Source organism: Podarcis muralis, chromosome 4 (assembly GCF_964188315.1).
Source record: "Podarcis muralis chromosome 4, rPodMur119.hap1.1, whole genome shotgun sequence".
NCBI classification, from domain to species: Eukaryota; Metazoa; Chordata; class Lepidosauria; order Squamata; family Lacertidae; genus Podarcis; species Podarcis muralis.
In genome coordinates, this window is record NC_135658.1 from 30,199,808 (window position 1) to 30,488,165 (window position 288,358).

Here is a 288,358-nt window from a genome sequence, read left to right on the forward strand (position 1 = left end):
CTGTGATCACAACCCCCTGCAGTGTGGACGGAAGAGAAATGGACCGAGTGTGCAAAGTGGTTGCAGGTGCGCTGTGAACTGTAGGACACAGATGTACTACTCCTTTCAGAGCCCCTGTGGGCAAGCACACGACAAATCAGGGAATTTTCATTTCAGGACTTAACTTCCAGGCAGTTTCTTGCTTCTTAACCTTTATGTTCTAATTTATCTTAAAGAATCAAACTGCAAGATGGGTGCTATTACCTTTCTGTGCTTCTGCTAAGGGCTACATGTACGAGGCAAAGTGACAGAATCAGGGCAAAGCTCGCAGAAGCACTTGATGATGAAGCTTCCTCTAGGAAAGAGCTGAAAAAGCAATATATATATATATATTCCAACTTGCTACCTGGGAAGCTTTTAGCAAGGCTTCCAGAGAAATGTGCTCCCCCCCCCCCCCGCTTGCAGTGGTAATGCTGAGATAGAAGCCCCACTTCTTTTGAATCCTGTGGGTCTCTGTGGCAAGTCTATTCCTGTTATCTTGGGTCAGCCTGAAGGGAGAAAAGGTAACAGAACATTGAGGGCAAAGAGGAGGAGCAATGTGGCCATCAGCACAAAGTCACCAAAGATCTTAAAATGATATAATTGTATAGTTGGAAGGTGCCACGAGGGTCATCTAGTCCAACCCCCTGCAATGCAGGAATCTTTGGTCCAACATGGGGCTCAAACCCACAACCCTGAGATGAAGAGTTTCATGCTCTGCCGACTAAACTATCCCCATAGCTGTCAACTTACAGATTTGAAATTAAGGGACCAGCAGCCTCGAAAATAAGGGATCAGCAGCCAAAATAAGGGATCAACAATTACTTTAATAAAATACATATTTTGTTGTGTGCAAATGGCTTTAGATACCTATTAGGTCCATAAATTACTATATAGCATATATTCAACACACACAAAAACAGCAACAATTTGTTGTTGACAAAGGACAGCTGGACATAGAAAGGGCCCCATTACCTTCAGTAGCTTATTTAAGGGACATCATCAACAAGGGACAGCAGCGGGACATGGCGCTGGGATAAGGGACTGTCCCGCCAAATAAGGGACACTTGACAGCTATGACTATCCCACAGGTGAGAGCCACGCTGAGAACCATTTCCCACAATAAATGGAGGACCAGGTTGAATTTGCACCAGTTGATTTCCAAGGCCAGGGCTCAACATAAAGTTAAAATTTTGAGAGGGAGAGAAAATGTTTGTTTGAAGTGCATTGTAAAAGTTGGGTTAAATAACTTGCAAGTTTGAATGTCGCATGTTGAGTTGATAAGAACAGGTTAATGAAAAACCTACATATTCATCCCCTTAAAAAAACAAAAAACCTCCCTCCTTTAATTGTTGAACTATCACTGCGTTTCACACAGTTTCACTTCTGGTGCTTCACAGGCTTTATAATTAATCAAGTTACAGGCTAGCATATTTGCAGTGCATAAAGCTATTTTTTAATGTATTAGCCCAGCTGAGATATCCGGAGATTTCTCACATTCAAAAAATGTTCCTGTCTTGCACGTCATTCTAAAGATAGTGAGAAATAATAATGTCCTTCTAGGGTAAAAGAACACACACACACACACACACACATATATAATTTAATTCAAAATCTGGTCCTAGTAAAATACCCCTGAATGGAGTAGTTTTGCTGGTGGTGTTTTCCTCTGTGTGCTCACCTTCATTCTTGATCTTTTGCTGCTATGCCCCTTGAGCAAAGCAGTCCCCTTCTACCAACTTATATTACATCATCTTATTTATTAAAAAAAAATATTTATATACTGCTATGTACTCTACATGGGGCTGCCTTTGGAGGGGACTCGGAAACTACAACTAATCCAGAATACGGCAGCTAGATGTGTGCGTGGGAGTCGCTGCCAAGACTATATAACACCAGTCCTTAAGAATCTACACTCATACCATCCAAAATTTCTCCGATGAGAATAGGGACATCTATTATTATTATTATTATCATCATCATCATCATCATCATCATTATTATCATTATTAATTATGTATACCCCACCCATTTGACTAGGTTGCTCCAGCTACTCTGGGCGGCTTCCAACATATAAACATATAAAAGCACAATAAAACATTAAACACTTTCAAAAAAAACTTCCCTATACAGGGCTGCCTTCAGACGTCCGTTTAGGATTGCTGTTCTGAAAAAATGGAAGGCCACAGCCACATTGCATTTGATTGCTTTCCATATTACAAAAGATGTGATTCCTTCGGAGACAGCAGGCTTTCACTCTTCTTGTTTCCACAAACTATAAGCTCCAAAATTCATCAAATAGCACCAGCCATACCACTGAATGCAACACTGCATAATACATACATGTACTAAAAATGAAGAATAACACTCATTGCACATAAGGAAACTCTTCAAAATATTTCTTTCTTAATAGTCTAATAACCTTTCCACCACTACATTAAAATATACGCCAGGAAAGTCTCCTTTTTATTCAGTGTTTTAATTGATTTTGGGATCAAAAGGGAGGACTGAATTTCAGCTGTGGAAACTCAACAAGGCTGTGTGTGAAGAATGTTCCCTCTGGATTATTTGCTTTTAGTGGCCAAATATTATTCCTTGTACACAGAAAATCATTTCAGCTCCCCTAAGGCTGCAGGTTAAAGGGCTTGGGTTATGAAATTTACTGGTACAGACTGAGCTAGATGCTATAATTGGTGCTCAGGCTGTGAAACTTCACTGATGGATGATCCAGAGAGAGAGTTTAAAGAGCCCTCAAAACAACTTTCTCCCTCAATATATTAAAACCACTTACAAAGTAGGTGGTCCTGTTCATGCCACATCCTCCAGATAGTATAGGCAAGACAACCTATGTTTCTGACCTCACCATTCAAGCTCAGCTTTTCTCTGTGGGTTGAACCACACCCATTGCTTCCCATGTTGTTTGTGTTTGCCCTCTGGAACTCATTCAGCCATCTGTGGCAGTAGCTTGAATTTGAAGTCCAGAGGAGTATAGAAGGGAAGGTGCCAGAGCTTCACCTGAGATAGAAGTAATTAAGAATGACAGGAGGAGCTTGGAAGCAAGTCATTAAGTCATCAGTGGAAACCATCAACCAGGCTGGTGAGGGGATGAGGTTGCCAGGGTGAGAGGGTCATGATGTCACACAGGAAAAAAATGTTGTCTTTAAAAAAAAACAAAAAAGCAGAGGTCTGGATAAGGGGGTAAGCAGACAGATGGGGAAGAGTTGCTCAAGGCAGGGGTTCTTGAGAAGAAGAAAGGAAATGGACAGAACTTCATGAGTGGCTAAGAAGGCCAGAACATCTTGCCAGGCTGGGACAAAAGCCCAGAGATGGCGTGCAGGATGATGATGATGATGATTTATTGAATTTATATACTGCCCTATACCCAGGGGTCTCAGGGCAGTTCACAGAATAAAATCAATATATAAAGCCACAAAATACCTAATAAAAATAAAGACAACAACCCAATAGCCCCCCCCCCAAAAAAAACATTTTAAAAGGGCATAGGATGTAAATTGGGTCAACCAAAGGCCTGGTTAAAAAGGAATGTTTTTGCCTGGCACCTAAAGGTGTATAATGAAGGCGCCAGATGAACTTCCCTGGGGAGAGCATTCCACAGATGGGGAGCCACTGCAGAGAAGGCTCGTTCTCGTGTTGCCACCCACCGGACCTCTCGAGGAGGAGACACACAAAGAAGGGCCTCACAAGATGACCTCAGGGTCTGGGTAGGTTCATATGGAAAGAGGCAGATGCCTTGGACTCCAATGCTGCACAGCGGTGGGGAACAATCCCCTCTTGAAATGTAATGCTCTGAACTCTCACCAAAGTAGACCCAGGTGTAAATATGTGTACAACAAGCCATATTTCTTAAAGGCCCTAGTTGCCACTGTGCTTTGATTTCCCAGCAGAAATCCTTTGAAACAATGCCATCACCCAACCCCTCCAAACTTTCTTTGCCAAACAGGGAGCGCTAATCTGTTGCCCTCCAGATATTGCTGGACTACAACTCCCAGCACCCCTGGCTATTGGCCATGGGGCTGATAGGAGTCCAACAACATCTGGATGGCCATAGGTTATAGCCATCCCATAGTATTTTATAGGCCCCCTCACCATATTTGTCACCCTTCTCTGGGCATGGCCCAGTTTGTTTATCTCAGGGTTTCCCAAACTCGGGTCTCCAGCTGGTTTTGGACTACAATCCCCATCATCTCTGACCACTGTCCTGCTATTTAGGGATGTTGGGAGTTGTTGCCCAAAATAAGCTGCAGACCCAAGTTTGGGAAACCCTGGTCTATATCTTTAAACTATGGGGCATATTACCTGCCCACTGCCCTGCTCACCCCTTTCATGCCCTGGCCCTGTCCTTGCCCAACTTTGTTGCTGTTAATAAACATGGATGCTGGAAAAAGCCAGGAGAACTATTTCTAACATTGAGACATATGGCAGTACATCCCATGGCCATATATTTTTTAAAGAAAGGTATGATATTGCTATCTTATTAGCATGCTTTAGAGCCTGCTAGCACCCCTGATATCAGCAGAGCCTGCCAGGATGACAGAGCAAAGCCCCCCCAATAATGCTTGCAAATATCTGAGATGTTAGTGCTCTCAATCCTACCTCCCCCCCCCCATTAATATTCTGCTGATGGAAGTAAGTCAGCAGGAGATAAGAGGCATGATGGCATGTTGCGGCTTATGAAAAGAATATCTGAAACTGAACAGCCTGCCGCACATGAATCCTCATGGAGATGGGTGGTTTTCTTGATACATCAATTCAGGGTTTTAGCTCAAATTGCCAGCAGTGAGCATCGCAGCCCATTAGTTCAGCCAGCCAGCTCTGCTACAGATTTCCTAGGTAAGAGCAGAGGCGTTCCAACTGTAAATAAGTGCGACAGATGGCATAAAAACAGCAGTATACAATGGCAAAAGCATACAGATATTAGGCTGCAGAAAACTCTTCCGAGCATGAGCTCAAGGCTCCAGCTTTTGCACCTGGGTAGACATCTCGGAATTGATGGACCTATTTGTATTCCAAAAGAACTTCTCTCAGACTTGGAGCAAAAGCAGCCTGCTTTTCTATAGAGATCTTCTCCATCGCACACAGTTTTACAGGGAGTCCAGAATGACCAGTGCTTTGCGGCTAGGTCAAACCCTGGGCAGACAAGACATGTCACAAGTCCAAAATGTATCATGCTGGTACATAAATAGTTAAGTCTGGATAGACTTAGAATCAGAGAATTGCAGAGTTGGAAGGGACCACGAGGATCATCTAGTTCAACCCCATCTAGTCTAATCTCGAACCCACAACCTTCAGATTAACAGTCTCATGCTCTACTGACTGAGCTAGCTATCCCAGTTAGACTTATTGAAACACACACACACTGCTTAACAACCATCATTGGCATAAATTATGACTGCAGATTAAAAAATGATAATTGACAGCCCCTCTTGGTTTTTGAATATGAGAGCTTTGCCACAAGCAACAGATCACGAATGGCTAATGCAGGGACGGACGTTCTAGTTAGAGGCTTGATAATGGGTTAGAATCCGTGTGATGGGGTGAGCGCCAGTTCCTGCCAACCTAGCAGTTTGAAAGCACATCAGTGCAAGTAGATAAATAGGTACCACTATGGCAGGAAGGTAAATGGCGTTTCCATGCACTCGTTGCTGTGTTCTGTTGCACCAGAAACAGTTTAGTCATGCTGGCCACATGACCCGGAAAGCTGTCTGTGGACAAACGCCGGCTCCCTTGACTTGAAGCGAGATGAGCACCCCACCCCATAGTTGCCTTTGACTGAATTTAACCACCCAGGGGTCCTTTAACTTTTTTTTTTTTTACCTTTACCAAGGGTCATTGTGAATATCCCTGTCCTCCACTACTCAGAGCTGGGGTCACAGGGTGGATTGTTCCACAACCATGTGAGGTCCATCTGTCTAGCTTGAGGTGAATACTGAATGGTCCAGAAGCCCTGTGCTCTTACTTGAAAGAAGTCACTGCGGAGGGGAAACTAGTGACACCATGCACAGCCTACATCCCTCCAACAGAAGCCCTTGAAAGAAACCTGCTCGAGTCTGCATTCTTGCAGTTTCTGAAATTAGTTCTCCCTTTCCCCCTTGACGCCGTCTGTCTTTGTCTAGGCTGATCCATAAACAGATGAGCTACTTGCTCTGCCATCCTGTATTTCTATGTTTTGTATCATCCACAGAACTAATTACTTGTGATGCCCACTGCCTTATTAAGCATCGCCTCCTCATATACTTCATGTTGAGGCAAGGAGCTACCTTCATGAATCTATAGGAGAAATCCAGATTGCTATTATTTTGTGTGATCTAGCTGCAGTATGGCAGTCTGCATATGTCTCAAGACCTGACTGCCGCTAAGAATGGGTTAGGAATGCGTTCACTCTGCATTTTGACTTGTGCAATCAGAACACAGGTCTTTGAAATTCATAAATCTTCAGAATTCACAAACCTATGAATTTTCCAGTACATTTCTTCAACCCAAGATCTGTGTGGAAAAGCTTCTGCTAGGAAACAATGCACGTGTACATTACTGAAAATAATGTACAAGAACACATTCTGTTTAAGGAGTAAAAAGGTAAAGGTAAAGGGACCCCTGACCATTAGGTCCAGTCATGGCCGACTCTGGGGTTGCTTTGCTCATCTCGCTTTATTGGCTGAGGGAGCCGGTGTACAGCTTCTGGTGAACCAGAGCAGTGCACAGAAATGCCGTTTACCTTCCCGCTGGAGCGGTACCTATTTATCTACTTGCACTTTTGACGTGCTTTTGAACTGCTAGGTTGGCAGGAGCAGGGACCGAGCAACGGGAGCTCACCCCATCGCGGGGATTCGAACTGCTGACCTTCTGATCAGCAAGTCCTAGCCACCCGCATCCCGTTACCCACATTTAAGGGGTAATTGCTTGCAAAAATGCATATTGTTATAGACTCAGGGGCAGGGCTGGCTTGGATGGTAGCTATGGATCCTTTCCAGACCTGTGATTCCAGATCTGTGACATTGGAATCTGCAAGAGTGAACATCATGAATTGGTCAAACCAGTTCCCTTCTTAAGGGTGAATGGCTTTGGCAGGCCTCAGCAGCATTATTAAAGCTAAGATGATATCTCTCTAGTACAGGCTATGATAAGCAAAGGCATAAATATCATTGCCAAGTCCTATAAAGGAAACATTTGCACTTGTCTCTAATAAAAAGTCTGCCTCCCAGTCACTCTGTTGAATCCTCCCCTGTCATTGTGAAATGACTGCTGATCAGTGTTGCAGACTCAAGGTCACTCTAACTGGGGATGCGACAAAGATAATGGAAGTGAGATGATGGTTCATCAATAAACGCAAAGAAAAGCAATGAAAGCAAACCTTGGCTTCAGATAAAGTGGAGGATCAATTCACAAACCAAAGAAAAGGTACAATGCTTTTGAAGTATGGTGCCATTGAATGTTGTCATAGAAACACTGAGTGTAGTTGCTGCACCACACACACACACACACACACACACACACACACAGCATTCTGCTATCACTTCGTATCTGCTTTTCATCATTAGCAAAGTGTTCCTTGGGTAGAATTTGTAAATGTGAGTGCCTAATTGCCTGGATGACACTGATCATGTTGGAAAGTTGGAGAGAGCGGAACAAAAGCTTTGAGACAAGAACTCCTAATTGTGACCACCAAGGAGAAAAGGCAAACTTGCTCCATGGGCTACAAAGGAGTTGGATGGGAGGAGACTTTACATCTTTGTCTTGGATCCTCTACAAGGAAAGCCCCAGGGTGGAACTGGGGGGTGCTTATTTAATATATTACAGAGAACATGAAGCTCAAAGAACGATTCAGTGAAGATGGTTTTTATTCACAAAATGTCTCTAGGAAATATAGAAGATGTGATACTGGTGCAGGTGTCTGTGTCTGCAATGTACCACCTTGGATACAGATGAACAAGAGGAGCATCAATGCAAGTTACATTGATGGCCCAGTCCCTTATTTAACTGTGTGGTGTTCCTTATTTCAGAACAAGTCAGGGTCATATAAGAAACACTCTGTGTAGTTTATAGTGTTCAGCATCCTCAGATTTCCATAACAGAAGGCATGGTGATAAAGAACTGGGGCACAAAACTGTTGTGTGATATGAACAAGATTCCCCCTTCCCACAATGAAACTGAATTAACATGAACTTTGAAAATTAGTTGCATCTTGGTGTTGATGAAATCAACAGGACTTGCAGGTAGTTGCAACTAACTTGTCCCACTGAAGGTCCCAGGGCAATATCTGAAGGTGCATGGTAAAGTAAGCTTGTTGAAGCCCAGCAAATATGGGTCTGGTCAGCACTCAGAGGGGCAGCCATCCTGTTTCAGATACTTTTATCTGACAGATGGAGTGACCTGGTGAGTCCTATATATTTATATCCCTTGCCCCCATGAGCCAATTTTGACAGGTGAAAGAGATCACCCAACTGTCAATTGTTTGATGTCTAAACCAACCAGGAATGACATCCCCTCTCATCAGTTGATGGGGAGTGAGTTCAATCCTGCTTTCTAAGGGGAACTCACTCATGCAGCCCAACCAAGAAGGATTGAACTTCGGTGGGGAGATCAAGCCTGGTTTTTGCAGGGATCAGCTGCACCAGATGACGGGGGATAAGTTTAGTCCTGCTTTGGAAGTGATTAGAAGTCTTGGTTCCTTCTCCTTTTGCTCCTCTTTTAGCTCATAGTGGTAGGTGAAGGAAGCAATGGGCTGACAGAATTTCATTCAGCATTTAGAGTTCCCCCCACAATTTGTCAACGAGTTTTCTGAGAAAATTTCTGGGAATTTTATCCCCCTTCTTCCAAATCCAAACTGTTGGAGATCCATCTATGAGATCCATGTATGTGTATATTTTTAAAAAATAAATAAATCATACCACCTATTCCCTCACTCTCAAGGTGGCTCACAGTATCAATATTCAAAATAGCCAATTTGTTCAGTGAAGAGGCAAGCAGCAGTATCCTTCACTACCTTCATCTCTCATACATCATCATCAATTGATTGCATCTCAATTTGTTAAACCCATTCAGCCCATAATCATACCCAGACAGTCATTTAAGGATGTTCCCTGTGATCTTCCTGATTTTGATGGGAAATTAAAATAGAAATGGGTGCTATCATTCTACTGATGATATGGCATTCCTGGTCACTGCGTGGTCTCCCCCAGCAGCTGTACATAAGCATGACTAAAGCTCCCTTTACACATCAGCACAGTGGTATGTGAATCATTTCCCACAATGTCATTAGGGTGAGTTAACCATGGAGGCAAGGCCAATTCTGCAGCTCATTCCAGCCTTATCAACACTCTTCTTCTCATGAGGAACAAGCTCTCCTGTCATATTGTGCTGGTGCAGATGTGCTAATGGAGGTGTTTCTCTGGATCAGAAGTTTAACACAGATGTGGAGAGAGATTTTATTTTAGTGTTTGCTTTACTACCTTTTTGTGGGGCTTGTTGTGGCATTAATCAAAAACAAAGGTGAGCTTTAAACACAGCTTTTAAAACACACCTTTAATATTGTTATAAGTTTGTGGGGTCCCTGGACTCCCCTTGTCATTCTGGAGCCCTCCCCTGTTCTAATTCCAGGGTGCCAGACATTGAATTTAGCATGTTAAAAATATAAGCCATGTTAAAATACAAGCCAGGCTAATAAATGGTCCACCTGGAGAGATGGACCATTCAAACTCAAAGAAATGGGTGCTGTCCCATTAAGAAGGCCATGAACAGAGACTCTGTGGGCCAGACAGCAAATGGGGAAAGTCACTCCCTGAGGTGAGAGATGGTTAGCAGGGAAATGCCAGGAGTCTGTGTTGTCACTATGCCTGGTTTTTGTGACTGACCATTGTTAATAATGCACTTATCCCCATCTGTACTTTTCTGCATTTCATTTTCTTCTTATCTCACACCCAAACCATACAATGGATTATAATCCATAATGCAGGATAAAACTTCATGCGTCTAACAAAGTGGACCATAGTCTACAAAAAACTTCTCCTTAATAATTTTGTTAGTCTTTAACAAGACTACAAGAGACTGGCAATGGTAGCCCTCTGGAAATAATCCAAGATGGCAGTGTGCTTAAACTCAAATGTTCTTATGGAATTCAGAGTGCTTTGCTGCGTTAGATTGTAACCTTAGAGAGATCTCAGTTGCCTATGTGTAAGAGGGAGAATCTTTAGATAACTTCGCTCTAGCCGCATTTCTCATTATTCCAGTCCTGCCTAAGCTCTCAATCACAATGGCTATAATGACAATCAGAAAGAACTCTCTTCTCTGATACTATTTCCAAGGGCAGCTCTCAAAATCTTTTCCCTCCCCAAAATAAATTACTACTTTTAAGCTCTCTAATCATTAGACCAGCTTAACTCTCCCCTGGGAATATGGAGATCAGTCTAACTTAAAGAGTGCTTCCATTGATTGAAGCATGTCCTTTGTTTCTTGATAATTAATTTCTAACCTGGACCATAGTAAGGATGTAATCAGATTCTTGGTACCAATTCAGACTACATTTCAACAGACTCATCACCCATACAATTTCGCCTCAGTTTTAACTATTCCCAGTCCTTTCCTTTAGCTTTTTCAAAAACAACATTATTGTTTACATGTTTTTATGATGATGAGCTGGTGAAAACTCAATGAGCCGGTAATTTCCCACTGAAGTGTGCATCTTCCCCCAGGCTTATTGTCTGTTCAAGTGAGGATGAGGGGTGAAGGACACATACACACAGAGTTACAGGTCCCTCCCACCAACCCGTCCACACACTCTGCCCAGAAAAAAGATCAAAAAATGCCCTTTGTACTTTTGCATGGATCAATAATGAAAAGTAATAAGCATCAACAGGATGATAGGAAACTAACTGTTTATTATAATGTACAGTGGTACCTCAGGTTAAGTACTTAATTTGTTCCGGAGGTCCGTACTTAACCTGAAACTGTTCTTAACCTGAAGCACCACTTTAGCTAATGGGGCCTCCCGCTGCTGCTGCACCACCGGAGCATGATTTCTGTTCTCATCCTGAAGCAAAGTTCTTAACCTGAGGTACTATTTCTCGGTTAGTGGAGTCTGTAACCTGAAGCGTATGTAACCTGAAGCGTATGTAACCCGAGGTACCACTGTAATAATAAATAATGCAATTATGTTATTACAAAAATATGTATCAGACTCACATTTTAACACTAACAAAATATAAGCAGAGCCCATGTTTGGTTACATTAATACAGGGGACTACAAACTTCTTGAGCAGGGGGCCGGTCCACTGTCCCTCAGACCTTGTGGGGGACCGGACTATATTGGGGGGGGGGGGAATGAACGAATTCCTATGCCCCACAAATAACCCAGAGATGTATTTTAAATAAAAGCATACATTCTACTCATGTAAAAACCCCAGGCAGGCCCCAGATGCAACCCCAGATGCATTTTAAATAAAAGGACACATTCTACTCATGTAAAAACATGCTGATTCCCGGACCGTCCACAGGCCGGATTTAGAAGGTGATTGGGCCAGATCCGGCCCCTGGGCCTTAGTTTGCCTACCCATGCATTAATATATATCGATTCACATTAAGATGCCAGACAGCAACTATGATTTCTGTGTGAGGGTTGGCTAAGCCACAAGGGACAAAAAAAGTGAGAAGGTTAACAATAAAACAATGAATGTTAATGTCAGTTAATAGCTAATATAATCCACTCAACAGGGAATCAATGAGACAGAAGTTAAAGTGAATACACATTTTAGCAGTACCAAGTTAGCAGACAGTTAAGATCAAATGATGATTATGATGGCAACTGGTTAAATTGTATGGGTACAAATGTTGTCATATTGAAATAATTATTTAAAAATACCACCAGGAGATCTTCAAAGAGTTGTTGCTACACAAAAATAGAGGCCAAGCAGACTAGGGGACAGTTCAATACTTGATCTGTTTGTTGTGAATTTTGCCACTTTCCCTACTTAAAAGTGGAAGCCAAATTTTCAGAATTCCAGCTGGTCTGAGGCAGGGGTATCAATGGCCGTGCCAAGTCCTGTATGAGGACAGGAATGGCTGCTAGGCAGGCGAGTGAGAAAGCAGCACAGGAGGCAAGAGGACCCAGGTGAGCTGTTTAGCAGAGAGGGGAGGTGTATCAGAGAGTGGGGAGGAGAAGAGGCAAGGAGGTTTGGGTGAACTGTGAGGGCGTATGCAAGGGCGATTGAGGTATAAAGGGAGGAGATCTGGTCAGGTGTAAAGGAAGGATTGGTCAGGTGCAAGGGACAGGAGTTTGGCAAGAGATTGGTGGGTAGGTGAGGTTGATGAGTGGAGCAAGCAGGGATGACAGACAGCCCCTAGCTTCTAAAATTTATATCAAACTGATCCCAGGGCAGTTGCCAAACACATGATAAAAGATACAACAGATCCATGAAAAATGCAGTCATCTAAAATAATCATTGAAACTGGCTGCAATGGCAGTTTAGCTCTGGCACCTAATGAGTTTTGGGGTAGGCAGTTTTCATTGGGACAGTGGAGAAGGAGGAAGGAGATTCATCTCCTTCCCTATCCTGGAATCCTGATCTCCCCATGGCTGCTATTTAACAAGCACATCCAGACATGGCATAAAGATCTGTTGAAATAGTCAAGCAGGGGACTTACAGGAGCGTCTGCCTGATGACTTGTCAGTGTAGCCCCATTTCCTTGAACCAAATACCTCAATATTTAGTGCTGTGTGTGTAATCAGGGAGTAAAAATAGCAGACAGTCTGCACAAAAGGAACTGTCTCAGGCAAACGTGTGGCATAAACAGTAAAGCCTCGCAATGTGTTTACAGCCAGCCAGCAGAAGCTTATGCAAATAATCCAGCTGGCAAATTGAAAACCTGCCGTGAGTGTCTAATGGAGAAAGGAGGGGGAAAGAGAGAGAAAAAGAGGAAGAATTAATTTCTTAGGAATCATTTAATCAAGCAGAACATTCCAAGGGGTTTATAAAGGGTAATCATGACTGTCCCTTGCTCCTGGGAAGAAAAAAAGTTTGGAACAAGAGAGGACAGCCTTTCAAACATCCTAAATGAAGGCATGGATAAACAGACAAATTATTCATAGAAAGCTGGAAAGTGAAGCAAGCAAAGTCTAGTCAGATATTGTGCAGTGAAGCACCAATTCTTATATACAAATTCAAATTCTTACAAGTGGGTGCCTGCAGTGTCATACTGCAGTGTGGAGTCCTCCTGCCCAGGGTTCTAGCCAACTTGCTGGCTCTACCTTCCTAAGATACTCCATTACGTTCCTCCTCACCCTATCATCCTCCCAGTGTTCTGTTTTGCCCCTCAACAGTCAAGTCTGCATTCTTCTATCTAAGTAGGTTCAATCTTCATTGGGTTGTTTTGGGGTTCATCCCCCACTGTAGGGTTTTTTCCCCCTCCTGCAGTTCTGCAAAATTTGAGGCTTTCAACAGCTTCTTGAGTGGTGCCATTTGGGCTACATAAGGATCAGTGCCTAGAAAACTGAATTTACTATGCCATATGGGATATTCTTATTTTTAAAGGATTGGATGGGTTCACAAAAGTTGGGTCTATCACAAGCATGGGGAAGCTGTGGCCTTCCTATAGTTTTTGGACTGTCAGCTCCAGCCAACGGAGGCAGAGCGCAGCCATCAAGGCTAGTATCCATCAATAGCCTTTTCCTCTATGACTTTGTCTAATTCTCTTTAAAAGCCAACTAGGGTTGTGGCCATCACTGCCTCCTGTGGTAGTGAGTTCCATAGATTAACTCTGTACTGCATGGAATATGGATTCCATGTTCCAGTATGTTTCAGCATGCATTGCTGTTTCAGGGTTCATTCCTCCTTGCTCATGTGGATACCTTATTTCCTTGCCCCTTGAAGAACGCTCGCCCATGTCACACACAGACATGCCTTCGAAGGAGACAAAACATGATAGCAATTCTGGTTTTAGACTTGGCACCCTACGAATGTGATTCAAAGCAAATGAAGGATGTTGATGCTGCTGAGCCAGCTTCGTCATTAGTCAGATGACACTTCATTGCTCGAAGGCACTTCACAAACATTAAATAATTGATGGATTCTCATAGTCTTCCAACAGGGAAGAAAACAGTGTGAACTGAAGGGGACACGTCAAATATTTGCTAAACATTTGACAAGGTGCTATGGTGTTCTTGTTTTAGTTCTTGCACACATCACCAAAAAGAACACACCAGCATAATTTTCTGTGCTGAAAAATATATATTTCTTTTAATATTTATTTATAGGTTGCCCCTCAACACATATTTTCAAGACACTTAACAAAGTCAACACATTGCATGATTTAAGACAGAATAGGGTTGTCACTTTGCAATGTGTATGCTAGACACAGTTTGGTCAAAGACGTCTTACTGTCTGAGGCAGAGCAGTGCATACACACCTAAGCCAAGCTGTGCAGTACCCAAGGCCAGCCAACTTGTTTTTGACACCTGAGGAAGGAAGTTCTCACAAACACTTGGCAGCAAAAATACAACAATAACAAATTAAATGACCAACAAGTTGTTGCCCGTTCACAACATCTTAAATGAGCTACCTGAGATGGTCACCTCAGTCTGCCTAACATTGAGGCTGGCCCTGTCTCAGATATTTAAATCTGCCAACACAGGAGGCGACAGAGCCATCAAGGTTTCCCCCATCTGTTCTCTTGTTGGTCCTGTATTCTTCCCTCTCCTGTTGTGCTGCTCAGCTATAGTCCTGCTCAGCACAGCAAGCAAAGGAGGGAGCAGACAACAGGACTATGGAGAGATCAGGCAGAGCCATCTCAAGATGAAATGGTACCTTTGGCAGGTGGCCTATTTGGTCCCATTCTCTCTTTGTTTGACTAATTGTTTGTCATGAATACCACATTTTAAAAATTGCATTTGTAGCCCATTTCACAACTTCAGTGTATGATGTGCACAGAAGATTGTCACACAGAATAAACCAACATCCCCAGCTCTGTTCAGAGTCTCTCACAAGTGCACCATTGGTTGAATAAGCCTTAAAGATGACATTTCCCCCATGAATTGGAAATAGCAATGACACAACTGTGGCCATTCAGGTCAGTGTTGCAAGCTTTACAGGAGGAGATTGACTGCTTGTGGAATGTTTGTTTCAGCCATCACAGACTCCCCTGAGCCAGCACCCCAGCAGGTCATCTGCTCCTAAATCCACAATGTTGTGTCAGGAAGAAGGTTGGTCTTTGCTCCATGGTGGACTCTCAATGGCCCCATAGTTATCCCTGTGGTCTCTTCAATACCTTTTCTCTCTCAAATGTTTTGCTCTCCCTCTCTGAAACTTCTCACCAATCCTTTCCCTCAGAAACTCCTCAGAGAATCTTCTCTTGAGACTGAAGAAGAAGAAGAAGAGTTTGGATTTGATATCCTGCTTTATCACTACCCGAAGGAGTCTCAAAGCGGCTAACATTCTCCTTTCCCTTCCTCCCCCACAACAAACACTCTGTGAGGTGAGTGAGGCTGAGAGACTTCAAAGAAGTGTGACTAGCCCAAGGTCACCCAGCAGCTGCATGTGGAGGAGCGGAGACACGAACCTGGTTCACCAGATTACGAGACTACCGCTCTTAACTACTACACCACACTGGCTCACTGTAATCCTATACACACACCTATCAACTTTCTAGGTAGACATGTACAGGGCTGCACTGTAAATCCTCTACAGTAGCTCCTCAGACTAAAGAAAAAGAAAAAGATTGCATTCCAGGCATCATACATTATGTGTGTACAGTGGTACCTCAGGTTAAGTACTTAATTCGTTCCAGAGGTCCATCCTTAATCTGAAACTGTTCTTAACCTGAAGCACCACATTAACTAATGAGGCCTCCTGCTGCTGCCGCTCTGCCGGAGCCCGATTTCTGTTCTTATCCTGAAGCACTATTTCTGGGTTAGCGGAGTGTGTAACCTGAAGCATATGTAACCTGAAGCGTATGTAACCTGAGGTACCACTGTATATGCAGGTGTTGATAGATAGATGATAGATAGATAGATGAGAGAGAGAGAGAGAGAGAGAGAGAGAGAGAGAGAGAGAGAGAGAGATACAGTAGATAGATGATAGATAGATGATAGATGATAGATAGATAGATAGATAGATAGATAGATAGATAGATAGATAGATGATAGATAGATGATAGATAGATGATAGATAGATAGATGATAGATAGATGATAGATAGATAGATAGATAGATAGATAGATAGATAGATAGATGATAGATAGATAGATAGATGATAGATAGATAGATGTTAGATAGATAGATAGATAGATAGATAGATAGATGATAGATAGATAGATAGATAGATAGATAGATAGATAGATGATAGATAGATAGATAGATGATAGAGATAGATAGATAGATAGATGATAGATAGATAGATATAGATAGATAGATGATAGATAGATAGATAGATAGATGATAGATGATAGATGATAGATGATAGATAGATAGATAGATAGATAGATGATAGATAGATGATAGATAGATGATAGAGTAGATAGATAAAGATAGATATAGAGCATGTGTCATCCTCAAGATATGCCAGATGGGTAGGGTATAAATAATAATCATTATTATTATTACTACTATTATGCTTAGGACACTGATTGAGCACCAATTAAAGCTTGCCCACTTCAGCTTATGAATCTGAGTTCACCTCATCGCTCCCTACCTACAATCAATATTAGGATAATTATTATAATTATAATTATAGCTATATATTTCTTCCTTTTGACAGAAGTGGATGAAATTTGTAGGCACAGTAGGCCCTTCAGAGTGGATAAAGTCTGACAAATTACAAGCCTCAATGACCCTAAACACAACAAGGCTGCCTTGTCATCTTTTGAAGTGATTGAAATAAGCCACATTGGCATCTAAAGCAGGCATAGGCAAAGTCGGCCCTCCAGATGTTTTGGGACTGCAACTCCCATCATGCCTAGCTAACAAGACCAGTGGTCAGAGATGATGGGAGTTGTAGTCCCAAAACATTTGGAGGGCCGACTTTGCCTATGCCTTGTAAGACCATTGGGTTGTATTCAATGTAGCACTAAGTGAGCAATTTAATCTATTCCTGGGATTTCCCAACCCTCCAAGGACAGGAAAGTGCAAATGCAGGAATGGGGGGAGTCCCATTGCACAAGCAGTAGCCCTTGCAATGTAATCCTTGTGATGGGAAGTGGCAGTAGAATACTGTCCATTATGTCCAGAGTCTAAAACAGTGGTTGGGAACCTGTGATCCTCCAGATGTGGCTGGACTACAACTCCCATCATTCCTGAGCACTGGCCATGTTGGCTGCTGCTGCTGGCTTCCCCATCTCTGATCTATAACTACTTATCAGCACCCCTTCCTCTGGGCCAGAAGATTTCCCTTCGTTTCAGGTACTTCAGAGAGAAGAACACAATATTTTTTTTAAAATGACAGATAGATTGATAGTTTATTCATGTATGCAAATCACCAGCTGCCACTGGCTGAAAGATATTAATAACTCTAATTAAACTGGAGTGGAACTGAAGATGAAACACTTGATATGGGTACATGCTTGACAACTACATCCTTATTGTAACCTCTGGTTATTTCATGAATTATGCTTCTAATAGGAAATATTGGTGGGGAAGCAAATGACCATAATGTGGTCAGCATGGAGGAGGAGGGGCAAATGTGTACAGTATTTGCACATGGTGCACATAATATTCCTTTTTGCTTTGTCCACATTGTCCAATTACTTTTTTTGTTGAGACCTATAAATCGGGGGTAGGGAACTGCTGGTAAGGAAAAGGTAAAGGTAATGGACCCCTGTATGGTTAAGTCCAATCAACGGGTTGCAGCGCTCATCTCACTTTCAGGCCGAGGGAGCCGTCGTTTGTCCACAGTTTTCTGGGTCGTGTGGCCAGCATGACTAAACCGTGTCTGGCTCACGGAGGATTGTGATGAGTACCAGAGGGCACGGAAACGCTGTTTACCTTCCCGCCGCAGCGATACCTATTTATCTACTTGCACTGGCGTGCTTTCAAACTGCTAGTTTGGGAGGAGCTGGGACAGAGCAACGGGAGCTCAGCCCGTTGCAGGGATTTGAACCGCCGACCTTCCGATCAGCAAGCCCAAGAGGCTCAGTGGTTTAGACCAGTGTTTCCCAACCTTGTGCCTCCAGCTGTTTTTGGACTACAATTCCCATCATCCCTTGCCACTGGTCTTGCTAGTCAGGGATGATGGGAGTTGTAGTTCAAAAACAGCTGGAGGCACAAGGTTGGGAAACACTGGTTTAGACCACTTGTCCACATTGTCCAATTACTTTTTTTGTTGAGACCTCTTAATCAGGGGTAGGGAACTGCTGGACCCTTAAGCAGATGTAGCCCCATGGGCTTCCCCACCTGGTCTGCAGTATCCCCTCCTATTGACCTATTTGGACAAAACACAAAGATTGGAAATACATTATTTCCCACGATTACCTACCATTTTCTTGTCGATTCGATCACTTATTTGTGTATAAAGTAACACCACAGGATGAGGTTTGATGAACCAAAGGAAATATATGAAAAGATTATGGTATTCATGTTATGCATAAAACATGTCTGGTATATAAAGCACGTCATCCCAAAACAATTTTTACTGAAATAAACTAACACTTTAACGACCCAATATACTAGACAATATATATCTAGAAAATATGCAAATGCCCTCATTTGCTTAATGTGCAGAGAATTAACTTCAAAATACCATGTACGCTGATTGTCAGGCATCCTTTTTCTGTAACAAATGAATGGTGGATTAGTAGATATTGGGCGCCGGTGGGAATTTGAAGACACAAAGAAGGAACTGTTCATTCAGCACCACAAAGAGCACATTAAAGAATGTCGTAACTAAAAATCAGGGGGAACTATTATCCAAAACAATTAGTCCCACTCTCACAGCTTGCAGGAGCTGTGGGGAATCTGCAGAGACACCCTCCATGCTTGTTTTATAGAAGCTGTGTCCCACAGCAGAGAAAACACAATATCAAAACTCTCAATCTCTCCATTATTATTAAACTCCTGGCATTTTCAGACTCTGTGTCTGAATGGAAATTCAGAACCCCCTTGAGCCGTGAATGTTGCGCCAAAGCAAGAGGAGATGCAAACTTTTATTATTCCTACATTCTCAGCTGGTGACACAGACTGCGTTATTGGATGGGCTAGACTAGAGAGCAGTAGTTAATCTCATGAGAGACAGCATCCCACATAATCTTAGACTAGGCTGCTGCTAGTGCACTCTCTGGAGGCCTTAACTTGATTGTATCTTTTTTTAAAAAAAATGGCAACAATGGTGCCACTATATTTTATACCACTGTGCTGTGCTATGCTATGCTATAGTGATGGTGTGATAGAGATATTTGTCCTTTATTTATGTACAGCCAGGATATTCATAGATAAGAAAAGGTTAGCTATCAGAAGAATCAGGGCCACAAAGCATGAGCTAGCCTTTCAGATGTTAAAAATTGTATATAAATATCTGCATGTGGTGCCCAGATAAACAGATGCTTGAAAATTAAAATTACTTTCCCATCTCTCTCTCTCTCTTTTTCCTAGCGTTAGTGGCGAGCGTCTAGCTGCAAATCTGTGCAATGCTTTCAGATGTTCGGATGCAATGTTTTGAGAGGCACACGATGCCTTTGACACAGCTACGCTTTGCTGCAGGGATGTTGCAATAGTTGCTCTGATTGCTGCATAGTCCAGAGGCCTTTATGTTTGTTTCTCTTTCACCTCTGCCGTTTTGCAAGCTTCCATGTGCAGATAAAGGAAAGCAAACGCATATCCACTCAAAGTTGTAAAGAACAGAAAGCCATTTCACTCTTTCCATTGCCATTGTGTTTGCCACAATGGCAGCAGCGCTGCAGCCGAGCTCTTTGTAGCAAACCTATAAGGTGTGAAGGGGCACAAAGTCTGTACCAGAAGTCAACGGTTATTCAGGGTTCTGAAATACACACCCCTGAGCATTAAGGAGCATTAAAGGTAAAGGTAAAGGTACCCCTGCCCGTACGGGCCAGTCTTGCCAGACTCTAGGGTTGTGCGCTCATCTCACTCTATAGGCCGGGAGCCAGCGCTGTCCGCAGACACTTCCGGGTCACGTGGCCAGCGTGACAAGCTGCATCTGGCGAGCCAGCGCAGCACACGGAACGCCGTTTACCTTCCCGCTGGTAAGCGGTCCCTATTTATCTACTTGCACCCGAAGGTGCTTTCGAACTGCTAGGTTGGCAGGCGCTGGGACCGAACGACGGGAGCGCACCCCGCCGCGGGGATTCGAACCGCCGACCTTTCAATCGGCAAGCCCTAGGCGCTGAGGCTTTTACCCACAGCGCCACCCGCGTCCCACTCAAGGACCAGTAAGGAGCATTACTGGTCTCTAAAAAGAGACTAATAATTTCACAGAGAATTGCATCATTAGTTTTCTTTCTTATTATTCTGGACAGCTAGGTATGAAAGTTAAGGTCCACTGTGTACCTCACTATGTCACTGCCAGAAACTTAATAGCAGGAACTGGATCGCAGCATCGCTGCCCTTCGACTTCCACTGAATCATCTGCAAGAAGCCCTCAGCCATTGGCAAAAGCAGAATACTGACACAGCAGTTTTTTTCTCCTCCTCCAATTGCAAACTAATAATTAAGTACAAAGGCTCCAATCCATAACCATGAATAAATCTCATGGGTAGCAATAAGCAATGGGTTGGTCTCAACTACCTGTAGCTGGACCAGTGCTGAAGAATAAGGATCTGATCTTACAATGGCAGGTTGGCTTTCGTCACCAATATGTCCTCCATGTGGCTCTTACAACACAGTTCTATTTATGCTTATTCATATTGGCCCGAATAGAAGATGCACCTGAATATAAGCAGCACCTTTAAAATTCAAGGGGGGGAGGAGACAATACCTGAACATAAGCCGCTCCCTTAAAATTCTGTAGGCACTCACACCCGTTTCAGTTTACTGTATGTCTGTTTCAGCAGCAATATAGTAAAAGCCAATTTTTGTAAGGTCGCGAATTTAAGCTGCACTTTAACTTTTCAAGGTCGGAATTTGGTGGGGAAAAGTGTGGCTTATATTCGGGCCAATACGGTAAAACTTGAAAGGTCACACACCATTTTGTAACATTTTGGTTGATATGAAAAGGTATTACTTTGATATGAATATCGATTTTATATTTTCCCCAATATCTTGAAATTGTTTGTCTAGCTGCCATGAGTTCTTTATCTCTGGCATTCTCTTGCTCATCTATAAAAATGTTCAATAAAGCTATAATTGATTATGAAACTACCTTTTCTTTCATAATTCTACTGTCTTTGAACACATTATTATTCCGAATGATAGTATCTTTAAAACAGCTAAATGTTAAACGTTTTGATGTTTAGGTAAATGTTAAATTATAATTGACTGATCCAGTATATATTACAGCATTTAATATTTGATACAGATATATATGTGATGAGTGACGAGTCTTGCCTTTTCTATTGACTCTATGAATTTGTGAGTACAATACAAATGACATTTAGGATGATGAATTGTCTGTTATTCTGGAGGGCCCTTGTTAAAAATGTTGTATCTCCAGAGGTTACTCTAGCAGAGAAATATCTTCAGTGAATTAATAGGAAGTATGGATGGACTGAATGAACTCTGAAATGTCTAGTCCCAAGAATTACTACAGCTTAACACAACATAATTGGAAGGTTGGATATAGTTTATATTAAGAAACCTGTGAGTTCCGAGTAAATGTCATTTAGAACAGCTTAACAGGTCTGGTTTCTGGGCAAAATTAGGAAGACTGAAAGGGCAATTCTTGTAAATCTGACATCAAGAATCACAAGACAGAGAAACCAGTAGGAGAACACTTCAATCTCCCAGGACATTCTATACAAGATCTCAAAGTAGCTGTTTTACTACAAAGGAATTTCAGAAATAGACTGGAAAGAGAAGCTGCTGAATTGCAACTTATTACCAAACTTAAAACCATGGAGAGACCTGGTCTGAACAAAGACATTGGGTTCTTATCTCATTATACATGACAAAGCCATTTTTCACCTTCTCACCCCTTGCTTTTTCCTGTAAGACCTTTTGCAGTCGTTAAGAGTCGTCAACAGGCTCATCACAGCTATCTGCCAATCACCCATTCCCACCACCCTTCTGAGAAATACCCCTCCCCACCTTCTCACTATATAGAAGGATCTGGCAACTTCTGTTTCAGTGTATCTGAAGAAGTGTGCATGCACACGAAAGCTCATACCAAGAACTAACTTAGTTGGTCTTTAAGGTGCTACTGGAAGGAATTTTTTTTGTTTTGACTATGGCAGACCAACACGGCTACCTATCTGTCTCAGGGGTCAGAATCTGTATTGTACAGTATGGGTGGAGAATGAAGTGGTGCCGAGATGTTGTTGGACCACCACTTCCACCATCTCTGGCCATTGGCCAGCAAGGCTAGGGCTGAAGGGAGCTGGAGTCAAGGCTAACCAAAAGCAACCAAAATGATCCAAGGGATGGAACAACTCCCCTATGAGGAACGGTTGAAACATTGGGAGCAGGAGATTAGATTAGAGAAAAGACAAGTAAGAGGAGACATGTTAGAGGTGCATAACATTTATACATCCTATGGAGAAAGTGGATAGAGAGAGGTTTTTCTTCACTTCTCGTAACGCTAGAACTCAGGAACATCCAATGAAGTTGTTTATTCAGGACAAACAAATGGAAGTAATTCTTCACACTGTGCAGATTTAAACTATGGAACTCACTTCCACAGGAGACTGTGATGGCCATTAACTTGGATGGCTTTAAGAGATTACTTCCACTGTCAGCGGCACTATGCTTCTGAATACCAGTGGCAGAGTGCTGTTGTTTTCAGGTGCTGCCTGTATGCTTCCCACAGGTATCTGTTTGGCCACTAGAACAGTGGCGTAGCGTGGGGGGTGCAGGGGGGGCCGGCCGCACCGGGCGCAACATCTGGGGTTAGGGCAAATCCACAGGTTAGGGGGCGCAAATCCATGGGTTAGGGGGCGCAAATCCACGGGTTAGGGGGCGCAAATTACTTGCCTTGCCCCGGGTGCTGACAACCCACGCTACGCCACTGTTTATACCTGTCTAATACCTCAAGCAAGTGGCAGGAAGTTCTAGGAGCTACTGAATCCTGGGTCTGCTTCCTTGTGAAGAGAGAACACTGGAGGCATGGTGCTTTTGCAATATCTGTTTATCTACAAATGTACAAGCTGAGCATGGAGGAAAAGCAAACATCCAGACAGACAATTCCAATTCCTCCAAAAGCAAACAGCATACCACTCCCAGGCAGAGAGAAAAACTCTGTCTCTTTCATAGGTCACATTCCAGTTGCAAATTCTTTTTCTCCAGCCGCCAGCTAAGCAAATAGAGTGTGCTAAAGATAGGAGCCACCATATGTGAAAAGCTATTAGGCTAGCACCTTCAGCTAGTTCGAAAGACATGAAGTAGTTATCACTGTCCTTTATCAACCATTCAAGCAATGTTCTTCTCTTCACTTAACATGACACACACAAAAATCTGCCATAACATCCTTTGACATTGGTTTTTGTGGGTTTTGTGTGGAGAAAATATGAGAGATGATAATAATAAAAATATTGATCCAAACCTGATATATACCAGTTTTGCCTGCAATTGATGGAAATAATAGATGTTCAAATGTTGTGGTGCCACTGATTACAGTAGATGCTCGGGTTGCGAACGTGATCCATGCGGGATGCACGTCCGCAACCCGCAGCGTCCGCAACCCACAGCGGCTCATCTGCGCATGCGCAGGTTGTGACTCGGCACTTCTGTGCATGCGCAAAGCGCGATTTAGCACTTCTGCGCATGTGCAACCGCCCAAACCCGGAAGTAACCCGTTCCAGTACTTCCGGGTTTCGGTGGTCCACAACCCGACAAAACACAACCTGAAGCATCTGTAACCTGAGGTATAACTGTACAGAACACCAGGATGATCCTATCTTTTGATTTCACAGCAAAATACTCCTTCTGCTGTGACTGTACAAACCAATACGGGAGAGGCATGTTTTGTTTGTTGTAGCTGAGATGAAGCCATCTGGTTGTGCTGCTGCTGTACTGAGCACCTCTCCAGTGGTGACTGGTGCCCATTGGGCAGAAAGGAGGACCAGCAGTAGGTGGAGCCAGAGGCTATGACAGGCTGAGCCAACTAATGCCACTTTTGTCTCCCTCCTCCTCCTTGTTACGTTCCACACACCATTAATTTTAAACACAAGAACCCAAATAATTATGGGAACTGCAGTTTAGTCAGGGTGCTGGAGACTGCTGCTCTGTGAGGGGGTTAACTACAATCCCCATGATTCTTTGGGGGAAATGCATGGTTTGTACCACCCTGAGGAGGAGGAGGAGGAAGTTGCCTCGGGTAGTTCTGGCCTTCGCTCCCCAACTGGTTGAAAGAAGAAGAAAGGCAGGTGGGCAAGGGACAGGTTGATGGCAGGCTGAGGTTGGTGAAGCTGTACCTCTTTAGCCCTAATGGAGCAGCCTCCGCTTTCCCAGAAAACATCCCAAAGTCCTGTAGATCCTGCTGCACAAAATCTTTGTTGGATTGCAGAAGGGTACCTGTTCTCAGTGGCAGCCTGCCCCATTTCGCTGCCTGAGGTGAAGCAGGAAGGAGCCGCCCTGCGCCCCGGCCAAAGCCTTGCTTACCTGGGTTGTGTGGCGGCAACTTCCGGGTTCCAGTGAGATCCCTGCAAGTTCTCTTGGGGCTCTCACAAGATCTCACCAGAACCTGGAAGCGGGGATAGATTTTGGTAATATGCTGCCTTGGTCAAGGCCAAAAATGGGATCTTCTCAGTTATGGACCTTCTCAGTTTTGCATCCCTTCAGCTCAGCATCCTGTGCACGGGGACCTCTAAAGGTAAAGGTAAAGGTACTCCTGACCGTTAGGTCCAGTCGTAGACGACTCTGGGGTTGCATGCTCATCTCACTTTATAGGCTGAGGGAGCTGGCGTTTGTCCACAGACAGCTTCCAGGTCATGTGGCCAGCATGACTAAGCTGCTTCTGGCAAACCAGAGCAGCGCACGAAAATGCCGTTTACCTTCCCACTGGAGCAGTCCCTATTTATCTAGTTGCACTTGGACGTGCTTTTGAACTGCTAGGTTGGCAGGAGCAGGGACCGAGCAACGGGAGCTCACCCTGTCGCGGGGATTCGAACCGCCGACCTTCTGATCGGTAAGCCCTAGGCTCTGTGGTTTAACCCACAGCGCCACCCGGGAACCTCTAGCACTGCCCTAAATCCTGCGTTGCTGCCACAGCTTCTCCCTTCAGTAGGGGCACCCATGGCAGCTGCCCTTGGATTCTAGCTGCCTGAGGCGGCTGCTCTAGTCTGCCTCATGGCGGGGACAGCCCTGTCTGTTCTCAGCAGGCCAGGTGAATTATGTATCTGCTAAACGGGAAAGTGGGGAGGGGTCTTTAAAAAAACAACAACGTGTTTTTTAAAGGAAATGGAAAGCAGAGCCTTCGCATCTCACATATCTATGCGGGGGGAGCCTCCACCCCACCCGCTCCAGAAAGATGCGAAGGGAAGCGACTGCGGCCAAAGGTGAAGGAATTCGATGGGGAGTCTTTATTCTAAACAGGGCGAGAGCCGGCTGCTGATTGGGCGGCGGGGGCCTCTCCCCTCCCAGGGGCGGGCCAGCGTCAGCCACGCCCCTCGGGCTCTTGCCAGCCGCTTCTTCGGCGGAGCGCAGTGCTGGCCGGGTGACTTGTAGAGCGAGGCGGGCGGTGATTCGGTGTCGCTCCGGCTGCCCGGCGCTTCGCAGCCTCGTTCCTCCGGGGAAAGCCAGACGGGATCCCGCCCGCGCAGGTCAGTGAGCCGGCGTCCCCTCCGCGGTCTCCCTTTCTGGATTGCACGCACGCCCTCCCTAACCATCCTCGGCTCCAGATTTCCCCCACCTTCTGCTCAGAGAGGCTTTTGAATGGTGTAGTTTAAAGTCCTGCCATCGGAGCAGCCTTCCCGTCCCGGAGATCTCCCGGGACAGCCTGGCATTTCCGCAGCGTCCCTCCGCCGAACGCAAAAGGACGAGGCGATCCCCCCCGGATCCGAAGCAATTTGCCTCGGAAAGAAGCCTCGCTAGAACTTGCCTGTTTCCAAGGAAGTAGTAGTCCAGGATTGCAGCCGAGCAACCCGGTTCTGGGTCGGTTTGCTAGGAAAGCCTTCCACGTGGCTTACTCCCGAGTAAACATACAAAAGAACGCAGCCTTTAGGTGCAGAAACCGGCCTTTTAGTTTGCTTCAAAAAAGGGGACCTGTGGGAGGGGGAGCGAAGGAATTAGATTAGTTTCTTTCTCGATTATTTTTTTAGGGGACGGTTTTCTTGCCTGGTGGAACGGTTTGGATCTCTTTAAGTTTTGCAGGGCAACCCTAGGCATGCCTACTCAGACGTAAGTGCCACTGAGTTCGGCAAGACTTGCTCTCAAGAAAGCGTGTCTAGGGGTGCAGCCTCTGTGACTCCCTTAACTGCCTGCCCCCCAAAACACCCGCCATCCCCATTCATTTATTAACCCAGGTTGCAGGAACATCACCTGTCGGTGGAAACCAACCTGTGCTACAGAGGAGCAAAGCTCTTCAGTGTTACATACAATTTGCCCTCTGGCTGGTGTTTAGAGGGCAAAGAGTTTCTGGCAGGTATTTTTGTGCCCATTCTGCATCATCTCTAGATTAGAGAGTTTTGCAAAAATGCTCTTCTCTCCCCCTCACACCTGCACACTGTTGCAGACACACACAAAGCAGGTGATAGGAAGAGGGAAATATCTGATTTGCACAGCTTGAATAGCCTCCTGCAAAACGAATTATCTACCACACTGGAGAAAAAGATTGGGCAGTGCATCTAAATATATCTATTTCAAAATGCAATCTGGAGATTTAGAGGAGGTTCTCTTCCATTCAGATTAACCCAGGGATGGTTTTCCAAACGTATTTCCGTTGAGAGAGTGGGAGAAGAAGCAATGTTGTCTTTAAATAGTAAAGGGATCTGTTGCTGATCAATTTACAGCAGAATTTTACAGGTGTTTATTTGGAAGTAAGGCCCACTGTGATCTGTGTGACCTTATTCTCTAGTAAATGTTTCTAGAATTAAGGACCCTTAAGGGCTGCAGAACAGATGGGTGTGCATAATCTAGTGACTTGCAGCCAGATGTGCGAATTGCCTCCATATTTGAAGAAGTGTGACCTGTGAAGGTTGTCTCGCTCACATGCATGTCACATGCGCTACAACTTGACACTGCAGTCATCAAGTCTTGGACATGGATGTGTGAACTTCTCAGGCTGGCTTCATTGCTAATATTTTATGAGGTGACAGAGAAGGTTTCATATGGATGGAAGCAGAATAGAATATGGGGTTGGGGGAGATAATAACCATTGGCTTTTATTTGCAGTTGTCCTCTAATCACAATAAATGGCTGGATAAGACTTCTGAAGCAGAATATTTGACAGACTTTAAAATAAGGGTTTTTTAAAGTTGTTTGTTTTGCTTCTCATTTGGTCATCCTAAATAAATATTTCTGGTCAGCATTTGTGTAACTAAGGAAAGTGAGATGTGAAAACATCTTTGCCTACCTGAAGTGGTCGGTTTTGTTTTATTTAAATTTTCCCAATTGCTCTTTTGAAAGCCAATGTCATGCTTTGCTTAATATGAAAAGTTTTTTGTGTTCTACTGGCCATTACACTCAGTTTTGCTTTTTCTGAATAATTTTAAAAAAGTCAATTTACAGATCGGCACCTATCCCTTATTTAAATAACATTGTCAAGCAATATTTACAACTAAATACAGTTTACTCAAAATTATTTATTAGGTTTTCCACACTTTGCCATTAAAAATATTTCTCATTTATGCTCAAATTGCTATTGAGATATATTAGTGTGTACATAGGGCCATGGTGAGTGGGGGGCACTAATTAAATTCTGCAAGTTGTAATGAACTTTGAGAAAGTTTGACTTCAGCCCTAGAGAATGAAATTGTCTCTGCTATTCGCACTGCACTGAAAAAAACCTATTTTTTTCTGTTGTAGTAAAAATAACTCTGCTTCTCCAGTGTAGATTTACTGGGTTTATATTTTGGGTCCAAATTGCCCATTTCCTTAAAACCTGCTCAGTTAAAATCCTCCATTCTGGCAAACCTAAGCCAATAATTAATGCGCAGCCTCTGGATTTTACATCTGAAACAAGTTATCCTTGTTTCCAGCCTCAAAATGTAGGCTTGAGAAAGAGCTGGATCTGACAAAAGCAAACTTTTAAAAGTTGATCAAAATACTCTTTCCATTTCAGAAATAAAGCCAGTACTGGCTTAGTCCACTACTGAAGTTGCAAAATTGTTTTCACTATTTAAAAAAATATTGTCCTGCTGCAATTTCAAAACAGCCTTTGGTCTTCTTGAGCACTGGAAATTGCAACTTCCCCTGAAAGAAAGAAAGAGAGATCTTCAGGTATTTTTTAAAAGTCTAGCATGTTTGAATGGAATTCCACCCAGAGGCCATGTTTTAGACAGCAGTATGCAGAGAGCACTGATTTAATTTTCTGATGTTCAGTTTTTAGCTAATCCCAAGAACAAAGAGAAGAGAATTTGTGAAGCAGATGTCACAGTGCTATTTGCATTTGTGATCATAAGGATTGTGTCCTAGTGATAAAGCAATAAAACTGCCAGCACATTTGCAAAGCTAAGCAGGCCCCGGTATGGTTTCAAATTTGGATGGGGGACCGCATGTTGAGATTCCAGCATTGCAGGGGGTTGGACCTTGAGCCAATAGAAATGCCTGCAAAAAAATTAATTAAAAGAAGCACCAGGTATCCCACACTCTGTCACATAGATTTGTGTCCATGGGCAATAGCCCTTCTCCCGTTAGAGCTGCAGACCCCCCTACCCAAGAGATTTGGATAAACTGTACACCGTCGCCCTGGGGGCTCCACATTCTCACTGAGAAGTATCACCACTGGTCCCCACAAACAGTAGCAATGTAAAACAACAAAGGTGATGGTATCCTTGAATAGATCTGTGGGCAGGTGCCTAGCAAATTTGCAGCAAGACACACCCCATCACTCTTCTGAGTTGCAGCGGAGCCCAGCAGTTCTGCTACAACTCAGCAATAGCCAGCCTAGTAGACCTGCCAGAGAACTGGATAGAGAGATGGAATCGGTGGCCTCTGCCCTTTCTTTGTTCTCATAGTGCCTGGTTTGACCATCAGTCAACATCCTCTCCATCTCATGCTCTATCAGCACCTCATGCTCCAGCTGCTCACTCTCGGCCGGGAGCTGCTGGATGAGAGCCATTCTGCTCTCGTCCTTCAGCTTGTACTAAAGGCTCGATTGGTTACGTTTCCACTTCTGCAAGCTCTTGCTGGAATGTGGTTGTTGCATGTCACAGATGATGGGAGCCGCAGACCAACAACACCTGGAGGACCACAGGATCCCCATTTCTGTTGTACCGTATGCCAGATATGGTTTTTGTATACGCCTAAAAAAAGAAAAGTAGGGTTGCATCCAGTGAAGCCCATTCTGTTCACGCAGGGACTTCTGCTTGTCCAATGGGACTTCCTTTCTTGAAACTGTTCCTAGAGTTCCCCTTACCCTTTGGAGCAGATTTCAGGCGGTGCAGGAATGTGTAGAGAAAATGAGAGGAAGTCCCATTGTACAGGTGAAATTCTTTGTGCTAATGGGACAGCCTTGTCACATTTGCACTGAATGGGTTGTATTCAGCATACAGCACATCTTCAAACAATTTAGGTTATGGGGGGAGCTGTGATTAGCTGCAGTTCTCTGCTGAGGGTATAAGGAGAGAAACATGGGCTGCCTCTGTATAATGCCCTGATCTAGTAGCTGCTCGTAGTGAAATTCTGAAAGCATGCTATATCCAAGGCTCTTCAACTGGAATAAATTAACAGTTTTATGCCGAGTAATGCTGTTACTTTTTCCTTTTGCTCCCTCATTTCCTCCCCGACTTTTATTTGCATTCCAGGGCCAGTGTGCTTTTTCGCTGGAGGATTCTGTAGGCATTGTTGTCTCAGCTGTGATTGAGGACCGCTGCACTGCATGCAATTTTGGGAAGGAATAATCAAATGCTGTGCAGCATGTGAGAAGTGTCTGTTAAAGGAGCTCCTAGGGCAATGGGAGAGGATTGGAACAGAAGTGGAATCATTTATATTTGTCTCATTTGAAGACAATGCCACACATTCAGCCTCTCCAGAGATTTTGTTTTCACAGACAGAAGTAGGATCGATGGAGAGCACGTGGAGAGGAGGGGATGGTTGTCCTCTGGCATCTGGGATGAAGATTGTGTGTGAGCTTCAAAGCTCACATGCATGTCTACAACTTTCCATTGTATGACATCTTGTTTCCGTGATTAAATTTTAATGTGTCATCAACTTGGAATGATAAAAGACAGGGTGTGGCTGGCTTCCGTTATCTTGTTTTGGCACCAAATACCAGTGTGATAAATATAATTATCAATACATTTTGGTATTAATGGTGTACTGTATTCTGCAGTAGTTTTGTTGCATTCGATAGCTTCCTTTATTACATTCTGGCTGATTTCAAGGTTGAGTGGTTCAGAGTTAGAATAAGAAAAAAGCAACATAATAAGAGATTCAAATCCAGCCCTGGAGAATTGTTTATCTACTCAATCAAAGTATGCTTAAAGAATGGGAAATAGAAACATCCAGAGATTCTGCCAGATTCTTGTCTTTCTCACAGAAAGAATCTTTCTGAAAGCAGATCTACTTCTTGCTTTATGTATCCAGAACGGGCCTTATCTGTGGTGGCTCCCCATTTGTGGAATGCTCTCCCCAAGGAGCTGTGCCCAGTGAAACCGTTCCTCTTCAACCAGGCCTTTGGCTGATTAACATTCAAAACCCTTTTAAACATGTTTGTGAGAGCGGGGGATTGCTGGTTTGTTCTTATTTTTTATTATTATACCTTGTGGTTTTTATGTTGTATTTTTATGTTGTGAACCGCCACTGGATCTGCGGGTGAAGGGCAGTATACATATTTAATAAATAATAATAAATAAATCAACAAATAAATTGTTTTGTGTGTGTGTCTAGAAGACCATATTACTATTACAGTTAATGTTATTAATCACATTCTAAACCAATGTTTAGACACAAATACATTTAAAGCAAGATTTGAAGTGGATACTTGTGGGGCCTGTCAAAACAAAATCATCTTCAACTGTTTCTGAAAGATGCAGATAGTGAGTGCCTGCTGTATGTATCTCGACAGGAATGTTATTCCACAGAACAAGGGCAGAAACACTGAAAGCCCTGCTCTGAGTTGCTGCAGGCTTCTGAGATCTTTGGAACTTGCAAGAGTAGCTCTCCCACAGAGCTCAGGCATCTACTGGGCATATTTGGGATAAGGTGACCTCTAAAGTAACCTGGTCCCGAGCTGTACAGGACTTAAATGTTAGTAGCAACACCTTGAACTTCGTCCAGTAGCAAATTGGATGCCGGTTCAAATCATGCAAGCAAAGTGTTATGTGCTGGCAATAGTTTTCCCCACAAGCAACCAATCTGCCTTGTTCGGTACAGGCCACAGCCTCCAGATCAATTCCGAGAGTAGCCCCACAGATAGCGCATTGCAGTGACACAGCTGTGAGGTTACCGATACATGAACAACTGTGGTCTAGCTGTCCCAATCCAAGAATGGCTGTAGGTGACATACCTGGCGAAAGGCCAGGAGTGCCTTTGAGGACACCTGTTCCACCAATGATAGAGGAAACTGCTATGAGTCAAAGGTCTGCCTTGCTCTGCAGGTCATTCCATATAATATCACGGCAAAATAAAACGGTTTGGTCATCTGCCAATCATATCACCAAAACAGGGAGAGACCCAAAGTTGGGCCCCCAAGGAGCTTGCACTTTTGCCGCAATTAGCCAAGGGACAAGCAGAACCTTCCACTTCCGCTCTATAATAAATCTAGCACAACTGGTTAATTTGTCAGATGTCTACTGAATCTCTTGATTTTCACTCCAGGGTCTCTCCCAAATTCCCAAACTCAGTCACTGAAGATATCATGTCTAGTTTTAATTAGCTGGCACTTGATGTAAACATTTTATTCATGCCTGAGAAAGTTGTTCTGACGTTGTGGTTAGATTTGCGCCATTAGTTGCACCAAACCTCAAAAGTGAATTGTTTGGCAAGTGTGTGGCTGCTGTGGCTGTAGTTCAGACACCTTCCTGTTCAGCCAGGGCCATCTGGCACTCTTTGTGCGCATAGAGAGTGCACAGGTTTCCAGCAACATTAGACTGCCTGCTCTCGGTTATAGTACCCCAGCAATTTAGGAAAGAAACTATAAGCTAGTGTGTAAAGCCGGCATACCCAGATTGTGAGCCACCAAGCCAAACAGCCTTGCATCCATGAATTGTGATTTTGCTGTGTATTGATAGGTTTTTTTTGTTGCTCCAGTTTGCTGCTCTTTTATTGGGTCTGTTCTGTGGCTATTGTATGGCTTTTTCTGCAAAGCATTCTTCTGATTTTATGTTCTGCATGTTCTGCTCTTCAAACTTTGTAAGTTTATCGGAGAATACTTAGGCAGCGAGTGCCTAATAAATGGAATTAATATAATTAATTGCCTTCCGCCACCACTGTGTGGCTGAGGGCCAAACAAGATAAGACACCATTCGTGCAATTAGCATGAATGATTGTATTGTGTGGCTGGCTGTTAAAAAAACATCAAAGTCTAGATCAGAAACGGGAGGGAGCAGTAGTCTTAAATCTTTTGCCTTCCGTAGGGGTCCTAATCTCTCTCTGCCCCCTATGCCTCTTTGCACTGGAAGACAAGTTCCACTAGCATAAATAGGATAAAAGGTAAAGGTACCCCTGCCCGTACGGGCCAGTCTTGACAGACTCTGGGGTTGTGCGCCCATCTCACTTAAGAGGCCGGGGGCCAGCGCTGTCCAGAGACACTTCCGGGTAACGTGGCCAGCGTGACAAAGCCGCATCTGGCGAGCCAGGGCAGCACACGGAAACGCCGTTTACCTTCCCGCCAGTAAGCGGTCCCTATTTATCTACTTGCACCCGGAGGTGCTTTCGAACTGCTAGGTTGGCAGGCGCTGGGACCGAGCAACGGGAGCGCACCCCGCCGCGGGGATTCGAACCGCCGACCTTTCGATCGGCAAACCCTAGGCGCTGAGGCTTTTACCCACAGCGCCACTGTGGAGGATACTTTCTCCCAATGCAAATACAGTCGTACCTCGGAAGTCGAACGAAATCCGTTCCGGAAGTCCGTTCGACTTCCAAAATGTTCGGAAACCAAGGTGCGGCTTCCAACTGGCTGCAGGAGCCATGGAAGTCTGGTCGGACGTTCGGGTTCCAAAGAACGTTCGCAAACCAGAACACTAATTTCCAGGTTTGCAGCGTTCGGGAGCTAAAACGTTTCGACTCACAAGGCATTCATGATCCAAGGTACAACTGTAGCAGGTGTGGGGAGTGGTCTGGATCAGAGCAGAGCAAAAGAGTTAAAAGTGCACACCACCCGTGTCCTGATGCATACTAGACTCCCCATGCCTGCTCTTAATTTTTTTTTAAGCCATTAGCACAATTACTAATTGCAATGGTCTTGCCTTATTTTGCCTCAGATTCTCAACTTAAACCAAGTCTGGCAGGTTAGTGAGCACAGTTTCAAAAAACAGCTAAAGAGGTGTCCTGCTAAAAACTCACATTGGATTTGGTTCTTGCAACTAAGCCATCTGAGTTGTTGTATTAGCAGCTAGCAAGCACCAACTGAGCAGCTTTATAACCATCCTTATTGCCCTAGTCCTTCCTCAAGGGAGAGAAACTTTGAGCTGCCAGATGTCCACTGACCCTTCTGGTCTGGGCCTTGACCTGAAACCAATGCCACTTCTGTTACTGAGGATGACTTGGGAAGCCTTTAAAGCTGGTTGATGGGGCCACTTGGGATGAACTGGGGTCCCCAAATCTGTAGGGGTGATAATGGGGTTCTCCTCATCTGAGGTCTCAATTCTGGTGCACTGTAGCACATCCGTTGCATGAAAAACTTGTCTGGAATGGTCCCAAATTGTTGTTGTTTTGTCAGCAACAAGAATTATGCCTTTATCTGAGTTGGAACATTGGTCCATTCAGCTCAGTGCTGTCTACCCTACCTGGGTGATACTGAGCTAAGGTTTACTCAGACTAGACGCACTGAAATTAATGAAACATAACTTAGGTCCAGTAATTTCCATAGGTCAACTAAGTTTTGCTCAGAATAGAATACCATCTACTGGGTATTGAACCTAGGGCATTCTTCACAGAAAGCTCATGCTCCATCACTGAGCTACAGCCCTTCCACTAAAAGATTTTGTTTTTAAGATCTGTCTCGTCATTTATCATTGCTGATCTTAGGGCAGTTTATATCATAAAAAAAGACTAGAGCAATTAAAAGTAATTAAAAATTCAAAGGATAAAGATTGTGTAGACTTGTCTCACATAAAAGCCTGGGGGAACATATACATTTTAAGTTGGCACCACAATGAATATACTGTTGATGCTGACTTTTATCTCCAAAGAGAAGGTATTCCACAAATGGAGGGACCCCACTAAGTAGTCACGTATGTGCATTCCTGCTAACCATACCATTTCTGGTAGCAGAACATTTAGAAGAACCCCTTCTGAAGATCTTAATACCCAACAAGTTGGTGTCAGGATGGTGCTCCTTCAAGGTTGTGGGTCCCAAGTTCTTTGCTTCTCTGCCTTTGGTCTAATCTGTCAAGCCCAAGAACTGCAAATGAAGCCTCCGCAGCTGCAACAACAACAAATGTTTATTCGGCTATTACGCCCATCATGAAGCACAACACAACAAAACAAATCAAATAAAACAGCGGACTCATACAAACCACAAGTAGTATAGCACAGTTCACACTCACAAGGACGGATATTAGCCGTTCATAAAAAAGTTTAAGATTAAGATTAAAAAATTTGGCACTACACTAAAAACAATATCTGATGTCATTATAGAAAATTCTTGTGACTATCAATAATCAGCTAACATTCCGTTCCGTCTCTTGTGCGAGAGGACGGCTGTTAGGAATTTAGCAACCTGTAGGGTAATATAAGGATCCACATCTTGAAGTACCCAGGCAAGCTGTAAGTCTACTGCATTTTCATGGAGGTTGGCAGATAAAATAGAGTAATAGAATCAAGATTTACACAGAGAAGAACCACAGGCAATAAAAATGTAAGGGAATTTATAACACTGTGCAACCAAGGTTATCTGAAAGAACACTCAATTTACTGCAGTATGTAGAGCTGAAATTGATGTGATCCTATCAGTAGCTTACATCAGAACTCTTCTGAGACTGACTCTTAAATGCCGTTCGCCCTCTCCAGTTCTGCTAAGAATGGACTCATCTGCATTGTTTTGAAGCCATTTGCTCCACTCTTCTTTAATAAATAGACAGGTGTTCAGGGAATGATTTTAATGATTTACTATAAAGTGGATATATAATGAGCTGTGAAGGTTTTTACTCAAAAGACAAAAGAGGAGACAAATTAAAAAAGAGAAGGAAAGTAGGAATTGGATACCATAGCAGGGCCATTCCCATGCCAAATGGCTCCCCAAGTGAGGCGCATCTTTGGTGAACATGCATGCACACACATCTTCCATCTGTTCAACTCTCAAATCCCTTGATTTTCTTATATCGCCATGCATGATTTATCCCGTTAACACAGTACACAATTAATTTGCTTCCAAGGATCTGATCACAGTCATCTTGCCATTTGTTGATTGGACACTGGTGTTGTACATATTTTTTTTAATCAATGCAAGCCGCGCAGATCATTGTACCAATTGTATGACTATTTATACTATTTGTTTCAGCAGTTGAGTGGATAATTACAAAGCCAGTAACAGGCCTGGGGTCTAGCTTGCTTGGAGGCAAGATAACAATCACATGAGCCAAAGGTAGGAGGCACTCTAATGACCTGGCTGGAGTCAACAGCGCCAACCAGAGGCTTGTGGGAAACCAGCAAGCGGGCCCCAAGCAAAGAGAACTCCTCTGCCTTGTGGTTTTCACCAACTGGTATTCAAAAAAATTATTGTCTCTGGCTATGGAGACAGAACATAGCCATCATAAAGGTAAAGGTACCCCTGACCGTTAGGTCCAGTCGCAGACGACTCTGGGATTGCGCTATAGGCCGAGGGAGCTGGCGTTAGTCCACAGACAGCTTCTGGGTCATGTGGCCAGCATGACTAAGCCACTTCTGGCGAACCAGAGCAGTGGATGGAAACGCCGTTTACCTTCCCACTGGAGTGGTACCTATTTATCTACTTGCACTTGACGTGCTTTTGAACTGCTAGATTAGCAGGAGCAGGGACCGAACAACGGGAGCTCACCCTGTCATGGAGATTCGAACTGCCGACCTTCCGATTGGCAAGCCCTAGGCTCTGTGGTTTAGACCAGAGCGCCACCCGTGTCCCTATAACCATCATAGCTAGTAGCTTTTAGTAGACTTCTCCATGAATTTGCCCAATTCTATTTTAAAGCCATCCAAGTTGGTGGCCACCACTGCTTCTTGTGGGAGCAAGTTCCATAGTTTAACTATGCTCTGTGTGGGGAAAATGACTTTCTTTTATCCGTCATGAATCTTTTCACATACAAGTTTATTGGAGGTCAATGACTTCTAGAGTTACGGCTCGTCACATGGGGCAGTGGTCAGCAGTTTCTGACAGCACATAAGCTGGCTTTCACATCCAAACCAACTCACACTCCCTTGCTTTAATGAGATGCACATTCAAATATATAGTCCAACACACTGTCCAAGGCAATTCATATTGTGCAATGTGCAGCTAGACCTGGATTTGGGCATTTACATTCATTAAAACCATACTATTAAGCTTAGGATAATATGTCTACCATACAAATGAGAAATTTGATGCCATTGCTTCCTTTTCTGCTAAACTAGGCATTTATAAGGTGCATAGACAAGGCGACAGAGAAATGAAATCACGGTCTACAAATTGGGTATAAATTATTTACCGTAGCTGAAGTTTGAAAGATATCTGAAGCTATTTATAGTATTGTCAAGACCCTTACCTTTAGATTACTATTGCAATATAGCGGTTATTTTATGCACGCTTTTGCAGAGATCTAGTGGCAAATTCTTTCGCTCTCTTAGAAATTGTGTGCTGAGGCATCTTTTAATCCGTCAGAAGAGAAATGGTGCTTGGAGAGACTTGTTTGCATGTCTTGAAGATCATTCATCTCTTCTGGGTTTTCTCACAGACAGAAGAGCTGCTGGCATCTTGAGGAAGAAGCTTCTTAATTAGGTCAGAGCAGTGGCAGCTAACCTGTGGCCCTCTGGCTCCTTCTGAGCTCCAGCTCCCATGAGTCACAGCCAGAATGACCCATAGTCTGGAATGGCAGGAGTTCTAGTCCAAGAACTGCTGGAGGGCCAAAGGTTAGCCACCCCAGTGTTAAAGGAACCAACAAGAAATAAAGAGTGATAAATGAGAATATCAAAGCAGAGTATTATCAGTAGCAATGTTGGCACATATTTATGGAATCACCAGATTGTTTTAACCTCATTTCATTTTATCCCACCCTCCATGTTTTTCAGGGTCAATTTCTGAGGCTCCAAAATTGGAGTGGATTCCAAACAGACTTTTGCCAGCGCAATGGGGCTTCATATCCTCCTCCACCCCCTTGGCAGTTCTCTGTATGCCCCCAAAATATGCTTCAGAAAGACCCTGGTAAAAATCGCACTGTGCAATCAGAAGTCCTTTCCACTCACACATGGACAGTGTTGGATACAATGATATAGTTATGGAAGACCTAACCACACAAAAAACCTAAACTGGTACAAAACAGTTCTGAGTTCGGCAAAAGGCTAGTTGATGGGTTGGTTTCAAGAGACACCAAAGTCTGCAGTGTCCAGATTTCTGTACTTGGGAGATTACTAGCAGCACTTAAGTAGAAAGTATACATTTAAAATATTACATGCCAAGCTTTCTGTTACCACTTGCCTCTAAGAAGACTCAAAACATGAAGTTGAAGTTATTCGCTTGCTCAACATTCTAGCATTGCATCAAATAAGAAATGAACTTTTAAGTACTATAGTCTAATTTTTCCTCTCTCCCTTTTCTTTCTTACAGCAACAAAGGATAACACCATCCAGATTTATTCGGACCTAAGAAGTGAAGGATAACAGCCATCACTGGGTAGCTCAATATGCCAGCTTTCTTCTGGAAGATTGCCTTTGAATGTTAGGTCTCCTCCATTTATTTTACAACACGCACAAATAAAATGTCGGAACTCCACCCTACCTCTGGATTAATATCAAATATGGAAAATGGGACTTTTCTGGAGCTGTATCCCACCTCTCTCTCGACATCCATGGATTCATCTTCCGGACACATGTCTAACGTCTATGTCTATGTCTCAATATTCCTCAGCCTCTTGGCATTTCTTCTTTTGCTATTAATCATTGCACTTCAGAGGCTGAAGAACATAATCTCTTCCAGTTCTTCCTACCCAGAATACACCAGCGATGCTGGCAGTTCCTTCACTAACCTAGAAGTCTGTAGTATTTCTTCCCAGCGGTCTGCTTTTTCAAATCTTTCCTCCTGAGAAGGAATGAAAGAGAATACATTGGGGGATGGAACAACTTTGTCTAACTCTTGGGGGGAAGTTATGCATGCAGTATTTTCTTTGGAGGACTAATAGTCATAAAAGAGGTGACTTTTAATTTTCACTTTGGTTTTTCTTTCCCTTTTTAGTCTGCATTTCCCCTCTTTATTAATGACATTTTTCATCTCTGAGCAGTGAAATTGATGAAGGTCTCCTGCCTGATCATGGCCTCCTGCCTGTAATAGTGTTGTAGCATTTCCCCAACCCATTTAAACTGGGTCTTCAAACTTAACAATGGGAAGATTCTGCTTCCTGGGCTTTGTCACCTATGGTTTCATCGACTCAAAGCTTCAGGACTTTAACTTCCTCAGAAACACCATGATATCATACAGGATATCACTAGATCTCTGAAAGTTATTTATCTCACCATTGAAAGAATCTGTTGTGCCGTAGTTCTAGAATTTAGAGCAACTTTAAGGCAACAAAGCTCAATTTAATTTAACAATTTAATTCAAAATTTTGTCGCTGAGGTCTCTTGTATGTTTCCCTGTATACAGTCGCCGTGTTGTCTGATGGGCTTGTTTTATTTTAGCCAAATGATTATAATAAATATGTGGGCTCATTCCATTTCACACTAAAACTGCATTTGGTAGACTTGCAGATTTGCATGAGGACTTTGAATTGGAAGAATTGGGCTGTGTCCAAAGTAGATCTAAGTAAGAACTGTGCGAGCGGGAACCAGGCAGTGGCGATTTCCCGCTCTCAGGTTGCTTTAATGGAGTACACCATGCCCCCTGGCCGACCAGATTGGTCAGCCTAGGGTGTGACGTGCCAGGGACTCCCTATGATGCGGGGGCTAGCCATATCCCCGCAAAAGGGGCGGGTTTGCGTCCCGCTCGCAACTCCATTTCCCCGGCGAAGGGAAATGGCTTTATCAGCACAAGGATTTCGCCTACTTCACCTCACCCAAGCACCCCCTAAATCTGTTCTGGGGGATCTCCCAAGCCTCCGGCGCAGATTTGGGTAGGGTGCAGGGCAGAGACAGGGGGACCAACCTGTGCTTTGAAGGCCTTGGTGAGCTCAACACCTTTGAGGTCATTGGTTCCATTGTTCAACTGCTGTTATCATTAAAAAGTGTCTTCAAATGCCCAGTCCAAATCTACCCTCTTTTAAATTAAGCCTGTTAGCTCTAACCTTGCTATGTGGCAGCCCTTCAGAGAAATAAAAAGTGTTATCATGTCTCCGTTCCTTTAAATGTTCCTCATTGGACTTGTTTTCCATATCTCTGATCATCTTCATTACCTTTCTCTGAACTTCTTTCCAGTTTGTCTGTGTGCCTCTCAAAGTGTGGTGCCCAAAAGTGAACACAGTGTTCCAGCTGAAGATGGCCTAGCACAGAATAAAGTGGAACTATTACTTACTGTGACAAACTATTCTAAGAGTTCCCTGGGGAGAGGAGTTGATTGTTAAGGCACTTTGGAAACTGGGAGAAGAACAGGGGTCGCCTAACAATTCTCAGAACCCTTAACAAACTACAGCTTTCAGAATCCTTTGGGGGAAGCCACAACTGTTTAAAGCACTATGGTGTGACACTGGATTCTAGTAACCTAAAATGTAATTCATCTGATACTGAAGACTTGGACTCATTTAAAATAGCTAGATATTTCCTTATCTACTGCCTCCAAACAGCCTTCCCCTTTCCCACAAAACCCAACTGCTGCTAAAATCATTTGAACTAAGAGATACCAGGTTGGTCAAGGTCTCTCTTCTGTTGCTGGGGATATCCTGAATATTACGTTGCCCAAAAGTGGAACTGTTTAAATGAGATTGGCTTACTCCATTAGCACTCTGCTATTTGTCCTCTAAAGTCAGAGTGGGGAACTTGTGACCCATCTGACTCCCATCAGCTCCAGCCAACATGGCCAATGATCAACAATGGCGGGTATTGTAGTCCTGCAAAAATGTGTGAGGGGTGTGTGGCAACTGTTCTTCACAGTGGAATCATGGTGGAATTGGCTGGTGTTAGAAACAAGGGAAACTTGTTCTGACAGCCTCAGCAGCTCCACCAGCATAGGAAAGTCCAAATTTGGGTTTTGCGTTCTTTCACATCTTATAAGTAAACAACATGTTGACGAAATTTGCTACTTCTGTTGACTTGTTATGAACTGAAAATACTTTCCTAACAACAACAACAACAAAAGATTAAGGATTATTTCAGATAAAATAGATGCTGGATAGAAATAAGATGCAAGAAAAGGCAACGGGCAATGCCTGGAGATATGGATCAAACCCATCAAACTATCTCTTTCTTGCTGTGAGACAGAATCATGAGTAGCTACTGCAATTAAAAGATTGTAGCTTTCTGCCCATTGTCTCATATTTTTCAATCATCTTTGTGTGCGATGGTGGCTTCAGGAAACACCATCATTCCATATACATGTTAAATAGCACTAGGGAGAGGACAGTATCCAGTGGAACCCTGTAGCACAAATGCCAAGGGGCTGAGGAGCACTCATCTTGTGTTACTCTCTGAACATGGCCCTGCAGATAAGAATGGAACCAGCCTAATACATTGCCTCTAGTACTCATCCCATGGAGCCAGTCTAGGATGATACCATGGTATCAAAAGCCACAGCAATCAAGCAGAAGTAGCAGGTTACACTTCTCCTGTGTCTCTCACAATAAAGGTCACCCATCAGGGTGAACAAAGCCGATTCAATTCCAAAACTGAATTCTAAATTCAGATTGTAGTTTATCCATGCCATCCAGGAATACCTCCCATTCCACATATTCTCAAAAGCGCCATTGATGGCAACATCACGGTGTCCTAAGAATTTGCGCCAGCTCAGAGTGCACCCTAGTCCAAAATCTTTGCACAATTTACAAGACCACTACATATGAATAAACATTCATGTTTCCCTGCCACCGTTTCAGCTGTGTGGGCTGAGACTGATACCCACCCAAGATAACTTCACAGAAGGGAGATACCAATGATGTGTAAGCTTTAGTGAGGGTTCAAGGACTCGGCTTTCTGTGTATATCCATGTGTCAGTAAACACTGCTGTTCACAGAACACTTAATTTTCAATGGTGACTGTAGGGCCTTGGAACCAGTAGGGTGAAAAGCAGAAAAGTCCACAGCAGATGGAGATGGAGCCAGGGACAGGAAGAGCCAACCTATGCCCCCATTCTCCTCTGTGGTGTATTCTCCACCGTGGTGCAGTGGTTAAGAGCGGTAGTCTCGTAATCTGGTGAACCGGGTTCGCGACCCCGCTCCTCCACATGCAGCTGCTGGGTGACCTTGGGCTAGTCACACTTCTTTGAAGTCTCTCAGCCCCACTCACCTCACAGAGTGTTGGTTGTGGGGGAGGAAGGGAAAGGACAATGTTAGCCACTTTGAGACTCCTTCGGGTAGTGATAAAGTGGAATATCAAATCCAAACTCTTCTTCTTCTTCCCATTGAGTTCTACAAGGACAACACTGAGGACTCATCCACACTTAACCTCTGCTCCACATTGCTAGGGACAGGTCAGGGCTTTCCAGGCCAGTGACTTGAGTGGTGTTTTCTGCTGAATTGGAGCAAATGGCAATCAGGTTTTGTGCAGAGTGCCATTTGCTCTGATTCACTGGTAAAATGCAGGTTTTCCTGGGGAAAGTACTAGGACAGGAAGGGGATGGGAAGCCTGGGAGAAGAAAAATAAGCCTGCTCAGACACAGACCTAGAAAGTTCAGACTTGTGCCTGGAAAGCATAGAGCAAGGGTGAGTGTGGATAAGCCCTGAGACGAAAGAGTAGGAAGCCAACAGGCAGTGCCACCCCCACCCACACACCCCGGACCTCTTGTACGTAAGTAAAAAGACAGGCTGGGAGGGGCTGGCCCTATTCATCCCAGTGGATCAGCTGCCACTGCTTACTTTCCAATGCAACAAAAGCGAAATCCTAAGCGTAGCCGCAGATAGACATGAGCACGTCTCACACAGACTGGAATTTCACTGCTTGCAACCTTTTCAACGCTTCTCACTCAAGCACCAGATGGTTATATAACTAGGTCCCTAGATCCATGCCCCTTCCTGTTGGTTCTGGGACACTTGGCAAAGGTGACCCTCTTCCTGGCAGGTGTTTGCGGCGGCCTGACTGTCACCTTCTGACTGCACACTGCTGCTTGCTGCTTTGTCATCGTGCTCCCCATGTGCTGTTCTTGTGTTTGACAATTACGTTCTTGCTTGTTTCAAAATCCCGTAAGACTGGTTGTGCATGAAAGCACCCAAAGCAAATGTATTCAGGGGAGGCCACATGGTGAATATTCTGCCAGGACCTCCAGACTTTGAGCAGAAGGTAAACAGAATGCGAACATTTTCATTTCTGTTACAAACACCATGATTTCCCACATGCATCGCTTCTCATTGATATTCAGCAGAACTGAGATATCACTCAGCTGTACAAAGCCAAACGAGGCTGCGTCAAGAAACCAAACACCTCTGATACTGAAATATGGCAGTGCTCCCTGCTGTGAAAAGCTGCTGAGAGGTTGGGGTTGCAGAACTGGCTGCAACACCCGACCGACAGGGACTTGGCCTTCCAGAAAGTGGCTTCCTTGGGGAAGCAACAGAGGGCCCAACCCACTGTGCTGCCATTTCCAACCATCAAAGGAAATGAAAGCCGTGTGTGTGTGTGTGTGTGTGTCTGTGTGTGTCTGTGTGTGTCTGTGTGTGGCTGCAACTGTGATATTTTCATTTTGGGGAGCCAGGAAGTAAACTGCAGTTTGAACAGGATGAAGCATAAGCACAGCAGGTCTGGCTTACCACCTTGGGAAGTAATTGAAATAATCCACAATCTGATATTTTTTTTTTAAAAAAGGTATCCAGAGTCTAAAGTTACCTAAATGCAAACCTACCTCTGTTTGTGAAAGGAAAACAAGGAGGGTCCCTGAGACTGAGTGCTACAGTCAAACCGATTCATAAAATTCAGTCCACGGTAATATCTGGCACGTTAATACTGAAGCAATCTACAACCATGAGGCACTGCACCAGTTTCCCTGCCATCTGCTGAGAACAGAGCTAAGAAAAAACATGTCAGTGGTTTCTGTAAAAATATCTACTTCTGTAATCTGATGGTAAAGATCTGCATAATTCCAATCTTGAGACTAAACTCCTAGAAGAACTGCTAAGCAATCACTTCAGATGCAATGTTTGCTTAGCTGAAGCTAAAGCCCATGAATTTCAATAGGGAGCATACAAAAAAGGATAAATATAAAGATGTGGGGGGCCCTACCCCCCTGGCATTGTCATTTCCCTGTCCTAGAATGAAGTCATCTTGGTGTGAACAACTGCAAAGTGATCTGGAATAAGCTTTGTCGTTTAAGTGAATGCTTAGAGGTGATGTGGCATTATCTCACATAAAAAGTATAGTAATGACATATATGCTCCTTTTATTAAACCTGTGTTTTTATCCAGTAGTGACGTAGGGACCACAATGAGTGCACTGAGGTTTTATTATTTGTTTTTAGATCTAGGCTTTGCCCTATTCTAGCAGTGTGATCAGCTAATGTTTAGATTATGGAATGAATAGTCTTTCAGGGAATATGCAATATGCATTACTTCACTTTCTCTGAAATGTGGTAAGTCAGTCCTGATGTATGCATGAGTGCTTTTACATCCCTGACTCACTCAGGTCCATAGTGTAGCAGCGTTTGTACTGCAGACTTTGGAAAGCACAGCCGTCTGTCTGTCTGTCTGTCTGTCTGTGGTGAGAGGAGGAATCGGGGATCAGAAAAGTGCTTGAGAAGGGGGAGCTGTGAAGGCGCAACATGACCTGACTGACAACCGCCAGATCTGCACCTACAACAGCTCTAACCATGACCTCTCAGACAGGGGAGATTGTCCTGTAACTTCAAGAATCTCCAGAATGCGGCAGCTAGACTGGACTGGGAGCGGCCACCGAGACCACATAACACTGGTCTTGAAAGACCTACATTGGCTCCCAGTACGTTTCCGAGCACAATTCAAAGTGTTGGTGCTGACCTTTAAAGCCCTAAACGGCCTTGGTCCAATATGTCTGAAGGAGCATCTCCACCCCCATCGTTCTACCCGGACACTGAGGCCCAGTGACAAGGGCCTTCTGGCAGTTCCCTCAGTGCGAGAAGCCAAGTTACAGGGAACCGGGCAGAGGGCCTTCTCGGTAGCGGCACCCACCCTGTGGAACACCCTCCCACCAGATCTCAAAGAGAACAACAACTACCAGACTTTTAGAAGACATCTGAAGGCAACCCTGTTTAGGGAAGCTTTTAACATCTGATGCATTACTGTATTTTAATATTTTGTTGGAAGCCACCCAGAGTGGCTGGGGAGGCCCGGCCAGATGGGTGGGGTGTAAATAATAAGTAGTAGTAGTAATAGTTGTTGTTGTTTGTTATTCAACTGCTCCAAGCTATCCTTTCTCCGGCAGGGGAGTCAATTTCTAAGAAGAGTCTGCTGAATTATGCCAATGGCCCATCTAGTCCAGGAACTTGTTCTTCCAATGCCCAAGCAGATACCTGTGGAAAACCAGCAAGCAGGATTCAAGCACAAGAGTACTCTCTCCTCTTGTAGTTTCCAGCAATTCCTGAATGACAAAGTGGCCATGTGTCCTACTTTACAGCAGACAATCCTCTATTTGGAGCATTGTCGGAGGGCAGTCCTCTATTCGAAGGGCTGTCTGGTCCAAGTCCAGCTTAAAGATAGAGAAACATAACAGTGGTCTTTAAATTGGCCATTAACAGTGGCCCACCTGGACAGCAGACAGGTTCCCCACTGCAGGGAGATGAATTATAGTTCTGTTTACCATTATTATGTCTAGATTTGCATATAAAACAGCATGTGCAAATTTTATGGCATTTGTATGGCAAGTGTTATGCACATCTCTGTCCTCTTTTTAAGAGATGCATTTCTTCTTTCTAAGTGGCTGCCCTACTAAAGGACAAGGTAGGTGCCTGCCAGCATTTGCTAGAAGCCAGAGGCCACATTCACAGCCGGATGGCTCTTTAATGTCGATCTCTAAGATGGTATGGCTTGGGTGTGTCACAGAAGGAGGATGGCAAAGCAATAAAAAGCTGTAGTTGGTTGTATCTGTTTATTAAAGTATTCCTTTACCGCCATATCAAGGTAGGTGGTGTACAACAACAACACCACCACAAAGCAAAACCCCATCATTAAAAGCAATAAAAACATTCCTTAGTGACTTCAAGAGGCACCTGAAAGTCAGAAGTGAGACTGCCTTCGCGTCCTTGTTAAAGCTATTTTATTGGGATGTGCTGACCAGCATCCCAAAAGTAGAAAACTTTACTGCATGTATTTCCTCGCCCTTTCCAAATACACACACAATTTAACTTTTTATTCAATTCATAAATCTTTCACTCTTTCCCCCTTCATCTTTAAAGCTGATGGGGTTTTCTGCTGAGTAATTTAACAGATGAGCCTGCGGAGCTATAAACCTTTTCAGCCTACCGCCCTCCATAATACTGAACTTCATGCATCCCATTCAGAAGGCCTACTTCACGAAGAAGAAAATGCTCTGAAGCCTCTAGTCTTCTTCCCATTAGGACTTCTGCTGTTCCATATTCTGCAGAGGCCTTTGATATGATAATGAGGCTGGGGTGAGGGATCTCCTGCCTTTAAAAAATGTGGTAAAATTCATATTTTAACTCTAAAGGCAGCTGGACATGTTCCAAAAAAGTGTCTGTGGGAAATGAACATTTGTGGCAGAAAAGTGGAAATTTGTGGAGTTTAGCTGATGAATTGCACAATGAGTTGATTTCAGCAATGTGCTCATTTCAGAATACGCTACAGTCTTGTCATGAACTAGTGCTGGGATCTTCTTCCAGGAGAAAATGTTCCTCCTTGCAGATGTAAAGTATTTATTTATTCTTACACACACAAACAAGAGATGCGGGTGGTGCTGTGGGTTAAACCACAGAGCCTAGGACTTGCCGATCAGAAGGTCGTTGGTTCGAATCCCCGCGGCGGGGTGAGCTCCCGTCTTCGGTCCCTGCTCCTGCCAACCTAGCAGTTCGAAAGCACGTCAAAATGCAAGTAGATAAATGGGTACCGCTCCGGCAGGAAGGTAAACAGCATTTCCGTGCACTGCTCTGGTTTGCCAGAAGCGGCTTAGTCATGCAGGCCACATGACGCAGAAGCTGTACGCCGGCTCCCTCGGCCAATAAAGTGAGATGAGCACCGCAACCCCAGAGTTGGCCACGACTGGACCTAATGGTCAGGGGTCCCTTTACCTTACACATACACACACAAGTATCTTTTATTCACTTATATTTTTCAGTAACAGCATAAGTCTCAGGGCCTACATATTTATTTATTTATTTGTTTGTTTGTTTGTTTACTTCCCACCCAATATGGGCCTTGGGCCCATCTGCTACCTCTTCATCAGTAGTTGATTCTGCTTTCAGCTGTGACATTTGCTCAAAATCCCTGATCAGATGATGGCAGTGGAACAGAGCACATTTGCTAATGAAGTGTTTTATTCAGAGATGGCGTCCTGGAAAAACGAAATCCTCTGGGGATGGGTATTTCATTGGCTCAGATGTATTTTCCTGCCTATGAAAGTGTGAGAGACCACGATCTGTGAGTGAGCTGAATTTGAAAGTGGATGGCTTTAATTTGCCATGGCTATTATGCAAAATCTCTGCAGGAACATATTCAAAGCATGGAAGTTCCCCAAAGGGAAAAATGATCAGTGGTTATAATCGACCACCACACACCAGGAATCACTGCAATATTCATAAGAGCAGCGCCCTTCCATGATAGCTGCGTTTTAGGATTTCTTGCTTGTAATAACTTAGCATCACAAAACACCATTTGTGCAACTTTTTCTGATCAGGTCCCAGCCTTGCAAAGCAGCACAGGGCTGGTTCGGGGAGGGCAGCATGAACACCCCCCCCCCTTCAAATGTGCCTGGGGCAATCACCCCAGCAGCGCCCCCCGCCCCGGCTGCACCTCTGGAAATATCTCATTTTGATGTGTTTCTTCCCAAACAAGCTTTGATCCAAATTGAGAAAATTCTACCAGTGTTTTAAGGCAGCAATGTCTACACAGCCTATTATCTTAAGCACTACCCCCCCCCCCCCATTTCTACCTATAGATCTTGAAACGGGGAAAGTTCCATTGATTCAAATGGGCTTTTGCTTAGGTACTGATAGGGCTGCAAGAATCACAGTATCTGCTTCCGTGCAGTTATTCCATCCACTCTCCCCCACCACTGCTAAAAGAAAAAAAGGAAAGCATATTATCGCATTATTTTGTTGAAATACCAAATTTATATTTAGAGCCAGAATGAGCAGATGGAAGCAATTTTAACTAACAATTGTACATCTTTGATGTGTGCTACAACAAATCCCGCAAACGCTACCAATTAGTTTCTTCCTCTCTGCTTCCCTCCCACCCCACCCTGATCTAACTGTGTAATTTATGATGTTCTAAAGGGCAGGTGTCTTGGTTGGGACCGAGCCATCCAATTCTCTAGCAAGGCTGATCTGTAAATGTGGGAGGTGGAACAATTGGGGCATTGCTAAGTTCACAGTTGATCATTAGTTCAAGTCTCTAAAGGGCAACTTCTACACCAGACCCATCTATATAAGGAAACCGAGCTGCTCGTGTTAGATCTTGGGAGGCTTATATTTTTAAAGTTGGAACTATAAGAGCAGGATAGGATTGTTTTTTGACAGCAGCTCCATGGTAAAGCCTACGCTTTCCTTGTGGTATGACCCAAGTTCGGTCTTTGGCATCTCTAGTTCAATCAGGGATAGAGAACCTGCGGCTTTCCAGATGTTGGACTCTCAACATCTGCAGGGCCACAGCTTCCCCATCCCTGAGTTAAGAGAAATAGGTGACTGGTGATGTGAAGGAACTTCTGCCTGGGATGCTACACAACTGCTGCCAATCAGGCTAGACAATCGTTGAAGGTATTCCACTGGTGCAATGCAAGTTGCTGCCAAGCTCGGAGAGTCCTCCCCTCACTTCAGTAACTTCACAGGTAAGAATTATCAAGCAGTTGATAGATTTACAGTCCTTTTTATTACAGCTTCATGTTGCAAGCACAAATACACAGCTCTCCGCAAGGAGGGCAGTTGCCTACTCTAAACCCTCCTTCTGACTTTGTTCTGCAGCAAGACGGGCGCTAATGGGAAGTTCCTCCCTCCCTATGCCTGCCTCCTTTGTTCTCTGATATGTTCAGACTTCCGAGTCCATGGTGAGGAAGGGGGTCCCCCACACTCTCAATTGACATCTCTCCTTGCTGTCCCCTCCATTCTGGTTCCTTTGTCACTATCTCGTAATTGGGTAACTCCTTTCTAAGCTGTCCAGCTTCTGTGTCTGTGTCTGGCTCTCTCTCTGCTTCTGAAAACACTGGAGGGGGCAGGAGGGAGGAATATTCCCCCTCCTCTTCTGAGAGAAGCTGATCTGCCCGTGACTGCATTCCCCAATCTTCATATCCAGACTATTCCCTGACAGTTGCTATATTAAGAACATAAGAAGAACCACCAGGTGGACCAGGCCAATGGCCCATCTAGTCCAGCATCCTGTCCTCACAGTGGCCAAACAGATGCCCATGGGAAGCCTGTAAAGATAACCTGAGCATAACAGCAGTGTGGCCACTGCGATTCCCAGAAACTGGGATTCAGATGCCAACTGTGTCCAGCAGTGGAGGCAGAACATTATGTTATAATTCTATCTGATAAAACTACCTGTAATTATTGAGACAGGGTCCTCTCTGTGGCAGTTCCCCACCTGTGGAATGCCCTCCGTGATGCACTTTGCATCTTGTCTCTCTCATTATTGCCTTTCAGGAGAAATTTGAAAACATTCCTGCTTACTCAGGTATTTGATGGCTGAAAGATAACTGGCAACATCGGAATTACCAACTGCAAGGCTATGTGGTTGCTTTTAAAAGTTTTCAAATGTTCTAAATATTTTGAAACGCTTTTAGATGGGGTTTTAAAAATTATTTTTAATACGTTTTTAGCTCAGTGGGATGTGCATGAGATTCTTAAACTCAGGGTCATGGTATTCAAGCCCCATGTTGGGCAAAAAGATTCCTGCATTTCAGGGGGTTGGACTAGATGACCCTCGTAGACCCATTCCAACTCTACAATTCTATGATTTTGTTTTAACTTCATGGTGTGCTTGCTATCCTGAGGTCTGTTGGGATAGAAATTGTAAGTAATAATAACATCCTCAAGATGCTTCACATACTTTATTGCAGAAATCCTTACACAAGTGCTTTAAAATAAGCTATGTGAAGCAATCTTATACTGAGTTAGACAATAGGTCTGCACAGCTCATAATGGCCTACTGCTTTTGGAAGCAGCTTTGTAGGGTGTCAGGGATGTGTTTCTCCCAGTCATGCTGCACAATATTTTAATTATTGGTGATGCTCAACACTTAATAAACCTGGGATTTCTGTTTGCAAAGCAGGTATTCAACCACTGCACAATGGCAGAGTGATTTAGGCACACTCATATTTCTCTTTTCCAAGAATTGTAACTGCATGATACACAATGTGCCGTTGTTGTGGTTGCAGGAAACAAAAGAAATATGTATTCCATCAAACTACTTCAAAGAAAAACTTCAGTGCATGACGTTGTGCCAGTCGAGTGTTATGCTAAGTTGCCTTCTGACATTTTAAAGGCCATTATTTGAAGGCCCTTTCTTAATTTAATGAATCAGAAGGATATCTAGTTCTTTACAGTTCTCAGCTGGAAAAGACTCCTTAAAGAGCTTTAATTACCTGGCACAAAAGCTAAGACACAATCTGGGACCACTTGCTGGCTTCTATTGTTAGTTTCTGGTTTGGAAGAATCCTCCCTTCAGCAGTAACAGTTTCTTGTTTGGAATAAAATTCTTTCATGAGACAGCTAAGTGGTGGTTTCATTAGAAAGATCAAGCATGATGTCACTAACATTCATGAAGGTCTTTCAAATACTAAAATTATTCTGATTGTTGTTTTCCATACGGATCTGAATAAAACATGGCACAACCAGGATAGATTATGATCACTGGGTGAAAATAAAAATCCAGAATGGCAAATGATACTGTTTTGATATGTAATCAGGTGGCATAGTTGTGTTTTACACATATTGCAGTGATTTTTTAAGCAGGAAGAGCAAATGCAAATTAGCTGTCTGGGGTAACAGCACAGTGGGAGCACTTGGGAGCGAAATGCAGTAGCAGAAATTAGATTCCTTCTGCAAGATACTGAGGTTTTAGATTTGATATGCTTAGCAGTCATGAAATAAGAGGCGAGGTCCTGGTTAACTGGTAAACCTCAGTAACTGGTTAATTATCAGAAAGCAGGACTATACGGACTGTTCTCTCAATGGAGGGATGTGGAAGGTAGAATTCCCTGAGAATTGGGACTGGAAAGCTGTGGGAAAATATTGTTAAAACAGAATAACTATAGAATTGTAGATTTGGAAGTGAGCCTGAAGGTCATCCAGGTTAACCCTCTGTAATGCAAGAATCACAGCTAAAGAATCCCTGGCAGATGGGCATCCAAATTCTGCTTTAAAACCACCAATGAAGGAGTCCACCACCTTCTGAGATCGTCCGTTCCACGGCTGAACAGGTGTCAGAAAGTTATTCCTGCATACAGAAGCAGGTAGAACAATTCTTCCTGAAGTGGGACCATCATGACTTCTGCAAGAGTACTGCAAGTCCTGTCTCACTAACCTATTAGAATTGTTTGAGAGTGTCAACAAGCATAGAAGTGATCTGATTGACACAGTGCATTTTCAAAAAGCTTTTGACAACATACCTCTCCAAAGATTCCTGAATAAGCATAGCAGGCATGAAAGAAGACGTGAGGCCCTTGTGTGGATCAGGAACTGGCTAAGTGACAGGAAGCAGAGAGTAGGAATAAGTGGACGGTTTTCCCGATGGAGAGATGTAGAAAGTGGAATACCCAAGGATCAGTATTGGGACCTACCTGTGCTTTTTAACTAATTCATAAACTGTCTAGACTTAATAACAATGATGAAAGATTTTTTAAAAAAATATATTGAAAGATGTTCCAGTAGCACCTTAAAGACCAACTAAGTATAAGCTTTCAAGGTATGAGCTTTCATACACACTTCTTCAGATACTCTAGACTTAGTGAGCAGTGAAGGGTCCATGTTTGCTGATGATATGAAGTTGTTCAGGGTCTTTAGAACAAAAAAGGACCTCTCCAAACTGAGTGAATGGGCAGTAAAATGGCAAATGCAATTCAACATAAACAAGCATAAAGTGATGAACATTAGGGCAAAAGATTGCAATTTGACATATGCTACCTAAGGTAATGGGAAGCCCTGCTCATCTGTCAAAATGGCCCATAGGGGCTGGGGGGAGGGAGGGATACAACCCACTATTCAGATCGAATTTCCTACCCCAGCATAATCAGCTTCATGTGATAACTTCACATAATAAAGCAAAAAGTTATATTTGACTCTGCATATATCTTGCTTGTAAGCTAAACGAAGGTTTGTATTAGATTTGTGGCTCTTATTTACCTCTAGAAGCAGTAGAATTAAAAGCCTTTTGGAATCCTTTGTGAAATGTAATTTTAACAGCCCAATCCTGTGCAAAGTTAGGCACCGATAAGTGAGTTTATTAGGTGTGCCTTGACTCTGCAATGGATTGTGATGTAGAACTGTTCTAAATGCTACTCACATTGTATATGATCACATCTTCACATATCTTTTAAAGCAGCGTTTTAAAATCCCATATTGTCATCTTAGGTGGGTTGGTTTTTTTTAGCATTTTATAATAGTACAACAATTGTAAGGTAATTTGCATTTAGATGGTTTTTTTCTGTAAGGTTAGCATGCCATTAGATGCACACATTTCTTAGTCTTCCTTTACAATGACGTTTTTAAAGCTACATCTGATAGAACACCCACCCACTCACCCCCAATTCCTTTGTGTCTTTTAAAAAAATATATAACAAGATAAAAAGAACAATAGTCCATTTACAGATAAATTTTAAATAATAAATTATGGCTAGGGAATTTGCCACTTATGAATCTGCTCTATACTCAGACAGGCAAATTGGCTCCTCTTGCTGGGTATTGTCAGTCTACATTGACTTGAAGTTTCTCTCCCTGATCTCAAGTAGAGATCTTTAACTAGAGATGCTGAGGGTGAACCTAAGTTATTCTATCCACAAAGCTCTACTATTGTTCTAAGACAGGCGCCCCCAAACTCGGCCGTCCAGATGTTTTGGGACTACAATTCCCATCATCCCTGACCACTGGTCCTGTTAGCTAGGGATGGTGGGAGTTGTAGTCCCAAAACATCTGGAGGGCCGAGTTTGGGGGTGCCTGTGCTAAGACCTCTCTCTCCTTGACTAGCTCATATGATAAAATAAGTTTGTTTGCTTCTTAAAACTGTAGCCAGATTTCAGTAGAATCACTTTCAGTACCAGGAAAGCTTTATCCCAGCTTTGGCAGTTACGTCAACTGCACCCCTATCTGGAGAGGGGCTGGCCTTGCCACAGTGGCCGATGCTCTCATCATGTGCAGACTACACCACTGCAACACAGTCTCTTTGGGGTTGCCTTGAAAGAAGATCTAGAAAGGTTAGCTGGTTCACAATACGGTTCACCATATAAATCCTGTTGGATTTATATACCAGCTGCACTACTTACCAGTGCCTTTCTAGGACCACTGGTTTTGACCCTTAAAACTGGGGTGGAGAACCTCTCGCCCACTTTAAAATGCATAAGCCATAAAGCAAATCATGAGCTCTCAAAATAAAATAATGCATCTAGTGTTTGCTGTTAGACAAGATGACACGTGATCATTTCCATGTAGTGTACTGACTGAGATGTGATCCACTCAATTTTATATTCATTGTTTGATAAAGCTGTTATATAATAAAATTATGTAACTATATCTCTGTACACTCTCACACACATATAGCATGCCTATTCTCTTCTGTGGTGTTGCAACAAAGCTGTTGGCTTTAAAGGGATGCAACAAGATACATATTCTGCCCAGGAGTGAACGCACAGTTTAGAAAACATTATGACACCAACCTGCTGCGCTATATTGTTACAAATGTGAGTGCTGCACCCCATAGTTGCCTTTGACTGGACTAAACCATCCAAGGGTCCTTTACACTTTACAAAGGTTGGACGCCACCCCCAATCTCTGCTGAGCTGTGTCAAGATTTCAGGAGGTTTCAGAATGTCTTATACCTTTTTCAGACATTTTGTGCATTCTCCACTGCAGTCAGCTTGGACAGTCCCCTCTAGTTCCATTTTCACTTTTGCTTCTCCTGGTGGGTAAACTTTGCATCTGTTTAAGAAACCGTATGTTCTGAGAGTCCTGGAAGACTGCTGCCTGCCTTGCAGGCCTTTCCCCACCAAGTCCCTGACGGACTCCACTACAAAACCTAAAGCTGCTGAACAGGCTCTTGGGCTGGGGCGTTGTTTGGGTTGTGTTTTCTTTTGGTTGTTGTTTTTTGTGCAGCTGTTGCTGTTGTTGCTATTAATGTTTAGTATCTTTATTCTGGATTTTACCATTTATGAGGAAATTGTTCAATTTGGTCATGTTTTGTTTATGACTTCTTTTGTTATATTTGCAGTTATGTCAATTTTTTATGTTGTAAGCCGCCTTGAGTTCGAACTATGAAAAGGCGGCATACTACAAATAAAATGATTGATTGATTAGAACTGTTACATTGTAACCGGGAAGTAAAACACACTGAAGTTGGTGGAACTTCCGACTAAGCGATTTTCCCCACCCCGCTATTAGAAGCCCAGTCGCTTCCCACTCGCCCATCGAACAGGCTGCCAACGCGACGGAGCATGCGCGCGACGAATCCTCCCGTTAACTCCAATATCATAAAGGAGATCGCTTACCCTAGCGGCCTTTTTTGAACATGCGCGACGTCGGGCCTGCAATGCGCACGCGCAAGCGGAGAAGGCGGGAGAGAAAGCCCCGCCGTCGCCGCCTCTGCGCTTGCGCGCTTAAGTGAGCTTCCGGGGAAAAGGAGGCGGTGAGGTCGCGTGCGCGCCGCCTTCGCCGCGCGTGCGTAGTAGCCGCCAACCTGTCAGCGCCCGGCCCGTGGCGCCCGTTTGCCGTTGCTGTGGCAGCCGAGGGGCCCTGCGAGAGGCCCTGGCTGCGAGGCCTGCCGGAGGGACGGAGCCTTCCGGAAACACGAGCGGCAGCTCGGCCGCTTTCTCCTCGTCGTCGCCTTCCCCCTCCCCGCCGCAGCCGCTCACGCTGCTGGTGATGCAGCCCTGCGGCGGGGACGGGGAGGCGGTGGGCGCCTTGCTGCAGCCCCAGGTGGTGCGGCAGCCGCAGCCGCCGTCGCGGGGGGCCTCGGAGGCGCCCTCGGGCCTCATGGTCTTCTACGAGCTGGGCCCGGCGGCGGGGGGCGACGCGGACGGCGAGGGGGGCGGAGGCGACAGCGCCGGCAGCCCCGGCGGAGGCCTGGAGGATCTGGACGACGACGAGGAGGGCGGCGCCCAGTCGGGAGGAGGAGGAGGAGGAGGCGGCGGCTGCAAGAGCTGCACCTACAAAGGCTGCAGCGAGACCACCACGCAAGTGGCCAAGCAGCGCAAGCCCTGGATGTGCAAGAGGCACCGCAACAAGATGTACAAGGACAAGTACAAGCGCAAGAAGAGCGACCAGGCCTTGGGGGGCGCTGGAAGTGGCGGAGGCGGAGCAGGAGGAGGCGCCCCTTGCTCTGCCACAGCTGCTGCTGCTGCCGCCGCCGCGCAGGCTGGAGCTGGGATCTCTCCCGGAGGCAGCGCGAGAATCGAGGTGAGGAGAGGGGCACGGGGAAACCGCTGAGAAGAGCGCATTTCTGGAGCTGGGATCCTGGGAATCAGAGAATCGCAGAGTAGGAAGGGACCCCCAAAGATCCTCTAGTCCAACCCCCTTCAAGGCAGGACTCCCAGCTCAAGTATCCATCCTACCTCCGCTTAAAAGCCTCCAAGGAAGGAGAGCCCGAGGGAGACCGTTTCGCCCCCTTCACTGTCGGAAAGTTTCCCCTGATGTTTTGTCAGAATCTCCTTTCCTGTAACTTGAAGCCATTGGTTTGAGTGCTCCAGAGCAAGGACAAAACAAGCTTGTTCCCTCTTCCTCCTCGCACCTACACGCAGGCAGTTTTCTGTCGTGAGGTGTGTAAAGCAGGAAAATGAGTTCTTTCCCTTTTTACAGCAGTGTAGCTGTAGTACCATCACTGGCCCTTGAACATGAGCAACCAACTCCGGGATGGGAACCTGTGGCCTTCTAGGTGCGGCAGGACCATGGCTAGAATGATCATTTCTGACCCCAGCTAGCTGGCTGCCTGTGATGGCAGGGGGAGGCCATGAGCACCTGGGGGACCACAGGTTCCTCACCCCTGTTCTAAGTAGGTATATTTTGAGGTGCTGAAATAACTTCAGAATGCCATTTTTGTGGTTGCATTTTTTATATATATACCATCTCCATGACAACATTGCTGCACTGGTGCAATGCCCACAGGTTAGCTTGCACATAGTTTTGTTTGTTTATTTGTTTAAACATTTATGTGTCACTTAATACCACATATCAGAGTAGCTTAAAAAAAACATACTACATATTTAAAACATAAATTAAAATATCAGAGTACATCACTCAGGGGGTGCTGTTGTTATATATTTTGTGTTTTTATACTACAAACCGCCCTGTGATCTTTGGATGTAGGGCAATATAGAAGTTTAATTAACAACAACAACAATATTAATGGTGCAAAGACCTCCTGAACAACAACAGCAACAACATTATTAATGGTGCAAAGTCCCCCTGAAATAAAACGGTTGCTAACTTGGACCCTGAAATTTAGCAGGGGCAGTGCCTCCCTGATTTCTAATGGGAATGAGTTCCATCGTTTGGGATAACACTGAAAACATGTCTCCTCATTGACAAGTGTCCTGATTTTTTAGTTTTTCAGAGTCCGACCTACACATTACAGCTAGCTTGGAACTGGTGTGAAACCAATCTGTCATGCCTTCCATGAAACAAAGTTGGGAGTTTTTAAAGGCTGCTACATTTTTGTCACAGATCTCTGTTAGAGCTCTTTACCTTTGTCACAGAATTCATTATTTGGCAATCGGAAGCCACGCCAGCATCGCCACCTGCCCAGAGCCATCTGCAGCTTTGGATTGGCTGCTGGAGCTTCGCAGCCAATCTGAAGCTGCGCCAGCATCACCGCCCACCTAGAAGCCATGCCAGTGTCGTGGAAGTCAGTCCCTGTGCGGCAAGGCGCCCACAGTGCACAGGGACTGACCGAGCAGGCAGCAGGGTCCACGGGCTGGATTTATGAGCCTGGGGGGCCACATCCAGCCCCTGGACAGTAGTTTGCCGACCCCTGGTATAATGTAAATCTGTCTTTAGTTACCTTTGCCAAGAAACATTATTAATCATCTGTGTGTCAGTGTCCTAATAATGGCTGAGAGTTGTATCCAATTGCCACTCAGTTGTTTCCATCAATAGGATAGGGAGGGAAGCAATTTCTAGCTATTCCCACTTCCCCAGTAGTCAGCACTAAATTGCACTGTGTTCATAATTTTTCAGGAAAAGTCATTGAGAAGTATTGTATTGAAACTTCCCATTAGTGCTTTCTAGTGAGAATAAGTACATTTCCCCCCTCTGTTTTTTGTGTGGTCAGGATTGCACTGAAAGTTCAGTTTCCATGTCAAAGCAAAGAACAGGCAACATTGGCGATCGGCCAGCAAAACCTACACTTTTGGAACAAGTGTTGAACCACAAAAGACTGGTAAGTGCTTCTGGCCTTTGAAATAGAAAGTGTCCAGAGGATTCCTGCATCATGATGATGATATTTAAAAAGTCAGTTCATATGTTGAACATAAGTGATCATGTTTTCTCTTGGCACATCCTCTGTACCACTTTTTTAGGCCCTACATGCAGAACTTAAATCCAGCTCATGAGAATGCTGAATGCATCCAATGAAGAGCAGAGGGCCTTATCTTTTGGTGCCTGGTTAGGTGTGTTGCATGCTCACCACCTCTATTATGCTGGGAGGTGGGAGGTGTATTTTGGCGCTAAGAAATCCTTGCATACCTTGTACTCGGTGTGTGGAAGGGGAAGATTGCAGACATTGTCTAATTTGGTGTCTTTTGTCTCTTTTTAGTCCCTTCTGAGAAGTCCAGAAGTTGTACATTTTCTCCAGAAACGACAGCAGCTACTAAGTCAACAAGCATTGGAGCAAAGGCAGCAACAGTTTCCAGGAGCACCAGTGTGAGGATAGGAATGTAGTTCAAATACCCTCAGCTCAGTTTCATGTTGGAATGGTGGATGAAGGAAAGAAGTTGACTAACAGAGGCCTACAAGCTGCTCTAGCTGTTTTATGCTGTGCTTTTATTTTCTATTGGACAAGTAAGAAAACCTATTTGGTTTCCCCCCCCGAATTTATTTATTTGTAATTGTTTTTGTTTGCTTTGATACATCTTCTCTCCGTCCACTGAAACCTTCTGTTAATATTTTGGAAGCCAAGTTTTAGTGTTCTGGGAGAGAGAAATTAATAGATCAAATAAAAACCAATTTAATTATTTTAATGTTTTACTATGTGAAAATTTTTTATATCTTGCATAAAGTTATTCTTCGATGACAGTCATTGAAAAAGCAATACTTACTTTCTATGGAAGTTTTAAATTGTAAACTTTGAGCCAATCTAGTAGCCTCTGTTGCTCAGGGATGTAGGAGAGGGGAATGCTGGGCTTACAGCTTTGTGAGGGAAGTTCAGCAAGATTTGGCCCACCATTCTAACACTGGTGTGGCATTTGACACTCTGGCCAATCTAGTCGATCAGTTTCTATATTGCATTATAAAATAATGTATACTCGGTTGGTATTAATTTCATGAGCATTTTTGTAAACATGATTTAAGTATTAGTGTGAGTATTGCAGTATATTACTGACATGATTCATAAAGAGGCATCCATTTGAGCTTATTTATATTAATTTTATATTTTTAATGACTTGTTTACTAAAGAACACAAATTGTTCATACAAGGATACATTAAGGTATCAGTTTTGTATCTTTGTAATTTTCAGGCTATTTTTGAACGTGTTCAAGGATTTTTTGAAACTTTTTGAAAAATGTCATTTAAGTTAACTTTTGTACATCAGATTTTTAAAGCATTTAAAAACTGTACATATTGTATATAATTAGTGTCCTGTTCTTTCATAGCAATTTCCTGACTAGTTATTGATAAGCTGAAGTAAATGTGTATGTTTTCTAGGCTACTGTTTTTAGAGAAAGAACTCTAAGCTGTGTTGAGTGATTTAAAAGATATGTCGCTTGTCTGTTCTTTCATTTGCAAATTAAATGTTTTCACCTTGACTTGCATTTTTCAATTCTGCATGAAGGAAATTAACTGTTGTTTACAGTAACCTTCCTTGTCAGATTTATTATATCATGGGGCACATAATTGAGTCTAGTGCAGTAAAATAGGAATGAAATATTCCAGCATTTTGCTAAGAGTGCTAATCTTAGCTCGTCAAAAGTGGCATTATCTACCTTGCAGTTGTATCGTACAGATGTTTTGGGACTACAACTCCCATGATACCTAGCTAACAGGACCAGTGGTCAGGGATGATGGGAATTGTAGTCCCAAAACACCTGGAGGGCCGAGCTAGCCTATGCCTGATATAACCCATTGTACTGAGTGAGGATTTCTGTCCACATGCCCCTTGCAATCTCCTACAGTTAGTGCAAGGTGTCGTAACAGAAGCTACTTTGGAGCTAACAAAGCAAAGAAGCTTTAGGAAAGACAACATTTATTAGGAGAATATCTTAGATCAGATGTGCACGTAAAAAGGGTCCTTGGTCTGGAAGCAGTCAAATAGATGGAAATATATACCTCAGAGTTCAGTTGAAAATTGTAATACAGATGTGAGAGGATCATTATGCAATTATCATATTTGAAGTGGTGCTAGGTATACCGAGTTGACAAGATTAAAATGAACCTTTCTTTTGAACATACAATTGAATACTTTTTACCTATAGTGTACAGTGATGTGCCCTGCCCTAGAGAAGTATATGCACTCCAAACATGCAATAGTTCATTTGTACAGACACACCTCTATTAACTTCAAAGATGGAAGCAAATGTCCTATACATAAGAAATTGATGGGCAAACCCTTGTGTGCATTATTGTTTAGACAAGCCCACCCAGATACTTAAGACAGTTGAGGCGATTATGTTTTAGTGTGTTGGCTTTTGTATGTTTTGTAGAAGGATTGTATTTTTTTCTTGATTTTATTGTCTTTTTTTGTAAGCTGCTTTGAGGTTTCTTACAAATGGTGTTTAAATTTGGGGGGGGGGGTATAACCAGTGCTAAAAATCATGCTGGAAGAGGCAACGGCTGTCAATGTAGCTAATCTATATGGATATAGAAGCAATGTACGGTAAATCTCACTACAAATTAGGTTTGTATGGATTTGTTTCCAATAATATGACTACTGCCAACCATCATTTTGGTAGTATGGAGAGTGAACTGGCCAGGTTCCCCCCCCCCCCCCCCTGAATTGGTGCCATGTGCAGCTATTTTTCATTCCAAAAAAAGAGTTTTTTTAAGCCTCTTAAGTTAAGAGGCTTTTTAAGTTCAAGTAGCTTTTGTTATATTAATTCTTTTGAGAAATCTGAGTTGTTCCAGCTTTATGTGTTGTACTTGCTTTTTGACATGTTCACCCTTAAGTGACAGGTGCATATTTTTGGTTTGTATGTAGTAATGTTAATGGGAAATAAAAGAGCACATCACATTCAAACTTGTAAAATGATTAGTAGGTATAAAAATGAATATGAATTCTAAAGCTATTTTGCTCATTTATGCTGGACACACAAGAATTGGGCTGTTTTTAATGTTTGTTGTAGAGTGCCACCTTATTGCCACTTGAAGCAGCTGTTTATCAGAATTTAAACAGATCGTTTGAACTATCAAGAAACCTATTTACTCTTGTCATGTAAATTTGAAAATTAAGAGTTTGAATTTGTATACAAGTTTTGATGAGGCTCTTGAAGCAGATATAGTAATGTCATTATAAAGACTTCATGCACCTCAGAATGAAATTTTATAGCACTACAAACAAGATAAGGATTAAACCGATCTTTCACTAGGGCCTTTGAGTGGAAAAGTGTACTTTGTGTTTGGTATAAGGAAGAACTTACCTGTTACTTTGCCTACATGAATGTCATAAATTGTGTTCTATACTGTCCTAGAGCAAAATTACATGTGGATTAAGCAAATTTGCGGATGGTGGTGTTAGTGTGTCAGCTCTGAAAGATGGAGAGGCCAGTTTGGCCTTAGCAACCCTCTGAACAACAGTGATAAAGTATAAGTAAATTGTCATTATAGTTCTTTGTATTTTCTCTTTAATGGCACCCTTCTGCTTCTGTAGCTACATTTTATTTTTGTTGTTCTGAGTTGCTCCTACTCTAATTCTGCTGTTGACCCATTTATTGGTATGTTACTGCTTTTCAAACGGAATAAACTTCTGTCTAAAAATTTGTCAACTCTAGACATGAAAATAAAGCTGCTGCACTTATTTATAGAGTAACTTTATTAACAGTAAAGACAAAATTTTATCACTGGTACAGCAGGGCTATTCTAGCCAACAAAATTAAGTTGTTCATGACAGCATGTCAAATTTATTCACTGGCCAGCCTTTAAACAAGAAGCTATAGGAAACAAACATCTGCCTTTTTGCTCAATTAGTCTAACTGCCCACAGTGACAGTAGAGCTTTTCAGTGCCTGTTTACAGATTTGAGAGCGGCTTTGAATTCTGGGGTTAAACAATGTTTGACTAACACTGCAATTGTGTAACACTCAACAGTAAGCCCTACTGAATTCCATAGGGCTTATCTCTAGGTAAGTGTAAAGGACTGTGTCTGGGCATAGCAGCTGCCGTATCAGTTTCCCTGCCATTCTTCTGTGGGTAAGGCAGAAAGTAGAGACATTTTTTCTTCTTTCCATTTTAGTCAAATTGAGGGTGTAGCATCCCTCCGTTTGTTACGTTTGTTTGGGAAACAAAGATCTGGGCACATCTTTATGGCTGCCCCTAACATAACCTGTTTCCCCCTACTCTATTGGCAGAACGTTTTGTGCTGGTGGAACTTTGCATTGGTATATTAGGGGACTTTTCATTTTGCAGAGGTATCTCTGTTCCTGCTGGTGGAGCAGCACATTCTCTGCTTCCCAAGGCCCCTAAGCCAGCTTTCAGAGGTTGGGATTACTCCCTTAAAACTCCTGAGGCAAAGTTACTAGGAGCACTATAGTCAACATTGTAGAGCTGTTTGCTGCAACCTGTCTGCAAGAACTAGAACATTTCTTGTAGCAGCTTTTGATCTGGCTGTTATAGCGATGGAGGACGCTGCAGAAAGAAACCAATCAGAGAGAACAATTTATATTGCATTGTTTTCCAGCTGCTATTTCACATTCAACTTGGCTATGACTATTGGGTGTCAAAAATGAAACCTTTGCAAAGCCACATGCATAGGTAGGTGAGTTTGTCTGGGGTGTTAGTATGCTTTAATTTACCCAAAATGTGAATTGTGGTTTCTTCCTGCTTCTCTAGATTAAATATCAGACGTAGTAGTATGTACTCAGACTCATAATTATCATGTATACTTGAGTACATCTACTTAAACCTTCCGAAATAGTTACAAATGCATAGGTCATATCCTGAATGAAGATAAGCTCTCTGGCAATTATCTATCAGTATATATTTGTTTACTAATCAAAGGATACTGCGGCAGGAATGAAATTCTGCTACAAGGAAGATGGATTTGTTACAGATAGCTGTCATATGTAACTGATTAATTTATTTACACCTTATTTGTGATTGTTTTACTCTCAGTCGAGAGACAAAATCGGGGAAACAATGAAATGTTCTGCACGTTAACAATATTCACAAATAACAGTCTAGATTCAAGGTATAGTAAGGGAAGCACCACCAAATCCACAAGACAGATTAATATCCAGCCTTTTGTTTTTAAACCAATACTCCACAGGGTAATGTCTGAAGGAGAAATAATGGTCTCTTTATATTTGGGCAGCTATTAACATTACAAACCACAGCTGCAGCTGTACCTCATAGAATAGAATCATAGAGTTGGAATAGACCACAAGGGCCATCGAGTCCAACCCCCTGCCAAGCAGGAAACACCATCAGAGCACTCCTGACATATGGTTGTCATTGGGCCCATTAAACACTGGCTGCTGTTGTTAGTGCTCTCACCCTATGCACTTGCTATATTTTAGGGTCACTAATAGGCAGAGAATGCCTGACTGGGCAGAAGCTCACCTAGTCCCTATTTCCAGAAGAGTGACGTCCTTTCCAAAAGAGAATGTCCTTTCCCCTCCTTTAATGCTATGGGCATAAGCTACAGAAGTGTCTCTGTTTTATTGTAGGCCTGATACCATGCTTAGCAAAATTATTTTTTCACCCCTTAGTATTTTGGACAACTTAAGTCAAAGTCTTCAAGGATGAGAGGAATATTTGTTCTTTGGCTTGTGTTTGTACAGTGTCTCTTCAGGGGACTGAATTGACCAACAATTTAGTGCATCCAGTATTCTGGGTCACCTACTGGAGGCACCAGCCTTTTCTGGCTCCTCACCCAAATGTATAGCATATGGAAAATGTGAGCTGCATAACTCTGAGATGCATTTTAAATAAAAGGACACATTCTATTCATGTAAAAACACATTGATTCCTGGACTGTCCGCGGGCCGGATTTAGAGGGCGATTGGGCTGGATCCGGCCCCCGGGCCTTAGTTTGCCTACCCATGGTGAAAGTATTGATTACTTAGAGGGATGCTTCCTTTTTTGAAGAAGAAGAGGAGTTTGGATTTGATATCCCGCCTTATCACTACCCAAAGGAGTCCTAAGGCGGCTAACATTCTCCTTTCCCTTCCTCCCTCACAACAAACTCTCTGTGAGGTGAGTGGGGCTGAGAGACTTCAGAGATGTGTGACTAGCCCAAGGTCATCCAGCAGCTGGAGGGATGCTTTCTCTATTTAGATGCATGGCTGTTTACACACTCAGCCAGCCTAAGGAATCTCCCAGAAAAGTCAGGCACACACAGCATTTAATAAATTACAAAACAATAATTATACAAATACACATTATGAGCAACGTTTCTCAATTTCCTACATTCTCAAAGCAATTTTGCTTGCCATGTTAGATGTATGGGTTTAGTACTGAATAATTCAATATAGGATTTTAATGCCCATCTACCCAAACACTACTGTTATGCATATTTCACAATGTTTCAAATGAAGTTGATGAAAATTGTCAAATTGTATAAAATTATATATTCTTGAAAATTAGCGTTGCACAAGAAAAAAATAAAACCTCTATTCGGTAAGTTAGGAACATTTATGTAGTAACATTTTCTACATGTCCACTTGGAAGGGTCATGTAGTTAATTGGGATTGCCTTCCAGCTGTGTATAAAACTGCAGACTGAGCTTACTATGCTTAGTAAGTTCCATGCTTAAGACTGCAGTTTTATTTGTATATATCTGAGTAAGCACCACTGAATTTAGTGGGATTTAGTTCGGAGTATCCAAATATGGGATCCGACTGTAAAATTCACATAAACCAGAGGAAATAATCTATATAGTGCGATGATTGCAGTCCAATGTGCATCTTTTAATGTCTACATTTGTGACTTTGGGAGGAAGACTTAAGAAGCATCTCTTAAGGTTTTCACTATGAGCTTGTTCCCACAATTGACTTGGACGACTGGCTTAGGCAAAATGAAGTACTGTTTCCACAGATAGTTAACTTACAGCATTTGCTGCCACACCACGAGGGGATGGGCTGTAGAAATGGCTTTTAAAAATGCTTTGGATAGAGTGATCAACAACTATTAGCCACGGGGCACTCAGTGTAGGACTCTGAGCCAAAAGGCCAGAGCTCCACTCATCAAAATTAGCAGAAAGTGCAACACAAGGCTAGTTGACCACATTTTGAAGAGACCCTCTGGTAAGACCACTTTAAGTAACATGCATTGCTAGCTTTTTTAAAAAAAAGCCCACTCAAGGAGACCATTCCCCAGAGTCCCAAACTGCCAACTGTACTGTTGAATGGAAGCAGTATGGTTAAAGGCAGTTTGTCTCGGAACACCAACAAATGACAGGAAGACTGCCTTCATGTCCTTTGAGGACATCCTGCCGGATCACGGTTGGAAACAAGATACTGGACTAGATATTAGACTTTTGGCTCGATGCAACTGAACTCCGTGCAGTTAGTTGAAGAACCTGTCTTTACTCATGGTACATTAAAGGTCTGCCCATGAAAACTGGCATATGTTCATTGTTCCATACAACGTTTCAGATACAATTACCTCTTGGTTAAAAACTATGGTCTGGTAATAATCTCTGTCTAGGAATCCTTCATTTTAGGCAGTGGGATGAGATGCGTCTGATCATAGCAGTTAATTATGTGGGAGTGTTCCCCAAGGGCTGTGGCTCAGCACTTCTCGGAAACTACAGCTAATCCAGAATGCGGCAGCTAGACTGGTGACTGGGGGCGGCCGCCGAGACCACATAATACCGGTCTTGAAAGACCTACATTGGCTCCCAGTACATTTCCAAGCACAATTCAAAGTGCTGGTGTTGACCTTTAAACCCCTAAACGGCCTCGGCCCAGTATACCTGAAGGAGCGTCTCCACCCCCATCGTTCTGCCCGGACGCTGAGGTCCAGCGCCGAGGGCCTGCTGGCGGTTCCCTCATTGCGAGAAGCAAAGCTACAGGGAACCAGGCAGAGGGCCTTTTCGGTAGTGGCGCCTGCCCTGTGGAACGCCCTCCCATCAGATGTCAAAACGATAAACAACTACCTGACATTCAGAAGACATCTTAAGGGAGCCCTGTTCAGGGAAGTTTTTAGTGTATGATATTTTAGTGTTTTTTGGTTTCTATGGAAGCTGCCCAGAGTGGCTAGGGAAACCCAGCCAGATGGGCGGGGTACAAATAATAAATTATTATTTTTATTATTATTATTCTACAATGTACAGTGCCAGGTTTCAAACCTGGATGAAGGGCACATATTCTGACCCAATGATCCTCTCGCTGTGAATCCCAGCTGTGTGTGGCTAGCTGTGGTTACTGGTGGCTGCAGGTAATAACTTTTCAAATGCAAAAAAGAAAAGAAAAAAGCCCTCTGCTTTATTACTCATAAAACAATGTTTATGCTTCACCACCACATGATCCAGCCAACATTATCCTGCGATATCATTAACATTTTACCTGCATCATTTATGCATGACAAGTTTAATTTTTTACTCCAGCAAAGCTAGTTCACTGAGCCATGCAGGCAACTTAAAACAAAACCTGAGAATAAAAGGCCTATTAGGCCGCCTTATATTCACTAGCAATATTCAATGAACACCAGTAAAATACTAGCAGCATCTCATCCACTACCTTCCTGTGAGAATTATTTTGCAGGTAATTTCTTAATAGGAAAACGGCAGGCCTGAACACTAAAGGTAAAGGTACCCCTGCCCGTACGGGCCAGTCTTGACAGACTCTAGGGTTGTGTGCCCATCTCACTCAAGAGGCCGGGGGCCAGCGCTGTCCGGAGACACTTCCGGGTCACGTGGCCAGCGTGACATCGCTGCTCTGGCGAGCCAGAGCCGCACACGGAAACGCCGTTTACCTTCCCGCTAGTAAGCGGTCCCTATTTATCTACTTGCCCCCGGGGGTGCTTTCGAACTGCTAGGTTGGCAGGCGCTGGGACCGAACAACGGGAGCGCACCCCGCCGCGGGGATTCGAACTGCCGACCTTTCGATCGGTAAGTCCTAGATGCTGAGGCTTTTACCCACAGCGCCACCTGCGTCCCTGGCCTGAACACTAGGATGCATTAAAAAATAATAATGACAGAACACTCATAGCTCCACAATAATAAAAGATTTTCCACAAGAGGCTTCAATGTGCTTGGAATTGTTGACACACATAACTGCCTCAAAACATTTCTTTTCCTTAAACTGGCCATCGATAAATAGCTTTTCTAGTAAACGGCTTTTAAATATTTCAGGCAGCACATCTCAACAGATGGCACATTTATGAGAACATTGAAAGGCTATAAATTTTATACTGGTTGATAACTTGGTACAAAAAGTACTATTTAAAGGGGCCATTTCTATATGAAGAGCCGGAACAGAATATTGAAGGAAATGGTCTGGTCCCCGTTCCACCCCCCCCCCTTTGTGGCAGTAATTAGTTTATTTCTATGTGCTGGGTTCAGTTACTTCTGCTCTTTGTGGCTGAACAGAGCCTCTAACTTAGAAGCTAAGGATGATTTAATAGTCATTAACTGTCCATTATTAGAAACATTGGAAATTAAGGATGCTGGCAGTTCAGTGATATTTCAGAGTCTGTGCTCCTAATTACCACTGCTGTCATGTGCTACACAGCTTCTGGAAGGTGCAAAAAGAACACTCATTTGATTCTTAGTGCAGCAAGTGTAAGAAGATACCAAAAAAAAAACCAAAAACAAACCTGCACTAATTAGACTGTGAAACAAGTAACCTAGATACTGTTTGGTGAGAGAAAGAATCTTCCATGTTTGCATCAAACACAGGAAACTATGAAGTTTCTATCTTTTAAAGCAATATGCATCCTGCTATTTTTGAAACATCTTTATATAGGCACACTTTTTTTGAGGTAGAGACTAGCAATCCTAGGTATAACTAATCCTGTCTGAAGATGCTACGTCAATGAGGTGCACTCATATGACACCATTAAATGTTGTCCATATCTATTTTTCTACTCGTGTACATTTTGATGTCCTGTTTCGTTTCTCCTATTCACTCAAAATCCCAATAAGCAGCAGAGATGCATATTTGTAGCAAGAGCAATAATCTGTCCAATTCAGAAAGATGGAGCTAACTGGCAATGAAATGCAAAGAAAAAGAAAAAAGACTGTGACAACTGAATATAGAGTAGGGGATAACCGCACTTCAGGGTTGCCGGAGCTACTTTTTTCTAAAACGCCATGATCTACTAGTCAGAGCCAGGTGCAAAAAACACAAGAGTTCCTGTCTGAAGACATTTTGAGCCCAGGAATTTGTTTTAGGTACCAGAAATGAACTGAGCTCGCAGTCCTTTCCCATAAAAGTCTACTCCTTGTTAGCTTTCTCCATGTCCCTTGTTGATCTACTGCCTATCGCCCCAAGATCTATTAGCAGATCTTGCCTTTTAAATCTGCTCTTTTGCATTTCACTGTTATGTTAATTCTCCCTTTCACATACACAAAAATGCAGAATTGGACATTTTACGTGAAAAAAGTGAACTAGAGAATTCAAGGAAGGAGCTACATATTACAGTAAGCAAGAAGCAGTTGCCAGAAACATTTAGGGCAGCCTTTCTCAAGCTGTGGGTCCCCAGATGTTGTTGAACTACAACTCCCATCACCCCTAGCTAGCAAGGCCAGAGCTCAGGGATGATGGGAGTTGTAGTCCAGCAACATCTGGGGACCCACAGGTTGACAACCACTGATTTAGGGCATTAAAGAAAATGCATAAACCCATTAACACCCAGTACTGAGTACTCATGTCCTGGTATCAAGATGGTGCACGCCCCCCACCACACACATAAACAAAGAGGGTGTGGAGGAGGAGTTGCACAACTTCTTGATGCCACAACACAGGAACTTTGTCCTAGACAACACTGCAGGGGGAAGAACTAAAAACACTGGCTGTGTTCAACAGCGGCTGCATGTGTCTTGGATGATGTGGGGCAGCATGGGAAAATGCCCCGGGCCGAGCGTATTAGGGCAATTGCTCTAGGGACATTACTGGTCACACTACTGTCTTCTTAACTAAATAGACATAATACATCACATAAAAAAAGAAACAAACAAACCCCGGCATGGGAGGTGAGAATTAAATGTGTGAGCACCAGCCATCTGCTTAGTATAACACATAGTTCCAGCACTGGCCATTCTCCTTTTGAAAAGCAAATTTTAAAACTTGAGGCTTGAAATGACATGGGCACAGCATGGTTGAAAACTCGGGAACAGTGCTGCGTTTGTGTGAAGAATCGGCACAACTTCTAAGAGATCTGCGGGTGGGGTTTCCTTGCCAAGCATAGTTTTGCTCCCTTCCCATGACTGACAAAGGTGCAATAAATGACCCCAAATAATGACAATTTAATGGAGGGCAGGCCTGCAAATGCTATTTATTTGTGATAAATAAACGGAACCTCTGTGATCAGATTTCGTGTTGAGTACTGCCTGCCAAGGGCAAAACAGAAGGTATTCAAAGCTGTCCACTCCTGGGCTTCCAGAGGCTATTGCAGAAAGTCGACTAGATGGAGCTTCATCTATTCTAGCAAGGTTTTTACAAGCCAACTTTGCTTGTTTTGCAAAATGCATATGGGCCTGTAGAATTTAACTTTGCTTAGTGCATAATTTTATTAAATTATTTATTTATTTTTTAAGAATACAAATAACACTGGTCTTATTCCATTAACCACAAACTGGCCTGCTAAACCCAAACATCAATACCTTTGTCAGCAGGCAGCAACACAACGGATCATACAACATCTTATGAACTGAAAAACACTGAACATAGCATGACAAAAATCCACCAATGATATACTATATACATAAACCTTAATATATTTACAGCTACATACAGAAATTTAGGTTGGCTGCAAGGTGAGAAAGTTCTGCATCCCATAGGTGGTTGGTAGAGGATTCTTAAGAAACGGAGGAGATTGGGTTATGAGGAGAACCCATTTGTGTCAGCACCTTATCTAGCCATTGCAATGGTCCATGCAGGTGGATCTCGATCCAGCACGGAGTACTCGTGACATCCTGCCGATGATACTCCGCTCCCCAGCCCTACAAAACAGAGGAACAAATACCAAAGGATTTTAAAAAACACACCAAACACTCACATTGTATTTGCCATCTTATTCTTCTTTCCGTCAAGGCAGATCAAATTGTAGCAATAGAAGGCTGTGATGGCCAATGGCTGAACAACAAAGTATAAAATTAATCCCAGCAAGATAAATTTGTTCATTCAAGGAAAGTGATCACAAACAAATCTGCAGTAAAGCAAAAATCTCCACTGCATAGTCTCAATTTTGAAAAGATTTTACACTCTCTTAGGTCATTATCTAGGATGCTAAAGATCTGTAGCTCAAATGCACTTGCTTTGAGGACAGCTTCTGAACTTACAGAGGTCCAATTCACACCTGAATGACTCACAAATGAACATATGAACTGCATTCACTGAGCAGCACTGTGCTTGGAGACGATAATATTGTGAGTTGCTGTTTCCCACAGACAAACCATCACTCAGTGACAAATCATCACCCATCACAAAAGCAGAAATTTTCTTTCATAAGGCATATATTATCAGATGAAAAGAGATAAGATTTGTGACCCACTTAAGTGAATATTTTCTCTTACCTCCTTTTGGTGTAAGGCGCAAACCTTGAACATATTTATAGTTTTAAATGTGTACATTATTGCCAGGTAATCACTCCTATGTAAATCACCCAAAACCTTTGTTTTAAGGCTCTTCTATTTGTTACTAAGTTGCAACATGTCAATCACAAGCCGTAATAGGATACAGAGGTGGCAGAAGGAAGAAATCAAACTTTGCAGAGAGAGAGAGAGGCCATCTGTTATGCTGCATAATGCTCAAGTCTGACTTTATATGAATGAAACGGTGTCTGACACAGCATGGCGCCTATCAGATTCTTGGTTCATTAAGTGGTTCTTTAACCCCCTCTGCTGGTAGTTTAAAAACACTGACAAGTATATTAAAGGTGACTAAGCTCAAACATAAAAAAAAACCTAAGATCATGGCCACTGGTCCCATCACCTCCTGGCAAAGAGAAGGGGAAGAAATGGAGGCAGTAAGAGATTTTACTTTCTTGCGTTCCATGATCACTTCAGATGGTGACAGCAGTCATGAAATTAAAAGACGCCTGCTTTTTGGGAGAAAAGCAATGACAAACCTAGACAGCATCTTAAAAAGCAGAGACATCACCTTGCCGACAAAGGTCTGTATTGTTAAACCTATTGTTTTCCCAGTAGTGATGTATGGAAGTGAGAGCTGGACCATAAAGAAGGCTGATCGCCAAAGAATTGATGCTTTTGAATTATGGTGCTGGAGGAGACTCTTGAGAGTCCCATGGACTGCAAGAAGATCAAACCTATCCATTCTGAAGGAAATCAGCCTTGAGTGCTCACTGGAAGGACAGATCTGAAGCTGAGGCTCCAATACTTTGGCCACCTCATGAGAAGAGAAGACTCTCTGGAAAAGAGCCTGATGTTGGGAAAGATGGAGGGCACAAGGAGAAGGGGACGACAGAGGACGAGATGGTTGGACAGTGTTCTCGAAGCTACGAACATGAGTCTGACCCAGCTACAGGAGGCAGACCAAGATAGGAGTGCTCTGGTCCATGGGGTCACGAAGAGTTGGACATGACTAAACAACTAAACAACAACAACAAAAATGCCCAAGTCACAAAACACACTGGTTTTGCTTCACTGGGCCCCATGGGCTACCCTTTATATACAAACCTGGTGTGCCACCAGCTTATATGATTAAGATACTAGAAGCCTTTCAAAGGATTCTAGGTAAATATCAGGAGTATCCGATTAGTGCAGGCTGTTCACCCAAATAAACAGATTGAATAACTAGATGTCCTTGTGTATAATTAGACCAGAAGATTGCCACAGAAGAGTGTGCACCTGTGCAGATGTGACTATTACGTGGGTGAACAAAAGCCACCCACGTTTCCTTGCCTGCCTTCCAATAACTATGGCCAGGAATAGGAGGGGCCACCTTGACAAATTACAGAGGCATGTGGCAATTTCCCCAGTCGCTCTGACTTGAATCCTACGCGACGGTTGGGTAGAAAGGAACCAACGTGCAGCGCCTCACGCAAGCAACACCTGCTCCCCCATGTCTGTGAATTGCAGAACTTGCTTTGCTGGCTGCTGTTCGGAAAAAGCTCCGCTGACAATTAATCGTGCCACATTGGCAGCTCACACCTGTAAGGTTGGGGGTAGAGAAGACAGGAAGGAGTCCTTACTTTGACGAAGCTCATTCGGATGGTGCACATCTTGGTCAGCTCATACACCACCTCAAAGCCGTGGTTCACGGACTGGGCCAGCAACTGGGCAAAGAGCTGGTTGTTGAAAATCTTCAGGCTGCAGCCGCTGGGGATCTTGCAGACGGTGGCAGGGTGGAAGCCGTGCTGGTAGTTGCAGTTGCGGCTCTGTACAAAGATGCTGCTGTCACTCACGCACTCTGCGTACACCTCTCCCCCCACATAATACAGGTGGACACCTGAAAAGGGGGGTGGGGGAGAGGAGAAAACAGAAAGGTTTCAACATAGATAAAAGCAAATTTATTTATTAATTCACTGCCATTTATGTACCGCCTTTCTGCCAAGGCACCTAAGGCAGTTTGCAATTTTGTAAGTACTGAGACAAAAGATGGACAATATTACTACTATTATTATTATTTTCGTATCCCCCACCCATCTGACTGGGTACATGTAAAATTGGGGGTGGGGGGCATAGTCTGCCCGCAGTAGACCCTGATGTAGTCTCCTTCACCAATTAAATTTGTCAATTCAAAATGGTATACTGTTTGCTTAACAGTGCATTATGTGATATACAGAATACAAAAAGGACACTTTTCTTTGAGAGAGAGACATTATAGTCTTAAAATACAGTCCATTCTAAAAATCTGTGCTTGGAGAAGGAGTTTGGCAGACATTCCTCACCAATGTTTTGAAGGAGCCTACTTGCTGCAGGCTTCTCACTCTTTGGAAAGCAAACAAAGTGCTCCTGAGTGGCCCGCTCATCATACCTCCTTGTGTAGAACCCGTATCCAAATGCACAACCCAATCTTCGGGTGCCTTGGAACGCAACCCCAGCATAAATGGGGAGCTGCCTGCGGTCCTAAACATTATTTGCTACCACTGCAATAAGGGGCTTGCTCTCACCCTTTCCTATGTGCCTCCTGGTGTTTTCTATAGTGGAATTCCTGTTCACGTTAGACAGCAGCCCAAGGCAGAACCTGTTCTTATTGTTCGACGGATCTGTAAAGCCATCTATCAGTATGCTTCGCGAAGAGGCCTGGAAAGTCTCTCCGACTCGGTTGTTGAGTTCATAGTACGCTACTGAACACCAGTGCTGCGGCTCCTCATAGCAAACGGGCCGGAAGTCTGGAAGGAAAGTCAAGAATGAAGAAAAGAGGCAGGGCCATCTCTTCCCTCACAACAATATGTCTAGTCACATATGCTGTCAGGAGTTGCCTCCATGGCAAGTTCCTTTTCTTCCTACTCTTCCAGCTACATCATTCCAAAATACTGTTAAGTATATATTCAGACAGCTGGAAGGTACTGGTTCTGGCTGCAGTAAATGACAAAAGGGATACTGATCAAGGGGGTGGAGCAACTGACCTATGAAGAAAGTTTTTGATAGTGTTTGGGCACCATGAGGTGAGCTTTTATGCCCCCACCATGTCATCTGATTCTACCCTGATTAACATGGTATGATGTGCATTCAGCAAATTTGTCCAGAAGTGGATCTGATCCTTCTGTGCTCATAAAATGCAATATTTTGCTTTTATTTTCTGATTGGTGACAGCCCCACCATTAAGTACGGTGCACTTCTGACACTGCTAAAGAGTGCCTGACAATTCATCAAATCCACCAGCCTCAAGTTGAAGGCTGCAAGTCACTATCACTCCTACCACATGGCAATAACAAGGAGTAACTCATGTCCTGAAGCAGGTGGAATAATTCTGTTCTGATTTGAATTATAGCAACTCAGGAAAGGGGTCTAAGGGATCACAAAGTACCCTGAAAATATCCACTTGCTGAGCTGTGGAATGGAAAGGGCAAACATGACTTGAGCAGCCTTTGGAAAAGGAACAGAGGCTAGAACAGAAAGCATTAGAGTGGCTTTGTACATTACAAGGTAAGATTTATGGCAGACGTAAGCAGGCACCAGCGCATTTGCTTTCCGCTACACATTGTAAGTGTGATGTTCCAAGGAGAACTAGACCATTAGCACGTCCTCTTTTCAGATGTGATAATATGGTGATAAATGAAAAAGCGAGGTGTACTTTGGCACCTCCTGTCTCCCATGCGTTGAGGAAGGATGACTGCAACCTTACTCACCACTGCAACTCAAGACAGTAACAGGTGCCTTCAAACTTCAATATATCAAATATTGTAAGCAGTTCCGACTGTCTTATCTCAAAAACAATGTTAGAGATGGTAAGTTCAGAAAAGGACAAATGCATTAATTAACCTTCACTTTATCAAAAAATAAAAAATGGACTTCGCTTACAAAACCGCAGCTGTAATCAGGAACATGGAAAGCAAAGTGTTTTAGCTTACAGGGCAGGAGGTGGCACACACATTGATTTGGAAAGCAGCGGGTAGTGGAGTTATTCTTTGCTCTCTCAAAATGTAAGCTCTCACAGCTTTTGCAATAAAACTGATAGGCAGTAGGTTTAAGTCAAAGAAAAGTTATGTGGGAGATATCCTGGAAAATTCACTGCCAAAGGATGCTGTGCGGCTTCACTTCCTTACCTGCTGAAGTGGGATTTCGGATTATGTTTGCCTCATGCTGCTGCATGGCAAACAGATTTGGAAAATATGGGATGTCTCAACAGCAGCATGCGTATAAGGGCTCTTTGGATAGGCCAACAGGCCTATCAGATACTAACCAATGGAATAGTGGTCTAATCTGCCTTTGTCTGTGGAGATATTTTTTTATTTAAAAAAAATGCTTTAAAGAAGTGCCTCATGCAGCCCTGGAGTTGGTGGGATCACTGGTTGTCACATACATAGAAAGCACGACCTGAATGTGGACTAGAATATTTCTGCTTCCTTGGGTTTTCATTTATCAGCCTAATGGTTGTTATCTAAGCTCAGAGGTAGCCTTCAAACAACTAGCTAGTTTACCAATATTCCAGCCACATCAATTAGAACCGTTCCAATAATACTGTATTCTAGTGGTTCAGCACTGGAAGCAATTTCATTAAGCATCACTTTTAATCCAGGTTAAGGATTTGATTTTTTTCCCTGCTGTCAGAGGCCTATAAATCAGGCATAGCTCAAGTCATTTCCCCCTAGAAAACGATACAAGTATTTACATACTTTCAGGTTCTCCATCGGCAGATTTACCTCCATTGGGCAATGACAGGACTAACTGATTCTCTGCGGTTGCATGTATAGAGCGTCCATGGTGGTTTCCTGGCGTTTCTCTCATGTTGTAAGGCGGAGGTGGCGTTTCGACTAGAGAGGGGGGATAGAAAAGGAGAAAGCTACTGGGCCTGCCATTTCATTAACTGACTAGTTTACGTTCACTGGAGAAGGACCAAAACCTTCTGACTTAAACTGAATCCGTGTCTCATCCAAATTAAGATGGATTTTCAAGGGTTTTTGTTTCAGATGAAGGATCAGACACAGGGCCCAAGATTCCCTTGTAAACATTTCGACAGTGCACATCACATGAAATGATGAAAGCAATACAACTGCCAACACCAAAATTGTACGGACTGTATGCTTTCATATGAACCAAATACCACACAAAAGTTGATATTCCATGTCCCCAAAAAGGTAAAAGGTAAAGGACCCCTGGACACTTAAGTCCAGTCAAAGGGGACTATGGGGTTGCAGTGCTCATCTACTTTCCAGGCAGAGGGAGCCGGTGTTTATCCACAGGCAGCTTTCTGGGTCATGTGCCCAGCATGACTAAACCACTTCTGGCACAAAGGAAACCAGAGCGCACGGAAACGCCGTTTATCTTCCCGCCGCAGCGGTACCTATTTATCTACTTGCACTGGTGTGCTTTCGAACTGCTAGGTTCGCAGGAGCTGGGACAGAGCAATGGGAGTTCACCCCGTCGCGGGGATTCGAACCACCAACCTTCAGATCGGCAAGCCCAAGAGGCTCAGTGGTTTAGACCCTAGCGCCACCTGCATCCCTCTTGTCCCCAAAAGAGAAGTCACTGTAGACCCATTCATCAGCACTGGAAACGTGTTCAGGGAGACTGCCGCTTATTTATTTTTTACCTGTAAGTTGATAAGGACTTCCTGGTGTAGAGGAACTTCCGGGGGAGTCAGGGTAGCTCATGCTGCTAGGGGACTGAGAGAACATGTGGGGGGACGCCGGGAGAGGGGGGCATGGAGGATGCTGGAAAGAATCAGGGTAGGTCGCGTTATGAGGCATCAGTGGCTCACTGTGAAGAGACGCATTCCGGAATTTGGCAAGGAGGCTGAGGTGAGGGTTGAACTCACTATGTCTTGGAACCAGAACAGGAGGCAACACTAGAACAAGAGGGAAAACATGTCCGGCATTAAAAGCAGTTAGGGGCACAGTTTGAACTGGTGTCAGGCAGTTTCCCTGTTTGCTTCTCTTGCCCAATTACTCTGGAAGCAGCTCTCCAGAATCTCCTGAGCCTTTCACTTAAGAGACGATTGAATCTGAGATCTCCTGCAGCAAAGCACGCACCACACCACTGAACTGTGACCTCTCCCTAGTTACATGAGATGCCACTCCTAAGATCTGGCATGTCAGTCACGTTACCAAACTTTCATGCAAGAACGTATGCAATTCCTGGAAGGGGGGGGGGGACATGCAAATTCAAATTAAATAACCTGTGAGTGCATATTAGGAATTTCACAAGTAGAGACCTGTGAAAATTCCTTGTCCTTAAGGCTGCAAAGGTCTGAAGATTGGTGGGTGAAAGACACTGAAATCTCAGAAACCACAGGTGGTGGGGGAAGAAGGAAGGAAGGAAGGAAGGAAGGAAGGAAGGAAGGAAGGAAGGAAGGAAGGAAGGAAGGAAGGAAAGAAAGAAAGAAAGAAAGAAAGAAAGAAAGAAAGAAAGAAAGAAAGCATGACGCAGAATTTTCAGTGGTGCAAGTAGCAAGGCTTCAATGCAGTATCTGAATCACCTTGGCATACATATTTTAAAGACAAAATTTATAGGGTACAAAATCTCAAATAACAAAACATATTTAGTCTAAGTATCCAATTAATATAATTATTCAGAAAATGTAAATTACTGTTTCCTAAGTTCTACGAACTCATAAAATTTAAATCATGAATGCAATTAATATTCTAAACTTCAGGTCAACAAATAGAGAAAATGTGCAAAAACATGCTACGTATAAAATGGGAAATGAGGCTGGCTGGGAAATAACTGGCTTCCACATTAGCAAAACAACAACCACAAGAGAAAACTCTACTGGATCTATCCCACCAGAAACAAAGACTGTATGACAATAATAATATAAGGGTGGTGATTAGGGAAATCACACATATATTTGGAGAATTTTACCATTATACATGAAAAAGCCACCTTCCCACCACTGCAAATGGAGGGGGTCCTTAAAATAAAAACCCACCCATTCCCCATTTACCAAAAGTTGACAGAAATTTGAAAGGTCAAGTATTACAGAAGTCAGAGAAACTATTATATCTTTATAGGGCAATAAATCTCAAGGGCCAGATGGAATTACCCCCAGAATATGATAATGCTTTCTTTCCGACATATTGTTAACTCCATTAACAGATGTAATAAAAAATACATGAGAACAGAATTTTTGTTGACTCATGGGTCTAGAGAAACGCTGGCAGGAGATCTATGACTGATCTCTCCCAACATTTCCCCCCACCCAATCAAACACACCCACGGGGAAGAGGGAGTGCTAATTTGACTAAGGGGTATGGGACTTGGAAGAAGTGTTTTCAAGTCTCCCTCCCTGAATTATTTTCCCCAATCTAATTCACAACCTGCCCCTGAAGTTGCAATTGGCCAGGAAGGAGAACAATACTAGGCAAGCCAGGAAAGGATCCAAGGAATGAATCATCATATCAACCAATATCATTATTAAATTTATGATTACCAGGTGATGGCAACAGTATTAGCAAGGAGGTTTAAAATAATTATAGGACACAATATTCATTTCCCCCTTGCTCTTCAGCAACACCCAGGTTGCTAGACTAAACAGCAACACCCAACTTACATATATCACTGGTAAGGCAGTCCCTGCCCTCAGGATTACAATCTAAAATACACAACATGAAAGGGAATGGGGATGGGAGGAAAGAGGAACATTGTAGTGTCCTTCAGTGGGGGAATGTGGCAGTCACATGGCTCCTTGGCATGATGCTATGCTATGATGAAATGTCATTTTGGGGCATTTAGTGGGGATGGGTTTTTTTTGGGGGGGGGGCAATGGACACCCAGAAGAGCTCTGTTGCTGCTGCCACAGATTGCAGCAAGAGAGACATTTTTAAAAATTATTTATTTAAAAGAGAGAAATCACAACCACTTGCGTAAGGTCCCAGGTTTAAATCTCCAGTTAAGAACTGCTAAGTGTCCCCTGTCTCAGACCCTGGTGTGCCTCTGCAAATCAGGGTAGGCAATACTCAGCCAAATGGACCAATGGTCTGACTCAGTTAAGGGCTTCCTGTGCACACCCCCCACTTGAATCTTATTGAATAATCTTAAGCTCAAGATACATAAATGCAAGAAAGAAAGGGGTTTTTCATGGCTATATCTGTACTACACTGCAAGTGAGCCAATGGAAGAGATTGGCTGAAGGACAAAAACACATATTCTTGCCATAAGAACAGAAGCAATTATTGTTATTTTGGCGCAAAGTCCATTGGAGCAATGCCACAGTCAAACGGAAGTAAACAATATAATTTACTCAAGAGTGGAAAATTTTATTGCCGAGTTAAACAGATGTCAAACAGATAAACAACTATACAACTTTCCAAACACAACTGAAGGCAGGACTGTACTGGGATGCCTTTTAATGATTGATGTTAAAACATTAACATCCTAGGTGGGTCAGAATTATGCAGTGAAACAAATGCCTCCATTTCCCTCCCCACTATCCTGTGCAACCTATAGGACATATGAGATCACACAAAATTAGGGGTTTTTTATCATGTTTTTAAAAAGATGTTAGTTGAAGATATCAATTTTAAAAAATATTTCCAGACAGGAACTTAGGTTAAATTCCAAAAAGCAGATACATGAGGTGCATAAATAACTTTGGTAGAGACTAATCAGGAACTGCAAGCAATCAGGAAAGCAGGTTGAGCATTTTAGAGGCCAATTCCCAAGACTGTAGCTGAAGATCCATATACAAATACACATTGTTCATTGATTCATAACACTCAAACGCACATCATTTCCAGATTTGGGCATAGCCTCTGCCCATAGTCTCAGAGACCAGGTACAATCCATGCTTTCTCTCTTATGCTCCTCCAGTGCTCTCTCAGAAGAAAGGGCAAGAATTAGCAAAACAAGGAAGACCAAAAGCATAGGCTGTTGACTGCTTGGCAGAGGAGCCTAAGCGTTCCGGTTAGGCTGATCCCTGAACCAGTCTTGTGTACTGGCTTCAGAAGGTGAGGCCGGCCAACGCGGTAAAGCCCAATTATCCTAGCAATATGAGAGAAGGTGAGCTCACTTGGGACCTAATCCTCTCCAAATCATCAACAGGATTTTCCAATCCTTTCAGAGTGCAGGTGTGACAATATTGCAGGACAAAACAACCACCACCTTAGGCTCTGTTAATGAAATGTCTCTTGTTTGTTTTCCTGTGCTTCCTCCTACAACATCTTGTCCTGAATTCCCATGAGCATTCACAGTACCAGCGAGGCAAAAAGCAGCTGGGAGGACATAGATTGGGTAAATGGTGTCAGAGTACCCCAGCAAAGGGTTAACGAGTCCATGCCCTAGGGGTGCTTTTCATTGGATATCTACGTACTGGGTGACTGATGAATTATTCCTTGCATAGTATCTAGTATGGCTTTAAGAAAGAAGCTTTTTTAAAAAAACCACCTTCTGAAGTTTCAGCACCCTGGACAAGTACAAATATCAGCAAGAACCACAACGAGAGAAACCTTTGGAGAAAGAAATGCAGTTAATTGCACCTACATTCCAGGAATCCGCTACCACAATGCCTTCTTTTCACACCTGATTTGTGACTTTAGGGCAGCACTTGAAGGAGGAGACAAGAGTTTGCAAAACCACAGCAGCAAAGTGAGTTGAGTTCCACTGTGCCAAGCTACACTTGAGGCAAAGCAATCATTTGTCTGCTTCATTAAGTGCAGAACAGAAGCACAATCCAAATTTGCCATGGCACATCTGACCAATTTAGGGTAGCTCTGTAACTACACAGAACATTATGAGCTGAGTTGCAAATTATTTCATTACATGACCACAGCACTGTTCTAACAGCGTAAGTATAACCTGGTGTGTGATTTACACTGAGAGAGTGGAGGAGAATGGTTGAATCTTACCTCCCAAGTGTGGTGGTCCCAATGCAACCCCCAATCCTTGACTTTTTTAAAAAAATGCAACATATGGCAGATATGATCACAGATCTCCAGCATCTTGTCTAGTCTCCCCTTTATTTTGGAAATTGTGTCATGTATTTCTCTTCTCCTATTATTACATTTTTACAGGATGTTTTAGAATTGGCATGAATTTGTTCAGTTTCAATTGTTTTATGATTCTGTATATTTGCAAGGTTGCAAGAGACTGTCTTTAGCTGCCCTGGGCTCCAATCAGGAGGAAGGGCAGGGTATTTAAAACAAAGAAACAAATCACTAAATAAAAACAAAATTTTGCCTTCTCATCAGTGACTCTGAACTTGGCTCACACACTTAAAAAGAATAAATCCCATAAATAAAAACAAACGCTGTATCACAACAAATCACAGCGGCCAAAAAATTCATACTGACACAGCTTGTTTCACCTGATGGCTTTTAAAAAACCATGATGTTTGATTGCTACCACTGTCACAAAGTAGCCTTTAAGATTACCTCCAACCCATGTTTAGTCAGATTCATCACAAGATTTAACAAGGCTGTTTCTATCCTGAAGCAGCAGAACTTGGTTCCTGGTTAAAAACAGCAACGTAGATTTCTCACGTAGAAAACTGATTCAGTTTTATTTCTTCATCAAGAAGTCTATATTTTCCTCCTATTCTTATGATTTCATAATGAAATTTCTTACAAAATATGAAACCCAATGCAGTGGTAGCCTTTGCATCAAAATTTATTTTTAGATTGGAGAGGGTGCAATGCTCTGGGATCTACTATCCAAAATGTTTTCTCTGAAATCTCTCTGATAATCATAATTTGATCTTGGATCCCAAATTAGCACTTTTGTCACCTGAGAGCAACTTTAACCCTACGTTTCCATCTCCAACCCTAATCTTTTTTCTCTTAGCTGCTGCCATGATGGCGATAGCTGCCAAATGGGAAACAGGGGGAAATGTTACTTTGCCTTTGCAGTATGCACGTGAATGGGGAAAAGCAATTTCGGAATGCTTGACCCAACGCAGGAGAGTTGTTAATGGACAGGCGAAGAGAGACAAATTTTTAGGCAAGCGGTCTTTGTTCACTGGTCACATCCATAAGTCAGCCCAGTTGTTACAACACATGTATCTCTCTGGAGATTAATCAATAAACTTTATCATGTATGTACCTTACTCTTACTTTTTGTAACAGACAACCCAATAATAGGCACTCCATGTGTTGTTTTTGTTTTTATGTTTATGGTATTACTGTTGAAACCCAATAAAACATACGTACTTTTAAAAATTTATTGGGATGATTTGCTTACCTGGGGTCTCCACACGTCGATAATGGTAAGGATTAATGCACACTTCTTTCTGCTTTGAGCCAAACGGGAACTCGCAACATTCCAGCGCTTTCAGTTCATGGTGAGACTGCAGGTCAGGCCAGCGCCACACTCTGCAGTAGATGACATGGGGCAGCCCTTTGCGATGAGACACTTGCAACCGCCCATCCAAAGACCGTGGGATTGTCACACACTTGCTGGGCTGCCCGGGGCAGCTGAGTGCCCTCTCCAGTTCCTCCATGGCTCCCTTCTTCTTCTTTAGCTTCTTCACCAAGGAGTCAACAGCCTTTTCCGCCCACTTCTCCTCTTCATCTCCTTGCTTCCAGCCCAGCAGTCTCTTCACAGCTGGGCTGGTGAAGGAGAACAAAGAACTGATCGAGGTGCTGGAGTGCATATGAATCGGAGATAATACGTATGATTGCAAAGCGAGACCCCAGATATGTAGCTCTTCCTTTTTTTCAAAAAAATGAGGCCCAAATTTCGGCACTGGGAGGAAAGCTGCTTTCAAAATCAGGCTCGTCCACACATATCCCAGGTGTTGTCAGAGATATTTCATTGCAAGTGTCTTCCACTATCGGACAATTCTGCAAAAAAAGAACAGTGTTCTGTCAGACATATTACAGATCCTTTTTCATCTCTCTTTTTAGAAACTCACCTTGAAACAGAACCAATTTTGTCTGTTTGTTTTTCTGCTTTTTGTTCCCTAGAGTAAAATAAATAAAGACAGCATCTTTCTATATATCACAACCAGACTCTTCAGCAATAGCAAAATTCAACAGGCACAGGATTGCAGCCACTTTAAAATAAACTTTACTCACTATGTAAATTACTATAAACTGGGTATAGTTAATGTCTTTTCTCGTAAAAACAAAAGCAGGGAGAGCCAAGAAAGGATCTTGAAACACTATAGTTCTGCCTGTGAAGTTGCTAACCTAGTAGTACCACATCTTTAGATATCTAAAAGCCCACTGGATTGAATCCAACAAATCCATTTCATTTGCACAAGGACTTCCACTTCTGCAATGGAACTTCTCCCTCTCCTCCCCAGATCTACTCCTGAGTATTATGATGCAATACATGCAACAGAGAATAAAGGTGTAAAAAAATGGCACTGTTTTTATTATGGTGGAATGAGAATTCCAAGGTTATATTAGTGTTAATCTGGGTCCTGCTGGACCTCACCCAGCAGTTATAATATTGTTATGGGTTGGCAGGGGGCAAGGATCCCCTAAAATTCCTGGGTGCCAGGTTTTCCCCATAATTTCTGAATTTAGTAAATGTGTTGGTTTGACCAATGGATTTAGCAAGGCCTAACAGATAAGTCAAGCCAGCTTCCTCAGGAGATTGGCTGAGAGGCGCCATCAAGGAAGAAAAACACGTGATCATAGTCATTGCCCTGACAAAAGGTGAGGCATACGGTCTCAGACAAGAAGGGGGGTTGAGTCCCTCTCCCAACAGTGTGATAACTAGCACAGATTTCTGATGACTTGTCGACACAACAGTTAAAAAAGAGCTAGAGGGAATCTATACTATTTCTCTTAGGAACTGCTAAAGCTGAAGGAGCACTTCATTCTTAAAATTTCACTTTGTGTTCTTGGCGCTGTTCTGATTTCAATGCCATTCTTAGTAGCTGGCCTTTGGAGGAAGATCCCATGGAGGCACTAGTACTTTTATCAGCCTTGCCAATTTACAATGGGCAAGAAGATGCCTGCGGGCTGGGAGAAAAAAAGACTCCTGATGATGACATGACCACTTGATCAAGAAGAAGAATAAAAATTCTGTACTGCTCCGTATGAATAGTAGACGTACACTGGTGACGTGCCCTTGACAGGGAGCATGCAGGCAGACTTAGATAATTTTAGACTCTGGACTAAATGGCATTATTGTGGCCTCCCTCTTTAGATGGTAATTCAAAATGGGGTAGGGCAGCCTTGACGCATTTAGGGGGCCTCCTGCTCATTCTGCTCAGCAGGCCCTGGACTGCAGATCCAAAGTCCTGCCCCAATGGCACCAGTCATCAATATAACAGTTTAAATAAGTGGGCCAAAGACATTTCCAAAGACCTAAAGCCCAAAAGCGTTACAAAGGTCAGCTGGCAGTGACTTCAAAGCCCCATGGCCACTATGGAGAAAGCTTCTTCCTCATGCCCACCAGTTTCACTGATCTCACAGGTGGACAAATGAGAAGGTATTCCACTGTTGATTTTAATATGCAGGCAAGAGGGGTACAGGTGCAGTAGGTTCTTTGAGTAACTTGGACCCAAGCTGTTTAAAGGCTTTAAAATGTTACGAGCCACCACTTCAAATCGGTAGAGCATGAGACTCTTAATCTCAGGGTTGTGAGTCTCAGCCCCATGTTGGGCAAAAGATTCCTGCATTGCAGGCGGCTGGACTAGATGGCCCTTGTGGTCCCTTCCAACTCTATGATTCCATGAAATTGGGAATGAAAGCAGAGTGGGAACCAATGTGGCTGGTACAACAATGGTGTCACAAGATGCAACCACCTAACTGCCCCATCAGGACTTGGTGGGCTGCCATCTCAAACCAGCTGAAGCTTTAAGATGCATATAACGCATTGCAGCCGTCAAAGCTTAGTGTGACAAGCACACAGATTATTGTGCCATCTCTGAAAGCAAGACTCCAAATTCCTGGAGCTGCGATCTGTCTGCATTTCTGTGTTTGCCTGTATAAATCTACTCCTCTCACTGTAGGAACACGAACATGTCTTCATTCCACCGAAATATTCCTTCACACACATTTATTTATCTGTTCGAGAAAACGCATATCCTTCCATTCTGCAGTTGAAAAAGATTTAAGAAAAAATTACAGCGCTCAGGGAAGATTATATCGTTTGAAAGCAAAACAATGTTTCATAAAAAACAAATTACGCAGCAGCAAAAGGCCAACTGGAACCAATTAAAAACCAAGTTGAGCTTCAGGCTATTAAAAACCTAACCAAGCAAATTAAAAGCTTGTCTTGATTCCTTTCTTTCAAAACAGTTCTGACCAGGAGGCAGAACATAGGCTATGCCAGCTAGGGGAACATCTGGAGGGCCCAAGGTTCTCCACACCTGCCTTCAGGAGTGGGAAGGACGGTTTGGGAGGAGGCAGTTCTTTGGTGGATATTTACCGTAAGTCGCACATCTTAACAGTTCAGACAGGACAATTTGGTGCTAGGAAGTCCACCCGTCAGCCTCACTTCTTTATTTCACTCACACTCCAAAAATGTTGTGATGGAAGAAGGAGGTGCTGTGCTATTAACTGGGCACAGCTAAAGAGCAAACCAATGGTGCAAAAAGGAGAGTAACAAATCTGTATGAACTTGAGGGACTGGGGAGACTTATGCTGCAATACTAGACACAGGTACCTGGGAGTGTTCCACTCACCTCAGTGAAGCCCAAGTCCAACCAAAACACATGCCTGCCATTTTACTGTTATAGACTTCTTATCTGTTTCCTGATTAAGTTAATGTAACTTTATAGCCAGGCAATCACCAGATCTTAAAACTAACATTTCGGAGTGCTGTCTTGTGGTTCCCCCACCTCTGCTTCCCATTTAAAACAAGGCTTTAAATAAACATTGTTATCTCTTTCGGTCAGATTAAATAAGTTACCTGTGACATCAGCATGACTCCGCAATGCTGTTACTGCTGGTGGGAGATAAGACCAGGACATAGGCATTTATACAAAAATAATTATATTTTAAAAATAGGCAGGCTTGCTGTTTGATGCAAATGAAAGGGAGTGATTTTTACTAATTACCTAAAACAAAAAACCGGCAGTGGTCACTTTTAAAATCCCAGGCCCATCTAAGCATGAACAGAATTAAGAGTCTCTCAGAAATGACAGTAGTGATATCAATAGACATTTTTCAAAGCCATGCCACTGGCAGTGAGAGAGTCAGTGTAGTTTATTGTTGTTTAGATATGAGAATCCCATGTATAAATCTCTTCTTGGCTATGACATTCCCTAGAAAGGTTCAGGAAGTCTCTCAGGGCCTATCTTTACCTCACAGGGTTACTGCAAGGATAAAATGAGATTCCTCATATAAGATCACTGTTGGGATCAAACTGTGATGATAAATAATAAAAATGGAAACACTTTGTGGTACAACCACAGTCTCGGGAAGATTCTAGCATCAGGTTTTTTAAAGCGCATAATACAAAACGTTGCTCAGCAGCCTAGCCTAAGCATTCCTCTGGATTTGTTGCTCAGTTTTAAAAGGCCTAGCCCTCCTTTCTGCTTGGGTGATGCAAAGACATATACTCATAATGCATAATTTCAGGGCTGGAATTACACTGAAGGCCACCAAAGGCAGTCACCAACACTGATCCTCCACACCTGGGGGGGGGGGGACGACTTAGCCAAGCGGCCCTTATCATATTCTAGGATACGGTGTGCCCACAGTGAGTCAGCACGAAGGAGCAAGATACACCATCTGCATAATAGCACCAGTGGGAAATAAATGACAGCAACAAGATATTAGATAGTTCGAGCAGTACTCGATACTGACGTGCTTTCAGAGATTATTTTCTCACACAGATGATGTAAGTCCCTGGAAGAACAAACAGTTTTGCCTTCTGTTCCTTTGAACTTAACAGAGGTGACACAACCCTGCAATCTGCAGGAACAGAGTTCAAGCCTTGGCGCATATGAGTTGTACAATGCAAAACAAATCTTGAGGTCCATAGTTGTGAAGTCATATCCTTGAAAGAAGTGGTTGTCGTATGCAGCAACAGCAGCAAGAATACTTATCGCAAAGCACTGGAAGACACAAGATTTGCCCACCCTGGAAGAATGGCAGATGCAACTGATATAGACTACATGGAACTGGCAGAAATGACTGGCAGAATCCGAGACCTGGGAGAAGAGCTGGTGGAAGAGGACTGGAAGAAATTTAAAGATTACTTGCAAAAGCATTGCAAATTGTATGAATGCTAGAATGATGCCAGATATAAAGATAATATGGTATTAGGGATATAGTTGAAAGGTGTATGTAAAAATGGTTTATAGAACAAAGGTGAAGTCAGAATAATATTATGTCAAACTTAAACAAAATGAAAAAATGGGGAAAAACTGGAGGCATAAAAGTTGAAATGTATAATATGAAATAAGATTTGAAAGAAGGTGAGGTATTGCTGAATATGACTCTGTAAAAGGGAACACAGAAAAGGGAGATGCGAGGGAGTCTGGAAAGAGGATTATGAGAATAATATCTAAGAAACTGGTTTTTTTCTTTTCTATGTCTTTTTTTGTCTTTTTTATTCTGTTTTTTATGATGGGCTTTTCACTGTGTTTTTCTGTTTTTTGAATGGTGTTTTTTCTTTTTTCTTATTCTGTTTTGTGAAGTTTGTTTTATTGTATGAAACTTTAATAAATATCTTTTTAAAAAAGAAAGAAAGAAGTGGTTGTCAAACGTTTTTCCTCTGGACTGCCTTGGTGCATTGGGACAACCTTGCACAACTTTCAGGAAGCAGGCCATACAGACTGAGAAAGCTATGTTGGATTCCAGTGCGGTGCATCTGTCCAGTGACATAAATGCTGCACCAAAAAGGCATTGAATAGAATAGTATTGTTACAGGCTCCAGGAGATTATCCAGGGTTCAGTTTCCTTGGAAAAAGAGACAGTGGAGACTGTGGTGTCTATATGGTTTATTTACACATATGTACAACCTGAGCCTATGGTAGAGGGGCTCACAGCATTTACACCCCAAAAGTTCTTGCTTCTCTCATACAGTGGTACCTCGAGTTACAAAGGCCTCAGGTTACAAACACTTCAGGTTACAAACTCCACTAACTTGGAAGAGTTACCTCAAGTTGAGAACTTTGCCCCAGGATGAGAATGGAAATCGTGTGCCGGCAGCGCAGCGGCAGCAAAAGGCCCCATTAGCGAAAGCACGCCTCTAGTTAAGAACAGTTTCAGGTTAAGAACGGACCTCCGGAACAAATTAAGTTCGTCACTAGAGGTTCCACTGTATTCACAGCCTTGGAATAAAGGAGAAACCAAGCATGGGTCTGTCTCTCTGGTTGCTGCCTGCTTCTTGCCCAACTCACACACACACACTCTGGCTTTTGTTTTTCTCACTACCAGTCAGGTGAGGGAGGGGCCCACCTATTTGCTATTTGCCCTCTGGCACAGTCCTACTTATTTTGTCATACAAAGATGGTCCTTAGGACTATTAACTCACACACAGAAGCATGGAATCCTCCATTCGATTTTGAACCATGCTGGATCCAGGACTCACGAATTAGAAGGGACTCAGGCAACACACTGACTACCCCTCACCAAACTCACAACAGTATAGAATAATGGGCTGGGACTAGTATCTTTGTAGTTCTTGAGCTGAACCAAATTGCAGTCCTTTAGATTCTAGGAGTAGAACTGAAACAGTGGGCTTTTTTCTTATTATCTACCCATATATATCTGTCTAGACAGGCCTCTCTCGAGTCTGTGGATTGATTTGGCACTTTCGGTGACATTGAGACCAGTGACATCATCCAGCAGCCTTTTTCTATCTTGGTATTAAAAGTCTCACTTGTTGTACAGCCATACAGATAGAATGGAAAAAATAAAACGTTACTAGCCCTGTAAAATACCCATTAGCTCACTCATAAAGAAGTGAACACCCTGTGCCTTTTAAAAAAATCAAAATCAAAATTTCAAAATCTTCACACACACTCCAACAAGTACACCACTTATACACTTGTGTATTTATTTAAAGCATTTTCAATCCACTCTTCAGCCAAAACAACAACAACTAAACAGCTCCTGGAGGAGCTTACACATATCAGTAATAAGTCACCTCCTGTTCTCAGGCTTACAACCTGAAAGACATGACACAAAAGGAAAAGGGATGGGAAGGAAGAACGGGGGGGGGGGAGGGGGCGAGTATTGGCAATGCATTCATCATCCTTGTCCACTTTGCTACCCAGGATAATACCTAATGACTCCGTATCCACCCTGCATGGTTCCATCACACATTTTCTTTGTTGTAAATGCTGACATTGTGCACCCACATTTCTCAGGGGCACAACAAAACTCCACTGGCAAACCACTGGTTTCACAACACAAAGAGTTTGCAATTATAATTGCAAGCAGACAAACTGGACAGTAGTGCCTATCCCATAACAGTCTCTAAACCCAAACAGAAAGCACCCCTACAGCCCCGCAAGACTGCTTCTATGAGACAGCACCAAAAACTTACACCTACTTTTTCTCCCTCTTGCCAAATTCTGACTAATCTTTTAGATCTCCTGGCACAAACATTCTCAGGCAGAGAACAAGCCCCACACCTTCATCTAAAAACATTGGTGTGCCCTCAGTTCCTCATTCTTGGGGTAGCTGATAATCATCTTAGTGATCCATCAATAGTAACTGCAAAAGATCAAGCCACACCAAGGCTAGTGAGTGTTTACTCGCACAAAACAGTATTCCTATAATATTTTGGTTTTTACATTTGCAGAGGTATTTTCAGAACATAGCATTGTGGTGCCCACAAATATTTTGGTTAATAGCTATTTGAGCATGTTTTAGTTGGCATCCTTCTCACAGTCTGTGATTGTCACGCTGTTTTTCTCCCAACAACAATTCCTGTCTGCTTGAACTGCTAGAAAACAAGTGATTTGACACAGTCCAGAGCATGCGGAGATTCTCCTTTGGGCCAAGCAAAGCTGGCAGTCTTTCTGGCAACTTCTACCTCTTGAAACAGCTCTCCTTACAGACATCTATTTATAAATTTGTAAAATAATAGGAGAAATAGTTGTTTCAGGTTGCACAGGGCGAGAAAGAGGCAATTTAAGCCAGGAATGGGGAGCTTGTGACTCTCACTTACTGTTGGGACTCCATGTCCCATCATCCCTGACCACTGGTCCCACTGGCTGGGGCTGAAGGGAGTTGGAGTCTACCCACACTGTAAGCTCTAAAGAAAGTGAAGAGACAGGAAGATAAGAGTGCTGAGTAGTCAGGTGCCAGAGGGTCAAGAGAAGGGGATGAGCTGGACAGACTACACCTGAAGTCACCTAGAGCCCAGCAACAGAAGTTCTGAAGACAGTTCCTGGAGCAAGGTTTCTAAACTGCGGAGGCTACTCCATTAGAGCACATGAAGCACTGCCCCACCAATCTCATTCTTCCCTCAGCTAACGCCCAGCCTGCTTCCTTTCTTACTTAGAGCCAGTCCAGGGACTAACCCTGTCTACCAGCTCCCTCCTTCTTAATCTCATTGCAGCTCTTGTAGAACTCAGCAGGAAGGGGGACAAAACAAGAATTAGTTGGCTTTGCCTGCAATTGGCTCTGGCGCCACCTTCTGTTGGCCTCCATGCCTTCCGCACAACCAGTCCACTGAATCTAATAACAGAGGAGCAGAAAGAATCCTAAGTGATGTCCAAATCTCAAAAATCCTGTTAAGTCTATGAAGTTGGTGAAGGCCCTAGGTGCGATCTTCCAGTCTTATATGTAGAAACATAAGTGACTTCAATAGAAGCTAGAAGCAGCTGCAGGGAAGACTAGACCAAGTAAGTTTTGTGGGGGGGTTTTAAATTGAAAAGGATTGTGCTGCTTATCATTAAGTAAAGTTGGTGTATATCTGCAATGTGAGGCCACAGTAAGATGGAACTACTCTGTGCCTTTCTGGACCTTGGCAGCTATTGGGTCCTCCGCACCACAGAGAGAAATTTTCCAGTGCAAACTACTGAAAAATGCTGCCTTCTGCCCACAATATATGACACAGAGAAATAGGAATTATTTATTTCTAGCCAGTACTGCATTGCATCAGACCCGCCGTAATGTGGCACCTTAATATCATACAAGATGAGGATGATCACAGCAAAAGACATCACTCCACATGTTTTTGTAAGCAGTATCTGTCCACCGGACAGCAACAGGGTCACTGTGCCATTGAAATGGCAGCATTTTTGAGGGAGAGGCCATGTATGTTTCAGGTAGCTCTCAGGTTCACTGGCAAGGCCTACCTGTGCAGCTTAAAATGATGCATGGCATGTCGTTTCCAGTTAAGGACCATGAGGCTTTCAGCTGGGAGACGACATACACTATGAAATCAAGGAAGAAAATAATGTCCCGTGCATAATTTATAGCTAAAGAAAAGCATTGCAGATCTTCGCGTCTGAAAAGAAGCTGTACGCAACAGTTATTTCCTTCCCTTTTCCCAATATAAGGTTTTGCCTGCTCAGATGTTTAGTTCTGGGCTACTAATGTACTTTGCAATAAGTACAAGTAGTCAAAATTGCAAATGGACAAATTTCAAAAGCAGCTACAGAGCGGATTCAAACAAAGTTCCTGTACAAAGAGGCATTAAAGAATGAATATTGGTGATGTCTTGATAACTGAATATTTAAAAGAAGAGGGGGGAATATATGACAGGCAATAAAGTTACGTTAGTAAATTTCATGAGAAAAATTGCTAAGGTTTCTCTGTCAAGCCTAGCAGCACAAATGTATTTGGAACAATCCACAGATAAGTTTTGGTTTTTTTAAAGTGCTATGATGTGATTTTGTGCAAGTCCTGAGCATTTCAACATGCCATTTTCAATGTAATGGTATGCTATAATTCCAAACAAACTCAAGCTTACCCACCAGAACTGAGCAGCGTGCAACTGCAGGCACATTTTTACTTCTTCACAGTAAACCACAGTTTGAAACTATGGCTTTCTGTGACGTATGAACCAATGAGAGATGGGGCTCAAAGTCTCCTGTGACACCTAAATAATGCATCTGTTTATAAATACAGTGTAGTTGTCTGTGGGTCTCCTCCATCAAAGTAGTATAGAATACATACTCAGAATGAGCTGGAGGGAAAGCTAAAAATAACAGGAATGCAAAGAACCACCTTGATAGCTCAATGCAAAATACCATACGGAATCTAGCATTTGCCTACATTAACATTAACAATTGTTTTCATATCAAAATGAGAGGACAATGAGTTTTTGGCATGAGAGAACAAACCCATAACCCTTCAATAAAATTTTCCCCAACCAGATGACCGCCAATGTTTAGGAATAGAACACCTATTAACACCTTCCTGCCTCCTTTTCTTGAACATCTGGTCTGTGATATGTTCTAAGTCAGCCTTTCTCAAACTTGGGTCCCCAGCTGTTTATTGGACTACAACTCCCATCAACCCTGACCACTGGTCCTGGTAGCTAGGGATGATGGGAGTTGTAGTCCAACAACATTTGGAGACCCAAGTTTGAGAAAGGCTGTCCTAAATAGTTAAGACACTTGTCTACTCTCTTTCCTTTTCATTGCAGTCCTCACTCTATAGTTGCTGCTGTTGTTTTTTTACTTAACTCTAACCCTAATCAATGCACAAACCAAGTGAAAGGTCTGAAACACAAATGCTATTTCTGTTGCTCAATATAACTATTTATCCCAGCACATTATTGCTTATTAGCATGTAGCTGGATGGTATCTAAAAAGGAGAAAAAAGAAGTTCCCAGCTTACACTAAAACAATTAAATCTATTTCATCTTCCTCTCATTCTATCTCAAATGTAATTAATATAAGCAACATCTTCTTGCAGGGCATCGGTTCAGTTTAACCCTCTGCATTATTTAACTGGGATTCAAAAACCCTGGAACCATGTACTAATATAAGTACACGGTTGCAAATATGAATAATGTGCAATGTTACTCCTATATCTCAGTATTAGGGCTTCCTGTTTCCTGAATGGAGAACCAGGTTATCCTTATGTAAGGGCCATCAGAATAAATGACAAAGAGTGACATGGAAAGATGTTTCCAAACCAGGATTGGTATACACAACAAACTTTCCCTCCCTGCTGGACAAGTGCCTGTGCTGTCACATCCACCTGCGTTGGCAATCTGCTTGGGTGCGGAGGCTGAATTAAAGCTCCCCATCAAGAGAGGTGGAAAAACAGGTGATTGATGCTGCCAGAGTTTAGTGGGCAATGAGGAGATAGGAAACCTTCACCTCTGTTTTTAACTAACAGCTGTTTATAATTATGCCTGAACCCAGACAAAATGTTGCTAGTCTTTAGAGTGCTTTATTAAAAGAGGCTATCCTCAAGCCATGGTTTATGAAGTTGGCTTGTTTCCCTAAACCAGAGTTAGCCAACAACATAGCACCCCCCAAAGCTTGTGAACTACAACTCCTGTAATCCCTGACTATTATTGCCCATGCTGGCTGTGAATTGTAGTCCGCAACATCTGAAGGGCACCAGGTTGACAACCTCTGCCCTACACCATAGTCATTCTGAGACATTGTACAGTGGTACCTTGGTTTAAGAACAGCTTAGTTTATGAACAACTTGGATTAAGAACACTGCAAACCCAGAAGTAGGTGTTTTGGTTTGTGAACTTTGCCTTGGAAGCAGAACATGTTTCACTTCCTGTCGAGTGTGTTCCATTTGTAAATTGAGTCCCCCGCTGCTATGGGAAAGCATGTCTTGGTTTAAGAACATTTTGGTTCAACAACGGACTTCCGGAACGGACTAAGTTCGTAAACCAAGGTACCACTGTATGTATAAGTGACAAATAAATAATAGCAATACATAAGATTAAGCACAGCTTCAGGTTTACAGGCAGCAATAAGCTGTCAATGACTGAAATGGAAGCAAAGCTTCTGATCACTGCAACCACTCCAGAAGCTGGGAGGAGAGGCCAGAAGCCCAGGGTGCATGCATGCAACAGTGAACCATACTTTAGAGTTGTGCCTGAATCCGACTATATTCAGATGCCACATTCCTCTTCCTCCAAAGCATGATTTGATCAGGCCGGAGCAACAAACCTAAGCACACCCTCCTCCTTTCATCTCTTCTATCACACATCCACTTCTCATGGAGCTCGCCAGTGACTGGATACTAACCCCAGATAGCAATCAAGGTGCAAATGAAGGACTGATAGCAGTGTCTAGCTCCCTTCCAGCCAAGGGCCAATATGTATTTGAGGAGGAGATGGTCTGCCTGAACTGATTTAGCAAAGGGGGCTTTCCAAGAGATAGCAAGGAATCATTAATTTTAGGAACAAAAGGAAAGAGGTTGGGCTACCTTCGAGATACAGATAAGGAAAGAAACATCCCAGCCCCCTCTCAACTAGCAAACAAGAAGGAAACTGTACTTTATTTTGTTATTAAATTGTCCTTCCTGAGCCTTGGCAAACTTGTTTCAGTCATGCATTATATTTGGACATAAAAGCAGTGTGTGGTTAATAGTTAAGGCACTGTAGTAAAAGCATTGGGAGACACTGAATCTCTGGGGACAATGGCATTTTTATATCACTCCAAGGGTTCAGGCTTCCAAAATGAAAGTGAAGACTTCTGCAAGGAGCACAGCCAAGTCCTGGCAGCCAGCGGGGCATAAGTCATGACTGTGTGTTGGACTGGGACGCGGGTGGCGCTGTGGGTAAAACCTCAGTGCCTAGGACTTGCCGATCGCATGGTCAGCAGTTCGAATCCCCACGGCGGGGTGAGCTCCCGTCTTTCGGTCCCAGCTCCTGCCCACCTAGCAGTTCGAAAGCACCCCTAAGTGCAAGTAGATAAATAGGTACTGCTCCGGTGGGAAGGTAAACGGCGTTTCCGTGTGCTGCGCTGGTGCAGGCTCGCCAGAGCAGCTTCGTCACGCTGGCCACGTGACCCGGAAGTGTCTCCGGACAGCGCTGGCCCCCGGCCTCTTAAGTGAGATGGGCGCACAACCCTAGAGTCGGACACGACTGGCCCATACGGGCAGGGGTACCTTTACCTTTACCTTTATGTGTTGAACTAGAGTTGTGGAGCCCCAGGTTCAAGTCTCTATACAGCCATGAAGCTCACTGGGCAGTCATGGACCTAACTTACCAGGACAAAATGATGATAAGATACATGCTGCTTTGAGCACCTAGAATGGCAGGTTTTTTCCAATGTAATAAATAAGTTAGGTACAAACTGAGAATTATTTCAGACACAACTAAAAAGGGGCAGTGGAAGAGTGGGAGCCTGAACAAATTTCTTTATCTTGTATCTCTTTCCTAGTAAAGTAAGGACATATTCCTGCTGCAGCAGGTAAATGCACAATGTATTTTGAATTAGGTAGGCAAGCGTGTGAAACAGGAAGTGCAAGTCTACCTTCCCTCTCCTCTGCTTATCATCATGTTTACTCCCAACTCAGATTTGGCTTAACACCTAACTCCCAGGTGTGCCCAAGTGCCAGTTCCTTCACCTAAGGAACACACCTCCACTTTCGGGGAGGTGTGAGAAAGACCAGGACCAGAGCAGCTGCATGTAATAAGAAATCATCCTGCCAGCGATGCAGAGCTTGGAAAAGCTCCACTCAGTTGAGTCATCAGCAGAGTAAGCGCATCCTTCTCCTGCCTTCCCTGAAGCTGAAACATCACATAATAAGAGAACTCACCACAGTGTGGTCCTCACCACACAACTTAGTCATGAACCGCAAGTTCGCAGTAAGTTTCCACTGCTTTTCTCAGCATTACGTTGTCCCAGCTCAAGGCAAAAGTCTGTAAATATTGCATTTTTAAAGCTCACATCCCCATTTTGGCTTAAAAAAGGGAGATGATTACCAGTGTTACCAATGAACAATCTATGACCCACACTGCAGAACTGTCAGTACAACCAATGTAGTCTGTGTCCCAAAATAAAATATGATTAGATTCCCTGTTAATTGTTCAGTAATTCAAGAGGCGGGGATAATTTGCAGGCCGCTTTGAACCCCATGTAGCAATACAAGGAAGTCTATTAGAGGAGTGACCAGTGTGGTGACCTCCAGATTTTACTGGACTCAAAGGCTGGTTGAGACTGATGGGAGACGTAGTCCAATGACTTCTAAAGGATATCAAATTGGGAACAATCCACTGGGAATCTACAATGAACTGTTTTCCACATGGGCTCCATTAAAATTAATGTGAGCTGTTCAAGAACATGGATTAGTACCCAACAATGACAAAAAAGTATATCTGAACCTTATCTCTAGTATTTGAAATTAAGTGTATTTTCTGCAGCCAATTAACCCACTGTTCTCTCGTATAACTTATGGAACAGAACAATGCTACATATATCCGCATTCTCAGAATTAGTCCCATTGTTTTCAGTGGGGCTCATTCTCAGGAAACCGTGTGCAGGATTGCAGTGTAAGAAGACACAACATACTAAGACATTCAGTTGAAGGCATGTTCATTTTAAAGGTCAAACACAAATCAGCCCAACAGCAGCAGCTTTGGCAGCAGCTGAGGCAATTATCAAATCAGAAAGAAGAGCTCTGCGTGGGTGGACTATAAAGATAATCTGAATGGTGACCATTGTTCTACCCATTGCTCTGGGATATACTGCTCTTAAAATAATCTTACTGCAGTACCTTTAGATTGCATTGCAGAAGACAATAGCTGCTTATCCCTAAAGACTGCCTTTTAAAAGTATGTATTTACAGACTTCATTGTGACATCTCTCTCTCTTATCTGCAGTGTCCTTCCTGGACAGTCACAAACCTGATTACATTCCAAGAAACCTGCATATCATTTCCAGACTATCAGAAAATCCATTCCCTGAGGACATGCTACCCCACCTTAGAATATGATTTTGCCCTTTAGAATATGAGCATTTGATTATGCATGTATTACTTCTCTATTCGTAGAAAGGGGTAAGTTATTAACTGTGAAATGGAATGTTTAGCGCTGGGAACAAGCCTGAAAACACTTAGTAACTACAAATTCGTCACTTCCACGCGTATCAGTAACAGGAATAAAGTTGGATATTTTTTAAAAAGCACCATGGCACCTGCAATTTACCTTCTCTCCAACTTCAGGACAATACCAATTTTGGGTTTCATCCATCAATGGCTGCCAGCGGCTTATGCTTTGTAAGGCTTTGGCTTGGACATGACCATTTAATTTTAATAACTTATGTTTTACACTTTGGCCCGAAATTCCCTTTAGATGGCGACAGATTCTAGGTGGGTAACCTTGTCAGGCTGCGATGTAAGAACATTAAGAAGAGCCTGTTGGATCAATCCAGTGGTCCATCTAGTCCAGCATCCTGTTCTCACAGTGGCCAACCAGATGCCTGTCCGCAAACAGCATTTAAGAACAAGACCACTCTCTCCTACCCTGGTTTCCAGCATTACTGCCTCCCAGCTGTGGAGAGCACAGCCATCACGGCTAGACGTCTTCCCTAGTGCTCTCTTTGTCCAATGCTCTTTTAAAGCCATCTAGGTTGGTGGCTGTCAGTCCCCTTTGGAAGTGAGTTCCATAGTTTTAACTATGCACTGTTGGACACACCTACCGATGGGTAAGTCCCAGTGAAGCTTACTTCTGAGTAGACATACATAAGATCATACTGCAAATCTTAACCTCAAACTGGGGCCAAGCAGGTTGGAAGTATTATGCTTATGGCACAACAAATCTATTCCATTTTTAAAGAGCCACTTTTATTTTGATGATGGTGATGTGGGTAGTCTTTAAAGTGCTCCTTTATTTCTGATGATGAGACTGTGCGGATACATTTTCTTAAACAAAATGTATCCATAACATAAGAAATTAAAATATTTTTTTTATTATTATTATTAAAAACACGTAAGAAGTTAAAAAATGAACCGGATTCACTTTTGATTCGCTAAGGAGAGAAAGGAATCAAAATACAAGAGACTGAGGAAGGCTTGACAGCGTTTAACCAGCCGTGAAAACGTTTCGCCTGGCGACCCTCCTTCCCATCACAATGCCGGCGTCAGTTTGTCTCCTGTCTCTAGTCTCTCCTCCCCAAACCGCCTTTTCGCTGCCTTCTGCAAGGACCTCACGTTGTAAACTTAAAAAAGTAGCGAAGTGGGGAGGGAGGGAGCGAGCGGGAGGGGAAGATAAAACAGAATTATTCCGGCGGAGAGAGAGAGAGAGAGAGATTCGTCCTTAGCGCATTCCCTTTACTGGCACAAAGAGTGTGATCTTCTACAACGATGCCAACAAGGAGCAGTGGCAGCAGGTTAATAATAGACGAGGGCGATGTCACCGCGCGGTCAGTTTACACTACACTGTTTTGTTGGTGATTCCGGTTCCAGAGCGAAGCGATCGCGAAGGCTTCGCGCGCCCTTCTGTTGATAGCGGGGGTTACCCCGGGGAACGCCCGGCAGACCGGCTCCCGCTGCGCTCACTGCCACTTACTCTCGAGTAGGTGCGCGCAGGGTTGCAGCCCGCCCCGGAAGAGAGCAGGCTAGCCATGCGTGCCGATCCTTGGCATGTCTACTCAGAAGTAAGGGCCACCGAGGTCAGCGGGGATTACTCCCAATAAAGCGGGCACAGGATGGCAGCCTCAGCATCTCTCCCTGTATTTTATGCATGCATTATAGGCACAAGATAGACGGGTCTCATCCAGCATGGTCAAATGAGAGGCACTGTGTGTGTGTGTGTTCGCGCGCGCATCATCGCAAGTCCCCTCGAGGGGCTGGTTCAGGGCTTAGCACCTTCTGCTGAGCCGAGGTTAGGCAGGATGCAGCTCCCGCCTCCAATGAAATGAAGTGCAATGCAAAAAAGAAACATGAAAAGCTTGCAAGGAGCAGCTCATCTAAGGGAGGTTGCAGACAGCAAAAAGTCGGGAGAGCAGAGCTCAGACGAAGAGCCAAAAAAAGAAAACCCCGGGCGGGGGTGGGGAGAAAGTCTGCGGGTGGCGATGCCAACTCCAGCCAGTTTTGTGTTTCTGGCAGGGCAGGGGAAGGAAAGCCTAAGTTTCTTACCTGCCCGTAGGGCGAGCGCCTCTCCTTTTCTTCCTAGCCCGCCGTCTCCCTGCTGGCGGCTGCTGGTGCCCTAACTTCTCTGGAGCGAGTTGCTCTCGCTTAAAAGAAAAAAAAAAACACCTCAAGAGTACTCACCATGCAAAGGGACGCGGCGGCAGTAACCCGGCGGCGGCAGGGGCCAGCGCGAAAGCAGCAGCAGCAGCAGCGAGCGAGCGAGCAGGCAGCCTCCGCCGGCGTCAGTCAGGCGGGAGCCTCGCAGCTTGTATTAGTGCGCCGACCTGGAACCCGGCCAGGAATCCCTTCTCTCTCTCTCTCTGGCTGGCTGCTGGCGGAGTCTGGCTGGCCCGCGAAGGCGAGAGAAGGGACGGGGGGGGGAGGGGAAGGGAGGGGTGGCAGCGCGAGGAGGGAGGAGGCAGGTCCTCTTGGCTGCTTGGCTGACCCTGAGGAGCAAAGCGAGTGCTTTCGCTTTTGTTTGGGTGGCCCCTGCCTCTCCCCAGGCGGCCCCCCCTCCCAGCCTGTGCCATGAAGTCACTAACCCTAAAATCCTTCCCGGCTCTACCATTAGGCAGAGAGTATGGCTGCCACCTCAGGCAACTGGGTTTAGGCAACTGAAAGGACTGGAAGTTATGATATATTTATTATAGAGTTGGAAGGGACCCCATGAGGCATCTAGTCCAACCCCCGCAATGCAGGAATCTCATCTACACAGGTAGCTATCCAAGCTGTGCTTAGAAATCTCCAAAGAAAAAGAGTCTGCAACCTCCTGAGGGAGACTGTCAGCTGTTGAACAGCTCTTACTGTCAGAACGTTTTCCCTGGTGTTTAGTCGGAATCTCCCTTCTTGTCAAGCAATCATTTGGGTCCTACTCTCCAGGGCAAGCTAACTCCATCCTTCATATGACAGCCTTTGAGATATTTGAAGGTGGCTATTATATCTCCTCTCAGTCTCCTCTTTTCTAGGCTAAACATACCCAGGTCCTCCTCATAAGGCTTGGTTTCCAGACCCTTGATCATCTTGGTTGCCCTCCTATGCCCACGTTCCGGCTTGTCAACATCCTTCTTAAATTATGATGCCCAGAACTGAACACAGTATTCCAAGTGTGGTCTGACTAAGGCAGAATTGTTGTTGTTGTTTAGTCGTTTAGTCGTGTCCGACTCTTTGTGACCCTATGGACCACAGCACGCCAGGCACTCCTGTCTTCCACTGCCTCCCGTAGTTTGGTCAAACTCATGCTGGTAGCTTCGAGAACACTGTCCAACCATCTCGTCCTCTGTCGTCCCCTTCTCCTTGTGCCCTCCATCTTTCCCAACATCAGGGTCTTTTCCAGGGAGTCTTCTCTTCACATGAGGTGGCCAAAGTATTGGAGTCTCAGTTTCAGGATCTGTCCTTCCAGTGAGCACTCAGGGCTGATTTCCTTAAGAATGGATAGGTTTGATCTTGCAGTCCATGGGCAGAATAGAGTGCTACTATTACTTCCCTTGATCTGGACACTATAGTATCTGGACATCTATCTATCTATGCACACACACAAGTGTTTATATGTATAATAAAATATTTAAATGTGTGTAATGTTTGATATTTTACTTCCAGGAATGAGAAGAGACACTTTTGAGATTGCCAGCCTCAAGCACCCAAATAACTTGAGTGGCCTTAGGGTACAAGGCACCTTGACTTAGCGAGAGGGGCATGATTTGGTACTATCATGCCACCACCTCCACTGTTGTCAGAAATCATGTCTACTCCTGCCCCTCCAGGGGAGCCTGTTACCTTGCCTGTCCCATCTTCCTCTGAGAAGGCAGTAATGCCTCCTCCATCACTCAGGTCACAGAGATGCCAGTGCAGGCATGAACAGACACGACTGGTTCAGCCTTCCTGGAGAAGTGTTAGGTTGCTTGCCCAGTCTAAGGATCAGAACCAGAGACCTTCTCAGACCACTGGATCCCTTCCTGGGTTCATCTGTGTTGGCAACTCCTCTTTCCTTGCACAGCCAACCCCAGCCCTCAGGGCCCATGACATATAAATTAAAAGGGGTAAGAGTAGCCACAATCACTTCTGGTTTTCGCCCTGCTCACTTATGGCTCTGTACCCACCCATTGCTAGTATATGGCACCTGATGAATTAACTTGTGAGAATGTGGCCTACACAACCACTCTTAATTTAATCCAAAGAAGTGGCCAACTTGCTGCCTATTGCACATTCCTGATGTTTGCCAGATTATAGACAGTTTTATTTGCTCTCTGGTCAACAATATATGCAGGTCATTTTCTCAGCGTTATTGTTAGAGGAAAGTAGATGTGGATAGGTGGACAGCTTGATAGAGTGTTCTCTTTTTTTCAGAAGTATTATTCAGATCACTACATGGATCATAGCTGTAAACTTTTCCCTTTTCTTGCGAGGAATCCTATTCAGAATAAGGGAATTTCCCTTTTAAAAAAGGGAAACATTGACAGCTATGACATGGATTCTGGGCATATTGTGGAGGAACAAGATACAATAGAGTCTAACTAGGTCACCAAGTCTAGGTCCTGTCACATACCAGATTGTACCCTAGAGTATATTGTTCAATGCAGGGAACATCAATGTGGCATATATGGGCATGCATTCACCTGCAGATGCCTTCCCTGATGTCTGCAGTGTGTTCTCCCTGTTCCACCTTTCCACTTCTGAAAGTAGGCATGAAAGAAGCATTCTGTTGTAGCCAATATAATATTTTGCGTTGTGTGCTTGGTTTGCACTTCGCTTGTGGTGACCACAACAGTTTCTCTGCTTTGCAAACATGTTCACCAATGCCAAAAGATTGGCAACCTCTGGTTTAATGAATAATCTCTGCTTTTCAAATGTTGCAAGCCATGTCATTTGCCCTGGAAGGCTAATCCACATCATAACACATCTCACAGGAAACCCTTCACAGCAATGAGGTGTCAGTTTATTAAAAGCAATATTATGCAAGAGTACTGGTACATTTGCTCATTTCTGCCAAGAGTCATAAGAGACCAACTTTGACTCCTCCCCTGACTTCTAAATCTTCCATCACACACCCAACGCCTTGTGACTCAGAAGTCCACCCTACTTTGGGAAAATAAAATCAATGGGCAGAATTCACCGGGCACTCTTCCTCCTTGAGCACCATGAAAATAAATGAAATGAAAGCTGTACAATACTATATTTGTACACCTTGTATTTAAAGTGCCTGAGCTAGGTTGAGTCCAATGAAACTGGGTAACATTAAAGCACTGGGTTTCACTCACAGTATGCAGCTGTTCTCTCAAATGTACACACCTCAGCTTAACTGTAGCTTACATTTTCAAACTAGATGAAAGATGGTTTGAGGGGAAATGCACCAAACAGCAGTATTGCTCAAGAAACTACAAAATTGGTATCTATTGTGGAACCTGAGTCCATGGCAAGAGGTACACGGTTTTAGCCTAGCTGGCGATTGAAAATGTCTAGGCTCCACTCTCCCTTCTATGGTTCTTCAATTTAAAACCTTCAAAGCTCTTCAAAAGAGGACTAACATCTGAGAGTCCTTTAAAGAGGGAGCTGCCCTCTATAAAATAGGAAACATTGTCCCCAATGTAACAATTCAAACATTTTTATAATAAAATCATAAAAGAATTGGGGTTTCAGTCTTTAATTGGTGTTGATGTGCTTATGTTGACCCAATTTAGACAGGCAATGGATTTTACAGTTTTGAACTGGCTGAAGCTTCCAGACCATTTTATTGTCTGGCTGGAGGTTCCATTTTTTAAAGCAAAAAAATAATAATTAAAAAATCAAATGTTTTCCATCCTCTTCCTCACCACAAGACTTAAAGCACCATATGCTAGCTGAGAGAAGCCCCATGTAAGTATGCACTAATGTAATAACTGAAAATTTGATTAAAATAACTCCTGTAATGACATCTTATCAGAATGCAGAATGAAGACAAACTTGGTTATTCCAGAGACAGATTTATAGCACTGGAAATGCAGATAGAGCTGATGGACTTTTCACCCTTCAACTCCAATGAAGCTCTCTTGAGTGGAGGGAGGGATCCATAGATCCCCGTCGCTGTTGAAACAAGGAACTTGAAACACAAAAGTCTGGGATCAGACAGACAAGTATTGTTAGGTTGGCCTCTGAAAATACTGGCAGGAAAATGTCTGGAAATGATTTTTATTCTTAAATATTTAGAATACATAAACATTAAATAAACACCTTGGTTAGCAAGTGTCTGCATGAGATGACATGTTGTATGAAAGAAATTAAAAGAAGCAAAGGAATAATAAACCAGGGAAGTGACAGTTATGTGAATTGTATATAGAAAAACCCACAACAGTGGAGGGAGAACAAACCCAATGCCAGATTTTCTCAACAATAGGCAAGAAATTAACAGGACTCAACTGTTTATATTTTCCATAAACATTAAACAAATTAGCCTTCCCAGCCTTTCTGAAAATGGGATTTGGTGAGACCAGGATGCAGAATGCCAGCTGATGCCAACTCTTGCCAATTAAATCATCCCTACTGGGGATTATGGGACACGAGGCACTGTGGGTTAAACCACAGAGCCTAGGACTTGCCGATCAGAAGGTCGGCGGTTCAAATCCCCGTGACGGGGTAAGCTCCTGTTGCTCGGTCCCTGCTTCTGCCAACCTACCGGTAGCTGTTTGAAAGCACGTCAAAGTGCAAGTAGATAAATAGGTACCGCTCCGGCAGGAAGGTAAATGGCGTTTCCATGTGCTGCTCTGGTACACCAGAAGTGGCTTAGTCATGCTGGCCACATGACCCGGAAGCTGTACGCTGGCTCCCTCGGCCAATAAAGCGAGATGAGCGCCGCAACCCCAGAGTCGGCCATGACTGCACCTAATGGTCAGGGGTCCCTTTACCTTTTACTGGGGATTATAAGGCTAGTCTTATAATTTTATTTAGAATTTCCCTTTTACCTTGGGGTAGCGAGGTCCTAAGCAGGCAAATGGTGGGCAGCCACATCACCTTCCCTCAGGTGGTACAAAACCCAGGGTGGCTTGGAGGTTGTTGCCAGAGGCTGTCCCTCCCATTCTGTAGGACTGCATCCGTCTCTTCCAACCTGGTGGCCTTCAAATGTTTTGGACTACAATTTTCATCAGCTGCTATCAACATGGCTAATGGTCAGGTATGATGGTGTCGTAGTTGGAGACACCTTGAGGACACATTTATTGTCTTTGATGTAAGTTTCATTAACCTCTAACCTACACTTGGAACTGTGCACAAAAGATAGGGTTTCCACACAGTTGCTTCCAACTTTTGTCCAGTAACGTTCTGTTAAACTACTGTACAAGGCAATCTTCTTCCCTCCCTCCCTCTTCGTTCGTTCGTTCATTCATTCATTCATTCTTAACTATATTTCTATAAAGCCACCAAATCACATTGTTCTCTGGGTGCTCACAAACATAAATGATGAGAAATTACAATTAAAACAACAAAGCAACATGCAGTCCATGTTTCCAGAAGAGAGAAGAATAAAACCAAAATCGCAACACGTGATAAGTGGTTTAAAATATGGATGAGAAACATGTGGTTCTCCAGATGTTGTTGGACTCCAACTCCCATCAACCTCATCCAGCATGGCCAGTGCTCAGAGAGTTGTAGTCCAGCAATATCTGGAAAACTGCAGCTTAGTCCTCTGCTTTACAACACACACATACACATTCACGTGGCCTGAAATGGTCATAAACAAGGCGATAGGCAAGCTTCTGTGATAAAGGCATCCTTGCAAGTGTCACCACTGAGGAGGCCAGCTGATGATTAAATAGGAGGGAGACCAACATGTATTCTGCTCTGAGATCTTTGGAGGGATGCTGAGATAAAAATGCCTTAAATGAGTAGCTGAAGTAGTTGAAAGTACAGTTGACCAAATGCAAAGCCTTAGAGGCAACACTGGGCACCTTAGAGTGTGGAAAGCGGCAGAGTAGTCAATTCCTAATGAACCTCACTTTTGACAACTTTGTGAGACTCTCTTGGCCAAAGCATTAACAGAAGCTGGGAAAATGTCTAACTGGTTTCAAGACTTTTGAAATTGTGGTGTGTGTTTTTTTAATTTAAGTGTTAAGCGGGACTTGTTCCTGCCATTTCCAGAAGAGACTCAAATAAATGGATATTTTTTAATTTTATTTTTTAAAGAGCGGTCCTTCTTTTTGGCTTGCAGAAATGGCAAATTGAGAGAATGCCAGGGTTTGGCACTTAGTGATTTAGCTGACATGCTTAACTGTGCTTGAGATGTCTCCATGCTTGCCAAGGCCCAGTGGAAATGACTCAGCAAACATTTCCTTGATTAACCTCCCTTGACAAAGGTGTTCACATTTGTAACCCTCTCCCACAGGATTTAAACAATTTTGGAGGAATATTGAAATATTATTACCATTTGTTCTTGCTTTATATCTATGCTATCTTTTTCTTATTATTTTATGTATGACTGTAACGTAGTATGCATTGACAACGAGATATAATAGAAAAACAAATAAAAATATTATTTAAAAAACCCTCTCCCACAGAGAGAGGGAGGGCATTTTCACATGACGTGGTAAGTCAAAGTATGGCTTCCTGGAACAGAGCAAACATGCAGGCCCCCAGAGAGGAGCCCTCAGCTGCTTTGTTCTTCCTCAATCCTTTTCATTTCTGTGCCAAGGTTTGGCTTAGCATGCCATCCAAACTGGAGCTTGAGATTAAGATCTCCTCGCTCAACACGAACTATAGCCAAAGTTCCTGCCTGGATGACATGTTAGGACAACTCCTGACTTTGCTCAACATGGCCAAGAGCAAAAAGGGCCAGGGATGGAAAGACCCCTGCCAGTTTGGCTTATTGTGTTGTGAGAACCAGCCTCACTCTTCTGTGCCATATATTCAGTGGTGTAGCATGGGTTGCCAGAACCCGGGCAAGACAAGTATCCTTGGCACCGCCTGCCGATAGGCTGGAATGAAGGAGCAATAGCTCAATGAGCTACCTGAGTGGCAGCTGTGGCGCCCCATGAGCGTCCAGCATGGTGGAGAGTGGGACGGGAGATTGGTCGGGAATGGGTATCTTTCTAAAGCTCGTGCAGAGTGCGCCCTAGCAGCTGTCCATCATCCCAAACCGCCCATGCAAACACTTGGAGATTTTCTGTGTGAGGGGGAGGGCGTGCTCTTATTTATTTATTATTACTACTTTTCTTTTTCCTTTTGAAATTTCCCACCCCTAAGAATTTTGCACCTAGGGCAACTGCCCCTGTGGCCCTATCCATGCTATGTCACTGCCTACATTAAGTGAATGAGTGCCAGCATTTGGAGCAGAAATCAAATTTATATGGCAGCCCGCCTAGGTTCTACAGCTTACGTTAGGAATGGATTTGGGGGCACAGCTACAAGTTACCTTTGTGTGTTCCTTAGTAGAAGTAAAAGTTGAATGGTCTCCCTGCACCCCTGCCAATAGTAAAAATATAATAATAAATCAAACTAGAGAGACTGTTTGAGTAACCTCCTTTCATTGCGAGTTGCAAATTGCTGTCTGAGCCTCACCGTGTCCCATAATAGTAGGCAGAAACCATGTTTCAGATGTAGTACTTTCAAGCCTATATACAGGCAGAGAGCCGGAGGACAAACTTCTGGTTTGTTTGTTGTACTGGGATGGGGGCGGCGATTCTGATAAGCGAACAGTTTCTGATTAGCAGTACTTTATATTTCAATAGGGTCTTTCATCCCAGAATTATGAAGTATTTACGTCAAACAAGCTAGATTCTATGGCTAGGGAAATTTAAACAGGCGAACTATGAGGAACAAGCATTATATCTGCCTTGGAATTTCTCTCTCTAAAATTCCCTTGCATTGTTCACATCAATTAAGTTGTTAGCAGTGCTAACAACCTCAATGCCTCTGACAATTCATAGTAGATCAAAGTACTGATGGCTGTGCTAGTCCTACAGAGATAGCAATGCAAAAATCAGCTAAATGATCTATTTTATTGGACCAGTCAGTAACCTAATGGTGATGCACAAACTTCTCTGTGTCAAAATAAATATTGAACAACTAAAATGCATTCATTTCAGTTTCTGTGTGTGTTTAAGCTGCATATTAGGTATGGACAGAAGGCAGGCATGACAGAAGACAGGCATTTCTTCAGTGCCAGTGGTGGGAGGAAGCCTGGGTATGTAATATGTTGAATGGTCCTTAGCTCAAAAGTAAAAAATAAAAACAGCTTGCAAAATGTTGACTCAGTAGGTCCCAATTTGTTTCTGTCAGCAACAATATGAGATATGCTTTGACATGGCCGAGAAACAACACGGGGCAGGGCATTTGCACCACAAACACACATTTTAAATGGTATTCCATTTTGTTGTGTACAGTGGTACCTCGGATTAAGTTCTTAATTCGTTCCGGAGGTCCATTCTTAACCTGAAACTGTTCTTAACTTGAAGACCACTTTAGCTAATGGGGCCTCCTGCTGCCCCCACGCCGCCGGAGCACGATTTCTGTTCTCATCCTGAAGCAAAGTTCTTAACCTGAGGTAATATTTCTGGGTTAGTGGAGTCTGTAACCTGAAGCATATGTAACCTGAAGCGTATGTAACCCGAGATACCACTGTATTGTGTTTTGAATTGTTGTGACCAGCTTCCAAGTTCATGTACGATGATAGGGCTGTGATATAAACCTTGTTTATTTATAAGTTCAGCTTTCGTTGCTGAGTTTGCTTAATGTTGCAGGATAAAACATTGATAGGTTTACACATTAATAAGCTTTTGACTAGGGTGCGGGGGACATGCTGTTGTGTGTTCTTGGGTGGGAAATGGGTCGAATGGTCATAGTTTCATAGAAAGCCAAGTGTGGTATAGTGGTTAGAGTGTTGGACTAGGACTTGAGAGACCAGGGTTCAAATCCCCACATGGGCATGAGGTGAAGGCACATCAGGTCCCCAAACAGCACACTAGGTCTCAATCTTCAGCAGTGGACTAATAGGTTCTAGTGAGATAACATTTCACCCTCTTCTGTTGCAACAGCAAGCATGTAGCATCTCTGCTTGGGAAGAGACAAAAATTGAAGAAAGGAATGCTCCCTTGCCCTCTGCTTTACAGGTAATCATAAAAGGGCTTCATCTGGTCTTGACGATTTGTACAAACTGCACTGGGTTTCCATGCTGTGATATTTGTAATGTTTATTGCTGAGACTTCAGCTGGGTAAGTGCCGAACGACTCTGCTCAACCAATCAAGCAATGAATATTGCTTTACCACCATGGCTCCACAGCCACTAGAGTGGCTTTTAGGATGATAGTGGTCTGCTTGATTGAAAGCCACAAACGTATTTCTAGAAAAGAAAAAGGGCCCATTTGATTCTGTTTCGAAGATACAGAGAGACTTACATGCACTCCAAAAACCTAAATCGTTCACTCCTAGTTTTTTGTCTGTTTGATGTGCATTAATATACTATGAAAGTAGCTGCTGAGTATGTACTGATGCAGTCCAAAATATTATTCAGAAGTGTAACCATAAAAACAGTATCAAGACATATTCAAAGGGTAGGCTTTTCCGGGACAATGGATGGATAACAGCTATTGAGAAATGCTGTTGTTTGATGCATTATCCCTTCACCAGCTTCCGTCCAATTAAAAAAATTAAGCTGTGGTTCCATGGAGATGCAAACATTTGAGACATCCCTTGCATGTGTGTGGACACCCACAGGTGACACCTTCATTGTTTGGGGGGCGGGGTTTGCAGAAGTGGGACAACAAATCAGGTAATGAGCATTGAGTGAACTACCTCCTCACCTTCTCTCCAGTATGTACAAGTGCATATGCGACTTGCAGGGAAAACGACCTTGCTGCATCTCAAGCTGCTAATATGTTGCACAGCCTCAGTCTCCAAGTGTATTGAACCACAGAATTGTAGAGCTGGAATTGTTCCTGAGGGTCAACTAGTCCAACCTCCTTAATTCAGGAATCTCAACTAAATCATACATGACAGATGGCCATCTACCCTCTGCTTAAGAACCCCAAAGGAAGGAAAGTCTACCACCTCTTGTGGAAGTCTGTTCCACTGTCAAACAGCTCTTACTTGCTTTGGAAGAGATAACAGGGATGTCAGCTGTACCCTCACCCCTTCCTGTGGAGCAGGAAGCCTCAGTGGAAGCTTTGATCAGTTGATAGAGGAGGCAGAACAGGACCTGGCAGTGACTGAATGGGAGCCAGTCTTGTTGCCTAGAACCAGGCACTGCTTTTGGAGATGAGATCACACCCACCCACCCTGACAGAGCATGTGTTTGCAACCTCAGCATTCCTCCAAGGCCTTGTCTTTAAAAGCTTGGCAAGAAGGGCAGGGCAGCTTGTTGGGACAGCTGCACCACTTCTGTCCAGTTCTGAACTTCTTGCCTTGCTCCTGAACTGTAACCCCTGAGCCTTGTGTCTGCTGCTGAGCCAGCATCGTTACTTGCTGAAAGAAATGTGTTTTTCTTACCTGCAAGCCTCTCCTCACGTATTGGGTGGGAGCTAAGACATGGCATGAGATTGGCTGTCTATTTTCGCCTGGCCTCCAACCTAGAGGATTATAGGCTATGGCCTGTGGATCTCCCTGCAGTTTACTCTCCTGGTGAATTATTCTGGTGTGCTCTAGTACCCGATTCACAGTAGTGAATTCAACAACACCTGACAAGGACTGAGAGAACTTTCCATACAAGAATGGGCAGGAGGCTACACTGAAAGCTGTGAGTCTGGTACACATCTCATAAGCTGTTTCTTCCTCAGCAAAGATATTTGAGCTCAGGGGGCCCCATGTTGGCAAAGGGGTCCAGTTACCAATACAAGCTTGTAGACTGACTCTCAGGACATCTACTGATGTATAAAGAGCACCCTGAACTTCACTTTCCTTCTGGTTGATAGTGACCTCTGTGGTAAGCATTTTCAAGGCAGCCTTGAGTATGTAAAGAATCTCCACATCAGGTGGCGTACTGGAACAGGAAATAAAAAATGCAATGATATTTATTCTCAGAAGAAAGGCCGGTGCTGTTTTCATGAAATCACTAGCAGAGTGTAATTTAAGGAGCTTGGTGTGCAGATATGAAGTTTACATTAACACTCTGAAGGTCAAAGAAGCATGCAAGGTCAAATAATTATATACCTAATTGATTAAAAGAGTACAGATTACATTACTTCACTTCAAAATGTCTACATTCAGAGACAGGTTGCAGTCATTGGACTTGTATTTAGGTTTTTTGTTTGGACAAAGGTTGCTTAAGACATTTGATCATTTTAGCTTCTGTTTGTTGTGCTGCTGGTACTATGAGTTTATTATAAAAGGTTTGCAAATGCTAATTTACAGTTAATAAGTATTGCATGTTCCATCATGAAGCTGACAACCCAATCCAAACTCTTGCCCTAAGACATCCCATAACTAAAATACCCCCAAGGGAGCTTGGGCCATGGTTGAACTGCCTCTTATAAATTTGTTTCCTATGGTTCTCCAACAATCAAAATCTCTAATAAAATATGTTTTAAGGCAGTATAATGAGTCAAGAGCAATTGCTCAGGGTACATTGAAATTTCCAGTATTTATTGGTGCTAAGCTTGTAGGATTCCTTTGTATATATTACTTTTCTATGAAACCTTTCTATGAGTGTCACTAAAATATGTAAGTTTTCAAAAAAAATTAGGTTTGTACAAGTATTCAGGGACATGATGAAAAGCCACTGCTAAAAATAATTGCAATATCCCTTTTATTCTCAAGCACAATGACATGGTCTTGATAAAAACTATTTATGAAAGAAAAAAAATCCCTATGCACATGCAACATCTTCATTTAAAGGTCCATTCCTAGGATGCCAGCAAGATTTCACTCTCATAACTCATCACCTTAAAATTAAAGCATGTGAAACATTTCAGTTATTTCATAGACGGGTAAACTGAGCCATGGAGAGGCCAGTGAACTGTTTAAGATTACAGAGTCATTAATGTTGCCAAGAATAACAGCCAAAGGTTACAGATTCCTATCTGTCCTCCTTGTTGGTACACTAATTATTCCTGTTGTTTTTGTTAATAAAAGGCATTTAGTTTAATAAACTCTTAAACAGGAAATATGAGATTGTCATTACAAACCACTGGACTATTAAACACAAAAGTTCATAATATACAACATTTTCAGATAGGAGAAAATTGGACTTGACAAATAAGCCATGAAAACTGGAGATCAACCGGAGAATAACTTGGGAGACAAAAATAAAAGTGAAATTAAATCTTATTTCAAAACAGGAAGAATGGATACCCCTGCTGTGGAGACTTCTTACCTTCCTTAATGAGACTTTACGAAGTGCCCATTTTAGGATGTTGACAGACAAAAGGGCTCATATTTACTATCTTCATGGCTGAAGAAGAATTTGAAGCCAGGTTCTCCTGCTCAAAAATCCAGCATTAGCCCCAACACAATCTTTGACTAGGGTCATATTTCAAAAAGTGAAAATCCGGACAGAAAAGTTGTTGAGCCAAAAAACCAACACTTCTGATGTTTGAAGGACGAATCCCGGCTATGTCTGGGAAATTCCAGACGTATGGCAGCCCTATCTGTGACCATCAGTATAGCTCTGAGTACCACGTTTTGTTTTTAAAAAAAGAAATGAAGAAGTTGAAAAACCCTACCTGGAATGTTAACACACAGCAGACCATAAAAATGAAAAATAAAAAACCAAAACAAAGGGGGGGAAATGGGGACCAAAGGTGGACAAACTGCCTCAGAAAGAGCACAATGTATCTTTTACCAGAGGTACTACCCCTCCTCTGACACCTCAAACTCTCCATTGAAACACTAATCACTTCCTGGACGCATCCAGTCAACCTCTTTTGGTTAATTCTAATCAGCAAAGTTGAGCAAGGGCCAAGGGGGTGGCTGGTTGGCAACACTCCTTTATGAGTTATGAGGTTACAAAAATGTACAGTGGTACAGCGGGTTACATATGCTTCAGGTTACATACTGTCAGAGCTGCCCGAGGTCCCAGCTCACAAAGGACCAACGCCAGTTCGTTGTTATATACAAAAGTCTTTATTGAAGTTCAGTTTCGCTTTCACAGCCGCAGCGCGCAGCTCTACGTCTCAAACTCTAGACCGCTGAAGCTCCGTCTGAATCTCCTCCCCCCAGACACCAGTTTAAGACTCTAGCCTTGCTCCACCTCTTCCTTTGCTCTTTCCTCCTCTGGTTCCGCCTGTCCGCTGGGGTCTTCCCCTTCCTAGACTCTTCTGACGCTGAGTCCCCTGAGTCTTCCCCCTGCCTCCGGCGGGCTTTAGGACCTGGTCCCCAATCCGGGTTTTCTGCTGTCCCGCGCGCCTGTACATTCGAACTTGGCGCGCGCGCCCAGCCGGCAACCTTCCTCCTGACCGTTACACTGCTCCTGTCACTGCTTCCCCCTTCGGGGAGGCTAGCTGGACCTGACCTCCCCTCCATTCCCCCACTCTCCGATAGAGGCGTGGTCAGCCCTGACTCATCTTCTCTCCCTGCTGGAGGAGACGCTGGCCCTGACACATGGGACTCTTCCCCCCCACTACGCTCTGGTGGGGAAGCTGGTCCTGATCTCCCGCTGCTGCTTTGGGAGTCCCCGCTGGCCCCTTGTTTCTGGTGCGTCCCCCCTGGGACCCCCCCTTGCCCTGACCATCGGCGCCCCCTTCTGGGAATCTTCTGATTCGCTGGAGAAGCTCATGGAATCTCTCGGGTCACTGTCATACTCCCCTACGCTGCCCTCAGATTCTTCCCCTTCGCTCTCCATTTCCTCTCTCCCCTGTGCCTCTGCTCCTGAGCCCCTGACACATACGCTTCAGATTACAGACTCTGCTAACCCAGAAATATTACCTCGGGTTAAGAACTTTGCTTCAGGATGAGAACAGAAATCGTGCTCCGGCGGCGCAGCAGCAGCAGGAGGCCCCATTAGCTAAAGTGGTGCTTCAGGTTAAGAACAGTTTCAGGTTAAGAACGGACCTCTGGAACGAATTAAGTACTTAACCCGAGGTACCACTGTATAGGCAAATTGGCACATAGAATGAATTAATAACCTGTGACATTAAAAAAAAAGAGATTAAAATTAATTTTTAAGGCACTTGGGGACTGAGTGGACCATCCTTCCTGTTATAGTACTAAAGTTTAATAACTGTAGTTGCATAAGTAGCAATAAAAAAGGGGCTGGAGTTTGTACTCCCACCATGCACAATTTCATGACTTATTTTAAAATAATGTTTTGGACTACAATCCACAGGGAAATATTATTCTTAACAATAATGTTATAGCACTTTCTAATCTATGAAGTGGTTATTTACATGCTGTTTAATGGTGCATTTATCTTTAGCAGTTTCTCATAATGTATGTTTGACATGGATATATGTCAGAGATGCATGCAGAACATTTGACTAACGGTTTAGTTATATCCGAGCCAATTACTATCTCGTTTAGTTTAACTGCCTGAGTAGTCCTCAGGGCTTTATATACATTGGTATTCAGGATCAATTATATCTCTGGCAGGTTTACCACAAATTAGTTTCGTGCTGCAAACAGAAGCAAATCCACAGATTGGTTTTTAAATTAGGACAACATCTGAAGGGCTACAGGTTCCTTACTCTTGGTTTATGTGAAATACCTGGTGGGATCTCTAGATTTATGTGAAACTGTGAAATGTAGCAGAAACGTGAGTCATATAAATCAATTGGCAGAGGTGTAGCTGTGTAGAGTCTTGCAGAGTTGACATCTCCCCCAAATACACCTGGTTTACCCCACACATTCATCTTTTCAGAGCTATATTTGGGGGAGGGGGTCATTTTGTTGCTGCTATAAATAATTGGCAATCAGAAATTCTTGTCAATCTACTAATCATCCAGAGGATATTCTGATTGCCCTGTTTTAGAGTTTTCAGGTAAGATTTGTATAAATCAGTTAGTTAGCACCACCTAGTGTTTGATTGTGTTTTTAAATATATACGTATGTATCATGCATGTTCTCCTGCCAACCTTGCAGTTCGAAAGCACATCAAAGTGCAAGTAGATAAATAGGTACCGCTCCGGCGGGATGGTAAACGGCGTTTCCATGAGCTGCTCTGGTTTGCCAGAAGCAGCTTAGTCATGCTCGCCACGTGACCTGGAAGCTGTACGCTGGCTCCCTTGGCCAATAAAGTGAGATGAGCACCACAAGCCCAGAGTCGTCCACGACTGAACCTAACGGTCAGGGGTCCCTTTACTTTATCATGCATGTTGCTTTGGGTAAGATTAGATCTAAGCTGGTGATTATGAGTCTTGGATCTGAATCTTCACATCACCTGCCTCTAGAGTCCCCTGCTACATCCTTAGGACTCTCATCCTTATCCTTTAGCACCACCCTTATTTTATGTATGCCACTACATCAATAACACCACAAGTGCATTGTGTATGTTTTAAAAGGCTGTTGCTTGGTATATATATATATACGTATATATATATATATATATATATATATATATGCAGGTTTTGGTGTCCTCGGGTGTCTTCCCGTGTAAAAGTTGGGGTGTCTAGGCGACGTTTCGACGAGGTCTCACTCGTCATCTTCAGGCTGGTGCTGGAGACCTCGTCGAAACGTCAGGCTGGAGTGAGACCTCGTCGAAACGTCGCCTAGACACCCCAACTTTTACACGGGAAGACACCCGAGGACACCAAAACCTGCATTCCTGTACCCGTGAAAATCTACGAAAGCATATATATATATATATATATATATGCAGGTTTTGGTGTCCTCGGGTATCTTCCCGTGTAAAAGTTGGGGTGTCTAGGCGACGTTTCGACGAGGTCTCACTCGTCATCTTCAGGCTGGTGCTTTCGGCTTCTTGTTACTGGAACAGAGCAGGATCTCAGTGTTTGAGTTCCTATAAATACTGTTGAGGAGGTGTGGCCTCCAATGTTCTGGGCAGAGAGGAGGTTCCCAGGCTAGTGTGCCTTTTCTTCTTTTGTTCCTTAATTGCTTGAGGGATATCTTGAGTGATTTCTTGAGTGATATCCTGAGTACCACTTAGGTGGGTCATTAGGTGTGGATTAGTTGCTGAAGCCTTTGTGTCTTGACCTCTTGAACTTTGTGAATAGTTTTTCTGAGAAGATGGGTGTACTACATTTAGTTGTGCTCTGGCTTGGCTTCGTGTATAGGGGCGAGCTGTGGTTTTGTGGCCTGTGCCAGCCAGATCTGTGTAGGGATTGCAGGGGGGTGCAGCATCCGGAGGTGCCACCATGGTTTGGCTACTGGATGGTGTCTGTAATTTATCTGTGGAGAGGGTCTGGGTTTGGGTCTGGTGTGGTTGATTGGTGATGGCGTTCTGTGTGCCTCTGGATCTGGTGTCAGTTTTTGTGGGGAGGGCTAATTTCCAGATGTCTGGCAAGCGGGATGTGTCGTCACGCTTGTTCATGTTGTGAGGGTGTTTCTCTATCTCGATGGCTTCCATGATTATTCTCTTGTGGTGATGTTCCATGTTAGAGAGCAATTTGGAATCTGCAAAATTAATTTCGTGTCCTGTTTCTTTCATGTGTTGGAAGAGAGAGGAAGTTTTTTCTTCTTTTTTGACGGCATTCTTGTGTTCTGCGATACGTGCATTTATTCGTCTGTTTGTTTGTCCAATGTACGTGGCTGGGCAGACTTTGCAGGGTATTTCATAGACCCCTTGGTTTTCCAACTGGATTTTATCCTTGGGGTTTCTGAGGATATTGGCTATTTTTTGGTTGGCGCAAAAGGCTGTTTTGATATTGTGTTTATGGAGGATTTTGCTAATTTTATCTGTAGTGCCCTTGATATAAGGAAGGAGGGCCATGCCATTGTTTTCTTCTGTGTCTTGGTTTTTGGGGGGTGTTTCTTTTTGGATTAGCTTCGTAACCCTGTTTTGCTGGTATCCATTGGCAATTAACACATTTGAGAGATTCTGTAACTCAGTTGTCAAGTGGTCTTTGTCAGCCAGGCGTTTGGTTCTGGAGATGAGAGTCTTGGCTACGGAGTTTATTTGTGCAGGGTGGTGGTGTGATTGTGCATGTAAGTAGCGGTTGGTGTGTGTTTTTTTCCGGTAGATAGTGTGTCCTAGGGAGCCATCAGGTTTTTTGTAGATTAGGACGTCAAGAAAGGGAAGTTGGTTGTTGGCTTCTATTTCCATAGTGAATTGTATTTTGGGGTGTAGGCTGTTGAGATGTGTGAGGAAGCTGTCCAGTTTTTCCTTCCCGTGTGGCCAAATTACAAAGGTGTCGTCAACATATCTGAGCCAAAGTTTGGGTTTGTGTTCTGACTTGTCTAAAGCATTGGTTTCAAAGTGTTCCATGTACAGGTTTGCGATGACCGGTGAGAGGGGTGATCCCATAGGTGCTCCTTCTATCTGTTTGTATCTTTGTCCATTGTGGATGAAGTACGTGTTGGTTAGGCAGTGGTTGGTCAGGTCCAAGATGTATTCGGGGGGATTGTATTTGTTTTGAATGGCTGTCAAGGCTTCATTAATGGGCACTTGTGTGAAGAGAGATTAACATATATATATATATATATATATATGAGAAAGCATATATATATATATATATATATGACTTACACCATAACTGTAAAGTAGGGTATAGGAATAAGTTTTCCAAGTGCCAGAAGTTAAAAGAAAATCTCTAAAATTAAAATCTCTTCTACCATGCGCTTTCCTTGTTGTTGTGAGTAAATATGTACATTTGAGGCTTAAATCAATTTGCACTGAAAGGTCGGCAGTGCAGTTAATTAAAACTTGGTTTCTCACTTCTACTGTAGGTATTGTATTAACAAATGTCATATGTAGGATAAATAGAATAAGCGAGACAACTGGTGCATCTTGGAAAGCTGTTTTTATGGTACCTGTCTTTAGAAATGTTTTAAATAAATAATTACATAAAGCCGATACAGCCTTAGTAAGAAAATCGTACCAAATTACCTAGCGAACCCATCAGTGCATAGGACAACTGGTTGCAATATTTATTTATTTGATTTAAATGTATATGCCGCTTTTCCATGCAAATATGATCAAAGCAGCTCTCGACACAACAAAGATGCAAGTCGATACATAATGACTACAGTATAGCCATCAAATACTGAAGAACTTCAAAGCATCATGGTAATCCAAATAACTCAGTTTGAGTATACAGTATGAACATAATATTTTAAGGTTGTCGTAAAACAAACTATAAAGGATTGAAATGTCAGTTAATTATAAATAACCATTCCAACCCGATCACATACCAACAATAATAAAACTATTGCAGCCTGTGTTTTGTTAGCCCTAAAATGGAAAACGGGTGAGGTCCCAACCAAAGAATAGCAATTCAAGTTGACAGAATATGCTTGCAGACTTAACATATAGAATAAGAAAACAAGAACATACATTCAGAGAAGATTGGAAAACGTTTATTGAATATATGGGAAATAACTGTGTGCAGCTGAAAACGCTGGGAGCGTTAAGATAAATTCAACAGTGTCAATAAGTTTTGATGGATGCAATAACGGAATACTGAATGGTATAGTTTCTGTAAAATATGCAGTGATTTATGATATGTAAAATAAACTACGGAAAGAGGAGGGAAGTGACTGATATTGTAAGGATGTTTAAATGAGTACTTTAAATTGTAAAACAAAATTTAATTATCATAAAGCAGCTGCCACTGCAAGTTACTGAATACAAGGAAAACAATGTCACCACTATTATTTCAATATGGCTTCATTTGGTGTTATTTCATAGGTTGAAGAAGTCCTATGTCAGTCGAGGACATCTGTTGGAGGAGAATTGACAAGGTCACGGTTGTATGTGGTTGGGAATGTTTGGATGGTCTATAGTTCTAAGCTTATGGGGTGCAATTTCAACATAGAGACAGAAGAGGAGCCCTTGAAAGGAGACGCCAAGCGCGCTAACCAGGACGCACCGCTACTTGCGCGCGCGCGCGCGAGAGAGAGATACGCCGGGCCTCGTTTCCAGGCAACTGTAGCGGGGGTGGGGGGTGGGGTGGGCAAAGCTCCGTGACGCTCTATCTGCCGGGAGGAATCTCTCTATGGTCATCGGAGGCGGCCGTTCCGTCCGTGTCTCTGTGGTTGGCGGGGGATTTGGGTTGATACCCGAAGCCCCGTGTAACGGCCGGACCAGAGGCGCCCGGGCGGGCGGCTCGTGAAGGAGCCCCGTGGCGCCTCGGCCCGCTTCCTGCGTACCAGCTTCCCGCGTAGGAGCAGCGGCCTCTCCAGGGAGCGAGGAAGGGATGCTCTGGGGCTGCCCGAGCCCGTGGGCGCTTTCTCGGGCGTAAAACCCCCGCTGTGGTCGGCGGGCCTCCTCTGAAGGTAAATGGATAGCCGGAGCCCCCTGAGCGCGGCGCGACTTGCCTGTGAGGAGACCGGCTGCGGCGGGGGCGGCGTGGCGGGGCAGCGGGTTTATGGGCGCACCGCTCCGTCGAAGTCTCCGGGGTTTTGGGGGTGCGGGTGGCGAGTAAGACCAGGCATCTTGGGGGGTAAGTAGCGCAGCCTGGCGCTTTTCAAGCCGGAGGTGCGTAAAATGCGCGTCTCACAACACAAGTAGCGCTGCTCCATGGGGGCAGGAGAGGAAGGGGCTCCTGGGTGGTATATAAAACGCCTAGTGGAAACGAATGAGTGTTTAATGCATTTTCTCTCTGTGTGTTTTAAAACAGAACTCTATACAGTGGTACCTCGGGTTACATACGCTTCAGGTTCCATACGCTTCAGGTTACAGACTCCGCTAGCCCAGAAATAGTGCTTCAGGTTAAGAACTTTGCTTCAGGATGAGAACAGAAATCGTGCAGCAGCGGTGCGGCAGCAGCAGGAGGCCCCATTAGCTAAAGTGGTGCTTCAGGTTAAGAACAGTTTCAGGTTAAGAACGGACCTCCGGAACGAATTAAGTACGTAACCCAAGGTACCACTGTAGAGCACATGGTTTTTTCTACTTCCTCTCAGTTCTCATAAAGCTCTGGTTGGGATAGTGCATGGACTTGGGTGGCTGCCAGGGGGAAATTCAAGGAATGCGCCTGGAATGCTGTGAATCTGTACACAAGGCTTCGGTTGATGGCTGACTCGAAAAGGGAGGCTTGTCTGGGAGGAGGCTGCCCGGAGTCCCATACAGCTGTTTGTCTCTGTTAGGTCTCTCCTTTAAGGAGGCCACAGAGGTGTGTGAGCCGGATGACAACCATTTGAGGTAGGTTACGCTAGAGTGAGAGTGGATGATTTACCCCGGGCTACTCAGTGAGCTTTATATATGAATGGGGATTTGAACCTGATCCTCTGGTCCTGGAATAGGGTACCTTTTTCAACTCAAAGGATGTGTTTCCTTGTGGGCAACCTGAGGATTGCGTGCCCCTGGTGCGTGGGGCAGGGACCAAAGTAGGTGGGGCAGGTATGCACCCTTGCCATTGTACGGTTGGCTACAAGCTAGGCATGCAAAACTCAAGAGGTTTCTTACATGCACAACTCAGCATCCTCTGTCTGGACAAGCAAGAAGCATTATACTTTAAGGACCCATTCTAGCCAGGCAAAAACACTCAAGGAAGAGCAGGGTCAGTGAGTGTTATGGCCTTGGGAGACTTCCAAGGGCCATATGGAAAAGACTGGAGAGCTGCATTCGGCCCCTAGACCTAAGTTTTCTCAGCACTGCACCCAGCTGGCTGAATGATCCTTTTACTCCAGAAGTCGCTCATCTGCACTGTTACGTGCTATTAAGAACTATGTGTTAAAACAGTTTACATTGGATGATTAATCTCATTTTTTGTTGACATCTGCAGAAATACATTTGATACTTGAGCTTAACTTCTATAAAGCGTAGTTACTTTTATTAGTAAATACAATTCCAACATTTGATACTTTACAGATTACATTCTAGAATAGGGACAACGCCCATAATCCCCAATCATTGATTTACTTACACTTAGCAGCTGTGGCCTTTTCTCCCTCCTTTCCCCCTTCCCTCTTTCCTCTATTACGGTAGTTGCTTTCATTTTCACTTCAAAAGATCACCATTACATTGCCGATGTGATTCTCCTTAGGTAAGTTTGCAGTCCTGTTGGACTGTCAGTGAAAAGCACCAGTCAGTGAAAAGCACCATGGGGAGACAGGGAGAGCTATTCCTATCTCTCACTTCCTCCTGCAAGTTCCTTTTAGGGGCCAAATCATACTTCGTTTTAATCATGCTTTTTGAAAAGTGCACCAGATGTTGCTGTTTCTTTATTCTGAAGAATAAAAAGAAGCCTTGGGTTCGGGGGCAATATGAATTGAGCTCACAACAGAGTCTGTCACACTGGTTTCCCACAAAAAAACGCCTTCTCATCCCCCCTCCTGCTGCTGTTTGCTCTGAAAGATGCTGAGCCAGTTTGACACAACTGAAGTGTGCTTTGCTTTGACAGAAGGATTGTGCAGTTTGAGTTGTGCTCCTCTACCTGAAAACTATCTGGAGCAAAGTCCTGGCCATTTTCTTTAGTAACCCCCGTCTTTGAAGTTGGCAGCAGGGCCAAAGTGGGCAGTGGCTACAAGGTGAAGTTGCAAGCGGTGAAAATGAAAGGAAGAGAGGGCTCTTTAGGGTTGTTGCTACTAACCTTGCCTTATAGCCCCACCGTATGCATCATTATGTGGCAGCACCAGGGAATGCACCAGGATTAGGATTGCAGCTGTTGTACAACAAATGAGTGCTGACAGTGCCTCAACAGACAGGAGATGGAAGTTCAGAGCCTGCTATTTAATTTGCTGCCTCTCCCATCCCAGCATGGGTCTTTTTATTGCTCCCTTTTATTGCTGAAACTTAATGAGTGTTTGTGCACAGGAGTTGCTGCACCTCTTTTAATTGAACCAACTTCTAATTAATTTTCTGGATGCAATCATCACCTGAGGAAATAATTTGTCTCGATATGTGTGGCTGACTTTTTCTTTGGTTTTGCTAATAGAAACTGCCTTGCTCTCTGGCATCTGCAAGGTACACTGCTTTTTCTCACCAGGGCAGCAGTTCCAAAAGATAGTGCAAGATTCCCAGAATGAATTGGATCCTTTGCTTTCCAACTCCCAGGAGCAGGATATTTATATACTCAGAAAGTTGCTTTATCACATTTGAAGTTAATATTAGTAATTGCTCTAAGTGTTGGAGCCAAGCCAGAAAAATTTAATGATGCCCGAAGCCGCACATAAATGAATAGAATATGCTTGGATTACAACTAACCAGCCTCATTGATTTCAATGGAGCAAGAACAGATTACCGTACTTTTCCTAAATGAAGGTCACTGTTTAAGCACCTACAGCACCACCAGCTGGAAGCTGTAGGAGGACAAAGGGAGATTACATTTTCCACTTGACACCTATCATCCAGAGTCTCTTGTCTTATCTGGCATAGGGAATTTCAGTAATTATGCCTAGTGTACAGAAGGCAGCAGAAAAAGTGTTTCTTTTCCTTTATAGACTGGCAAACAGATCATAAAACTAGAGTTTATTACTACTTGTCAGAGGACATCTGAAATTCTAGATTTCCTAAGCACGAAGTGGGAGGAAACGTTTCCTAGGATATATCATAAGTTTAGATTGAAACAAGAATGACTATTAATTGTTAAATGGCTATAAAGTGATTTTTGGGGGGTGAATGAACCAAATTAAACAAGACAGATGCTAGTAATGCAGCTGCATTGTGGTGCTCAGATCACATATAAACTCAAGTGTTAACCTGGTTAAAGCCTGGTTGAAATTCTGCTCCTATGCATTCACTTGAATCCTCAGGTTTCATTTCCAGACCAGATTATACAAACTGTTTGTTATAAACATGTTGGACTTCCTGGGCAACTTGCTTCTTACATAACTGTTGAATTTGGGAGCACTTTGGCTGCTAAAACTCCTTAGCAGGGTTTGTAACATGTAAGTGAAGAAGCAAAGTGCAGGGTAAGGAGGGTGGGAATCTGCTATTCCTATGCTGGGGTGGCATCGATTGAGCTCAGAGTAGACCTATTGAAATTAATGGACCTAACTTAGTCATGTTGATTAATTTCATTGTGTCTATTAAGTAAAATTTAGTTGATTCCCACTCTGGTCTTTATATGTTGTTTCCCTTTTCATGTTGTTTATAGACCAGAAACGTAGGAAGCTGACCTTATTCTGAGTCAGACCACTGGTTCATTGAGTTCTGTATTGTCCACTCCCTGACTAGCAGCTGCTCTCCATGGTTTAAGGCAGGGAACCTTCTTACCCCTTCTTGAAGATACCGGGGATTGTACTTTGGGCCGTCTGCATTCAAAGCACATGTCTGATTACTGTTATAGAAAAATCAGCTCTTCTCCAAACTGGTTTTATTTATTATTAACCCAGGAGCTATTCTGTGTGGGTGGCATATATGGTACATTTAACTCACAAAGAAATTGGTGGTATATCTTGAAGCTGGGACAGCTCACTTGGTAGAGCATGAGACTCCTACCCTCAGGGTTGTGGGTTCAAGCCTCACATTGGGCAAAATGACCTCGGGGTCATGAACATTGGGCAAAAGATTCCTGCATTGCAGGGGGTTAGGCTAGATGACCCTCGTGACCCCTTCCAGCTCTACAGTTCTGTGATCTATGACTTCCTACAAAGGCAGAGAAACCTGCAGGACAGAAATAAATCTGGCCTTGTATGTTTTGGCAACCGATTTTGTGAGGCCACTTTTGCACAGGCATCTGTGTTTCCCTGCTCCAGCTCTCCAGAATTTCCCTGATGTGGCTTCTTTTCACATCTTGCTAGAAAGAAAAGAGAAGTGGTGGGAGGAATTAAATGTCTCGGAAGGGGTGAGGGAGTGGCGTTCTAACAGGGGAAGGCTGAAACTGTTGACTTTTCTTTCAGTGGCTCCTGCAGTTTTGAGCAGACTCCTCCTGAATCCTGAGAGGCAACAGAGGTTCCTTTATGGTGTGGGGTTTCAGGTCTGAAAAGTGCCCTGCCACTTGGCACTGGAGCCCTCGTAGCTGCGATAAGGACAAAACAGCTTCACCGCAGCAGGAAGAGGAGCAGCGGTGGCAGGATCAAGTAAGTCTAAGGGGCTCGCTTTCTCTTGGCTCAAACAGCAGGAAGGAAACGGGAGCGAGTGGATGAGTGGCATCTTTGACTCGAGTCTCTGTTGCAGGCTGAATGGACCAGGCTAAATGGGAGCTTGATCACGTTTACTCCAGTGGAAGGATTTTCAGCGTAGAGAGCAAGGAGGACAGCTGAAGCCATATTAGAAATGATGAAAGTCAGGAAAGGGGTGAATTTAAAAGCATTCATTGAACTCAGGTCTTAGTTCTTTCACTTTCAGGTTATCTCTTGTCTGTATTTTCAGCTGACCTTGTCTTCAGGGGGTTTTTTTTTAGGTAGAAGTGTATCTGCCTGCATGTGTAAGGAATGCAAATGAACTTAGTCTGTGCTTTCCAGCCTTTTCTGATGTTCTCCTAAAATTTCCTTTGGGAGCATAGGAAGCTGCTTTATACTAAGTCAGACTCTTAGTCCATCTAGCTCCCTATTGAACTGACTGGCATCTTCTCTCCAGTCTTACCTGGAGATGCTGGGGATTAAACCTAAGGCCTTCTGCACGCAAAGTTAATGCTCTGTTATATTTATTACATCATCTTTTCCCCTTACAGGGACTTAAGGTGGCTTACAGATTAAAATAAGAACAGCTGAAAGTGGGGTGGGGGTGGAAAAATTAAAAAAACCACATACAGATAATTGCAATAAAAACAGCATGGCCCAGTCAGTACAGTCATACCTCATGCTGCGTCCGCTTCAGGTTACGTGTTTTCGTGTTATGTCCCACGGCAACCCGGAAGTACCAGAACGGGTTACTTCCGGGTTTTGCCACATGCAGAGAAGCGCTAAATCGCACCGTGCGCAGATGTGGCACTTCATGCTTGTGTCAGTTCTGTGTTACGGACGGGCCTCTGGAACGGATTCCGTCCGTAACACGAGGTTCCACTGTGTCTTATTTCGTGCTTGCACCACATGTCTTTCTGTATGGGATATCCTAACACAGAAGCGGGGAACCCAAGGCTTGGGTGCTTCTTTGACTGGCCCTTGGGACTTTCCCCAGGCTGCACCCTCACTGGCCCTGCCCTGCTCTCTCCTTGAGTGCCTGGGTGGATGTGTGTGTGTGCACGTAGAAAGCTCTGAATTTTTCTTTTGCTGGAATTTAGCCTTCTGTACAAATCTGAGAGTCACATCTGTTGCCTCATCCCCTTTTTTGTCACACAGCTCTGACATATGGCATCCAGAAGGTTGACTGCAAGAGTATGCAGCCCCTGGACTGAAAAACTGTTCCCCACTCCCGCTTTATAAATTTATTTATGCAGTGTCTTTGTGTCTGTGGTTTTCAAATGCTTAAAATGGGCCATTAGTTACTGGGGAGAAAAACACAGGCCTTTTCCATTCAATGGCATATATCCACACCAAGTCAATACAGAACCTTGCAGTCTCCTATTTGCAGCCATTTCTCAATACACAAAGACACCATTGCTATATATAATTGTGAATAAATAAATGAGCATTACTGCCAAAGCTGCAGTCCATAGTTAATACTGGAAAACAACAAAACACCGTCAGATAATATATCCTATACTTGCACCGTCAGATAATATATCCTATACTTGCTACACCATGTCCTGAGGTCTCACGATCACAGTGCCTTTCACCATATTGCTTATTTTGAATGTGTATTAACATTATTATTTATTATCTGCCCTTCACCCTAAGGTATCATGGTGGGTTACAACAATTTAAAAATACATTAAAAATGGTTAAACAAAAACATACAATTACAAGAAACAAATTACAAAACATAGTGAACCCTGAAACTACACATCTCATGAGTTGGTGGTATGGGGAAAAAAAACCCTTTTTGTCATCTTTCCTTGTATATTCCACTTGCTTAGTAAGTTGCAGGTTTGTTGCAAAGCATTATTTGCTTAGAGGGCAGGTGCGAATCATAGTTTGCTGGTTTTAGAGCTTGCCACAAACTAGTAACTTTAACAAGTGGAAACAAGATACTGCATGTGAGAAACTGTCCATGCAATGGCTTAATTCTTGTGCTTTTTATTTTTCTATCCCTGTTACATATTTAATCACTTTCTACAACTTTTTAAAAATTTCTGCTTAGTTGATATTGCACTTTTTAACCCCAGTGTATTTATCTCCCTATTTTTCCTGCATCATTTGTTTGGCACATAGCATTGCAAAGATGCATGCCTCAAAATCACGTACCTTGCCTATCTACCTGCCATCAGATCATATATTCAGAGTACATGCTTCAGCCTCCCTACTTCATTTTTGCATAGCTGTTTGCTGAGCTGAGACTGAAATGCCATGCTTGAACTTGCAGATTGATCAATATGCATGTGTGTGTGTGTGTTTAGCATTTAATGAGCTTGTTTTTTACCCTTCTGTATTACATTTCTCCTACTGTTGTATTAATAATGTACTTGCAGGGGGAGGAACCATTGGTGACTTGCCCTATTCTAATGCTACCTTGTCATCTTAGGATGATATGGCTGATGAGGAGAAGCCGGGGGGTGGGATTTTAAAGGCTGCTTTCAAATGTATATGAAAATAGGAGTCCGCATGTGTTTTGGTTCCCTTCACTTTCTCTTTCCTATGTATGATTATTTAAACGTGCAATCATATTGTGCTCAATTTTTCTATTTAGGCTTAAAAACTACTCCGGGAAGATGTGAGGGAGTTTTGTGCCCCAGGTGTCCAGCCTTTCATCTTTTCTTTTTCAAGCTGAGATAACTTGTTCCCCCTGGGCTGGGTCCCCAGCAAGAAAACTGTCCACCTGACAGCTGTTTATTTAAAATCATCGTATGCTACCTTTCACCAAAATGATTACAAGTTGGTTTACCTGCTACTCACCACCCCCAACAAAAAAAAGTCGCCCACCACAGGAGTATATCTCCTGTTTTTATGTACTACAACTCCCATCATCCCTGAACATTAGCCGTGATGGAACCGATAGACCAAAATATCTGGAGGGCACCAAGATGGGGAAGACTGCTTTAAACTCTACCTGACCCAGAGTGCTTTTTTTGAATCACCCAAGAAAAGGGGAGTTCATACATTTCTTGAACAGCTTGTAACTTGTGACTACTTCATGCGAAAAGATGCCTGCATTGGAGGAGGTTGAATTATTAGATGACCCTTGTGATCCCTTCCAACTCTGCAATATTATGATTCTAGGTTCTTAGGTAATTCATATGTTTCTTGAACAGCATTTATACTAATTGGTTGCTATAACATCTCTTCTCAACTAAATAGACTCTGTACTCACTGGGGGCATAATCCAAAACTTCCACTCATGCAGCCCACATGCTCTCTTGCCCCACAGAATATAGGAACACAGGAAGCTTCCTTATACCAGGTGACACTGCTCTCCACCTACCCCAGTTGTCTATCTAGCAGCTGTCCAGGCTGTTAGGTAGAGGGGTCTTTCCTACTCTATTCATCCTCTCTTGCCAGGGATCTTCTGCATGCAAAAATACGCTTTGTCACTGAGCTATAGTTTCTTCACAACTGCTTCCCTAACACTAGGGAAATTAAGATTTTATCTATGTACTAAGGTTGCAGTTTTGGAGCTTGATTTATTACAGAGGGAGGAAGAAAACCTCACTTTCCCACGGCCTGTGTATTTTGGTTTCACAGCCTTTGCACAGCGCTTCTGTTTAAAGGGTGGAGGGGTGATGGCATAGAATGACCTTTTCGTCTCTCTCTGAACAGGTCGACTCTTGTAATGCCTGCCTTCCGCTTATCGTTCAGCTAGAAAGACATGAGTTCAAAAGTCAGAGGAGACTTGTCAGAATGCGGTGTCACAGAACTCCTTGTTTCGTCTTGACTTTCCTGCTCTCCTCGAAGTGCACTGTGACAAGGAGACGTCAAGGACAGTGTCGAGGGAGCAGCGTATAAACCAGGCAAGGCCATGGGCTTGAGCTATGCCAGCCTTCACGTCTCCTACAAGCTCAAGCTGCTCATGCTATTCACCTTGTGTGTCTTATTGGTGGGTTGGGCCACTTCCACTTACCTAGTGGATGCCGTGCACGAAACTCCAAGAGCAAAAAGCATCGTGGGGAGTTTCCGAAAACCAACCACTATCACAGAGGAGCGAACGGAAAATCCAGACAAGAGCACCATGCCTACTGTGAAACTGCCCATAATGAGGCCCCCGTGTCCCTCTCTGTCTCCGTATCTGCGTAAGTTGATTCAAGTTTTCCAATCTCAGTCTTAAAGCAAGACTTCATGGATTTGGGGGCTTTAGCTAAGAAGTCAAAGAGGGGAGGATTCCTCCCCCCCAAAAAATCCTTAAGGCATTGGTGGGGAGGGGGGAGACTTCAGGCTTGTGTGCCTAATCAGGTCTGCCATGCCTCCCCATTGGACCTGCAAGGCTGATTTGACAAAGCCGTATCCACCTGTCATACCCCGATGTTATACAAGGTGTTGGGAGTGAGGCAGGTAAAGTCGCAGCTGTGCCAAAAAGGAGATTGCACCTGCAGAGCCCTGTGTATAGTGCTCTGTGTGGTTCTTGCAAGCCACCAATGATCAGGTGATTGGTGGAGCTAGCAGGGAGCTGTCCATTAGGCTTTGAAGCCCCAACTATCAACAGATTGTCAGGGCTTCAAAGAGCTGTGCAGGGCTCTCTGCAAACACCAATGATCAGCTGATTGTCAGGGCTTGCAGGCCTCGTGGGATGAAAACAGTTCAACTGGTTTCATTGTGATGTCAGGTGACTGACAGGTGGGCAGTCCCTCCCACCTTTCACATTTGGCCCACAGTAGGTGGGGGAGATAGGGATCCAGCCTGCTGTCCAGATCCAGTTCCTATCCCTGTCTTAAGGAGAATTTATCATTTGCACATAGATGAGAAAACACTTGTAGCTTGTAAAAATCAGCATTCTGTTTTCCTCCTGGCGTTACATTTCTCCATCTGACATATCTTCTAGTACTATTCAAAAACATGATTCATATGTCACAGTTCTGTGGCTGAATCCTATGCCAACAAATATTAGAATTCCATGGAGATCCTTTGAGAAATTTCCATTTCTGTGCTGAAACCTGTGAGATGGCAGCCAACAGTGCTAACGTGAGCATCTCCTCCATAATTGAGGCACCCCACATGATTCCACTATTCAGATATTGCTGGACCAAGTGGAAAAGCTATTCCTGTACCACACCAATAATATATGAGTCTGATCTTGATAACAGGGATGATGAACTTGTGGTCATCTTACCTTCCACTGCTTTACAATTTTTACAGAGTTCCCTTTATGGTTTGCGGTTACTAGTTCCCAGTTTTGGGGTTATGTTTCTAGCCTGCTCTTAGGATTATGGTACAGAGTCAAAGGTAGGAGCCCCAGAGAACCTCTGGATGGAAGGCCTAATTGACAGCTGACCACACTGAGGAAGAATATTGCTTGCCCGCCTCCAATAATCCTCCCCTTCTCCCCCAGGTAACTTAAAGAGTAGCTTACTGGCCAAATCTTTGTTGTTGTTGTTTAGTTGTTTACTCGTGTCCGACTCTTCGTGACCCCATGGACCAGAGCACGCCAGGCACTCCTGTCTTCCACTGCCTCCCGCAGTTTGGTCAGGCTCATGTTTGTAGCTTCGAGAACACTGTCCAACCATCTTGTCCTCTGTCGTCCCCTTCTTCTTGTGCCCTCCATCTTTCCCAACATCAGGGTCTTTTCCAGGGAGTCTTCTCTTCTCATGAGGTGGCCAAAGTATTGGAGCCTCAACTTCACGATCTGTCCTTCCAGTGAGCACTCAGGGCTGATTTCCTTAAGAATGGATACGTTTGATCTTCTTGCAGTCCATGGGACTCTCAAGAGTCTCCTCCAGCACCATAATTCAAAAGCATCAATTCTTCGGCGATCAGCCTTCTTTATGGTCCAGCTCTCACTTCCATACATCACTACTGGGAAAACCATGGCTTTAACTATACGGACCTTTGTTGGCAAAGTGATGTCTCTGCTTTTTAAGATGCTGTCTAGGTTTGTCACTGCTTTTCTCCCAAGGAGCAGGCGTCTTTTAATTTCGTGGCTGCTGTCACCATCTGCAGTGATCATGGAGCCCAAAAAAGTAAAATCTCTCACTGCCACCATTTCTTCCCCTTCTATTTGCCAGGAGGTGATGGGACCAGTGCCCATGATCTTCGTTTTTTTGATGTTGAGTTTCAGACCATATTTTGCGCTCTCCTCTTTCACCCTCATTAAAAGGTTCTTTAATTCCTCCTCACTTTCTGCCATCAAGGTTTTGTCATCTGCATATCTGAGGTTGTTGATATTTCTTCCGGCGATCTTAATTCCGGCTTGGGATTCATCCAGCCCAGCCTTTCGCATGATGAATTCTGCATATAAGTTAAATAACCAGGGAGACAATATACAGCCTTGCCGTACTCCTTTCCCAATTTTGAACCAATCAGTTGTTCCATATCCAGTTCTAACTGGCCAAATCTAGCTGCTTACAAAAGATTTTAGTGTATAGTTCCAAGTTTAAAAAACAAAGCATCCAATAAACCTCTTCAGTCTCCGAAATGGCTTCGCAGATTCCTAAGCATTTAAGTTAATTTGCTCTTACGACTTACAGCAGCTGTGTTTATAGTTTACGAAGATGAGACTGAAGTCATGCCTTTTCCCATAGGAGGCCCTAGCAAGCTTTTCTTTAAGGCATCTCTCACCCTGGAGGAGGTGCAGAAAGAGAATCCTCAAGTGTCAAAGGGACGCCATCGCCCAGAAGGCTGCTTAGCTCAGCAACGTGTCGCAATATTGATTCCACATCGCAACCGAGAGAAGCACCTGTTGTACCTGCTGGAGCACCTTCACCCATTTCTGCAGCGGCAGCAGCTGGACTATGGCATTTATATCATCCACCAGGTGGGTCCATACAAAACATCTGCAGCTAGAGATGAGGGGTGAATCCAAACCTTCCTGCCCTGTGGTTGTGTCTAGAGGTCTTTTGACTGTTGTGTCTGTTTGTGCAATTGGGGATCAGAACACTGCTTCAGGCACATTCCACATCATTTCCCCCAGTCCTGATACAAATCCATATCCATATCAGTGTGTTACCAGTGGTTAGGAGTCCCCATGTGCACCGGTCCTGATGAGTTTCGTCTTCTGCTGCAAGAGCTTAAAGCAGATCAGATGAATTAAGCGGAGCGGGTGGCAAATTAACTTTATGCACTGTTGGTAGAGCATTGTTCTCAAAGCTGCCAGGCTTGAGAAATGTGTCTTGCTCAAATAATTGCCTGTTTGTGTCCTGGGGCTTGGCTCGCGTTTTCATGTGTGCCTGACTTCCTTCGGCTATGCTTGGTGAAGTTCCCTTGCACTCACTGCTTTAGAGACGGTGGTTTTTGTAAAGAATAAAATGTTCTTTGGCCTTCATCTTCCCTTGAGTGCAAAATGTGGCAGCATTTATAGCAATAGAGACACACATTCTTGGCTCACGCTTCATGTTTCATAAGTCAGTCTCCTATTAATAAATAATACGTTATCTAGTCAATTTTTTATTTTTTTAAAAAGGATTACAGTGGAAACTGGAGATGGTACATCTGGGTCTCTTGCCCTCCAGAGCTGCTTTACCTATGCATTATTTTATTTGCTGCTCCTGTTCCTAGGCTTGTAGGCTACATGGATCAAGACGGGGTCAGAGGGGGTATAACGCAGCCACATCGCTGTAGCAAAGCAGGTTTGGGTCTGGTATGGGCTTGGATAGGAGGCTTGGGAATCCCATGTGCACCACCTTGAGTTCCATGATGGATGTAATACTCTTAAGTAGACCAAATTGACATTGGTTTGATGCTCTTTTGTAGACAATTACATTCTGGCTTAGTGGGAACCTAAATGAGGAATGTGATAACCATTTCCAAATCTCCTGGAATAATACAAATTATTGGGGCTAGGGGATGAGAGTTCCATTCCTTAAACTGCACCAGTTTTCTGCTCAGAAGTAATATTTGCACATGTATTCGTCATCTAATCAGGCGAGGTGGGCTAAATTTTTAGATAAGCTTTCCTGGCAGAACACTGAAGTATGTTGCAAGTGTTGTACACTTGGCTAGAACTTCTTTCCACTTTCCACTGAATTTCTACACAGCGATCCTGGCATCTCCAGGTAGGCCTAAGGAAGACCCTTGTCTGAAGCTGTGAAGAGCTGCTTCCAAGTCATTATAGGCCTGGACTGGGGAACCTCTGGCCTGGAGGACAAATGTAGCCCTCCAGGCCTCTCTCTGTGACCCTCAGACCTCTACCCATGTCTGTCCCAGCTTCACACCCTTCTTGAGTTTGTTTGCCTGACTGGAATGTATCCTTGAACTCAGAAGGACATCTGAAGGCAGCCCTGTATAGGGATCTTTTTATTGTTTAATGTTTTATTATGTTTTTATATAAGCTAGAAGCCACCCAGAGTGGCTGGGGCAACCCAGTCAGATGGGCGGGGTAGTAGTAGTAATAATAATAACAATAATAATAATAAAATAAAATATGCCTCTTGCTCATCTGGATGGAGGATAAGATGAGAGTGTGAATGTGTGTAGAAACTACCCTACTATACAAGGGTAGGATTTTTATTTCATTTTTACCGAGGCATTACGTTTTGTCTTTGGCCCTGCCCCTACTGACACCTGGCCCTTGGAAGGCTGCCCAGGAACAAATGTGGCTCTTGAGTTCAAAGATTCCTTTCCCCTGTTGGAGACAATACTGAGCTAGGTGGACCACCTGTCCTTTTGCAGCACCTACTTTTTGCCTGAAGCTGCCTGGAATCTCAAGTTCAGTGCTGAAGTGACAACTTGCTTCATCTTGGCAGTCTCAGTCTAATTTAAAACAAAAGCAGCTAATAGTATGCCATTAATATTCATTTGTCAATACTTGGTTTTTATAAAACCAGCTCTGTATGAAAGAGAAAAGAGGAGCTCTTTTTTCCTTTTAAGAAGGCTTTTCATCTTTTATTCATTTCCTGTTTGCCTGGTGAATGCTATTCCGGAAGAGTTCTGAATGCTTTTGTGAGTGTCTCTGTTCTCCATAAGAAAGTATACACATCCTTGCCATAATAACAGGCTTTAGGTTGCTGAAGGAGTTTCTCTCAATGTTAAAAGAGAGAAGGAAAATATGTATTTTTTATATATGTTTGTAGAAGAATAAGTGGGGGCAAAACAATATTGTCTGTTACACAGAAAGGAAATTAATATTCAATTTAAAATCATCTTTTATTGTAGAGTGAATGAAATATGGCCAATGCTAGTGAACTTTACAATGCAAAATATAAGTTTGAGGCTGCAGTCCTAATTATTCTTACTAGTGAATAAGCCCCATTGAACACAGTGGGACTTACTTCTGGGTAAACAAGCAGATGATTAATACTGTCATTCCAAGAAAGGAGTCCATACCCCTGTATTTTAAAACTTAAGTTGCAAACTGAATACTAAATGTTTAAATTATCATACCTCTGTTGTAGTCAATGACCATGGGTTGTGGAGATCTTTCCCAGCAACTTAACAATTCTGTTATAAGGTAAACAAGTAAAACTACAAGAACAAAAAATAAAATTTCCAATTTAGCCCAAGACCTAGGTAAAAACAACCACAAGACATTTGAATAGATTAAGCAGCAATAGTTCAGATGGAAGAGCTACTGATTGAGGCAGTTCTAGGAGGGGAGCAGTCAAACGGTATCTGGTTTCAGCCAAGTTAATGGAGGGCACCGTTGCTGCCCTGTGTTCTCCTTTACAGGCAGCCAGGAAGGGTGGCTGCTGATGGGATGAGAGACACTGTATATGCAAGACGAGTTGTTTGCAGCTAGAGCTGGATTGGGCTCAAAACACACATATGTTTTTATTCATTTATAATATTTCCCTTACCTTTTCTCTCAATCCCACAGCTGCTTTTGTGGTACAGTTGCTGTGAGCCAGGAAAGGATACTGTAAACGTGTGATCAGGAGAGCATCCTGATAGGAAGTTTACTTAGTTTTAACAGGTCTGACGTAAATTGCTTCCTTTTCTTGTTTGCAGGCTGGCAGTGCCAAGTTTAACAGAGCAAAACTGCTGAATGTGGGATATTTGGAGGCCCTGAAGGAAGAGAACTGGGATTGTTTCATATTCCATGACGTGGACTTGGTACCAGAGAATGACTTCAACATTTACATGTGTGGCAGTCAGCCAAAGCACTTAGTAGTGGGTAGAAACAGCACAGGCTACAGGTAGGAGCTGGGAGAGAGAACTTGCATCTTCTGAAGAAGAGTTGATTTGCATGCCCTTTCATAGTGATACAAGTAGGGACGCTAACAACAGGTGATTACCATTGCTTGAATTTTGCAAGCAGAATTGAAGCAGGCACCCTAGCCACCCATCCTGTGTGCATGTGTGCGCGCGCACACACACACACACTGCAACCCATCTTGGTCCCCATGAGAAAAAAGCTTGCCTTGGGAGCCATCATAAGACAGAAGGTGGATACAGTTTCTGGGAAGGTGAGAGAGACCTGGCATGACTCACTTTTTCCTCTGTATGTTTTTCTAAGCAGGGGTGAGCAACTCTGCTCCCTCTTGAGTGTAATCTGTAAGGGACCACATGTCATCACATGAAGCCAGAGGCAGGTGGGCCCAGATCAAAGTGTGGGTGGGACTACCCCATTCTCTTTCTTCTCCACCTCTCTTTTCCTCTGCAGTAGGCTGCTGGTGGATGGATGAGTTATTCTTACAGGTGGTATGAGCTGAATGCTGGGCAAAGGGCTTCTGAAATTAGACCCAACAGCTACATAAAATTAGCCTTAGGGCTGCTAGTTGCCAGCCTGGCAGAAAGATGTGGAGTGCCTTTTATGTATATATGTACACAGCCTTACCCATCTTCAAGGAGCTTCCCCTACCAGTTGTCCTGTCCATCGTATTTTATATCTGTAGGGGTTTTCCCATTTCACAGAGTGAAATGTCTTTGAGTCAGATTTCATGCCACAGGTGAGCTAACACTGCTTGCTCAGGACATGGCAAGGCCCCTGAGAGCATATCTCTACACACACTTCATTATTAATTTTTTGCTTCAGCAGTTGGGTAACTGAACATTTTTTTGGCTATAATATAGTTTTTGATAAAGGCTATGTTTGGGTTTATGCCACTTTCTGAAAAGACTTTTTCTCCCCCACTTCTTATGTGTTCTAGGTTGCGTTACCAAGGATACTTTGGGGGTGTAACTGCTCTAACAAGAGAGCAATTTTCCAAGGTGAATGGATTTTCTAACAACTACTGGGGCTGGGGAGCAGAGGATGATGACCTCCGCATCAGGTAATTGCACACCAAACAAAGGGGGTGGCGTAGACTGTGGATGATGGGAGCTCTTTGGCTATGACTCATATGTTGCTTAAAATGAATGCAGAAGGGGAAAAGAAGTGCTATGGGCAAATTGGAGATGAGAAGCTTAGGCAATATAAATAGCCTAAATAGGGATATGAAATCTTGACAGGAGTGCAGACACTAGTTTGAATTGACCGCACTTAGATGAGATCATTACGGGGAGTTACTGGTTGACTAGTGACCAGAAACTGTCTGCTTGCTGGAAGGGTTGTAGCTCAGTGATAGAGCATCGGCTTTGCATGCAGAAGGTCCCAGGTTCAGTCTCCAGGTAGGGCTGTGAACAACTCCTGCCTGAAACCCTGGACAGCCACTGTCAGTCAGTGTAAACAATTCTGAGCTAAATGAGCCAATGGTATATGGCAGGTTCCTATGCCCCTATCTTTTAAATTGACCCCCTTGTACCTAACCATTATTTAAGGCCTTTCCTAACGTGGGCAGCGGGAAAGAATCCTGCTTTCTCTTTATTACATGTATATGCTTAAGTACTAAAATTGGTGAGGACCACCCACCAAAGAAATATTAAAAGGAGGAAGGGAAGGAGGACTGTAAAATGGGCACAGCATTCAAAATGAGGTGGGGGGAGGGCTCGTAATGCACTTTTGCCTCAAAGCAGCATCTAAGAAACATCTATGATGCTGCCACAATTGATTTCTAGCTGGCAAAACACACCTGCAACAAACTGCCTTATTGCCCTTGAAAAGCAGGTGCATCACAGCAACTAAGGACAAAGTGTGACGAGGGGAACCCCCCCCCCCCAGAAAACAAACCACTATTAGCTCCAACCATTAGTTTGTTTTCTTGTGCTTACTATTAGTGGCAAACTGTGCAGATATTTTAAGAGTACAGTGCTACCTTGGTAGTCGAAAGCCTTTGTTGTTGAACAAATCGGCTCCGGAACGCCGCAAACCCGGAAGTGAGTGTTCTGGTTTGAGAACGTTTTTCGGAAGCCAAATGTCTGACATGGCTTCTGTGGCTTCCGATTGAGTGCAGGAAGCTCCTGCAGCCAATCGGAAGCCGTGCCTTGGTTTTTGGACCGTTCCGGGAGTCGAACGGACTCCCGGAACAGGTTAAGTTCGACAACCAAGGTACCACTGCATTTCAAATTTTTAACTTCTCGTGTAGAAAGTTGAGAAACTTCTGGACATTGACAGCTTTGCACTGAGAGAGGTACAAATGTCTAGCATATCTGTTATGCTATGTTCCTGCTGCTGTCGCTAGAAAAAGCAATTTCTAACACATTGAAGCCACAGAAATGTGCAGCGTGTGGAATTAAAAAGAAAACAGTAATCATGGTAATATTAAAACATTAAGTCTCCTGTAAGATGTGTATCATAATCAAATTTCTCATAAGTCAGCATTTCTGAACTGCTGGCTCTTCTTGCTGTTGTTGGGGAGTCTTGCTTGCCAGCTGCATTGACAGTTTGATTGGCTTTTGGTTACTGCTGCCTCAGAGAACTTGTCCTTTCTGTTTACCTTCCTCTCTGAATGTCAACAGAACTGCCATTTACAAGAAAATAAATACTGCAAGCTGATAAAAAGGAAAGATAGAAGCATTGTTCCTCTTGACTGAATGCTAAAAAGGGACGGGCTGGGATTGAGAGGCAGTCTTTTTCTGTAGATGGCAGCAATTTCCAGTCCCAGCTGTGTTTATCTCTTGCAGGAAATACAGCAACGAGTCTTGTTGCACCTTAAAAACTAGCAAATTTATTATGGTATAAGCCTCTTTAAAAAAACAACCAGAGTCTACTTCATCAGACACAATTGATTTAATTAACATGGTGGCACTTTATTTCCTCGACCATCTTCATGGTGCAGCATGTGCCTTATTGCATTAGTAATGCTGCTGAAATTTTGAAAATATGTCACTGATAGCGTTATTTTTTTCCAGAAGTCAACTTTGGCTCCTTTTGAAAGTTTATTTATCAGCTGGGTCCTGTAGGAAGGCATTTAGTTTCTTCTTTCTCGAAAACCATAAGTATCCTTGCATCTTGTGAACCAACTGTTTAAAAAAGGAGTTATTTTTCAACCATGTCAACTGGTAATTTGATCCGGGGTCTCTCCATATCTCTGACTTCTCTTTCTCCCTGTACCCTTCACTGAGGTCTGTTTATTTGCCAGTGAAGTACATGGATGCTGCACATGTCCAGCGCTATCAGTCAACATCAGCTACTTATTTTATGGTTCCAAGATAAAATAGCCTAAAGGAGTGGCTCTTAATTTTTTTATGATGATCTGCAGACCATCTTATTCCAGAGTCTAGATAAATTGTCGCTGCCAGCTTACAGTCCCTGGTGCATATACCCTTCCCCTGAGATGAGTACATCAAAGCCTGGAGGAGCTGAAATCCAGTGCTGGCAGCAATTTCTAGTCCCCCAGAGCTCTGGTGGACATGGAGTAGGATCAACATGCAGCGACATCTTCAATTGCGTGGTCTGAGTAGCAGCTGTGCATTCTGGGTAGGGCTCACGATGGGCAGAACTACATGTTACACAGGCATGCCAGCTCCTGGTGGCTTCTCCTCCCCCTCCTAAGGAAAAGCAGAGTTGAGAGGAGAAGCTAAGGAACATGGAAGTGGTGTGTGCAATTGTGCTTCCTCCTCTGCATTCCCAATCCCTGCTGCGCCTCCTGCAGGGTCCTACTTGAATTTTGTAAATGGAGATAAAGTCTTGTCTAGAATTCTGCAAAGGGAAAAAAATCAGCTGGGGGAACAAAAAGTTCCTGGGCAAATGTGGTGGGCAGGCTTCCGTGCTCCTAATCTCCTCATCAGAAAACTGTTTTTCCTTGGTTGGGGGATTCCTATGTATTCTTGTATGTAATTTGCAGTTTGTGGCTAGAGCAGTGGTTCCCAGATAGCTAATTATTGAGGATCCCCTATTTTTTAAAAGCCAAAGCCACGGACCCCCTACTTTTGAAAAAAAATACCTCTATGGTCATTACCTGTGCAAAGCAATTTTTTGAAGAAAATGTGGGTTAGCCCCTAGTAGGCAAAGGATTGTAGATATACTAAAAACAGACCCTAAAATTTGTGATATTGCCACAAATTGCCTATCCCCAGACAGTAGGAAAAACTTGTCCCCATTGCTCCACTACAACTGAATAATAATAAAAAAAGCAATTGTGTCCCTAACGTGCAAGTGTTCTATTTGCAGAAGGCTTTTTTTATATGAGAGAGTATTCAAACATGCCATTCCTTACTTGTAATCAGAGATGGTACACCTTAGCAAAACTTTGCAGCATATGGTTCTGCTAACTGAAGGATCTTGCACCTTCAAGACATAGGTGAAGGCTTGGTCAGGGCTTGATACAGTATTGGTGAAGACTAAATAGAAAACAGCTGGAATTTTGTAATGTTGGTAATAGTAGCAGTAGTAGCTTTAGTAGTGATGAGAATAATTTATTATTATTTAGTCCTCCTGTGCCCAAGTTTCATCCCTGGCTTAAAGAGATTAATTAGTTAAATACAGTACTTATTTTGAGTGAGGTTTTAATTCTTGCTGTTTGCTTAATAGGAACAACCAACTTCTTAATTTATTAGGATTCTGCCATACATCTGTTTCCTCCCACCCCCAAATGTAGCCACATAGCTTCCCACAGAAAACATGGAAACAACATCCATGCAGGCTGCCTTTTGCACTAAATAGGCCTGGGTCCTCACTGTGATGGTGGCTTCACTTTATTGCAAGCAAAACCACTTGGCTACCTCCAGCTGGCGCTGGTAGCAGAGGGACTTGGGAACAGCAGTGGTTTCACCAGCGATATACAGCTGAGTGAAGGCACTATCCCACTCTGCCCTCACACCGGAAGAGGGAGAAACAAGCTGTATTGGAGAGGAGCAATACAGCTTGTTCCTCCCTCCGCTTCTCAGCTGAGGGGTGCATGGTTGCCGCTCCCTTCAGCCAAGCAATTAACGGAGCCTCCAGCCCACCGCTGGCTCGTTCAGTTGGGGGGCGGGAGGCCTCTTCCACCCCCCTGCTGAGCAGTTCATCAAAGCCCCAATGCTCCTTGGCTTGCATATGAGCCTGAGAGGCATCGGGACTCGCTCACTGTGTAGGACTGGGCCATGTATCTCGGCTGTTTCTTCCTTTCCAAAGGTGGGAAGAAGCAGCCGAGATCAATTCCAGTCATGGTGATATGTCAGCGTATACTGGTATTTAGCTGCTGATATATCACAATGTTGAAAAGGAAGTATCGCCCAGCCCTAGCACTAAACTAAATCATCAGAGGGTGAGCTGTTGTGCTAACCATAGTAGCAAATTGCTTAGCTCAGAGGTTTTCAACCTATTTGAGTCCACAGCTCCCTTGACCAACTACATTCTTTCTGTGACTCCCCTGTGGGAAAACATGCTCTGAGCCTCAGAAGTCTAGTTAAGTCACCCTTTCCCTGCAGAGCTGGCAGCCCCTCACCCCTTCCTTGTGAAGTGTTTCCTCTTCTCCCCTCTGCTCAGCAGGCATTGCACAAGCAAGCACAAGAAAGCGCAACACCTTCCCAACCTCCCACTTGTCTGTCCATTCCCAACAGCAAGGGCTTGGTGGACTGGCTGGCTGGGCTCCCTCACCCACTTGCTTGCTTACTCGCTTACTCCAAGGCTGCCTCAGCTCCTGGAAACCAGCACCCCGGCCAGCCCCAGAGGCACCATTTACCTGGGGAGCTTGTAGCCAGGGCTGCTGCCACAAACAGCCTTTGGGCAGCAGAGATGTGAGAGGGTATCAGAGGAGGGAGGGAAGGAAAGAGGGATGGAGGCCAGTGCTCCCTGTGGCACCCCTGACCATCATTTAAGGCACCCCAGGGTGCCACGGCACACTGGTTGAAAACCACTGGCTTAGCTATTTCCCTTGTTGGATTTCCAAGATGAGACAAGAATCCCAAATGCATAAGGCAAGAAAACCCTACCTACAAGCAGTGGGATAGACCATTAAACCTGATAGTCGTTGAATGGAAATAGAAGTTCTTTTCAGTTAAAAAGTAGAGAGCAAGGGGAAGGGATTGCTTACCTTTTTTTTTTATGATAAGCATGTGAATCTACCCTGTGGAGCAAGCCGTTTGCACTCTCTCTTCCCCCATCCCCCTCCAATTGCAAGAGCCCTAAGAAACTGTATCAGAGGTTTTTGTCCAATCCCAGCACACTTGCCATCCAGAAACTTTTCCACAAGTTTTTCCCCTGCCAGCAAGCAGGTGCTGGTCGTGAGCAGAGGCTAGATGATCCGTGGATGACTTTTACTGTGCAATTAACAAGATAAGTGAGTCTATGGCAAGGGACCCCCTGGGTGTGTGTCCTCTGGACCCCTAGGGATCCCCGGACCCCTAATTGGGAACCACTGGGCTAGAGAACGTCCATACTCAAAAAGAATGTCCTTGGTGCTGCTGTCATCCATGAGTCCAATAGAGGGCAGCAGTTCCCTTTGTTATACTCTTACAAAACGAAGTCGGGTTATAAAGCAGAGTGGGAAAGGGTTTGGGGTTTTTTTTGTTTGGGTTTGGTTTTTTTTTAAGAACTTGTTTTTGCTCAGTGCTGTACTGACGCGCTGCTTTTTGAGTCTGTTAGTTACTAGTGATTAGTTAGGCCTTGTCCTTCAGCAAACTGCTTCTAATTGTAAAAAGCCTTCCGTGGATTTTGTCCCTTCAACGTGACTGCCTAGAATCCCTAAGCAAATGAAGTCTTGAGCTGTAATACCATCATTATTGGTTTTCTTTCACTGGTTGTTTTACAGCTCTGGGTGTCTCTGTTTGGCATGTGCACTATAGGAAAATAGGAAGCTATGTTATATCGAATTAAGCCACTGGTCTGTCTAGCTCAGTATTGTCTACACCTAGGGGTCAGGAGCCCACCTCCCACAAAGACATTTTAAAGGCAATAGAATGTTAATCAGCCAAAGGCCTGGATATAGAAAAACCTTTTCACCTGGCACCTAAAGACACAGTATGTAATTAAATCTGCTATACTCAACAGCTAAGGTCAGGTGCAAGCTGCATCCCCCTCCCCCATGATCTCTTTCAGTACATACCTTTGGGTGAAGTGGGGTTCTAACCAGAATATGATGGTTTCTTAAATCAGCGGATGGACAACCTGTCTATGGCCCACCCACAAGGAAATCGGATTAGGAAGAAGCAAACTAGCACTTGCTAGCCTTGATTCTCTTATTTGCACAGCCAGATTGGAAGCGCTAAATGAATTTAAAAGGCCCCAAAGTTTGCCCCACCCCCACTGAGGGATATCTGAAAATTTGAGACGGTGCCCCACATTTTTAATAGCAGAGGTAACAGTTAAGGGTCTTCCATCACAGCTTGTACAAAAATGCACAGTGTGGCTGTCATTTCAGTTGAAGTTTATAGGGACATGCACTAGGGGAAGTGTGAGTCAGATGCCTATTGTTTTATAGTTTTGAGCTGAGGGAGGTTGGGAGGTTCTGATCATCATTCTCAAGCCTCACCCCCCCCCCCCCCCAATCTCCATGACATGCTTGCAAATCATTGCTATATTTGCATTTAGAGTTGAAATGCAGAAGATGAAGGTTATCCGGCCTTCTCCTCATGTGGCCAAATACACAATGATCTTCCACACGAGAGACCGAGGCAACGAAGCAAATCGACAGAGGTGAGTCAATGAGGTCATATTATGGTAGTAAAACTAGGTGGATGGGAAATGGGGGGAAATGCGACATACGGTCTAAGCCAGGGTGGCCATTATGGTGCCAGAAGTTTTGGACTAAAATTTCCAACAGCTCCAGCCAGCATTTCCAATGGTCAGGGATGATGGGCATTGTCTCCTGCAACATCTACAGGGCACAACGTTGACTAACCCTGGTCTAAGCATAGTGTGGGCACGGTACCCATATGAATGGATTGTGAAACACCAAGCCTGACAATATATCATATATAGAAGTTGTCCTTGCTCAGGTCTGTATTGCCTCTTAAACTGCAGTTTGCATCTTTGGCCACTGGAACTTAAGATTCATCTGCTTTCAAAGTTTTACATAGCGTACCTGTCTCTAAAACAGAACCCTCATGATGTTTTAATTCATGCCCTCTTTTCTGTTCTCTCTCCACCCCACCCTACCCATTTTTATTTTTAATTGTTCAGAATGAAACTCTTGCGTCAGGTATCTCAAGTGTGGAAAACAGATGGGCTAAACTCCTGCACTTACAAGCTGCTCTCCGTGGAACACAACCCTTTGTACACCAACATCACAGTAGACTTTGGCACGCCGACCAAGATTTCATAACCATCTCTTGTGCCTAATGAACAGTATGGATAACGGAAGACAATTTCCAGGGCCGAGAGCAAGCACCTACCTTTTTGTTGGTGGTTTCCCAGAATCAAGTACATTACAGGGGGAAGAATAGGGTTCCCCCCGCACCCGATTTCTAGTAGCTTTGTTAGATGTTTCTTCCTGGACTTCAGGACAGTACTGGCCAGTTGGCGACTGCGGTTAACTTGAATAACTCTATGATCATGGTTTTTTCTTTGATTAAAAATATTAATTCCTTCCTCTGGAGGGAATTGACTTCCACTGCCTGAAAGCTATCTGTTTTGATAGCTGATGTTGAATCTCCACCATTTTAAAGTGGAAACAAGGATATAAGGACAATACTGCCATGCTTTTTCCAAGATGCAAAGTTAAAGGGCTTCTTCATCCAATGGGCAATACTCTTTTAAGTAGGATAGCCCTGTTGGAAATGGCTTTTTCTTCAGCCAGTTGAACAAGCATTCATCATTACCTCCTGAGGTAAAGGTATCTGATGCCATCGTGTTAAGAATACCTACAGGGAGAATGAGGGAGATTTGAAAACTTGCAATAAAATATGGAGCATATTGAAAAGTATTCCATTGTCTTGGTGAAGCTTTCCAATTACATTGTCAGCTTAAGGGTGCGTGAGAAACCTTATTTAATTCTGCAGCTGGTTTGTAAAAATGTTTGTGGTGCCGTTGCCTAAGGACAGCAAGAGAATGCAGAGTGAGAGGTTGTGGAAGTAAATATTGAAGCTCCTCCATGCAGTTCCTCAAAGGCATAATGCACACATGTAAAATGGTCTGGAAACAACTGCCGGGGGGGGGGGGCATGACAAAGTGGTTGTGTAGCTTCTAGGTGCATCTTCTAATGCATTTCAGGCCGCAGTACTAAAAGTAGAATTTGTTTTCGGGGAGGGGGAGTGAAGTTTCAACAGTTCCTAGAAGGAAATGTTTTGCATTTTGAAGAAATTATACAACTGATATTTGCCCACTGATCCTGAGCGTTTTTCAATAAAATAGTTATTGGATTTGGGTGGGTGTTCAAAATGAAAGTGGGCTGTAATGCTTAGAATAGATAAATCACCGAGACTTACATCAAGTCATGACTAAGTCGCATAGACTTCATTAGACCTGCTCCTATGATTAAGCCTTTGTTGTTACAATTTCAAGTTGTCTGTCTGCAAATTGCTCCGTAGATACCATTTGTCACTTCACTTAGTGGATATGCTTTCAGTTCCCCCCAGTTTGCAAGGCAGATACAGGCCACAACTGTCTGTGCATGCGTGCATCACTGCAACCTGGAAGTGGTCAGAAAATGGGCTGGACAGAGGAGGGACTGGCTTACATGTGCTCCGCCGACACATGCGGGGGTCAGGAATGCATCCCCTGTGCAAAATGGCCACTGCCTATACGCAATGCGTATTTTGTGGGTGAAGTGACCAATAGCAACTTGTGTTTGCCTCACCCTCAGTGATGCTGCACAATGCATAATCGACTAGCTGAAGAGAGCTTTTATGTGCATGGGAAAAGGGAGATCATTTGCATCCCTGTGGAGCAAACCCTGCCCTTATTGAAGCAGCTCCCTTAAGAACATAGGGAGCTGTCTCATAACAAGTCATACTATTGTCCATCTAGCTCTCCAGTGTCCATACTAGCTGGCAGTGGCTCTCCCAAGATTTCAGTCAGGCAGCCTTTTCCAGGCCTACTTGAAGATGCTAGGGATTGAGCCAGGGACCTTCTCTATGCAAGCCAGACGCTTCCTTCAGAATAATTGTGCAGAAGGGGGAATGCTGCCAGTACACAGGGCTACCCTGCATTCCTGTTGCCTGCTTCACACCTAACAAACATTGTAATATGGTTGTTCTACACAAGATGAAGTACTGATGCATCTTCGCTGTACATTACTGAATGCACTGCATAAGCAATTTGCAAATGCTTAATCTCTCATATGTCAAGTCCCCCTGCCATTTGCACTGAAATAAGTAAAGATGATCACCGCCTGTTTATAGCACAGTCATCAGATCTCAAGGCATAATGAAGCGATGGAGTAAAGGCTTCTGTTGACGGCTTTGAATAGAAAGAAGAGGTTATTAATTCTGCTAGAGGCTTGTGGGGGAAAAGAAAAGAAAAAAGGTGTCTTAATTTTTACAACAAAAGTGCACGTGGGGTGCAAACCTTGGCCACTCTCACACCTCATTTATCTCCGTTTAAGATGGAATTGCTTTAGGGAGGAATGTGAACTAGGGAGTTAGCTCCTAACACCCATGCCTTACTGTAAAATGACCATGTGCTCTTTTATATGGGAAGGAGGCAAATAACTCATAGGCTATAGTCTTCCCTTGCCATGTACTGTATATCAGAAACCTCTGGAGCAATGCAAAGCCTCTAAGGAGAGAAATGATCCTTCAGAAAAGCAGGTAATGATTGCAGCTGAGACAAAACGCTAATACTCAGTGCAGTTTATTTAAATTCATTGAAAAATAAACTTTTACAAAATTAACACTTTGAAACACATTTAATACTTAACTGCCACCTTAAAGCATTAACACTGGTGCAAGAGAACAGAATTTATAATGCAAAATATGTCTAAAAATAGAACAAACACATAAATTTACGTTACATTCATACGGTTAAGAGGATACAGTAATGCCAAGTATCCACATCACAGTGTAACTGTTATAAGATCTAACACTTGCTCTTCAAGAACTGTGCAGGTGAGTAAGAGTGCAGGGTTCAGTAGACATCGCACTTTACAATGGCTGCATGCTTTTCCAAAAATACACAAGCTTAATACTCGCATGTTCATTTGTGGTGACTTTATTATTATTTTACTTGTAAATAGAAGCTTTAAAAATGCATCTTCATGTCTGCGTACCACACAATCTGTTTGTACCCAGCAAACTCCAGCACTGCAAGAGTCAAATCTGCCAGAGTCAGGCTTTGTTTCCTTTGCTTTTGCCCTCAGGTGGTAGGACGGGTGCAGCCCCAATATCCACAGTAATGTTAACATACAGACGGTACTTCTTCTTTCCCAAGAGTTTGTATTCCAAAGAATTCATCCCATCATCTCTCCACGTTTTTTTAGTGTTCAGTTCAGCAGGCCTAGAGGGGAAAGTAAAGGTGGAATGATGTGAGGCAGGGACAGTAGAGAGAGAAAAATGCTAATGAGATATCAATGTTACAGGTCTAGGTTTTTCAGCAGAGATGAAGAGGAAATTTTCTAGCATTATGAAACATGAATACATAGGCGAATTCTTGCAAAGAAAAACTTCCAAGCAGGAGGTGCCTCACCCAGGAATGTGCTATTAAGCACATGAGGCTCTTTCGGGAAATTTGGTGGCAGACTGAATACCTTCACAAGCAGAGCCTTCAAAACCAAAAGGGCCAGGTGCAGCCAAAGAGCGGCATATTTTTCAATCTATCTGAGTGCTATGAACCGAGGGCAGTCCAGTAATCTGCTTGGTGTGCCTCTGAGCATATACAGTATCTCTCAGCTCAAAGCAGCCACAACAGCTAAGGCTGAGAAGAGTTTCTGCGTCAGATGATGTAGCTGATAGGCACCTCTGCTCTTCATTTATCTGCATTCCTGTAGAGCTGCTGGAATGCCTCAACTCTGGCTGTTGGGGAGATGTTTACCAATAAGATATTTAAATATTTTGCTCCATCCTGCTGGTAGTTGCATTGATAAACAATGAATTTGAGGTGCCAAAGACTGTAAGTCTCTACTACTTAAATATATATCCTGGCTCAAGGGTGAGGGTGTGGTTTGATCTGGTGCGGATGCAACGTGTTACAAGCCCTGTCTGCTGGGAAGTGTAGTGCATGTAAAACCGGTCATGGAAAGAAGAAAATCTGTATTCACCTTTTAAGGTTCTGTACACGTTCAGCAGCTTGTCCATAGTCTATCATTTTGTAATGCCCAACATAAAGTGGAACGCGATCTATTCCCATTCCTGCGATAGCAATCCTTTTGAAGTGAAGAGATGGTGAAAACGTTAATTTACGAGCATAAGTACATGCATTTCAGAACATTTCTCCATAAAAATGGCAAAATCAAGGCAGACAGCAACAAAGGTGAAATGGTTAGGACTGGCATATTCTAAGGGTTCGTGATTGTCAATTATTTTCTGTCTAGCAGTGACACAGGCACAAGATGGCTGGATAATTTGCTCTTGGTGGGTGGAATTATATAAGATCAGGCCAGCCGTTTTCTTTCTTGTCCTACCTTGGGTGCATTGCTCTGCCTCTGCTCAAAAATGGCTCACAAAACCCGAAATAACAGATTTTAGCACCAGCCTCCACTCTGTATCAGGGTTAGGGTTAGCAAACCAATTCTTTGAAGTTCAATCTGATGAGCTTCAATGCTGTTCCTTAGAAATGTTTTTTCCTTTTTTTGAAAGGGGGGCAGGCATATGAGTAACATTGTCCTAATACAACCACATATGCTGACAATGGCTTCACGGCCTCAGTGGCCAGTATGAAAGCCTATCAGGCTGGTGATGCCGTGTCAGATTTCTCTGCTTCAACTGCACTGGGCCAAAGTGAGAACTGCAGTTATCAAGTCTACATTCCAAAATACTTTCCCATCTGCTATTCTGCAATGTTTTAAATTATGTATCATTCATTAACTATTTTTTAAAGGAGGAATTAGAGAAGGGGGGGTTGGTGTCACAATAATTATCAGGCACCATAGAATCACAGGAGGAGATCCTCAGGAATGGTAATAACAATAAAATGGACCAATAGGGAGCATGAAGGGCACAAAAACAAATTGGCATCACACTAGAGTTAGTCAATGTTAACACATTTTTAACAACTAGAAAAATGGGGGGGGGGATAATTTTGCCTTTCAACAAAAATCAACAAATTTGGGGACATCTTGAGGGGCACAAAACATGGGGCAGGGAGGCCTGGATACTGCCCACAGGTTAGTCACCTTTACTTTGAACAGCAGTTAGAACAAAGTGTTCCATTTACATTTTTATATTCTGTCAACCGTGTTTGGGAAAAGAAGAATGCCCGGGAAAGATGAACAGAAATTTCACAAGACTTTGCCACATTCATGTTTGATAGGGCTGATCTTTGCTCAAACTAGCAACTGGCTGACATTTATTTCAATGCCCAGTAAGAAACCACCTTGTCACCTTGCAGCCCCCTGTACACATCCCAATTTAAAGTCTTTTTAGCTGTCTGCAAAGGCTTGTATGGGTGCCCTTTTATCTCAGACAGCAATCTTCTACCCTTTATCATAAACTGCTTTGGAAATTCCTAAGCAGCTTGTCACATGGTACAAGGAGTTTGGATTTAAAAACAAATAAACAACAGAGCGAAAATTTCTGTTCCCTACAGTGCAGCTTCAGGCTTGTTTATAGATTCTTGCACCGTACAGCCCCGTCCTTGGAATAGCAGCTTTCAGAGGACGGTTTTCAAATGTTCTGCCATTTCAGCCAATTCTTCTCACACTTTTCTAACTAAAGGTGCAAAACAGTGCTTCTTTGAATGGAAAACACATTCCACACGCAAAAGGGCACCTTTAAATCCAACCTATCAAATGAAGTAATTACCAACCACTTTCTGAACAGAGGTCCTATTGAGCGATGGAGAGCTCTCACATCATTCTTTTAAACAGGCACAACTTAACTGTTGTTATGTTTGAATTTATCACAACCTTTTTCAACGCCTGTTCCTCAATAGTACCTTTCAGCAATGTCATCATCTTCACCATCTTTGTCCCAGAAGGTATTTGGAAACCCATTTATCTTCATGTAATGCTCTGGGGTCAAAGCAATTACACCACCAAAAAAGGACCAGTATGGGAAACTACAAAGAAAAATAAACCTAGATCAGTTTACACACACACACACACACACACACACACACACACACACACATATATATTGCACTGCGCTGTGGAAAGCAAAGAGTACGTGTGTCTGGCTTAGTGCTCCTGATGCTGTACTAGAAGTGTTGTGAAGACAGGGAGTATTAGTTCTGGAAAAAGTTCAAGACTTCAGTATCCTTAAAAACATACCTTCCAAGGTTCTTCTCTCTTACATCTCAATGTTAAGGCCATGATTTAAGCATGCTTAGAAGTAAGAAAATACCAGAAAACAGTTTTTCCTTGCAACAGAAACAAAGCACTTTGGAATGTGCTTCCAATGAACACCAGGAAGGCACTTGCAGTATTGGCACTTACACACTTGCTTAAAACTCATCGGCGTTCCTGAAGGGTGCTGTGTTGATGTATTAGGCTTATCAAATGTATTTTCTACTTGTTTTATGAAGAACATTTTATTGTTGATTGTATGCTTCTCACTGCCACATTTTTTCTAAAGGTTTGTTGTATTTGCAAATAAAAATAAATTGCAAATAAATTCAATGGGATTTACAATCCCAAGTCAGATTGCAGTTCAAAGTGTCATACAAAAGAAGCACATGCAGGAGAACACCTGTGTGGTTTTATGCTCCGTACCCTAATCCATATGCACGCAATGTTAGAAAGGGAAAAGGAGTAGATGTATTCTGTCCAATTGCTTCATAAAAAATGAAATTGCCAAAACTTGCAAAACTGCTGGTTGACTGCAAAGCACTTGGCCCAGTGTTAACCCGTATAATTTTAAAACAATTATTATTTAATAAATTCATTTTAATTTGTACTATTTACATTTTTGTACTACTTGTGTTACATTTCTTCTCCTCTCTCCTGCCTGCCCCCAGCCAATGGTAATATGGGCCTAGTATACCTTTTACTTAGGATATTTATTACCTGTAGTATAACTTGTCAATAGCAGTGGACAGTTGTTTGGGGAAATAATCATCACAGGCATAAACATTATAATCATTCTCTGGAATGAGGTCCACATCATGCAGAAGCAGGCAGTCCCAGTCATCGTCTTTCATGGCCTCGCGGACTCCAACGTTAAGAAGCTTTGCTCGGTTAAATGGGCCACTTCCAGCCTGAAAAGAGAAAACGAAAATCAGCCTTAGAACACAATGATGAATTGGTTAGAGGGCGCTCATAATATATTGTGCTGCTTTTGTGACACTGAGATATTCGGCATGCTTGGCGTATCAATCAGTTGTTGAAGAAACTAGTTTGCAGTCCAGCAACTGTGAGGAAAGACAAAATTAGTGGTTAGGAAGGGATCACCACCTCACACAAGCAGCTGGACTATGGGATGAGAGATAAGGAGGCTAAAATAAGGGTGAAGAATAGCTATTAAGAAGAACATGAAGAAAGGTAAGTGGAGAATGAGGATCTGAGGAAATGGAAGAAGCAAAATAGAGCTAATAATCACTGGACCAAGACTGCCAACATTTCAGGACTGGAATATGTTAACAGCTGTAAAGTGTTTACATGGTTAATAATGAGTGTGATGACCACAAAATTTGTAACATACAAGCCTGATATCAAGTCTGAAATCAACTGTACACATTCACACCTAGAAATGAAAAACAACTAATTAACCCCTCCACAAATGACCTTCTCTTCAGTACTTCCCTTTTGTTTCTGATCTTTACATGTGATTTTATTTTTTTATTTTTTAAAATCCCCAGAAGATCACATTATTTCATAGAAACATCCATAGGAAGAGTTTGGACTAAGCAGCACTCATAGCATGTACTCCATCTGGCATAAAAGCAGCATGGCTGATTAGAAGATTAACCACTTGCAATTTAGAAAGCAGCAGCATCCTTGACATTTCAACTTTTTTCTCCACAGAAGCAGATTTTGATTTTATGAGGAGCACTTTATAGACAGCCGTATAGCGAAACTGCAGGCACACTCCCATATTCTGTACTTATCAGGCAACCTTTGCGTTAGCTCATTTTATTCAAAAAAACATGTTAAAGAGACTTGCAGCGTGCCTTTGGTTTGGCTTACCTGATGAATCAAGTAGATACAGTAGTTAATCTGCTGACGCTGAAGGAAGGGATGGAGATAATAGAGGAAGTGCTGCAAGTGTTTCTCGTGATTCTTGTGTGGCACAATGACAGCAGTTTTGTAGCGAGCCTCACAGTGTGGAGGGCTGTAGTGACCGCCTGACTGGACATACGGGTTTTTGCTGATGATCGTTTCTTCACTGGGTAGTGTGTCAAATGTGACAGCTAAGGGTCCAACTGTATGAGAAGAAGGGTTAAGTGGGTGAGTTTCAGAATAAGTTATTCATGGAGATAAAGTCTCCTACGAGGATAGTTGGTAGAGCACAGGTGCTGATTTAAACATTTTTCTTCTACAAGAATGAGTGTGGGAGGCTCTGGCTGAGCTCAGACATAACTGACTAAACCACTAATTAGCATTAGGAGAGCAAGCCTTTCCAAGCCTCAGGCCTGTGCATTTCCCCTTTCCTCTGATAAGGATGCAGAGGAGATTAGAGGCTTCTACTTCCATTTAAGATTAACTGGTTTAGCATTCCGTCCAAACCCTAAACTATGGCTAAACTAAACTAAAGCAAGCCAGCTTCCTAAGAGTACAATTTGATTTGCAGCTTGCCTGAGCTTAGATGCCCCCAGCAAGCTGCTGCTAGTTTAAAATGAATGCTTCTTTGCACTTGTGCAAGGATGAGTGCATGATCCCAAGGCTCATCCAAACAAGGCCATTATGTCAGAACGCAAAATCAATTAGGGACAGGCACAAATCACCCAATCCCTTGCAATAAGAAGCTAGTCAACTGCTTTCTTACAAACTCTAGGTAGTTTTTAAACTCCAGCATGTTTTTATATAAGTACTTCACAGGAAATATATTTCATTGTGGAATCAGTACTTAATTTGCCTTTAAACAGCAAGAGCTATTAAGTATACAATGCAGCTTCCTTGGGTCAGTGGGGTCATAGCGCTTCAATTAACATTTTTAAATTAAAAGTGTTCCATTTTCACAATCAATAGCAGCCTTGAAACCAGAGGCTGGTATAAAGCTATACATTGACCAACTCTATTTACTATTCTGAGGGACTGATCCTTCTTATGCCAAGGGAACACCAATTGCTATGCCAGCACGCAGTTGAATATGACATTGCACCAGCACAGCAAGGACACTACAACTAAATTGCATATATAAGCTGGTTTAGAGTGAAGGAGGAATGGATTTACTGCAGACTAGAGTATCCCCATACTCTAATCCTGTATAGAACAAAAGTTGGTTCCTTTAACTCAAGCAGATCCAATGATTGCACCTGTACAAGAAAGAAATGGAAATCAAGAAGAGCATACAGTGGTACCTCAGGTTACAGACACTTCAGGTTACAGACTCTGCTAACCCAGAAATAGTACCTCGGGTTAAGAACGTTGCTTCAGGATGAGAACAGAAATCGTGCTGCGGCGGTAGTGGGAGGCCCCAATAGCTAAAGTGGTACCTTAGGTTAAGAACAGTTTCAGGTTAAGAACGGACCTCCAGAACGAATTAAGTTCTTAACCCGAGGTTCCACTGTACTGTGTGACTTCCTTCATGCATCCACAGGAGACAGACCACACTGGGACAAGCACTGCGAGTAACAACACCTGGCCACACTGTTTGTTGATCTCTTTTAACAGCTGAATAAATCACATACAGTGGTACCTCAGGTTAAGAACTTAATTCGTTCCGGAGGTCTGTTCTTAACCTGAAACTGTTCTTAACCTGAAGCACCACTTTAGCTAATGGGGCCTCCTGCTGCCGCCGCAGCACAATTTCTGTTCTCATCCTGAAGCAAAGCAAACCTGAAGCACTATTTCTGGGTTAGCAGAGTCTGTAACCTGAAGCGTATGTAACCTGAGGTACCACTGTAATTAGAATGGTTTGGAAAATAAGAGTAAGTTATGCAGAACAAGGAGGATTAAAAGGTTCAAGATATTCAGTTGGCTTCATGGGAAGGAAAAGGGTAGGAGGAGAGCATAGGAAGTCAAACCACACTTACTTAAGGCATATAAAATTAAAGTTAACATACCAAATAATAATAATAATAATAATAATAATAATAATAATAATAATAATAATCCGTGCCCATCTGAGTGGGTTGCCCCAGCCACTCTGGGCAGCTTCCAACAAGCTCTCTAAACTAGGAGGGATCAGATCTGCTGATTCAAGGGGGAAAAGCAATTACAGTTCTCAGTAATAGTAATGGCAGGGGAGGATTTTGGTAATATGGTGCCCTGGGCAAGGACAGAATTTGGGACACCCACACACCCAATATTCCTTATCTTCACAATAATTCCTTTTAGTACTGTTGCTTTTAAAATGGATCTTCTCAGTAGGTGCCTGTATAAATATAGGTTTTATTATCATTTTTATTATTTTGTGCCCCCTCAGCTCAGCGCCCTGTGCAAAGGAACCGCCTGCACCACACTACAATCCAGAACTGGTTACGGCCATGGTTGGTGCAGAAGACTTCATTGATAACTAAGCAGATTATACTGATGATTCAATCATGGGTACACTCATCTTCTCAAAAAGCAGCACAGCCTACTACAAACCTTACCCTTCAAGAATATGGAAATGAAGTTATTTCTTCTCACTACTAATGAGGACCCTAGACATTTACTGCATACAAAAGCAAAGAACACCATCTCTTCCACAACCTGACTACACTATTTGGATTGAGTCAGCTATTCCTTTTTTTTCCTAGAGAAGGGCTGAAAGATTGACAGTGTCACTTTTTCAAGTGTGTGAATTTCATTACTGCAAATCTACTGCTTTCCCATCAGGAGTCACAGAATGGCAACTATACTTTGTCTGGCTCCTATTTGCTGATATTGCCACTGCTGCACAGAATGATTTACACAAGCTTTATCAAAACCAAATGAATGCTGCCTAGGATATAGTACCATCACAACTCCCTCTCATTTCACTCCCCACCTTATAATATTGGCTTGATCGGAATGTAACGAGAAGAGAGAAGAAATGGGGAACTTATAGTCCTCCAGATGTTGCTGAACCACAACTCAGGTCATATCTGATGGGAGGACTGGGACTGATGGGAGTTTGAGTCCAAGTCAGCATGCTTTTGCTAACCATAGTTAAGATTAAACACAATTTGGGTTTGGATGACACAGCAAGCTGGAGGTTATTCCAAAACAGTAATAAACAATTCTGAACTCGCCATCATGTGGAAAAAACACAAGCCAAGGGTGATGACTTCGCTGCAAAGAAAGAATTGGTCAACTGAAATCATAGTGATGTTGGGTGATGGACAGGTGAGAGGCCTGCTAGAGTTTGGGGGGGGGGGGACAAGGAATCGGCCTGTCAGCCAGATCCTGTTCCCTACTCCTGTGCTAGACTATGGTGAGCATTATGTCAAAACCAGTCCAGCAGTAAGAAAAACAGGCATTGGAATAGACAACGCAAGCACAAGAGCCAGTTCCCTACCCCTGTGCTAAACTATGGTTTGGCCTTATGTCAAAACCAGTACAGCAGTAAGAAAAACAGTCATTGGAGCAGATAATGCAAGCGCAAATCCGGAGTCAGGCAGTTACTGAAAAAGATTAAGTTTTTAAAAATAGCAGCATGCAAGATAAGAGGTACTGGATGCTAATATCTAGCACACTAAAAAACATCTTAAGATGAACAGCAATTGTTAAAAAGGATAGCTACTTATAGCAAAAGCAACTGCTTCCAATGGAGGATTAATATAGGAAAGTAATGCAAAAAGAACACAATCCTACAACCCAAAATACAAAAGCAAGTTCACCAGCCAAATTAACATAGGGTTTCTTAAATTTCAACAACAAAGGCAAAAAGTTAAAAGGACAATCAAAATCTCTTGTCAGACTAATGTGGACTGAGTCTCAAATGCCGTATGTATAAAAAGTCCAAGTGTTGGGCAACATTTGTCAGATGAGATTAAGATACAGAACACCAATGGAGCTTTGCTCATGAGGTAGCTTAGTATAATAATAATAATAATAATAATAATAATAATAATAATAATAATAATAATAATTTATTATTATTTATACCCCGCCCATCTGGCTGAGTTTCCCCAGCCACTCTGGGCAGCTCCCAATCAAATGTTAAAAACAGTACAGCATTAAATATTAAATACTTCCCTTAACAGGGCTGCCTTTAATAGCAAAGCAATACCAAGCCAAAGTTGTGTATCTGCTGTTGTATGGCAGATGTGTGAGTATGAATATTTGGAAGACCTGGGAAACCAAAATCACATCTCATCAAAACCCAAGTTATGCAGAAAGTCAGGCCATTGACTGCCCCTGTAGCATACAGCTATCACCTGGAAGAAGGGAACAGTTGCTAAACCTGTCCCCCAGGCATAGCTTGGAATGCCTGAATATAAATTTGTCTGCTTTTGTGTCTGCATTTTGAGGATATAAAACTGAAATCACTCCTGAAGTAAACTGCCTTACTTTCATTAGTAATGCATAATTGGGGTGGGGGCAGTAAATACACACAGTACAGTACTGCCTTTCTGATAAAGTCGAAACTTCTTGTACTGATTGAACAACACAAAATGTATAATTTATTACCTAATTAACATATCAAAATTGTATTATCATACAATCGTAGAGTTGGAAGGGACCCAAGGGTCATCTAGCCCAACCCCCTGCAATGCAGGAATCTCAGCTAAAGCATCCATGGCAGATGACCACCCAACCTCCGCTTAAAATCCTCCAAAGAAGGAGAGTCTGCAACCTCCAGAGGGAGACTGTTCCACAGTCAAACAGCTCAAACACATGGGTCCACTGGAAGGTCATCCAATATCAAATCAATGTTTCCTGTAGTAGCCAAGGTTCTCTTAGCACAACAAACCAACCATTTATCAAACACATAACAAAGACAATCCCCAGCCAGTCAAGGACAGAAACAAAAGTAGTTGATGTAGCTACAGGTTTTTATGATGCTGTTTGTTGACTCAAAAAAGGAAGCACATACATTGTTTAATGGATATCCTGCAATTCCAGCGCTAGAAAATACAAGCCAACAGGTGTAATTTCCCATCAAAATTCTATATTCTAAAAGAATGATGTAATATTTGAAATTAATGCTACTAGGAAAGATGCTTTCACACATCGGTCCCAGTATAATAACCACCCAACATACAGGTAAAGCATTCCTAAAACCCAATCAGCTTAACTGGAGAGATGGAATGCAGCAGGTTTCCCTCTACCCAGTCCTGGCAGTGTGGGGTGTGCTCTGTGAACAAGGTGGATCCCACTGCACCCAGCTGAGGTTCTTCTGGAGCCTTAGTCAGTCCAGCTACTACCAATGGGCCTGATCCAGGCCCCTCTGCAGGACCAGCCAGGAGCTGGCACAGTGAAAACTGGAAATTTTACTGTGTGTGTGTCCCTCCTTATCCCTGAGCAGTACAACCAGGAAATGGAAGAGATGGTGGCTCCACTACTTCATGCAGCCCTGCTGCTCCTAAGTGCGAGTTAGGATCACAGCCAAATACAGCTTTCATGCGCAACTCAAATCATTAGGATGCATTACCAACATCAACCTGCAACAATACATACCCAATATTGGTGACTCACTGCAGTACCGCATATTTGTCTTATCAGGAGCAGGAGTGAACAAACTGAGATTTGTATAGACATCCTCTGTTTTTGAATAGTCCAATGGGCGAGGTAGCGGAAAAGAAGTCTGATATACAGTTGAATTGCTGCCTCGGTACAGGATCAAGATGAATATTGCTTGAAAGATTATCAAAAAAAGCAGAAAGCAGGGATTTTCTACTCGAGAAAGGGACATTTTCTTTCCAAAAGCCATACTTAGGCTAAACACTTAATTCTTCAAGACACACCGACATTTTAACTTCATGGGTACAGTGCAATGGAACAGTAAATGTTCTCGATGGGCAGCTGAATAAGGGAGATAGCATCTTTGGAAAATGCCCAAAGTTCTCACAGGATATAATGCAACCTATATTATTATTGCAGATCAAACATCTTAGATTTTAAACATCTTCATCCATTCTTCTATTATTCAATCTGCAATTAAAATGAGAAAAGCAATGAAAAGGTGCTAACAATATATTTGACTTCTAACTGGATATAATGGCATATAAACTATAACTAGGAATACTGTTTTAAAACTAACAATTGTTTAACCTCTTCCATGTTAGGTGGTCTCAGGTTCATCTGGTGTCTCCGGACAAAAGCAGCTCAGGTAACATGACTATGAAAGCCCTCTGCCAGAAGCCACCAGTTCAGCTTGTACAAGCAAATATAACCAATACTGGACTAGCAAGTGAATGAGAGGCAGCTTGATGTAACTGGATAAAAGGACTGACAGCAGAAGCAAAGTGGGAGGGCTGTAACTTTCAGTTCATTTACGTATTTAATTTATATAAATGTATGAGCATTTATTGGAGGCAATCTATAATCACCTGTTTCCCACTTGCCACTGTGGAGTGGAACAGTTTCAAAATGCTGGTATGTAAAATTACGTTTTGGTGCAGATCCCGATCTCCACACTTCAGATTAAATTCTGGGTTTTTTAGCCAATACATTTTCTTTCCATTACTGAAACTCTTGTTTCAGGAGAAAGATTAACCCAAGCATAATTATTACATATAATACAATAGGATCTAAAACAATATTGCAATGTAGAGTACTCCTATTCATGGTTCCAGTCAGTTGGCCAGGCCCTCTTTCAGGAATCAGAATAAACTATTTCTCCTCCCAACCCTGAGTTTTATGTTTCTCTTTTCCAGCTGAGACTCAGCATTCTTTGGCAGCTAAGAATAAGTCAGTCCTTTTTGGTGGTGTGTTTGCCTAGATTTAAAATTTTAGAAACTGTGAAGCCCAGGCTTCCAATTCAGTGAGAAATTCAAATATATTCAATACTTACTTAATTATTTAGCAACCCTAAAGTTGTTTTGCTGCTTTAACAATACAAAATACATAATTTAACACTTAATTAGCATAATATTATACTTATTTGGCATTTTTCTTAATTTTACAAAGCAATGCTATGTATACTTATTCAGAAGATCAGCCCATTTTGCAAAGTGCACGTAAATGCAGTATACGACTGGACCCTTACTTTTGTACAAGCAAATATAACTAATACTGTACAGTACGAGCAAGTGAATGAGAGGCAGACTGCAGCACCCTATGCTACTTAAAACACAGGTGTCTTAATTTTTACCACCTGGGACACAGGCAAATAAAACTTGAAAATAGAAATTACAAATGTTGTAGTAAACAAACAAACAAAATGCATTACTTGGGAAGAAACAGCATTGCATACTCACAATATTAAGGACTGGCAGCATATTTGGGTATCAAGATAAACTTGCAACAACAATAAAAACACTGAGCACATCTTGCATGAGTGTTCACAGGAATTATCATTTTCTAACACAGTAAAATAGATTGTTCTACATAAAACCATTACAAAATGTGTTTTAAGTAAACTGTTGTCCACATCCAGAAGAAAAAAAGAATTATTAATAATATATTTTCTCCTTGCTGTTTTCACATACTGTCATTTTTATTGGCTAAGTAATTGTACTTTATGGCCTTTCTTGCTGTTATATTAATTATTATGGCAGCTGGGTGTTTTGAACTACTTGAATATAATCCCAGTAGTGCAAGAGTTTCAGTGTGGCTCACTGCTAGCTGGTTGACTCTCTCCATTCATCTGAGAACAGGTGTTCTTTCAACCAGACAGGAAAAGTTGCATGTAATTTGATCTGGCACTCAAACATGTCCTAGGTCACTGAAACGAGAATGACTGTTCTTTCAAATGGTCTTTGACTCTCAGGGTTTTCAAAATCCAGAACGCAGTGTCCTTGAAGCACAGGGGAAATACTCAGTTGATCTTATAGAACAGTATAGCACACCATTAGAATATCTCATGCCTGAACCCCAGATACTGTTTTTAATATCAGTCATGGAACATGGGGGTGGGGAGGAATACAGACAGATCAACACAAAGACTTTCAACCATATGCAGAGACTTTTCACAACCGCTGAGAACCAGCAGTATTGGTGGGGACATCTTAAAAGGAGGTAAAAGAGCCCTGCCATCTCACCTTTTTCATAGCCAAGTGACCCAAGTCACATGCGCAGATGCAAGTGACAAGAAGCCTTTTGGAGAAAACTGCCTACACAGGCAAACTAAGGCCCGGGGGCCGGATCCATCCCAATTGGCATCTAAATCCGGCCCATGGACGGTTCTCCCCCCCCCAAAAAAAATAGTCCGGCCCCCCACAAGGTCTGAGGGACAGTGGACCGGCCCCCTGCTGAAAGTTTGCTGACCGCTGCTGTAGATGGATTACTGGCCTCTCCTCTTATTTCTGTTTTGCCCTTCCGGTAGCACAGTTCAGGGGCTTGCTTGACCCTCTTCTGAAGCTCCCCCCCCCCCCCCCGGGAGACACCACATTATGGTTGGACTGCTAAGGACACTTAGAAGCGCCACTTCTGAGAGAAAAATATGCTCAAGACTGTTCTGTGTGGGTAGAGGTGGAGGTGGGAAGTCAACTTCTTACCCCTTGTAATTTTCTCCTATCTCTCTGCCTCCCCCGCCCTCCGCTGTACATTTTCTGTCAGTAGAAAGTAGAAAGTTTATTCCATTCTGTTGTAGAGTGTAGGCCAGGGGTCAGCAAACTTTTTCAGCAGGGGGCCGGTCTACTGTCCCTCAGACCTTCTGGGGGGCCGGACCATATTTTGGAAAAAAATGAACAAATTCCTATGCCCCACAAATAACCCAGAGATGCATTTTAAATAAAAGGACACATTCTACTCATGTAAAAACACGCTGATTCCTGGACCGTCCGCAGGCTGGATTTAGAAGGCGATTGGGCCAGATCCGGCCTCTGGGCCTTAGTTTACCAATGATCTACAGTATTGTGCAAAACAGGAAGCTTGCGCATTCACACTGGAAGCCATTTTTGGATCTTCCATTAGGCCCAGGTGAAGCTGGGTGAGAGCTTCCTATTGAACACAATTGAGAACCTCGGGATTTTATCATAGCAGTGAATCAGTAATCCTCTAGCCGGTGGGGCAGGAAGGATTTTCTTCTAACCTGTATGCTTGCTACGGTGGCTATTTCATCATTACATCTTGCCTTGACCCTGTTCGTACACTGCTTTGTGAGTCCTCAAAAAGTGACTAAAGCTGCTTTTAAAAAGCGAACCCCTCGCCGGCCTTTTGCAACTCAGATCTTCTTCTACGTGTGTGTGTGTGTGTGTGTGGCGGTTGGGGAACCTCTTATTAATTTATTTCTCACAAACATGGGCATAGCCAAATCAATCAAAAGCTGCCCCCACCCCAAATCAATCAAAATCAATACAAATCTGAAGTTTGCCCTCCCCTTATAAAAGTCAGCCCCCACTAACGAAAATCCTAGCTATGTCATTTTAAAAAACCACGTACCAAGGCCAGTAATACAGCCTGTTATCCCCACAATGTGTGTCTGAGAGGGATCAAGTCAGCGTGTGACAGTTTGGACTCCTTAATTATCATTATTATTGCCCTCCAGAACTGTGACGTTTCGCATTTTTCCTCTGAGGAGAAAACAACCGCGGGGAGTGAGGGTGGAAGAGGAGGACTGAGAAGCGGACACAGCAGCGCTGGCAGAGGCGGGGTACGGTTAACTTAACTCCCACCCCAACCCCCCCGCACAAAAAACCCTCAAAAGTTGAAGCCCAAAGTCCCATCATCGCCTTACAATTCGCCCCACAGCCCAAATCCAGGGCTGATTCCCGCGCCTTGAAATGTTTCACACCAAGCAAGACCCGAGTTAGGAAAAGCTACTCCGTGTTTGTGTGTGGAGACCGAGAGCGAAGCGAAAACCCCTCAATTTAGCTTTCGGTGCCGGTAGTAGGCGACCGACCCTCACCCCTATCTGCCCGTTTGCTTGTTTATAAAAGTATTTTTTTAATTATTATTTTAAAGGCTGCAGTCGAGGGGACTTTGAGAGTTGCTTAACTCATTCTACGGGACAAAGGGCAACTTTATATGTCTCGACTTCTTCCCCAGCCCCCGGCCTGCTTGGGTTCCCGGCCCCGACCCGCCACCTCTTGAGGGTTCACACGAAGCCCCCCCTTCCCTCCCCCCCCCAACCCACCCCGCTTCCCAGAGAAGCCTGACGAGCGAACAGGTGCCGCCGCCGAGGGCGAGAGATGGGGCTGCTCACCTGCCCGCCTGAGAGAACGCGCGTGTGCAACACTTCCGTCCAGAGGGCTGTCGTCGGGACCCGCCCACCTCCTCGCTTCATCCCCGTGTTTTTTTGCATAACAAGGGTTTCTAGGACTACAGCTCCCGAGATGCAACGTGCCGCCTAGGCCCTCTCGGTGGGGTTAGCGTTGCATGCTGGGAATCGGAGTCCATTAGGGCTCCTGCCTCGCTGTAGTCTACTCTATATGGAGAAGGAATCGGCGCCTGTCAGACGGAATGTCTCTCTCTCTCTCTCTCTCTCTCTCTCTCTCTCTCTCTCTCTCTCTCTCTCTCTCTCTCTCTCTCTCTCGCCCCCGCGCGCGCGCGCGCGGAACTGACTCCTCTTCAAGCGAATCATTCCCTCTCGTTCTCTAAGAGCAGGGAAGAGATTAAAATCTGAGAAGAAAATAATATTTAATACAAAAGCAGCAGCACAGTGTCAAAGTGGATGGAAGAACTCTGCTGGATAGGAGCAAAGGCTGATCTCTCCCTTTCCACCTTCTGCACCTCATACAAAATTTTATATCACATTCATGCCACATACTTGTGTTTTTTCTTCTTCTTCTTATCTAAAAAGCCTCAGATGCAAAATGCCCTTAAAAGCCATTTCCCCTCCCCATAGGGAAAGTGTTCTACCCTCCACATTATATTGGCTGCCCTGTTTTGCAACTTTCGCTGTGTGTTGCAAAACATAAGAGATATAAGTTGCAGAGCTCTCGGGGCTATTACAGTGTGAGATTATCGACATTTCATAGCAGAAACATAACAATTCATTTTATGCCTTTACATTAAAAGGAAAAGTTGAGAAGCAGCAAAAGCATCAGAATGACTAGTAGATGTGGCTGTCATCTTCCACTACATTTATAGACATACTAATATTGTTTTTAAATATCGTCACCATCAATTATTAAAACCAAGTTTACCACTTAATTTTTAAAATGTGGCTTTATTTGGTAGGTTCAAGCTTAATATATTGCTGCCTTAAACCCCTTTGAGTTGATTCCCCTATCTCACCAGTTTTGCTAGTTCTAATATACACCACCAACCTTTGGATTTTGGGACCTAAGTGCTGTATTCAGGAATGAGACAGATCTGCTAGGTTAGCCCAAGGCCACAGGGACTGCATGCGGCACAGCAAACTTACTGACACAAAGCAGGTCTGAGTCTGTCAGAAAGAAGGGTAGCCTGTGCTCGATAAAATCCTTCACCAGAACATTTTACAGATATGTTTTCAAGCTAGATCCCAATACTCAGTCCAATTTAGAAGGTCTGCTGCCATTGAAGCAAAGCAGCATTCTGAAAGCAAAGTTTAAGAGAATGGACAAGGGTAGTTTATCCAGAGAAGAGGGTCTGCATTATAGGAAGGTCTCTCAGGAGATGTGTAAGGTAATGGAACAGTAGCCATAAGACAGGGAACATCTTTTCAGATATTGTTCTGTGTAGAAAATATACTCCACACATTCTCCAATGATCTCAAGGTAGCATTCAATGCATCATTCCTCCCCCTCCATTTTTATCCTCACAGCCCATCCTATAAGGTGGGCTGAGAAAAGTTTGTGACTAGCCCAAATTCTCCCAGTGTTTCTGATGGGTGAGTGGCGATTTGAGCCTTGGTCTCCTTGGACCTATTCTGTCACTGTTACTACTGCACCAGCACCAAAGGGAGGGGCAGTCTACATGAATTCATTTTAATGTCTGAAATAAGCCTCTGCACATACAGATTTGTGTGTGTAGAAATCTCTCCATTCTATCTGAAACAGTGCCATTCTTTCTACACCAAATAACTTTTGAATAGGAGCTACGTGACGATGCAAATCAAGAAGATAGGGTGCGGCAGAAGGAGAGAAACAAGAACCCCATGGAAAAGGAGGTGGGAAGTCGACAAAAATAAGAGAAAAGACGAAATGGTGTTTTGATTGTATTTCTTTAAAAAATGTTGAAACTTAATAAAAAAAATTAAATATCCAAATCAATCACTTTTCCACATGAGGCTGAAATTTGACTTGCAACTGTTTTGCAATGCAAATGAGAAACTGGCATTGGGCAAAATGCTCATTCAAATGACAAATGTATTTCCTCGTTCTACTCTGCTTTAACAGCAATCATTCATTTACAAATAGACAGGCAGATCAAGCCACATACTTTGTTTTTTAAGTCACAGGATGTAATGTACTCTTTGTAGGACTAAGCACCATGAAATCAGTGGAACTTGCTGTGGGTAGATGAGGAACAAGAATAAGGTTGGGCTGCCAGAATGTCAACACACACACACACACACCACCACCACCAATTTTTAAGTACTTCTTTTCATCCATAAGAGCTGGATGCTTTTATTTTTAAAGTAAAAGTAGACTGAGGGCACAAACTTGCAGCCCCAGACAGCTTCACTGCTAATTTAACTCTTGGTCATAAATCCCCTGCTGTTCTTTGATGGGTGCACCTCAAAACCAAGAAACTTGTGTGATGAAGAAGCATGAAGAACCTGCATGAATCCTCATAACTAACTTTTTAATAAAACATGGCCATTTCTAGATAGCCGTAATCGGCAGTCTAGACAGGTGGATAGCACACAATTCTCAAGGTGCTCTTCTACACAGAACGACCTAGCTTCAGACTGCTTAATCAAACATTGAAGCAAACGGGAACATTTGTTGCAAGCAATAACCCCCTTTTTATTAGTCCCCAGGAACTGTCAGCCAAGAAGAGTCAGACTCAGATGGGTTCCATCTTAGCCCATGTAAATAGAAAGATTGGAGGCTGAACAAACAAACACGGCCTAAAGCAAATGCCCCAATTACTCCAATGTGAACACACACAAAAATGTTTTGATCCTGTTTTGGTTTTCAGAGAAATCCAGCCTTCGTTAAATGTAATTAATATCCATTAAGGCTCTCCCAAATGCTATGCCAATGTAAAAACAGTGTTGTCAAATGGACAAAATGTTACACTTTAAGCTACGAAGCCTCTGTGGTTGATGCTACATGATTTTGGGAAATCATGTCCAAAGAATCAGACGATGGTGTGCATGTGTGTGTTTGAGGCCTTCAGAGTGGTGGGTGAACAAAGGTGGGGTGTTTTTGTTTTTGTCAGGAGAAGTGGGAATGTTCGGATTCCTTTGCTTCTTTGTGACACCATTTCTTTATACCTTTTGTGGGTGTGGGGGGGCCTGGGGGTACAAAACATGGAAATTGGAAGGCGGGCAGCTGGCTGGGTGAAATGTACTCTGAGAGAACCTTCAGTTTTGTGGAGTTTATATCAGTTTGTAATAAAAACTGTCAGTCATGGGGTGTGTCTGTCAGTGCTTGCCTGGCTATATATCCTTTGTTCACACCCCAGGTCACACCTGATAGGCTGGTTCAAACTTCCCTTATGGAGCTAGATTGGACAGCTCCCACGGCCAATCAGATTACTACATTCTAAAGTCCTACCTGCCTATTATTCTAGGATTAAAGCTCCAGATACAACAGTGGGTGACAGCAGGAGCAGCTGCAGAAGGTTGAACAGACCTGGCGAAGCCTCAACACATGCTGACAGCATCTCTGTGGTTTGCTTCCTTTTTCCTATTGCCTGATGTTTATCAGCAGTATCACTGCAGACACTGCTTCCTGAATCCAGTTTCATTTCTTTCCTTGTTAGGGCGTATGGCAGCCCTAACAAATAGTAATAATAAATAAGTACTGTGCTGGATCTAGACACATCAAAGAAGCGTTTCAGTTAAACATGTTGTAAATTTAAACAGTGAAAACAGGTACAGTACAGGAAAAAAATGGAACCCCACAGCGCCATCTGGTGGTACACTGTTATATCGCACATAAAGGTAAAGGACCCCTGACGTTATTTTTTTTTAAAAAAAATATTTTTATTAACAACTTCAACATAAAAACTATCAAAACATATCATATTCATTATTTCCCCCCTTCTAACCCTCCCATTCAGAAACTTCCCTCAGTTCCTCTCTCTGATTTCTCAGCCCATATTATTTTCTGCATGTTATAAAATTATACATATCCTTACGTTATCCATCTATCATGTTATCAACCAATAAATTTGTGTATGTTTATTTGAACCCTTCCAAGGAGTCCAGTTAATTTTGTTGTCTTTTTAGATAATTTGTGAAAAGCTCCCATTCTTCCTTAAAGTTACAGTTGTCCTTGTCCCGCAGTTTGTATGTCAATTTAGCCAGTTCTGCATAACTCATCAATTTTTCTTGCCACTGTTCTTTCGTTGGGATTTCCTCATTCTTCCATCCTTGTGCTATCAAGACTCTTGCCGCTGTTGTAGCATACATAAATAAATTCTTTATTTTTCTTGGCAGGTCTTGTCCTAGAATCCCTGACAGAAATGCTTCTGGTTTTTAAACATTTCTTTCAGTTCATTGTATATCATTTCCCAAATTTTTTTCATTTCTCTACATTCCCACCACATATGATAGAAAGTCCCTTCTTTTCCTTTACATTTCCAACATGTGTTTGACCTGGTTTTGAACATTTTTGCTATCTGTACTGGTGTAATATACCATCTATACATCATTTTCATGTAATTTTCTTTCAAAAGAGAACAATCTGTAAATTTCAGATTTACTTTCCACAATTTTTCCCAGTCCTCAAATTGTATATTATGTCCTATACCTTGTGTTCACTTGATCATAACTGTTTTGACCTCCTCATCTTTTGTTTCCCATTCTAGCAAAATACTATATGCTTTCTTCAACAGCTTCACTTCTTCTTCTATCACTTCCTTTTGAAATCTAGAAGTTGTATACCTAAATCCTTTCTTGTTGTCTTCCTTGTACATCTCATGTAGTTGTCTGTAATGTAACTAACTCTGAAAATGGTCTTTTATTTCCTCATAATCTTTTAATTTCCATTTTCCTTCTTGATCCTTCAGCAAATCTCTGTATGTAGGCCATTTCTCCTTTTTACCAAGCGGTTTGAGCAATGAAGCTTCAGTTGGTGATAGCCACCAGGGTGTTTTTTTGTTCTAATAGACCTTTATATCTCTCCCACACCCTCATTAATGATCTCCTAATTATATGATTATAAAACCCTTTGTGAACTTTTCCTTTCCCATACCATAAATATGCATGCCATCCAAATCTATTATCATGGCCTTCCAAATCTAATGCCTCTTCCTTTTCCAGTTTTATCCAGTCCCTAATCCAGACCAAACACGCAGCCTCATAGTACAATTTAAGGTCTGGGAGGGCAAACCCGCCTCTTTCTTTTATATCTGTAAGTATCTTATGTTTAATCCTTGGCCTTTTGCCCCCCCCCCCCCAAACTTAGAAATATCCTTCTGCCATTTTTTGAGGCAGTCATCTTTCACCATTACTGGGACTGTCTGAAAGAGAAAGAGCATTTTTGGCAATACATTCATTTTTATCGTTGCTATTTTTCCTAGTAGGGAGAGGTTCATTCTACTCCATATTTCTAAATTCCTTTTTATCTCAGACCACACTTTTTCACAATCGTCTTTATAAACTTTTATATTTCCTGCTGTTAACCATATCCCGAAGTATTTTGCTTTTTTATGGATTTCTATCTCAATACTTTGCTTCAGCTCTCTTTTCTCTTCTTCATTTTTTTACTAATAGCTTAGTTTTATTTCTATTTAATTTAAATCCTGCCACTTCCCCAAATTCTCAAATCTTTTATATCACTCTAGGAAGAGAATTTTTGGCTCCTCCACCGTAATTACTAAGTCATCAGCATATGCTTTCAATTTAAATTCACTTTTTCCAGTTTTTATCCCTATAATCTCTTTATCTGCTCTTATATTTCTTGCAAGTACTTTCAGGACCAGAATGAACAACAGTGGTGACAGCAGGCATCCTTGTCTAGTTCCTTTTTGCATCTTGCACTCATCCGTTATCACCTGATTTACAATTAGCTTGGCCTCCTGTTCTGAATATATTGCTTCTATTCCTTTTAACAATTTAGATCCACAATCAATTTCTTCAAGCAATTTTTTTAATGAAATCCCAAGAAACATTATCAAAAGCTTTTTCAGCATCCATAAACATCATTGCTGCTTTTTTTACCTCCAGGTATTCTATTACATTACAATATTTCTTATATTCTCTTTCATTTGTCTACCTGGAAGAAATCCTACCTGATCTTGATGTATACACTCTCTTAATATTTTTTTCATTCTAGTGGCTAAGATATTTGCAAATAGTTTATAATCATTATTTAATAAAGAAATAGGCCTATAATTTTTTATTTGCAGCAAATCAGAATCTTGTTTTGGAATCACTGTAATATAAGCTTATTTCCATGTTCCTGGGATTTCACCTGTTTTTAAAATCTCATTCATCATATCTTTGAATAGATTTACCAGCTGTTACTTAATTTTTATAATATTTTGCCATTAATCCATCTGAGGACACCTGACAGTTAAGTCCAGTCACGAACGACTCTGCGGTTGCGGTGCTCATCTCGCTTTACTGAACGAGGGAGCTGACGTTTGTCCGCAGACAGATTTTCCAGGTCATGTGACCAGCATGACTAAGCCACTTCTGGTGAAACCAGAGCAGCATCCAGAAACGCTGTTTACCTTCCCACCAGAACGGCACCTATTTATCTACTTGCACTTTGACGTGCTTTTGAACTGCTTGGTTGGCAGGAGCTGGGACTGAGCAATGGGAGTTCACCCTGTCGCAGGGATTCGAACTGCCAACCTTCCGATTGGCAAGCCCTAGGCTCAGTGGTTTAGCCCACAGCACCACTCGCTTTGCACATACAATACATATAAATCACTTCTTTTTCACCAGTCTAGCTGAGTCCCCTGATTAGGATCATAAGATCTAAGTTGTTCATGTCTGTGAAATTCTCTCCACCGGTTGAAGTGAATCTTCAGCCTGCTCACCCCTTGCTAATTAATTGTGGATATTCTGGAAGTAAACATGCTGAACTACCACTATCAGATCTAGTCTGGACCTCTTCTACCATCACCTTGTAAGCGTCTAGTCACAGTCATTATAGTCAGTTCCCAGTCAACCTTCATAATAGCTCTATACTGGTTTCATTAGTATGAGCATTTGAGTCTCAGATCATTCCATATACTCAATACTTTTTCTTTTATTTTCCAGGTCTTAAATTGTAAGTGTGTGGAGAGATACTGTGTTATAAATTTGTAAACTGCACTGGTAGTGGGTTCCAAATACTTTAATAAAGAAACAAACATTTTGCCTAAAATCCCACTGACTTCAGCTCCGTAAACCTAGTGGGGGATGGGAGAAATCACAAAACTGCACAAAAATGGGGTGGTATTCTAAAGCTGAGGCTCCAATACTTTGGCAACCTCATGAGAAGAGAAGACTCCCTGGAAAAGACCCTGATGTTGGGAAAGATGGAGGGCACAAGGAGAAGGGGACGACAGAGGACGAGATGGTTGAACAGTGTTCTCGAAGCTACCAGCATGAGTTTGACCAAACTGCGGGGGGCAGTGGAAGACAGGAGTGCCTGGCGTGCTCTGGTCCATGGGGTCACGAAGAGTCGGACACAACTAAACGACTAAACAACAAACATTCTTTTGAATGTCCGAATAGGGCTTTGAAAGGCTAGACAGTAGTGCTGGAATAAAAGCTGACTTTGATTAAAAGGGTGTGGCTCCAGAGTCCCTAAAAGTGATGATGCTAATAAAATGAAGCAGATATACTATTGTTTGTATTAAGTTGTTGTGGAGTTAAGACAATAGTCCATCCTCTATTTAAAGCACGTCCCTCCAGATCTAAAATGGTACTATATATTAAATAGGCTGCAACCCTATGCATGCTTATTAAATTTCTGGGGAAAGGTGCATAGGTTTCACTGTTAAGTTCCCTTTTAGACTGCATTGTTTTCATTCTTCCCATCCTTTCAAATCCCAATTAAACAGGCATAGTTTTCTGAATCCAAACTGAAGTTCTTATCAAGGTCACAGGTTTCCTTTTTAAATGCAGATTTATTTATTTATGGGTCTTCTTGAACTAAAAGTTGACTTGATAGCTTTTTAAAAGCTACAACAGTCTCCATTGAAGCATGCCAAGGGTACGGTAGCTGTTCTGAGTATCATCTGAGCTTAGCTGCGGAGCAGGGTGGGTGAGGGAAATGACAATGTTAGACTGACTATCTAAGCACCATGCATGAAGCTATCTTCACAGCCAAAGGTCCGTCTTTCTCATTTTCACGCATCTGCCTCAGAAATTAAACCAGTGCATTTTTTCCTTAAACGCAGCTAAATACAATCTTCAACAGAGCTTGAAATTAAGTTTGTGCAAAGGATTGTGGATATCTGAAGGAGGTATCAGCATTCCTCCCCCACATATATTCTTGAAATATAATTTCTCTTTGAATCAGTCTTGAACTAGATGAGAGAATCAGCAACAACAAAAATACATCATACCATTTAATAACTTAAGATGCATTGCATTGTCTCTTTTTGTCTTCTTATTGATTTCCCGATTACACCTCCATCCTTGGATCTGTGAATCCGTATTTGCCTTCATTACCCAGTCCTGGCTTTTCCGTCCTCGTGTGCCAGACCAAGACCTACAGAGAGAATGTGCACCTTATTAGGATGTCATGGCTGAGCCTGAAGGCAAATATTGGCAAATATGCATGGCAGCCATCCGTGAAGCCTCTGGAACATATACTGTACATCTGAACAGAACTGTACTGTCTGAACAGAAGAATCTCTGGAACATGTATACATCGATAGGAGCTGCAAGCCTTGTTGGAAGGGCATGCTGATACTGCTCTTTCTATTAATGAATTAACGAATTAAATGTATATTCTGTCCTTTGTCACAAGATCTCTGGGCGGTTCACAGAATAAAATATAAGATAAAAACACTAAGTAAATAATTAAAACAAAAAAGAAAACAAAGCAATAACCTTCCCTCTTAAAAATGAAAAAACAACAACACAAAATCAATTAAATAACAATCACTCCTACTAATGTAGGATTCATCTGAGTTGAGGTAATTTTAATCTGTTTTAGTTTTATAACTGTGTACTTAAATTACGCTTGAAATTTAATTTTATTGCTTATCTTTCTGTAAACTGCTTTGAGGTGGGTTTTGTTTGTTTTTTACAATCAAGCAGGATATAAATTTTATTTTTATGAAACAAATCAACGAACAATTCCATGAGCACTGATCCCTTTGTAACCAAACAACCCCCATATTTGCACAAGAGGGAGGGGGATCGGAGGGCTTGGCGGAACCCCAGTGTTTGGGAACACCCCAAATGAAGACGAAGCACGCTCTGTAGCCACAGAATGTTGAGCCATAAGACATTTCATAAAATATCAGTAAAACGTTAACGTTCATTGCAGTAAGATGCTAAAACATGCTGGAAACACTCAGCAGTGGGTGCCTACCCCATGGCAGACCTGGGTGTCTCAAATTTCAGTGGCACCCCTGTGTGACACTAAAATCCGGTCCTCCCCCCCTGCCTTCCGTTGGATGTCATAGTTACAGCTCTGTGCCCAATGCAACAGAAGCTCTGTGCCTAACGCAACAGAACTGGACGCTCTCCCCCAAATCCACCTTTGGCCTGCATAATCTCCAATGAGAGGCACCTTCCATGGTGGAAGTGGATGGCAGGGGGGGGCAAGGCTGTTGCGCAAACATTCAGGCCATGCTAACCTTTGTGCAGTTGGCAGCTCTGGGCTCCAGTTCATCCATCGTAACAAGATCCTGCAGAATACTAGTTTCTTGGTAACCTGGTTTCACTCCGTCCAGCTTGAAAGTGGCCTGAGGCTTCTCCAGGATCAGCCTGAGACTGATGGCAAAGCCAGCCATGTCAATGGCAAAGGGCCGCTTAGGGTCGTACGCCACCTTCCAGCCCACCACTTTGCCTGCCGGGCTCAGCTTTAGGGACTCGTACCTGAGGCCCCCGGCAAAGGCAACTGGCCAGACGGACACCTTCTTTGTGTAGCGCATCTGCTTGTCAGAAAGAAAACAAAATTGTGATGGCCGTTCCTCTGAGAATTCCTCAAGCGTTCCACTTTGATTCCTCCGACTTCCCTTCTATGCACCCACCTTCTGAAAAGCCCGACAGGTTAATGAGCACAGCAATAGCGTTGTTAAAAATGGTAGCACAAACAGCACAATCCTAACCATGTCTACTCAGAAATAAATCCCATTGAACCCAATGGGGGTATGCTCCGAAGGCCAGAACATGTGCTCTTCCACTGAGCTCCAGCACCTCTCCATTGTCATCGGCTTGGCATCTCTTCCTATCCACCCAAATAATGCTGTACACTATGGACAGGGCAATGCACTCAACCAATGTGCCTGAATCATGGACCCCAAAGATGAAACCACCCTAAACTCGAGTCTCATACCTCTTCAAAGATCTCTAGGCTATAGGTGTTGTCATCATCAGCAAAGTAGACCACACCCTCTGGTGGTGGTGTGGTGTTGAAATTCTCCCTCAGCCAATGCAGTCCAAGATTCCTCTGCAACGTGCCCCTTGCTTTTTGAGATGGGAACCAGAAAGGGCTCTTCAGACTCTTAGGCGTCTCAACGTTCAGGTGCGTAAAATTGATCCCTGTCTTCTCCAGCAGATTGGATACTAGGTTGGTCCTTCTGGGAGCGTCTTCCACCACCACCCAGTGGAGGTTCTGCACGTGGAGGAAAGTATTGGCCAGACGGGTCAGCTCAGCCTTCTGCACTGGCCGGCTGTAGGTAGGGGTGATCACAAAGATGGAAGGCAGAGCCTCTGACCATGGGGGAGGCCTGGAGTACACATAGCTCCGGATTGCTTTTGGAGCTGCCCCAACAGCCGGCTGCCGAGCACATGATGAGAGTCCATCCTCCCTCGCGAGTGGTGTGCTATTATTGAAGAGAGATTTGGCCTTCACGTTTTCATCTGTTTCCTCTAAGGCAAGTCGAATAGAGAGAATAAATCATAAAACACACACTGCAGTGCCACTGAGACCTTCACCACATTCACATTTGTATTTTAATTATCCCCAAGCACTGTAATTGCTATGGGGGGAAAAGAAGCTCTTTGTAAGGTTGGGCCTGGTACACTTACTTCTCAGAATGCTGAGGTAGCGGGTAGTTGGGTACTGATGCCACAATGTAAGAAGAAGACCCCATGGCAAAGCAATCAGAAGTGTAGTGAGAAGGTTACGTCTCCTCAGCATGCTGCAGAGATGTCCCACTGCCCGGGCATCTCCCTACATTTCAGAACAAAGGCCCGGGGGGAGATATAAAAGTGTATGGATAAATATAATGACACTTGGAACGCACTTGTAAAATTATAATGACTTGTTAATAATTATATACTCGTCGGAATAACAGCATTACTTATATACATAAATATTGTATTGTATTACAGTCCCCCCCCCCATTTATTATTTCATTTGCATTTTCAAAAACAGGAACAGGGAGCATACTTAGCCCCTTCCCTCTCTCTCCCCTCTCCCTGTTCCACTTACAGCTTCGTACCAAATACAACATGTATACATATACCGTATGACTTCCCTTCCACCCTTATCCTGGTCCCTTTGCTTTTCTACTACTCTGTGTAATCCACATCTTTTTAATCACCCAGTTTGTTATCTATTAAAAACTCTATTTCATCTCTGCTAGGTTTACTAAAGTCTTGCTAAGCTATGTATTGTTTATACTGGTTCTTAAAATTTTCAAGAAACATTATCCATTCCTCTTTTTTTTACTTATCTTCATTTTCTCTTATCCTGTACGTCAGACCAGCCAGTTTGGCATATTGAAACATTTTACACATTTGGAAATTCATGACAAAACTGCTAGAACAAATTAGAAGTGGTTCTAAATTTCTAAAAGGAATAGCAGCGATTTACTCAGAACAAAAAGCAAAAGTAATTATAAATCAGGTGAAAATGGATGACTGTAAGATCCAAAAAGGAACGAGACAAGGATGCCCATTATCACCATTATTGTTCATCCTGGTACTGGAAGTACTTGCCAGAAACATAAGAGCAGACAAAGAGATTATAGGTGTAAAAACTGGGAAAAGCGAATTTAAGTTAAAAGCATATGCAGATGATTTAATGATAACAGTGGAAGAACCTAAAACTTCACTCCCCAAAGTAATAGAAAAAAATTGGGGAAGTGGCAGGATTCAAGTTAAATAGGAATAAAACAAAATTATTAGTTAAAAATATGAAGGAAGAGGGAAAAAACAGAGTTAGAACAAGATATTGAGATTGAAGTCCACAAAAAGGTCAAGTATTTAGGGATTTGGTTAACATCAAGAAATATAAACCTATTTAAAAATAATTATGAAAAAAATCTGGCTTGATGTAAAAAGAAATTTAGAAATATGGAGCAGAATGAATCTCTCATTGTTAGGCAAGATATCGGAGATTAAAATGAATGTGTTGCCAAAAATGCTATTTCTTTTCCAATCAATACCAGTCATCCTGAAAGATGAATGCTTTAAAAAATGGCAGAAAGAGATTTCAAAATTTATCGGGGGGGGGGGGAGGCAAAAGGCCAAGGATAAAACATAAAATACTTACAGACACAAAAGATAGAGCCAGGTTTGCCCACCCAGACCTCAAATTATACTATGAATCTGCTTGTCTGGTATGGATCAGCGACTGGATGAGGTTGGATAAGCAAGAGGAATTAGAATTAGAATTAGAATTAGGACACGATAACAGATTTGGCTGGCACCCATATTTATGGTATGGGAAAGGAAAGGTTCACAGAAGTTTTTATAACCATATAATTAGGAAATCACTAATGAGAGTATGGGAGAGATATAAAGACTTACTGGAACAAAAGACCCCTTGGTGGCTTTCACCACATGAAGCATTACTACTGAAACCTCTTGGAAAGAAAGGAAAATGGCTCACATATGTTGATTTATTAAAGGACCACGATGGAAAATGGCAGTTAAGAGATTATGACGAGATCAAAGATCATTTTCAGAGTTGGTTGCACTATCGGCAATTATACGAAACATATAAAGAAGACAGTAAGAAAGGGTTTAGCTATACAAGATCTAGGTTTCAGATCGAAGTGATTGAAGGGAAAGTGAAATTACTGAAGGCCGCATACAGCATACTGCTAGAATGAGAGACAAAAGATGAAGAGGTAAAATCAGTCATGATCAAATGGGCACAAGATGTAGGTCACAACATTATGATGGAAGATTGGGGAAGGTTATGGAAAATTGATCTAAAATTTACAGATTGTTCTTTGCTGAGGGAGAATTATATGAAGATGATGTATAGATGGTATATGACACCAGTGCAGTTAAGGAAAATGTACAAAACTAGCTCAAATATATCTTGGAAGTGTAAGGAGAAGGAGGGGACTTTTTATCATATGTGGTGGGATTGTAATGTAATTTAAAAAATTTGGGAAATGATATACAACAAATTGAAGAAAATGTTCCATCTAACATTTGTCAAAAAACCTGAAGCATTTTTGTTAGGGATTGTAGGGAAAGACCTGTGAAAGAAGTTGAAAAATATTTGTATGTATGCGACAACGGCAGCAAGAGTCTTAATAGCACAAGGATGGAAGACTGAGGAAACTCTGACTAAAGAAGTATGGCAAGAGAAATTGATGGACTCTGCAGAACTGGCAAAATTGACACACTATGGGACAAGGATAACTGTGACTTTAAAGATGAATGGGAACCTTTTACAAAGTACTTAAAGATGCAACAAAGTGAATTGGACTCCTTGGCAGGTTTTGAATAAACACTCACAAACTTTTTATTGATAATAAACAGCTAGACAAATTAAGGATCTATACAAATTTCTAACAAGGAGAGAATAGCATTTATAGAGAAACCAGAGACTGGAACTGAGGGAAGTCAGGGGTGTTTGTTTCATGGGAGGGAGGGGAGAGGGGGGAAATGGGGGGGAATTAAGGATGATATGTTTTAAGATAATATGTTTTGTTTAAATTCTTAATAAAAAATCTATTAAAAAAGAGAAAAGAAACATTTTACACAGCCGTTCCTCCTTAGTGGGTACTATACTTGTTCTTCACCTTTGTGTCAAAAAGGTTCTAGCTGCGGCAGTGGCGTATAGTAATAAACACTTTCGTTTTTTGGGGAATTCCGTTGTTTCCCCAAGAGGAAAATCACAGGTAGGGAAAGTTTTTAATATTATCTTTTAAAAAATTCATTATATATTTTTTCTCAATATTCCTTAATTACAGGACCACCACATGTGGGAAAAAATCTCTCATTTTCATTACACTTCCAACATTTACCTTTTTCTTTTTTAGACATTTTCACCAATCTTGTGGGTGTTAAATACCATCTGTGGGTCATTTTCATCAGATTTTCTTTTATTGCAAAACATGTTGTGAATTTCATATTTATTTTCCACAACTTTCTCCATAATTCATAATCAGTATTGTGACCCACACCTTGTGCCCACTTAATCATGCTCAATTTCACAAATTCATATTTAGTTGTATTGTACAACTGTATTTTGTTTTCATTTTTTCATTTCTTTCACTTTATTTGTCCACTGAAAATTTTATCTCATATCCCTGACAACGTGCTCTGCTTGCTGCAAGTACAGATATATCCCCACATACCTGGTTTTCTCTTCTCCTTAGTGAAGACATATTCCTGAGATTTCTAGGTTTTTCAGTAGCAAATGACTCTTTACTCTTTACAGCTAAGGTGTATACGTTTAAGGATTGTATTGCTGTCCGCATATGTGGAACCTTGATGACTGAAGGCTATATACTTTATATGTTTCATTTCCATGTAATAAACCAATCTTTATTTACATTCTGGTGTACAAAGGTTTTTATGGGCATAAGGGTGAAAGGCGTACACCATTTTAAATGGAGGCACGTACTGACTCCATGCAAAATATTCCAGTCCTCTCAGAGCTATATGCTGAAGACGCATGTGTGGTAGGTGTGTATGTGGGTTCAGACATACACCTTGTAACAGTGTAAAATGAGACTACAGTTTTGGTCCAATTCTCACAGAGTTTGCTTCTGCAATGTGACTCTTATCCTCATCCTGCACATGATAATTTCTTCATTTGCCTCTTGAAGTAGTAAGCTCTTACATATGTAGTCCAGACAAAGTAAAAAGACAAACCTGAATATTGTATATGATTTTTACTTGCAAGAGATTTCACATTTTGGTAAGGGTTGTGTAGACTTGGCTGGATTCCATCCATTGGCCAAAGAAGCCACAGTTGCAATGAATTTGTTTTCTTGCCAGAAAGAACAATCTGCTCCAATCGTCAGTTACCCTAGGATTACAGAACTGAAGGGGAACTTCACCGGATTTTCCTAGGAGGATACACTCTATTGTTGAAGGAAAGTAAATGCATTTTCTTCTCTTAAGCTTCTTGTTAATGCATGTGTTGCTGTAAACAACCAGAGGGCCCTGTTTGTGTAGCAATCTAGCCAGCATTTGTTGGTAGCTCTCTGTCTAAGTTAACTCCACCCCTAAAAGCTGAGTCATTTTGTTTACTCTCCAGACAACATGTCTTCTATTTCTTCCCTTTTATCTCCATGCATCCTGTAAATAGTTCCTGCATGAATAAAACCTTTGAATTCCAGATACTGATTATTCTAATCTAATCCACCCAAGTTTAAAGGTCTGCTAACACCTCTTGTCTTCCACACTATGTCCACAGTATCCCCCTGATCCACCAAGCTTGTAACTCTCTCTCTATATAAAAAAGAAATTATGTAGTGTCCTTGCATACTGAAGACACACCTCTTTACCTTTGACACATGAGATATATTGATTGTATTTGTTTTAAACTGATTTTTAATATCAAAATTTTAAATTGCAACTGTAACCTGCCTTGGAACTTTGTGGTAAAGGGCAGGTAAGAAATCAAATCGTCAACATCACTCATTCTCAGTAGCATTCTTTTTGGGGGATGCTACAGTGGCTAGATATTTCCTATCAATTGGATCTTATTTCTGCATTAATCTTAGAAAATTTCAGAATGAAATGTCTATGTGAAATTTCCTTCATCCAGATCTATTCCCAGCCAACCTGTCATCAGTACAGAGTTATGTATCCACAGGGAATTATTGTTCCTTCTGGTAAAGCATAGGAAGCAGATTCAATGGAGCAAAGAGCAATGCAACAGAGACCTACTTAATTCTACTTGAGTAGAAGCTAGTCTTTCTGCCATAGAAAGATCCTTGACAACTTATCCTGCATCCTGGAGTAATAAATGTTAACCGTGATAATGAGCCTAAAAAGACGAGCGGGAGCTTGTAACACAACAAGCAAGCTAGTTTTTCCCCCTCTCCAACATTTCCAGTAGCTCACAATAGCAATGTCAAGGTATTGTCAGTTATCTCTTGTACAGATGCGTAAACAAGCCCAGAGAAATGATTTGTTCAGAACCATATGGCTACGCAATGCATAGCCTGGAACAAAAAAGCATATGGTGCACGGACCTTTCCAGACAAAGATTAAAATGGGTTTTATTTTTAGCGCTTTATTAGCACGAGCCGTGATCCAGCACCAGTGATATAACTCATATCCTGCCCTTATGTAATGTTTCAGCTTGGGGGCATAGCAACATCTCTGCAACGGAATGAGCTCCATATGGAACAATGTTTTGAGATCTGAGCAACATCTGTGCACGCTAAAAGAAACATCTGGAAAGTCCCTCTGCTTCTCCCCACACAACAAGGCCTTCTGGTGAAATGAACTCTTCGTAAACAGGAGTCTCGACTGCCTTCTCTGCTCCCCGCAATTGACTGATGGTGAAAAGCAGAGATACGGTAAGAAAACCATATAGTAAGCACAGAAAGCAGATAGGGAGAAGGAGGAAGCCTTGTCAGCCATGCAGGGCCCAAGATATTTAATGAAATAAACCCTGCTTTACACAGATAAGCTGGTGAATGTGTTCCCCGACTGTGACGCTTCAAACAGCAGGTGGAAGATCACTTGGATGAATGCTTCTGAAATGAAAAAAAGATTCCCAGGACGTTCAAAACTCTCACATTTAGTTTTCTACGTGTGGGGATTTGCCATGTGGAAAAACATCAGATCATGCAAATGCTCCTCATCTCCTGCACACACACTGAAGCAGAGAAGTCCAGGAACACTTTTTATGTCTTATTTTGCTGTTTGTGTGAACTAAGCAAATATTAAGGTAATCGAAGAGTGCTATAGTTCGGGAAGGAGGGTTGCTGTGCAACCACAAACTCACTTTTAGCTCCCAACCCCTGCAAAAAATAAAATAAAATATTTTGACAAGGTCTGTGAGCTTTCAGGTCTTATGGACTTTTATGGAGCTTCCAGAGATAACCACTTTGTGGTTCCTTTGACCCCTATTTTTTTCTCGTTCCCCATGAGCCTGTTAGCAGCTAGGCATGCACTGCAACACTTTGTTGCAAGTTCCCATTTGCTGCTGCTGCTTGTGAGACACAATTCATTACACTAGTGGGGAAGAATGGAGGAAAACGCTTTCTTGCTTTCAGATGACCGACTTTTGGGTGACCACAACATTGCCTTGATATAAAATGTACAGGGTTGCAGTTGGATGCTAACTTCTTGTGCACTTCTATATCACTGTGATATATGACCCCTCAAATTGATCTATTAGTGAATCTACAATCAGTTAAAAACAAAACACAAATTCCTCTCACCATTGACATATATCTAAGTAATCAATTCTCCTCCTGTAGAAAAGGTATCCAAAATATTTGTGGCATTTTCACCTATATCAAATATGTTATGCCAGGCATAGGCAAACTCAGCCCTCTAGATGTTTTTGGGACTACAACTCCCATCATCCCTGACCACTGGTCCTGTTAGCTAGGGATGATGGGAGTTGTAGTCCCAAAACATCTGGAGGGCTGAGTTTGCCTATGCCTGTGTTATGCCCATATGAATGTGCTCCTTGAAATTGTTTTCCTAAAACATCATTTGCACCTGTGATTGTATGACAATGGGTTTGCTCGAATGGCTTTCATATAATGCCTTCTGGCTTCAGAGGTACCCATGAACATCCGGTATATAAAGCCATTGTCTCTGTAGCACCATCTGTTTCGGTTTTGATATTTAGGAGTAAGATTGACAGAGCAAGAACTGAATTTGTTATTCATGAAGAGTCTTTGAATTTACAAATGTATGCATGATTGGAAGTGGATTCCTTTTTTTCTACTTTTTCCCCATGAATACACATATTTTCACAAGCAGCTCTGCGAGATTGGATATCCATTTTGCAATATGGGATTTATTTTTTGATATTTGTGTACATTGTGTCTTAACATTTTCAAGCTGGCCTCATCACTTTTCAGTATTTTACAATGCTCAGAATCTATTTTAGTTTCTTTTCTATAGTTTGTTATAAACCTTTTTAAGCATAGCCACCTTGAGGCCTTGTGGTTGGGTATATTGACAGAATATTTTATTGGGCAGGGTGGGGGAAGACTGCAAAAACCCTTTTCTGCCTGTGCCATTTACTACATCAGTGCTACAGGTTGACCACATAAAGAGCCCAACTTCCAATGGCTTTCAACTTTCCCCTTTTTAAAAAGGACATTCCCTTATTCCGAATAGGATTCCTCGCAAGAAAAGGGGAAAGTTGACAACTATGGCTATAATTCTGTAAATATGAAACCAGTGCCACTGGTTTGTGAAAAGAATGCATGGAAACTGTGCAACTTCCACACTGGAGTTGTTTCCTGATGGGATTCAGTCAAGTACTGGCAAATTTAGGTTGTGCAATTAAATATTTGGTGCTCTTCTGTGACAAACCTTTTAAAAAGAGAGAGAGAAATACATTTGTGGTAACAAAAGCGACTGGAAAGTGTGACATAACGAAGCAACATCATATACTCTCCCTGAAAACAAATCAGAATGGATCCTCAATAAACAGCCAGCAGCTGGGTCCAATCCCTCCCGGCTTCTCCTCAGACCACACTCTCCAGCCCCATCCCACTTGGCTGTCCATCAATCCCACCCAGGAGCACTAGGGAGGGGTGTGTGTGTGAGAGAGAGAGTGAGTGAGACACTGCCAGTTAGTGGCAGCTCCCTCAAACCGCTGGGAAGGGACCACTGGTTCGCTGCCGCAATCCCCCCTTCCCTCCCCACCTGGCTTCTCCTTCTTCACATACGCTCCTCCTCCTCCTTGGTTGCCAGGTGAAGCAGGTCTGAAAGGGGAGGGACCGGCCCATGGACCAGCCGGGCCTAGAGCCAAGCCCGGAGGAGCCGCTGCTGCCAAGGAAGGCCTGTGGAAATACAAACGTAGTGCAAAGGTGCAGTGGCCGTCGCCAGAGCCACAGCTGGGCTAAGGGTCTCTTGCTGGAGGGCACTGAGGGAGGAGCAGCTGGATGCTGCCGCCGCTGCTGCCCAGAACCTGAGGTGACGCCTCTTTCCTTTCCTCCCTCTTACTCGGTCACTCTCCTCTCTCTCTCTCTCGTATTCCCCCTCCCCATTGAAAAACTTATAAGTTTATGTTGATTAAAATCATTCTTCATTTTAAATATTGTATTGTTTTCCCTGTTTTGTGTGTGTACTACAAATAAAATATGTGCAGTGTGGAATTTGTTCATATTTTTTTCAAACTATAGTCCGGCCCCCGACAGTGTCTGAGGGACAGTGAACTGGCCCCGTTTCAAAACTTTGAGGACCCCTGGTATATAACCTTTTCTTCTGCTCTGGAGGGTAGGACTCGAACCAATGGCTTCAAATTTCAAGAAAGGACATTCTGACTAAACATACAGAAAAAGCTTTCAGACAGTAAGAGCTGTACAGCAGTGGAACAGACTCCGAGAAGTGGTGGACTCTCCTTCCTTCGAGGTTTTCAAACAGAGGTCAGATGGCCATCTGTCATGGATGCTTTAGCTGAGATTCCTGCATTGCAGGGGGTTGGACTAGATGATCCTCAGGGTCCCTTCCAACTCTAAGATTGTATGAACTCCAGTGTGCAGTTGGAACTTACGGAGAACTAGAGAGGCCTAGACAGAGAGTGTGTATCTCTGGAGTGTTGGTTGAAACTGGGTAAGTGACCTTGTGGGGCACTTCACAGGTTCCTCTTTCGGGACTTTCCTGTCTATGGAAGGCGTGCCTGTTTGCTACAAATGTGTTTTCCTAACATTGTAAAACAAAGCAAATACTATAAGCACTCTGTACAGTGTAATCTCTTACAAATAAAGCTTTTATTGGAAACGGCCAGTGGTCTAATTAAGCCATTTTAGACTCTGAGATGAAAGGTCTTACATGAGCCTCCTTCTTTAGGTAGTAATGTGCACTATATACTTCAAAATGTGGTAGGCAAGTTCTGCTGCAATTTGGACGTCACCTGGTGGGTGGGACCTAGATTCTGCCCCCAGAGTTTTGCCCTGACATCGTCACCAGTGGAAGTTCTCCTTTGAAAAGCCTCTTTACCGAAGGGAAGATGAGTTATCAGCAGCGTCTGATTTTGGGCAGTGTGGGCAGCCCCTGCACAGGGCACCAAGCTGAGAGGCTGCAAAATTAAGAACATCCATCATTGAAAAAGATCCATTTGGGGGCGCCAAATTTTGGCCTCGCACAGGGTGCCATATTGCAAAAGATGACCAAAGTCCGCCCTTGATACAAGTTATCTCCACGTGCTGTTTTCATAGCATGTTTAATAATAGCCAAGTGCCCACCATCATAAACAAACATCACAAAACGACTTCGTTGACATTTCCTCTCTTTCTCTTGTTAACACTGCGGTTGTTTTCATTTTTGCTTTGACAATACAGATGGTTAATGTCATTCATGAAATTCAAGGACTACACCACTGGTCCCAATGAGATGCCACAAAGCCTGCTTGAAGCCTTTCTTCACAGCTCTTTATAAACAACTCACTCTTCTCAAAGGACCTTTCTCTGTTAAGTTCTGAAAGCATCCTTCTGCTGGTCTGTAGCATACATGTTACAAGGTCACACCTATACCATTATACCATACATTTAAAACACTCTTATACCACTTCAGCTGCCATGTATTCCCCCAAAGAACCCTTGCTAAGCGGGCTGAGAGTTGTTAGAAGACCCCCTCATAGAGCTGCAATTCTCAGCATCCTTTAACAAACTACGTACAGGGGCAGCAAAGCTTCTGAATGCTGTTTGGCAGTCCTGGTTGGCTACTGTGAGAATAAAATGTTGGACTAGATGAGCTATTGGCTTGATCCAGCAGGCTTGTTTTATATTCCAAGGTAACTACAGTTCCCATGAGTCTCTGGGAAGAAGCCATGGCTGTTAAAGTAGTATAACAGGGTTTTAAATGTATGGTTTGGATGCGACCTTACCTCATACAGTTCTGCTGGTCAATTACACCCCCTCATCACAAGGCAAGGCCAAAGATGCCACAAACTCTGTCCCATTTATTTTCATTTTCTGGAAGCTGGCCTGTCTCTCCACATATGCAATGCAGGTGAGGGCTTTGTATAAAGTGGGACCTTTGGAAGTTATTTATCCAGCTGCCAGAACATTTCAAAGGCATGCCCTCAAGCTATGTCCTTCTTCGATCTGTGGCTCAACAGAAGGCTGCCATCAGGAGCAGGGAACCTGCAACACACCAGATGTTTCTGAATCCCAACTCCCAGCCAGCTTGGCCAATGGCCAGGCACGATGGGAGTTGTAGTCCCACAACATCTAGAGAGCCATCCTTGACAGGAATCCTGAAGTCCTTCTTGAAAGCTCTACTTCACACTCTTCACACACAATCCTACCAACATTCCACTTTCTGCATTTTTGTTTCAGTAGCCTCTGGATAGGCAAACAGTCCCCAAGAAGCAGGAAGCTGGCGCTGGCTCATCTGGTCTAACAGGAAGTGGCTTTCTGGAGATTCAGACAGGAATCTTTCCAACCATGTGTGGAAATGCAGGGGCTGAGACCTTTTGCAAAGTAAGGCGTGTATTTTACCAGAATGGCCTGTGACAGCCAGAGACTGCTACTAGTTCCTAGATAACACGATGACCATGTACATACGCAATAGACAATCTTTATAGAATTCCTTCAAACCATAATAAGTACAAAATGAAATCTTTAGTCTAAAAGTCTCTGAAAATCTTTAAATGAAGCAAGGTACCAGACTTTGTACGATGAAAGACAAGCTGTGAAGCTTTGTGTATTCAGCAAATATGATGCCCAACACTGAACAGTGATTCCGGATATTGACTACTGCTTCATAGAATTCTTCGTCAGTGTGGTGGGAGGATATAGAATTACTTCATAAACTGAAAATAAAATTTTACAGACGATGAGCTGCATGACATATCACTTTACAAAAATTATAAACTATAATACAAACAGTAATGAAAAAGAGTACATACCCCATCTTATTTTGAATGAATGCATATAAATGAAAATATCAAATGCTGTGGAACAGTGCTCATATAATAACGTAGTCACTGCTACTAACAGATTTCATTTTGTACTTATTATGGTTTGAAGGAATTCTATAAAGATTGTCTATTGCATATGTACATGGTCATCATGTTGCTTAGATATTGCCGACGTTCTCTTTGCAACACAGGGGTTTGTTTGATTACTAGGTTCCTAGATGGCAGTGACACTTCAGTGCATACCAGCTAGGAAGTAAGTTCTATCCAATTCAATGGGGTTTGACCTGACTAAGCATGATTAGGAGCAGATAAGAAGGCACAGGATATGCAATGTAGTTACCCGACTCTTGTTGTTAACAACAACATGACACACAGATATTTAACTGATGAAGCTTTTCCTGGTACGATTTTAAAAGGATTAGGTTGCTGCTACTTTTCTTTGTCTTTTTGCATATCAAGCTGCTCTTAAAGTCATAGCTGCAGGCCAGTAAAAAAAAGTTGGCAACCACAGTGAAAAACCTGGTCACATTTAGAAAGGGGGTCTTTCTACCACCATTAACCATGATTGCCCTTCCTTCCTCTATTGCCTGCAAGCTTGAGCTCAGAAGAAGAAGAAAAGAAGAGTTTGGATTTGATATCCCACTTTATCACTACTGTAAGGAGTCTCAAAGCGGCTAACATTCTCCTTTCCCTTCCTCCCCCACAACAAACACTCTGTGAGGTGAGTGAGGCTGAGAGACTTCAAAGAAGTGTGACTGGCCCAAAGTCACCCAGCAGCTGCATGTGGAGGAGCGGAGACGCAAACCCGGTTCACCAGATTACGAGTCTGCCCCTCTTAACCACTACGCCACACTGGCTCTCTTTACTGGGGAGCCACAGTAGGGGCTTGAAAGGGTTACAGCAAAGTTTTAAACTATTCCTGCACACAACGCAATGATAGGTGAAGCTTGAATAATTGGATGATGGGGGATGGAAACTGTTCATCTTTTGAGCAGGGAGGAGGTGATTTGCACCCTGGGTGGCATTGCACTGACCATGATGGGGATTTAAACTGCTGTGCCCACTTGACGTTGTGCACTCTTTTCTTCTCTTCAGCAGTGTTGCTGCCGCCCCCCCCCCCGGAAAATTGGGTCGGGGGGTTGGCAGGCCACTGGGGAAGTCTGGGCAGTCTGGATCAGTTCCTTCCCTGCCCCTGCTAAAGGCTGTTATTTAGCAAAGCAATTGCAATTTTGCAAAACAATGAAGAAAGGCATTCGGGGGGGGGGGGGATTCCAGATTATCAGTAGTTTCAGATGGGATTCAATCGTATGCCACCAAATTCATGTTGTGCATTTAAAGTGTATTTGGAGATCTTGCATGACAAGCCCAATCTTCCAGCCTTGCTCCCAAACTGGACTACTTGCAACAAGGAAAGTGATGGGGAAAATTTGCTTGATGCAACATTGTATAGCTTCCTCACATATAAATTGGCCCTCAAAAGCACAGCAGTAGACCTGACAGGAAGAAAAAAAACACCTTAAAGAGGTGCCAAGTTCATATAATTTCTCTTCTCAGTTGGACCTCATCCTTCTCTTAGTGAAAAGAACAAAAGTGGCTTGGTCTTAATGCTAGAGGTTCAGTATGGGCCCCAGTCCCCATTCTTCAAATATTTTCTACAGCTAATGTTCTCTGAGATTTCCCAGGATTCTCTTTGTTCTATAATGAGGTGACCTCCATGATTTCCCACAGAAGCAGCAGCTGGCAAGGGAATCGAAAAGCTTGACAAACCTTTCCTGCCAACCTTAACTCCCACATAGCCTCTTTCTCCTTTAAATTATACTTTCCTCATTACTGTGCTTCTAATTATTTTGCTAATTTAAGACACCACTTCTCCCCCCCCCTCCTGTAATGCAGTGAGCATGAAATATATATGACATTTCAACGGAGAGTATAAAATTGGTTATTCCCTATTGAGATTCAGAAGAGCAGAGGGGGGGAAGTGGGGAAGTATATTTTCCATAAAACACGCCAGGCGACCCAGGTTGATATAAATGGCATAGGCAGAAAAGACCCATGTTACAAACAAGCTAAGAAACAAATAGGTATCCTGCCATTTCTGAATCATTTTTAGGGGTGGCTCAGTTGCTAAAAAAGTGTCCTTCTAATTCTTGGGTGTGAGAATTTCCACACATATGTAAAAACACCAGCAGTGGGCTTTTGTGAGCACAGCCCACCACAGAAACAAACATTTGTGCTATCATGTCATTCTACCTTTTCAGGCATTTGGGTCCATCAATTCTTTGCTTCTTTGACTCTACATTGGCCCCAAACCTTATTGATGTGCTGACAATACTTTTCCAATTACAAATATAAGAAATTACTTGTAGGTGCTTTTCTTTCCCTTTAACACTCATAATGGATGAATATTTCTGTTTTCAGTAGTCATTTCCCTCCCCAGTGGTTCCAAGTCTTGTTTCTGGGTGATGCTGCATTTTTTTGCCACCACCACATGTATTTAAAGCTTGGAGTCAATTGCTCAGTATGGCTGAACACTTTCTGCTCACTCCAAACATGTTGGTTTTGTTGGAGTTCATAGCTGTCCGGACAGGAAATGAGTTGAGTTTGATCATGCAAGTGCACCGACAGTTCCAGAATGTGTAATAGTTCTACAAAGCCACAAGAATAGAAGAACTGACCAGCTGTATCTAACCAAAAGTCCACCTATTGCAGTATCCCACTCCCAGCCACGGAATTTAATGAAGACCACTGCCTAGCTATTAGCCAGGATTTCACCCACTTGGAGAAGGAGAGAGAAGCACTGGATTCAGAACATCTTCTCTTGTGAAAAAGATTTAGCCAAATAATACCGCACACAAGGCTTTCATCCTGATGAGTTTTAGACAATGGTGTCATTCACACATCATGTTAAACCATAGTTAATAGTTTCCTGTGCACATGCTGGTCTTAGCCAGTTTGCCCCTCCCAGCTTCCAGGGCCAGGAAACAAAGCACATTCACTGGCTTAGCATTACATCTGAACCAGGGACCATGGTTTGTTTCACTCCCAATAAATCATGCTCTGTACCCAAGGCTTCTTCTTGGCTTACTGATCATGGGTTTGTTGCAGCAAACCAAGTCATCCTCCCTGGTTCAGAAATAGCACTAAACAAGGGGTCATGGTTTGTTTTCTTCATACACTAGTGGGGAGGAGAAACAGCCCCCTTTGTGCATTCACAGCAAACCGTTAACTATGGTTTACTGTGACATGCAACCTGGAACAATGAGGCTCTTGGGTTCAATAGACCCACTTTCTAGCTCGGTTTACCATTCCAATCCAAGAGGAACTGGAGATGGCTGGAACCACGTGGGTCACTTTGGATCTTATATACAGTGGTACCTCGGGTTAAGTACTTAATTCATTCTGGAGGTCTGTTCTTAACCTGAAACTGTTCTTAACCTGAAGCACCACTTTAGCTAATGGGGCATCCTGCTGCTACCGTGCCACCACAGCGCAATTTCCGTTCTCATCCTGAAGCAAGGTTCTTAACCCGAGGTACTATTTCTGGGTTAGCGAAGTCTGTAACCTGAAGCGTCTGTATCCTCAGGTGTATTTAACCAGAGGTACCACTGTAAAGGGAACTGATGCAGAACTCAACAAAGCCAAAGAATGAACCACATGTACCTCCAAGCATGAACTGCCCTACTGCATTCTTCTGGGGGGCAAACCCCTCAGATTGAATGAGGTTTTAAGCTACTCTGAGAGCTTCTCTTCCCCCAAAGTGATGTTGGCATATTCCATTGTTCCCATTGCAGGGATGGCCTCCTTTTGAACTGCCGTGGCATGGAGCAGATTTGCAGAAGCCCTCATCCCATTGCTTCACAACGCAGAGCTTCAAAAATCAGGATGCGAGGTTACCAGAAAGAGCTGTGTCCAGAGTGAAAACCTGGTTCTTCTTCCCTTGCCCTGGAAGTGGTGTGTGTGTGTGCATGCACATGCATACACACATGTACACACACATTTATATTTTTTAAAAGTCCTTCAAGAAATAAATACAAACGTAGAAACAATTTCTCCTAGCTGCATGATGAATGGCCATTGTACAAAGCAACTGGACTTGGGGTTCCACATTCACTTCCTTTCAGTCTTTCAGTCTTTCTTTCATGGCTTTCGGGACGTGGGAAGCTGGTAGCTATGAACACAAGTAGGATGTTATTCTTCATTGCTGCATCAGTTTGCTGTTGAGCAAGTGTAGAGATGAGAACAGTTGCTACCTGCAAAACAAATAGCGGAGGGGGGATTTTTAAAGAAATGTGTATAGGTACTCAGCGTGTCTTAAGACATAGTCAACCAGATCATTGTCAAAGAACACCTTGCATCAACGCAGTAGAATCTCTGCTTACGATAAGGTTACCAGATTTTTTTCAAGTGAATCCAGATTTCCAATGAATCAATTAAATACTACACGTTCAGGACGCTAATGCTGCAGTGATGGCGGTGGCAGAGGGGCGGCCACCACCTTGACCTCAACCACCACATTTCCCCTTCCTCCGAGGCTTCTATCTCTTTTTTCCATGAGCCTGGGCAGCCCCTGAGTTGTTGGTTCTTTGGTGGTGGTAGGGAAGCGATGCGTGGTGCGTTGTGCATGGAAGGCGGAGGAGGGCCAAGAGTGGCGGTGGCGAGGCTTGGGCACCGTGATGCCTCCCTTCCCATCAGAGCAGCCCCAATCCCATTCCTACTTGCGTGCAAGCAGGAAGGGGCGGGGATCCCTCAGCTGGGAAGGGAGGCTTCCCGTTGCCTAACTGAGAGATCCCCGTCTCCGGCTGCTTGCACGCAGGCTCTGATAGGCAGCGTGAAGCCTCCTTTCACAACTGAGAGAACCCTGCCCCACTCCTGCTTGCACGGAAGTAGTTGGGAGGCTGCGCCGATAGGCAGCATGAAGCCTCCCTTCACAGCTTAGTTGCTGGGGTCAGGGAAGGTGGAGGCAGCCCAGAAGCTGCATCTTAGAGCCCCTGCAAAACCATCATATGGGGACTTCGAGCAGCTCCTGAAGCCAGCCAGAGAGAACTGCTCCAGGCTGCTGAGACCACCACTGCTGTGTTTCCCGGGGACATTAGATGAAATCCGGGGACATTCCGGGGATGGAATTTCCCTGGGGACTTATTTGCAAATCCGGGGACTGTCCCCGGGATACGGGGACGTCTGGTAACTCTAGCCTACGAGGTTTCGCATTGTTGCAACAGCTGACTCACCCACCTCCCAAACTGGATTGCGTGCATCTTTTATGATTATTCTTATGAAACTTCTTTTGATCCATTTTCAAAAACAATGTCTCACACAGGGTGGAGGGCTATCATTTAGGAAAGCCAAGTTCGAAGTGACCTTGGAACTAATTTCATGGCTGTAATAATATTATTTTTAATTACATTTTCACTCCATCCTTCCTTCGAGGGCTTCAGGGCTTCAGAAAAAATGGTCTCCCTCCAGTATTTACTTATGCTCACAACAACCCTGTGAAGTAGGTTCAGCTGAGAGAAAGTGGCAGGTATAATAAGGTCACTACGGTTCCCAGGATTCTTTGAGGGGAAGCCATGACTGTTAAAGTGATATAAGAATGCTTTCAACGTATGGGATGGATGTGACTGAAGTGTTATAATTTGTTCTGCTTCTTTCTTCCAGCTTTATGGAGTTAGCCAGGAAACCAAACATCTTGTTTCTGAAACTAATACATAATGTGGAGGAAGTTTATCACTGAAGTCAAATGGATTATTCAGATGGATTTGGGCTTCTCAAGATGGCAGTGGTGTAACAATCCCAAGGGAATATTTCCTCATTCATTACACTTCATTGCACTTCCTTCCCAACTATTTTGCAGGAATGCCTGCGAAATAGGAGTAAGGAAGTAATGGATCCAAAGTTACAGGCAAGTCGCCCAGCTGAGCAGGGATTTGAACCCAGATCTCCTGGAAGGCAGATCAATGACTATCCTCACCGCAACACACTGGCTCTGATGTAAGACCCACAGAAAACAAGTAGGAATCCCAGTTTTATTAATTTCAATAGTGTTTGCCCTTGAGTAGGTTTGGATGCCTCCCTCTGCCTGTCACAATCCAGCGCAGGGCCAAGCGTACTCAAGCCAATTTATTTTAGGGGAGTTAAGCTTGCTTAAGTCTGTGCTAAATTGTGCCCAGTGGGTTGAAGAATTTAGCTGGGGGGGGGGGGGACAACACCTGTGCTTGAACATTTCATTTTTTGCCCAGATCCGAAGAAGTTCTATTATAAAGAGGATTGTAAGCAACTATCTTTTACTTTCATGGTTAAGGATGGTTATTTATGCCATCCAGTCTCCTAGAAAAGCGGGAGAGGGGAGGGGAGAGAGAAAATTAACTGGCAACTTGGAGGCAGCTCCAAGACATATGCTTGCTACAGGCAGAAACAAGCTTTTTACATCAGCGATGTAGAACGGAGACAGAGCAGCTGCATAAAACAGCAAGAAAGGAGGAGGAAAAGCAACCCCCCCCACTCCTTGTTATTGTGGGGGGCTTATTATATAACCCCCCCAAAAGCAACCACAGTCATCTTTTTGATTCTTCTGGAGGGCATTTTTGAGGGTTGCAACAACACAAATGAGTATTTTCAATCCTACAGCTGAAGAACATCTTGCAAATTGACCATTTAGCCTCGGGGTTCCCAAAGTGCGAGGAAGATCTCCCTAGAGAGATGCAGACAGTTGCTAGGCTAAATCAAGCTTTTCCATGAGACACTGCAATCTGTGTATGTGTGGTTGGCCCAGGAGGCAGCAGAGAATGGGGTGGAGGGGGGGGGGAGAAAACAGCATTTCTACACACACACACACACACACACACACACACACACTGAAAAACTTGACTTTGTACAAACCAAGATGTCTGTGGTGGAGTGACTTTGCCTGTTCTTGTTGCAGTTTCCTGATATCTGTCTGTCTGTCTGTCTGTCTATCTGTCTGTCTAAAATGAAGGGCAGGATGAGCTTTGAAGTATGTAGGTATAAATATTTTGTAGATGGCAGGTAAGTTCCTGGCTTACAAAGAACAAACTGATCTTCACTTTAGTGCTGGAGAAGGGGGAGCATACACCACCCAAAAGAGAGATGATGGGGAAGGAATCAATCTTTTTCTTCTTCTTTTTAAAGTAAGACAAGTGAGAGCTGGACCATAAAGAAGGCTGATCGCTGAAGAATTGATGCTTTTGAATTATGGTGCTGGAGGAGACTCTTGAGTGTCCCATGGACTGCAAGAAGATCAAACCTATCCATTCTGAAGGAAATCAGCCCTGAGTGCTCACTGGAAAGACAGATCCTGAAGCTGAGGCTGCAATAGTTTGGCCACCTCATGAGAAGAGAAGACTCCCTGGAAAAGACCCTGATGTTGGGAAAGATTGAGGGCACAAGGAGAAGGGGACGATAGAGGACGAGATGTTTGGACAGTGTTCTCGAAGCTACGAACATGAGTCTGACCAAACTGCGGGAAGCAGTGGAAGACAGGAGTGCCTGGTGTGCTCTGGTCCATGGAGTCACGAAGAGACGGACACGACTAAACGACAACAACAAAGTATTTCTGAAATAGGGTATATTTGCCATGGGGAACGGGTAGTCTTTTGCTCCTTGTGTTCTTTTTTTAGAGGGCTATAGGGTGACTTATGCAGAGAGAAGCACTCATCTTTTCGTAGTAGTAATTAATAATGGATTTTCAAAAACTTGAAACAACATCCAGAACTGTTCAGTATATGGTGAGGAAAAAGGCAACAGAAGGGAGAAACTTTTATTTATTTATTTTAAATATCTTTCATGGGTACTATCCCATATCCACAGAACCCTAAGGCCATTCATTTTCACAGGCAGCTTCACAGGCATCCTGCTGAATGAAGTTTGACAGATGTTGACCAGGGAGAGGGGCTTTGTGGTGGTGGTGCTTCATCTGTGGAAAGCTCTCCCCAGGGAAGCTCACAGGTGCCCACACTGCTATCTTTCCAGCTGCTGGCGAATGAATAATGATAAATATATATTTATTTAATACTTTGCTTTTCAAAGAAAAAGAAACCCTTAGCTTTGAATTTGAAGTGATTTTATGTTGCATTACCTGCGGCGTTGCTGTTTTTTTCCTGGTCATATTTTATAATGTTATTTTAAGTGAATGTTGTGCAAGTACGCTTTGATTTGAAAGGCAGTCTAGAAAATGTATTAGTATCTACCATGTATTTTGAAAAATGGCTTGTCTGTTCGTTCCCTGTGTGCTTCAATGCCTATCAATATATTGTCACTGAGAATTAAAAGCACAATGGTTACAAAGTGGGGGCAGCGATCTTTGTCAAAGTTCAGATGTTGCCCCCATTTTGATTCAAGATGGAAGTCTGGAACATCACTTTGGTGTGACTTTGCCCCCTCCGTGGGCATAGGTTTGGCCGCCTCTTGATATCATTGCCAAACGCAGCATCAGATTTCCTGAGGTCGGGGTGGCAACTTTCACCATCATTTCTACATCAGACGCCATTTTGAATCTGTAGTGGCACCTGCCCTGTGGAACGCCCTCCCATCAGATGTCAAGGAAATAAACAACTATCTTACTTTTAGAAGACATCTCAAGGCAGCCCTGTCTAGGGAAGTTTTTAATGTTTGATGTTCTGTTGTGCTTTTAATTCTGTTGAGAGCTGCCCAGAGTGGCCGGGGAAACCCAGCCAGATGGGCGGGGTATAAATAAATTATTATTATTATTGGTCAAAACTCACAAATTACGCATTTAAAAATCACAATACACAAATTAAAAATCGCATTTAAAAATCACAAATTGGTTTCTAAAAATTCTGGCACAGCAGGAGAGAGATATATATAGACTGCTCACACTTTAGTGGCATAAAATGCAGGGAGATGTCTTCCCTCTGCTGAGATATAAATCACATGTTTACACTGCTGTACACACCAGAGAGGAGCCGGGGTGTCTTCACCTGATCCACATTACCTGATTCATTTCCCTGCACCTGCAACCTGCCCTGAACTCCTTTTCAATGAAACCACCATCGGTGCATGTGCTGCCATCCACATGTGTTTGACAGACACCTGAAATGCACACACCTTAACAGTGGCTGGTGTTTTCAAATCAGATGGAAGCTGAGAGCAAACCCATCAAACAGCGGCAATTCTCAAGAAGCTACAGGACAGATAGGGATTGTGACAAACATCACGTGTACTCGGCTTCACACACCAGCGGTGGGAGCACAGTGGAGCCGAAGTGAATGGTAATGTGTGCATAAAGATATATAGAAAGAGATATAAAGATAGCTAGACCTGTATCTATTTCTCTACCTGCATATAGACAGAGGTAGACAGAGATAGACAGAGATTCATAAGATTAATATATTCACACTAGGTGTTCTGGAGGGAGAAAAGGTAAACATGTGGCTGCTGTTTTCTGTGGCAAACCCACTGCAGACCCCAGTACTGAAGTTAAAAGGAGCAGGTGACATTAATGTAATCTGCCTGGGAGCCGTTCCAGTCAGAGTAGACAATATAGTGGTACCTCAGGTTAAGTACTTAATTCGTTCCGGAGGTCCGTACTTAACCTGAAACTGTTCTTAACCTGAAGCACCACTTTAGCTAATGGGGCCTCCTGCTGCCGCCGGGCCGCCGGAGCACGATTTCTGTTCTCATCCTGAAGCAAAGTTCTTAACCTGAAGCACTATTTCTGGGTTAGCGGAGTCTGTAACCTGAAGCGTATGTAACCTGAAGCGTATGTAACCCGAGGTACCACTGTATTGGGCTGGATGGACAAGCATCCTGACCTGGTATTAAGCAACTTCTTATGTTCCACACTCAGCATTTAGTTTGGCTCCCAATTCAGGTCATATTTTTTCCTAGGCTGCTTTCCCTCTTTAATCTACAAGCCAAGCCCAAGATGGACAACAACCCATTTTTATATGCAGAGAGAATTAGGGCACCGTCTTTCAGAAACTCTGACATAAATCCTGTTGGAATTAACCGGAACAGGAGCCTCAGTCCCTGAAAAGCCGTGTTTCGGAGTCGTCAGCAGATACTAATTCCCCTCACTTTGTTACGCTGCTCCAAAGGCTTTACAATATGTCCTTTCTGCGCCTTTCTGTGAAGCCAGGATCAGATTTGTAGTCCCTGACCTCTGCCAGGCTATGATGGCACTGCCCGAGGGTAACAAACTTGGCCGTGTCCGGGCCAAGAGGGCTTTATCGTTTCAGTTCGCAAAGATAGCTAAACTAGGATTTTCTCAACAAATCGTCTCTTCTTTTTTTTGTAAACCCCCCCCCCCCTAAAAACCACAAAGAAGCTAATATTTTGGAGAACAAAGAAGTATTTATGCTGCAGTGCTGCATATAGGTGGTTTCAGATTCTTGCCTTTGGGCAAGTTTAACTATTAAAGGAAATCAAGCCTTCCTTACCTTTGCCTTCCAAGTCCATTCCACCGGCTCAACCTAACGCTGTGATGTAGAATTCATTTCCAGAAGGTCCCTTGCGGCATGAACTGTGGTTACGTGACATACATAGCTAAAGGAAAACCTTTGCAAGACTAAATTAACCATTGCCTATGCCCTGGAGACTGCCCTGACTCTTATTTACACAGCCAAACACTTTATAAGAATCTGTACCAGAGGTTGTTCTTATCATGGGATGAGTCAGGGCCACTCCAGACTGGGCAATTTGGGTGTCCCCCCCCCCCCCCGCGGTGTATTTTGCAATATGTCATTGTCCCCAAAATGGTACATTAATGCTGCATTTGTACTGGATCATCTGCACGTCATTCTGCTTTATTAACTGTTCTGCAGTGCTTCTCCAACATTAGCACTTGGAAGGGCACTCTTGTGCTATAGAACAACAATGACGAGATGAACAAAAACCCAGCAACATTTTCAGTTTTAAAAAAATGACAGGGTTTCTGCAGAAGCTAGAGGGCATGGAAGTAGGATCCTGTAGAATTGCCCAAATATCATCATGAGCACAAATCATTATGGCATCTGCAAAGGCCCTGAGTTCCAGTAAGTTAGGACACATTAATGCCATACATGTAAAGCACCATGAATACCACTTTAAACTGCCACAACTTTCTCTAAAGAGTTGTAGATTTTGTTAGGAGACCTCTGTTTCCTTCCCAGGGCAAAAATTCCCAGAGTGGTTTAACAGCCAATTCCTCTTCACATGGAACTCTGGGAACTGGAGTTTTGTGAGGGGAATACTGGGGTCTCCTAAAAACTCTCAGCACCCTTAACAAACTACAGCTCCCAGAATTATTTGAGGGAAGCCATGGCTGTATCATAGTGCTTTAAATTTATGGTGTGAATGTGACCGTAGCTAGCACAGCAAAGATAGTTAGGATGACTGAAATATCTTAATGTTTTCAGGTTCTGCATCCTAGGTAAGGTAAAGGGACCCCTGACCATTAGGTCCAGTCGTGGCCGACTCGGGTTGTGGCGCTCATCTCACTTTATTGGCTGATGGAGCCTGCATACAGCTTCTGGGTCATGTGGCCAGCATGACTAGGCCGCTTCTGGCGAACCAGAGCAGCACATGGAAACGCCGTTTACCTTCCCGCCAAAGCGATACCTATTTATCTACTTGCACTTTGACGTGTTTTTGAACTGTTAGGTTGGCAGGAGCAGGGACCGAGCAATGGGAGCTCACCCCGTAGCAGTGATTCGAACTGCCGACCTTCTGATCGGCAAGTCCTAGGCTCTGTGGTTTAACCCACAGCGCTACCCGCGTCCCATTAAGTTATTCAGAAGAACTATTCACAAGCCTACAATGAAGTACAGACACACACAAACATGGGCATAGCCAGGATTTTTGTTGGGAGGGAGGGGGCAGAACCTTAGTTAGCTATGTATTTTTATTGATTTAGGGTGGGGCAGCTGCACTTCCCTGTGTTAGAATTCCTGCTCCATGATTGCAGTCATGGGATTGTTGTCTATCACATGACGGTATATGTTTTGACTCCACAGAGTGGGAAGTGATGGAGAAAGGATGTTTGTGTTACTGTGTTCCGTGAAGTGGGACTATTGTCCTTTGTTCTTTTTCCTCTTTGCTGTCTGATGCTGGAGAGAGAGGGAGCCATGTTGCAGTGCTCCGTGTGTGTTTATATGTAAATAAAGTAGATTAGCCAACATGCTGAGTTCCTAAGGTCTGTCATGCAATGCTGTAAAGACTCTGTGGATCCCTAAGTGTGCCAACCGAGGTTGGCATTGGTCGCTGTGATGTTCGGGCAGAAAAAAGCTTTTGAAGCTCCCAAACAGTTGACCAGGAGGGAGAGAACATGACAGTTGGGCATGTATCTCTGCCAGGGTCCTACTTGAGTGTAGGCCAAACTCCTGACACCCTGCCCCGCCCCCGGGCTATGCCCATGCATGCAAATACTTACAGAATAAGGTGATTTCCCAATTACACCTCCACCCTTGGATCTGTGAATCCGCGTTTGCCTTCATTAACCAGTGTTGGTCTTTCTGTCCTCGTGTGCCAGACCAAGACCTAAAGAGAGAATGTGCACCTTATTAGGATGTCATGGCTGAACCTGAAGGCAAATATTGGCAAATATGCATGGCAGCCATTCATGAAACCTCTGGAATGTATACATCTGAACTGAACGTATACTTCTGTCTAAACAGAAGAATCTCTGGAACATGTATACATCGATAGGAGCTGCAAGCCTTGTTGGAAGGGCATGTTGATACTGCTCTTTCTATTAATGAATTAATGAATTAAATGTATATTCCGCCTTTTGTCACAAGATCTCAGGGCGGTTCACAGAATAAAATATAAGATAAAAACACCAAGTAAATAATTAAAACAAAACACAAAACAAAGCAATAACCTTCCCTTTTAAAAGATGAAACAGGATTTCGCGAAAAACAAAATCAATTAAATAACAATCACGCCTACTAATGTGGAATTCATTTGAGTTGAGTTAATTTTCATCTGTTTTAGTTTTTTAACTGTGTACTTAAATTAGGCTTGTAATTAAATTTTATTGCTTATCTTTCTGTAAACTGCTTTGAGGTGGGCTTTGTTTGTTTTTTACAATCAAGCAGGATATAAATTTTATTTTTATGAAACAAATCAACGAACAATTCCATGAGCACTGATCCCTTTGTAACCAAACAACCCCCATATTTGCACAAGAGGGAAGGGGATCGGAGGGCTTGGCAGAACCCCAGTGTTTGGGAATACCCCAAATGAAGACTAAGTACGCTCTGTAGCCACAGAATGTTGAACCATAAGACATTTCATAAAATATCATTAATGTTCATTGCACTAAGATACTAAAACATGCTGGAAACACTCGACAGTGGGTGCCTACCCCGTGGCAGACCTTGGTGTCTCAAATTTCAGTGGCACCCCTGTGTGTGATGCTAAAATCTGGTCCTCCCCCCCCCCCTTCCATTGGCTGTCATAGTTATGGCACCATCTGTGGTACCCCAGAAGCTCTGTGCCCAATACAAAAGAACTGGATGTGCTCCCCATAATCTACCTTTGGCCTGCCTAATCTCTGATGAGAGGCACCTTCCAGAGTGGAAGTGGATGGCAGGGGGTGGGGGTGGGTGGGAAGGCTGTTGCGCAAACATTCAGGCCATGCTAACCTTTGTGCAGTTGGCGGCTCTGGGCTCCAATCCATCCATCGTAACCAGATCCTTCAGCAGGCTAGTTTCTTGGTAACCTTCTTTCACTCCGTCCAGCTTGAAAGTGGCCTGAGGCTTCTCCAGGATCAGCCTGAGGCTGATGGCAAAGCCAGCCATGTCGATGGCAAAGGGCCGGTTAGGGTCGAACACGACCTTCCAGCCCACCACTTTGCCTGCCGGGCTCAGCTTTGGGGACTCGTACCTCAGGCCCCCGGCAAAGGCGACTGGCCAGACGGACACCTTCTTTGTGTAGCGCATCTGCTTGTCAGAAAGAAAACAAAATTGTGATGGCCGTTCCTCTGAGGATTCCTCGAGTGTTCCCCTTTGATTCCTCCGACTTCCCTTCTATGCACCCACCTTCTGAAAAGCCCGACAGGTTAATGGGCACAGCAATAGCGTTGTAAAAAATGGTAGCACAAACAGCACAATCCTATCCATGTCTACTCAGAAATAAATCTCATTGAATCCAATGGGGGTATGCGCCCAAGTAACTGTGGCTAGGATTGCAGTTCGTGCTTACTCAGAAATATGCCCCATTGTGTTCAATGGGTGGCAGTGTGCAAAGGATTGCAACTGATGGTTGTGATTGATGATACATTGGTGCCTCGCAAGACGAAATTAATCCGTTCCGCGAGTCTCTTCGTCTTGCGGTTTTTTCGTCTTGCGAAGCACGGCTATTAGCGGCTTAGCGGCTATTAACGGCTTAGCGGCTATTAACGGCTTAGAAAAAGGAAACAAACTCGCAAGAACTCGCAAGACGTTTCGTATTGCGAAGCAAGCCCATAGGGAAATTCGTCTTCCGGAACGACTCAAAAAACGGAAAACCCTTTCGTCTAGTGAGTTTTTCGTCTTGCGAGGCATTCGTCTTGCGGGGCACCACTGTAGTTCTTGCACCTTTATTTTTAGATCTTATTATGATTTACTTGGAAATCATTTAAATTTGGCTGTGTACTTTCTGATGCATTTTATTTTTATGCCTTTTTATGTTTGGAATTTAGTGATGTATGGAAGTGAGAGCTGGACCATAAAGAAGGCTGATCACCAAAGCATTGATGCTTTTTAATTATGGTGCTGGAGGAGACTCTTGAGAGTCCCATGGACTGCAAGAAGATCAAACCTATCCATTCTTAAGGAAATCAGCTCTGAGTGCTCATTGGAAGGACAGATCTTGAAGCTGAGGCTCCAATACTTTGGCCACCTCATGAGAAGAGAAGACTCCCTGATGTTGGGAAAGATTGAGGGCACAAGGAGAAGGGGACGACAGAGGACGAGATGGTTGGACAGTGTTCTCGAAGCTACCAGCATGAGTTTGACCAAACTGCGGGAGGCAGTGGAAGACAGGAGTGCCTGGCGTGCTCTGGTCCATGGTGTCATGAAGAGTCGGACACGACTAAATGACTAAACAACAAATTTTTGGAATTAATAATAATAATAATAATAAATAATAATAAATGTTATTTATATCCCGCCCTCCCCAGCCGAAGCCGGGCTCAGGTCGGCTAACAACAATAAAATAGTACAATATTCTAAAAACATTTCATTATAAAAATTAATTAAAATCAAATTGTTGGCAACCATTAAGCTAAGGTTCTGTGGAGATTGCCAAAGGAGGGAGTCAGGCTGTGCCCTGATCAAAGGCCTGGCGGAACAGCTCTGAATTATGTAAATCTTTTCATGTTGTAAGCTGCCTTGAACATGGTTTTAACTATGGAAAGGCAGCATACAAATAAAATGAGGAGGAGGATGAACGTAAGGTGGATGAGGTCAGCATCTAGGTCAGCATCTAGGTCAGCATCTTGCTCTCATAGTGGCCAACCAGGTGCCCATGAGAAGTCTGTACGTAGGACCTGAGCACAGGACCACTCTCCTCTGCTAAGGTTTCCAGCAACTGGTATTCAGGAGCATTACTACCTCTGACTGTGGAGCTAACCATCGTAGTGAGTAGCCACTGATAGCCTGATCATCCATTAGTTTGCCTAATCCTCTTTAAAAAGGGTCATTCGTAACTATTACTACCCCTTGTAGGAGCAAGTTCCATAGCTGAACTGTGTGAAGAATTATTTTCTTTCATCTTCCAACCTTAAACTTCAGTAGATAACCATGAGGTCTAGTGTTATGAGAGAGGGGAAAAAAATTTATTCTCTAACTGGTTTCTCCACAGCATACACAATCTTATACACTACACAACATCACAGATTTGTAGAGTCCAGGAATATTTTGCCCAACATGGGACTTGAACCCACAGCCCTGAGATTAAGAGTCTCATGCTCTACTGACTGAGCTACCTTTCAGGGTACTTCTATCCTGTTGCCTGTTCTCTAAATTAAAAAGCCCCATGTATATTAACCTTTCCACACAGAGGAGTTCCTCCATCCCCTTGATCATTCTGGTTGCCGTTTCCTGAACCTTTTCTAACTCTACAATATCCTTTTTTGGAGGTGAGGTGACCAGAACCGCTGTACACAGTATTCCAAATTTGGCTGCGCGGTAGATTTGTTTCATGATATTCTATTGGCAGTTTTATTTTCAATTCCCTTACTAATGGTCCCTAGCATGGAACTTGCCTTTGCACAGCTGGGAGTGGAAACCGAAGGTCTGTCACTGCCAGCTAGGATGCCATGAGCATGCACATGAAATTCAGATTTTGTACTTCACTTTAAGGTTGTTTACAATGATTTACATTTGCCATTTTGCCACTCATTCACTCAGTTTGGAGAGGTCCGTTTATTTTATTGTAGAAAATCCTTTTCTTGTTTTAATGACCCTGAATAGTTTAGTGTCAGCAGCAAACTGGATTACCTTACTGCTCACCTTGATCGATTATGAACAAGTTAAAAAGCACAAGGCCCATTACTGATCCTTGGGGGCAGCCCTCCACTTTCTACCAGTGGCGTAGCGTGGGTTGCCAGCACCCAGGGCAAGGCAAGTAATTTGCGCCCCCTAACCCGTGGGTTTGCGCCCCCTAACCCTAACCCCCAGATGTTGCGCCTGGTGCGGCCGGCCCCCCCTGCACCCCCCACACTACGCCACTGCTTTCTACATCCATCCATTGGGAGACCTGACCATTTATTTCTACTCTCTGCTTACTGATCCACAAGAGGACCTCACTTCTTATTTCATGACTGCTAAGCATAATCAGGTGTCCTTGGTGAGGTACTTTGTCAAAAGTTAGCTAACTGTTGTTTACAATGACTGGCTGAAGCTCTTGAGGATTTCATACAGGCCTATCTTTTATTTTAGACATGCAGGGGATCCAATCTGGGACCTTTGGGATTAAAAACAAGTGCTCTACCACTGAGCTCCAGCACCTCTCATTTGTCATATGGCTGGCATCTCTTCCTATCCACCCAAATAATGCTCTCCACTAAAGCGAGGGAATGCACTCAACCAATGTGCCTAAATAATGGACCCAAAGATGAAACCATCCTAAACTCGAGTCTCATACCTCTTCAAAGAGCTCTAGGCTATAGGTGTTGTCATCATCAGCAAAGTAGACCACACCCTCTGGTGGTGGTGTGGTGCCAAAATTCTCCCTCAGCCAATGCAGTCCAAGATTCCTCTGCAACGTGCCCCTCGGTTTGTGAGATGGGAGCCAGGAAGGGTTCTTCAGACTCTTAGGAGTCTCAACGTTCAGGTGCGTAAAATTGATCCCTGTCTTCTCCAGCAGATTGGATACTAGGTTGGTCCTTCTGGGAGCGTCTTCCACCACCACCCAGTGGAGGTTCTGCACGTGGAGGAAAGTATTGGCCAGACGGGTCAGCTCAGCCTTCTGCACTGGCCGGCTGTAGGTAGGGGTGATCACAAAGATGGAAGGCAGAGCCTCTGACCACGGGGGAGGCCTGGAGTACACATAGCTCCGGATTATTTTTGGAGCTGCCCCAACAGCCGGCTGCCGAGCACATGATGAGAGTCCATCCTCCCTCGTGAGCGATGTGCTATTATTGAAGAGAGATTTGGCCGTCACGTTTTCATCTGTTTCCTCTAAGGCAAGTCGAATAGAGAGAATAAATCATAAAACACCCACTGCAGTGCCACTGAGACCTTCACCACATTCACATTTGTATTTTAATTATCCCCGAGCACTGTAATTGCTATGGGGGAAAAAGAAGCTCTTTGTAAGGTTGGGCCTGGTACACTTACTTCTCAGAATGCTGAGGTAGCGGGTAGTTGGGTACTGATGCCACAATGTAAGAAGAAGACCCCATGGCAAAGCAATCAGAAGTGTAGTGAGAAGGTTACGTCTCCTCAGCATGCTGCAGAGATGTCCCACTGCCCGGGCATCTCCCTACATTTCAGAACAAAGGCCCGGGGGGAGATATAAAAGTGTATGGATAAATATAATGACACTTGGAATGCACTTGTAAAATGATAATTCTTTGTTAATAATTATATACTCGTCGGAATAACAGCATTACAGTGGTGCCCCGCAAGACGAATGCCTCGCAAGACGGAAAACCCGCTAGACGAAAGGGTTTTCCGTTTCTGAGTTGCTTCGCAAGATGATTTTCCCTATGGTCTTGCTTCGCAAGACGAAACGTCTTGCTAGTCTTGCAATTTCCCCCCCGCTTCCCCCCCCTTTTTCTAAGCCGCTAAGCCGCTAATAGCCTTTTAGCGGCTTAGCCGCTAATCCTTTAATAACCGCTAAGCCGCTAAACCGCTAATAGCGCTAATCCGCTTAGCCGCTAATAGGGTTGCTTCGCAAGACGAAAAAACCGCTAGACGAAGAGAATTCTTTTCGTCTTGCGAGGCACCACTGTACTTATATACCTAAATACCGTATTGTATTACAGTCCCCCTCCCATTTATTATTTCATTTGCATTTTCAAAAACAGGAACAGGGAGCATACTTAGCCCCTTCCCTCTCTCTCGCCTTTCCCTGTCCCACTTACAACTTCGTACCAAATACAACATGTATACATATACCATATGACTTCCCTTCCACCCTTATCCTGGTTCCTTTGCTTTTCTACTACTCTGCGTAATCCACATCTTTTTAATCATCCAATTTGTTATCTATTAAAAACTCTATTTCAACTCTGCTAGATTTACTAAAGTTCTGCTAAGCTATGTATTTGTTTATACTAGTTCTTAAAAATTTCAATAAACATTATCAATTCCTCCTTTTTTTACTTATATTCATTTCCTCTTATCCTGTACCGTCAGACCAGCCAGTTCGGCATATTGAAGCATTTTACACAGCAGTTCTTCCTTAGTGGGTACTATACTTGTTCTCCACCTTTCTGCCGACAAGGTTCTAGCTGCCGCAGTGGCGTATAGTAATAAACTCTTTTTTTGGGGGGGGGGGACCTCCATTGTTACCATCCCCAAGAGGAAAATCACAGGTGGGGAAAGTTTTCTTAATTATCTTTTTAAAATTCATTATATATAGTTTCTCAATATTCCTTAATTATTTTACAGGACCACCAAATGTGGAAAAAAATCCCTCATTTTCATTACACTTCCAACATATACCTTTTTCTTTTTTATACATTTTCGCCAATCTTGTGGGTCATTTTCATCATATTTTCTTTTATTGAAAAACATGTCGTGAAATTCATATTTATTTTCCACAACTTTCCCCATAATTCATAATCAATATTGTGACCCACATCTTGTGCCCACTTAATCATTTCACAAATTCATCGTTAGTTGTATTGTACAGCTGTATTGTAATACGGTTGAAAACACCTTTTTGTTTTCCTTTTTTCCTTTCTTTTACTTTATTTGTCCACTGAAAATTTTCACATATGTTTGTTTGTTTGTGTGTGTGTGTGTGTGTGTGTGTGTGTGTGTGTATGAGAGAGATTTCTATCCCTGACAATGTGCTCTGTTTGCTCAGAGTTCTGCTATATCCCCACATACCTGGTTTTCTATTCTACTTATGCTGAGATCATTCTTTCTAGGTTTTTTAGTAGCGAATGACTCTTTACTCTTTACACCTAAGGTTTGAATATTTAATGACTATATTGCTGCCTGCATATGTGTAACCTTGATGACTGAAGGCTATATACTTTATATGTTTCATTTCCATGTAATAAACCATGGGTAGACAAACTAAGGCCCAGGGGCCAGATCTGGCCCAATCGCCTTCTAAATCTGGCCTGTGGACGGTCAGGGAATCAGCGTGTTTTTACATGAGTAGAATGTGTCCTTTTATTTAAAATGCATCTCTGGGTTATTTGTGGGGCATAGGAATTTGTTCACCCCCCCAATATAGTCTGGCCCCCCACAAGGTCTGAGGGACAGTGGACCGGCCCCCTGCTGAAAGTTTGCTGACCCCTGTAATAAACCAATCTTTATTTACATTCTGGTGTACAAAGGTCTTTGAGCATAAGGGTGAAAGGTGTACACCATTTTAAATGGAGGCATGTACTGACTCCATGCAAAATATTCCAGTCCTCTCAGGGCTGTATGCTGAAGATGCATGTGTGGTAGGTGTGTATGTGGGTTCAGACATACACCTTGTAACAGTGTAAAATGAGACTACAGTTTCAGTCCAATTCTCCATAGAGTTTGCTTATGCAAAGTGACTCTTATCCTTATCCTGCACATGATAATTTCTTCATTTGCCCCTTAGTAGTAAGATCTTACATATGTAGTCCAGACAAAGGTAAAAAGAAAAACCTGAATATTGTATATGATTTTTACTTGCAAGAGATTTCACATTTTGGTAAGGGTTGTGTAGACTTGGCTGGATTCCATCCATTGGCCAAAGAAGCCACAGTTGCAATGAATTTGTTTTCTTGCCAGAAAGAACAATCTGCTCCAATTGTCAGTTACCCTAGGATTGCAGAACTGAAGGGGAACTTCACCGGATTTTCCTAGGAGGATACACTCTATTGTTGAAGGAAAGTAAATTCATTTCCTTCTCTTAAGCTTCTTGTTAATGCATGTGTTGCTGTAAACAACCAGAGGGCCCTGTTTGTGTAGCAATCCAGCCAGCATTTGTTGGTAGCTCTCTGACTAAGTTAACTCCACTCCTAAAAGCTGAGTCTTTTTTTTACTGTTCTGTCTTCTATTTCTTCCCTTCTATCTCCATGCATCCTGTAAATAGTTCCTGCATGAATAAAACCTTTGAATTCCAGATACTGATTATTCTAATCTAATCCACCCAAGCTTCAAGGTCTGCTAACACCTCTTGCCTTTCAGAAAGCCTGGCACCATCCACTGGCTGAGAAGGTGCAGCTGTTCCAGTGCTTCTCCATGCCTTTCCTTCACTCTGTATTCCTTTTGTATAATGTCTGTTAGACTGTAAGCCCAACAGTAGGCAGAGTCTTATTTTCTAAGCTTTGTACAACACGTAGAACAAAGAGGCAATTTATAATAGTGCTAAATAATGGTGATGAGAATGATGTTGCTAGGTATAAGAACTTGCAGGTGACAACATAGCTTTTTTTATTTTTGTGAAATCCTAGCACTTACAGATGCTTTCTGCGAAACCCCGGCTGGATTTTCTGCTATTATCTGTAAGAAACCTGAGACAGGCAATCACACAGAACTGTCAACTTTTACATTCAGCTCTCTGTGGCATTCACTCTATCAAGAAATTCTTGGGAATTATTTCAGTAGTTAGTCCCACGCTCTAACAGCTGCCTTAATACATTTTGCCCCAGCACACTCTGAGACCGGAAGTGAGCTTGTCATAGATATTAGGGATGCGCATGAGATTCAGACAAACCCTGAATCCTGAGCTGAAGCTGCTTTGGGAAAGGTTCTTGTCTGAACCAGAATGGGGTCTTTCCAAAGTGCCCTGAAGTGAAGCTGGGGCAATGAAGGTGATTTGGAATGCTTTGGATATTCAGGCCAAAGGCTAAAAGTGAAATCTTTCCTTCCAACTTTGCCATATGAGGAAAACTCTACAGAGGTGAGGGAGAGGGTTGGGTGGGAGAGTTGCTTTTGGAGCCATTCTCTTGGCTCTCAGATTTGAAGGGCCTGCTGGCTATGCCTGCCACCCAGTTGCTAAGTGAGCCTCCAGACCACCAAGTCCAAACTCCAGTGGCAGCCCCCCGAAATGAGCCACCATTGGCAGCAGCAGCTACATTTTACCTTTAAGATAATACTTCATTTTCTTGCTAATTATGCCACTTTCAATGTGCATTCTATACCTGACCTCCTTTAGTAATGTTTCATTTTGAAATGTCTAAGAAAATATTTTGTCTTAATTTTGCTGTGTTAAATGTGTATTCTGTATTTGACCTTCTTACGTAATGTTTTACTTTGAAATCTTTTAGATAGCATTCCATTTTCTTGTTAATTACGTTGTTTTCATACAATCATAGAATTCTGGAGTTGGAAGGGGCCTTGAAGATCGTCTATTCCAACGCCCAGCAATGCAGGTATACATAGCTGTCCCATACGGGGATCGAACCTGCAACCTTGGCATTATCAGCGCCATGCTCCAACCAACCGGTCCAAGATCACTGAGTATATATATTTTATATGTGAACCTCTTCTGTAAGAAGTTCTGCTTTATTTTTTAATGTTCTATTTGAACTTTTAATGTAGGCTTGTAAACAACTTTGAGATTTCCCCCTATTTATAAATAGAAATGAAAAATAAAGATAATCAGAGGGAATAATCTTACCAGTGTTTTCCAATCACAGCAATGCATCATCTTGATCTGCTCTGCGCTTTTGCTAGTTCTGCTACTGATGCTTGCTTACCTGGAAAATGCTGGGCATTTAACTCCTTCTGCCTTTGCCAATGCCACGCATCCACTCCCATTAAATCAACTCTGCTCTTAAGTTTCTGTGGCTTTTAGTGCCAACTGAGCATCAAACAAGCCTGAAGCTGTTTTTCCTTTCCTTATAACTTATAGCCTATGCACCTGTCTTTCTGGTATTTTGCAAGTTACTTTCCTAAAGGCAACTCTACCATGCATGCCAAATTGTTGACTGCAAAATGTCAGGGATGGGGGAATGACTCCCTTTTAGTTCTCCTCAAGAAAATCAACTTTAAAAAGGACCCAGCACAAAAGCCCCTGCACCAATCCTTTTGAGTTATGGCAGCTTTCTTGCTTTGGGACACCTGTCTGATATGTATTTTTTTCACACACAATTATTTTCACATCTATTGCCCACAAAACAATAGGGGAATTAAGTTAATTCTTTTTAAAACCACCTCCAAACTGTAAATGCTGCCCTGGCAGGTAAAGCACTGCAGATGTATTTTGGCAGAATTCATCCTCTTAGAAATGCCTGAAAACTTCATCAATTTCTGCCAAAAACAAACAAACTGGTCAATATTTTAATCAGGCAAGAGACATGAAAATGAAAAACAAATATTGGTCTTAATTCATGAACTGAAATTCAAGCATGAACTAATGGAAAATGGGTGGGGAATCTTTTTTAGCTTGAAGGCCATATTCTCTTGTGGATTTTGCCAGAAAAATCATTGTTTCCTTAGCTACTGGGATGTGATAACGCATCCATACAAAGTACATCCTGACAGGGAGCAAATGTTGAAATAATGGAGCTTGGGGAGAGGTTTGACTCCACACTCCTAGACAGTCCCATGAGTGTAAAAAGTGAACCATTGCCACCCTGTTGCAGCTGAACCAGGGAAAACATGTTTAATAAATAGGCACTCTTATGGTCTGATCCTTAGTTCTGAGTAAAAATGCCAGGATTGCAACTAATTGCCTCTCTCTCTGTGTGTGTACACACATAAATTAAATAATATTTGTTTTTTAAAATATGGATCTCTTTAGGGATATGGATCTCTAAAGAAGTTCCTATGCTGGACCATCTTTTTCTTCAAACACTAAAAGCATAGGATTTCTTTCTTCTGTACTAATGCTATCCAGTGGCGTAGCGTGGGTTGTCAGCACCCGGGGCAAGGCAAGTAATTTGCGCCCCCTAACCCGTGGATTTGCGCCCCCTAACCTGTGGATTTGCCCTAACCCCAGATGTTGCGCCCGGTGCAGCCGGCCCCCCCTGCACCCCCCACGCTACGCCACTGATGCTATCGACACCTGAGCAAGAGGCAAAACTTCAGCGGGTGAAGCTTTTCCCTTCACTGAATTCCCACTCTAGAAAAAGGCTCTGATGTGGCAGCAGTTTGGCCTGTCATAAAGGTGCCAAAAGGCCCTGATGGAAAGAACCCAGCAAGTCTAACGAACTGTCAGCGCTACGTGCAAACAAGCAACGGACATCTTCCCATAATCAGTCTCATAATTACATTCAGTTACCTAGTTCCGGGTAGAGGAACAAAAACAGTTTGTCAAGTTTGTTTGTTCTTTTATGAAATACTTTCAAGTTAGCCAGCAAAAGCAGAACACTGGAAGCAGTAGCTGCAAGAGCAGAGCTAATAGGCAGGAACAAAGCAGCTATGTCCTAATCCTGTCAGCCATTTCCAATCCCTCTCTAGGATCGCAGTTTTGCTGGTCAAGGCTGACAGGAGTCCAAGAACATCTCAGGGACCGCAGGTATCCCACCCCTGAGTCAGAGCTGTGATTCTCCTATCCCTGCCTGCAATATGTAACTGCTGACAGTTCTGAAATTTAGGAGAAACCCCTATTCATAATAACGGCACTCCTTCCCTTGCTAGGCGAGCACACCTCATCAGCCATGCTGCAAAATGACTCACCAGTTATCTGTCACAACAGAGGGCATGCCTTGACACCAATGGCTTTGAGGAAGAGAGTCTAGCTGGCAGGTTTGTTTAGCCCCCTGGCCTTCCTGGGATCTGCCAGGAGTTGGTGTCCTCTGAGATGCTCCTCAGGTGCAGAGTGTATACATTTGGCACTTCCTTGCAGGCCTTCTTCCACATTCCTGTCTGTCAGGGGGGGATGGTGCTTTCTCTGGAGGCCTAAGCAGACACAGACCTCATTAGTCACAAAGCAAAGTTTCTCACCTGCTTGGAAGAAATACGACCCGTGGCCGTTCCTGATACGAAAAGCACAACTACAAGTATTTCATTTGAAAAGCTGATTCACATACTTACCAGGCATCTTCACGCGTCCCTGTGCTACAGCCATACGTTTACAAAGTCAATTACGTCACTGCTTTTAAAAAAACAAAAACTGTTGCTAAAGGGTTGATTTTTTTTTAAAAAAATATCTCTATCTTGTTTTCTCTAGGCTAAGTACATACATAGGTGCTTCAAGCCTTTCCTCAGATGACAGGTTTTACTTGAGCTCTGAATCTTTTCTGATTTAGCAACATGCTCCTGGAACTGTGATGTTCCTAGTAATCTACATGAGGCCTTGCCAGTGCAGCGTAAAACATATTATTCCTGCTTGAGCCTTGGGTAGAATGTTTCCACAAACCAGAATTGAACTGGCCTTTTGTGCTGGAGTGTCGCATAGCTGACTCACATTCAGTTTGTTCTTCACCACGAGTCCAAGCTTCACTTTACATGTGCACAGCTAGTCTTCCTTCCAGTGTTTAATTAGTGTTCTTTCCAAAGTTTACAGTGACATTTGAGAAAGACCAAGCAGTCATCATCAGTCTAGTGCTCCAATTGATGTCAATAATTTTGCCATTTTACCCCATCGTACAAAAAGGGAATGTTCTGAATGGGAAGGAGAGCACTTTCGCCATGACGACACACCTTTGCCAGCATGCGCTCACACCTCAAGAATATAAGGGTCATCCTACTAGATCAGACCAAAGGCCTATCTAGTCCAGCATCCTGTTCTCACAGCAGACAACCAGATGCCTATGGAAACTCCACAAACAGGATAGGAGGACAAACACCACCCCCCACTTGTTATGCCTAGCACCTTGAATTCAGAGGCACACTGCCTCTGACACTGAAGACAGCACAAAGCCATCATGACTGGTATCCATTGTTAGGCTTATTCCCCATGAATCTGTCTAACCCCCGTTTCAAGCTCTGGAAGTTGGTGGGCATTATTACTCCTTCTTGTGGGAATGAATTCCATAGTTAAATGATGCACTGTGTGAATAAATACTTCTTTTGTCTGCTGTCAGTCTTTCAGCATTCAGCTTCATTGGGTTTTAGTGTTACAGAGAGGGAGAAAAACCTCTCTCTCCATTCATAACGTTATACACCTTCAGGTCAGCTCTGGGTGCCCAGTGTGTGCTTGTGCTGTACCGCCCCTAATATTCCACTTAAAAACCTGGGAATGGGAAAATGGCATGAGAAGTTTTGATACTTAATGGCGTTCTGCAAAAACTCAAGCAACTTTTGTTAGGAGTTTAGAAGAACTGTGAAGGGCAGTGACATATAACAAAAACAGATGAATGGAAAACAATTAATGCAAATTAGGCACTGGGAGACGTAGAGAATGACTAAAGAACTATATGCAACAGGGAAAGATCCACAGCTGGCAGGGGAAAATGCTATTGTGAGTGTGCATTTAAATATACCAGGGACAAAAGAAATCCGAACAATGATGTAACTTGTTCTCATTACTAGAAGCAGAGGGCAAAACGGTTAATAGTGAGCAGTGAAAGCAGTTGTGTTTAAAACAGATTCCCAGATTAATTATGGAAAGGAGTGGGATGATGCATTCATGACACATAATGATGATGAACTACTTCCTGTTCCAACTGTATCAAGGGACAAACACAAACAGATTTAAACGAGCCAGCCTGAATAACTTGTTCCAAATCATATTTTGGATCTCTGAATACAACACATGCACAGAATAGAACAGTTAACACAACATTTTCACCTGGTCCCTTTACTTTTTCTTGCAAAGACCCACTTCACTGAGACACGGGCTCACATGGCAACATCCCTTTAATTAACATGGTGTCAGATTTGAATGCACTAGATACTTTCTAGAGGGCTTTGCTCAGGAGCCCTCAGATTTGAATGCACTAGATACTTTCTAGAGGGCTTTGCTCAGGAGCAATGAAATAACAGCAACCAGGGGCTGCTTTTTTTGACCTTTTAAAATGCTGCTCTAAAAACTATGATTTCAAAAGTACACCTACAGGACTCAAAGGATGAACAAACCAGTGTTTGGAAACACATCACGCAAGTATACTGGTCAGGTAGTCACAACTGGTTTCATTTGGGTGGCCACTTATACAAAGAGTCAAAAATGTGAACTACATCACCAAAAAGAGACAAAAATGGGGCAGATGTGCATGACATTTGCATATACACTAGTATTAATAGTTTAAATGAAGCTTGTAAATGTTGGAACGGCTCTGAAAACTAGGATCAGAAATGAGCTCTCATCACTCCCTGTTCCCTTTCATCACCTTTCTTCTTTTCTGAAGTTTCCTCTTCTCAGCTCCCATATCTGTTAATACCTGCTTCAGAACTTCATTCCTAACCACCTATAACAACATTCACTGGCCGAATGATGGATGCCTTCAATATGCTGCCTAAGATCCTTGAGCCGATTTCCAATTATACACGTCTCGCTTTAATTTCAGTCATCCATCATCCGTTTTCCTTTTATATAGAGATATCTAAAGGAGAGCTTCATAATTAAAAGTTTGAGACGCAGCCTTTGAAACAGATGCTTCCCCTTTAACTTAAGTGTTCCTGTCATCTACGCAACCAGCTAATAATTGTGCGTGGGGGTTATGAGTCAGAAGGATTGGCTAAATAAGCATGGGGAACCTGTAGTCCTCCAGATGTGTTGGCCAACATCTCCCATCATCCCAGCCCAGTGGTCAAGCTGTCTGGGGCTGATGGGAGTTGACTATAGTCCAGCATCATTTGGCAGACCACAGGTCCCCATCCCTGTATCCAAGGAAAGCAAGTATTGGTTTCAAGTCAAAGAGGTAAAATGAATATAATTTTGTATGTGAAGAAGAAGAAGAAGAGGAGGAGGAAGAGGAAGAGGAAGAGGAAGAGGAGGAGGAAGAGGAGGAGGAGGAGAAGGAGAAGGAGAAGGAGAAGGAGAAGGAGGAGACTCTTGGAATTAGCAGCCATTCAAAGATTGTTGACAGTGTGAACAAGCATGCTTTAGATCTGTCATTCTACACATATCTGCCCATATCTTTACAAGCAAAATCTCTCCGTAGGAAGCAGATTTGCATATCCATCTACATGGAGCCCCAAGAAAAAGCACAGAGCACAACCTTCCATTTCACATGCTACACTCGGCAGGTTCGTTTTGAACAGTTAAGTATGACACTCAAATTATGGAGCAATTAATTTTAACCAGCTGCAAAGGTAAAGGGTGTGACAGCCTGTATACATGCCAGACAAGGGATTATCTCTCCATAAAGAAATCTGGCCACGTGACACAATTGGCCACATATATTTGTTAGTTTGTCCCTCAAAGCCGGTTTCTATAAAAACTTTATTGGATTATGTTATATACCGTATTTTTCGCTCTATAACACGCACCCGACCATAACACGCACATAGTTTTTAGAGAAGGAAAACAAGAAAAAAAATATTCTAAACGAAACAGCGGATGTATGATTTTTGTGGTTCATGCTGTGGCCACAGACATGTGATCTGACGGTGAGTTTGGGGTAGCCCAATGCAAAAATCCTGAGGATCCATGTGGATCCATGCTTTGTAACCATGTTTTTGCACCACTGCGGCCCCAGGCAACAGTGGGTGCGTGATTTTTTTGGTGCAAGCTGTAGCCATGGACATGCTATGTGATCTGATGGTGAATTTGGGGTGACCCAGTGCAAAAATCCTGAGGATCCATGTGGATCCATGCTTTGTAACCACGTTTTTGCACCACTGCGGCCCCAGGCAACAGTGGGTGCGTGATATTTTTGGTGCAAGCTGTAGCCATGGACATGCTATGTGATCTGATGGTGAATTTGGGGTGACCCAGTGCAAAAATCCTGAGGATCCATGTGGATCCGTGCTTTGTAACCACGTTTTAAGTGGGGAGGGAAGGAAAAGCACTCAAGGGACAATGAACACGCGTGGGGTGGGTGGAGAAGGATGCTGTTAATAATGCAGAAGAGGGGTATAAGAGGAGAAGGCTCCTCTCCTCTCCCGCTTTGCTCCTTTAAAGCAAGCAGGCTCTCTGTCCCTCTCTCCTCCCCACTCAGTGGCTCTTCTCCCGCTTTGCTGTTTCAAAGCAAGCCACGGAGGAGGGAAGGAAGGGGAACCATGGATCCTCTGCTCACGACTGCACCAGATCCCCCCGCCATCAGTAGGCATTCGCTCCAGAACACGCACAGACATTTCCCCTTACTTTCTAGGAGGAAAAAAGTGAGTGTTATGGTGCCAAAAATACGGTAAATATGTGGTTCTTTTAATTGTCTTTTTTTCTTTTTTTGTCACCTTTAAACCTTTTTTCGACCTTTTTGAGGTGACGAATTATTTTTCTTCTTCTTTTTTGTGCTTAATTTTGTTATACTTACCTTTACTGTATGATTGTATTTTAAAGTAATAAAGATTTATATTTTTTAAAAAAAACAAAACAAGCAAACAAAAACAAAGCTGGTTTCTGTAATCGTTGGCTCCGGTGAGTAGGCCTTGGCAGCTGGGTTGCTGTCCAACTGCCAGCTATTTCCATTCTAGCTGCGTATATGAAATTGGCCCATACAGGGGGAGATGACTGGGATGGACGCTCTGATGGTGGCGATGAGAAGGAAAGGGGCTTTAAACCTCCAACTGCTGCTTATCTGGATTAGGCCCTTGCACATAGTATTTATACTGGAAAGAAACATCCCCTTAACAGCAATGGAAGACATCCTAATGCAAAAAAACACATTTGGATAGCCCAGTCTTTGCTGTGGCAGGCAAAGTTCCCAAACTGGATCATTCATATATGGACATATATATGAGCCTCTCTGTTTCTTCCCCAGGGTGAATGGAGCCAAAATCACCTCTCACCAGTGTAACTACAACGCTTAGGTCAAATTCACCTCATACTTTTAAAGCATGTGGCTTTCCCCCAAATAATCCTGGGAACTACACCCTAAAGAGCTACAATTCCCAGCACCCTTAACAAACTACAGTTCCCAGGATTCTTTGGGGGGAGCTATGCGATCTTAGGGAGGGGGAAAAACACCTTTCTATCTGTACGCAGAAAGTGATTTTGGCTCTGATCACACTATGAAAGCAAGAAACAACCCTCCCTTCTCTGCATTAAACCTTCCCTGAAAGGATCACACACAAGCACATGCTTAAGTACACACCCCTCTGATTAAAGTTCAAACTTAACACACAGCTGTATGTTTTATATCAAACAAACATCTCGCTTTGCTCTCAGAGGGCAGTGAATCTGGGTCAGGCTGTAAATGCTTTATCACATATTTGTAACCAGGTGTGTGATGATGCCAAGAAAGAAATAGGAACATTAATTTCAAGAGTGGGATTAAGGCCCTTTTCTCTATGCACCAGGCATGTGGTTGGTGTGCAGATCTGTGTGGAGTCTGGAAGGGAATCTGAAGTTTTTTGGTTGGTGAGATTCACACAAATATCTGGTGCCCCTTACGTTACCTTTAATGCAAACTGATAGGCAGGAACCGCAGTCCGGGAATACATTGGGGGCCAGCCTTTCTAATCTTCCTACATCCCTCTAAAGAGAACCAAACCAAACCTAGGAGAAGAAAAAGAGGAAGGAAGTTTAATAAAAGTTTTGCCATGCTCATGAAAACCAATTATTTATTTGTGCCACAGAGTATTTAATTGCAGAAAGATAAAACATCCTTAAAAATGTTGCAATCTGTGTCTTTCAAAGGGAGAGTTTAAATCTATGACCCTTAATGATGACTGGAAGATCTGCACTCAAGTGTGTTAGGCTGGTTGCGACAGTAGGTGAGGTTGGGGGTGGACTTTCTGCTATGTGCTCATTCCAGTGGTGGAAATGGCATTGGGCGGGATCTCAAACATAGGAGGGACCCCCATATGAGGTCTGTGTTGGTTGGCCAGGAAAAAATAGTTACGTATATGAAAAGGAAAGTTCCTGCATGCCAAGATCCATGCTTGGGGCAAGTACTCTTTGGGGAGAGAACCCCAGCAGAGATTTAAAATCACAAAATATGCAGCAAAGTAAAGCATGGAAATACAGGTTGCTAGACCTTTACAATATGCCCTTGTGAGTTCCTTCCAATGTTTCCCTCTTCCCCCAGCATAGAAAAAGACCACACATTTGCTAAGTTAAAAATGGCTTTCTTAATAACTCAGATTCATGTGCTTTTCCATATAGAAGTCAGAAAAGCTGCACAGGCAGTAAAACTCGTCTTAAGTTACTGTGGTGAAAGAACCTGAATTATTGGTATAGGAACACAAGCATGGCTTGTGAAAGCCATGTGGTCTGAGCTGCAGCAACCATCTCAGATCTCCTCACGCGTTGAGCTTCTCTGGTAGACCGAAGGAACAAAGACTTGATTGCACAGTCCCTCCCAAGGTGAGCTAAGTCTGGCAGGACAGCTTACTTTATGGTCTTAACCCCTTCATGCATAAGATTTAAGCATGTTGGTTGTATGAGTCTAGTTATCCCAGTCTGGAGGCGACACACCAACTTAAGTGCATTTTCCCTGCCACTTTCCTAATCGCAAAAGACATTTTTTTTTTTTTTTAATGGACAGATTGCGCTTGGGCAACAGAATGCTTTAATCCACTTTCATTGTGAAAACCCTAAACTTCCTACTATCCACCTCACAAAGCTATGACAGTCTGGAGGTGCCCTCTAGCATCCAGAGACTCAAACCAGGTTTGGACGTATCCTTAGTGAGCTGCCTAGGTCTGTCGATACTCAGGCCTCAGAGCCATGGAAAACCAGTCCCTGTGATTGGCAGCCTCTGTATAGGCCAGGCCTGTACTGGCCAGAACAAGAACAAGAACAAGAACAAGAACAAGAACAACAACAGGATATTGGGCTGCTGTCCAGGCCTGATCAACATATCAGTGGCCTTTGCCCATTGCACATCAGATTCAGCCCTAGTTTAGCACAGACCCTGCTCAAGTCAAGTTCTAGCGCCAGACAGCCTGGGCCTGGTTTCAAGTCCAGCCATGCATGGCCCAGCCCTGACATTCAGATATGTACCACATGAGTATTTTTGCTTTAAAAAAAACATAACAGGGCAGGCAAATAACCTGCCCATCTGGCCTTAACAACAACACTGGAAAACTTGGAGAAGTGACTCTTTTTTTCTTTTAAACTAAACAGGACACTGTGCTGGTGAGTACAGATGTGTCTGCCTTAAAATTTGTCACCAGTTGGTGAAACAAAGTCAGTATTACAAGTCCCAAGCCCGGATGCACGAGCTGCAGTCAGCTGCATTTCACAGGCAAGCGTGCATTTGTGGGCCTGTGCCAGAAAGGATCTAATCAGATCTGCGCAAATGAATCCCGCACTCATTCGGTGCCTTGTAAACATGCGCAGAAATTTGCCGCAGCTCGATGTGCCGGTTGCTTCCTGCTCTGTGGCTTCTTTCCCCCGGCAGCCCATAAACACCCTGAGAAAGTCCATGCAGATTTCATGAGTTGTTGGTGCTGGAAGACGCAAGCAGAAGGCAGAGCGGGGAGCCTTTCCTCCATTATTGATGAGGCTGACCTCTCTTCAGACAAGGGATGCATAATTCATGCCAGCTCGGGTGTCTGTGGTGCTCGGCAGCTCTTCTTTCTGCTCCCTGAAATCAGGAGGAACGTCCTGTTGCCCATTGCCACCCTCCTCCCTCCACATCCCACTTGGAAGGGAAGGGCCATAGCTCAGGAGTAGATCATGTGCCCAGCATGTAGAAGGCCCCAGTTTCAATCCCTGGCATCTCCATCCCTGTCTGATATCCCAGAGAACAGCTGCCAGTCAGTGTAGACAACACTAAGCTGCCATCGGAACAGGGAAGGGAGGGAGAGGGGCAGTTGGGATACAGGGAACCTTCAAAAATCTTGCGAAGCAGTTCCTCTTCCTCCAGCGGGGAAGAGGGGAAGGGACCAGAGGATGCTGCTGAGAGCCCCAGTGCTGCACCTCTGAGGGTGGGGAAAGACACACCTCCAGGGTGAAGGAGGGGAAAGGGCCAGAGGATGCTGGTGGGAGCCTCAGTACCACTCCTTGCCAAGCCGGCCAGGAGGGAAGCACTCCTCTTCCGTCGCCCACCTTGCGCAGAGGGGTAAAACGCAAAGAAGGAAGGAAAAGGCTGGGGGTGACGAAGCTCTTTTGTTGGGGGAAGACACAGAAACGACCACTCCCGGATTCTGCTAGCGATTGAGGCAGACATGAACTTGTGGTTCTGCACTGTAAATAGTTTTGCACCATAATAAAACCTGTAAAAGACAGGTCGGAGTCCTGACTGGTTACTCGCGAGCAACCAGCATTGCCATCTGACATAGATGGACTAGCGGTCTGACTCAGCATAAGGCAGTTTCCTGCTATCCCAGAACAAACAGATGTTGTGATATGGGGTCAAGTACAGAATTTGCTATAGATCTGTAACTTTTCACCCCCAGCCTGCTTCAAAACACCCAGGGTTTATTTTTTTCTATTTAAACTGTTTTCCTTGTGCAACAAAAGATGCTGTCATTACCGAGCGAGAGTTGTGTGCATTCCAGATATCTCTTTGGCCGAGTAATGCTCGCGATCAGGATATTGTGTTTTCCCCAGCAGCTACACAGCGGTGTTTTTATTACTGGGGGGAAAGCAGTTGTCTCTACTCCTCTGCTGTTAATGTCAGTTGCAATGGCAAGGGCTGTGTGAGATACAACTGTGCAGATGTCATATGTACCTGCTGGAGAGTACCTGTGAGGGGCACAACAGTTGTGTGATTCTCCACCCACCCACCTGTATCTTGAAGTGGTAACGTCACAGAATTGTGTCACATTTTCTGTGCCCACCCCCTGAAAGAGGTAGGTCAGCCCATAAATACACACCTGAGGGGTGTGTGTGTGTGTGTGTGTACAAGTCCTGGAAAATCCATACACAGATTATATATTCATTATCTACTTTATTTGTCACGTTTATATCTCACTTTTCCTCCAAGGAGCTCAAGGTGGTGAATGTGATCCTCTCCATAATTTAATCCTGACAACCACCCTGTGAGGTAGGTGAGGCAGTGACTGGCCCAAGGTCACCCAGTGAGCTTTGTGGCTGAGTGGGGATTTGAACCCTGGTCTTCCAGGACATAGTCTGCAAGGGCTATACTGGCTACAAAATGAGGTTACTAAGTTGGTGTTTGGTCTTTGGTTATTTGAACCTTGGTAGCTCATGCCTTCACATGCCACAGAAGGCTTCTTTGAAACAGCTACCCAGCCTGATCATGTTTATCTTCAGGTAACTCTGAAAATTCTGGCATGGAAGGTTGCATTGTCATAGGAAAATGGTAAAGTGCCAATAGACCATCAGATCCATGGCAACGGAGTCAGTAGATCCCACACCTTTCCCCCAATGGACCACTGGAAAATACCTGGGGGTCTTGGTGGACCACTTAAATGATTTTTTTCTCTGCAGCTTGTAGCATTTGTAATGTGCTGGGCTGCATTCCATGCGGTTTTTAATTGTATTTTTTATCGCCACTTTCATTTCTTAAATTGTATTTTACTGTTTCACAATTTGAATTCTACAGAACTCAAATTGTAACCCAATACAAATAAATACAAATGGTAATAGAAGCAATAAAAATACAATTGAAATCCATATGGATGTTTTAATGCGGACCCACTTTTCTTTCAGACCACCTGAAAGAAAACTTCCAGTTCACAGTCTGGTAACTCCTGCAATAGTTGACAGCTGGCTTCTTCCAGTATTCCCTGATCACACTCCTCTATCTACCTAGAATCATAGAGTTGGAAGAGCCCAAACTACAAGAACTACAAGAAAGAAGATTCCACCTAAACATTAGGAAGAACTTCCTGACAGTAAGAGCTGTTCGACAGTGGAATTTGCTGCCAAGGAGTGTGGTGGAGTCTCCATCTTTGGAGGTCTTTAAGCAGAGGCTTGACAACCATATGTCAGGAGTGCTCTGATGGTGTTTCCTGCTTGGCACGGGGTTGGACTCGATGGCCCTTGTGGTCTATTCCAACTCTATGATTCTATTCTATGATTCTAACCCTCTGCAACAAAGGACTCTCAGCTAAAGCATCCAGGACAGATGCTTAAAAGCCTCCAAGGAAGGAGAGTCCACAACTTCCTAAGGTAGACTGTTCTACTGTTGAACAGCTCTTACTCTCAGAAAGTTCTTCTGTTAGTTAGAATCTCCTTTTCCAAAAGTTTAGTCAGAATCTCCTTTCTTGTAACTTGAAGCCATTGGCTCGAGTTCTACCCTCCAGAGCAGGAGAATACAAGTTTGCTCCATCTTACAACATCTGACAGCCCATGAGATATTTTAAGATGGCTATCTCCTCTCAGTTCCCTCTCTTCCCTCAATCATTCCTCATAAGGCTTGATTTCCAGACCCTTGATCATCTCGGTCGCCCTCCTCTGCACACATTCCAGCTTGTCAACGTCCTTCCTAAATTGTGGCGGTCCAGCTCTTCTGTGGAGGATGAACTGGTGCTTAGATTCCAAAAACATGGAATGCTTTGTACAAATCTGAACCTTTTTAATACTTGATTAGACCGGGGACACCAAATGGTAACACAGCAATCAACACTTAGCATCCATTCTGAAAAAAGCAACGGAGCACAACCAATTTCTTTTCTTTTTTTTTAAAAAAACCCCACAGTACATTTTCCTGCCAGCGCACTGCAGTGAGGAGAGCTATGTATGCAAAGACGTTCATCCTCAGTTACTCGAAGGGGAGGTGGGCTAACAAGGGGATTCAAATCAGCTACAGCAGATTTATCAGAGCGGGTTCAACATACTGTTTGAGATTACGGTTTATCCATATCATTCTACGGACTGTGGGAGCAGCTGGTCACCAGGCACAGATCACCCTAAGAAACAGGGTAACACTGACTCAAGGAGGTAGCTACTGAGATGGAGTTCTGCTAATCATGGGCTTGGCTTCTCCTTGCTCCTTCATTGTTATGCAGACTTAATGAGATAGTTGTTTAAGCAGATCCTTCCCCCCTCCCTCTAAAAGAAGCACATCTGTAATGAGCAGGTTTCTCACACTGCTTTCCGCATCAGAGAACAGCTCTGCGCAGATTCCCCAAACTGGTCCTCTTGTTATCTGTATTGTGTCAGAGCTCAGCTGCACGTTGGGGATGTACTGCTTACAAGGAAAGAAAAAGTTGCAGCATCCAAAGCAAGAGGGGGCAGGAAAGGAGGCAATGGCCACTCTGTTACAACCTGCATGGGGGGGTCGATGGGAGCAGTGGCAGTATAAAGGCACTGGGTGCCAATTCCATTTATTTAGCACATTTTCACCCCACTTTCCCACAGGGCTGCATGGAGATAACATTGAATTTATTTTTTTTAACTGCCAGTACAACACACACACATACACACACACAGATATAAGGTAAAGGTAAAGGTACCCCTGCCCGTACGGGCCAGTCTTGCCAGACTCTAAGGTTGTGCGCTCATCTCATTCTATAGGCCGGGAGCCAGCGCTGTCCGCAGACACTTCCGGGTCACGTGGCCAGCGTGACAAGCTGCATCTGGCGAGCCAGCGCAGCACACGGAACGCTGTTTACCTTCCCGCTGGTAAGCGGTCCCTATTTATCTACTTGCACCCAGGGGTGCTTTCGAACTGCTAGGTTGGCAGGCGCTGGGACCAAACGACGGGAGCGCACCCCGCCGCGGGGATTCGAACCGCCGACCATGCGATCGGCAAGTCCTAGGCGCTGAGGTCTTACCCACAGCGCCACCCGCGTCCCTACACACAGATATAGACTCATAGAATTGTAGAGTTGGAAAGGACCCTAGGGGTCATCTAGGTCAACCCCCTGCAATGGGGTTTATGGGACCACCTCTCCTGGTAAGCCCCGCAGAGGACCTTAAGGTCCATGAATAACCATAGTTTAGAGGTCCTGGGCCTAAGGAAGTCAGACTATCCTCCACCAGGGCCAGGGCCTTTTCAGGATTTAAGCTCCTTCTGTCGGGCCTGTAAGACAGAGCTATTCTGCCTGTCCTTTAATTTGAATTCATCCTGATCTTTTATTTCCCTTTATTTTAATTCGGACTGCTAGGTGGGCAGGAGCTGGGACTGAACAACGGGAGCTCACCCCGTCGCGGGGATTCGAACCGCCGACCTTCTGATCGGCAAGTCCTAGGCTCTGTGGTTTAACCCACAGCGCCACCCGCGTCCCGTCCCCTCTTTAGCTGCCTCCTAATACAGATTGTCTAGGCCAGGGATAGGGAATCTGTGGCCCTCCAGATCCTGTTGGAGGCCAGCTCACATCAGCTCTAGCCAGTATGGCTAATGGTCAGGGAAAATAGAAGCTAGAGTCCAAGCACATCTGGAGGGCTAGAGGTTGCCCTAGAGCACTCCACATAATACCACATTATAGTATTACAAAAGTCATATAGGCAGGTGTGTTCCTGGCTAATAAGACCCTGTATCTTAGCCCCAACCCCTGCAGCAAGCTCATCTGCACTTGCCCCTCATTGCAGGTCCACGTCTTTTAGAAACACAGGACTCAACTATACAGCTGTAAATAAAACGTTTTAAATCTGTTGTAAAGTGCAATATACAAATGTGACACTATATGCCGACACTGAGCCATGCCAAATTCAATGTATCTTTCAAAATGTTTTTCTTAAAAAAGCATTTTCACAGTGTTTTTTATATGTGTGTAGATTCCAGCACAGTTGCACCTCATGGTCCAGGAACTTCCTTCCAGCATCCTTGCATGAGCTATGCTTCATCACCATTAGGACAATCATAGGAAACACTTGGGAAGGTAAACAAAAGGCAGCCCTTCTCACCTAGTCTCAGGTTTATTCTGAACACATCCACTTATTACCTGGTTTGTGAAATTGGCTTTTGGTGGAGAGGCTAAATGAAGCTTTAGGGAGGCGGGAAGGAGAAAACAACAATGGTTTCAATTTACTGGAGCACTTCACTGAAAAATTTCTATCCTGTAGTTTGGGGGTAGTGCCTGAATGGCAGATTTTGTGCACATGTAAGAACTGGAAAGGGACGCGGGTAGTGCCGTGGTCTAAACCAGAGAGCTTAGGGCTTGCCAATCAGAAGGTCGGCGGTTCGGATCCCTGTGGCGGGGTGAACTCCCATTGTTCAGTCCCAGCTCCTGCCCACCTAGCAGTTCGCAAGCATGTCAAGTGCCAGTAGATAAATAGGTACCGCTCCGGCAGGAAGGTAAACGGCTTTTCCGTGCCCTGCTCTGGTTCGCCAGAAGCAGCTTAGTCATGCTGGCCACATGACCCGGAAGCTGTCAGAGGACAAACGCCTGCTCCCTCGGCCTATAGAGTGAGATGAGCGCGGAAACCCAGAGTTGTCCACGACTGGACCTAACGGTCAGGGGTATCTTTACCTAAGAACTGGAAGGCCATTCCCCCCCCCCCCCATCTTTTCAGCAGCTCAAGTACACCAAACTTCAGAAATGGGCTTGCATGGACATGTTGGTCCAAGATCTTTGGGTGCTGTAGTCTTTCAAATCATGTATTTTATATTTGACTTCACTTAGTAATGCTTTCTTTTGAAATGTTTAAGGTAATTGTTTTGTTAACTTTGCTCTGCTAAATGTGCATTCTGCAGTTGATCTCCTCTGTAGTGTTTTGGGGTTTTTTTTAATAAAAAAATAGGATAATATTTTAGTTTCCTGTTAATTATGTTTGAATGAGTGTCAATTGTATTTAAATGTATACTTTATATTTGACTTTCTTCAGTAATGTTTTGTTCTGGATTGTTTATTTGATGTTTTAAAGTAGTTTGTAAACTGATTTGAGATTCCTCCCCCTTAAAAATATAAAGCAGTATAGAAATGAATTAATAATAATGATCATAATAATAATAAAGGTAAAAAGGTAAAGGACCCCTGGATGGTTAATGCCAGTCAAAGGTGACTATAGGGTTGTGGCGCTCATCTCGCTTTCAGGCTGAAGGAGCTGGCGTTTGTCCACAGACCATGACAGAAGCCAAAGCACACGGAAACACCGTTTACCTTCCTGCCACAGCAGTACCTATTTATCTACTTGCACTGGCCTGCTTTTGAACTGCTAGGTTGGCAGGAGCTGGGACAGAGCAATGGGAGCTCACCCCGTTGCTGACCTTCTGATCAGCAAGCCTGAGAGGCTCAGTGGTTTAGACCACAGTGCCACCCGCATAATAATAATAATAGTAATAATTATAATAATAATGTACTGGGTATACTCTTTCATCCTGAATCTTTTAGCCTCCCATCCTGTTGGTTACAGTGGCTTATTGATTTCTAACAAGGCACCCCTGTTCCAACCTTCGTTTTCATCTCCTATAGCACTCAGTGGATTCATGATCACCCTTTGTTTTATTTGAGGTTTTTTTTTTTAAAAAAAAGAATAGCACATATAATATACTGGGGCCAAAATGTCATGCACACTTAACTGGGAGAAAGACCTATGAACTTATATCAAAGTAAATATGCAGAAGTTGTTTGCATAGGACTTGCCACTGATGTACTTTCCCTACCTGTTGCCCCGTTCTTTTGCCTTTCTGCATCCACCAGGTTGTTCCAGCGCTGGATACAGGTCCCTATCAAGTGCTGTCCTAGGCAGCCACCTAGTGGAAAGGCCATCCTGGTCCTGATGCAAATGGCTAATTAGGCTGTATTCAGAAACACCACTGCGAAAAGGCATGTAGCACTAAGCCAACCACAAACCTGGGAAAGCACCACTTGTAAGGCGGAAGAAAGTCCAGATGTTTCAAATGAGATTTATTGTAGTCCTGTCACAGGTTGGATCAAATCATTTCTCAGGGGCACTATAAATATACAACTAGTATATGCCCTAAGAATGGGATCATAAAATGTAGGATATAATGCACTCTCATAGTCCTTCCACTAAATCAAACAAAATTATCAAGTTCCTTTAAATGTTTTCCCCCTCTCTTACACACATATATCAAAAACCCAAATGTCTAAAAATTAGACAACTCTCAAACATGAGAACCACCTAAATGGAGCCTAAAACCTGTTTAAAATTACATGCAATGCTGCCTGAACAGCAAATGCAAAAGAATAAACTAAATATTTAAACAGTAATTTTCATCAAATGCAAGGAACATAACAGCAAATCCTGATGCAAGACGCTTCCAAAATGTTGTGTGTGTGTGTGTGATACCAAGAACCATTGTCTATGTAGCCAAGTGCTACTAATGAACTCAGGGAATATGTGTGAGCACAGCTTTCATATCCTAAGTCTGTTTGTAGGGGACTTACTTTTATTTCACAGCCAGTCACACTCTGCTCCAGAGAGGATGGTTGTACATGTTGTTGCTTGGAGCTTAAAAGCCTGATCTCGTGCTGCTGCCACCAGCGCAACTGACAGAGAATGCTTCCTATGCGCATTCAAGCAAACCCACCCTGCAATCAGTGAAAAGATAATAGCCGAACTGGATGGATGATATGGGCCGGAGTATAAATGCATATCAAAGCCCATAGGCATCTGAATGGCCACTGTGAGAACAGATTGCTGGACTAGATAGATGGGAGTTCATGACATACAAGTTTCCATGCGTGGTGTATGTACAGTAGTTCCTTAAGATGAAATCACCTGCTTAAGAACACACAGGCGACTAAGGCCAGCTGTCGCATGCCTTGTATCTACTACAGCTTACATGCTGGGGCACAGGGGCAAAAAAAAAGCAAGCAGTCTCTTGTTAAAAGTTGCTGGACAGAGAGGCTGAAAACCTGCATTTTCCATAGCAGCAGGGGAGCACAAAACCCACGTTCAAGACATTGGTTGTCTTTAGAGCAGGATTGAGAAACATGGGGCCCTTCAGGCGCATGTGGACCCCAACTCCCAACTGCCCCACCTAGCATGGGCAGGGATGATGGGAGGTGCAACACCTGGAGGGTGTCCTCTGCTTCAGAGGAGTATACCATGTTGAATCACGATCCTTCTCCTGGTGTCGCCGGTTTATATGTGGATTGTGCAAACTTTTGTAATAGATCCAATAACTGTGGGTTGCTTCGGGGTAGGGGATGGGGAGACCCAAAAATAAAGAGGCAATACATTTAATTAGGATCAAGTAAAATGTCACAGTGCAGCTGGCAGGCTTTTGTGTTCCCCTGATATTCAGACTGGATCAGTGTTCGGAACTCCCATTGTTCTAGGCCAGTGTTTCCCAACCGGTGTTCCGCGGCACACTAGTGTGCCGCGAGATGTTGCCTGGTGTGCCACGGGAAAAATTAAAAAATTCGAAAGATATCCGGAGAGGCGGCCTTCAGGCGAGTTTTAATTTTAATTTTCCTTCTCCCACTTAATGCCCCACGCTCGCCCGAGCAGCTTGCAGTCCTCGGTAACCACGGCGACCCGAGGGAGGGGAGGGAACAGGGAAGTCGAGGGCGGCGGCGAGCCGCGATGACGTCAGTGGGCCGTGCCGCCTCGCCCTGGCACGGTGTGAGAGCCCCGGCTAGTGGCGCGAGCTTCGGAATAAGTGGGATCCGCGTGCGCGAGACCGAGATCGCGGATAAGGAGCTCAGCCCTGGGCAGGAGGAAGCGGGGCCGCGCGTGCGGGCCACATCCCCACAGAGAGCGAGCCTCCCCCGGCCCACCACTCCGGGCAGGTCCACTTGCATGAGGGGGCGGCGATGGCGACGGCCGGCAGCTTGCCTGCAATGCCATCCCTCGAGCAGGCAGGAGACGGAGACCTTTCCCCTTCGAGGAAGTCACCTAACAATGTTAACAAAAGTGGAACTAATATAGTTAGGATTTATGTTTATTTGTTTGTTTATTTGTTTTTTGATGTTTGTTATAAATTTGGAAAATCAATCAAATTTTTGGGGGAAAACCAACAACTCTTGGGGTGCAAAGTAGGACCAGTAAAGGGTATGGCCTGGGGAGAGGGCCAGATAGAGAGGTCTGAAGGGCTGCTTCTGGCCCCCAGGCCTGAGGTTCCCCACGCCCATGCTACAGGTTACCATAGGTGTCAGCAGAGGCACCCGCAAACTATGCAGTCATCCTGCAAATTATTTGACTCATGATAAAATTCAGCAGAAAAGCCTCAAGCTCATTGAAGGACCTGGGCTCCAGCTACAGGCAAGTATTGAACCCACCTTTCATCCATAGTCCATCCAAGCCCATTGCAGATGCTTCAAAGATGCATTGCCTGTCATTCATTGCAGACAGGACAAGTGGCAGCCTTGAGCCAAGATGAATGAGGGATGGACTCCAGCTGCAGAATTCACATGTGGATCTAAAGCTTATCCGCTGCCTGGACAGGTGGGGCTAATGTAAACAACATATTTTATTTTTGTTTTATTTATTAGATTTAAATACAGCCCTTGAGCATAAGATCTCAGGGTGGTTCACAGGATAAAATACAGGATATAAAACATACTGCTTAGTAGTAGTCGTGGGAGTAGGGCCACTAGCTGCAGAACTTGCAAAAGTTTCCAAACTACTGTTAAAAACATTGATGAATCTTGTGGCACCTTACATAGCAGCCAACATATTATGGCACTAGCTTTCATTGAGTGTTTACATCTTTTCCTCTCTATCCATGCATACCTGCCAACTTCGGGTAGCACTTAATTTATCTGATGAAGTGGGTTTTTGCCCGCAAAGGCATATACCACAGTTAATCTACTGAGTGCCAAAGAAATCTTTATTGTTTACTTGCTGCAGTTGACTACCATAGCTACTGCCCTTCTGGAAGTTAGGCTCCTTGAATCCCATTCATTGTTTGGGGTTGGACAAGGTAGAACATATCAGGTAGAACAGATTCATTAGGCCCCTTCACATTTTATTTATTTTTCAGCCTCATGTCCTCCATTCATAATATAAGTTTAGATCTCGAGTTTAAAGGATGCAAGAATGCAGGGTCTGGGTTTGGAATTGATATTGCCAATTGAAAATCTAATTCCACGGTTCAGGGGCCTCCTTGGAGAGGAGTTGGAAGTAAAGTTAGTGGCAAAAGCACATTGCAGATTCTGCCTGGCGCACTCGGCGCTTGTGCCTTGATTGGATGTGCAAGCCTGCACTTTCCCATCAGCACCAATTGTTACTGTCTGAATTATTAACAGTACATCACGGCAATCAAATCCTTCCAAATCAATGATCAAGATTCATTTATTTGTATTTAGTCATCGGACCATCACAAAACAAAAGTTTAACAAGGTAACATCAATGAAAGATAACTCGGCCCCAAACAAAACTACATGCAGCATAAACAAACTTAAAATGCCTAATTCCTCTGGCAGATCACAGCATATCGCTTTCTGACATTCTCACAAATTGAAAGTGAACAAAATCTTTGAATGTTGCTCACATCCCTCAACTTCCCTCATCTCCACTTTTGCTGCATTTTAGTTTGCTCCTTTGCTGTTATAGGGGTGTGTGTTGAATTGATATGAACTAAAAACAACATTTGATTATATATAAATATGCACATATGCATAGTGACAAAAGTTCATAAATCTTCATCCATAGCCACAAATGATCCAGAGAGAAACCACATCTCTCCAACAGAGCAGGAAAATTATCAACCAATAGGTTTGGGAGGCAAAAAGCCACAATTTCTATATATTTGGGCATACATATATCCCAGCAATATCAATGCTGCATACATAAACCTTTTTTAAACAAACAAACAAACAAACACCTCCAATGAGGGAGAGTCTACCACCTTCTGAGGTAGTCCGTTCTATGGTTGAACAGTTCCTACCTCCAGAAAGTTCTTCCTGATGTTTAATTAGAATCTCCTTTGTTGTTATTTGAATAACAAGATCCATTGATTTGGGTCCTACCCTCTGGAACAGCAGAAAAAAGCTTGCTCCATCTTCCGTGTGGCAGTCCTTCAGATATTTGAAGATGGCTTTCAGATCACCTTTCAGCCTCCTCTTCAAGTGTTTGTATGGATTTCACGACAGCTAATGTGTGGTGAACTTTCTATGCAATGGCCCCCTTCGCCAACCTGGTGCCCTCCATACATTTTGGGCTGTTAAGTCCCATCAGCCCCAACCAGCACAGGACAGCACCAGGCACGGTGAAGGGTGCCACAGAAATTTCTCAACCCTTCCCCAGCTCTGCTTCTCTGCCATGCAAGCATATGGAATTGTTCGCAACTCTTCTGCTTGAACAGAATCACATAAGCTTAAGGGGAAGCCTGGGCATATTTTTGGTTGTAATTCAAGGAGCAGAGCCTCTGCCAGTCCGGAAGCAGCAGGATCCGATTCTGCTCACAGGAACACAGAGAAATATCATGTATGGGAAATGAGAACAGTCAACATGTTCCTAGGTGTTCTAGTTTCAAAGCAGTGATTTACCAAGCTGACTTGCACTGCAAGCTTCCAGTGTTCCATGCCGGAAGAGAACGCAGGATTTGTGGTTGAGGAAACTGAACTCCACAAAGAAGATCCATGATTCACTGAGGAGTCACACAGAGTGTGATATATATCTAGTACACCCCGGTCCCTTTTCAAATGCACAAAATGTTGGATGGCAATCTGGATCCTGTTCTAGAGTGGACTTACAGAGGCTGGCCTTGGGCAAATCATTACTCCTCAACCTTGGCTTCCCATCAATAAAACGGGAAGGAAAACTGCTATGAATTTGTGGTGGGTGGGTGGGTGTTAAACTGTATGCCAGACTCTTCTAACCCTTGGATCCAGCAAGTATGAAAAGCTAATCAAGCCTTCTCATTCTGGGAAATAGCCAAACTAGCTTGCTGGTGAGGCGATGGGCAAATGGGACAGAAAAAGCCACAGCTGAGAGCAGAGCTGGGTCCGGGCTGTGAGCTAGAATCAGCAAGCTGGAGCAACATTTGAGAGCAACTCTTGATTCTGTTTGAATCCAGGGCTGCAACTATGGGAGAAACAATACCTTTTTGGGGTGTTGATGCTGTGAACCCCTCCATCCATCCAGGGGTCCTTTACCTTTTTACCTTATACAATGGCCCCCAATATTTACCTGGTTTACACGAACAAATATCTGAATGGGGAAAGCCATCTCCCCTGAACTGGGAAGCAAACTTAAGTGTGTTCTTGACACTGCTAGTGATTTAGCCATAGAAATACTACCTTGGTCTGTTTTTGGTAGGAAAAAGGAAGCATCAGGAGTGAAGGGACAAAAAGAGGAAAGTGAGGCAGGATGGCGGAAGATGCACAATGGTCACAGGTTCGATCCCAGGCGTCTCCATGTAGGTCTGCGAGCTTCTCCTGTCTGGACCCCTGGACAGCTCTCCATAATAGTGAAAACTGACTCTGCATAGTGGCCTGACTCTGCATAAGGCACCTCCTTGTGGGAAAGCAGAGATGGATTACGGGGGAGAGGTGAAAAGGGGAAGGGGGCTGAGTGCGAGAGAAGAAGAAAATAAAAGGAGCGTGGTCTAAGAAAAATAAAAGTGGGGATAAACAGTCGGCTGAGCCTCTGCAGTTTCTCCAAAGGCAAATTAACTTTTCTTTCAGGCTCTCGCCTTAAAATTGCAAAGAATGTAGCAGCACAACATCAGCTCTCCGATTTATTAATTCCATCCTATCCTACAAGGCCGCCAAACAAAAGCATCTGTGTTTCCTCTGGAGGAGAGGATGAAGGGGCTCATTCATGGTGGAGGTGGGGAGAGCAGCAGCAGATAGAGGAGAGCCATCCCTGCCTCATTCCTCGCTCCTTTTCACCTTTGTGCGGATTTGGGGAAGGGGGAGAGAGAGAGCGAGAGATGGGGAGGGGGATTGCACATGGAGATGAAAAGCAACAAAAAGGGGGTACAATGTTACGGAACAGAGGAGAACAAGATCAGATGGAGCTTGAAAAAGTCTAGGCAAGCTGCTCAGCAAGAGCACTGGCATTTCAGCCCTCCCTCAACCCTGCAAAAGAGCCATCTTAAGCCTATGTGGCTCCTGTTATTTTCCTTTAGAAAGCAACTGTTCTTCTGCTGAGGCCATTTGATGTGCCTTAAAAGTCTACTGGAGCATCTGCTGTGCATGCAGAAGGTCCCAAGTTCAACCCCTGGCATCTCCAGGTAGAAACCTTGGTGTGAAATCCTAGACAGCTGCTGCCAGACAGTGCAGGCCAAACTGAGCTTGATGGACCAGAACTGAAGTAGAATTGATTTATTACGGTCGCAGTCTGGAAATGAGCTTGATGGACCAATCAATGGTCTGATGTAGAATCATAGAGCTGTAGGGGAATCCAACCCCCTGCAAGGCAGGAATCTCAGCGAAAGCATCCATAAGAGATGACCATCCAGCCTCTGCTTAAAAACCTCCAAGGCAGTCCACAACCTTTCTGTCAGAAAGTTTTTCTTTATGTTTAGTCAGAATCTCCTTTCTTGTAACTAGAAGCCATTGTTTTGAATCCTACCCTCCAGAGAAGAAGAAGAAGAAGAGGAGGAGGAGGAGGAGGAGGAGGAGGAGGAGGAGGAGGAGGAGGAGGAGTTTGGATTTGATATCCCGCTTTATTACTACCCAAAGGAGTCTCAAAGTGGCTAACATTCTCCTTTCCCTCCCTCCCCCACAACAAACACTCTGTGAGGTGAGTGAGGCTGAGAGTCTTCAAAGAAGTGTGACTGGGCCAAGGTCACCCAGCAGCTGCATGTGGAGGAGTGGGGAAGCGAACCCAGTTCACCAGATTACGAGTCTACCGCTCTTAACCACTACACCACACTGGCTTGTTCCCTCTTTCATGTGACAGCCCTTGAGATATTTGAAAATGGCTATCATATATCCTGCCAGTCTCCTCTTTTCCAGGCTAAACATCACCATCATCATCATCGTCATTATTAATATACCGCCCTATACCTGGGGGTCTCAAGGCAGTTCACAGAATAAAATCAAGATATAAACATACCCAACTCCCTCAACCGTTCCCCATAAGGCTTGGTTTCCAAACCCTTGACCATCTTGCTCGCCCTCCTCTGCACACGATCCAGCTTGTTAACTGGTTTAAAGCCATTTATAATTTACAGATGCCTCCCCCCCTACTATGTTTTTGAAACCCCAGGCCATGGTTTCTCAAATACAGCCACACAGGGGACGATGGGGTATAGTCCCAAGGTCACTACGTTAAGTTTGGAGCCACATAGTGTGACTCTCCTTGCTCCCACCAGCGACCACTGCAGGAGGAGGCGAGAATCCCCTGTTTCCCTCACCCTGTGAGCTCCTGACATTCGCTGTAATATGCTGCCATGTTGAAATTTCTTTGGCTGTGGGGCACGCCACAGATTAAATCTTGAAGGTGTTCAACTGTGAACCAAAGTATAGGGAACGTGCACCTGCAGGTGACTTTGTAAAGAAAGTTAAGGACAACCACAACGATAGCATTTATGCAGTGATGCGCTCAAAGGGCAGGTGAGACCAAGGAGTGGGGAAGCTCTCAAAATACAAGGGCATTGCTTTCCGTGCTGATTATTTCTGAGTTGTCAATTGCTTTCAAATAAAGTGGCGTTCTTCCCCGATTCCTTCCCGCGGCCCCTCCTGCCCCCCACCCCCGGCAACTCATCACACTCCTGCCTTGAAGCCTCTTGGAAACAGGCTACCAATTCTCTGAGTGCCAGACAGAAGGAATTTCCCGGCTGATTGATTTCTGGCTTGAAGTAGCCAGCAATTGTGAAGTCTCATCCTAGGAAAGCAGCCAAACTGGGGGAGTCTGTAGATGGGATGGCATCCAAAACCGTGGAGTGGGGAGGCTGGGGCAGCTGGGCGGGGGCATACGGAATGGCGTCAGGAGACGGAGACCTTTCTGCCTTATGCACGGAGAATAAACAAGGAGAAAAACGTATTAAACAACAGGGGGACGTCCGTCGTTAAAGCAGAAACAAGTCTTTAAATTAAGCCGGGCACTTTGCTGAACCTTGGGAATTTGCACATGCTTAACCAGGACAAGTTGGGAGCCAATGGATATTGCTGCACACCTTGCACGCTGGCCTCAATGGACTATCTGATATACCGCGAACAGCAGCAGCCCCTTCTCCTCCACCTTTCCAGTCAATGGAATCTGTGTTCGATTGTTTTTAAGGCATCCGTTGCACTACTGTTAATAGGAGCTAACAGGGTTCTACATCGGTCAGACCACCTTTGATTGAGACGAAATCAGACCTACAGTCTGAAGGCAGGCAACACAACATCACTCCCCACAAGCTAAGCAAGCCAGAGTCTGGCTAGTGCTTGGATGGGGGACTGCCTGGGAACCATGTATATGCTGGGTCCCTCTGGGCTGTCACTAATTCTCATTAAGGGTTCAAGAGTATCCTGTAAGTTTAAGTTTGCACCATTACCCCTCATTCCTCACCCCTCATGCTCTCCCAGCTGAAACAGGGATGTGCTTAGATCAGTTTCCTACATAGATCTTGGACTTGCTACTTCTTTCTTTAAAAAACGAAATGAAAAACTTATATGGTGACCCTGAAATTGTTACCAGTGTGACTATGGCTGCTCAGTCATTTCATCTTGTTTAGGGAAGTTTTTAATGTTTTATCTTGTTTTTAATATTCTGTTGTGAGCCGCCCAGAGTGGTTGGGGAAACCCAGCCAGATGGGTGGGGTATAAATAATAAATTTATTATTATTATTATTATTATTATTATTATTATTATTAGTGAATTAAAGCACTTCCTCACCCTGGCAAAACAGACCCGCTTTTTAACAAGAAACTGACCCCTCTTTTTTTTGAGATTAGGAAAGTGACAGGGAAATGCATTGTGTGGGATGAACAAATAATCAACGGGGAAGAGGATGAACACTCAGAAGCAAATGAAGAGGCTCGCTCATTGTCACAAACGAAGCAGAACAAATGTCCAATGAAGACTGGGCACAACGCAAGCATATCAGGATGAATGCACAATAAATAGGTCAACTGGAGGAACCCACTCTCTTGAGTTCCAAAATAGGGGGGAAATAGCATATGCATGCAGGGAATAAATAAAATGAAATCCCACTTAAACACACACACACACACACACACACACAACTTCAGCATTTGTAAACATTATCAAATAAGTCACACATGAGACCATGCTCTACTAGACCATGTTTGTTTATCCAGAATTATTATCATCCCCTGCTATGCATACCCAGCATCACTAACATGGATTTGAAGCCATGCCAGTTTCACATTACACAGGGAGACGGAGAAAGCCATCTCTGGGGCCAAGCAGCACTGATATAGGAAAGAAGACCATCATTTGCTTGGCCCCATGTAGGTCTGCTTTACAGACATTGCCACCTCACTGAGAAAAACCAAACCAGCTGAAAGGAGATCCTGCACACTGCAAGGACCATGCATGAAAGCAATTAAAATGGTGGTGGGAAGTCAATATGACACTGTGCTCCCAGAATTCTTCAGAAGTCCCTTGACACACACACCCCGACCTCTTCTGCTTCAGCCTCCGAATCTGAACTGCTCCCTGTCACAGGCTCTTCCTGCTCACTAAACCCTGCTGTCACTTTGGTATCTAGCATCTCTTCCCAATCTTCCCCCTCTGATCTATCCTCAGTGTCCCATCACCAATCCCTGGGCTCTGAGCCTTCCACCTCTGGGATTTCCCTTGGGGGTTCCCAGTGCTATTTTTCTAGAAAAAGAGGTGCTGGAACTCACACTGAAAACCTCCCTTGTTCTCTTGGAATGGCAACGGCGCCCACCTGGGAGACCCTGGGGGTTCTCTTGGGGGGTTCCCTTGGGGGTTCCCCAGCTAGCGCTTCCTACTAGTCATTATCGCCCAGCCAGCCCCCAACACCAACCCTCACTACTCCCTACAGCCGTGTAAGGAAAGGGCACAGTGGTTTGGCGAGTTGTAAGGGGAGGGCTGACGAGGTCTAAGTCGGTGGGTGGGTGGGTAGGTGAGCAATACAAGCAGGGTGACAACCCTTAATTCTGCACAAAACTGGAGAAACTAGAAACTGAGAGAACCAAAAATTGACAGATTCATCCATCCCTACTTTGAGCACATATTAGCGAGGGCCCACTCACCAGAGAAGCATAATATGATCTTTTCACAGTAGAACTGTAGTGCGTCTATCCAAAGTCAGTGATGGGCTGGCAGCACTTCCCCCAAACAAAACTGCTTTTGCTTTTCTTAACATACTGTAATATGTAGCCACATAAACATGGCAACGCTGCATCATTACGACCAGCCTTACCAGGTTTGCATCAAGTGTTTAAATTTTATGAATGCTCATTTCTCCTTTTTATTACATTGCTTCACTTAGCAAGCAGAGAGCTACCAGAGCTGTGGCCATTGATGCAAAATACCTGGGACAACTGAAAGCACACCGGCTCAGAACAGTTTAGCCCGGCCTTTGTATTCCAGCCAGGTTCGTAAAACAATGCCTCCAACAGGCTTCACAGCTGATTGCAGTGTCCTTTCAAAGGAGCAAAGGGCAGCGCAAATTATACACTGAACCGTCGGATTCAGCTGCATCCAATTGTTTTTGCTCTTGAGCTACAGGAAACCTGTTGCATCTGTCGGTGTTCTGAGCACCGAGATATAATGAATTATGCTTCATTTCTTCACGGAATGAGGCAGCCCCCCAAAATGGCTAAACCTGCATTATTTTCACGGCGACACTGATTTTCATTCACCCCCTTCAATGACATGAGGTGCTATTTCTCAGTGAATAAATTGTGTTTAATTGCAAGACATCCACTTTTTAGATAATGCTCATTTCTCCTACGTGCTTTTAACCATTACCCCAACTCCCCCCAAAAGCTCTTTTCAGTTCTCAATAGAATCTCATAGAATCATAGAGTTGGAAGGAACCCTGAGGATCATCTAGTCCAGGCATGGCCAAAACTGGCCCTCCAGATGTTTTGGGACTACAGTTCCCATCATCCCCTGACCACTGGTCCTGCTAGCTAGGGATGATGGGAGTTGTAGGCCCAAAACATCTGGAGGGCCAAGTTTGGCCATTCTAGTCCAACCACCTGCAATGCAGGATTATGCAGCTGTGCCTTACAGGGATTGAACCTGCAACCTTGACATTGCCAGCACCATGCTCTACCAACTGAGCTATTCTGTGAGGAAGTATCTTTTCACTGGTGGCCATAGGCTTAAATCCACCACCACCAGTTTAATCAACAGTTGTTTCCCATTTATAAAGATATAAAAAGTAGTTGTTTCCCATTTGAAAATATGTAATTTTATGAATGACCACACAGGGCCATTCCAGAGTCGCTTCTGCTCCATGGTCTGCTTCCTCTTAGGGTCAATGTGTTCCATCTGCTTTCTGCACTTCACACACTTAGATAGAGGGATAGAGGGAACTGCTTGAACTGCAGGGCAGTGAGATGGGTGGGGTACAAATAAAATTATTATTACATTACATCATCATCATCATCATCATCATCATCATCATTAGGTAAAGGGACCCCTGACCATTAGGTCCAGTCGTGGCCGACTATGGGGTTGCGGCGCTCATCTCGCTTTATTGGCCAGGGGAGCCAGCGTACAGCTTCCGGGTCATGCAGCCAGCATGACTAAGCCGCTTCTGGCGAACCAGAGCAGTGCATGGAAATGCCGTTTACCTTCCCGCCGGAGCGGTACCTATTTATCTACTTGCACTCTGACGTGCTTTCAAACTGCTAGGTTGGCAGGAGCTGGGACCAAGCAACGGGAGCTCACCCCGTCGCGGGGATTCGAACCGCTGACCTTCTGATCGGCAAGCCCTAGGCTCTGTGGTTTAACCCACAGCGCCACCTGCATCCCACATTATTATTATTAATTATTATTATTATATATTTGAACCCAGGCCTCCCAGGTCCTAGTCTTGACACTCTAACCACTACACCAAACTGACAACAGGGAGACTTCAGCAAAGCTATTTCTGTGATAACTCCTTTGCTCTCTGGCTCTCTGGTGTCTTGGACACTGAAGGTGGTTCCAGATGGGTGAGGAATGTCAGGAATCTGCCGTATACTGAGTGAAGTCACTGGTCCAGGACTATCTACACTGACTGACAGCAGATTTCAGGCAGGCTTCTCTCTCTCAGAACTTCTGCATGTAAAAGAAGATGCTTCACCAATAAGCTGCAGCTGTTCCCAGGTGGGTGCTCACTTTGGGATCCCTGCTCCCTGTGCAAGCAGGTTTTTGAGGTCCACATGACATTACGGGCTTCAAAACGCCAGCCCACATATTTCCCATCTTTAGAATCTTGTGAATTAAAAAAAAACCTGTTGCCAGCGCTCCATCTACACTATTAAACCCCCATGTGGAAGCCTGAAATGGAACCATCCCTGAGGGCAAAGGGCCATGGGCCATGTAGCTTCATAGCAGGCACAAGTAGCATATATGAGTACCAGGCGTTGTAGAAATGACATGGCCCAGGTCCCCCTGTGAAGAGGGTGCTGTTGTTGAGGAGAAACAGCATTTTGCAGGGTTCCTGGTGCCTGGAACTTTGCTATTTCAGCGAGAGAAAGAAGGATTTACAGGCTGCCATAGAGACCTCCCGTTGCCGCCATCAGGTGAGTTTCAAAGAAAGTGAAGGTAAGAAAAGGAAAAGGCTGGTCATTTTACCTGCTTAGCTGTGTTTGTACATGTTTGTATTTTATACTCGGTGGCTGGTGGCTGATGCAAATAAATATCTATCTACAAATAGGGAAGGGTTTCAGAGGCTTCTCAGAATTTGAGTTTTCAGGGGACCATGGTTGAATTTGGACCCTGGTGGCTCCTGATTATGTCACTGAGAGCATCACACAGTCCAAATTTCAGAGCAGGCTCTGCATAATACATTTTTTTAAAAAACAGAAAATAAAATTACAAAGAAAGCGTTGTAAAGATTACGAGGAAAGAACATAGATTAAACACCACACAAAAGCTACAATTTAAACTAGTCTGCAAAGCTAACTTCCTTATCGCTACAATTTTTCATTGAGACAATGGAGTTCCAGACATCTTAAGTTTTTTTTTTATAAAAAAAGTATGAAATCATTCCTCCTATCTGAAAACCCGAAGACTCCTTGTATAAAGCAAATCGTTGGGGACTAGCCGTCCAACATCTTTTTATAGGATTTTCAAACAAGTTATTAAATGCTTTCACTAGTGCCCCCTCCTTTTTAAATCTATCTTGCTAGGACTTTCGAAAATCTAGTACAAATAATTATTGCCAAAGTCAACATAAAGAACACTTGCTTCTGTTTCTCCGCTGCGACACAACATTTCACGAATTTCAATACATTTTCTGATTCTGGGGGTGAGGATGGAATCATTTGCATTAGCCAAAGTGAAATGAGCTCATTAATAACACATAGCACCGACAGAATGCATTTGAAGCACATAACCATCATATTACATCAGCCCTGTAACATATTCCTCATGTGTGTCTGTGCACACTTGTGTATGCTATGGGCACCAACCGAGTTTGGCCTTGGGAGAGACCTGAATGAGATCACAGTTCTGCCACTTACATTACACAAATGCCATGGGATTTACAACGCATCCCTCTTCCAAACAAAAATTCAGACTCGCTGCATGCAAAATTCAGCACCCCTTCTCATCTTGCTCCAATGTCCGTCGTGTCCACCCTATGTGACATTTTTGTGCAAATGTGATATGCTGCTTCCCCTTACATCAAAAGTGGCTGCCTATTCCTGCCCCCCCTTCAGCAATGCTCTCTCTAAAAGCATCTAGAATATCACACTTCTCTGGGCAACCGTTGCTCAAAAAGTGGAAATGATTCATTAATGGATATTCAGCGTGTTGGTACTTTTGATTGGCTCTGGCATACAGCATGCTTTTAATTCTGTATCAATAGACTTTCAAAACACACAATATAGAGTTTTAATTGCTGCAGGGTTCCCTCCTCCTCCTCCCACTGGCCTTTTATTCAGTGCAGAGTTAAGTGCACTGAAAGTGATGCTAAGAGGCTGCTGGTGCTCCTGCGAGACAAGCATGGCAATCATACTCTGCGTGCTTCTGACCCCCCTGCAGGGGGACTCACAGCTCTCGCTCAATGAACAGCGTTTAGGTACAGAGTGTGCCACATACATAGCCAATCCTATATTCAAGTTACGCCAGCTGCATGAGGATGGCAGTCACTACTAAATTCCTGTTGCACAAGTGGGAAAAGGCATTACGCCGGCAGGTGATCCGAGTTCTATGCAATTCACGCTAGTTGCTGATCAGCAATTCGTTTCCAGGTTCAACAGGAAGGTGCTGGGGTTAGTCTTTTAAATCTCTTAACAGCTTGGATTCCTTAGGAACCACCATTTTCTGTATGTTCTACACCTCATGAGCCATCATCATCTGGGGGCCTGTTCCAATTCCCTCCATCTCAGTAGCCAAGGGTTGGGATTTGTGTTGTGGGATTTGTGTTGAGCGAAGTCAATCATGCCCTATCACTACACTGTGCTGGGTGATCACTGAAGACGCTGCTGCTTTTATTTTTAAAAGGTTTTTAGTTAAATGGCTGATTTTTGCTGCATCAGCTCCATGTCACCTTTGTGCAGCTGGAATTTGTTAAACAGGTTGGATACTGCTAACTTTTTAATTTAAATGTCCATTGTTGTATTTCAGGGACTATGCTTGTTTCATTCTGTTTTTTTTATTACAGTTTCTTGAGTCTTTTTGGAGAGATTACAAGTGTGTGTGTGTGTGTGTGTGTAAATTTATACTGTGACTGCAACACTACTGCAAATCACAGAATCAGAGTCGGAAGGGACCATAAGGGTCATCTAGTCCAACCCCCTGCAATGCAGCAAACTTTTGCCCTGCATGGGGCTCAAAGCCATGACCCCGAGATTAAGCGTCTCATGTTCTACCGACTGAGCTATCCAGATCAAAACACAAAGCACAAATTTCATATTTAAGGTATGGGGCTACATTGCTGTCCCCTCATGCCTAGACACACATGGTGAAATACGTGGACACTCTGGCAATGGGAAACTTGGGGAAAAGCACTTAGGGCATTGCACTTGCCAATCAGGACTAACACTCCCCTCTCCCCTCCTGCTGCAATCTCAATAATTATCTCCCAGCAGCTGTGAAAAACATGCATGCTAAATACAGCAGTGCAAGTAATGCCCAGGTTGTTGACTTTGGATGCAAATCCCTCCAGAAGCAAATGCAACTCTTGCAGGGGTGACACTGGTTCCTGATCCTGCACCAGAGGACACAGCACATGTACGTAGCTAGGACTTGGAAGCTTTCTACACACAAGACACAGTTGGATGTGCATTCAGCTCATTCGAAGGTTGGTACCCCAGTCCTAACCTCAGCTTGCACCATCCTTTGCTCTCAGGCTCCTCTCCTCTCTCCCTCTGCTACACAATGGCCTACAACTTGCACCTCCAATACTTTCTGCAGTTCTAGTTCTATCCCCTACCTTGACTTGTAATGCTCCCTTCTTCTCCAGAGGCCGATTCACACATTACACAGCAAGAAATGAGCCAACAGAAAAGCCCTGATCACAATCCCGTCTCATAGACCCAGCAAGACCCATGTTAGGCACATTCACACTTTATCCTTTTAGGTGTGCCCCCAAACAAGTAATGTGTGAAGACACTCATAGCCTCTATAGCAGGTGTGCCCAACGTGGCATCCTTCAGACGTTGGCCTCCAAATTCCATCAGCCTCAGCCGGCTTAGTCAGAGATCATGGGAATTGGAGTCTGGCCACATTTGGAGGACACCATGTTGTCTACATCTGTAGATCAGGCCTGGGCACGACAGCCAACATCTGCTTCTAACTGGCAGAGAGATTTTACTCTTCTTCTTCTTTTGCTTCCTGCTCCACAGCATGCCTCTCTTATATCCGCTGCCTTGGCAAGAAGATTTTACAGGACGAGAGCCGGGTAGTGGATGTGTTTGTAACCCATGACACAAATGCTGTATCTCAGGGCAAAGTCAGACAGCCGGGCACCATGTTGAAAGGGGCATTTTCTCCACCTCCTTGTGCTGCTGGCAGGTTTTTTAAAAAACGGTGTGGCAGAATATACAGGAAGCTTTCCCGGCTGGTCACTTGAACTAAATTTATGGTCACCACTGGCGACCAGGCAGCCATATTTCTGAGCTCTTGTCTAGTGAAATCGGCCATTGCCAGGCACTCTCAAGCTACTTACTCCTCTACCTCTTCCAGTCTTTGGCTCCCATTCCTTGGCTCTGCTTCTCCCCTTAATCCTGATTGCCATTTCAGTTCTATTCCCCCCCCCCCCCAGCTGTCCCCTAGCACCTTCCATCACTTTGTAATAGCCTCAAATAAAACAGGCTGGCAGCCCCTCAACTTCCTCCAGGCACATCACGGTCCTGAATTTCAATAGCCACTTCAGGTTAGCTTGATCAAAATGCAATTGTCCCCCCCCCCTCCACCAGCCCACGTATATAATCAGGGCTGCAATGGCCTCTTCTCCATGGTCCCTGTTCTAAGCCAAGCATAGTTGCGTGTGAGAGAGTATGCTAGATTGCTAAGGCTGTTTTGGACTGTAGAAGCAGATCAGGCTATACAAAAAGCACGAAAGTCCTACACTTTCTCCAGTGGAGATATGATCCTTCACTTTCTCTTTGGACTGAGGGCAAGATTCATATGATCAAATCTGGATCAAAAACTGTCTCCCCTTGTTTTTTAAATCTATGTACCAGGGAGATATTCAGCAGATACGTCTTATCTATCACTGCAACACCGTGACAGAAGTTGTACCTGCACAACTTCCCCTTGGAATACAGATTTCCAAGGCGCAAGAGCACCTTTCAGATATTAGTAGCCTGCCATTTATCCTCAGACATTGTAACTCGGCTCAGCACAGATGTGGGACGCCTGCCGTCCGGAGCACATCTATTAAACCTTCTCCTGCATCACATCGGTACAGAACTTACACGACTGTAGGTCTTCACTGCCATTGCATGCACTGTACGTTGATCAATTTGAGCTGCATCTCATCAAGGGCTTTGCTGTGGGATCTCTTTAATGTCACAGCTCGGCACGGGAACACGCCGATCCCCACGAGCGGACCCCGAGTGCTCACCTCTCGCCAGTATGCAACTACAATTTGCCCAGGGTCCCTCTTGCACCTGATTATGGCTTCCAAGTCAGAGAGCGAGGATGCTGAGCTCATGCCTCTCATTTGGGTAATTAGACCTTGTTTGCACCTGAGTGCTTTAGAGTGGCACGGAAAGTGAAGCTGTTACCCTCATCAGATTCATCCTCCCTTAAACAATAATTACATCCTAGAAAAGGAAGAAGATGCATCCTAAATAGAAACAAGCACGGCAAGGGCAAAGGAGGAAAAAAAGAGATAATATTTTCTTCCACTTAACGTTCTAAAAGTGGTCCAATCTTCTGAATCTTGGATTAATGCCTCTTGCCAAGTTGTCATACTTAAGACTTTTTAAAAACATCCTGGAACCTTTTTCTTTTGTTAAAGTACCGCGACTCCCCCTCCCCCCCTTTGTGTGTGACTCCTTTTGTTTAATCCAAACAAAAGAGGAAGATTTGATTGGGAATTGGAGAATGCAGTGGGTCCTTGCATGCCCATCTCTGCCGCTGCTTTCTTATCCTTAGGTGAGCACCTGCAATTTGCAACAGCACATCTGTTCCCCCCCTCTTCCAAACGTAGTTAAACACAGGTGACATTTCAGGTAAAGATGATGGGAGGGTTAAATAATGGATTGGATAATATCCTCTAGGATTCTTTCACCGGAGCGTTAAATATGGGAGGGATGTAGAAAAATGCATTATTCCATCCCTTGTAAAAACATCCCCACATCTCTCCGTCTCTCTTAAATCCATCAAATTTGCTGAGGATGAGAAAATATTCGTACCTAAGGAGAAGGGTGTTATTCGAGCCATTCTATATCTTAAAATTCATGGCAATTGTTTGCTTCGCTTAGCACCTTTTAAAGTTAACTGTGTCCAGTAGAGACGGGACTCTCTAATAAAAAGAAGGGGGGAAAGTGGGCAATGTCAAGGGTGTTTAGTCTTAAAACATTGTCCCCCGAGAGAGAGAGACTCTCCTGCCCCCCACTCAATATTTATTTATTTTATTTAAAAGAAGAAGAATACGGTGAAGATCTCTCTGTTCATGGCACAGATCTATTCCTCTCCATGCGGTTTTTTGTTTTTACCTGAGGAAATAAATGCGTCGTCTTGTTTCGCGGGTAAGTTGCGACGAGGATCTCCAAGATCACCCGGGCGAGGGTCTCCGGCGGGATCTCCCGGCGCTTAAAGGCGACCGCGGCACCCTGCTCCAGGATGTGAAAGGAGGCGGGCAGGCGAGCAGGCAGGCAGGCGTCCGTCCGGCTGCAAGGCTACAGGTCTGCCGGCTGCGGCTGCAGCACGTGCCCCAGTGGCGGCGGCGGCGTCTTGCGCGCGATCCAACTCCGGGCCGCCGCCTCCTCCTCCTCCTCCTGGCCAAGCCTCCCGCCGACTGGAGCGCAGCCGCTTCGCCGGGCGCCCTTACAAAGCAGCGCCGCTCGGCGCACCTCGAAGCTTGCGGCTCTGGGTGGAAGGAGGCGAGGAGGAGGAGGAGGGTTTGCTTTTAAGGCCCCCTCGGCGGAGGAGACGCCGAGCAGCGGCCCACATCCCGGCGCGCCACCTTAAGAGGAGGGAAAGCGGGCTGAGAGCGAGAAGGGCGACCCGGGAGGAAAACGGCACGCGCGCCTTGGTCCCGTCTGGTGCAGAAGGGCTCGCTTGCTCGGCAAGCAGGCAGCTTGGAAGAGCGGCTGCCTCATCTTTCTCCGACACGCCGCCTTTTTAATCCCCAGGGGGTGCGGGGGTGCGCCGGAGCGGAAACCCCTACGCGATTTCATTCCATAGGCCGCCGCCGCCGGGTTCTTCTGTTCCCACGATCGCTAACCCGGGTTGGAAAACGAAAAAGCTACGCACATACTCGCATGCGGGGAAAGACGGGGGCTGTGACTGTGAGGAGACCGGGGAGACGCTGGCTGGTGGGAAAGCTCCCCAACCCCCAATGACCACGGTTTAATGATGCGGATGGCATGCGCAAAGAAGCGTGTTGAGGGAGGGGCGCTTCCTCATGGGGGTTTGGGGTTGCAAACGGGTCGGCTTTAGAAAGGGTGAATCTGGATTACATTGGGTGCGAGCGGGCTGACAGGTTGATGGCAACGCGGTGCTGTGGACGCTGCAAAGAAACTTGCAGGCGCTGATCCCAGGACAGGCAATCTTATAGAAGGGACCTGATAAATAGAAAGCGGCTTTGGGTGTTTTGGGAACCAAGTGTTGAGAGCGGAGGAGAAAATGCAGGAGAAAGCCATGTTGAAAGGACTCCGAGCTTAGCAAGGCAGCTCTGCCCTTTGCAAGGGAACACCTGTATGTATTGCACCTGCGTGTCCCATGACAAACGTGCAGCGAGTGGGGGGAATATACTGGTCTGTGCTTTCTAGGAAACGGTAGGCCATTCATGGTTAGTAGATGTGTGTGTCCAGTAGGGGTGGAGGGGAGAGGGGAGAAAACTGAGTCTCATTCAAAGGTGTGTCCATCTTATTTGCACTTTTGGAAACAAGGCATGAGCCAAAAACACAACCATCCTTTGAAATTTGCACTTCTCTGAATTCTGCAATGCAGTTCTCCTGCCAAGCAATGTGTACAAAAATGCATATACTAGGGTGAAGTGTCCAAAAAAAGTGCATATAATGCAAAAATGCATTGGATCAGGGGAAAAATGGCTTACAAAAATGTGTATATTAGGCAGCACTGCACATTTTTTTTAAAAAAAGGAGACATTTGCACTAAAACACTGTTGAGTATCATAAGCATTTGAAACAAAAATTTGCAAACTGATGTCAAAATGTGGAGAACTGAACTTAAGACTGGAAAAATGAAAAACTGAAATTGGCAGAATCGCCCATCCCTCCTATCCAGGGAGCTTGAAGACATATGTATTGCTCCCTAATGAGGAAGGGTTGCAACAATTGAAAGGCTTTTTTCAGCTTAGAAAAAAGAGGGATGATGTGATAGAGATTATACAAGCATGCATAGTGTGAAGAAAGCATATAGATAATATTTTTCTCCCTCTCACATGATTGGGGTCATTCAGTGAACCCGAACGTTGGAGGATTCAAGGCAGGTCAAAGAAAGCCCTCCTCTCAGTACAGCACGCAGTTAAACTGTGGAACTCTCTAAGATAAGATGTGATGATTGCCATCAACTTGAATGGCTTTAAAGGAAGACTAGGCAAATTGAGAACAAGGCTGCCAGTGGCTATTCATTAGGATGGCACCTCCGCTATGAGAGACAGTCTGCTTCTAAAACCCATTGTTGGGGAGTGCAAGTGGAAGAGTGTTCTTTGGGTCTGATCCTGCAAGGCTCTTACGTTTGATGCAACTCCAGTGTTTCCCATTGACAGCTTGAGCTCACTCCCAAATGCGCACTCCTCCATTCTGTCTTCTGAGACAGATGGATGCCAGTTAAAGTGTTCCCCTTAGCAGTTATATTGATGCTGAAATATCATTAAATACAGTAAATGGTTGTATCATTCGGTCAACTTTTCAATCACCAGTTCTTAACAACTTTAATCAGGCACTTAAAAAAAAAAGTTAGATACAGGGTTTTATAGAATGCAAAATCGTAGGTGGCAGATACTGTCTTAAAAGAGACCTTGCCTCCCCCCCCCCCCCGTCACATAGACACACACATAATGGCATGCCTACGACGCCTGCCATCTTAGACATGTTGCATTATCTACAAACAAAGGAAGTATTTTTGCCAAAGCTATTGTTTATTCATATGCAAATATATGCAATTTAATTAATCAATTGACTAATGCTCTCACTGTTATTAATCCAACGTTATACTAATCCTTGTTAGGTGATCTTCAAGTGCGCTTTGCATTTTTTCACATCCCTGTGCAACTGAGCCAGCAACCTGCCAGTGGGATTTGTTTAAAAAAAGAGAGAGAGGCTGGTATAAGGAGAGCTGAAATTGCAGAATTGCTGAAATGGGGAATTGTATGAATTCTGCACATTTGCAAGCATTCAGGTCCAATGCGAGTGACTGTGAGTCCTGTAAAGCTCAAATAAGAACATAAGAGCACAACAGAATTTCACCTGAGATTCCTAACAGAGGCATACTGACAGTGGAAGCAGAACATATGTTGTTGTTGTTTAGTCGTGTCCGACTCTTTGTGACCCCATGTACCAGAGCACGCCAGGCACTCCTGTCTTCCACTGCCTCCCACTCATGCTGTCCAACCATCTCGTCCTCGGTCGTCCCCTTCTGCTTGTGCCCTCCATCTTTCCCAACATCAGGGTCTTTTCCAGTGAGTCTTCTCTTCTCATGAGGTGGCCAAAGTATTGGAGTCTCAGCTTCAGGATCTGTCCTTCCAGTGAGCACTCAGGGCTAATTTCCTTAAGAATGGATGTGTTTGATCTTCTTGCAGTCCATGGGACTCTCAAGAGCACCATAATTCAAAAGCATCAATTGTTTGGTGATCATTCTTCTTTATGGTCCAGCTCTCACTTCCATACATCACTACTGGGAAAACCATAGATTTAATTATACGGACCTTTGTTGGCAAGGTGATGTCTCTACTTTTTACCCATCCTTCCATGAATTGGTCTAATTCACTTTTAAATCCATCACTGCCTCCTGTGGGAGGGAGTTCCATTGTCTAACTATTCGCACAGCAGCGACCAGAGAAGGAATGACCACTGGGAGGAGCACAGAGAGAAGAAATGCCATGGTGCATCTGCAGCAGCAAAACTGGACTCCTTTGTATGCCCCAGCTGCAGCAAAACATGTCTCTCCCATATCGGTCTCTACAGCCACTGCAGGCGCTGTAACTCTCCAACAGTTTGACTCCCTCAAAGGAGCACCTTGTCTCCTGAGACAGACGGATGCCAGCAACTAAGTGCAAAGAAACTCTTCTTTTTATGTGTCCCATATCTTCCAACATTCATCTTCATTGGATGTGCACAAGAGCAGGAGAACTTCTCTATTCACCTTCTCCATGCCTCGCACAATTTTATGAACTTCTGTCATATTGCCTCAAACTCATTTTTTCTCAGATGCTGCAGCCTTTTCTTATAGGAGGGTCGCTTCTTTCTCTTGATAATTTTGCTTGCCCTTTTCTCATACGAGATACTAATCCTGTGCACACATGCACACTGCAACCTTTAATTTCGTAAGGGTTAGTCTCTTGCAGCAGACACAACAAAGAGTATGATTAAATGCTCCATCTTAAATGCATCTATTAGTCCACAAAGGCTGAGGCCATAATAAAGTTTGTCACGTGTTAAGGTGACACAAGACTATTGTTTTACTTCTGTAGTCACGACTCCTGGAGATCCCTTTTGCAATTTACAAGCTGCATCATGCATATATTAGGGTACTTCTAGATATAAGCTTAATATTGCATGTAGTCATTCAGGCATCACTTTGACAACAGCTCCCTCCCCCCCCCCCCCGTTTATCGGCTTTTGTTTTAGCATTATAGACAGTTGTTGTTTCTAGAGAGAATAATGGTGCTTCCAGATGGAATGGTTCTGAAATTGTGTAGAGCTGAACTGACCAGATCACGCCTAGCCAAAATAGGTGCATTTAAACAGCAGCAGTACAGCCAAACTCCCATGTTAAACAGTAAAGGTAAAGGTAAAGGTACCCCTGCCCGTACGGGCCAGTCGTGTCCGACTCTAGGGTTGTGCACCCATCTCACTTAAGAGGCCGGGGGCCAGCGCTATCCGCAGACACTTCCGGGTCACGTGGCCAGCGTGACAAGCTGCATCTGGCGATCCAGCGCAGCACACGGAAACGCCGTTTGCCTTCCCGCTAGTAAGCGGTCCCTATTTATCTACTTGCACCTGGGGGTGCTTTTGAACTGCTAGGTTGGCAGGCGCTGGGACCGAGCAACGGGAGCGCACCCCGCTGCGGGGATTCGAACCGCTGACCTGACGATCGGCAAGTCCTAGGCGCTGAGGTTTTACCCACAGCGCCACCCACGTCCCATGTTAAACAGTACCCTTTCTTAAAAGTACCCCCTTTTCTGCTTCAGGGCTGGGCCCTGCTTCTGTGGCTCTCCAGAGGCTGCTGGACTCAGAACTCCCATTAACCTAAGGCAGCATGGTCAATGGTTAGCGGCGATGGGAGATCTCATCCAGTAGCAACTGTAGGGCTTCAGGCTGAACACACCTGCCTTGCGTCTTGGTCAGTGCTAACTGGCATTGGGTAAAAGCAGCTGTTTGCAAGCATGCCAGAATATGAAATGCGTAAACTGCAGAGCTGCTTCCCAGTTAAAGAAATCTCTGACTAGTAATGTGATTTGTAGCCAATTACGTGATTAAATTTGAATGAATTTGCATATGAATACAGCATTGATCTGAATAAAAATTGCATACTTAGTTCTTGGAACATTCACCAGCCATTATCACCTTTAAAATGAGAAGGACATGTTGCTACATGATTTAGGTGCCATTCTGCAATCAGGATTTCAGATAAATTAATTACTTGCAGTTGTGGAAAGCTAGAGGGTTGTTGTTTTTTTAAGGAGGGGAGCCTAGGTTTGGCCTATTGGCTCACCCACCCTCTTCTATTCAGCATTTTAGCAGCTTTCTAGCTGTTGTGCTTCTGAGCAACCCCTTTCCCACTGCTCTGTTGATTGTCAAGTTAGAAGAGAGCTCATGGAGGAGAGCACAGGAATAATATTTTTATTTTTACCAGATTAAAAAAAAATGGTTGCCCCGATTAGTTGTGTGCTTGTTTTTAATCAATTAGAATGTTAATCTAAAGGATTAATCAACTAAATGTTGTAGCTGAGGAGAGAGCTTGCTACAGACCCGGCTTCTGTTAGGTCGGGCTGTTAATCAGCACAAGCCTTGCATTCTGCGGCAGCCGTGAGCAATTAATTTCTGTGAAATCCTGGTTGCAGGAGAACACCTACAGAAGTTGATGCTTCCCAAAGCTGCTGTGTAATTTACCAGTCATTTCTCTAGGCAGGAGAAAAGGATACAGAGAGAGAGAGAGAGAGGAACTGCCGAACAACCAGGGTTTGGTTCTGCTCGGTCCCTTCTATGATGGTTTTAGTCCTTGCCAGCAGCAATGTGCCCTCTTCCCTTCTGCCCGCTGCATTTGCACTCGTGCTTGGAGGAAGCGGCTCCCAACAGGATCATCAGGGCAAGGTTCCTCAACACCCTCATCCATCCAATCCTAGCCCCAGCTGGGCAGTGTAATGAAAGGGAGAGTCCTGCCTCTAACCTCTGGCCTTGCTTTGCTGGGCTCTGGCAAAGAGGCATTATTGACACAGCAGTGTATATATATCGGCTCTGACTGCCTGAAAAACCATCTGCTCCTTTTGCCTGCTTCCAAGCAAAGCAAAGGGCTGTGGGATATTGCCTGGGTGCAGGGTTCTTTGTCCTCACACCCAGCCAACCTGCCAGTGTCTTCCTCGAGTACCTGCATTTCTGACCCATGCGGCCATGTTGTTGTTGTTGTTCTTGTTTAGTCGTGTCCGACTCTTCGTGACCTCATGGACCAGAGCACGCCAGGCACTCCTGTCTTCCACTGCCTCCCGCAGTTTGGTCAAACTAATGCTGGTAGCTTCGAGAACACTGTCCAACCATCTCGTCCTCTCTCTTCCCCTTCTCCTTGTGCCCTCCATCTTTCCCAACATCAGGGTCTTTTCCAGGGAGTCTTCTCTTCTCATGAGGTGGCTAAAGTATTGGAGCCTCAGCTTCATGATCTGTCCTTCCAGTGAGCACTCAGGGTTGATTTCCTTCAGAATGGATAGGTTTGATCTTCTTGCAGTCCATGGGACTCTCAAGAGTCTCCTCCTGCACCATAATTCAAAAGCATCAATTCTTCGGTGATCAGCCTTCTTGATGGACCAGCAAACTGAACTGCATGTAAGCTATGCATGCCAAAGGTATACATCTCTTTGCTTAAACAAGAGTGACTGTTTGACCTCCAGCATTGCCAACTGGTTCCTCAACTCAATTCAAGGTGTTCACGTCAGCAGACCCTCCAAGGGTCCATATTTTCCAGGGGCAGTCTGGGATTTAAAGAAGCCACCCCAGTTTCTGATTTGATCCTGGAATGTCCCGCTGTTCCTTAGGATGTTTTTATTTTCATCGGAGAAATGTTGGAGGGTATGCTTGGTGTTTAAAGCCCTAAACTACATACTTAGGGACAAAATATCTGAAAGACCACCTCTTTCCCTACAGACCCATGGATGTTAAGATTGGCAGAAGGGACTTTATCGGTTGTTCAACCACCCTTGGAAGTTCAGGGCAGGGGTGGCCTGGGAGAGGGCATTCACTGGGGCAGCCCCTAAGTTGCTGAACGCCCTTCCCACAGAGATGCATCTTTCGGCAAATCTGGCCTAGGTTTATTCTGCCCACTGTGACCTTGAACAAATAGGCTTTCTAGGTTGTGGGTTTGACTCATAGGAAAAAAGTACACACCCACCTACACATAGACACACAACATATCGTGGAAGGTTAACTTGATACCAGCCATTCTGGGGAGCTTGGAAGATTGAAAACGCTGTCAAAGATATCAAACTGGATTTTATAGGCAAAATGACATTTATAAAGCTGTAACATATAGGGATATCTAGCAGTTGGCAAAGCAAAAAGCGTGATGCCATTTTCTGCTGACTGCTTATATCCTTGGGCCATCTTGTACATGACACAGCCTTGCTACTAAACATCCACTCAGGGAGGAAGTCAACTAATCCTGGCACCATTTTTTTTTAAAAAAATTATTATTTATACCCCGCCCAGCTGGCTGGGTTTCCCCAGCCACTCTGGGAGGATTCCAACAAAATATTAAATTACAGTGGTCTGTTAAACATTAAAAGCTTCCCTAAACAGGGCTGCCTTCAGATGTCTTCCAAAAGTCTGGTAGTTGTTCTCTTTGACATCTGGTGGGAGGGCGTTCCACAGGGCAGGTGCCACTACCGAAAAGGCCCTCTGCCTGGTTCCCTTTAACTTGGCTTCTCGCAGTGAGGGAACTGCCAGAAGGCCCTTGGCGCTGGACTTCAGTGTCTGGGCAGAACGATGGGAGTGGAGACGCTCCTTCAGGTGTACTGGACTGAGGCCATTTAGGGCTTTAAAAGTCAGCACCAACACTTTGAATTGTGCTTGGAAACATACTGGGAGCCAATGTTGATTTTTCAAGACCGGAGTTATGTGGTCTCGGCGGCCGCTCCCGGTCACCAGTCTATCTGCCACATTCTGGATTAGTTGTAGTTTCCAGGTCACCTTCAAAGGTAGCCCCACATAGAGCGCATTGCAGACAGAAAGGGTCTCAGCCTGCTTACCAGATGCAGCTGGTAAACAGCTGCCCTGGACACAGAATTGACTTGCGCCTCCATGGACAGCTGTGAGTCCAAAATGACTCCTAGGCTGCGCACCTGGTCCTTTAGGGGCACAGTTACCCCATTCAGGACCAGGGAGTCCTCTGCCCCTGCCCACCTCCTGTCCCCCCAAAACAGTACTTCTGTCTTGTCAGGATTCAACCTCAATCTGTTAGCCGTCATCCATCCTCCAACCGCCTCCAGACACTCACACAGGACCTTCACCGCCTTCACAGGTTCTGATTTGAAAGAGAGGTAGAGCTAGGTACCATCCGCATACTGATGAACACCCAGCCCAAACCTCCCAGTGACTGCATGTAGATGTTGAAAAGCATGGGGGAGAGGACAGAACCCTAAGGCACCCCACAAGTGAGAGCCCAGAGGTCTGAACACTCCCCCCCCCCACTTTCTGAACACGGCCCAGGAGGAAGGAGCGGAACCACTGTATAACAGTGCCCCCATGACAAATATATCTGTTTAACATGCCTGTTTGTCACATCCACACAATTGGGTCCCCCCCCCCAAAAATGTGGCTTTATATTTTGTGTTTACTGTGACACCCTCTGATTCAGAGCAACTTGTGCTTGCATACCATTGGATTCGATAAAGGGAGCCGCTGCCTGTGTTTTGGCAGAAGAAGCAACTAGGGAGCTATTTGGAGCCCAGATTCTTAGAACTCATTCTTCCCATATTCAGACAGCTGTCAGCAAGCAAGAGGCTGTGGTAGACAGAGGAGGTTTTGGGGCATGAGATTCCTTCCCTTTCAGGTAGGTTGAAGGCTGGAGTAGACCAACAAGTGTGTGTGAGGGGGAGCAGAGTTTGGAAAGTGGGAAACCACCAAAGAAAAGCTGGGTGTTTGATGCCAGGGCTGTGGATGGCATGTGTGCAATTTCACTTGGCACATAGCCTTGCCAGATCAAAGATGCCTGGTGCTGCTTATGACAAGGCAAGATCTTGACTGAGCTAAAAACACTTCCTCTTGTGGGAGATCACATCTGCCCATCCCTGTTGGCAGGGATGAGAGATGAGACTGGTGGACTGCAAATGGTCCCAGAGGTCACTTGTAAGTTGTTGTGACCTGGACTCCCTTTTCCAAATGGAGGAAGCTGTAGAGGCTAGCCATGAATCAGAAGAAGTGGACTATCTCCCAAAAAAGTTGATGCCACCATATATTTGCTAGCCTTAAAGGTGCCTTTATATGGCTGTCTTTATATGGATATTTGTAGCAATATAAATTCCATCACAGATCGTGAGTTACTATGCAAATCCACAGGAAGGAACTTAACACTGCTGTCCTTTGGGTATGATGTCCTTAGTCACATGCAACTGAACCAACAACAGGGAATTGCCAAAACAGTTTTTGAGGCCATCTAGCCCCAGGTGCTGGAGCAGGAAATACTGAAAACCTTTTACAAGGGGTCCCAAAGTGGTTCACAAGCTTCTTTCAGGTGGTCTGTGGTGTGTCTGCATTAACGTATTTGTGTGGATTTAAACAGTTTTTTGTTGCTTCTTTTATTTCTTGGGCTGGTCACTGCCTCTCCTTGCTGTGGGGATTAAAAGGAAGAAGTGGGGAACCATGTGTGCCCTTTGGAGAAGAAAAGGGTGGGATATAAATGCAATAAATAAAAACTAAAAACTGCAAGTTCATCAGATGAGAAGGTGCAAACGATGGGCAAATCATGCATCTTCCTCTGTGTTGTTCTACTGCAAGTTGTTCTACTGCCTTGTTTTGGACTGGAGCTCTGCCAATATGTTGCTGTAGCAGCAGGAAGAGTTTGCCGCTGTTTCTTCTCCACTCCTCCTCTCGTTCCTTAGAAAGTGTCACCATCATGCACAGGCCACCACAAGGTTTGTGGAACGCCCACCAATGTGGATGAGTTTGAAGAAGCCCTGTCAGATACCTTCAATGTCTCTGGGAGTTCAGAGGATGTGTAGAGCCTCTAATTACCTCTGATGAGCTGACAGAGAATCTCAGAAAACATCCCTCCCCCCACCCGGTTTCCCCTCTGTTCTTTCACTCCACTCTTTTAATATATCTGTTAATTTAGTTAAAGTGTGTCTTACGTGGTTTTGGCATTCTGAAATTAAGACTTGGTTGGGTGGGTAAGGGGAAAGACATTTGAAGGAGAGGGGTAGTTTTATGAGAAAAGGCTGTATTGGCTGAGAAAGGAGGATGGTGAATTTATTAGGGATCAAATAGTTTCAAATACACATTCTTTCACTGTGTGGTTTCAGATAGAAAACTGTGAGTAATAGGTTGTTGTTTTTTTAAGTGCCTGGTCGACCATCAGCTGTCAGATGTTGCCGTAAAAGTTCTGCAAGTGATTACTGAATTATCTAATAATAATTAAGAGCATCCAAAAAATTTCCTTCATTCACAAAAGAAAAGCACTGGATAACACCCTACAATTATACCTTCTGGTTGCCCAGAGGATTCCAGCCCCCCCATCCGCATTTTTAATTGGGACAACCAAATTCCATTTCTTGGGCCAATATATGGATTGGAAAGTAATTATCCTTCAGATTTTGCCTCTCTTCTGAATTTTGTGATTCATTTCTTGGTGTCATGAGTCTCATGGAGATACCATGGTGGGGATGGCTGGATCCCCAATGGGAGAAGCTCAATGAGTTGGAGCTGAACGACCCTGGGAAGGGTCCTAGTGGGATAGGGGAGGTGAAATTGGGACCTCAAGAAAGGTGTGAGCCCAAGAATCTGGGGAATGGAGAGCTGGACCCTGGCAAACAAAGCAGGTTGGTAGAGGAGTGTTCACCCTAGTCAGATGCCTCCTGCTGTGGAGCCACCCTGGGCCCTCCTCCTTTCAGTGAGGAGACTCCCCATTGTAAGAAGGCGACTGAGAAGTAAATCAAATGGGGAGCTGGCACCACCATTGTCTCCAAGATGCTCTAGATGCTAGCACTAGTAGACCCAACCCACTTGGAAGAGTGCCCATTTGCTTGCCCAGTCATGGGCACTTGCCGTGCTAAAGATGTGCCCACCCTACTCAGAGGCATACCTAGGTTCCCTTGTGCCTTTGGCAAGGAGCTGTATCGGCGCCTCTGAAGCTGGGAGAGACCATGGACCAGAAACTCAAAAGGTTCATTTTTTGTCGCCTTTCCTGCTCTGCCAGTAGTTTCCTCAATGGCTCAAGAGTCAGGTCTGCTCTGCTCTGCCTCCCCCCTGCCTCCTCCTCCACCCCTGTAGTCCATCAGTTTGATGGGCAGACCGGCTCCTAGCCACTCCAAGCCAGAGTGACGAGGCACAATTGCACCCCCCTGGGACTGGACCCATGGCAGGGGCCAACCAACTAACCCCTAGCTATGTTCCTGACTCTGCTCTTCAAAAGGAAATGTAGTGGGGGCGTGTTGCTAGCTGGACCAATGCCTTAGCTTGCACTTAGCCATGTATCTATACAGGCTTCATCCTGTAGCCTGTGCCAGTCTGATTTATACATTAAAACCTTTGGCAGATACAGAACTGGGAGTTTGAGTTCCTTGTCCAGCAGTGAGGTACAAAAAATTGTGCCAAAATGTGTTTAGAAGCTGTACTTTAGGATATGTTTTTTAAAAATGCACATTATTTATTTTGTGGCAAAATATTTAAATGTGGATTTCCATGTGGATATTTTTATTTTTTAAAAGAAAAACACAGGTTAATGCAGAAAAGGGGTGGCTTTACAAATGAACGGACACAAAAATGGCCATGGTCTGTCCATTGGATTGTTCTGACTTGGATACTCTTGTTCCTTGAACTCTTGCAACCTAAAATGGAAAATTGTGGCGCTGATAGATGGGGGAGATGGAAAGGTTTGGTGTTTGCATTTCTGCAATGAGCTACTCATTGTTCGCTATTTTTGAGCACGGCCTTTACCTTTGCAGCATCTGTCTTCTCCTCTGGATTCTCCAGGCTACTGCACAGCAGCTTGCATAGCATATTTCACTATTTTACGATGGAGAGGCAGGGAGTGGAGCTTCCATTCCTAGCTGTCTGTTGCCAACTTCCTGTTCTGCTCTGCCAGGTAGGAACCACACCTGTGGTAGAACATCAGAAAGAGTGCAAGAGGCGAAACTCACTGCAGAAGTGTCAAGCAAAGAATTCAAGAGATAGTTATATATTGCATGTCTCCTTACTTGGAGGAGGACTCCTGGGCTTTTCTAGCTTTCTGTTCAGCTATGTGTAAAGCTCTACCTGACCTCAGAGTCAAAGGGGGAGGGGAGCTCAATGCAGAGGGACTGGGCAGCTGCTGTGAAGCTGTTGCAACATCTGGCTCCTCCTTGTCCTCTCCATCAGATCCTGAGCTCAAAGTGTGTGCCTCTGCACCCAGTCCTCTCCTTGGAGGGCTCCCTGTCTCTGGTTCTTCTTGTTCACTCAAGCCTTCTGTGTCTTCCACCTCCCAGCTTCCTCCCTCCTCTGATCTGTCTTCTGTGTCCCACCACCAGTCCCCTGGGTCTGAGCCTTCTTCCTTGTGGCTTCCCTAAGCCGTTCCTCAGCTGGAGCCTCCCACCACTCCTTGTCATCCAGCCAGTCCCTGACATGTACTGATGACTTTTCTCCTGTGATGTGATTATTACCATTAAAAGACTGTCTGAACCCACTCAGTGAGGAGACTCTAAAACATTAGCCCACATATAGTGTGCCATAATCAGAGGGGCCAAGTTACTTGTAGTTCAAATAAACCATTGAACTGAACTGAGCATTTTAACGTGGAATGGTTCCTTTGTGGGAAGAGGCCATTGTTCAAGAATAGCATGTGTCCCTACCTGCAATTATCACACTGTTCCATTTCCCTTTCTTTCTCACTGACTTCTTTTACTGTATTTTCATTAATGACATTGTTGCGTACCTTTTTAAATTTTTTTTTAAAAAGCATTTTCAACCATCTAAAAGTGAAATACAGACCAACACGCAAGGTGGTGAACTATCATTCTTTTTAATTTTTAAGGGAGGAACTACTGCATGTTAAATATGAGCACAGATCTGGTCAAGGTCACACAGTGAAGTTGGAGAGAGAGAGAGAAACAGAACCCAGGAATACTAATTGCCCATCACCTCTTCTAATTGACTGGAGACATTAACTTTCTCACTGCTGGCTAAGTTGCCTGGCTCTTGATCTTCCAAGCCTGCCATTCTGCAAAAGGTATGAGCTGCTATGCCAAGGTAGCTAGCATCTGCAATTTAAAGAGAAACTCGAAAGCCAGTTCTGCAAGCTAAGCTCTGCATTTTCTTTTCCTTGCCTCCTAGCAGCAACAGATCTATACACCAATCAAGCTATTTTTGCTACAGCCTGGGGGGACAGAGAGAGAGAGAGTGATGGGGAGAGATTGTTATTGTTCTGTCTATTTTTAAATGCTTTGGAGGCATTCCATTACTACAAAGATTTTGTTTGGGGGAGGGCAGGAGGTGCATATATGATCTAGAGACAGATTGCTTGTGCACCTGTTATCCTAAAAACCTGGAGGATAAGCTACCTAATTTATTCATTTAACAATATTTATTAGCTGCCCTTCTTCAAAAGATGTCAGGGCAGTGCACAAGACTGCGAATAAGCTTCATGCAACATATAAATATAATTTAAAACCAACAAATAAATATGTTGAGACAATGAGACAAAATTGGAAGGGGACCCCCCCCCCCCAGCTAAAAACAGAATAATGCACAGGTTGAAAAAATGTGTTTGGAAATACATTGAAATAGAGAATTACTGGAGACTGGAGGTTAACATTAACCATGGCTTTGCATTATGTGTGAACCAGGTCAGTGTCGGTTATGGGTAGGAATGGAATACGTATAATAGGTATGTGGAATTTCCCTTGGAAGTATCAAATAGTCAGTTTATGAACTCAAGGTTGTACAGACCTGCTATAGACTGGCCTACGAGGGCTTGGTAGATGAGGTAGTCCAAATCTGTGGTTGGGGATTGGGTTAAGACATCTAATTCTAAGATTATATAATTGATCCAAAAAACTACAATAAGAAAGCAGCTGGAGGGAATGATTCATGGTTCAGTTGTCTCTACACAAATGCACAGAGTATGGGAAACAAACAAGACGAATCGGAGCTTTTAATACAGGATGGCAAATATGACCTGGTGGGATGAAGACTCATGATTGGCATGTAGGAACTGAGAGGTAAAACCTGTTCAAAAGGAATATACTAAACAGGAAGTGTGGAGGAGTAGCATTATATGTAAAGGATGTGTACAGTTGTGAATAAATACATGACCTAGAGCATGGAAAGCAGATTGAGAGTATATGGGTAAAAATTGCAGGAGAGAGAAACAGCAGTGACATTACTGTGGGTGTCTGCTATAGACCTCCAAGACAGACTGATGACTTGGATGATGCCTTCCTAGGGCAGATTACCAAACATTCAAAATGGAGAGATATAGTAGTCATGGGAGACTTCAGCTTCCCCGATATCTGTTGGGACTCAAATGCTGCCAAAAATGTAGGGTCTGACAAATTCCTCCATTGCTTCTTGACAATTTAATTTCCCAGAAGGTGGAAGAAGCAACAAGGGGATTATCCATCTTGGACCTGGTCCTCACCAACAGGGAAGAACTGATTGACAAAGTGTAAGTACTTGGAAACTTGGCAGGAAGTGTCCATGTCTTCCTGGGTTTCATGATACAGAGGCAAGGGAAAGCTGAGTGTAGTCAGACATGCACTTTGGACTATAATGCTCATCATCCCTGACAATTGGCCACCCTGGCTGGGGCTGAGGGGCACTAGGTTGGCTGCCATATATGTGCCTGCACTGCTGGCCCTTTTCTGGTAGTCCTCCACATTGCAGAAGGATGTTGACACGACCCTGATTCTGGGGGAGAAGTATTCTCTGTGTCAAGGAAATCTCCCAGAGTGCTTTGTGTGCTTCTGGTGTAGTGCTGAAAACTCTGTCCAGAGGTGTTGTGAGAGGCCAATTATCTTTTTGCTCGGTTGCTACTGTGAATAAAGGGCGGGAGACTCTTAGTGTAGATGCTTGTGGGCAACAATTCATACCCATCAGGGTGAGAACCTGAATGGGTTTGAATGTGTGTGTGTGTGAGAGAGAGAGAGAGAGAGGGGTGTGTGTGTTGTCTCTCAAAAGCCACAGAGTAAGAGAGAGCCCATTGGCACAGAGTGGGGCCCTTTTTGTGGAAGAGGTAGAGAGGAAAGGAGGGAGCTGTCATATGTGAAAAGCAGGGTGGGAACTGTCGCCAAGACCTTTGGTTGCGGTATGTGTTTCAGTCAGCTTGAAAGTCTTGTGTACAGTTAAATTTGAATTATTATTGTTATTATTTTTGCTTGTTAACCTTATGAGAGAATTTTTAAGATGTTGTTTATTGGAGCTGTTTGTATGATAATTTCTGTAAATGGTTGTTTTCCCTTTGCTTACTTTTTACTGCCTTATTCCCAACTCGGGGATTGAAAATAGTCAATGAACAGTGGGCTGTAAGTACTGTGAACAAACAAACAAATAAATAATTTTAAACCAGAGTAATGGGTTATATTTGTATGCAGCTTGATTCTGGCGCATGCTCTTGAACCGCAGCACCACAAAAAGTCGGGTGTCATAGACCAGAGAAAAACCCAGCCCCTCCTTCAGGAACCAGCAGTGTAGACCCAGCTTACATGCTGACAGATCCAATCTATGCAGATTGCTGTCACAGCAACTATTAAATGGAATATTAATTTGATATATGCAATTATGGGAACTAAGCTGCTTTTCATGCATGATTTTGTTTTTGCGCAGATGCCAAATTCTTCTTTCAACCCCGTTTACGAAATGCCACATCCTTTGTACAGCTCCAAAGGGGAGGTGAGAATGGAAAGCATCCAAACAGAGGGCGCTTGTCACCCAGTTGCATTGAGGTTTGAGAAAGTAGCCTCTATTCCCCGGCTCCTTTCTGCTCAATGGCTTTCATCAAAATGGATTTAAACAAGACTGCCTTTTGTGCGGTGGGAATGAATAGACTGAAGAAGGGTCAAACAGATATGCATGCAAAGGCTGAAACTGCCCTTATATAGCACTGCTGTGTTACTTGGCTCAATTCTGGGCTCTTTTGAACAGCCCAAGAGACCATGGAGACTTCCTAGCTGACCCAAGGAGAAAACAGAATCAAATGGCCTTTTCAGTGCTTTATTAAGGCACACGTCTAATACAATGCAATGCAGACACACTCATGGAGGTTCCTAAGGCACACATCCTAACGCTATAGATCTAGTATTAACAAATAAGGAATATTAGTTTATTTAAGCAAACCTAAAACACACTAGTTGGTTGATCAGGCCTGTGGGGATGCCAATAGATGCCAGGAGAGGATAAATTTATTCGATATTATCCCTCCTTCCTCACATTTGTGAGTTCAGCAGAGTGCATCCCTTTGCAACTTAGAAGGAAGCTTAGGCTAGTTTTAGCTTTTTAGTTTAAGGAATCCAGGATGCTTTAAGGCAGTGGAGTCTCCTGGTATTTCCCCCCTTTTCTCCTCCTTAAAGCAATAATCACATAAACAGTCCTGCAAAAGCTTTAAAATAACATTTACTCACTCAGAATACTTGTTGAAGAGTAACAGATACAGCAGTTTAGTTTAGGCAGGCTTAAAATGGTAATTCAGTTATAAAGGCATACTTTAGTCTAGTTTAAAATGGTGTCTGAGTATTGGAGCTTAGACACAGCCTAATGTTCTTCACGTTTCTGGCTTGGTGATGAGATGGAGAGGTAAGAGAAGAAAGAGGAAAAAGAAGATGTGCCCAGGTAGGTAAGAGAATTCTCATCCTGAAGCAAAGTTCTTAACCTGAGGTACTATTTCTGGGTTAGCGGAGTCTGTAACCTGAAGCGTCTGTAACCTGAAGAGTCTGTAACCCAAGGTACCACTGTATGTATATAGCTATGACAATCCCAATGTCAGGGCAAAATGGGAGTGTCTCTCACGGTGTTCTCTCTAGCAAACTTACAGGAAAACTTCAGCTGCTATCATGTGCCTATCTAGCAAAACATGAGTTGTTGGTTTTGACTGCAGTTTAAATATCCCACATGGCCAACTAGTGGATACCGATCTTACACAATACATTTAAAGCAGGTATCTCCAACATTTTTTGACCCAGGGCTCACTTTTACCACAAACATGCCTTTGGGGACCCATTTCTTAATCTTTTACCATATATTTGCATGGCAGTAGTGCTCCTGTTGTGACCCACTAGTGAGTGGGTTGAAGACCACGTCTCCCCACTGGGTTTTTTCCACAGCAAGTTAGTCTCTATCAATCTGTCTGTCCGTCTGCCTGCCTGCCTCTCTCTCTCCCTCCACCCCATTCTATGTATTGAATGCCTTATAATTCAAAATGCAACGGGATGGAATTCTGCATGAAAAGCCACAATGACCTAGCACTATCCATTCCTAAGTTCCAGCTTTCTGTCACTCCCCTCCCGTGACTGTCCTGCCAGTGACCTCTTTTGGGTACCAACGAGGCCACTCTGTGTAGGCAGCTGAAACGGCAATTCAGTTTTCGCCCTGTTTCTTCAGTGGCAAGGATCTTTCCCACACAGGCCCTGCAAAAGGGCTGCTATTGTGCAAGGTCAGGGAAAGGTGGGTGTGATTTGCTGAGTTCACACATAATCTCATTTCCCATTTTCTCCTGATTCATTTGATGGGTGGGGGGACGGGGAGGGCTGCTGTCTTAAAAGGCCAACACATCTCCCTAAAAGAGCTGGCTCAAGACTTTCTGATGCCTGAAATGGGATGGCTGCATCATGCTCCCCCTCTACCAAGACACTAATGAACATGGGGCTCAATCCATCAAGACAGTCACTGCTGCATGAGTCCAACTAAGACAAACAGAGCTGTGTGACTGTACTAACCACCTGCAAGGCAGGTTCTTGCAGCACCCTTTATTTTACAGTCAGGTTCAGGTAAAACAAAAAATTGAAATTCTGCTCAATATTGATCCAGAGCAGATTCCAATGTATAGCTAGCAGAGTAAAAACTTAAACATGTTGCAGGATTCCCAAAAAAATAGACCAGAGGCAATTGTATTTCATTCAGCAGAGCTTTACGGCTACTGAAGGCAAATGAGCATAATTGTCACAAATCTAATATATTCAGGATTGGCAGTACCCATAAGAAATCTAGTTGCAGCAGACATAACTTAAACTTACAAGAACTCATAATAAGTCTAAACCTTAACACTAAGCATACTATGTGCAGAACACACCACCAGAAGGAAAAGAGATAGAAAAAGTGAAACCTTCTGGTCTCTGGTCAGCATGACCTTGACAGAAAGAGATAAGAGAACCAGTTTAAGCCAGCTGTACTCAGCTTCTCTGAAGGTATAACCCAAACATCATGAACCTTCTGCTTGCTTCTTTCACACAGAAAAGCTTCCAGAACCCTTTTGAATTAATTAGAATAGGAAAGATCTCTACACATCAGATCAATACTTTCTGCACTAAGAAATGCAAACTGACATGGACTGAGTCAGGTTACATCCTCACCATGTATTTAGAGAACATTTAAAGCTCAAGGCTGCCTCTAAAGAATCCTGGGAATTGTACTTTACCCCAATTCCCAGGATTCTTGACAAACCACAGCTTGCAGAATTATTTGTAGGGGTGTGCGCGCGCCATGTGCTTTAAATGTATAGTGTGGCTGTAACCTCAAGATTTTGGTCTATCCAGTTATAGTTACTCAAGCTGTCAGTGGCTCTCCAACAGAGGCGTTTTCCAGGATACCACTTGATCCTTTAGCTGGAGTTACTGGAGACCAAACCTGGAACTTTCTGCATGTTAAGCATGTATTCCACACCACTTAGCTATGGGCCCAACCCAGAGGAGGATGGGCAGATTTCAGGTTTCACAGATCTACTTAGGTTTTTTCCTAGAACCTCAAAATCTACCACACCTGAGCCAGTTGCAAAAGGTACACAGAAATAAAGAGCAGGGGGTCTCTGAGCAGGTTCTGAGCCAGGGAATTGGCTCTGAGGACCAGAACTGATCGGTCCTTTCACCCAAAAGGCTGGAGGTGAAAGAGGAAGATGGGAGCATTTCGTTCATCTGTTTATTTTATCTGTGTGCTGCTTTTCCACACACAACCAAGCGGCCTATGACAAAGAACCAGGAGTGCATTTCAAACAGAAACAATTCCTTGACAATATAGCAAAACGATATCCTCAGAACAATTTCATAATAACACGAGTGGGGAGGGGGGAGAGAACAACATGCAAAACCCCACATTCCAATACAGTGGTACCTCGGGTTAAGAACTTAATTTGTTCTGGAGGTCCGTTCTTAACCTGAAACTGTTCTTAACCTGAAGCACCACTTTAACTAATGGGGCCTCCTGCCGCCAGAGCACGATTTCTGTTCTCATCCTGAAGCAAAGTTCTTAACCCGAGGTACTATTTCTGGGTTAGTAGAGTCTGTAACCTGAAGCTTCTGTAACCTGAAGCGTCTGTAACCTGAGGTACTACTGTACTATAAACAGAACACAAATAGTTTAAACAGAACACAGGACTGTAACAGTGACTTCATCGGCTCCATGCCCCACAAGGTGGTGTCTGACTGGATTTGTGGAGATCTTATGGGATCTCTTTGCCGCCGCCACCTCTCTCTTCTCCTGTGGTGGTGGTGGGGCTCTCCACCTGCCTTGCTGCCACTGGAGAAGCAAGGAGAAGTGGCTGCACTTTCCAGGTGAGATCTTGCGCACCTCTCATGAGATCTTATCGAACCCCGAGAGCTGCATCCGCAGCCATGTGACCCTGGTGAGTGAGGCTTCCATGCTGGGGGAGCAGTGGCAGGGGACTGGGCTCTTTCCTGTTTTGCCTCAGGCAGTGAAGTGGGATGGGCTGCCACTGTTGAAAGCGCACAGCTCTCCCCAAATAAATTCTGTTTAGCCTTCCCTTAGCTACAATTCCCAGCCCCCTCAAAAAACTATAGTTCCCAAGAGTCTTTGGGGGGAAAGCCTATGTGGCTGTGACCTCAGGATCATAGCTATCAACTTTTCCCTTTTCTTGCGAGGAATCCTATTCGGAATAAGCGAATTTCCCTTTAAAAAGGGGGAAAGTTGACAGCTATGCTCAGGATGTGCTTGAGTCCCTCCCACACCATCTAGTACAGTGGTTCCCAAAGTGGGGCAGTACTGCCCCCCCCGGGGGGGATGGGTTTCCTAGCAGGGTGCTAAGAGGCAAGGGGGCAGCAGGGGGGGGGCATGGGAGGTGGTAAATGACTATCAGACATTGAAAAGCTGGTATCTCTGGATCAAGTTCATCAGCTTTGTTGAATTAATTAAACTAGTTTGAATTGGATTTTGAAAAAAAGTGCAATTAGTTTTTACTGTTTTGCATTTTATTGAGTTATCATCTTCCTTAGTGGGCCATGCAAACGCCTATTCTGAACAATATTTTTTATTGCGCAGGGTAGCAGGCACTGAGGATGAGTTGATGGAACCAGAAAGTTTGGGAACCACTGGTCTAAGAAGCATCCATTGAGGTCCTCCTGCCCATTTCTGCATTCTTCATGGCATCTCATTAAAGCGACCCGCAGTAATAACCATGAAAGAAGCATCTATTTGCTGTTTTATAAACAGCAGCTGCTTTCTGCTCATCGAAATGCAGTCTTGGGTGAAGCTGCAGGAAGGATGTACTTCTTGGTGTCAGAGCAAGGCCTATATACACATTGCTATTTATTTTCAAGGGCCTCTGACCCCTGGAAAGGGTGGGGGGGGCACAGGAGGAGATTCTGCACTTGGCAGCTTGGCATCCCATCGGAGTGCAGAATGTGTGACCTGGCTAGAAGCCACCCAGGATCTCCTGCTCTGCTTTAAATAAAAGCACTAAAACAGTAAAAACCTCAATTACCAGAGTTGCAATTAGCCATCAAATTGGTTTGTCTGAATAGAGGATGTGTTTGACATGCCAAATTACCAGTTCAGTTCGCAGTGAAGATAAATGGGCTGGGAGACAGGAAAATGTGTGTATGTGTGTGTAGAGCAGGGGGTGGTTGGGGACTGGAAGACTGTTTGTGGCAGAGGATCCAGGGCTTAATTGGAATCAGGGTTCAGTAGGCATTAGCGCTGGAGCATCTGAAGGAACAGTAAAGGATGCTTCTAAAGCCTGCGTAGCAGGCATGGTCTCTGCCGGTGAGAAAAATGGTCCACGGAGAGAGCAGCAGAACATCTGCTTTGCATGCTGAAGGTCCCGGGTTCAGCTCCTGATGTTTCCAGCCTGAAACTCCGGAGAACTGCTGCCAATCAGTATAGACAAATACTGAGTTTGATGGACTTATGGTCTGGCTCAGAATGAGCACCAGAGCTCTGATCTCCAAAACAGGACAATGTATGGGGTGTTTGGGGGAAATAGACTGCTGCTGGCTGCCATGTTTGCTGCCTGAGGCAACTGTTGCATTTGCCTAAAGATAGGGCCAGCATTGGCATACAAAGAAGGGATAGGGACATGGGCAAAACTCTAAGCTCTTTGAAGGAGAAGGAGGATAAAAAGGTAATAAAATGAAGTCACCTGGTCAATGCAGATAGTGCATGGGACTGCAGCGACTCTATGCATGCCCACAGGGGATTATTTTGTTACTGACGGTAATCGGAATAAACTCTGGAGGAGAAGAGCGATCTTAAGGTGAGGTTTGCATAATTGGAACCCCTGCAAAAGAAGCCAGACACCTTCGTGGTATCTGACAATCCCTGTAATTTTCCAAAGCCTCATTTATATGAATTGGTTTCATGTTCCCACTCAATGAGGCTTTGCAGTAAATGAACTAAATGCATCAAATGATATTGCCTTCGGGGGAGACAGTCTGTAGCAGAAGTTGGCAGCCGTTTCTACATTCTGTCGCTTTGGCTGGAGACGAGCAAGCAGCTTCTGTTAAAATATGACCTAGACGTGGTCTTGCTTCACCTGACCTCAATTTTAGGTGTTCACATCAGACTCAGGGTTTCGGCCCGGCCTCATCATGTTTAAGACTCAATGCCAAATTTATCTGTAAATTGGATTTTTCTTTTCCAGTCAAGGGGCAACAGGATTTGTCCCTCAGATGCCCATCTGGATTTGAAGCTGGTCTCTTGAAGCTGTTTTAGTAAGTATTTCTTCGATTTTGGACAGTCTTCCAAACTGTGTTAACCAGTGTGGTGTGCTATGTTGGGTTATAACCCAGAGATCCGGGTTCCAATCCCCACTCAGCCATGAAACTCATTGGGTGACCTTAGTCCAGCCCTTGCCTCGCAGTCTAACCTACCTCTCAGGGTGGTTGTGAGGACTGAACGGGGGAAAGGAGAACCATGTGCATCAGATTAAGTTCCCTGGAGGAAAAGGTGGCATATAAACAAAATAAGCAAATAAATAAAACAAACCTAGGACATCGATTTTCAATATCAAACAGGAAATACTCTGCCAAGGAAAAGTGAGTGCCAGTATAATGAAACGGGAAAGGTTATTGAGATGAAAGGAGTGGAAAGAGATACTCAGGGCCAAACCGTGAACTTTACCATGTTGTTGTAACTTTTAATGCAGATTGACTGGGGTTTTTTAAAACACAAATCATCAGCTCAGAGGATCATCTCTGGATTGGGATGCTTTCATCCTTTACTGCCTGCTGTGTTCTCTATTCAGATTGGACCCTCTGTGTCTGTAGACATTTGCCTTATTGGGAGCTTCCCTCCACCGCTGTACAACTTGGGCCCACAATCTGGATTCAAACCATAGCAAGGCAGGGCAGAGGGCTAAATGCTAGATGTCTGAGCCGAACTGGGGCCCCCACACTGGCCATTTGTGTATAAAACCCACCCTTCACTTCACTGCGGACGCAACATGATGGTCTTTGTCTCTGAGTAGGCATGGACAATTCTGCAGTGGGAGTAGGCAGTGGAAACCCAGCAGTGGGAAATAGGCTCTTTAAAATTCCTTTGCCCACTATTTCCCTGCCCACCCCCCCTCAAAACCACCTCACCAGCAGCATTTATCTGGCAGGGGATTAGGGAATGTAACAGGGACCACCAATTCAGATTTGTACTTCTTTAAATTTCCCTTAAAACCAAGTTGATGGCTTGGTTTTAAAGGGTAAGGGCAGAATAAAGTAGTTTGCAACCCCCCCAAAAAATAATAATTCCAGAATGTGTTTGAGCTGAAGAAGCGCATATATATATTCCCCAGGCTTTGAAAACCCAAGACTGGACAACTGACAAGAAGCGACCATATTTGGCCAAGGCTGTGTCCTTTAGTTGTCGCCTTCAGGAAAATCAACCCATAGTTGGCCGACCGATAATCCATGGAAGCCAACAAAGCCTCGTTTCTTTGGACATTCTCACAACTGCTCTTTCCATCTGCTGGCGATCGCAGCAGACAGAAACGAATTTTCTCTGTGCTCATCACCTCTGCTGAAGCCCCTTTCCAGCTCTACATACAAACTCTGAATCTCTGCAACCCTAAATAAAGCATGTCCGCAGACACATCACAGCGCCTGCCAAAGCTGTGCCAGATCTTGTTCCGTCTTCCTCGTGGCCCCTCGTTAAGGTAGGCATGGCAACCCCAGGGCTTTTTAGGAATCGTTTCTTGCCGCAGCCCTCAAGGAAAGGGAGTTCAATGGAAGAAGCGCAATAAAACAGGAAAGCCAAATATCCCTTGCAGAAAGACAGAAAGAACTAAAGCAATAGCAGTGCTAAGCTGCTCGGCTCCATCTGTTCACTGTGTGGATGTTGCATCTGTCACTCTTTATATGCTGAATAAAAATGACCAGCAGCCATTTGGCTGGGGCAGGAAGCTGGGGGGAGGGGGGGCGGACAACAGCTGTGGCCAGATTCAACTGGGTCTAGAATTGAGCTTCTTTTAAGGATCTACTTCCTTTGGTTTCGGCCTTGACTTTTTATAAAAGCTGATTCTTAACAACCTACCACCATCTGGCCCTCAGCCTAATTTCATGTGGCCCTCGGCCTTACTTCCTGTTGTGCCAGAGCCAGAGGGAAAGGAGCAGGGTGGGATGGTGGGGGGAAGCTGAAAAGGCTGTAGCGATGGAAGGAGGAGAGGCGAAAGCCCTCTGTGGGGGTTCAGTCTAGAACTTCAGCAAGAATCTTGGGAGCTGTCGTTTGTTAAAGGCGCCAATGAGAGTTGACACCTATTCCTACAGTTAAACCATTCCTACAGAGTGGTTTAACAACCAACCCTTCACAGCAAACTCTGGGAACTGTAGCTCTGAGAGGGGGACTTTTAACGCCTCTCATCAGGGCCCTTAACAAACCACACTTCCCATGATCCTTTGAGGGAAGCCATGAAGAGGCACCATAGTGCTTTCAACATATTGTGTGAATGCGGCCATTGTGCTCTGTCTGCCTTTATGGAGGGGAGCCTGGCTCTCACTGCAAGGGACTGAGAAGTAAAGAGGTGCCTTGTACCCACCCCAGGGGTGCTGCAATATACAGACCCCTGCTCCAGTTTCACCCCACCTGCCATGTTGACAGGCATTTAGCTAGTCAGTGCTTAATAAAAGTAGTGGTGTACATCTCTGTAGTAACCACCACCAGCATTTTCATCAATCTGTGTGCCGCAGAAACGTGATTGAGTCTGCTCGGATTGCTATCAGTGAGGTCAGGCTCCAAGCGAGTGGTGGGCCGGGGAGGCCAGCTGCAACACTGTATTATTTAATGGAGAATTGCTTTCACGGCCTCCCTATTGGTTTCATGCTTCTGATTTCACAACCTAAATAAGATATCAAATATTAATACAAAATATTCCCTCTTCCTCAGGGACTCACAAGCCATTCTTGGAGTGTACCCCTGGCTGCCATTAAACAGCTTGGGGCTACGATTCTATTATTTTCTAGCAAGATATTACTTTTTCCCCCGGTCTCAGAACTCAGTACTCAAGGAAGAAAGGGAGGGAGGAGAGGAAAAGCAGCAGGGATAGGCCAAGAGGGAAAGATGCAGCAAGGGAAGCGTGAAGATTAAGGAACAGTGGAAAGAGAGAGATGCAAAAAAAATGGGGGAAGAAGTTAAAAGAAGTGAGGGGCAAGCTGATAAACTCCAGGTGTATCTGGGGTGAACTCAATGGGGTAAACTCAATCGAACAGCCCACTAAACCCCTGTTCCAAAGATAAACTTGTGGATAGGCTTTATTGAGAACTGAATTCATAGAATCACAGAATCTCAGAGTTGGAAGGAACCCGAGGGTCATCTAGTCCAACCCCCTGCAATGCAGGAATCTCAGCTGAAGCATCCATGTCTGAAGGCCATTGGGTGAGAGGAAACAAAATGTCCAGGAGTTTGACTTTTGGCAGCTGCATCTCACCCTCAGCTAAAAAGCCACCCAAAAAACCCAAAAATGCAGAGGGAAGCAGATTACCGCAGAAAAGAGGCAGGCAAACAGGAAACAAAGGGTGCAGGGGTGAAATGCTTTGGGGAACCCAGGGCTGGATCCAGACACACCAAAGAAGCATTTCAGTTAAACGCGTTGTAAACTTTGTACGAGAAACCGGGTTGGCAAAAATGGAACTCCACAGCGCCATCAGGTGTCACGGTGTTATAATGCATTTGCGATGCATATAAAGGGCTTTTTCTTTGCCAAGGTAGCTGAGTCCCAAACATAGAGGAGGAGCCAGTGGGGGGAGGAAGAGCTCTTTCATTCAGACCATCCTTCCTTTTCATTCTTTGAGAGCGAAACAGCACTACTTAAATGAATGAAAAGAGTGGACAAGATACCAATAATTAAAACCACCCCCACTCAGGGAACAAAAACTAGCAGATTTACAGGCAATTAAGAGGTGATTGGTCAGTTATCCACTCGTGCTGAGCAGGAAGTATTTAGAGGCAGAAGCCACAAGGGAGGTTTTAATTAAAGTTGCTGGGGACCTTTGATGAGCAGGACCTGATAGAAAAATCGTAAGGGGATAATGCTGTATAACATACAGTGGGAACACAGGAAGCTGCCTTATAGTGAGTCAAACCATTGGTCCAACTAGCTCAATTCTGCCCACACTACCTGCCTCTGCAAGGTTTCAGGCAGGAGTCTCTCCCAGTCCTTCCAGGAAATGCTATGGACCTTCTAGGAAGATGCTTTACCACTGAGCTATGACCCTTCCCCAACTATAGCATGATACTATGTGACATTTGGAACGATTGTTCGTCCGATTCCTCAACAGCCGTGCCTTGGTAGCTGTGGTGTCAAAGGACCCTGGCTGGCTTTCTGCAGCATGAGCTTTCAAAGAAACAGCCTACTCAGTCTAATAAATCTGCACAGGGAGGCGATAGACAGGGGATGATGCACTTACAAGACATCTGTGTCCATGCACATAATAGCACTTAGCAGTTATATTCCAGAGGGAGCTCTGTGTTAGTCTGGTATATCGAAAATCAAAAAAGAGTCCCGCAGCACCCGGAAGCTGCTTGCTGGGTGAGGCAGAACCACAAAGCTAGCAACAGTACGTGGGTTGTTGCCTACTGGGAGGGCCAAGGAAGTGGGGAGGTTGCCATGGGGCAAACACACTACCAGGAGTGATAGACAGGCTCCGCTGAGGCATTTGCACCATGCTGCCCTTACTCTGCCCCCTTTCCCGGTAAGCAACAATCACCTGCCTTGAAGATAGTCTAGTGACTCTGTGCTACACAGTGACACTTTAGAGGCTGATACATTTATTATAGTACAGTGGTACCTCAGGTTACATACACTTCAGGTTACATACGCTTCAGGTTACATATGCTTCAGGTTACAGACTCCGCTAACCCAGAAATAGTACCTCGGGTTAAGAACTTTGTTTCAGGATGAGAACAGAAATCGCACGGCGGCAGCGCGGTGGCAGCAGCGGGAGGCCCCATTAGCTAAAGTGGTGCTTCAGGTTAAGAACAGTTTCAGGTTAAGAACGGACCTCCGGAACGAATTAAGTATGTAACCAGAGGTACCACTGTACTAGGGACTGCACCCTGGCTCGCTCAGTTTGCCAACCCCTCTGCCACCCACCTGCCATGTTAACTCACTAGAGTTGGATTTTTCTTCATGCAAAGTCAGGATTGTGATGCAGCCTTACAGATCCTCCAATGGGGGCTGCGTGATGACAGCCCGACCTTTTAATGTATATAGGAAGAAAAGCTGCCAGAGGGGAAGAGTCCACATCATTAGATAGCTTAAACCACAATAAAATATTTAAAGTATTCATGTTGTGTTTTCGGGTGTCCAGAGATTTCACATACATTGCCGAAGTGATTTTTACAGCCATTTTATCCCGTAGACTAGGATTATCACACACCCATATTGCAGATCTAGGGGCTTGCCTAATGACCCACTCATCAATTCACGCCTTGAGTTGAAGTCTGGGCTGGGATGTCACAGCTCACAGCAGAAACTCACAATCTACTATACTAGCTCTCATGAAACATGGATTAACAAAAGAAGCCACCCTGATTATTGGAGCACTAAAAATGTATTCCATCAAATGTCAAATGGAAGGCAATTTACTTTCTTGTATTGAGAGACCTAAGATAGTCCTCATTAAAATCCCGAGAAACGCTATCTGGTTTGCTATCAGATTCCAGGGCTGAAGTCTCATTTCCCAAATGACCTTTAAAATTCTTCTGTTTAAGTTGCAACTGTAAGATAGGAGACAGGAAAGGCTGGAGTGCTTCCCGCTTTACAGGTTTCAGAGCGTTCCTATTTTTAATGTCAAATTTGCGCTCATTCATTCCCTCGCACAGAGATTGTGCTGCTTAGACTATATATAAACCACTGGCTGTTATTAATGGAGGGTGATGCCATATAGCAAATTTGTGGATGCGCCGATGAATGATTAACCCTTCATGTTATTAGGTCTCCAGGCCAGTGGAGAAATCAGAGCCAGTGGCACTGGGTGGGGAGGCACCAGCTGGCAAACCCCCAGTAGGCTCAGAGCTGCTGGTCAGAGGGAAAAGATTGGGAGGAGGCAGCGTCGGAAGCTGAAGAGGTAGCAGGGTTTAGTGAGCAGGAAGAGGCTGTGGCAGAGAGGAGTCCAGAAGCAGAGGCAGAAGCAGGAGGGCCCAAGGCAGAGACGAGTTAGGCTGCTGAAGAAGCCAGGGTGTCTCTCCCTCCTGCTGTGACCTGCTCTGTTCGCTTCTGGTCTCCCAGGTATGAAGAGGTATGAAGTGGGAAGAGCACAAACAGGCACACTGGCATAGTCTCAGATTGCTTGGGAAGGACCCAGGAGAGGAGGAGACTTAGCTGGGGGAAGGCAATGGGTCTTCAGTCTCCCCAAAAGCCTCACAGGGGCAAGTTGTTGTGCTCATCAGGTCTAGCATTCCTAAGCAGACCTTGTTTCTTCTAATAAAGAGCTAACTTCACTTCCTCCATGTGATTTCTTGCTGACCAGCTCCTGACAGTTACCAGTGCATGAGTTACAATGAACCTTATTATGCATTTATTTTGCAGAGAGTATGGGATTATAGAATTGTAGGGATTCCAGCCCTTTTTAATGCAGGAATCGAGATACTGATAATGTGAAATGACCTATTCAAAGAAGAGGAAGGGGGGGGGGGAGGAAAGAAAGAAATGGGAGAGAATTTGAGTAATCAGAGAGCAAGGCAGGAAAACCGAAGATGGAGGAAGACAAGGGCAGGAAGGAAGATCGGGTGAAGAAAATAAAAGCATGTTGCTGATTCATTAAATTGAGGCACAGTTCTAAGAAGACCCTGTAACTGCTATGGAAATGCTGAGGCATTGAATTTGATTTACATTCAGCAGCTGAATTGAAACTTTTTTTCCCTTTGGCTTTTTTCCTTCAAAAAATTAAGATCAGTGTAATGCACTACAGCAGAATCTATTCATTCTAACCTCAATGATACAGTCCCCCCTCCTCCGCCCCAAAGCAGATGGAGGAGTGCTGGTTATAAACAATGGTGCCATTCTCAGGAAAACAATTTGACAAAAATCACTTCCTACATTGCAAATGATGCCATTGAAATAGTTGCTGACATTCTGTTTGCTTAAAAAACAAACAAACAACCCAAACCCAAATTGAATGATTGGGTTTGGAGGTTGTTGTCGAAATGTATATGTCATATTTGCAATAAAGTAGCTGCAAAAAGTAACCATCCGTTGAACAACAAATGCTTCGGTGGCAGAAAAATAGTCCTGAGACAACTGAAGTAACTTTAAAATAAAAACAAAATAAAAGTATGTCAAATCACTTCCCATTCGTACTGTGCACTGCTGCACCTGTTATGGGATCATCCACACATTAAAGGTAAATGTAAAGGGTAAAGGGACCCCTGACCATTAAGTCCAGTCGTGGCTGACTCTGGGGTTGCAGCACTCATCTCTCTTTATTGGCCGAGGGAGCCGGCGTACAGCTTCCGGGTCATGTGGCCAGCATGATTAAGTCGCTTCTGGCCAACCAGAGCAGGGCACGGAAACGCCGTTTACCTTCCCGCCGGAGCGGTACCTATTTATCTACTTGCACTTTGACGTGCTTTGAAACTGCTAGGTGGGCAGGAGCAGGGACCGAGCAACGGGAGCTCACCCTGTCGTGGGGATTTGAACCACCGACCTTCCGATCGGCAAGTCCTAGGCTCTGTGCTTTAACCCACAATGCCACCCGCGTCCCCCATCCACACACTATGTCGCTACAAACCCAGGTTTGCATCCGCATTCTCACTCTACACTGACCCACAACCACTGACTTTCTAACAGGTGTACTGCACATCATCACATTCTCCTTTCTCTAGGTATAGAACAGGGATGGGCAACCCATAGCTCTTGAGATGTGATTGGACTACAGCTCCCATCAGCTCCCAGCCTGTGTGACCAGTGATGGGATATTTCTTCCACTCCCAACAACAGCTGGAGGCCCACAGGTTCCCCATCCCTTGTGCAGAGGAATGCATACTTACCTGACATTCAGTGTAAGGTAGCTGAAGCAGGGCTGGCCCTGTCCTTAGGCAAATAGAGGCATCAGATGCTGGGATGCAGCAGCAGAATCTCCCTGGCAATTCTTGTCCGATGGAATTCTGAACTGCGTGCGCTGCATGGCCTGCCTTGCTCCTGAAAACTAGTATGTTGCCTCAGGTGCAGGGCGGGTGCTATCCCATTACCTTTCCCAAAATACAATTCAGCAGCCAGGCACATGGTGGCACAGTAACCCAATGCCATGGGTAACTCCCAACATGCCCACAACAGTGCAGCATGTTAGTGTAGCCCATGGCCACTAGGTGGAGCTTGCCCCAAGGTACTGTATTTGATGCTGTGTGGGTAGGTTTCTGTTGGTTCTATTACAAAACATTCCACCCCCTTCATCTTTCTTAAAAACAAGCAAGCAAGCAAGCAAGCAAACAAGAAACCTCATTCCAGCTTTTGGATATTGTTAAATTTGTAGTTATGGGTTATGGGGGAGGGTAATTTAGGAGGAAATGAGCAATTTTGTTACTGTATTGTATTAGTATACACTAGTTTCTGCATTCAGGTTGTTGCTGTGGGTTTTTAAAACAATTTTGCAGTGTTTGCAATGGCATGGTGATAACAGTCTGATCCCCATGATGAGACAAAGGAGCTGGGAGCCTCAAGATGCAGAAAAATCCTGTTATTCGGCCCACACATTTAAAATAAAGTATTTTCCAAGGGCTGTGAAAAAAGGACAGGAGGGTGTATGTATGTGATGTCAAACCCTTTCCCCAAAGGCCATTTCTCCTCTCAGAATTGCTGCCCTCAAGCTACTTTTCGCCCTAGAAGGGAAAAGCAAGGAAGGGGGCAACTGAGAGAAGAGAAATGACTGGCAAATACAAAGCTAAGCATCCCTTCCCTTCATTCTTTCTTTCCTCAACACCACACCTAATGCCAGTTTTTCATGAAGGAAAAAAAAAGAAGGAAGAGTATTTACACAGAACTCCATATATAGTTCAGAGACTTTGGACTTTGTGGTCCCCACTGGTGGTGTTAATGCTTCCGCCGTTCATCTCCGCCTATAAGTGTGACTTATACTTACACTGTCTGGGACGCGGGTGGCGCTGTGGGTAAAAGCCTCAGCGCCTAGGGCTTGCCGATCGAAAGGTCGGCGGTTTGAATCCCCGCGGCGGGGTGCGCTTCCGTTGTTCGGTCCCAGCGCCTGCCAACCTAGCAGTTCGAAAGCACTCCCGGGTGCAAGTAGATAAATAGGGACCGCTTACTAGCGGGAAGGTAAACGGCGTTTCCGTGTGTGGCTCTGGCTCGCCAGAGCAGCGATGTCACGCTGGCCACGTGACCCGGAAGTGTCTCTGGACAGCGCTGGCCCCCGGCCTCTTGAGTGAGATGGGCGCACAACCCCAGAGTCTGGCAAGACTGGCCCGTACGGGCAGGGGTACCTTTACCTTTACCTATACTTACACTGTATCCGGAAGTAGCCCAGGCATAGCCATATTGCAGCCCATCAGGATTGCTTTGCGTGGACAGGCGGAGTCCCCAGATCCCGAGCGGTCCCCCCCGTCATGTGGAATAACGACTCAAGACAACATGCTATGGGATTAAATTGGCCACAACTTTATTAAATTTAAAATGTGGGTAGACCTTGGCTCAGGCAGTGGGCGTTCTCCCTCCCCAGTCCCCAGCCGGGGACCTAGGGAGCATCAGGGTTATCCAGTGTGTGTGTGGGGGATGGGCCGGCTCTGGAGAACATATGTTCAAGCAGAGATAGCTGCCCCCGTTACGCCGCTGCCACAGGGGAGAGCAATGACGACCTTTCGGCGTACGGTCAAAGCCTCCCTTCAGAAACCCCTTTAACGGGGAACCCTGGTATCGCCGCCGCAAAGAGGAAGATGGACTAAAGGATTCCGCCCAAGGCCTGATACCGCCAAAGTTGTGACGTTTTGCTACAGGAAAGGCGAAACCTGCCAATGCAGGGAAATTCCTTTCCGGCCCTTTAACAGCGACCTTAACGTAGCAGCGCCCGCATACCTGTGAAGAAAAGTTAACCTGCAAAACCTGTGAAGAAAAGTTAACCTGCAAAATAAGACATTAACTGAGGGTGGGTAGGGTGGGAGAAGCTCTGGAGCCAAGTGAGGATTCCCGGGTAAGATCCTCCCTCTATTGTGTGGGCAGGTAATCCCTCCCCTACCTGGCCTGGTCTCCTTGGCAACGCTTCCCCCAGGTGGGATTGGACAACTGACTGAGGTAGGCGGAGACCTCCAGGTATCCCACCTGAGGGAAGGCAAAGCCAAGCCTATGCTGTTGGAGCCGCTCCAGATATAGGGGCTGCGCGCATCCATGCAAAGGGCGCCCCCCGTTTTAAGCGGGGAGCGGTCATTATTTGACTATCCTGGCACGTTAAGAGGGGATATGAAAAACTGATATAAACATTTGAATCGTAGTCAGAGAGCGGCACTGCAAGTTGTAACATTCAGAATGAGATTGACTCAGTATAATAAGAGGTACACCGTGATCAGATCGCCAAGGATGCTTTTGACTCTCTACATAAATCCCCTTCTTCACTGTATGCCACCAATATCTACCGTTTCCTGTGTATTTATTTCCACCGGGCTGTTTCTCCTGTTCCAATGAGGTGCTTCAGGTCAGAGATTGTCAGGAGGTTGGGAATCGCTGACAATACCTCACCCTCTTAGGAGCCTGACTGGCATTGTCGGAATAGTATGTATGAATCATAGGTTTGAGTCTTGCAAGTGAGAGTCTTTAGTGAACGGAAAGCAGCTGCTGTTTGTCAGGGATGGATATTCCCCCCACGCCTTTCACTTCATCTAAAGAAAAGGATCCAAGTGGACTCTATGCAAAACATTTGTGTTTGAGCCACAAGTGATAACAAAACGATTCCCAACGTTTGCGGGAGCAGCCACCATTTTAAGTACTTGTTAAGAACATAAGAAGCTCCCTTCTGCTCAGGGTTGTCCACATTGACTGTCAACAACTGCCCACGGTTTTAGACAGAGGATACTCAGAGCCCTACTATGAGATACTTGAGGTGAAACTTGGGTCCCACTGAGCTACAGCCTTCCCCTAAATTGTCGTAAGTCTCATGATGGGCAATAGCTTCATTGGATTGACACCATTTCTGGTGTTATGGGTGTTATGGGTTATCTGAGAGAAGATGAGGCAGGGAAGAAACTAACACAAGGGGACACATATTTATTCTTTGGCGTAAGGTTTGGCCTGTTTGTCCAATATAGAGAGCTGAAGGACACTGTTGGCATTTGATGGCATACACAATGTTAGACGATGAGCAATTAAATAGTCCCGAGATGGTATGTGTGATGTTGTTGGGGCCAGTAATGCCAAAGAATAAACGGACATAAATCTGACATCAAGAATCACAAGACAGAGAAACCAGTAGGACAATCTCCCAGGACATTCTATACAAGATCTCAAAGTAGCTGTTTTACTACAAAGGAATTTCAGAAATAGACTGGAAAGAGAAGCTGCTGAATTGCAACTCATTACCAAACTTAAAACCATGGAGAGACCTGGTCTGAACAAAGACATTGGATTCTTATCTCATTATACATGACAAAGCCATTTTTCACCTTCTCACCCCTTGCTTTTTCCTGTAAGACCTATTGCAGTCGTTAAGAGTCGTCAACAGGCTCATCACAGCTATCTGCCAATCACCCATTCCCACCACCCTTCTGAGTAATACCCCTCCCCACCTTCTCACTATATAGAAGGATCTGGCAACTTCTGTTTCAGTGTATCTGAAGAAGTGTGCATGCACACGAAAGCTCATACCAAGAACTAACTTAGTTGGTCTTTAAGGTGCTACTGGAAGGAATTTATTTTGTTGTGAGAAGTGAAGTTACAGGGAACTAAGCAGAGGACCTTCTCAGTAGTGGAACACCTGTGGAACACCTTCCCATCAGATGTCAAGGAGATAAGTTACTATACAACCTTTAAGACATCCGAAGGCAACCCTGTATAGGGAATTTTTAATGTTCAATGTTTAATTATGTTTTTGTATAGCTGGAAGTCTCCCAGAGTGGCTGGGGCAACTGAGTCAGATGGGTGCGGAACAAATAATGAAATCATTATTTTATCAGTCTTACAGCAACAACAAAAGGCAGAGCCCATGCTTCACGTGCCGAAGGTCCCAGTTTCAAATTCAGCATCTCTAGGCTGGGAGAGACTTCTTTCTGAAATTCTGAAGAGCTGCCGCAAGTCTGTGTCAACAATGTTTTTTAAATTTACTTATTATTATTATTAAAGATTTTCTTGATTTGCAAAAGGATGTGTGCTGTCTCTTTTCTCAGGCTGTAAAGCCTCTTCTATATATCAGCTGCACATGATGTGAGAGATGAAGCAGTGTTCTGCCTCGGAATAAGGCATCTTATCTTTTCTGTCAATCTCTGGCGCTTGACGCACTGTTTTAATAGCTCCAGTGAAACTCGTCCAGGACACACTTGGTCACCTCTCTGCTGAGTCAAGCCCTTAAAAAAACTGTGTTATCAAAGGAAGTGACACACCAGCTGTTCCCCTGGCATTTCATAGCGATGCCTGCTCATTAAGGCTCAGCGAGAGTCCCGCTCCATCTGAATGGCATTAATTGCAGCCAGTTTGTCAGCAGCACCAGAGGCAAATCGTTGCGCAGCAGTGCGGTCTAGGAGGAGCACATCTCTAATGAATCCGGGGGTTCCTGGAGTGATGCCGAAATTGGCTGCTCCTTCTGGAGCGACACAGTGGACAGGATGGCTCGGATGTGCAGATCGTTGTTAACCTACGGGGGCAGGATCCTTACTAGAGTTAGGTCGGATTGCAATATCCCAGCTCTTCTTGCAGGAAAGATCCATTAGCAAGGGGAACAGAACCGGCTTCGTGCTAACCTTTCATTTCTGTGGAATGGCTCCCTTCCCTGGTGGAGAAATCTGGTGGGGCTGGGTGATTATGCTAGTGCACTGCTGATGTGTTGACTGAGGGCATGTGACAAAGAGGATTCTCATTGTTATGAGTTTTTGTGGGGTGTTTTTTGTGGAGGAGTGGGTTATGTGCTGAGACCCTTCTAATTCCTGGATCCAGCATGTGTTAAAATTGAAGGAAGGATTCAAATTGTTGGAATAACCAGATAAGCTCCTTGATAATGGCCCTCTAAATATAAGTCGTTAAGGTAACAAAGAAAGGAGCTCTGTGCCAGATGGAAAAATGGATGCCTCCCCCCCCTTCAACTCGCTGGTAGTTATTTAGAAAAGACAAAGGCTAGAGCTGAAGTGTGTGTGTGTGTGTGTGTGTGTGTGTGAACTAGAAGCTGGGGGAAGAAGCAAACTGAAACCTATGAGAGAGACAGAGCCATGCCTGATTTCTGCTCACATCCAAGGCTGCAGCTGTGGGTGATGCATGAGCCTCTTCAGGTTTAAAGGCTAAAACCTCTCCATCATGGGCTCAGGTTGTATATATGTGTAAATAAACCATATATCATAAAGACCATCTCTAATGTACCTCATTCTGAAGGAAACATGAACAACCTGAAACCCCTGGAATCTCTCACTGCTCAGAGATTGGGGCTGCATGGAACAATATTAATGACAGTGAATGACAGGTGACTGTGGTCTTCATTCACTTACTGGCAGAAGTTGTCAAAATCTTTCTGGAGCAGATAGAAAGTTGAGAGTAATTAGAAATGTAAGGTGTCCTTACATCTCCCCCCAAAAAGGTCTAAAAAAATAGAAATTTTACGTCCTTAATTCCTTCAGTTTTAATCTGCCTTTCTATCAGGAAGACGGAACTTATAATTGGAAGTTTCCCTCACAACAGTAGCAATATAAAAGCCAAGGCACTGACAGCTCTGCCTGCATGTTATGTAGGAACGGAGGACAAATTTGATTTGAGATTGCATTTAAAGGTGAGCCTAGCAATTCACACCTTCTGAAACGTCAGGAGAACTGAACCATAGCCATCCTTCATAATCTGCAAATCTCCAAATTTTGCAAGAGAGTACTCCAGTCCAATAATGCACATGAAGATGCATATGCTTATGAAAATAACATACAAAAAAAAAAAAAATTAAAGATGGGGAACTGGCTTTGCAAGGATGTGGACGTGATGCAAAATTGCATACAAAAGCATGTACAGTGGTACCTCAGGTTACATACGCTTCAGGTTACATACACTTCAGGTTACAGACTCCGCTAACCCAGAAATAGTACCATGGGTTAAGAACTTTGCTTCAGGATGAGAACAGAAATTGTGCTCTGGCGGCGCAGCAGCAGCGGGAGGCCCCATTAGCTAAAGTGGTACTTCAAGTTAAGTACAGTTTCAGGTTAAGAATGGATCTCCGGAACAAATTAAGTACTTAACCTGAGGTACCACCGTATATGAGGAGAAATTTGCACTAAAATGCTGTTGAATTTTCATGCAGCTTTTTTTAAAAAAAAAACAACTGGCAGATTCACTCATCTGTAATGTTTTGTGAAGTTCTGTGATTGTTTCCTCAGGCATCCACAGCAGCCTGGGGATGCCTGAAAAGGTGAATGTATGGAAAGACTTAACCCTTTCCCCTCCACTCTTTCTCCCAGCTTGAAACCCCAAGTGAAAAAGCAGCTTGGAGTAAGTCTGAAGTGGGAAATGGCTGGAGGGTAAAGGGTAATGCAGTCTCTCCTCACCAGTCTTGCTTCCGCTCAGCTGCTGCCTTATCCCAGATTGCTCTTGGTTAAAAAAAGGTAGAAGCAGTGCTTTTTTTTCTTCCCTGGGGGGATGCAGGAGTACACATACCACTAAACATTTTGTGAATCTAAGTTTGGCCTCATTGAGGGGCAGCATTTCAATATGAGTAGCAAAACGAGAGTACCCCTAAACATTATTTTTTTTTCTGAAAAGAAGCACTGGTTAGAAAAATCACCAAATTCCAAGTTAAAGGCGCATCGAACCTGAGATAAGGAACATCTCTTCTCTCTGCAGTTCATCAGAGTGGTGGCTTTGCTTCCTGCAATGGTGGGATGGTTGCTTTAAGTCACACACTTTGAGAATCTGTCAGTCTGATCAAGGTGAGAACTCTAGCGTGGGTCAAAACATCCCTGCTGCAAAATGCCAGCTTCCTAATAGCGATATTAGTATTTTAGAAGGCAAAGCATGCTATGATGAGTGAGACAGAGAGGGGGAGAGAGAAGGAGAGGGAGAGGGAGAGGGAGAGAGATACTACATGCTCGGGCACGGAAACAAAATGCCTGAAGGTAGGGAGGCAATGTAAAGATTGCCGAAATGTCTGAGGAGAATAAGTGAAAAGAGCACAGTCAATTAATACATAGGAGATATGTGTACTGCACTGCTTTGGTGCAGAAAGGTTCCATATTCTACCCAGGCATCCTTTTTCATATTCTTTCTCACACCTCAACGAGGCTTTTAAACATTTATTGCAATGGGAAAGGAATATTCTATCATTTAGTTGGTTATTTTTTCTCCCAACTGGTGCCAGAAATAATAAAAAGTCATGGATATGCATAAAGAGATATTCAAAACCTGAAGCAGAGAAATGATAATAAAACCTATATCCCCGTAAAGAGGAATAGCAAAACAATGCTTTCAAATATATTTCCAATTAATTCCTATATTACTAGAGAGAAAGGCAGAAGAAGCAATTGAATATATAATTATTATTTTCTTAAAAAAACCCCAGTAAGTAATGATCTTTTCTCCCCGTACAATAAAGAAAAATGCAGAATCCATTTCACCCTTTCTTTATCCTACAATGAACAATCAAAAAGATAATGCATCAATACATTGCAATGGCACAGGGACCTGAGTGATTGTCTGATAGAAGACTTTTGTATCTCCTAATCAGAATTATTATATTTTTCAAATGGAAAAGGCCTCCTTTATCAGGACCTAACAAAATTCAGTTAAAGTTGAAATACAAATATTAATTTACATGGGAAAGGAATAGCAATTTGTGAGAAAATCACGGGAATGAAAGGAGCTACGGGTCATCTAGCACACTGCCAATCACCCATGAATCAACTTGCTTAATTTTGGGTCTTAGCCAGATATGCTTAGCTTTCCTAGATGTGTAGGCATGTGCTGAAATTTGCAAGGAAGTCACGTCATTTTGTCATCATAGGGCTTCAGCACACCTTGAATGATTTTGACATTAGTACTTATAAGCCACTTTTCCACTTAAAAAGTGGTGCACAGTGGGGAGTGGAAGAGCATAAAATACAACAAAAATCAATACAACAAAAAGCCCATTTCAAAAACCCTTTGAATTTGTTTAATTTGTTTAAGTATTTCTGCCCCGCTTTTCAAGGCAAATGACCTCCAAGTAGCAGCTTACAATATAACTTGTACAATGCTCTAGAAATAGAAGAAAACTAGCAGAAAGTGCTAGAATTCACTGCCCTGGGATTCTAAAAAAACCAAAACAAATATTGTGATATTTAAATGGTAGCGAAATCTGTGAGTTTTGGGGCTATGCACCCACACATTGATGCAGGACTGTCAAGGATGCAAAACTTTTTTCCCTTCCATGCCATCACACTGCCTCTCGTACTGTGTTTCACTGGATTAAATCCTTGGGGATCTTTAAACAAAAAGAAAAGATTTTTTTTTTTAAAAAATATATATTTTAATCATAAGAAAAGTGAAACAATAACCCTTTCATACAGTTAAGAAAAGTAGGTTAGCTGCTCAGCAAACCAGGGCAAGCCTTCAATAAAGTTCAAGTCCAGGGCCAGTTCCATGATCTTTCATTGCCAGGTACCCCAGGAGGAGGGTACTTTTGCCAACTGCGCTCTGCTTCTGGGGACTGAGGTGATGGAGTTTGGATGCTGCTGCAATTGACTCGTTTGTACCTGCTGGCAGGTGCATCCCATTAATATGCGAGGACCCACAAGTGATTTTTGCATCTTTGCTTACCTCAGCACTAGAGCTTAAGGCCAAGAAAAATGAAAAAAAAATATTGCGTGATTGCATTTAATGTATCTAGTTTTTTTTAAAAAGTCAGGGAGCGTGGCAAGGGGAGTCAAGACTGGGATCAGGACACACAGGTAAGTCAGTTATCCCTTTCTCCTAACATGGGCCTGGGAAAATTGCTCACCTCCAAGCTACTATTCATCACAAGAAGGAACTTACCACTGGTGGCAGCAACAGCAGCAGCAGCTGTGCACCACAATCCTGACCAGCACCCATATGAATGACTGTGTTATTTAAAATAAAACAAACCCTACATATGGAATGCAACCATGCATTTAACATTCAGTCTTAGTTTGGTCCTTAGACGCTTTTCAATGAGAAAGATGCCAAGGAATCCCCACGACAAATTTTGAAAGAGTAAACATATAAGCAAAGCAATAAGAGAGGGTTGTCAGCCTTTAAGATGCTGGGGCAGGGGCGGTTTCTCTGCTCATCGTGATTCATCGCAGCACCAAGGCGGGCACCCTTGCGTTCACCCTTGGGCAACCGCTGGCAGTCCCTTGGTGCTGACTCTGGGATTTTTCTGCTCTTATAAGAACTTGAGGCTGAAGTTTTTGACATAACGGAGCTTCCAGTCTATCTGTCTTGGCATATGCCAGTGCAGATAAGACATTGTCCACCTATAGGATGAAGCTGGCTGCTATAGTCTGACAAGGGATAATGTTGTTTTTAAATGTAAGCACTGTCCTCAATAAACATAGTCGGTAGAGATGAAATGATACGCTTTTTAAAAAGAGTCCTCCAAGTTAGTCTTGGGTTTCCTCTGGTTCAAACCTGACTTGCGGGTTTTTTCTATGGGGCCTGAATCACACTTGGACTAAGTCCTTTGAACAACGTGACATTGAGATGCTAGGAATATCCTGTGTTGGGTCTGTAATAGTTAATTCACAGCTCTGTTGAAGAAGTGGGAGCAAGCATTTATGGATCAGCTCTGCATGTCACCATTTGTTTCGAGCTGTCACTAAAACAGGTCTGACTGTCATAGGGCACCTGCCTTTCTGTAGAGCAAGGAAGGGTTAATGACATCTCTTTGGAAAGTATTTTTAATTAAACAGATTTTTGATACACAAAAATGCAGACACACAAATGACCCAATCGGGTGGACATGTGAGGGAGACACCTGTCGTTAACTCTTCATACAAACAAGATGAAGTTATCACCATTTATCGCAATCCAGCCAATCTTCTCATTGGCTATTCAATATCTGGTAGCTATGTTCATAACAGATTTCTGCTATAACAGACATTGCCATGGGACATCTTAAATACTGATAGATTTGATCATTTCAGTAATTCCTCACTTCTTCAGCAGCCATCCTTTCTCATTTGTCTAATTCTTGTCCTTTCTGGTGGCTTGCACACATTATCCTTGCATGACTAATAAGGTTAGTTAGCACCATTTCTTGTTAATTGCCTTTGTACATCATTTTTAAATGAAATTTAATGGAGGCACCTGTAGATCCTGACATTCATCATTTCTTTAATTGTTCCAACTCCCTCTTGTCCAGCATTTCTGAGCCCATTTCCATTTCCATTAAAGATTAAAGAAATAGCCCTAAAGGTTCATGACCAGGCTTCTCCACAGCTAGTTTTTATAAATGTTATGAATCTTCCATGATGCTATATGTACCAATGATTTGTCGTCTTAGAAAGGCTCCCTCTTAAATTTAAGCTGACTGAAAACTATAAAGAGTAATGCCCAAATATCAGCATTGATTTTCCACTGTGCTTATCTTTATCCCACATCAACCTACAAGCTTTCCGCCAAGCACAATTCTTCGCCCCGACAAGTTGATATATTTCTGAAAATGTCTTCATGTCATTCCTTGCTTCAAGCTTTTCGAAAGCTGTTCATCCCCCTCTAAATGCGATATCTCCTTTTATGTATGTTCTAGAAATTTCTCACTCAAAAATGTTTTGTTGAAATAGCCCCCATGAATGTTGGGCACAACTTTGGATCCAGTTTTAAAACGCTATAATATTATTTTGAGATTGTTGAAGGAAGCATATGACCTCCCCACCTTCCTCTGGGAGACGTAGCTTGAAGAAGAAAAACTCAAAGAAAATGGGTCCTGCTTGTGAGTTTCCCGTAGGCATCTGGTTGGCCGCTGTGAGAACAGGATGCTGGACTGTCCGGCCTGATGTAAGGTAGTTTCCTTTGTTCCCACTGTGACGTTAACATATGAGATAGTGTTGGAGGTGAAATAGTTAAACAGGTTACCCAATCAGAACCCGGGGGGGGGTGGAGTCAGAGGGACTATAAAACCAGCTCTGGGAGGGGTTGGGAGTTGGTTGAGGAGTTTGTTGGGAGTTGGGTGGTTGGTTGGAATGGGGGTGAATTGGGCTAGAGTTTGTGGGTAGGTTGAGTTAGTGTAACAAAATAGGCTGAGTCAGGAACAGTTAGGGGCTAGGCAGACAAGTAAATACCTGAGAGGTGGTTTAGTGAGTGAGAGCAGGTAGTGAAAGTTATAGGTTTGGATAGGCACCCCATGAATGTATTTGACTGATGCTGTTTATGAAACCACATGCTTGTTAAACTGCAATAAATAAACAGAAGTCTATGTTTCAATTTAACCCTGACTGGACTCAGTATTGTCCCAGGTAGGGCCTGGGTGGTGGCAGCGAGAAAGAAAGTGGTGGCACAGGGATCAACAGACGGTGAAACGTCCGGGGACCCTGTGTGATCGCCACACCCACCAGCTTAGTCCCTGCTCTGGGTTCCAACAATTCACGTCCCAGAATTTAAATTTGCCTTGAGCCTTGCTCGACTTGATTAATGGACTCCATGTTTTGCAGAGCCTGCTGGAACATTTCCCCATCTGAAAGACATGTGCTCTCCTTCATTGAAGGTTTTTAAGTGGAGGTTGCATGGCCACCTCTCAGGGATCCTTTAAAATGTGCTTCCTGCATTTCAGGGGGTTGGACTAGATGACCCTTGGGGTCCCTTCCAACTCTGCAATTCTATGTTTCTATGACTAGATGGGCTATTGGCCTGATCCGGCAAGCTCTTCTTGGGTTTTTATGTGCTTATGCATAACAGATGTTTTGTAAGTACTTTGCTGGGACCATTCCCAGCCCCCAAGAAAATCCCCCCACCTGCTATGATAACCCTATTGATTTTATTATGGGTTTCTTAATGGGGGTGGGGAGAGAGGAGAGACGTGGATACAGCGGTACCTCGGTTCTTGAACGTCTCCCTTGACGAACGTTTCGGAACCTGAACAACGAAAACCCAGAAGTAAATGCTTCCGTTTTCGAACGCGCCTCGGAAGTCGAACGGCTTCTGCTGTGTGTTTTCCAATTTTCTCAATTGCATTTGCAGCCAGCCCTTTGAGCCTCAGTTTTTGAACGTTTCGGAACTCAAACAGTCTTTCAGAACAGATTACGTTCGAGAACCAAGGTATCGTATCCACATCTCTGTAATGACTTTCATAGGAAAAAATCTGCCCCGAAAGCCTGCAAAGATTAGGATGGAAGCAAATAAAACAAACTCCCCAAGCCCAACACTTGCCTTGTCCTAAATCTACAAAGACTGTTGGGTAATAATGGGGTAATCATGCACACCCCAAGCCAAGCTGGAGACTCGCTTAGTCTTGAGAGGGGGGAAAAGGTTCTTGGCCTGTTCAGAGATCAATCCATTCTCTCCACGTCGATTGTCAAATAGCCGGAGAATCCAGCAGCTTCCTGTTATTACAGAGTCAAGCGGGACTTTAGAAGTCAGAGGCACCATAACCCTTCTGCAGTTTACTCAGCCTTTCTCTCCCCAAGGCAGGCATGCTAATCAGGCTTCACATCTTTCCTGCACATATGGTCTCCTGGCTACAGGGCACCGTATCAGACTGCCATGCTCACAAGGCAGTGGAGAAGAAAATGTTCCTAAGAGAGGGGTGTTAAGGACACTGGAGAACTTCCAGTATATTTTTAGGAGCATCATATGGTTGCGAGGAGAAAGCCACTGAGATGAACTCCCAAGACAGGACTGATATTTCAGATCATCAGCATCAACATCATTTTTTGTTGTTGTTGCTGTGCTTCACTCAACCAAAGGTCCATCTGGTCCAGAGCTCTCTGTCCATGAGGAGCCAGCTGACGGCTTTTTGAAAGGGTCACAAAAAGGGCATGATGATAGGGACAAACGTTCCCAATTGTTCCCCAAATTTGATAGTCAAAGGCACGCTCCCTCTCTGGATATGGAAGTTCCATTTAACTACTGAAAGATCTGTGGGATGGCTTCTGTAATTCCAGGATATCCTTCTCAAATCAAGACGTTTGAGGAGTAGGGCAGCACCACTGTTTTCACAGATTTTTGGCTGAGTGAAATTGAAAATACTGACTAGAACAAAGCATCAAGTGTGCCCGGGTGCAAATGAAGTTGTGAGAGCCTTGCAGGATCACATAGAGGGCTGTCTTCTCCAGGCTTCTGACTCCAGTCCTGAAGAGCTAGGTGTCTAGGACGTTCACAAGCGGGAGCATCAAAGCAACAGCTTTTGTCATTCCTAGCCTCCATCATTTGCTATTCAGCAGCATAACACTTCTGAACACGAAAGTTCTGTCAAACTATCACAGCTCATGGCCATTGTGAGAACTATCCTCCATTTCATTTCGTTTTGTTTTGTTTCGATTCATTTATAGCTCACCATTTGCTTCCCTGATTCTACCTTGCAAATATGCTTATGTATTTAGTTTTACTGTTCCCTATCTCCCCGCTTTGCTCTGAGACCAGAAGAAGCTAGAAACCTGTCCAGAGTAAGGCATTTGCAGCAAAGAACTGGTGGCATGGGAAAGGGTTAAGCAACTCCCTGCCTCACCCTGGTCATTTTTCACTTGCAAAAAAAATGCTCCCTACCCAATCACTAACCTTCACACGAACCAGATCTGGAAATCCATGCTAGCCAGTTTAGTGTAGTTTTGCCTACAGTATTAAAGAAAAACATATCTCACCACAAATCCATCTATTCCTCAGGCCAGCTATCTGTGGGTGCCACCAGGCTGTTACTGTTACACAGGGAAGATTGCACATGCTGCAATTGTGGTTTCTCCAATTATAGTGGATTGAAGTTCTAGCACAACAAATCCACGTGTGTGTGTGTGTGTGTGTGTGTGTGTGTGTGTGTGTACATAGATTGCATATGCTGAACCGAAAGATGAAATGTTGTGTACGAAACAGAGAACAAGAGGCAGCAAAGCTTTGGTGAGCACCAGAACTTTGTCAATAGGAATAGAACACACAAGGATTCCATCAAGGCAAAAAAAGCTCAGCCACTTCCTGCCATCCTCCTGCTCCAGGCCATGAACTCATCAGATGCGAATTAAGGAAATTCCTCTCAGGGTAGAACTACTGTAAATGAAAATGCATAAGGAGAATGGGGAGCTTCTATTCCCTCCTGTCATCTCCTCTAAAGCAGTAGGCAGTGGCTTCTGTCAGATACACAATATCAAAGAAGACAGAAAGCAAACATAATTTTGCAAGAAAGCCAAATTAGAGACATTTGGATAAATCTAGTTTTTGCAAATTCCCATATGAAGTGACCTAAGGTGGTAGGCAACAGAATTTTATCCAGGGTACTCATCGGTAGAAGATGAGACTCTTAAACTCAGGTTGGTGGGTTTGAGCCCCACGTTGGGCAAAAGTACTCTGCATTGTAGAGGGTTGATGACCCTTGTGGTCCTTTCCAACTCTGCAATTCTAGACTCATTTAAATTAGTGGACTTTATTCATTTCAATGGATCTACTCTGAGTAAAACATAGGTAAATGCCACTTCTGGTCTGCACTTCTCAGATTAATATGCCCATTAGATCTTACCTAGCCATTCGATTTCACACTTTTCAAAATGTGAAGGTGTGGTTCACACTGTTGAAACGAGAAGCAGACCAAGCTGCTCACCTGACCTCCCTCTGGCAGAGTCACTGCTGCATATGGGAATGGAGAAGGGGGGCTGAGGTTGGCACAGTGGAGACACATTGGCAGAACCAATCTGACACCCCTGCCAGCACGTTTGCACTGCTCTGACCTTGCCCTTCTCTCTGCTCTGTCCTGGTATGCAGCAATGACTCAGCTGGAGGGAGGTTAGCTGAGCTGTGCAGCTCCACCATGGTAGAAGCTGCATTAATGTGTAACCCCGAAACTTAATGAAGCGCTGCATTAACCATACAGAAAGACACATTTAAATGCCTATTTTGAGAGAGCACCAATTAAATATGTTTTAAGACCTAAGTAGGATTTTAGAAAATGTTTTAGTCTTTAAAAGGATTGAAATTAAGCCAGAGAAGGCATTTTGAGAGGAAGTTTAAAAAGAAAACTCACAGCTCAGTGTAGAAAAGGACTTATTGGTAAAAAGATGTGAAAGTGGCACACACTGGAAATATAATGAGTCTCCCCATTTCTCAAACCGCATTGAGCAAATTCTGACACCATAAGAAAGGCAGCCACACTGCTCATTGACCAAACAACCTTAACTGAAAGAATTGAAAATCTACTTTCACTGGAACTGGGTGAGCCCAGGAGCTGAGCCATCCCTCCTCCTCCTCCTCCTCCTCCTCCTCCTCCTCCTCCTCCTCCTCCAGATAAGGACCCAACTTCCTGATCTAACTGGCAGCAGCTGAGGGAAGCTAGCCAGAGCTACCAGTTTAGGGCAGCCTGGCGAGGGAGTCTGTTCCATAAGCAAGATGAATGAAGCATCAAGCCAATGTATCAAGTGGGTTTGGCAGCTATGCAAGGAGAGAACAAGTACCAACTGATTGACTGGTGGGTTGACAGACTTTAATTAAAGCATTAACTTAAAAAGAATCAGTGCTCCCTCTGATTATTTCTGCTGTTCCTAGAAAACAATGCCATTGTCATAGTTCTAGTAGACCTACTGCGGCCAGCTGGGCTGAAAAACTCCGGGTCTAAGTGTCTGTAGGGTCTAGCAGATCTCAGGGGGGTGTCCTGGGCCTCTCTAGAAAGCTACTCTGCATGTTCTGAGGCTCTCAAATCTCCCACCTGAAATGGCGACCTGGCATCCCAAGGACATCCTGGGACATACATGGCTACCGTCTCACATCTTCATGAAATGGAAGTAGAGTTTCCACTGTGACCAGTTTCTGCATCAGAGGACAAGCAATGGGCATGCAAGGCAGGCATCTAGCACAGCTTGGAGATGGTCTAGTATGCATTAGACCTACACCTCGCATGCCTGGAGGCTTCTGATGGAATGGGGCAGGTGAAAACCTCACCCCGCACTGGAGGTTTCCAGTTATTTCCAGTATGGAACCAGGTCCTAGTTCAGTTCCAGGGGTTCTTCAACCCCATCAGAAACCTGGCTTTCCAACAGGAGTAGATTTAGGGCTGTGCAAACAGTGTGCACACACTGTGAGCTGAACCGAGAGGGGTGCCACCTCAAAGCCTGGTAAGTGAGGCATTGAGCTTTGGGAAGGAGACATGAGGCTCTGACAGGGTCCTAGAGTCCTCCCGCCTCCTTCCTAAAACCTTTTAAAAAAACAACCCCCCCCCCCAAACTTACCAAACGTGATCTTTTCCTATGCTGGTGGAAGAGGGCAATCTTGGAACCCACTTGGAAGAGCATATTGTAAAGGTCTAACAGCCTATATCCCAATGTTTCTATTTTGTTGCGTGTTTTGTGACTTTAAATCTCTGCTAGGGTTCTCATTCCCACCCACCAACATTGAGATGGCAACTTGTATTACTTCACTCGCTTTAAAATGTGGCACACCAGTTAGTGCTGTGTTGGGTGGGTGGGGAAGCTCCTGTTCATCCTTCTTAGTGGGGCCCTGGATGTCTCCCCTAAAATCCTGCTCTGATGGTTACACTCCTTAAACTGCCATAAGCCCCTTTGCTGTTATCTCTACTGACCCTTTCACTACTGTGTCAGTTCTTAAGCAGGCCCTTGAATTGCTACAATTTCACTTCCATTCACCTGGCTATAAGAAACATGGATTGCTAAGGAGATGTATCCTCTTCTCTTCTCCGTTTGCTTCTTTCAGGCTGCAAGCCTGTGGGCAGGGACTGTCTTTTTAAATTCTGCACAGTGCTCAGATCGTTTTGGACACTTCAGAAGTACATAAACAAATAAAGAGCAACTTCTCTTTAGCTGTGCTTGTTTCATCTGTGGAGTGGGTGCATGTATGCCCTATCAGTTAACAACTGTAGCTCTGAGCTTACTTTGAGCTCTGTACCCGGGAGAATCTTTCATGAACAAGCAGGATTTTGACTGATGGAATCAAGGCATCGGAGTGTACTTAGCAGTGCTGTGTCTGCTCAGAGTTCAGTGTGGATAGGACTGCAGCCTAAAGCATCCCCTTTGGTCTCTCCTTCTGCGGTGCATATATCAGGCAACATTTATAATTCAAATTACACTAAAATAAGCAAAGTGCCAATATGTAGTCTAGGTAGCAAAGAGAATTAGATGTTACAGATGGTTCTCAAAGGAAGTGGCATGCCACACCAGTGTGGCAGGAGAGGATGTCAAGTGTGGCAGGAAGATTCAAGGAAAATAAAAGAAACATTTAAACATTTCAGCATAGTATAGTATAGTATAGTATAGTATAGTATAGTATAGTATACAGTGATACCTCGGGTTACAGACGCTTCAGGTTACAGACTCTGCTAACCCAGAAATAATACCTCAGGTTAATAACTTTGCTTCAGGATGAGAACAGAAATTGTGCGGTGGCGGCGCGGTGGCAGTGGGAGGCCCCATTAGTGGTACCTCAAGTTAAGAACAGTTTCAGGTTAAGAACGGACCTCCAGAACGAATTAAGTTCTTAACCCAAGGTACCACTGTAGTAGCTTCTTGCTTTACCCCCAAGAGCTAGCTAGGGATTTGTTGGTTTGTATGACATACTGCTGGTGAAGACAGTACTGAATGGTCAGGTATGTGTCTTTGTACATACCATTGAGTCCAGTTTAATCTCTTTCCCAAAATGGTCTGCTCTAATGGCTTTGTTTATAGCATACAGTGCTTAAGAGAAAGTTAGTGAAGACTTGATCACTTGATAGCATATCAAATACTGCCAGAAACAGTACCCACGCCTCTCTTCAAGCAGGGGGGCATAGGAAGGGGGTGCGGGGGATGTGGTTCGCCCCAGGTGTCATCCCTGAGGGGGTGATAAAATGGCACACTGTGGGAGGCAGTACTTACTGCGGAACCTGGCCTGTAGTGCGCCCGAGCCACGCGTCTCTCCTGGGAGTGACGCAGTGGCTCGGCCTCTGCGCTGCCCGAAACAGCAGCATGGGGCTTGCGTCCACCAGGTGGACTCCGTGGGCAGCTCATTGCGCCACCCCCCTGGGCGGATCACTGCAGCACCCCCATCACTCCGGGTGCAGGAGCAGCTAGCTACACCCCTGCCTATTCTTATACAGTACTCCACAACATATTGTTGTGAACAGGGATTTTCAATTCTGACAAATATGAAAGAGAAGGGAACCAGTGTAATAATGATTTTTATGACTTAGGTTGCACATGTAGCTAGAAAAACGTCCTGTTGAAACCAAAGGAGCCTTCTGAGTTAGGAGCAGGCTGTCAGTCATAAAAGAGTCCATTAAATTATCTAACCACATTGCATAAATTTTCCACACAGTTTTTAATGGTGTGTGTGTGTGTGTGTGTGAATTATTTCTGTGCATCTGGGAGAGATGTCTAGATATAATGGGAGAGGTGAGCAAGGGGCAAAGCAGGAATTAACAACCTCTTCATGTAGCTTGTGGAAATAAAATCTGCTTTATTCTTGCAAATGCCTCTTTTGCCTACCCAAGCAGGGGATAGAGAATTTGAGCCAAACAAGATACGTATCTTGTTTTTCTTTAACTAATTATAGGGATAGAGGAGTCCAATTTTTGTTGCAAAGTCAATGTGTGGGAAGGAGAGGTTTATGTCTGCACCCCCCCATTGAGATCAGAATGCAGGTTGCTCCCCACACGGCTCAGAATAGCTATGAGAAACCTGCAAGCATGACAGGTGCTTAGGAGGGAAAATTTTTGAGGGCACTGGGATCTTTCACAGGTGCCAAAGGAGGTACTGGTGGGCACACTGATGCCCATGGGTGCTGCATTGGCAATCCCCGGCCTATGTATTTTAGTGCACATCTGCTCTGTGTACTTGCTATGGTCCCCAGGCCTCTTACTTCGCTCATTTTTCCTGCCTATCAAGCTCACAGCAATGTAGGATCTAATTTGAATCACGAAGCAGACCCAGCCACTTTCACCATGTGGCATAATACCTGTAGGAGGAGAAAGGTTCCCATTACTAATCAGCATTCCTCTGGGTACACTACTGAAAAGGGCCATCAAAATGTAATGTTTGAATGGGCCCCTCGAGCCTTGGTGTCTGCAGTTCAACACCATGCCCAAATGTTAAAAGTTTTTGACGGCGCTCTGCTCATAATATCCAGATTCATTAGAAGTGGCAGCTGCAGACGGAGGATTTACAAGCAAAGGAGGTAGAGCAGGTGGCGTTAGAGCTTAAATCCAACAATTCATACCACAAGTGGCAATTTGTGACAAGCCATCTGTGAATCCCTAAATGGTCACTGTGCACCCGGAGGGAGTGGAGAAGGGACGGAACAAAATGCCTCTGCTTCAAAAATGCTGCTAGCATGCCTTTGGGGGCTTGGTGCGAAGTGCTGTTGGTCGCCAGAGAGTAGTCTGGAAATGCCTGACACAATTCTTCTTCTGAAGGTACATAAGTCTGGGCTTGGACCAATAAGATGCTTGGAAGGAACTCTTCCTGGGAACGATATGAAAGGGAGGCATCTCAGAGGAAGACCAGGAAATAAGGACAGTCTTCTACTCCCTATTTTGAAAAGTGTTTTGTTTGCTGTATATTTAAACACCTCTTAAGATACTGTAACCACATCTGGTATGGTGGTTCCTGAGATCATGGAGTAGGCAATGCAGAAGAGCTGAAGGCTGCTATTGAAGCATCCTGGTCTTCCATAACACCTCAGCAGTGCCACAGGCTGATAGCATCCATGCCATGCCGCACTGAGACAGTAATTGATGCAAAACGGGCCTAAACCA

The 288,358-nt window shown here is 43.8% G+C and overlaps 7 protein-coding genes and 2 long non-coding RNA genes across 17 annotated transcripts; 5 read left to right on the plus strand and 4 right to left on the minus strand.

Annotated features, from left to right (window-relative positions):
* Window positions 1-25,733: 25,733 nt before the first annotated feature.
* On the plus strand, window positions 25,734-39,869 carry SERTM1 (serine rich and transmembrane domain containing 1). Of its 2 annotated transcripts, XM_028726513.2 has the most exons (3): window positions 25,734-25,878; window positions 37,619-37,751; window positions 38,154-39,869. In XM_028726513.2, exon 3 carries the CDS (start codon window positions 38,305-38,307, stop codon window positions 38,626-38,628), a length of 324 nt encoding a protein of 107 aa, XP_028582346.1. In that variant the 5' UTR covers window positions 25,734-25,878; window positions 37,619-37,751; window positions 38,154-38,304; the 3' UTR covers window positions 38,629-39,869. The 2 variants fall into 2 exon arrangements, with proteins under 2 accessions (XP_028582346.1, XP_028582345.1); XM_028726512.2 differs by lacking the exon at window positions 37,619-37,751.
* Window positions 39,870-54,640: 14,771 nt separating this feature from the next.
* RFXAP (regulatory factor X associated protein) lies at window positions 54,641-58,982 on the plus strand. 3 transcript variants are annotated; one of them, XR_003706353.2, is made up of 4 exons: window positions 54,644-55,418; window positions 57,289-57,396; window positions 57,536-57,625; window positions 57,772-58,982. XR_003706353.2 is itself a non-coding variant. In XM_028726514.2 (3 exons), exons 1-3 carry the CDS (start codon window positions 54,885-54,887, stop codon window positions 57,880-57,882), a joined length of 753 nt encoding a protein of 250 aa, XP_028582347.2. In that variant the 5' UTR covers window positions 54,651-54,884; the 3' UTR covers window positions 57,883-58,982. The 3 variants fall into 3 exon arrangements, 2 of the variants coding, with proteins under 2 accessions (XP_077783275.1, XP_028582347.2); XM_028726514.2 differs by lacking the exon at window positions 57,536-57,625 and having other exon boundaries at window positions 54,651-55,418; XM_077927149.1 differs by lacking the exons at window positions 57,289-57,396; window positions 57,536-57,625 and having other exon boundaries at window positions 54,641-55,418.
* A 9,373-nt stretch (window positions 58,983-68,355) lies between these two features.
* On the minus strand, window positions 68,356-98,299 carry SMAD9 (SMAD family member 9). Of its 3 annotated transcripts, none has more exons than XM_028726517.2 (7): window positions 98,118-98,299; window positions 81,292-81,893; window positions 75,710-75,964; window positions 74,793-74,930; window positions 72,624-72,845; window positions 71,703-71,959; window positions 68,356-69,492 (listed from the first exon to the last, which is right to left on the minus strand). In XM_028726517.2, the coding sequence occupies exons 2-7, from the start codon at window positions 81,701-81,703 to the stop codon at window positions 69,349-69,351; spliced, it is 1,428 nt and encodes a 475-aa protein (XP_028582350.1). In that variant the 5' UTR covers window positions 81,704-81,893; window positions 98,118-98,299; the 3' UTR covers window positions 68,356-69,348. The 3 variants fall into 3 exon arrangements, with proteins under 3 accessions (XP_028582350.1, XP_028582351.1, XP_028582349.1); XM_028726518.2 differs by lacking the exon at window positions 98,118-98,299 and adding an exon at window positions 97,983-98,111 and having other exon boundaries at window positions 74,820-74,930; XM_028726516.2 differs by lacking the exon at window positions 98,118-98,299 and adding an exon at window positions 97,983-98,111.
* A 23,502-nt stretch (window positions 98,300-121,801) lies between these two features.
* Window positions 121,802-141,082, plus strand: B4GALT4 (beta-1,4-galactosyltransferase 4). Of its 2 annotated transcripts, XM_028726524.2 has the most exons (8): window positions 121,833-121,940; window positions 124,588-125,125; window positions 125,655-126,124; window positions 128,567-128,799; window positions 131,928-132,115; window positions 133,070-133,192; window positions 139,750-139,854; window positions 140,341-141,082. In XM_028726524.2, the coding sequence occupies exons 3-8, from the start codon at window positions 125,854-125,856 to the stop codon at window positions 140,480-140,482; spliced, it is 1,062 nt and encodes a 353-aa protein (XP_028582357.2). In that variant the 5' UTR covers window positions 121,833-121,940; window positions 124,588-125,125; window positions 125,655-125,853; the 3' UTR covers window positions 140,483-141,082. The 2 variants fall into 2 exon arrangements, with proteins under 2 accessions (XP_028582356.2, XP_028582357.2); XM_028726523.2 differs by lacking the exon at window positions 124,588-125,125 and having other exon boundaries at window positions 121,802-121,940.
* A 1,852-nt stretch (window positions 141,083-142,934) lies between these two features.
* LOC114595808 (beta-1,4-galactosyltransferase 3-like) lies at window positions 142,935-154,190 on the minus strand. The gene is made up of 6 exons (XM_077927152.1): window positions 153,938-154,190; window positions 148,376-148,611; window positions 147,257-147,447; window positions 146,188-146,310; window positions 144,353-144,457; window positions 142,935-143,592 (listed from the first exon to the last, which is right to left on the minus strand). The coding sequence occupies exons 1-6, from the start codon at window positions 154,188-154,190 to the stop codon at window positions 143,424-143,426; spliced, it is 1,077 nt and encodes a 358-aa protein (XP_077783278.1). The 3' UTR covers window positions 142,935-143,423.
* Window positions 154,191-154,192: 2 nt separating this feature from the next.
* Window positions 154,193-173,286, minus strand: LOC114595812 (galactosylgalactosylxylosylprotein 3-beta-glucuronosyltransferase 1-like). Of its 2 annotated transcripts, XR_013392547.1 has the most exons (6): window positions 173,132-173,286; window positions 169,614-169,758; window positions 168,919-169,454; window positions 168,218-168,514; window positions 166,973-167,118; window positions 154,193-154,411 (listed from the first exon to the last, which is right to left on the minus strand). XR_013392547.1 is itself a non-coding variant. In XM_077927151.1 (5 exons), the coding sequence occupies exons 1-5, from the start codon at window positions 173,252-173,254 to the stop codon at window positions 167,032-167,034; spliced, it is 1,188 nt and encodes a 395-aa protein (XP_077783277.1). In that variant the 5' UTR covers window positions 173,255-173,286; the 3' UTR covers window positions 165,739-167,031. The 2 variants fall into 2 exon arrangements, 1 of the variants encoding a protein (XP_077783277.1); XM_077927151.1 differs by lacking the exon at window positions 154,193-154,411 and having other exon boundaries at window positions 165,739-167,118.
* Window positions 157,911-162,341, plus strand: LOC144327486 (uncharacterized). Its single transcript, XR_013392549.1, has 2 exons — window positions 157,911-158,015; window positions 160,383-162,341. It is a non-coding gene; the product is annotated as an uncharacterized LOC144327486 (long non-coding RNA).
* On the plus strand, window positions 172,137-177,819 carry LOC144327485 (uncharacterized). The gene is made up of 4 exons (XR_013392548.1): window positions 172,137-172,672; window positions 173,778-173,879; window positions 175,092-175,312; window positions 177,681-177,819. It is a non-coding gene; the product is annotated as an uncharacterized LOC144327485 (long non-coding RNA).
* Window positions 177,820-178,680: 861 nt separating this feature from the next.
* Window positions 178,681-239,179, minus strand: LOC114595813 (galactosylgalactosylxylosylprotein 3-beta-glucuronosyltransferase 1-like). Of its 2 annotated transcripts, XM_028726530.2 has the most exons (8): window positions 238,368-239,179; window positions 210,846-210,945; window positions 205,080-205,301; window positions 198,633-198,777; window positions 197,938-198,473; window positions 194,454-194,750; window positions 193,238-193,344; window positions 178,681-185,102 (listed from the first exon to the last, which is right to left on the minus strand). In XM_028726530.2, the coding sequence occupies exons 4-7, from the start codon at window positions 198,742-198,744 to the stop codon at window positions 193,258-193,260; spliced, it is 1,032 nt and encodes a 343-aa protein (XP_028582363.2). In that variant the 5' UTR covers window positions 198,745-198,777; window positions 205,080-205,301; window positions 210,846-210,945; window positions 238,368-239,179; the 3' UTR covers window positions 178,681-185,102; window positions 193,238-193,257. The 2 variants fall into 2 exon arrangements, with proteins under 2 accessions (XP_028582363.2, XP_077783280.1); XM_077927154.1 differs by lacking the exon at window positions 210,846-210,945.
* Between the last annotated feature and the right edge of the window lie 49,179 nt (window positions 239,180-288,358).

What these genes read in the sequence shown, in the direction of transcription:
- SERTM1 (XM_028726513.2), top strand. Translation starts at nt 38,305, where the DNA reads ATGTCGGAACTCCACCCTACCTCTGGATTAATATCAAATATGGAAAAT.
- RFXAP (XM_028726514.2), top strand. Translation starts at nt 54,885, where the DNA reads ATGCAGCCCTGCGGCGGGGACGGGGAGGCGGTGGGCGCCTTGCTGCAG. An exon ending in GAGGCAGCGCGAGAATCGAG is followed by an intron (nt 55,419 to 57,288) that starts GTGAGGAGAGGG and finishes TTGTGTGGTCAG; the next exon opens with GATTGCACTGAAAGTTCAGT. An exon ending in TGTTGAACCACAAAAGACTG is followed by an intron (nt 57,397 to 57,771) that starts GTAAGTGCTTCT and finishes GTCTCTTTTTAG; the next exon opens with TCCCTTCTGAGAAGTCCAGA.
- SMAD9 (XM_028726517.2), bottom strand. Translation starts at nt 81,703, where the DNA reads ATGCACTCCAGCACCTCGATCAGTTCTTTGTTCTCCTTCACCAGCCCA. An exon ending in AAGTCCTTATCAACTTACAG is followed by an intron (nt 74,931 to 75,709) that starts GTAAAAAATAAA and finishes CCCCCTCTCTAG; the next exon opens with TCGAAACGCCACCTCCGCCT. An exon ending in TCCGAATGAGCTTCGTCAAA is followed by an intron (nt 69,493 to 71,702) that starts GTAAGGACTCCT and finishes TCTGTTTTGTAG; the next exon opens with GGCTGGGGAGCGGAGTATCA.
- B4GALT4 (XM_028726523.2), top strand. Translation starts at nt 125,854, where the DNA reads ATGGGCTTGAGCTATGCCAGCCTTCACGTCTCCTACAAGCTCAAGCTG. An exon ending in GCATTTATATCATCCACCAG is followed by an intron (nt 128,800 to 131,927) that starts GTGGGTCCATAC and finishes TCTTGTTTGCAG; the next exon opens with GCTGGCAGTGCCAAGTTTAA. An exon ending in AGAAACAGCACAGGCTACAG is followed by an intron (nt 132,116 to 133,069) that starts GTAGGAGCTGGG and finishes TATGTGTTCTAG; the next exon opens with GTTGCGTTACCAAGGATACT.
- LOC114595808 (XM_077927152.1), bottom strand. Translation starts at nt 154,190, where the DNA reads ATGGCTTTTGGAAAGAAAATGTCCCTTTCTCGAGTAGAAAATCCCTGC. An exon ending in CAGTGAGTCACCAATATTGG is followed by an intron (nt 148,612 to 153,937) that starts GTATGTATTGTT and finishes CTTCTCATACAG; the next exon opens with TTGGACCCTTAGCTGTCACA. An exon ending in GATGATGACATTGCTGAAAG is followed by an intron (nt 144,458 to 146,187) that starts GTACTATTGAGG and finishes TCACTTCAAAAG; the next exon opens with GATTGCTATCGCAGGAATGG.
- LOC114595812 (XM_077927151.1), bottom strand. Translation starts at nt 173,254, where the DNA reads ATGCGGACAGCAATACAATCCTTAAACGTATACACCTTAGCTGTAAAG. An exon ending in TAAGGAGAAGAGAAAACCAG is followed by an intron (nt 169,759 to 173,131) that starts GTATGTGGGGAT and finishes TCTGAAATGTAG; the next exon opens with GGAGATGCCCGGGCAGTGGG. An exon ending in CTACCTCAGCATTCTGAGAA is followed by an intron (nt 169,455 to 169,613) that starts GTAAGTGTACCA and finishes GACTTGCCTTAG; the next exon opens with AGGAAACAGATGAAAACGTG.
- LOC114595813 (XM_077927154.1), bottom strand. Translation starts at nt 198,744, where the DNA reads ATGCTGAGGAGACGTAACCTTCTCACTACACTTCTGATTGCTTTGCCA. An exon ending in GCCTAGAGCTCTTTGAAGAG is followed by an intron (nt 194,751 to 197,937) that starts GTATGAGACTCG and finishes TCTGACAAGCAG; the next exon opens with ATGCGCTACACAAAGAAGGT. An exon ending in GAGCCGCCAACTGCACAAAG is followed by an intron (nt 193,345 to 194,453) that starts GTTAGCATGGCC and finishes TTCTCTCTTTAG; the next exon opens with GTCTTGGTCTGGCACACGAG.